Below are 288358 nucleotides of genomic sequence, written 5' to 3' on the forward strand. Positions count from 1 at the left end.
GGGCCTCCATGGATATAAGATTTTTAGATGTAGGAAGATATTTTCATTGAGTTCAACTATTTACTCATATATATGTTTTACTCTTGTAACCAAGTACCCTACTTTCTTAAAAAAATACCTTTACCATTTCTTTTTTTCTTGTGTGTTCACCTCTTACTTAAGCTCCTTAGGGATGCAATGATAACCTTTACCTTCTCTCCACCAGGCACTTCCTGCATGGCAAGTTTATCTTACTAAATGTTTGCTTAGAAATTCTAATGACCAAATGTTGAACCAAACCAGGCACCCTCTGGAACTCCTCCCGACCAGGAGAATGCATAGAGACAATGGTCAGTTTACAACCTAGTTCTGGCCAGATGGTGCCAGGCAGACCATCCCCTAGCTAAGAATAGAAGCCAGTCACATAGACCCTGCACCTCCTCGTGCCCCTCCCCTGCATGCCATTCATGACATGCCCCCCTTTAAAGCCCCTGCTTTTTGCCCCAAAAGATGAAGTGGTTTCCTTAAGGGAGGAGCCTGTACTGTTTCCCCTCAGCTAAGCTCTGGAATAGAAGTCACTTTCTTTTACCACCTCATGCTTGTTATCTAAATTTACAAGAAGCTGAACCTGCATTCAGTTACAATTTTGGTGGCCCATACAGGGACTGTTGTGTGTTCCAGGGGCCTGAGCTTGCTGGTCTGGTTTCTACTGGAGAGGGCATATGGCTGCCTGTGAACACCAGCTGCTTATGGCTAGCTGACCCCATGGCTGGAACATTAGGAATTTCTCTGAAGCTGCCAAGATGCTTTTGTTTTTGGGAAACTGTCTTTCACTTCCTGGCATGATGCCTGCGGCTTTCAAAGCTTCGTTGGTACAAAGAAAATGAACTCTGAAGAAGGCAAACTTTGGAACTGGGTGAGCAAGTTGGAGTGTACCTGACCACCCCCTGCCTCTTTTGGAGTGTTGCTGTGGCTCTGTTCTATTTAGATTTGGCTGCCAGAAACAACATTTGAGCTTTTTCTGCATTTGTGTTTGTATGTGAATCACCCTTGAGGCATGGCTTGGTTTGGACTCGGTCATCTGGAAGAGCTATTTGGAACTGAGGCAGGAGATTTAGGACTAAACCCAGCCTCTTAACTGGGGATCTGTTTGGAAGCACTCCATTTGTTCATGCCTTTGTGTATACTCCATTTGTATGACCTTTGTGTATAGGCCCTAATTGCTTCCTTTCCTTTTCACTTTATCTTCCTGATTATCTCAGAGAGCCACCTACAGCCTTAATCTTCTTGGCCAAAGGCACCCTTAGCTCTGTTTACCTTGACCAGTGATTTACGGAGGTGGGAGGGATTCATCCCACACCGTGCAGGTCTAGGATACTGTGGCTCTTCCTGATGGGAGATAAATGGGAGTGGTGAAGGTACCGCCCACACACCACTTAGTGGCTTTAAGGCTCATAAATCTCCTTTTCTTTCTTTCTCTTCTTTTCCCTTCCTTTAAAGCCTGGCTCCTTTGCTGAGGCCTGCCAGGAACTTCATACTCTCATCCTCTTTGGGATTCCAGCTAGTTACATATTATGACCCATTTTTAATGCATGTTTTAAACGGATGGGCAAATTATAGCAAGAAAAATTCAGAGCTCAAATGGTTAGCCCGTAACTAACTGCAGAGTTAAACAGAGTCTTCTAAAGCTCTCTATCTTCCTCTCTTTTCTTTACTGTCTGCTTTGAATCTGCTGTTACTGAGTTGCTGGTGCTGAGATAAGACTCATTATTTGTGCTCTAAATGGAATGTAAACATTGGAAATTTGTTTGAAACGGAAAGAAAAATAAAAGAATAAAAGAGACTTTAAAAAAAACAAACTGCCATAGAGACTGCTTTACTCAAATTTTGTTTTATTTATTTATTTATTTTTTGAGACAGGGTATCACTTCATTGCCCGGGCTAGAGTGCAGTGGCATGGCCATAGCTCACTCCAGCCTCCATCTCCTGGGCTCAAGCAGTCCTTCTGCCTCAACCTTCCAAGTAGCTAGGACTACAGATGTGTGCCACCATGCTCAGATAGTTTTAAAAAATTGTTCGTAGAGATGGGGTTCTTGCTACGTTGCTCAGGCCAGTCTTGAACTCCTATCTCAAGTAATCCTCCTGCCTTGGCCTTACCCAAATTTTGGTTCACAGTTTTCTTTTTTCTTTTTTTTTTTTTTTAATTATACTTTAAGTTTCAGGGTACATGTGCACAACGTGCAGGTTTGTTACATATATATGCATGTGCCAAGTTGGTGTGCTGCACCCATTAACTCGTCATTTAACATTAGGTATATCTCCTAATGCTATCCCTCCCCCCTCCCCCTACCCCAAAACAGGTCCCAGTGTGTGATGTTCCCTTTCCTGTGTCCATGTGTTCTCATTGTTTAATTCCCACCTATGAGTGAGAACATGCGATGTTTGGTTTTTTGTCCTTGCGATAGTTTGCTGAGAATGATGGTTTCCAGCTTCATCCATGTCCCTACAAAGGACATGAACTCATCATTTTTTATGGCTGCACAGTATTCCATGGTGTATATGTGCCACATTTTCTTAATCCAGTCTATCATTGTTGGACATCTGGCTTGGTTCGAAGTCTTTGCTATTGTGAATAGTGCCGCAATAAACATACGTGTGCGTGTGTCTTTATAGCAGCATGATTTATAATCCTTTGGGCATATACCCAGTAATGGGATGGCTGGGTCAAATGGCATTTCTGGTTCTAGATCCCTGAGGAATCGCCACACTGACTTCCACAATGGTTGAACTAGTTTATAGTCCCACCAACAGTGTAAAAGTGTTCCTATTTCTCCACATCCTCTCCAGCACCTGTTGTTTCCTGACTTTGGAATGATCGCCATTCTAACTGGTGTGAGATGGTATCTCATTGTGGTTTTGATTTGCATTTCTCTGATGGTCAGTGATGATGATCATTTTTTCATGTGTCTTTTGGCTGCATAAATGTCTTCTTTTGGGAAGTGTCTGTTCATATCCTTCACCCACTTGTTGATGGGGTTGTTTGTTTTTTTCTTGTAAATCTGTTTGAGTTCATTGTAGATTCTGGATATCAGCCCTTTGTCAGATGAGTAGGTTGCAAAAATTTTCTCCCATTCTGTAGGTTGCCTGTTCACTCTGATGGTAGTTTCTTTTGCTGTGCAGAAGCTCTTTAGTTTAATTAGATCCCATTTGTCAATTTTGGCTTTTGTTGCCATGGCTTTTGGTATTTTAGACATGAAGTCCTTGCCCATGCCTATGTCCCAAATGGTATTGCCTACGTTTTCTTCTAGGGTTTTCATGGTTTTAGGTCTAACATTTAAATCTTTAATCCATCTTGAATTAATTTTAGTATAAGGTGTAAGGAAGGGATCCGGTTTCAGCTTTCTACGTATGGCTAGCCAGTTTTCCCAGCACCATTTATTAAATAGGGAATCCTTTCCCCATTTCTTGTTTTTTGTCAGGTTTGTCAAAGATCAGATAGTTGTAGATATGCGGCATTATTTCTGAGGGCTCTGTTCTGTTCCATTGGTCTATATCTCTGTTTTGGTACTGGTACCATGCTGTTTTGGTTACTGTAGCCTTGTCGTATAGTTTGAAGTCAGGTAGCGTGATGCCTCCAGCTTTGTTCTTTTGGCTTAGGATTGACTTGACAATATGGGCTCTTTTTTGGTTCCATATGAACTTTAAAGTAGTTTTTTCCAATTCTGTGAAGAAATTCATTGGTAGCTTGATGGGGATGGCATTGAATCTATAAATTACCTTGGGTAGTATGGCCATTTTCACCATATTGATTCTTCCTATCCATGAGCATGGAATGTTCTTCCATTTGTTTGTATCCTCTTTTATTTCATTGAGCAGTGGTTTGTAGTTCTCCTTGAAGAGGTCCTTCACATCCCTTGTAAGTTGGATTCCTAGGTATTTTATTCTCTTTGAAGCAATTGTGAATGGGAGTTTACTCATGATTTGGCTCTCTGTTTGTCTGTTATTGGTGTATAAGAATGCTTGTGATTTTTGCACATTGATTTTGTATCCTGAGACTTTGCTGAAGTTGCTTATCAGCTTAAGGAGATTTTGGGCTGAGACGATGGGGTTTTCTAGATACACAATCATGTCATCTGCAAACAGGGACAACTTGACTTCCTCTTTTCCTAATTGAATACCCTTTATTTCTTTCTCCTGCCTGATTGCCCTGGCCAGAACTTCCAACACTATGTTGAATAGGAGTGGTGAGAGAGGGCATCCCTGTCTTTTGCCAGTTTTCAAAGGGAATGCTTCCAGCTTTTGTCCATTCAGTATGATATTGGCTGTGGGTTTGTCATAAATAGCTCTTATTATTTTGAGATACGTACCATCAATACCTAATTTATTGAGAGTTTTTAGCATGAAGGACTGTTGAATTTTGTCAAAGACCTTTTCTGCATCTATTGAGATCATATGGTTTTTGTCATTGATTCTGTTTGTATGCTGGATTACGTTTATTGATTTGCATATGTTGAAGCAGCCTTGCATCCCAGGCATGAAGTCCACTTGATCATGGTGGATGAGCTTTTTGATGTGCTGCTGGATTTGGTTTGCCAGTATTTTATTGAGGATTTTTGCATCAATGTTCATTAGGGATATTGGTCTAAAATTCTCTTTTGTTTGTTGTGTCTCTGCCAGGCTTTGGTATCAGGATGATGCTGGCCTCATAAAATGAGTTAGGGAGGATTCCCTCTTTTTCTATTGATTGGAATAGTTTCAGAAAGAATGGTACCAGCTCCTCCTTGTACCTCTGGTAGAATTCGGCTGTGAATCCATCTGGTCCTGGACTCTTTTTGGTTGGTAAGCTATTAATTATTGCCTCAATTTCAGAGCCTGTTATTGGTCTATTCAGAGATTCAACTTCTTCCTGGTTTAGTCTTGGGAGGGTGTATGTGTCCAGGAATTTATCCATTTCTTTCAGATTTTCTAGTTTACTTGTGTAGAGGTGTTTATAGTATTCTCTGATGGTAGTTTGTATTTCTGTGGGATCAGTGGTGATATCCCCTTTATCATTTTTTATTGCGTCTATTTGATTCTTCTCTCTTTTCTTCTTTATTAGTCTTGCTAGCAGTCTATCAATTTTGTTGATCTTTTCAAAAAACCAGGTCCTGGATTCATTGATTTTTTGAAGGTTTTTTTGTGTCTCTATTTCCTTCAGTTCTGCTCTGATCTTAGTTATTTCTTGCCTTCTGCTAGCTTTTGAATGTGTTTGCTCTTGCTTCTCTAGTTCTTTTCATTGTGATGTTAGGGTGTCAATTTAGATCTCTCCTGCTTTCTCTTGTGGGCTTTCAGTGCTATAAATTTCCTTCTACACACTGCTTTGAATGTGTCCCAGAGATTCTGGTATGTTGTGTCTTTGTTCTCGTTGGTTTCAAAGAACATCTTTATTTCTGCCTTTATTTTGTTACGTACCCAATAGTCATTCAGCAGCAGGTTGTTCAGTTTCCATGTAGTTGAGTGGTTTTGAGTGAGTTTCTTAATCCTGAGTTCTAGTTTGATTGCACTGTGGTCTGAGAGACAGTTTGTTATAATTTCTGTTCTTTTACATTTGCTGAGGAGTGCTTTACTTCCAATTATGTGGTCAATTTTGGAATAGGTGTGGTGCTGAAAAGAATGTATATTCTGTTGATTTGGGGTGGAGAGTTCTATAGATGTCTATTAGGTCCATCTGGTGCAGAGCTGAGTTCAATTCTTGGATATCCTTGTTAACTTTCTGTCTCATTCATCTGTCTAATGTTGACAGTGGGGTGTTAAAATCTCCCATTATTATTGTGTGGGAGTCTAAGTCTCTTTGTAGGTCACTAAGTACTTGCTTTATGAATCTGCGTGCTCCTGTATTGGGTGCATATATATTTAGGATAGTTAGCTCTTCTTGTTGAGTTGATCCCTTTACCATTATGTAATGGCCTTCTTTGTCTCTTTTGATCTTTGTTGGTTTAAAGTCTGTTTTATCAGAGACTAGGATTGCAACCCCTGCCTTTTTTTGTTTTCCATTTGCTTGGTAGATCTTCCTCCATCGCTTTATTTTGAGCCTATGTGTGTCTCTGCATGTGAGATGTGTTTCCTGAATACAGCACACTGACGGGTCTTGACTCTTTATCCAATTTGCCAGTGTGTGTCTTTTAATTGGAGCATTTAGCCCATTTACATTTAAGGTTAATATTGTTATGTGTGAATTTGATCCTGTCATTATGATATTAGCTGGTTATTTTGCTCGTTAGTTGATGCAGTTTCTTCCTAGCCTCGATGGTCTTAACAATTGAGCATGTTTTTGCAGTGGCTGGTACCAGTTTTTCCTTTCCATGTTAAGTGCTTCCTTCAGGAGCTCTTTTAGGGCAGGCCTGGTGGTGACAAAATCTCTCAGCATTTGCTTGTCTGTAGAGGATTTTATTTCTCCTTCACTTATGAAGCTTAGTTTGGCTGGATATGAAATTCTGGTTGAAAATTCTTTTCTTTAAGAGTATTGAATATTGGCCCCCACTCTCTTCTGGCTTGTAGAGTTTCTGCCGAGAGATCCGCTGTTAGTCTGATGGGCTTCCCTTTGTGGGTAACCCGACCTTTCTTTCTGGCTGCCCTTCACATTTTTTCCTTCATTTCAACTTTGGTGAATCTGACAATTATGTGTCTTGGAGTAGCTCTTCTCGAGGAGTATCTTTGTGGTGTTCTCTGTATTTCCTGAATGTGAATGTTGGCCTGCCTTGCTAGATTGGGGAAGTTCTCCTGGATAATATCCTGCAGAGTGTTTTCCAACTTGGTTCCATTCTCCCTGTGACCTTCAGGTACACCAATCAGACGTAGATTTGGTCTTTTCACATAGTCCCATATTTCTTGGATGCTTTGTTCATTTCTTTTTATTCTTTTTTCTCTAAACTTCTCTTCTCGCTTTATTTCATTCATTTGATCTTCCATCACTGATGCCCTTTCTTCCAGTTGATTGAATCGGCTACTGAGGCTTGTGCATTCATCACGTAGTTCTCCTGCCATGGTTTTCAGCTCCATCAGGTCCTTTAAGGACTCCTCTGCATTGGTTATTCTAGTTAGCCATTCATCTAATCTTTTTTTTCAAGGTTTTTAACTTCTTTGCCATGGGTTCGAACTTCCTCCTTTAGCTTGGAGTAGTTTGATTGTCTGAAGCCTTCTTCTCTCAACTCGTCAAAGTCATTCTCCATCCAGCTTTGTTCCATTGCTGGTGAGGAGCTGCGTTCCTTTGGAGGAGGAGAGGGGCTCTGATTTTTTGAGTTTCCGGTTTTTCTGCTGTTTTTTCCCCATCTTTGTGGTTTTGTCTACCTTCGTCTTTGATGATGGTGACGTACAGGTGGGGTTTTGGTGTGGATGTCCTTTCTGTTTCTTAGTTTTCCTTCTACCAGTCAGGACCCTCAGCTACAGGTCTGTTGGAGTTTGCCAGAGGTCCACTGCAGTCCCTGTTTGCCTGGGTATCAGCAGTGGACGCTGCAGAACAGTGGATATTGGTGAGCAGCAAATGTTGTTGCCTGATCGTTCCTCTGGAAGTTTTGTCTCGGAGGCATACCTGGCCGTGTGAGGTGTCAGTCTGCCCCTACTGGGGGGTATCTCCCAGTTAGGCTACTCAGGGGTCAGGGACCCACTTGAGGAGGCAATCTGTCCATTCTCAGATCTCCAGCTGCATGCTGGGAGAACCACTACTATCTTCAAAGCTTTCAGACAGGGACATTTAAGTCTGCAGAGGTTTCTGCTGCCTTTTGTTTGGCTATGCCCTGCCCCCAGAGGTGGAGTCTACAGAGACAGGCAGGCCTCCTTGAGCTGCAGTGGGCTCCACCTAGTTGGAGCTTCCCAGATGTTTTGTCTACCTACTGAAACCTCAGCAATGGCGTGTGCCCCTCCCCCACCCTTGCTGCCACCTTGCAGTTTGATCTCAGACTGCTGTGCTAGCAATGAGCGAGGCTCCATTGGCCATGCGTGGGATATAATCTCCTGGCATGCCATTTGCTAAGACCATTGGAAAAGCGCAGTATTAGGGTAGGAGTGACCCGATTTTCCAGGTGCCATCCGTCACCCCTAGGAAAGAGAATTCCCCGACCCCTTGTGCTTCCTGGGTGAGGCAATGCCTCGCCCTGCTTTGGCTCAGGCTCGGTGCACTGCACTTACTCGCCTGCACCCACTGTCCAACAATCCCCAGTGAGATGCACCCGGTGCCTCAGTTGGAAATGCAGAAATCATTCATCTTCTGCCTCGCTCATGCTGGGAGCTGTAGACTGGAGCTGATCCTATTTGGCCATCTTGGCTCCACCCCCTGGTTCACAGTTTTCATTGGATTATATATTGTGGCAAACAAAGTTCAGCCATTTAAACAAGTTTCAATTTCATCAAAGAATAATGTGGATCTAGCTATCTTTTATAAAATGGTGAGTTTGTATTTTTAGCTAGAATTCCAAAGTAAAAGCTATTGGACCTTTGTGTGTGTATATATGTGTTTAGATACATTTATGTGTATGTACATATATTGTATTTCGTGTTCAGCATGCTACTAAGTTGGCTTATAAGTAAGTAAGTACTCATAAATTAAGTCCAAATGCTTTTCAAGTTCATGTGAATTTAGTAATCCTTGATAAATAAAACTTAGTTTTAAGAATATTGGTGAGATAAAAATAGATATGTCTTCATAATTGTCAACACATATTTTTGTCTGAGTTTATTGACCAAATTGTTTTGTATTGTCATATATTAAGATGTCAGGGTTTGATATATAAATGTTATAAGACTATAAACCCAGCCAAAACCAGAATAATCTTTATGTGATTTTTTTTGATGAATAAGACTAATTTGGTATTATTTGTTCAATGAAAACAGTTAAATCTTCTTAGTTATTGACAAAATGCCTGGATGTTTAACTTGTTGTCCTTAGATAAACATCTTATGTTCACAGGCTTTAAAAATGGTGAACAGAGGAGCAAATTTAAATAATGACTACTGATATAGTTTGGATATGTGTCCCCACCCAAATCTCATGTTGAAATGTAATGCCCAGTATTGGAGGTAGAGCTGGGTAAGAGGTGATTTGATCGTGGGGGTAGGTTTCTCACAAATGGTTTAGCACCAACTGCTTGGTTCTGTCCTTATGACAGTTAGTTCTCATGAGATCTGGGCATTTAAAAGTGTGTGGCTTCTCCTCGCTCTCTCTCTTTCCTGTGCTCTGGCCATGTAATGTGCCTGCTCCCCCTTTGCCTTCTGCCATGATTATAAGTTTCCTGAGTCCTCCCTAGAAGCCAAGCGGATGCCAGCATCATGCTTCCTGTACAGCCTGCAGAACCATGAGCCAATTAAATCTCTTTTCTTTAGAAATCACCCAGTCTCAGGTATTTCTTTACAACAATAAGAGAACAAATGAATATAATTACCTTTGTGTAACAGTTCAGTTTTCAGAAGTAGTCTAGATACGCTATTAAAAATGGAAGAATTGAGTACATGTAAATTAGATAAATGCTTGTAAATGAACTTTTTATATAGTTTAAAATCTTAAAAGCATTTAGGATGCTTATCGGATATCTGGGTCATTTCCAATTAAGAAACAGTTATTATATGTGAAATAGTTGTCATTTATAAAATGTTAATATTCATTAGGGAGTTCAGGGTTTCTTGCTTCCCAGATTTATGTAAAATATGTCAAAGAAGATGTGTTCTTATTGAGAAAAAGAATAATTTTGTCTAATTCAAAACTTATCTAAGAGTTGATTTGAATTATGGATTTGAAAATGTTATTTATGAAACAAGGTAGATAGTTACCAGTAAGTAGGGGAGAGAGATGTGAAGAAAGATAGGGATATGAAGATGTCTTTTTGGTAAGGAAGATTGTAAAGAAAATGAGTACTTTTATCTGAGAAACAATCTTGTATGGTAAATTCTTGTCCTAAAGTAAAATGGCTGGTTATTTAAGAAAGAGGTAGCATAGGGCAAGTCAGAAAGTCCAAGCATGTCACAGATGGTCTTTGTAAGTTGTGATAAAGTTCATGAAGGGGAGTTTAAAAAAGGAATTTTGTATGTGATTAATTTAGCTCTAATTAACAGGGAATTATTTATAATACCCTTTCTAAAGAACATTCCCCTACGTTAAAGCAACATTTTCTTAAGATATTGATTTGCCCTTTATAAGATTACAAGAAATTTTGTGTTTCAATTCTACAACCTATTTTTTTTTAAAAAAACTTCTCAGATTAGTATCTTAAAAGTTCACCTGTTGTTTCACTGCTTTCAGCTTTTTTTGCCCCTTAAAATGGTCTGAGATGATAACTTCCTCCTTCAACTTTTTCATCAGCTCCTGTAAATTTTCTCCTCTGGTTCCAACTGTTGTTGTGGCCTGATGCTGAAATATTTTTATCTTAGAGGTCCATAAAATCAATGTTTTCCTCTAGCATAACTTGATTCTATACGCTTGGCTTTTCTTGATGTGTCTCAATTTTCAATATAATCAGGAAACTTCTCATGCAATTACTAAGAGTCATGTATTTCCCTGCTATATTCATAAACTTGAACACATTCTTTCTGTGTCCAATTAACTCCAAGTAGTTTTTAAATCAAGTTTGTCTTCCAGATTATCTAAACTGGCTTCCCATGAGGAGAAGCAGTCACACTGAAGAAGGTTTTTTTCTTTGCCTTTTTGGTAACTGGGTTAAAGATAAGATTTTACATTTTATCAAGATAGTTCACATGGTGTCTTTTTTTTTTTTTTTTTTTTTTTGAGACAGAGTCTCACTCTGTCACCCAGGCTGGAGTGCAGTGGTGTGATCTCGGCTCACTGCAACCTCCGTCTCCCGAGTTCAAGCGATTCTCCTCAGCCTCCTGAGTAGCTGGGACTACAGGTGTGTGCCACCACGCCTGGCTAATTTTTTGTAGTTTTAGTAAAGATGGGGTTTCACCATGTTAGCCAGGATGGTCTTGATCTTCTGATCTCATAATCCACCCACCTTGGCCTCCCAAAGTGCCGGGATTACAGGCATGAGCCACTACACCTGGCCTCATATGTTGTCTTTAAGTTTTTAATTGCTTAAAAATCCCCTGAGATTTGAAAGAATTAGTTTTTATACCCATGTAACCTTCTGTATTGCCTTTAAAGTCTTTTAATTATCACTTTGGATAAATGAATAACTATTGTTTTACAAGAACCTGTGGTTCTGTTTTGAGCATATGTTTTAATCTTTTTAACGTCTTTGATAGACGTCTTCAAAATTGAATCCTAAATTAAATTACTGACTTATTGCTGGGGTTTAGCAAAGTTTTACCAATGAATCACTGCAAGGTTATAAAATATTTTTACAGCTTCCAGTCAGGTCATGAACTCCAGTATCACCACCTCCAACCCCTTGAAAAAGTCCTCATCAAGGTGCTATCAGCTAATCCTTGTGCTGTTAATTTAAAGAGCTTTGACTTCTGGATACACGTATCATTTCTAAAGAAGGCACCAACTCCTGCCAGTATCTGACACCAAACTCAAGTCAACTGAAGCCTCATCTTTAAACCTGGGCAAAGGTGACAAAGTAAACTGCTTTCATGAGACATAGGGAAGGGTCTGTATCCAAAAAATTAAGATTTGCTTAATAATTTTGCCTGTATGTGAAATAATATAATTTAAATATTTAGCTACCTGTGGGCTTCCTTTCCTGTCATTCTTGGAACTAGGCAAGGTTTATGACCTTTTTGTTTAAAATGTTGGTAATTTTTAAAAGGTTTTATCTTACCTCCAAAATGTGAAACTATTCAATCCTTCCAAGCCCAGGGAGGATTGTGGAAAAGGTGGATGTGTGAGATTTTAAGGGCTGATCTTGAGGGAAAAAATTAATTCAGACCCTCCAAATCAAGAATGGGCACACAGGTACCTGAATAGCTAAACGAAAATGCTTATGTTTTGTACAGCTACTTGTTACAAGCCAAGATTACAATAGTTCAATGCATAAAATTTATAGATACGCCAATTTTATAACCTGGCCTTTTTGCTTTTAGTTTTTGGCTCTTACATTGCATAAAAGGGGTTTTAAGGGTAATGAGTGCCTTCCCACCTCCATTTCCAACTGGCCTAGAACATTTAATTGGTGATAAGTCTTTTGACTCTTAAGTCTCTTGGCCACAGGGGTCCTGCTGAGGGACATGATATGCTACACAGGGAAGGTAGCACACCACTGCAGCATCAATAGAAGACAAAATAAAAGCTTGGCCATTGGTACTGCCTCTGGCATATCTTGACAAAAGAGGGGAATAGAAACTGAAAAAAAAATTCAGGCTGGGCTGGGTTTGGTGGCTCATGCTTGTAATCACAGCACTTTGGGAGGCTGAGGCAGGAGGATCACTTGAACCAGGAGTTCAAGACCGGCCTGGGCAACATAGTGAGATTCTGTCTCTGCCCCCCCAACCCCCCAAAAAAAAGAGCTGGCCATAGTGGTATGCACCTGTGGTCCCAGCTACTCAGGAGACCGAGATGTGAGGATTGCTTGAGCTGAGGAGGTCAAGACTGCAGTGAGCCATGATCATGTCACTACACTCCAGCTTGGATGACAGAGTGGTACCCTCTCTCGAAACAAAACAAAACAAAACAAAAATCTGAAACCCCCCTGACTGAATGGGCTTTCCCTTGTTAAAAGAAAAACTTCAGGTGATTTAAATTTAATGGAGTTTAATTGAGCAATGAATGATTTGTGAATCAGGCAGCCCTACAATTATAGCAAATTCTGAGAGACTCCAGGGATGCCTTATGGTCAGAAGAAATTTACAGACAAAAAAAGGGAAGTGACACACAGAAATTGGAAGTGAGATACAGAAACAGCTGGATTGGTTACAGGTTGGCATTTGAATTATTTGAACACAGTTTGAACACTCAGCAGCGTATGAGTGGTTGAAGTATGGCTGCTGGGATTGGCCAAGACTCATCTACTGTTACAGATGCATACTCCTAAGTTAGGTTTTCAATCTTGTCTAACTATTAAGTTAGGTTACAGTTCCTTCACAAGGACTCAAATATAGAAGTATGGAGTTCTTCTCAGGCCATTTTTAGTTTGCCTTAACTCCTTCTTGGCCAAAGGGGAACCTCCCCACCTAAAAAACTTGAAAAACTAGTTCAGGCCATGATGAGAAGTGATGGTGGTGTGGGGGATGGTCAGACACTCCTTGCTAAACCTTCCCTCACTTTTTTGAATTCAGGCACAGCTGATTAGCATTAATATTGAAATAAAAACTACAAGGCTGCAAAACAGACTCTTTAGAACAATAAAATACCACATTATAAACAAGACCTAAGACCATGCTAGGCAAGGGGAAGTCACACACTCCTACCCTTAAAAAAGTAAACTATGTTTACAGTTGCCACAAACTTTCTCTTCTCTAGCAGTCAAATAAGTACTGGCCTTAAAATAAGATGACTAATTCTCAGCCCCTGTTCCTCCAGCCATAAGTACGGCTTTAGTTAGACAAGGAACTAATGTCAGTAACTTTCTCCTGATAAAAGACCACTGACCATGGACCAGTTCTGTCTAGTTTACAGAAAAGTCACACCTGCATGCCTTTATGTCCTGAAAAGCCTTTTTGACATAAAAGGCCTAATAGAAATACGTTTAAATAGTAAGTCTCAATCCCAAAATAAACATGAGTCATATGTTATATTTGTTCAATACACATGTGTCAGGACCACCTTCATGAATATTTATAACTTCTCCTATAACTTGTTAAATATGTATATTTAATCAACCTGTTGTCATATCCCCCCAGGAACTCAGGGTACAATTTACAGTTGGGACCGTGCACTATAATTAAGACTAAATGCTGTGTGTACTTCCCAGATGACTCCAGAAACATATCCTCAGTCCTACAAGACATGCACAAGCAAACTAATGCCATGTCTAATCCCATAATGTTGTTAAGTCATAGGGCTTTAGATAGCCTGACTGCCGCCCAGGGCAGTACTTGTGCATTAATTAAGGCTGAGTATTATATATAATACCATATTATTCTCACATTATAACTCAAGCTATGCATGCAATAGATTTCTATATTTCTGTTACAGATGCCCCCTATCAGGACCCTATTATGTAGTCGGCTTCCTAGTGCAAGGAAGACTTATATCTATTATATAATTTATATTCTGCACAGTGACCTGTCCAGCTTCTGTGGCTTTTATTGCTGTTATACACTCTGTATGGGGATGCAAGACAAATGTCCACAGAAACCCTTGGGTCCCCTCACCATAATGCTTCAGCAAGATTCTGCTGTAAGCTTGAGAATATTTCCAACTCCAGGCAAGCAGATTCCATTTCGATGCCCTATAGCTATACCCCCTTTCAGCAGAAAGTAGTCAAAATGAATATGACACCCAAATCCCATAGCAATTGAATGGAATTTGACAGTAAGGAGTTGTAACCGAGTACCCAATTTTTCTTTTTCTTTTTCTGTCTTTTTTTTCTTTTCTTTCTTTTCTTTTTTTTTTTAAGACAGAGTCTCACTCTGTTACCCAGGCTGGAGTGGAATGCTATGATCTCGGCTCACTGCAACCTCTGCCTCCCAGGTTCAAGGGATTCTCCTGCCTCAGCCTCTCAAGTAGCTGGGATTACAGGCACCCGCCACCATGCCCAGCTAATTTTTGTATTTTAGTAGAGACAGGGTTTTGTCATGTTAGCCAGGCTGGTTTCGAACTCCTGACCTCAGGTGATTTCCTCACCTCAGCCTCCCAAAGTCCTGGGATTACAGGCGTGAGCCACTGTGACCAGCCTCCATTTTCCCAAAAATTATTTTTATGTTTTCTCTTTTTCCCTGTGTGTTCACCTGTTAGTTCTTTAGGGATGCAATTATAACCTTTACCTTCTCTCTACCAGGCACTCCCTGCATGGCATGTTTATCTAATTATATGTTTGCTTAGAAATTCTGAGGACCAAATGTTGAACCAAACCAGACACTCTCTGTGACTCTCCCCTGCCCCCAGCAGATTGACTCGAGACAATGGTCAATTTACAACCTAGCTCTGCCCACGATGGCATCAGCCAGACCATCTGATAGATAAGACATTAAAGCAAGTCATGTAGACCCCGCATCTCCTTGTCCCCTACCCTGCATGCCATTCACACCAAATCCCCCTTTAAAGCCCCTGCTTTCTGTCCAGAAAGCTGAAGCAGTTCCTTTAAGGCAGGAGTCTGTACTGCTTCCGTTCAGCTAGGTTTTGAAATAAAAGTCACATTCTTTTTACCATCCTGGTGCTTGTTATCTGAATTTTCCAGCAGTGGGTGGCCAAATCTGGGTTCAGCTACACTCTTACTAGAAATTATAAATATTCCCTTCTCCATTCACAAGAGCTAATTTAGGAGATATTTGTACCATGCCTCTTCCACTGTCAATCTTCTTTCTCCCACTACTACTTCTAATTACAAGTGACCAATTTCACCCCTCCTACCAGAATTCCCTGAGAAATTATTATATATCCTTCAAGAATAATGAAAGATATCATTTAACTGAAGATAAGAAATATGGATCAGAAAAAGTAGAGGACACCCAATCAAGAGACACTACTCTTGACACAGCCATTGCAAAATTATAACTAAGACAGCAAAAGAGATGTGACCTAACCAACTCCATCTTGCTTGTAACCTCCACGCTGTGCTTGTTCATTCCTGGGCATAGGCCAAACTAACACTGGGAGAAACTCAGTTTAAAACAAAGAAGATAACAGCTCTTTCTCAAAACAAACCTCTGTCTTGCCTGAGGACTAGATTGCCTTCGTAGGACTAACGAATTAGCCACAATATTAGAAATTATGGTTTAGGAGTCATGCAGCTGGAGGCTATAAGATTCTGACCCTTCCCAAGTTGCTTTTGGGAATAACATCAGTATTGTACAGTCAAGAAAAGCGCTTGAGATATTTTGCAGACCCTGTACTTGATGCATCAGGTGGCATCACCCAGATCGATAAACAGGCTCATCTGATTTTGTGGCCACCACCCGGGAACTGACTCAGTGTAAGACAGCTTTGACTGCCTATGATTCCATCTCTGACCTGACCAATCAGCACTCCTAGCTCACTGGTGCCCTGCCCCTCTACCAAATTATCCTTAAAAATTTTGATCTCCAAAGCTCAGGGAGACAGATTTGAGTAATAATAAAACTATGGTCTCCCACACAGCCGGCTGTGCGTGAATTACTCTTTCTCTGTTGCAATTCCCCCATCTTCATAAATTAGCTCTATCTAGGCAGCAGGCAAGGTGAACCCATTGGGCAGTTACACTCTCTTCCCTTGAAATCCCTGCTCATCGCTAACATAAATTAGAATGTTTCTCAGGTGTCACAAGTCAGTGTGTATTAATGAGCCTCTCCAGAATTTAAGATTAGGAAAAAATCTGTTTTAAAAAATCTGGAAGGGACAAATACAAACAGAAGTGACATAGCCACCATGGAATCTAAAAAGAATGAGGAAGAGGAAAAAAAGGAAAGGGAAGGAGGAAGGATGGCCAAAAAGGAGAAAGAGGAAGGGAAAATGTCATTGATAAACTGAGTTCTTTCCCTACTCAGTATCTGTTGCAAAGAAAGAACATTCAATTGCGGGAGAGGTTGGGTAAAGGCAAGTAGATTTTATTCCTATTGGAGAATGGAGAAGGAGAGAGCTTTTGCTCTAAAGACAGCTTCTCCGGCTGGGTGCAGTGGCTCACACTTGTAATCCAAGCACTTTGGGAGGCCGAAGCGAGCGGATCACCTGAGGTCAGGAGTTCGAGACCAGCCTGGCCAACATGGGGAAACCCCCTCTCTGCCAAAAAAAAAAAAAAAAAAAAAACAGACCAGGTGTGGTGGCGGGTGCCTGTAATCCCAGCTACTCGGGAGGCTGAGGCATGAGAGTCACTTGAACCCGGGAGGTGGAGGTTGCAGTGAGCTGAGGTGTGCCACTATACTCCAGTCTGGGTGACAGAGTGGGACTCCGTCTCAATCAATCAATCAATCAATCAATAAAATAAAAACAGCTTCTCCACTAGAGATGGGAAGCTGGGGAATTGTGAGGAGTTAGATGTGGGGTGGGGAGGTATGTAATCATGTGAAGAGAGGAACCCCAGACATGAAGGTGCATCTCATAAACATGCCTTTTCATACCAGGTACATTCAGAAAATGGTGGTGATTTTCTCCTGTGGGTGGGGAGTTTAGTATTATGAGGACATGTTAATGATCTAAAGGTAACAAGCAGTTGCTGGTTCCAGTTTGCCCCAGCCTTGAGCTGATTTATTGTCCTTTGGTAACTGGGGAAGGGTCCTGAAGCTCCTGCAGCCCCCTGGGGCATCTGGAGTTCTTTTAAGCAAACACACCTATAAATAAAGAGAATAGAAAAAAAAAACATGTTTAAGAAAAAATAATGAGCTTTCTTAGCTATCTATTGTTTAAGAAAATAATAAGCTTTCTCAGCTATATCTCCAGGGCTGCCCTGGTAATAAAAGGAGGAGTAGACAAAGAACAGAATTTGGTGTGGTGTGTCCTCTGGAGCTGTCTCAGGCAGGCAGAGATGAAACCTGACCATTGTAAGTAAGTGTCTAGTTATTGAAAAGTTATTGGAGAGGGTTTTTCTTGGGCAACAGGAATCAACCAACAGGCTCCAGAATAGTCCAGATCCCACATTCCTCAAGATCAACCAACCTTTTTTTTGTTTGGGTCTTGTGCCCTGCAAGCCACACTTTGGTAATTAATGTTCATTTTCTGGTGCCTAATCTTTGATATGCGTGCACCTGGCTACAACAGAGGAAGAATGACTGTTTCTAGCATTTGGTCACCCTGGACAAGTGGAATGGTCAGATATTGAATTTCTAACACTGTAAAGCCAAACCCTGGCTTCTAAGAAAACCATCACAATGCAGCCTTTTATGAAGTCCAATTTGAGGCTGCTTTCCTTCAGCTTTCTGAAGCCCCTGCTGGGAAGCTAACAGAGAGGGCAGCCGGGGAAGAGTGGTGAGGATGCTATTTACAGTTACGAGATCTGAGTCTGACATTATGAATGCTGTTACTGCCTACTCAGGGCCACAGGACTTAATTTCACCTCTCCCAGCCTGCTTTCCTATCTGTGCAATAAAAATAATGACTTCAGTGTTTACCTGAGTGTCATGAGATAAAGCAGACACCTCTTACAGCGCCTGGTTCTTGGTAAATCATTAATGTTTCTTGAATGAAAAAAAAAAAAAACCTCAAGAATTCCTAAGGACACTTGATAGATGTGTTTTTTGAAGGGGTATGAATGTAGCAATTCTGAAGTGTTTTTTTTGTTTTGTTTTTGTTTTTTGAGATTAAGTCTTACTTTTGTCGCTCAGGCTGGAGTACAATGGCATGATCTCGGCTCACTGCAACCTCCACCTCGTGGGTTCAAGCGATTCTCCTGCATCAGCCTCCCAAATAGGTGGGATTACAGGTGCCCGCCACCATGCCTGGCTAATTTTTGTATTTTTAGTAGAGACGGGGTTTCACAATGTTGGCCAGGCTGGTCTCAAACTCCTGACGTTGTGATCTGCCCACCTTGGCCTCCCAAAGTGCTGGTATTACAGATGTGAGCCACTGAAATGTCTTTTATATGTATTATATAAATTAGTGCATGATTAAATATATTCCAGTTGTTGGGAAATAGGGCCCCTTTATTGGAAAAAGAAGATACAGATATGAAAGAGGGAAGAGAGCACCAGTCCCAGGGTATTGACTGGAATTAGGGTTATTAGTACGAATTCATAATGTGTGTATATGTGTGTGTGTGTGTGTGTGTGTGTTTATTTAATAGCTTTGTCTATTAAAAAGTTCTGGAAACAATGACACCTCAGTAGTAATGAGCACAGCTGGTACTCGCTTGTTGGTTTCTAAAGTTCATTTCCCAATATAAGGGACCAGGCCTCCTTAGAAAAAAGGTTGTGAGGCCGCAAAGCCATGTCCTCCATCCCTAGTGTGTGATGGTTAATTTTAGGTGTCAACTTGACTGGATGAAGGAATACCTAAAGTGAGGGTGTTTCCAGAAGAGATTAGCATATGTGTCTGAGTGAATTAAGTGGGGGAAGACTTGCCCTCAGTGTAGGCAGGCACCATCCAATAGGATGGGGACCCCAGTAGACCAAAAACAGAGAAAAGAAGAGTTGATCTCTCTCTCCACTTATTTTATTTCCTTTCCTGCCTCAGATATCTGAACTCCAGGCTCCCCAGCCTTTGAACTCCAGGACTTATGCCAGTGACGCCATGGGTTCTCAGGTCTTTGGCTTTGGACTGAGAGCTACACCATTAGCTTCTCTGGTTCTGAGGCCTTTGGGCTTGGACTGAGCTTCCTGGAGTATTCCAGGGTCCCCAGCTTACAGACGACCTGTCATGGGATTTCTCAGCCTCCATAATCATATTACCCAATTGCCCTAACAAATATCCTCTCTCTCCTCAATCAATCCATCCATCCATCCACCCTACTGGTTCAGTCTCTCTGAAGAACCCTGACTAATACACCAAGTTTCAACATTCAGAGGTGTCTACATGGCTCATCTACACTGTTGTCCCTTAGGAGCTGCAGCTTGGAGGACTTCAACACCGACTAGCGGGCCATCAAGAAGGAAGATCCTCTCCAAACTACAACAGGGGCTGCAGCCCTCCTCAGGCCCAACCGGATGGGAAACATGGCACTGTGGGGTGTGTTCATGGTGTGTGGGGCATGGATCCATAATGTGCTGATCAAGAGCCACTGCTGAGTAAGGTCCATAGGAGCACCGTGTGTATGCATGCGGGACACACTGGGGCAGTTGCAGATTCAGCACTGCTATGCGCAAGTTCAAAGTGACCTCTAGGCTGCAGCTTCGTAGCCTCGAATTGGAGCCAAATGCACCAGGAATGGCTACAATAGTATGTAGTTTTCACTGAACAAGCTTCCTTTCTTGACTTCCAATCCCACTGTAATCTAGGTGCTAATTTCACCTCAATCCTAAGGTGAATCGCAATGAATGAACAGAGCCATGCATTCCAAATCTTTCTAGTTGTGAAACTACTCATGTAAAATTCTTTCTAAGGTTCTTGTTATAGGGCCTTGTTAAAGGGAGTCAACCAAAATCCTGTCCCTACTGAAATACTAGCCATGATACATAGCAGAAGAGGGAAGAAAGTCTAAATCATTTTAGAAGAAAGACAAAATAAAATTCTGTTTCTGGACTCTTTTCATGGACTTCTTAGCAACCACAAAATACTGTCACTCTGCTACTCTCTACGAATGTAATAATATGGAAGCACAAATAAGTCACATCGAAAAAATCTACAGTTACAGAGCATCATCTGAAAATTATAATCCTATCAAGTTCCCACACCGAGCAGTGAGTTGTCTCTGTAAAGTTCTGCAGCATTCCCATGGCCAGTTGTGAGGCAGAAAAAATCACTGCATTCTGAACACTAAAAGAGGCTCAGAGTCAAATGATGGCATTATATGATACTCAGACGGTGGTGACATGAGTTACTGGATTTGAGCACTCACTGGGTTTCAGCTGTTATTCCAGAGAAGCCCTGAATTTTTCTTTATTTCCAACATTCCCTTAATTATACCCTCCCATTTATTCTGACAGTGAGCTCCACGTTTTGCCAATACCCAGAAAGTATGCCCTTGGCGTTCTAATTGGGGTTGCACGAATTAGTGACTTTGCCTGCATTTCTTTATCACTCACAGTGAGCCTGAAATGCCCCTTTACCCTTAATTTTCCAGAGCCCTGGGGGTGTTTTTGCCATCTGGCGTTCAAGACTTCCCGCTGAGCCCTTCCCTTCCCCTGTGCCCACTGGGGCTTGGATCTGCCCCTTGAAAGGCATGGTCTATGCTTCCAACCTGCACACAACTGGTCAAAGCAGATGCATACTCACAATCACTAGGGACCCTTCTTCAAGCGAATGATATTTACAATTTCTCACCATGAAAGTCCCTCATAATCTCCATGTTTCCAAACAGTGTACCAGGTGAACACAGCTTAAAGAACAGCAAATTTTCAGATCATGGAAAGTGAAAAAGATGTGGGAGCAGAGGTCCTGGATTCAATGCCAAGTTTATCATCACCTTAGAATATGATGCTGGCTGGGCGTGGTGGCTCATGCCTGTAATCCCAGCACTTTGGGAGGCCGAGGTGGAAGGATCACCTGAGGTCGGGAGTTCAAGACCAGCCTGACCAACCTGGAGAAACCCCGTCTCCACTAAAAAATACAAAATTAGCCAGCTGTGGTGGTGCATGCCTGTAATTCCAGCTACTTGGGAGGCTGAGGCAGGAGAATCACTTGAACCCAGGAGGCGGAGGTTGCAGTGAGCCAAAGGTTGCAGTGAGCCGAGATTGCGGCATTGCACTCTCACCTGGGCAACAAGAGCGAAACTCCATATCAATCAATCAATAAAAAAGAATATGATGCTAAAAACAGCAAATCACACAGGGTTTAACATGTGCTAAGAGTTTAAAATGAATTCATTTCATTTAGCCTGTACGACTTTCATTTATTTTAGAGATGAGAAAGTCAAGGAACCCAAATGTTAATTAGGTAACAGGTCCAAGGTACACAGCAGGTAAGGTGCAGAATGAGACTAGTTCCCAGGCATCTGGCTCCGCACCTGAGCTGTCAACCACTTCTCCAAGTTGTGTGATTCAGAGCTTGTTTGAAAGCCAGCTTCCTCATGTTTGAATGTAATTCCTGTAGTAGAGATTAACCATATGGGAAGTTAACTGGGATAAACAAAACATTGCGTAAGTTTATATGACACTCTGTGCTTCAGGCATTGGGTGCCTCACAAATATTTGCAAACACAATCAGGCAAGAGCTGATAAATGCCTCTGCATGGCGGCCTCGTCACTAGGAATTACCCAAACCAGTCAAATGGCCTCGATCCCTGGGGTTCAGAGGCCTTTTCTTAAACACAAAAACCCTTAAGCTCTTTGCTGCTCAACTGTGGTTCAGCAAGCGATTTGCTACCCAACCATCTATCTTTTTTTAAGCATCTTCTTCCTCTTTTACCTGCAACTGGCCTTACCATTCATCCCCATGATCCCCACTGACATAGAATCTTGAGACTCACTGGCAGGGGCTGGACACAAAGGAGCCAGTGAGAAACCCACATATGAGGGTGGTACAGACTCTAGGAAAAAGCCAGAGTGTCTCAAGGAATGTTCAGGCAGTTGGGAGCCTAGGTAGGTGCCAAGGAGGTACCCCCAGGTCTATGGGTCCTGCCCTGGGAGGCCCTGAACAGCCTTACTCTGATGTGTGGGCAGGTCTGAGATCTCAGAGGTCTTCTCACTGGATTCACTTGTCCATTTCTTGCTCACTTTCCCAAAGCCTTAATGAGTGCCTCCCATGTGCAAGGCAGGAGAGAGGACTCAGTGGTGACTGAGATAAACCTTCTGCCTTAACAACCTTTACAGTTGAGCGGGCAATGCAGACAATACATGAGGGAAAACCATGGAAACAAAATGATTTTAGAGAGGATGAGCACTACGAGGCCATAAATAGGGTGAAGGTAAAGAGGGATACAGTAAGCACATCACTAGTCTGTGGTGGCCAGGAAAGGGCACTTCAGAAAATAGGAGCAGAGCTCGTGTCTAAATGAAAGAGGCAGCCACTCGCCTATCTGGGAAAGGTGTTCTTGGCAGAGGAAATAGTGCAGGGTCCTTAGATGAAAGGGAGTTTGGTATGTTAGGGAAACAGAGGTAAGGTCAGTGGTCAGATAGGATGGGTTTGGGCAGACACACTCAAGAACTAGGGCATGTAAGGTATCGTTGAGGAGAGTTAGGAGCACAGATTTGAGTTTCAGTCAAGTTGGAGACACGGGAGGGCTTTGAGAACCGTGGTCTCATGATCTCATGTATTTTATTGAAAAATTATGCTGGATGCATGGTTATGTAGGTGAGATGGGGTGGGGAGATAGTTCGGGATGGGGAAAAATAAACCCTGACTGATACTAGTGGGACAAGTGTGTCACTTGATGAGGAGAGGGAACAGGAAGGAGCGAGAGTCTCTGCCTGGAAACTCTCAGATTCTTGAAAGTCTGGCTCACTTCCAGCTGCAGAATCTGAATTGAAGGCACCTGGAAAACCCAATACTGTGTTTAAGTCTCACGGCAGCCCTGCTATGCAGCAGTGGTAACATAACTCAGTTTCATAGGGTCAGTCATGGGAAATTGGGCCTACACTCTGGTCTGTGCCTCTGGGCCAACTATCTTGGCCCTGCCCTGAAGGAAGCCAGAGTTCTAGTCAGTCCATGGTCATCAGACCCATCTGTTAGTGGATTGACTGGGTGGTGTCATCCAGAAGGAAGAAGGGTATATTAGTCTGTTCTTATGCTGCTATAAAGACATACCTGAGACTGGGTAATTCATAAAGGAAAGAGGTTTAATTGACTTACAGTTCTGCATGTCTGGGTCTGGGAAGTTCTCAGGAAACTTACAATCATGGTGGAAGGGGAAGCAGGCACTTCTTACATGGTAGCAGGTGAGAGAGAGTATGTATGAGTGTAGGAAAAACTACCATTTATAAAACCATTGGATCTAGTGAGAATCTATTCACTATCACAAGAACAGCATGGGGAAAACTGCCCCTATAATCCAATCACTTACCTCCCTCAACACATGGGGATTACAATTTGAGATGAGATCTGGGTGGGGACACAGAGCCAAACCATATCAGAGGGGGCAACACAGGAAGGCTGGCAGCTTGGTGTCTGAGGTCTTTTCCAACCCCGAGTCCAGTTTTATAAATGGGATGGGGAGAGGAATCCTGTGTTTTGTGAGTTGTGGGCCTAAGGAATATTATCGATGACACCCAGGGAAGAGCTGATTGTTAAGCACTTGCAGGTCCTTTGTATTGTTAAGGACAATCCAAGTCAGTGAAATAATCTCAGCCTCTGAGGACCAGTAGCTTTTCCATTAACACAAAAGCACCAAAGGTCTTCCCTGCTCAACACTGTGGTGCAGGAGGCCAGTGGCTATCCTACCATGTCTTTTTCCTTAACACCTCTTTCCTCTTTTCCCACAAACTTGAGCTTCCCCTGCCTTCTATATAAACTGCATTAATGAGTGGCTGTCTTGTGCTACCCAGAGGGAGTAAGATAATCTCTCTGCCACACCAGCCCATATGGTGCAGAGGATGATGCAGAAAATACACAAGGAATAAACACAGAAATATGATGATTCAGAAAGGATGAGTGCTATGAGGTAATAAATCGGACCAAAGGAATAGAAAATGTGTTAGTTCGTTCTCATACTGCTATAAAGAACTGCTCAAGACTGAGTAATTTATAAAAGAAAGAGGTTTAATTGACTCTGAGTTCTGCATGGCTGGGGAGGCCTCAGGAAGCTTACAATCATGGTGGAAGGTGAACGGGAAGCAAGGCACCTTCTTCACAAGGTGGCAGGAGGGATAGTGAATACAGGAAGAACTACCACTTATAAAACCATCGGATCTCGTGAGAACTCACTTACTATCATGAGAACAGTATGGGGGAAACTGCACCCATGAATCAATGACCTCCACCTGGTCTCTCTCTTAACACATGGGGTTATGGGGATTACAAGGGGGATTCAAGATGAGATTTGGGTGGGATCACAGAGCCTAACCATATCAGAGAGGGATGAGGAAGCACCATCACTAAGCTACAGTGGTCAGGAAAGGGCACTTTAAGAAGACGTGATTAGAGTTGGTATCTAAATGAAGGAGGCAGCCACCACATATGTGGTGTAAAGGTATTCTCGGCAGAGGAAATGCCCAGTGCAAAATTCTGAGACTTAGTGAGCCTGCCATGCTAACTGGACAAAATCGTGGTCAGTGGAGTCACAGGAGGTGCTTGGGTAGGTATACACCTGCAAGGACCAGGGCATGGACAACCTCATGGGCCAGGAGAGCATAGATTTGAGTCTCAGTGTAAGTTGTAGGCACTGGAGGGCTTTGAGCAGCATGGCCCATGGTCTTATTTATGGTTTTTAAATGCTGACATTGGCCTCACAGTCGTAAAGGTGAGACAGTTCAGGGAGGAGATAGGGAAAGGGTTGATTACTTAGCCTTTGTGGTCCTTCCAACTCTCAGTCCAGGCTTGTGATGGGGCAGAGAGGACACAGAACAGGGAAGAGAATCAGGGATCCTCGAAAAGTGTTCACATAATTTTGTCTGGGGCTGGTCCTCACTGAAGAGTGTTGGCTTTGACCTGTAAACCCACTTGAGACACCCTTCAGAGTCAAGGTTAAGGTGGCTTCCCGGTGGACACCCCAAGGGAGTTTGGGGTGAGAAGGAAGCTTGTGCTCTCAGGGTTAAATATAATTTGCATTTACATCATGCACATTTTAAAACTGCAATCCTAAACATTGTAATCCTATCAGGTCTTCTTTCGAGATGTGTAATTATTAATACATTAAATTATGGCAATAAAACCAATAGAGAAACAAATAAAATTATTTAAAAAGTAAGTTGGAATAAAATAGTTGCTGTTTTCCTGAATTATTTTAGAGGCTTTGCTAAAAACAACATAAAACTGTAATTATGCTACTTACAAATAGAATAAAATGGAAGTAATTAATTTATTAGTGTTGTTATTGAAATAATCTACAGGCAGAGCACATTATGAAGCAGAATCCTGTCTTTTTTCATCTTATACATGATATAATCACTCACTGGCAATAAAACTAAAATAGAAAATATGAAAATTATTGTAGAGCAGAGGAAAAGGGCTCTTGTGGTTGTGGTTGTGTAGTAGCATGCTCAGTGGGAGGTGGGATCTATCCAGGGGTGACTCACTTTCGTTTTCAGGCTGAGTGGACAGTGCTTGGTGTCCAACATTTCTTGTGGCCAGAGGAGAATGGGGAGGATGTGTCCAGCCAGGGAAGCTCCCTGGTGAAAAGGATTCCTAGGCAATTGTGTCCTGGATTTCTGGAACAGGGGAAGAGCAGAGGTTTCTTTTCTTAGGACCTGTCCCTTTAAGACTCTCTAAACATCTGAGGTCTGACAAGGGGAGGAGGTGGAGGACCAGGGCCTGGACCAGTGGAACTGTGGTCTAGTGGTCATGTTGAATAGAAGGAAGGTCCTGAGCTGTGGCAGCCAGCACCAGGAGCATCAGGTCATGCTCTTTGTGGACCTTGTGAAGGATCTGTTGAGTCAGGGTGGAGTTGACCTGAGGGAGGCCTCTTTCTCCTGGGATCCTGACCTTGGGAGGAATGCTGGGTCTCCCATGAGTCACAGCTTGGTGTTCCTCTTTAAAATACTTTTTAATTTTTAATTTATTTTATAAATTTTTTTGTGAGTACATAATAGTTGTATAAATTTATGGGATACATGAGATGTTTTGATAAAAACATGCAATGTGAAATAAGCACATCATGGAGAATGGGGTATCCATCCCCTCAAGCATTTATCTTTTGAGTTATAAACAATATAATTGCACTCTTTACTTTAAAATGTACAATTAAGTTGTTATTTAGTATAGTCACCCAATCAAAAGTAAGCCTTATTAATTCTATTTTTTTTGTAACCATTAACCTTCGCCACCTCCCCTCAACTCCCCACTAGCTTCGCAGCTTCTGGTAACCATCTTTCTACTTTCTGTGTCCATGAGTTCAATTATTTTGATTTTTAGATTCCACATTAAGTGAGAACATGCAATGTTTGTCTTTCTGTGCCTGGCTTATTTCACTTACCATGACGACCTCTGGTTCCATCCATATTGTTGCAAATGATGGGATCTTATTCTTTTTTATGGTAGAAGGTGCTCCTCTTTCTTTGGGGATGTGGACATCCGGAGGATGCCCTGGTGGTCCTTCTGCCAAATACCCCATTTGCAACACCAGGGACATAAGTATATTTTTGAAAACCTTACATTTTCTTCATTTTTTTTTGGTGTCAGATATGCGTTTTCTTTTTTATTTTATCTTCACACTACCTAGTCAACAAGTTGCATTTCCTTTTCTTTTCTTTTCTTTTTTTTTTTTTTTTTTTTTTTTTTGAGGTGGAGTCTCGCTCTGTCACCCAGGCTGGAGTGCAGTGGCACAATCTCGGCTCACTACAACCTCTGCCTGCCAGGTTCAAACAATTCTCCTGCCTCAGCCTCCCAAGAAGCTGGAACTACAGGCATGTGCCACCATGCCTGGCTAGTTTTTTATTTTTATTTTTGTATTTTTAGTAGAGAAGGGGTTTCACCATGCTGGCCAGGCTGGTCTTGAACTCCTGACCTTGCGATCCACCCACCTCGGCCTCCCAAAGTGCTGGGATTACAGGCGTGAGCCACAGTGTCTGGCCCGCATTTCCTTTTCTTAAGATACAAAGATGTGTCTTAGCCAACAGAGCTCTCAACTCATTGTCATGGGATTTTCTGTCATGGGAAATAAGCTGCTTTGATAATAACCTGTGATTCTTTCAAATTTTTCTGAAAGCATTTTGGTTTGTATTTTGTAGGTGTCCATCTCTTCACAGTCATGGCTGATCTTGTCATCCACTTTTGGGAGATTCTCCTGTATCTGGGCAGGGTATGCCTTCTCTACATCAGGTATCTAGTAAAAATTATTATTTTTGGATGCAGTTGAAGGAGGACTTGAATTTTCCACTGGAGCTGTTGCATTGCCTTCCCTTCCCCTCCCTTGCCTTCCCTTCCCTTCCCTTCCTTTCCCTTCCCTCCCTTCTTTCTTTCCCTCTTTCCTTCCATTCTTCCTTTCTTTTCCCTTCCTCCTTCCATCCCTCCCTCCCTCCTTCCTTCCTTCTTTTCTTCCCTCCCTCCCTCCTTCCTCTCTTCCTTTCCTTCCATTTTTCCTTTCATTCCCTCTCTCCCCTACCTCCTCCCTCCCTCCCTCCCTTCCTTCCTTCCCTCCTTCGTTCCTTCCTTCCTTCTTTCCTTCCTTCTTTCGTTCCTACCCTCCCTCCCTCCCTCTTTCCTCCCTTCCTGTCTGCCTGCTCTCTGCCAGAGTACTCTTGTCCTCTTTCTTTTCTGGCTCTGTGCCCTCAACTCTGGAAGGTCTCATGCTGTGAGGGACTTCTCCTCACCTGTGATCCTGCTAAAGCACTGTCCGAATAAAACTCATTGTTTGTTACTGCCACTCCAAGGTCGTATCTTTTTCCTTATTATCTGTGAAATCCTGTGAACTCTGTACTCATCCTATGTCCTTCCTAGGACGGGCATAAATGTAGAAGAAACTATCTTTGCTGATCTCAGAAAATAATGCCTTATCTTTTTTTTTTTGGCAGGATCTCATTCCCATCACCCAGAATGCAGTGCTGTGGCACGATCACAGCTCTCTGCAGCCTCAATTTCCCAGGCTCAAGCAATTCTCCCACCTCAGCCTCCCGAGAAGCTGGAACTACAGGAATGTGCCACCGCATCGGGCTAATGTTTTGTATTTTTGGTAGAGACAGGGTTTAGCCATGTTGCCCAGGCTGGTCTCGAATTCTTGGGCTCAAGCAATCCTCTCACCTCAGCCTCCTAAAGTGCTTGGACTAGAGGTGCAAATCACCATGCCTGACCCTTTATCTCTACTTTTGGCCAGAAGCAATCCAGTTAACACTCTATCATATATTATTCCTCCTACTGTTTTCTCCTCTCTAAATTCTTCAGCTTTGGCTGTTTGCCCATTAGTCACTGCCTGGGAGTTTTCAACTTTTAAAATTTGTGACAACATTGTTAGGTCATTAAGATGGGTCCTCATCCGATGTAACTGGCGTTCTTACAAGAAGCAGGGAAATGACGTGGCGGAGACACAGGAGGGGGAAATACCGCGTGATGATGGAGTTAAAGACAGGAGTTATGCAGCTGCAAGCCAAGAACACCAAGGGCTGCTGGTGACAGCAAGCGAGGAGGGAGCCTGGCCCTGCTGGCATCTTGATTCAGACTTCCAGCCCCTACCACTCTGAGAGAATAAATTCCTGTTGTTTTAAGCCACCCAGTTTAGGGTGCTTTGTTGCAGCCGCCTTAAGAAAGGAATACATCGTATCATTCCCAGAAACTGCTTGAGTCCCAGGGTTTGAGACTGGAAAGTGCTGAGCCTCCCTCACTACCAGATGCCACCTTGGCGAGGGTGAGTAGGTAGGAAAGGCTGAGCAGTGACCCCACATTCATGTGCTATGGCACATTTGAGAACATACCAAACAGGAAATGAAACTGATGTGAAACAGAAATTTCCGTCATAAAAACAATTTGCATGAAACGTTCACTGTACTAAAAAAGTAGATGATTTAGGACAATTTTAACTTTTACCCTGAAAATAAATGTTTAAACCATTCATGATGAAACGGTAAGATGACAGTGTACTATTGGATCCAATGGGACTGTATGTACGTGTGTGTGTGTGTGTGTGTGTGTGTGTGTGTGTGTGTGTGTGTGAATGTTTGCGATCACATTCATTTGACATGCAGGTTGAATAAGTGAGTCACTCTCCCCAGTACACGGGGGCTGCCTCTCCTAGCAGCAAATTTTCTCATTGGTTACTGCTGTGTTTCGGATGTCCCTTCCAAAACTGATGTTGAAACTAAATCCCCAATGTGGCAGTATTGAGAAGTGGGCCCTTTAAGAAGTGATTGGATCATGAGGGGTCTGCCCTCTTGAATGAATTATCCATTCATGGATTAACAGATGAATAGGCTATCATGGAAGTGGGACAGGTGGCTTATAAGAAGGGCAAGAGACGGCTGGGCGCGGTGGCTCACGCCTGTAATCCCAGCACTTTGGGAGGCCGAGGCAGGCGGATCACGACGTCAGGAGATCGAGACCATCCTGGCTAACATGGCGAAACCCTGCCTGAACTAAAAATACAAAAAATTAGCCGGGCATGGTGGCGGGCGCCTGTGGTCCCAGCTACTCAGGAGGCTGAGGCAGGAGAATGGCGTGAACCCGGGAGGCGGAGCTTGCAGAGAGCCGGGATCGTGCCACTGCACTCCAGCCTGGGAGACAGAGCGGGACTCCGTCTCAAAAAAAAAATAAAAAAATAAAAATAAAAAAAGGGGCAAGAGACACCTGAGCTAGCACAGACGACTGCCTCGCCAGGTGAGGCCCTGCCTTGCCTCAGGACTTTTCAGACAGTCCTCACCTGCAGGAAGGATCTCACCAGATGTGGCCCCTTGACCTTGGATTCCTCAGCTCCACAACTGTAAGAAATAAGTTTCTTCTCTTTATAAATTACCCAGTTTCAGGAATTCTCTTATAAACAACAGAAAAAAAAGACCAAGACAGTTACTGTATATCTTCATAAAACTAATTTTGTAGGATCTGAGGGCTTTGTTCTCCAAGAGAACACTTGCTCCAATTCTCAGGTTTTCTTCTGTAGTTCTGTAATTTTACTTGAAGAGAAGAATGTCAAGAAAAGACATTAGTAATTAATAAATGCTGGTGGATGATCCCTCTAGCGTAAAACTGGAACATGGCACTGTTTTGTTATTGGTGCTATTAAATCTGAATTATCACTTTAAAAACATATATGAAAAGCAGATATCAGGATTCAATTACTGCTTATTTCATGGAGAACCCGGGAAGAATAAACATATAAATGTGTTTTTAAATTTCTGTTTAATGCATATCACTGTTTCATGTGATAATGTGTGGATTCACATGCCCCAGCTTAGAAAGAAAAACAAACTCATCCAATCGTGCTTCTTGCTGTGTTCATTTGCACACTAGAGAATGATGACTTCTCTTTGTTAGAGCCACAAGTATATGTAAATTGAAGAGAATACATTTGTGACTGGATTATTTACAACCAATACATTGCTAGGTGATAAGCAATTCCACTGGGAGATCCATTGACTGTTGCTACCGAGTGGATTTCACAGAATGGCGACTGCAGACAAATGACCTGTTTCCTCCCTGGTTGCTGGGATCCAGCATTCTGCCTAGAAACAAACCAGTTTCCATTGTTTGGGGTTAACCCTATTTACTAGTAATGATAATATTATCCCTCATAACATTAAAGGTTTAACTATTGGTAGGCTTTTCATTTAACTGTATTTCAAGAAAGGGATATGCAATTTAAAGAAGTTTATTTTGAAATAGTTTCAAACTTAGAGAAAAATCACAAGGACTGCACTAATAACTCCTCCCACCCCCTTTGAAGGAATAATGATAATTATATAATAATGTGTTTTTAATTACTGGCAGGTATTTTATTTGGAGGCATTTCTGTGATTGGAACAGGAGTTGAGACGATGTCAAATGTATGATAACAAAGTAAATCCCTCAAATTGTCTCACAGTGAAAACGTTAACAACAATAACACTACTCTTAAATTCCTTCTTGTTTTCAATAGAAAGGGCCAGTAAGTGAAAGGGCCTTTACATTTTTGTTTTGGAACAGCTCTGCAATTTCATTTTGATTTCATATTTCTAGTAATAAAGCCTCTTCTGACTCCACATTCTTATTTCTGGGCAGACATTTTATTCTTCAGAATTGTAGTGATGGACAAGAAGCTAAATTGGAATGACTACTGTATCAATGATTAATTTGATAATTATAACAATGTCCAAACATTTAGAAATTACAGTATTTCATCAGATGTATTTTTAAAGAGGCACCTCTGTGAGAAGAACAGGTAGGCAGGCCAGCTTTCCCCTGGCTTATCACCCCTTTCCCTGGATTGTAGAGCATCCTTCACTCGGTCCCCTGTGAGAGGCCAGCAGGTTACTCTGCTCTCTGTGGGGTTTTTGTTTTTACCAGACTCTGCAATAACAGGCCCAGGTTTTGCAGCTCTGATGACTTTCTTTTTGGTGATGAAGCCACAGGGTATTAGCACCTCCTCGTGGCCATACATGTAATCTGACACTGTCCCTTGTAATAGTGATGATAATGACAGTGTTAGTGCCAAGCCACTTTAAAATGCTTTTAGTTCCTGGCAGATGTTTTATTTAGAGCGATTTCTCTGAACGTAAATGCCAGTTATGGAGGTTTTATATATTTTAATTAAGTAAATATAAGGTATTATTTTAGTAAAGGAAGTAATAAATCAATATCTCCGACAACTTTAGAGCACTACTTCACAGGATGTATTTTTTCAGATATATTTTTGTAAAGAAGACAAAGAATGAAGATGGTTTTGACTTAAAAAAACTTTTATTTTAGGCTCGGGGCACATGTGCAGGCTTGTTATATAGGTAAACTGCGTGTCATGGGGGTTTGGGGTACAGATTATTTCATCACCCAAGTAATAAGCATAATATCCGATGGGTAGTGTTTTGATCCTCTCCTTCCTTCCACCCTCCACCCTCAAGTAGGCCCATGTGTCTGTTGTTCCCCACTTTGTGCCCATGTGTTCTCCTTGGTTAATTCTCACTTGTAAGTGAGAACATGTGGCATTTGGTTTTCTGTTCCTGTATTAGTTTGTTTAGGATGATGGCCTCCAGCTCCATCCTTGTTGCTGCAAAGGATGTGATCTTGTTCTTTTTTATGAATGTGTGGTATCCCATGGTGTATATGTACCACATTTTCTTTATCCAGTGTACTGTTGATTGGCATTTAGGTTGATTCCATGTCTTTGCTATTGCGAATAGTGTTGCGATAAACATACGTGTGCATGTGTCTTTATGGTAGAATGATTTCTATTTCTTTGGGTATGTACTCAATAATGGGGTTGTTGGGTCAATTGGTAATTCTCTTTTAAATTCCTTGGGGAATCACCACATTGCTTTGCACAATGGCTGAATTAATTTACATTCCCACCAGCAGTGTATCAGCATTCCCCTTTCTCTGCAACCTTGCCAGCATCTGTTATTTTTTGACTTTTTATTAAAAGCCCTTTCAACTGGTGTGAGATGGTATCTCATTGTGGTTTTGATTGCCATTTCTCTAATGATTAGTGATGTGGAGCATTTTTTCATATGCTTGTTGGCTGCAGTAAGTCCTCTTTTGAAAAGTGTCTGTTTATGTTCATTGCCCACTTTTTAATGGGGTATTTTTCTTGTAAATTTGTTTAAGTTCCTTATAGATGCTGGATATTAGACCTTTGTCGGATGCATAGTTTGCAAATATTTTTTCCCATTTTGTAGGCTGGGTTTTGACATATTTTTAACTGACTAAATTCCTAGTGGTTACTATGATAATGTGACAATAATAAACTCTACCATGATATATTTTTTTATACTATTTTATTTGAGGAGGTTTACACATAATCCAGTCACTTGATTAGCCTGTTTAATTTAGATATACTTCATAGCTCTGCCAAAGAGGAGTTACCTTTCTGTAGTGTGTGAATGAGCACAGCATGAGAGATGCTGGATGATAGTCCTTGAGTTAGATATTAAAACATACAAGATTATTTTTTTATGTGCCTCGAACATGTGAATCCACAACTTTCACTTGAATCATTGAGGTAGGTTTGTCACACAGGTTAAGAAGCACATTTATATTTTCTTCCACTTCCTTGGTGCTCTATGAAATGAGCTGTAATATAATCTAAAATCAGCTTTTGGTATTATAATATTGTTTGAAATTTGATAATTCAGGTCTAGTTAACACTGATAAAATAGTTCCATGTTCCAATTTTATGCTAGAAGGATCATTTTCTGGCATCTAGTAATTACTAATGTGTTTTTCAGGGTCATTCTTTTTAAGTAAAATTAAAGAGGTAGAGCACAAAAACTGGAAAATAGAAGGAAGTTGTGCCCTCCTGGAGGAAGAAAAAAGCTCTCAGTTCCCCAAAATCTGTGGCAAAATCAGTTTCATGAGGACCCATTGTATATCCATGAAGACCTTTTTATGTAGGAGAGGCAGCCCACTGTGTACACATGTCTCCTGGTGAATCCAATGTGCATAGTTTCAGCTGACTTTGTTCCATCAAGTATGATTTAAACATTTATTTTCAGAGTGAGAGCCAAAGTCATTTTGCTCCAGATTGAAGTATAGTACTTTTTCAGTTCCATAAATGTTTCATATGAAATATTTTTTAGGATAAAAATTTCTATTTTATGTGAGTTTAACTTGCTCTTCAGAATAGTCTCAAATGTGCTATAGGATAGTGGCACATGGATGTAGGGGTCACTGCTCAGTCTTTCCTACTCCTTTGTCCTCTCTAAGTTGGCATCTGGTACTGAAGGACTTTCAGCATTTCCGAGCTCTGAGCGCCATAGGGCTGATATTTAAGAAGCTTTTGGGACTCAGTTTGTTGATGTGGAGTGGGAGAAGTAGCAGTGAGTGGAGGAGAGTGGAGGAGAACGGAGGAAAGTGACATCTATTCTTAATGGAGGGGAGGGTCAGGTCAGACATCAGGAGATACCAGGGAGGGAGTAGCCCTAAGGGGAATTGTTTTGGGTTCCCCAGCTGCCTGGATACTGGCTCTTCCCTCTCTTCTACTCCTTTCCCAGTCAGGTTCACTGTGATTGAATTTTTTTCGGACAGGTTTTAGTTTTATTTCTCTTTTACCCTAGACCCAGATTTGAGAGCTGGCACTATCATGACCCTGGCAGATTGTTTTTCTATTCTCCTTTTTATTGAAGCGTCCAACTATTAAGTTTGAATAGTCTCTTCCTTTAATTCGGTGTATTTTTGCTTCATGCATTTTGGGGCTGTGTTGTTAGGTACATACACTTTAATTATTTTTATATCTTCTTGATTAACTGACACTTTTATAATTATAAAATATCCTTCTTTGCCCTAATAATAATTTTTATCTTAAAATATTTTGTCAATTTTGCCTGGCATTAATATAGCTACTCCAGCTCTTCTGGTTATTGCTGGTGTATCTTTTCCATCCTTTTATGTTCCATTTATTTGTGTCTTTAAATCTTAAGTGTCTATTGTAAATAGCATATAATTGTGCTGTGTTTAAAAAAATCCATTCTCCAAATCTCTTCCTTCTAGTTTGACAGTTTGATCCACTTACTTTAATATAATTACTGATAAGATAGAATTATTTTTTGCTATTGTGCTATTTGTTTTCTATATGTATTATGTCCATTGTATTCCTCAATTCCTTGATTCTTGAATGCTTTTGTGTTAAATAGATATTTTATAGTGTAACATTTTAATTACCTTTCATTTCTCTTAAAATATATAATTTTAGTTATTTTATTAGTGGTTGCCCATGGTATTATAATTAATATTTTAAAGTTTTAAAGAGACAGTGTCTTGCTCTGTCAATGAGGCTGGAGTGCAGTGGCAGGATCATGGCTCATTGCAACCTCAGGCTCCTGGGCTCAGTGATCTTCCCACTTCTGCTGCAAGTAGATGGGACTATAGGCATACGCCACCATGGCTAGCTAATTTTCAAAAATTTTTGTAGAGACGAGGTCTCCCTGTGTTGCCCAGGCTGGTCTCAAACTCCTTGCCTCAAGTGACCCTCCTGCCTCGGCCTCCCAAAGTGCTGGGATTACAGGGATGAGCCACCATGCCCAGCCCAATATTTTAATTTATAACAATCTAGTCAATATAATACCAACTTAATTTTAGTAGTATACAAAAGTTTGCTCCAATGTAACTCTGTTTTCTTCCTTTTCTTTTTACAATTTATTCTTATATATGTTTTTAAGAGATGGGGTCTTGCTGTATTGCCCAGGCTGGTCTTGAATTCCTGGGCTCAAGTGATCCTCCTGCTTCAGTCTCCCAAAGTGCTGAGATTACAGGCATGAGCTACCATGCCCAGCCTACCTGCCTTCTTTATGCTGTTATTTTTACAAATTAGATCTTTATTGCTTGTGTACCCATCAACATAGACTTATAATTACTGGTTTATGTAGTTGTCTTTTAAATCAGATAGAAGAAAAGAAAATAACTATAAACAAAAATCATTTATGCTGTCTTTTATATTTAACCATATAGTTAACATTTACCAGTACTCTTTATTTCTTCATTTGGGTTTGAATTACTGCCAAATAACTTTCATCTAGGCCTAAAAGAACTCCTTTAGTATTTCTTGCAGGACAGCTGTGCTAGCAATGAATTCTCTTGGTTTTTTAAAAAAAATCTGGAGATGTCTTAATTTCCCCTTCAATTTTGGAGTATAGTATTGCTCTATATAGACTCCTTGATTGACAGTCTTTTACTTTCACTGCTTTGAATATGTCATCCTATTGTCTTATGTTCTCTTTTCCTTGATTTCTAATGGGAAACAGCTATTAATATTACTGAGAAGCCATTGTATATGAATCATGTCTTACTTGCTGATACCAAGTTTTTTCATCTTCATTCTTTAAGAGGTTGATTATGTTGTATTGAGGTATGAATCTTTTTAGTTTATTACACTTGAAGTTCATGTGTGCAAACCAATATTTTTCAACAAATTTGGGAAGTTTACAAGCATTATTTCTTCAAATATTGGTTCTTGACATTTCTCTCCTCTCCTTCTGGGTCTCCCATTACATATATATTGGTACTTTCAGTAATTTCCCACAGGTCTCTGAAACTCTGTTCATTTTTCTTTGTTCTTTTTCTTTTCTGTTCCTCAGACTGGATAATTTCAATTGACCAATTTTGAAATTTGTTGATTTTTTATGTCTTTTCATATCTGTTACTGAGAACCTGTAGTGAATTTTTCTTTTCTGTTATTAAGCTTTTCAATTTTATAACTTTTATTTTAAAGTTGAATTTTATAATTTCCATCTCTTTATTGATGTTTTCTGTTTGGTTAGACATTGTTCTCATACTTCTTTAGGCACACTCTCCTTTTGGTCTTTGGGCATATTTAGACTAAATGATTTAAAGTCTTTTCTAGTAAGTCCAATATCTGGGCTTCCTTTAGGACAAATTCTATTGATTGTTTATTTTTATGTATGTGTGTTGGCAGTACTTTATTTCTTTGCATGACTTATAATTTTTTACATTATTGAAACCTGGACATTTTAATAGGTATTATGTGGCAAGTTTGGAAATCAGATTTTCCTACATGTCCATGGCTTGTTTTTATTGTTGCTTATTGGTTATTGTTACCTGTTTGCGTACTTACGTTTCTTTTTTTTTTGAGACAGAGTCTTGCTCTGTTGCCCAGGCTGGAGTGCGGTGGTGCGATCTTGGCTCACTGCAAGCTCCGCCTCCCGGGTTCACGCCATTCTCCTGCCTCAGCCTCCTGAGTAGCTGGGACTACAGGTGCCCACCACCATGCCCAGCTAATTTTTTTGTATTTTTAGTAGAGACAGGGTTTCACCATGTTAGCCAGGAAGGTCTCGATCTCATGACATTGTGATCCACCCACCTCGGCCTCCCAAAGTGCTGGGATTACAGGCATGAGCCACCGCGCCCGGCTCTTACTTACATTTCTAAGGCAATTCAGTAAAGTTTGTATTCTTTGTCATGTATGGGCATTGATGCCACTACTCAGTTAGCTTAGTGGTTAGCTAGTAATTAGACAGGTTTCCTTAGAGGTCTGGAATCAATAAATCTTTCATTTGCTGAAGGGCTCTCTGTGCATGTTGGGTCATGTCCTCAAAACTTAGGCAGCTTGTAACTCCATCTAAGCCTTTTCTTACTGCCTACATAGATCCTCAAGGTAAGCAGAGATGAGAGCTGAGGGCCTTTCCAGGTCTTCCCTGAGCTTGTGTACTATCCTGGGAGTACACATGGTCATTTAGATCCCTGAGATTTTGTCAGAGCCTTCTGATGTCCTTCTAGACATCTTATTTTCAAACTTCTATTTTATTTTCAAGGTTTTTGGTTAGTCCTTTGTTTGCCTCAGCTGTTGTTAATCTCCTCAGGCAGCCACAAAGTTAAAACACTTGCCTGTAATTGTCTCCAAAAATAACATCACCTGACAGAAATCCTCTGAAGTGAGTGAGCTCCAAGGCAGCCTCTTAATGAGTTTTTCAAGAGAACCACCAGACAAATAAGAAATGATAATATTGGCTGGGTGCAGTGGCTCATGCCTGTGGTCCCAGCACTTTGGGAGGCCAAGGCAGGTGGATCACGAGGTCAGGGGATCGAGACCATCCTGGCTAACATGGTGAAACCCTGTCTCTACTAAAGGTACAAAAAGCTGGCTGGGTGTGCTGGCAGGCATCTGTAGTCCCAGTTGCTCGGGAGGCTGAGGCAGGAGAATGGCGTGAACCTGGGAGGCAGACCTTGCAGTGAGCCAAGATCGTGCCACTGCACTCCAGCCTGGGCGACAGAGCAAGACTGTGTCTCAATAAAAAAAAAAAAGAGATAATATTTTGGGAATTATACTTTGAAAGAGCTTCATCTCTATTCTGGTCCCACTGATGACTGCTAGGCAGCACCAGCAATGCAGATGAGTATTTTTCAAGGCTTTTTCTGAGCTAGAGAGTGGGGGGTGGGACCAGGGAAAGTTAAAATGTCACAAAGCTAACTTTTCTTACAGCCATCCAGCCATTTTTCTTGAGTAAACTCTCCCCAGGTCATGGGAAGCTTTTAATTCTTTTTTTTTTTTAAATTTCTACATCCACTTCAGTCACACAAAATCTTTTGATTCATTTCTGGAGATCTGAAAAAGGTAATTCTGACCATTTAAATAATTTTTTCATTGCTTTTATGGAAGGGTGAATTTTTGAGGGTCCCTGCTCTGCCATTTTTGCTGATGTTACCACCATCAAGATTTTCTTCAGCAGGGGTCTGCAAATCTTTCCTAGAAAGGTACCAATTGTAAATGCTTTAGGTATTGTGCTTCAGATTGTGTTTGTCACAGCTACTCAACACTGCCATTGTAGTACAAAAATAGCCATTGTAAGTATATAAATAAATGGCTGTGTTTCAATAAAACATTATGTATAGAAAAGTCACAGACTGGATTTGGCCCAAGGATCATATTTTGCCAACCCCTCTTTTTAAAGATAAAAAACAACCTTAGAATCCTTCTCAGACCACACTGCTCTTTAGTCATCTTCTTTCTGTTCTCACAGAGGTTGTTTTTCTTCCAACTGAGATACACTAAGATGTTTAAACATTTAAGACATATTTAATTCTGCATTTTTACTATAATTCAGAAAATTTGTTTTTGTTGCTTTCAATTTTTATTTACATTTCCCCCCTGAATTTACATTATTACTGCAACCAGAGAACCAAATCAAAATAAATTGATTCATTATCCTCCAGAATATGGGTTATGTATTAGATTCCAAAGGAAGTAAAACAAGTTTAAAATATACAAAGTTTCAATTAACTTTATTTTTGTAGAGTGTAGAACACTGTCTTACTTACATAAACTATCCAGTGGTTAAAAAAAGGTGCTGATCAGGAAATGGAGAGTGAATGGGAGCATTAATGGGAATATGTAGAAAGAAATCTTACACTAAATAAAATATCCAATAGAAGCTTTGATTGGAGACCACAAGAGGCCATATATCTTTTGAGTCAAAGAGAAAACTCTTGGGGTTAAAAAGAATACAGTTAATTTCTATATCACTGATATATAGTAGATTACCAAAAAAGGTAATGCAGAGTGAAAAATAAATTCTAATAGAATCCCAGTGAACTGTAAGGTAGGAGGTATCTTATCTCTAGGTAGGTAGCTGCTTACCAGGTATATTTTGATGACTACTAAGAAGAGCCTGTAGATGTCCTTCTACTTCAGCTCTTCCTGTGATTTCATAAATACTTATTTCACAGGCCTTTTCCTGATGAGTAAAATAATGCAATATATGTGTAATTTTTTGCTGTCTATGATCATCTTCTTCCTGATTCCTAGTTTGATTTAGACTTCCAAGAAGTTAGAATGTACAAGACATTGGGTCCCAGTAGAAAGAAAATGACAGATGTAAGTAATGGTGAAAAAAAGGGAAGTAAAATGACATTAGAGGAAGATAATCCCATATCACAATTTTGCCTGTGGTCCTTCTAGTAGTTGAATTTCTTTGTCTCTTAGGTTTGCATTTGCTATCCTTGTCACTATCTTCTTCTCCTTCTCCTCCTCTTCTTCTTCCTCCTCCTCTTCTTCTTCTTCTGAAAGAAAGAAAGAAAGAAACATGGCTATATAGTGTTGGAGCAGCCCTTCCACTGAAAACAACTATAAAAGAAGGAAGAACTATGAGTTTTTGATGGGATAGCAGAGCTACCAAAGCAGTAAAGATTTGATGAAACAAATTCCCAGAAAGAAGGTAATCCTAGGATTTGAGCTCAATATTTGGCATAACTTATATCTTCAACGCATTTGCTGATAGAGAAAGCAGGAGCTGGAGATTTCAGCTGAAAACCAGAGCAGAAAGCAGTAGCCAGCATCCGAGCAGAACATTTGCCAGTTTCACAAAACTGGAGAGATGAATATTGAAGATCACAGCTAGACAAAGACTACAAATAATGTAAAGTCTTTAATAGTCTTTAACAAACAATGTAAAGACTTTACAAATAATGTAAAATGTTCAAGAAATTAAATGATCAAATAGAACATTTAAACAGGAACTGGAATTTTTATTCCAGTAATTGGATTTTTTATTCAATCCAATAAAAAGGATTGAATACCAAGTCTAGAACTGAAATATGCAGTAACTGAATATTAAAAATTCAATGGATGAATTTAACAACAGATTAGATGTAGCTGAAATGAGAAAATTAGCAATTTGGAGGATAAATCTAAGAAATATACCAATAGAGAAAGGAAGAGGCAAAGTAATGGAAGATAAAAGACCAAAGAGAGAATGAAAGGTCTAACATATATGTTATTATAATCCTTGAAAAAGAGGAGAGAAACCATAAAAAAGAAAGAAATCTTGTATCTGAAAATCTACATGCTGCTACTATCAAGTTATTTGTTTGTAAGTGTATTACTCTTAAGCTTTAGAGCACTTTACACAAGTTTTATAATACCTTCCAATATTTAAATTTTTAGTATTTTAATGTTAAGTAGATTTTTGTCTTTAACCTATTCTAATTATTTATAGTAGATTAAAAATAATTGCATAATGAAAATATATTGTTTTACATTGAAAAGTCATGGATAATTAAAAAGAATTATAAATTAAACACTAAAATTATTAAAATGCAAAAGTTTCTTCCTTTTTAATTTTTTTTTCTGAGACAGGGTCTTATTCTGTTGCCCACGCTGGAGGAGTGCAGTGGTCCTATCATGGCTGACTACAGCCTTGACCTTCTGGGCTCAAGTGATCCTCCCATCTCAGCCTCTTGAGTAGCTGGAACCACTGGCACATGCCACCATGCCCAGCTAACATTTGTTTTTTTTCATACAGATGGGGTTTTGCTATGTTGTCCAGGCTGGTCTCAAACTCCTGAGCTCAATTGTCCCACCTTGGCCTTCCTAAGTACTGGGATTACAGGTGTGTGCCACCACACCCAGACATTTTTAAAAAATTAAATTAAATTTATTATTTTTTTTTGGTAGAGATGGGGTTCTCACTTTGTTGCCCAGGCTGGTTTTGAACTCCTGACCTCAAGTGATCCTCCTGCTTTGGCCTCCCAAAGTGTTGGAATTACAGGCATGAGCCACCAATCCAGGCCCAGGCAAAAGTTTCTAAATAAAATTTGGCTACATTTTATGTCTGAGTACGTAGAGTTTTGTTGCTGCTGTTGTCATCCATGGTGGGGGGTTAACAACTCACAAAAACTACTACTTATAAAATTATCAGCTATACAATTATTGGACAAAATATATTATTTCACTCTATACATAAACAATTCATTAGAACTTGAAGGAATTGTAGAATATGGAAGAGATGCTTCTGCTGAAATAAGGAGAATGTGAAATACCTCCTCATGGAATGCTGTCATTTTCACTTATCAGTTCCAAATATTAGGAAAGAAAACTCTGAGTAGATTATAGTCTGATACATAATGGCATAATGATAGCTGTTAAATAAAGAAACCACATGTAATTATCAAATTTTGCATGAGTCAGTTGCTTTTCAGTCTCACTAGAGCTGAAATAAAAGTATTTTAAGTCTCTTTCATTTCCCATTTTGACCCTGGGATGTACTCATTTGCCCGGCAAGAAAATTTCCCCTAAATGACTCTAAATGGAGAGATGAGGGACAAAGGGAAAGCAAATACAAAGATATATAACAAATAGCTTGGATTATACATGAAATAATTAACAAGCCAATGTTCCCCAGAACTGGCAATCCACTCACAGAACAAGAATTCACATGTGCATTTGACAAATAATACAACCAATTATGCGTAAGTCTGTGCTAGATCCATTTAGACTCACAGATACAGGCATTTAATGAAATGTGGAAGATATTAGTTGTAACTTCTATCCAAAGCCTAAATCCTGTGGAATATTCCAGGCCCATGGGTAATGGGAATCTACTTGAAAGCATCCAGTGATCAGAAACACACTAGCTCACTTTCAGATGGAGTTATTTTTGCAAAGTTAGAGATAGTGTAATAATACATGCCTCCCTGAAATTTTCAAATGTTGGTCTTTGTTTTCTTTCATGAAGCTATGCAAAAATTGTATAGTTCCTATTTAAAATAGCATACTTTCTGAGATCTGTAAACAGATATCATGATCTTAAGTCTTGCTTTCTCTAGGCCAAATATATTTGCTTTTAAAAATTAATATTCATATAATTCAGTTTTTGGGCAGTTCAATATCTGGCTAACTTTATCCTAGATTCATCCAAGTTTGTCAGCATCATTTGTAAAACAAAGTGCTGACATTTAAACACAATACTCTGTCCAGTTTTATTTCTCTTTCTCCAACTAGATGATAAGATCCTAAAGGAATTGGAGGAGAGGAGACTCCTTGTAATGAACAGAATTAATGAGAATCTGGAAGATCTTGGTAGTAAATTAATGAAGGTCTATGTATTTTTCTCTCAAAATGAAGAAATAAAAATATCAGAAATTTAAACAAAGAAACTGCTTACTTAGTTTATTATCAAAATAAGAATATAGTATAATGTGGCATAATTTTGAATAATCTATGGAGAGGAAGAGTAGAAGCTCCATTTGATTAGATTCTAAGAACGTTCCCCATCAAGGGAGTGTGTTGGACTTCTGAGAAGGAAATCTAATTATAGCACACTGTGGCTCTTGAGAAAATTATACTTACATAGTTATTTTTAAAATTAAGTATGTTTCTTGTGGTTTCAATGAGGTTGAAGTGATGTTTTTCAATCAAAACTAATTTTTTTACCTGTGTATAAGCAAACAAGATTCAATTATAGCTACTTAATGCAAATATCATTTACTGTGTTGATAGACAAGCAAAATTCTACTTGAGAGAAGCTGGGAGGTTGAGGAGGGAGTTGCTGAATTAAAGAAAACGATAGGGTTGTTAATATCTTAATTTTGCATAATGGGGAATAAAGATATATTGTCTGAAGTTAACAGAATAATGACTGTGAGGTATATCTTCTATTTATCAAACTGGTAAGGCAATAGTTATATAAATTTCTCAATCTATAAATAATATAATATAAAATATAAATGTTATATATATTAAATAATATATACAATATTTTTATTATAAATATAATAATATTTATAATATGGGGTATGTTTCTGATGAAGAGAACTGGGAGCAGGCAGATCTATTATCACAGGACTGTGTATTATTTGTATATTTTTTGGTATACTTGTAGTACTTGATAAAATTATATAACATTAAATGAAAAATACACAAATGATTTCAAAACCTAATCAGTTCTGGTTCCAAAATGGCAGTGTAGAAGCAAGCTGGCTTCACATCCCTACCCAGAAAACAAAAAATAAATATACAGTGCTGAGATTATCACCAGCAATATCCCAGAATTCATATATGGGAATGAGACAGTTCCCAGGGCCATGGAGAAGTGGAAAAAATCTGAGTATACAGTAAGATAATTGGACTTCCATATCCACAACACCCTTCCCTCTAATCTGTCTACCACCAAGCCATGCAGGAAATTTCCCCTTGATTCAGGGTTTCTGCACTGGAAAAAGTGAGGTCAAGATGGACCACCAGCTTCCACACCACCTTGATTCACTGGCAGGATAACATAGTGACATAGTGAGACCCAGTTTCTTAGACATAGTGAGACCCAATTTCATAGGGCCATAAAGACCTAGTAACACAGTGACAGTGAGACTCAGTTTCTAAGACAAATAACCCTCACAAAAAACCCCCAAAATATAGAAAATCAACAAAATGGAAAGTTGGAAAGAAAGTTTTAAAAGATACATAAAATTGACAAACATTTAGCTAGACTAAGAAAAAAAGAGAGAAGACCCAAATAAATAAAACTAGGAACAACAAAAGGAGACATAACAACTGAGGCTACAGAAATATAAAGAATCATTAGAGACAATTCTGAATGATATGCGAACAAATTGGAAAAATCTAAAAGAAATGGATAAATTCCTGACCCACCAAGACTGAACCATGAAGAAATGGAAAACCTTAACAAACCAATGATAAGTAATGAGATCGAAGCCATAATAAAAAGTCTCCTATTGGCCAGGCGTGGTGACTCACGCCTGTAATTCCAGCACTTTGGGAGGCCGAGACAGGCAGATCACAAGGTCAGGAGATCGAGACCATCCTGGCTAACACGGTGAAAACCTGTCTCTACTAAAAATACAAAAAATAAATTAGCCGGGCGTGGTGGCGGGCGTCTGTAGTCCCAGCTACTCAGGAGGCTGAGGCAGGAGAATGGCGTGAACCCGGGAGGTGGAGCTGGCAGTGAGCTGAGATCGTGCCACTGCACTCCAGCCTGGGCGACAGAGTGAGACTCCGTCTCAAAAAAAAAAAAAAAAAAAAAAAAGAGTCTCCTATAAAAGAAAAGCCCAGTACCTGATGTCTTCGCTGCTGAATTCTACCACACATTTAAAGAGTAACTAATACCACTTCTACTCAAACTCTTCAAAAAAATTGAAGTGGAGAGAACACTTCCAAACTCATTCTATGAGGTGGACATTAACCTGATACCAAAACCAGACAAGGACATGACAAAAAAAGAAAACTACAGGCCAATATCACTGATGAATGTAGATATAAACATTCTCAACAAAATACTAGCAAACCAAATTCAACCACACATTAAAAAGATCATTCATCATGACCAAATGGGATTCATCCTATGGATGTAAGTATGGCTCAACATATGCAAATCAATAAACATGATACTTCACATTAATAGAACCAAGAACAAAACCCATATGATCACTTCAATAGATGTCAAAAAAGCATTTGATAAAATTCTACATCCCACCAGGCACAGTGGCTCACACCTGTAATCCCAGCATTTTGGGAGGCCGAGGAGGGCAGATTGCTTGAGCCCAGGAGTTCCAAACCAGCCTGGGCAATACAGTGAAACCTTGTCTCTACAAAAAAGACAAGAATTAGCCGAGTGTGGTGGCAAGGGCCTGCAGTCCCAGCTACTTGGGAGGCTGAGGTGGGATGATTGCATGAGCCCAGGAAGTTGAAGCTGTAGTGAGCTGTGATCGTACCACTGCACTCCAGCCTGGGCGATAGAGCCAGACCCTGTCTCAAAAAAAAAAATAAAACAAAATAAAAAAATAAAAATAAAAATAAAGGAAAAGAAAAGGAAAAACGAAAAAAAAATCTATATATTTTTCATGACAAAAGTCCTCAAAAAAACTGATTATAGAAGGAACATACCTCAAAATAATCAAGGGCATATGTGACAGACCCACAGCTAATGTACTGAATGGGGAAAAATTGAAAGCCTTTCCTTTAAGATCTGGAAGAAGACAGGGATGCTTACTTTCACCACTTTAATTCACCATAATACTGGAAGTCCTGGCTAGAGCAATCAGGCAAGAGAAAAAAATCGAGGGCATCCAAATTAGAAAAGAAGAAGTCAAATTAGCCTTATTCACAGATGACATGATCTTATATTTAGAAAAAACCAAAAGACTCCACTGAAAAAGTGTTAGAACTGATAAATGCATTCAGCATAGCTGCAGGATACAAAATCATACAAAACCAGGAGCATTTATGTATGACAACAGTGAGTAATCTGAAAAAGAAAATAAGAAAACAATTCCATTTACAATAGCTACAAAGAATATAAAATACCTAGGAATCAATTTAGTCAAGTGAAAGATCTATACAAGAAAAAGTATAAAAGAGTGATAGAAAAATTGAAGAGGACACAAAAAAGGAAGGAGAGTTCATGCTCATGGATTGGAAGAATTAATATTGTTAACATGGCAATACTACCCAAAGCCATTTACAGATTCAATGCAATCTCTATGAAAATATCAACGACATTCTTCACAGAAATAGAAAAAAACTGCTAAAATATACATAGAACTACAAAAGACCCCGAATAGCCAAAGCAATCCTGATCAAAAAGAACAAAGCTAGAGGCATCATATTATCTGACTTCAAAATATACTAGAAAGCTATCTTAATAAAAACATCTTGGTACTGGAATAAAAACAGACACATGGAAGAATGGAACAGAATAGAGAATTCAGATATAACCCCATATATTTACAGCCAACTCATTTTTTTTCTTTCTTTCTTTCTTTCTTTCTTTCTTTCTTTCTTTCTTTCTTTCTTTCTTTCTCTTTCTTTCCTTTTTTTTTTCTTTTTTTAAATGAGACAGTCTCATTCTGTTGCCCAGACTGGAGTGCAGAGGGGTGATCTCGGCTCACTACAACCTCTGCCTTGTGGGTTCATGTGATTCTTGTGCCTCAGTCTCCTGAGTAGCTGGGACTACAGGCTTGTAACACCATGCCCGGCTAATTTTTGTATCATTAGTAGACATGGTGTTTTGTCATGTTGGCCAGGCTTGTCTTGAACTCCTGGCCTCATGCGATCCATCTGCCTTGGCCTCTCAAAGTGCTGGGATTACAGGTGTGAGACACCGCACCTGGCCTATAATCAACTCATTTTCAACAAAGAAGATATAGTGGGGAAAGGACAGTCTTCTCAATAAATGGTCTTGGGAAAACTGGATAGCCATATGCAGAAGAATGAAAGCAGACCCCTGTCTGTCACTCTATACAGAAATAAAATCAAAATGGATTGAAGACCTCAATATAAGACCCAAAACTATAAAACTACCAGAAGAAAACTTTGAGGAAATGCTCCAGGACATTGATCTGGGCAAATATTTTTTTGTGTAAGACTTCAAAAGCACAGGCAACAAAAGCAAAAATAGACAAATGGGACTACATCAAACTAAAAAGCAGCAAAAGAAACAGTCAACACAACGAAGAGATAACCCACAGAATGGGGGAAAATATTTGCAAACTATGCATCTGACTAGGATTAACAACCAGAATATATAAGGAACTAGAAAAACTCAATAGCAAGAATACAAAATCCAATTAAAAAATAAGAAAAAGATCTGAACAGACATTTCTGAAAAGAAGACATAAAAATGACCAATGAGTATATTAAAAATAACCATCATTGATCATTAGAGAAATTGAAATCAAAACCACAATGAGATATCATCTTAAGGTAGGAGGCAGGACTTGACTCCAGAGGTGGGACTTGAACACCGGACTAGATTGAGGACTAGCTAAAACAGGGCTTGGGTGGAAGCAGCTTTCTAATCAGATTCACCCACTAATGTGCCATATGAATTTACCATTGCCATGGCAACACCCGGGAGTTACTGCCCCTTTCTATAGCAATGACCAGATGACACCAAAGTTAGTGCCCCTTCCCTAGAGATGTCTGTGCAAACCACCCCTTAATCTGCATGCAATTAAAAATGGGTATAAATATGACTGCAAAACTGCCCTAAGCTGCTACTCTCTGTCTAGAAGGTAGCCCTGCTCTGAGGAGGAGTCACAAAGCTGTAACACTGCCTCTTCAATAAAACTTTCTTCCACCTCCTGTTTGTCCTTGAATTATTTCCTGGGCAAAGCCAAGAACACTCTGGACTAAGCCCCACTGTGGGGCTCACCTGCCCAGCTGAATCAATCTTACCTCAGTTACAATGTCTTTTATCAAAAGACTAGAAATAACGGATGCTGGTGAGGATGTGGAGGAAGGCGAACTCTCATACACTGTTGGTGGGAATGTAAATTAGCACAGCCACTTCGGAAGACAGTATGGAGCTTTCTCAGAAAATGGAAAATAGAACTGCCATATGATCCAGCAATTCCACTACTGGAGATATATATAAATGAAAATCAATATTATTGAAGAAATATCTGCACTCTCATGTTTATTGCAGCACTATTCACAACAGTCAAAATATGGAATTAATCTAAATGCCCATCAATGGATAAATGTGGTACATATATACAACAGAATATTATTCAGCTACAAAAAAGAATAAAATCCTGTCACTTGCAGCAACATGAATGGAACTGGAGGTCATTATGTTAAATGAAATAAGCCAAGCATAGAAAGACAAATGTCTGATATTCTTGCCTGTGGGAGCTAAAAAAGTGAATCTCATGGAGATAAGTTGCTTTCAGAGGCCAGGAAGTGCTTATCAGAGGCCAGGAAGAGTAAAACGGGGAAGAGAAGTTGATTAATGAGTACAAACATACAGTCAGATAGAAGAAATAAGACCTGGTGTTTAGACAGATCAGTAGAATGACTATAGTTAACAATAATCAATTACACATTTCAAAATAGCTGGAAAAGAATAATTTTAATGTTCTCAGCATAAAGAAAGACAAATATTTAAGGTGATGGATATTCCAATTACCCAGATTTGATCTTTACACATTATATGAATGTATCAAATGATCACATATGTCCCCAAAATGTGTATAATCTGTTGTGTGTCAATAAAAAAATTGAAAAAAAAAAACAAAACCCCTAATCAGGTTATTGGATGAATTTAGGGTGGAGGTCAAGTAAGTGTTCTAATTTCTTCATTTCCTTTCATGAGCTTACTTTCCACTTTTGAAAACTTACTTTACTCATAGCCAAGAATACGTGAGCTTATTCTCCCTGCATGGGCTTGAATATGTTTGAAAAAAGATGGACCTAGTACAATCTGGCCATTCATGCAGCTGTAATACAGATCAATTACAGAAACGGGAGGTGGAATAAGCACTATCAATGTTGTTTGGAGAAAAATGTAAAAAACAAAACCAAATCATGAGGCATAGATATTGATGGCTGGCAAACAAATACAGAAAACAGAGCAACCTGGAATATATTGATCATAGGTGCCGTGGCTCATTGAGTCTGTTGGAGAAACAGGCAGAATTGAAATTCCAAAGATCCTAGTGAAAAGTGACTTAGCTGCTCACTGTAGAAAAGAATGTGGATCATACAGTAGATTACACAGCTACACTTGGACAGTGACTTCATCAGCCATGCGATATTCTAATTTGCAAAATGATGAGATGAGACAGGGGCAGCAACGGCAGCACAGAGAGATGACCCGTTCCACCTCTTCCTTTGGTGGCCACATTCTATATTTAATACAGAGAATATAAAGCCATAAACCAGCTTCCTTTTCTCTGCAGCCACACCTAAGAGAAAACATGCATATTCAGAACATACCATGGGCTCTTTTTCTCTCTAGCAGTCTGTATTTAGTCACATTTCAGAACTTCATGAGATGATGAATCTCCAGCATCTGAGAGGGATGTTGTGTGTTACTAGAATCATGAAATCATTTTGAGGAGCTAAGAGGCAAGGTACTAAGTAGCATTAAAACCTCGAGAACCTGGTATCTGAGTGATTCAAACTTTAAAACCTGAAATGCAGAGACTACGGGTAAGAAATTGCCTTACCCATATGCCTGATCACCACATTCCCCAGATTAAAATACAGTGAGAGTGAAGAGAGTCACATCAGCAAAATGGTGAGTAGACAGCTACAAGCACACATTTCTCTAAGAAACCTGGAAAAACAAGCAGAAACTGTCAGAACCAACTTTGTCAGAACTCTAAAACACTCAAAGATTTATAAAAACTAACTAAATGCTGAATCAAGAGTAAGATGACTTAAAAATTTTCCTTGCATTCAAGGAAATCCCTGTTAGTTGAACACAAGCTAAAGGAACAGAAACTTCAACCACACGTGATAAAAAATATAGTCTGCAAAAATAGTTTGAAAAAACTCACTAAATATATGACTGTGGTCTTCAATAAACAAGAACATTAAACTCTGGGTAAGGGAGATAATCTGATTTTCAGAGTTACCACATTACAATATTCAGATGTTCAGTTTTCCTTTTTAAGTTAAACATTTAGATTTCATTTTAGGCTATATAGAACAGTTTTAGGTTTACAGAAAAATTGAGCATGAAATACAGGGAATTTTTATATATCCTTTCTCTCTCCCCACAAAGTTTCCCCTGTAACTAACATCTTGCTTTAGTGTGGCACATTTATTACAAGTGATGAATAAATGTTGATACATGATTATTAATTGAAGTCCATAGTTTACATTATGATTCAGTCTGTGTTGTATAGTTCTGTGGGTTTTGACAAATGTATAATTGCATACATCCACTATTACAATATTATAAAAAATAGTTTAAAAATTATTTTAAATTGACAAATAATAATTGTATATATGTTTATGGAGTACAATGTGATATTTTGATGTATGTTTACATTGTTGAATGATTAAATCAAATACATTAATAAATCCATCACCTCACTTGCCAATTTTGTGACCAAAACATTTAAAACATACTCTTTTATTAATCTTAAAATATACAATGCATTTTTGTTTATTATAGTCACCATTCTGTGCAATAGATCACTAAAGCTTATTCCTCCTGTCCAACTGAAATTTTGTATCCTTTGATCAATGTCTTCCCTTTCCCCATCCACCCTCCTCCCACAGCCTCTGGTAACCACCATTCTATTCTCTATTTCTTGCTCTCTCTCTCTTTTTTTTTTTCTTACTCTGTCACCCAGGCAGGAGTGTGGTGGTGTGATTTTGGCTCACTGCAACTTCCGCTTCCCAGCTTCAAGCAATTCTCCTGCTTCAGCCTCTTGAGTAGCTGGGATTACAGGCATGTGCCACCACGCCCAGCTACTTCTTGTATTTTTAGTAGAGATGGGGTTTCTCCCTGTTGGCCAGGCTGGTCTCGAACTCCTGACTTCAGGTGATCCACCCACCTTGGCCTCCCATTGTGCTGGGATCACAGCCGTGAGCCATGGCAAACGAGCTCTACTCTCTATTTCTGAGTTCAACTTTTTTTGATTCCACATGTAAATGAGATCATATGATATTTGTCTTTTTGTGCCTGGCTTATTTCACTTAACAATATCCTCCAGGTTCATCTACATTGCTGCAAATGACAGGATTTCTTTCTTTTTTTAAGGCTGAATAGTATTTCATTGTGTATATAACCACATTTAAAAATCCATTCATCTCATGATAGACGCCTAGGTTGCTTCCATATCTTAGCTATTGGGAATAATGTTGTGATGAACATGAAAGTGCAGATATCTCTTCGACATACTGATTTCAATTCCTTTGGATATATACCCAGAAGTGGGATTACTGAGTTGTATGGTAATTGTATTTTTAGGTTTCTGAGGAAGCTCCATACTGTTTTTCATTACTGCATTAACTTATATTCCCACCAACAGTGCACAGGGGTTCTCTTTTCTCCACACCCTGGCCAATTCTTGTTATCTTTCACCTTTTTGATAAACAGCTATTCTAATAGGGGTGGGGTGATAGCTTATTGTAGTTTTAATTTGCATTTCCCTGATGCTTAGCGATGTTAAGCATTTTTCCATATATCTGTCAGCCATTTGTATGTCTTCTTTTGAGAAACGTCTATTTAGGTCCTTTGCCCATTTTTTTGATTGTGTTCTTTGTTTTCCTGCTATTGAGTTGTTTGGGTTCCTTGTATATTTTGGATATGAGCCTTCTTATCAGATGTATGTTTTGCAAATATTTTCTCCCAATTTGTGGCTTGTCTCTTTCCTCCATTGTTTTCTTTGCTGTGCAGAAGCTTTTCAGTTTGATCCCATTTATTTATTTATTTGCTTCCTGTGCTTTTGGGGTCATATCCAAGAACTCTTTCCCCAGATCAATGTTGTGGAACATTTTTTTCTAGGTTTTCTTGTATTAATTTTACAGTTTCCAGTCTCATGTTTAAGTCTTAAGTCCATTTTGACTTGATTTTTTGCATATGGTGTGAGACAAAGGTCCAATTTCACTCTTCTGCATGTGGAATCTAGTTTTCCCAACACCATTTATTGAAGAGACTGTCCCCTCCTCATAGTATGTTCTTTGTTGAAAAGAACATACTGTATGGATCCATACTGTATGGATCCATACTGTAAATGTATGGATTTGTTACATCTGGGACCTCTAGTCTGTTCCACTGGTGAATGTGCCTGTTTTTAAGCCAGAGCCATGCTGTTTCGATTATTATGGCTTTGTAATAGATTTTGGAATTAGGTAGTATGATGCCTCCAGCCCCCTTTTTTTTCTTTTTTTGCTCAATATTTCTTTGGCTATTTGAGGTCTTTTGTGGTTCCGTATGAATTTTAGGATTGTATTTTTTAATTTTGCCTATTCCAGAAGGTAATATAGTTGGAATCATACAGTATGTGGTCTTTTCAGACTGTGTTCTTTCACTTAGCAATATGCATTTAACATTCCCTCATTTCTTTTAATGATTGGATATCTCATTTCATTTTATCTCTGAATAATATTCCATTATATGGCCATAATACAGTTTATTTATCCATTGACCCAATGAAGGACATCTTAGTAGCTTCCAAGTCTTGACAATTATGAATACAGTTGCTATAAATGTTCATGTGCAAGTTTTTCTGTGGACATGTTTTCAACTCATTTAGGTAAATACCAAGGAATGTGATAACCACATCATATGATAATACTAGGTTTAGCTTTGGAAGAAACTGCCAAATTGTCTCCCAAAGTGATTGTATTATTTGCATTTTCTACCAGCAATGAATAAGAATTTTTGTTGCTCCACATCCTTGTCAGCATTTGGTATTATCAGTGTTTTGGATTTTAGCCACTGTGGTAGATGTGCAGTGGTATCTCACTGCTGTTTTAATTTAAAATTCCCTAATGACATATGATGTTAAACATTTTTTCATGTGCGTATTTGCTATTCTGCATCTCTTTGGTGTGGTGGCCATTTTAAAATTGGATAATTTGTTTTCTTATGTTTTAGTTTCAAGAGCTCTCTGTACATTTATTTTTGAGAGGGGGTCTTGTCACCCAGGCTGGAGTGCAGTGACACAATCATGGCTCTCTACAGCCTTGACCTCCTGGGCTCAATGCATCCTCCTGCCTCAGCCTCTCAAACAGCTGGGACTACATGCTCACCACCATGCCTGGCTAATTTTTGTGGTTTTTTTGTAGAGATAGGGTTTCACCATGTTGCCCAGGCTGGTCTTAAACTCCTGGGCTCACGCGATCTGCCCAGCCTCCCAGAGTGCTGGGATTACAGGTGTGAGCCACCGCACCTGGCCCAGAAAATATTATTGGATTTAGAAACAAAGCTTGACTTGATGACCAAGCAAGAGCAGTCTGAGTGGGAGGAGAGGGTAAAAGAAAGACTGCACTGGGCTAAAAAGTGGATGGGAGATGAAGATACAATGACCATTAAGTTCACCTTTGAAGAAAAGAAGAGAAATTTGGCAATGGCTGAAGTCAGATGTGAGATTGAGAAGCCTCCTTCCCTTCCTCCCTTCATCTATGCTTTATATATATATGATCATATATGTATGATTATAAGTCCATATGTATGCTTTATATATAAGATATATAATGTATTTCTATTATAGTTATATATCTAGGTTTATATATCTCATATAAAAACATAGATATGTTTCATATCTATAAAAGATATATATGTTTTATAGATATGTTTCATATCTGTAAAAGATATATGTTTTATAGATACATTTCATATCTATAAAAGATATATATGTTTTATAGATATGTTTCATATCTATAAAAGATATATGTTTATCTCATATACATCTTTTAAATATAAAAGATATATGTTTATCTCATATACATCTTTTATATATAAAAGATATATATGTTTATCTCATATACATCTTTTATATATAAAAGATATATAGTATATCTCATATATATCTTTTATATATAAAATATAGCTCATGTGTGTATATATATGATCATATTTGTATAATTTTATATATCTCATAAGAAAGTAAAGGAATAAAAGAATGGCTACTCCATAGGCAGAGCAGCCAGAAATATTTGATAAATATATATTAAATGGGTGAGTGAACACATAGGTATGTTTCTCAAAAAGACTTTACTTCACTGTTTAAAAAAGATATTTTATTTTATTGGATACAGAAGTCTAGGCTGACTATGTTTTCCAACTTTAACAATGTTGCTTCATTGTTTTCTAGCTGACATTATTTACAACAAGGAATTTGCTGTCATCTTTACCTTTTTTCCTCTCTAGTAACATGTGTTTTTTCCCCCCTCTGGCTGCTTTTAATATGTTCTCTTTGACACTGGTTCTAGGCAATATAATGATCATGTCTTATTGTAGTTTTCTTCATGTTTCTTGTGCTTGGGTTTTGTTGAACATTTTGCATCTGTGGATCATAGTTTTCATATTTGGAAAAATCTCAACTATATTTTCTTTAATATTTTTCTTAACCCCCCACCTCCAACCCTCTTTAAAGATTCCAATTACGTGCTATGTGAAATTGGTCCATAGCTCACTGATGCTCTGTTCATTAAAAATATTCTCTTTTCTTTCCATTTCCTTTCATATAGTTTCATTTGTTATCTTTAAACTCACTAACCCTTTCTTCAATGTTTAATCTGCAGTTAATTTTATCCTGTGTATTTTTGATCTCACACCTTGTAGTTTTTATTTCTAGAAGCTCAATTTGGGTCTTTTTATATTGTCTATTTTTTTGCTTAAACTTTTTGTATGCATGGAATAGTTAAAATAACTTTTATTTTTCTCCTCAGCCAATTATAACATCTGTGTCTGTTATAAATTTTGATTGCTTGATGATTATTCTATGAGTTGTATTTTTCTGCTTCCTTACATTTTGGTGATTTTTGATTGGATGCCAAACATTGTGAGTTCTAATGTCTTTGTTGGATATTAGATATTTTGATATTCTTATAAATACTTATGGGCTCTGTTCTGGGATGCAGCTGAGTTACTTGGAAACAGTTTAAATAGTTTCAGTTCTTGCTTTTAAGATTTTTTAAAGGCAGAATCAAAGAAGTGCTCAGTCTAGGGTTAATTATTTCTTTCTACTGATGCATGAACTTTCTGTGTACTCTACTCAGTGTCTCATGAATCTGGAAGTTTCCATTTTGGCTGGAAGGGGCAGGTGCTCTTTTCCATCCTGTGTGAGCTCCAGGAACTGCAGCCCATCGTCTCAGGTGGTTCTTTTCCTGGCTTGAGTGGTTTACTCACACATATACTAATTATATTCATCTGAGTATTAGAAGGAGACCATCTGGAGCTCTCCAAATTTGTTCTCTTTGCAATTCTCTGCTTTCTGGTACTCTTTCCCTTCTATTCCAGCCACCTGGGCCTTCCTGGACTCTCAGCTCTGTCTTCTTCACTCTGGGAGTCCACTAGGCTTCCCCTGGGTTCCTTATCCTTGCACTGTGGCCTGGAATCTCTTTCAAGGCAGAAATCTGGGGACAGCTGTAGGGCTTACCGTCTTTGTTTCCAGTTTCACATGATCATTTACTGCCTGATGTCCAGTGTCTGGCAAACCACGGTGTCATATCTTTTGTCTGGTTTTTGTTTGTTTCTGGTGGAAAGGAACTCTGGTTTCCGTTATACCATCATGGCCAGAGCCTAATGTAAGGGCCAAGGGAAAGCTTCCTCTTTACCCTCTGAAGAGTCACTGAAAAATCATAACAAAGGGCAGAATAATAGTAGAAATGGCCTACAAATTTATTAGTGTGCAGGTGGGGAAAATTACAGAGTGATTATCGCAACCCTCTAATGGGCTACAGAAACTTATATATCACCTTGAGGTTATAAAAAGAATGGGGCCTCAGAGCATGGCCCAAAACTGGTTATGGTGGTGACATGGTTTGGATTTCTGTCCCTGCCCAAATCTCACGTGGAATTGTAATCCCCGATGTTGGAGGAGGGGTCTGGTAGGAGGTGATTGGATCATGGGGGTGGATTTTCCCCTTGCTAGTCTCGTGGTAGTGAGTGAGTTCTCATGAAATCTGATTGTTTAAAAGTGTGTAGCACCTCCCGCTTCGCTCTCTTCCTCCTGCTCTCACCATGTAGGACATGCCTGCTTCCCCTTCGCGTTCTGCCATGATTGTAAGTTTCCTGAGGCCTCCCCAGCCCTGCTTCCTGTACAGCCTGTAGAGCCACGAAGCCAATTAAACCTTTTTTCTTATTAAATTACCCAGTCTCAGGTAATGCAATGCAAGAACAGACTAATAGAGGTGGTAAAATAGGTTATAATAATAAGACAGATTATGGGAGGGAGAAAAGAGGAGGCCTGGCTAGCAAAGGTGGTCTCGTTATGTAGATGAAACCTCACAGGTATCGGCCCTCAGAAAGATTAGGTGGTATGTTTCTTGCAGACCTCTAAAGGTGTCAGACTCTCAGTTTATCTTTCCTCGATCCAGGCAAGGGAGAGTCTCAGAGAAACCTGGCTGCATCAAGGCAGATTCTCTGGCTTTTTTTCTAAAATAAATTTTTTATAAATAGAGACGGGGGTCTCCCTATGTTTCCCAGGCTGATCTCAAACTCCTGGGCTCAAGTGATCCTCCTGCCTCAGCCTCCCAAAGTGTTGAGATTACAGGTGTCAGCCACCACGCCTGCCTCAAGGCAGATTCTCTACAGATGCAAATCTCCTGACAAAAGACAGCCTTTTAGCCATGATGATATTTCAAGCCCCCTATGAATAGCCGTATATCTTGGGGTGAAATATTTTGGTTTCTTTCATTAAGGATCCTATTACGCATCTTTGAAATGGTGGTTAGGATTATTTTGAGTTACTGTGTTTTGCAATCCACCACTAGGTGGCAATGTTATACAGCTGAGATTCTTTTCAGTAAAGGAACCCTGCAAAGCATTTCTAGGTTATTCTAAGAGATACACGGAATTATATATTTGGTCTTGGTTTGGGTATAACAGTCTGTTTTATTGAGTTCCATTTTATTCCTATATCTGTTATTGTGGAATTTTTACTTCAGTGTAAAATTAGTAAAGTTATTTTGCCTAAAATAATACATGCTATAGATTGAAATGATTTATGGTATGTTCCTCACTATGGTCAGTAGTAGATATGATACACTCGTTAGGGAAACTTTTCACCTACAGGGGATTTAAATATATTTATGAGGGCAGTCATCGACATCCGTTTGTGTCTGGTTTGTAAGACCAGCCCAGAAAAGAATAAGATGTGTCTACTGCCTCTGGGGGCTTCTGTCCTTGTGAGGAGACACACAGGTGGACCACAGGCACAGTCCCAGGCTTGTGTGTGCTCTTCAACTGTCTGGGGTTGTCTAGAAGCTTCCCAGAGGAGGTGACCATTGAGCAGGGTTTAAAAGATGTGTAGAAATTTTCTACTTGAGAAAAGGGCAGATAGCAGTTCATGCCTAACAGTGCAGCAGAGAAAGAGACAGGGACTTAAGCATATCATAAGAAGATGACGAGAGTGGCAGGAAGTAAAAACAGGGACGTGGCCTCAAAATGCCTGGCACACTCCATGTGCTGCATGACCATTTCACATATAAATAGAGTAAGACTGCTAGGGTCCATCTCTGAAGATGATATTGCAGATCGAATTTCTTTCATATTTATTAATATAAAATAATGTCAGTTGGAGATATACAATTTTGCTCCTCACCGGTGGATCATCCTGTGCATATGGGGTAGACAGACCTCCTTGGAGACCCCGCATTAGATGACTCTGGCTGCGGCGGGGAGAGACTACAGGATGCGGGCAGCAGCGAGCACACAGTGACCAAATACAAGGTTCTTGCCCGTCGGTAAAGAATCGGAGCAAAGATCGGCTAGACTTAGATAAATAATTAGGTTGGGCTCAAAAGAACAAAATAAATTTCATCTCAGACACTTGTAAATTAGCAAAACAAATAAATTAAACATCATCATTATTATTATTTTTTGAGACAGAGTCTCGCTCTGTGCCTCAGGCTGGAGTGCGGTGGCGCCATCTCGGCTCACTGCAAGCTCCGCCTCCCGGGTTCACGCCATTCTCCTGCCTCAGCCTCCTGAGTAGCTGGGACTACAGGCGCCTGCCACCACGCCCGGCTAATTTTTTTGTATTTTTAGTAGAGACGGGGTTTCACCGTGTTAGCCAGGATGGTCTCGATCTCCTGACTTCGTGATCCGCCCGCCTCGGCCTCCCAAAGTGCTGGGATTACAGGCGTGAGCCACCGCGCCCGGCCAACAATTATTATTTAAAAAGTTCTGCATTCAAAAGTAATATTGGTTTAGAATTACCTCAAGGAGACAATTTCATGACTAATTCTACTGCCTAATTGTTAGAGAGGGTAAGATGGCTGAACTAACATGGACCTTCCCGGTGGCTCCGTGAGGACAGTCGGGAAATGACGTGCTCCTTGTGAATGGCTGAGAAAAAGCACCTGTGTGACATCTAATCATCCAGACCGGTGGTTCTCCAAGTGGGGTGGGGACTCCTGCAGGGCCTCACAATCCTTTCAGAGATTCTACAAAGTCAATACTATTTTAATAATAACAGCAAAATATTACCTGTCTTTTTGATTCTCACTCTACTATGAGTGTACAGTGGAGTTTTCCAGAAGCCATGTGGCGTGATATTGCAACTCACTGAATACAGGAGCAGAGAGAGAATCCAGCGGGTTTATATCAGTGTAGTAAAATAATTAAAAAAAAAAAAAGGAAAAGGAAAAGAGAATTCAGTGGATTGAGTTGACTGCAGGTGGGAGCATACTACAAACTAGTGAGTCCTTTTCTTCAACAAGGTTTATTGGGAGTCTTCAGGCAGCCTGTCCTTGGCCTCTAGAAGCCCATGGTCTGGTGGAACAGCCAGACCAGCTGAAACCCTTACGCTGAAGGTATGGAAATGCTACAGGGCTTGTACTGGGAATCTCAACCCAGGCTTAGAGGATGAAGACAGCTGCCTGGAAATGTTGTCATCTCGCCTGAGTTACGACAATGGAGTACCAGTGAGTGGAATAAAGCGGAAGAGAGAGTGTGGGGCAGAGGCCAGAAGACAGTTTGATGGAAGGTGGTAGGAGAAACTACACTGTATTTTTGAGATGGATAAGAGGGAACAGGACAGGACAGGAAGGCGACAGCTGTCCTTAGGTGGAGCCCATCTAGCTGTTGTTAGCGTCGGTCTCAAATACACAATAAGTTGGTCTCAAATATGCAATATGAGAAAAATCCAAGAGCAAAACCAAAACAACACATAAGGAACAAAGGTACGCTGGAACATTTGACCTATGTTATCTGCCCCAGTGATGTCGATGTTGCTGAAAAGACTGGAGTTGGCATTCATCTCTCCGTTTCTTTGCCCACCGGTTAGTCTTCCAGATGATCATGGCCACTTCACTCAAGAAACTGACTTTCCCAAATGTACCCAGAAGTGTGCCATGGTCTGCCTCAGTTTTGCAGTTACCTTTCTTCCAGGAAATTATAAATTACTCTTTATAAAAATCACATTGACAGGCGGGGCACGGTGGCTCACGTCTGTAATCCCAGCACTTTGGGAGGCCAAGGCGGGCAAATCACTTGAGGTCAGGAGTTCGAGACCAGCCTCCACCAATATGGAGAAACCCCATCTCTACTAAAAATACAAAAATTGCTGGGTGTGGTGGCGGGCGCCTGCAATCCCAGCTACTTGGGAGGCTGAGGCAGGAGAATCACTTGAACCTGGGAGGTGGAGGTTGCTGTGAGCTGACATCAAGCCATTGCACTCCAGCCTGGGCAACAAGAGCAAAACTCCATCTCAAAAAAAAACAAAAAAAAAAAGAAAAAAAAAGAAAAAAATCACATTGACTACATAAAAGACATAACACAAATTCAGTGAAGATTTGACAATTACTATCATGTAAAGTTCTAAAATAGATTTCTTTGGAGTCATGATTGTACATAACTTACACCTGGACCCATCTGCAGCTAACCTCCCACTCCCTGCAATTGCATATTGACCTTGTGAATTTGTTGATTGGAAAATTACATCCCTTTCCTTACCTCTGAGTGTGAGTGTGTTAGCAGCAGTTCAGTGGGATATTTCAGGATTCACAGTTCTTTAATTCTGTCTTCCGGACAAACTCCAAATTGTTTTTTATGTCATAGTGAAATATCAGAACTATGGCCAGTCTTTAGCTGACTACATTTTGAAAGCTGAAATAGGATAGAGCTACTGTGTGTGTAAAGGAACGGCCACCAGGTATAATGGGAGACTTTTTAAAAGCAGTCCCCGGTGTAAGCCCGATGTGAGTTGGATGTTTTTATTGGTACACTGATTCCTTAGGTGGCCTTCAAACATCTATTCCTGGACTCTTCCATGTTTTCCTGGTGCTCTCAGCATAGGCGCTCCACTGGTCTTAGAAGCTGCAGGACTGCCTGATGGGCTGGCTGCCTCTGTGCACTTCAGTGAGCCATTGTAAATAAATAGTCCTGCCCCGTCACTTCCATTTTCGTGATTCAACTGTATTGTTTCCACAGCATTTATCAGTGTCTGAAATGATCTTACTCACTTCTGCTGTGTTTATTTTCTGTCTCCCTTCACCAAAATGTAAAGCTGCTTGAGGTCAGGGGTCTTGCCTTTCTTGTTCATCATTGTGTCAACAATGCCCAGATAGGACCTGGCACAAATGGAGGGATCAATACAAAATCATTGACCATGTGCATAAATGAACGTGCATCATAGCACCTGATGGCACACCCATTGTCATCATCATCAATGTCAAGAAGCATTTATTAAGCAGTACCACAGTGTTGCACAACCCCAGGGGGCTCTGTCTGCATAGCACAGGACCAGGCCCTACGGAAAACAGATGGAAGCCAAGAAGGACCTGATCAAATATAAATTTGTCATCAAAGTTGCTCCTGGATAATATGTCAGTGGATTCCCTTATATTTGAAATCATTTTATAATAAGGATCTCTAGGTAGTTCAGTGAATAAACACCTCTGGATTCCCCACAGAGCCACCTTAAACAGAATGCAAACACTGCTCTCCAGTAAACAGCATTAGAGGCAAAGGGCTCACTAGCCTTTCCTTTGGAAGATTTCATAATCACAGCAAGAGACTTTCTGCCCAGAAACAAGTACATATACAAAGTAATTCTTTTATTAAATTGGGATTAAATGCTATCTAAAACTAATTTAGAGAGAGAGTTCCATTTAATTGACTGATTTGGGTAGGATAAAATGGTAATAATTGTTTTACATGGTATTTAAATTTCATTACTTGAGTTTCTTATTGCTTCTTTTCACGTGAGAATTACCTTTGCAAATACGACATAATAGAAAGCTTTTCAAAAAGCTTTTACTTGCATTTTCTCTCGGAGTGTATTGGTGTTGTATTCAGGGATTGGAGGCTCATAAGAGCATAATGAGAAGATGAATGCACCTCAACCTTAGAGGTGTCTCCAGTTACTGACTTTGTTCTTTCCCTCAGGCTGAATGAGGTGAATATAGAACGTCTTGCAGTTGAATAATTTGGCTGCTTTCAGGCAAGAATTTTTGTGATGTTATAAAAATTGAGATCTAAAAGGAAACTTAACCTTCAGTTCATTCTTTTGATGTATTTTGCCTGAAGCATGGTGCTAGGACCTGTTATCTCAAATAGGCAATATAAAAATATCTTTCTAATTCACTCCTACAGTTGAAAGATCCTCATGGATTGAAATTACTGTGATCTATCAAAATTCACTATGTTGTGGAAATAAAATAAAATCACATGTCAGACGAGGAATGATGACAACAATGGACCGGCTTATTATGAAGCTTAAAATGAAAATGCTTTATCGGCAACAGTATTGGATTCTTGAAAGATGGAAAATATGTGTCAAAATCAGAGAAGCCACATTAGTGATATGGCTGGTTTGTCCCATGCTTTTGGAATCGGTAGCAATATTTGGTTTAATTGTATGTCTTTTTAAAAATCAGAAGATAATTCACACCATAAAATTCACCATTTTAAAGTGTACAATTCAGTGGGTTTGGATAGATTCGTAAGGTTGTGCAACCATCATGACTATCAAGTTCTGGAATATTTTCACCCACTCTCAAAAAGAGGAAGCCATGATTGTGCTGTCTGTCTTTAAGGATTTGTTTATTCTGGACTTTTCATTTAAACTGAGTCAAATGGTATGTGTTCCTTTATGTGTGGCTACTTTCACTTCATGTTTTTAAGGTTCATCTATGTTGTAGCATGTATCAGCATTTCGTGTTTCTAAATAACAGAACACTATGCTATTGTCTAAGTGTCCTACATTTTATTTACGTGTTCATAAGTTGATAGACGTTTGTTTTGTTTCCACTTTTTGGCTACTGTGAATGTGTGCAAATTTTTGTGTGAATGAACACATGTTTTCCTTTCTCTTGAGTATATCTAGGAGTGGAAATGCTGAATCGTATGGTAACTCTGTTTACCTTTTTGAATAATAGCCAAACTGTTTCTCACAGCAGCTGTGCAATTTTACCTCTCCACCTGCAATGTATGAGGGGTTCCAGCTTCTCTACATCCTTACAACACTTGTTATTTTCCATTTTCAAAATGATAGTCATTTTAGTAGATATAAATGGGTACCTTATTAAAAAATAAATAAATAAATAAATGGGTACCTTATTGTGGCTTTGATTTTTATTTCTCTAGTGACTAAGGAAGGATGTTGAGCAGTTTCTCAATTGAGTATTTGCTATATCTATCTATCTATCTATCTATCTATCTATCTATCCATCCATCCATCCATCCATCCATCTAATGTCCATTTGAACTCTGTCTCATTTTTTTATTTGGGTTATTTGTCTTTTTTAAATTTTAAATTTTTGTGGGTACATAGGAGGTATAAATATTTGTGGAATATATGAGATATTTTGATACAAGCATTCAATGTGTCATAATCGCATCAGGGAAAATGAGATATCCATTGCCTCAAGCATTTTTCCTTTGTGTTACAAACAATCCAATTATACTTTTTTAGTTATTTAAAAATGTACAATTAAATTCTTTTTTGTCTATAGTCACCCTGTTGTGCTGGCAAACACTAGGTCTTATTCATTCTTTCTATTTTTTGTACCCATTAACCATACCCACTACCCCACCCTGTCCCCCACTACCTTTCCTAGCCTCTGGTAACCATCCTTCTACTCTCTATCTCCATGAGTTCAATTATTTTAATTTTTTTTTTTTTTTGAGACAGAGTCTTGCTCTATCACCCAGGCTGGAGTGCAGTGGCCCCATCTGGGCTCACTGCAAGCTCTGCCTCCCGGGTTCACGCCATTCTCCTACCTCAGCCTCCTGAGTAGCTGGGACTACAGGTGCCCGCCACCGTGCCCGGCTAATTTTTTGTATTTTTAGTAGAGACGGGGTTTCACCGTGTTAGCCAGGATGGTCTCGATCTCCTGACCTCGTGATCCGCCCACCTTGGCCTCCCAAAGTGCTGCGATTACAGGCTTGAGCCACCGCGCCTGGCACAATTGTTTCAATTTTTAAGTCCCACAAATAAGTGAGAACATGTGAAGTTAGTCTTTCTGTGCTTGACTTATTTCGCTTAGCATAATGACCTCCAGTTCCATCCATGTTGTTGCAAACGACAAGATCCTATTATTTTTTGTGGCTGAATAGTACTCCATTGTGTACATGTACCATATTTTCTTTATCCATTTGTCTGTTGATGGACACTTAGGCTGCTTCCAGATCTTGGCTATTGTGAACAGTGTTGGAAAAAACATGGAAGTGCAGATATCTCTTGGATATACTGATTTCCTTTCTTTTGGCTGTGTACTTAGGATGGGATGGTTGAGTCGTATGGTAGTTCTATATTTAGTTTTTTTTGAGAACCTTCAAATTGTTCTCCATAGTGGTTCCATAATTTACATTCCCACCAACAGTGTACGAGGGTTCCCGTTTCTCCTTATCCTCTCTGTTATTTGTTATTGCCTATGTTTTGGACATAAGCTTTTTTAACTGGGGTGATATGATATCTCATTGTATTTTGATTTGCATTTCTCTGATCATTAGTGACGTCGAGCACTTTTTCATAAACCTGTTTGTCATTTGTATATCTTCTTTTGAGAAATGTGTATTCAGATCTGTTGCCCATTTTAAAATGGGGTTATTCAATTTTTTCCTATAGGATTGTTTGAATTCCTTATATATTCTGTTTATTAATCCCTTGTCAGAGGAGGTAGTTTGCAAATATTTTCTCCCATTCTGTGGGTTGTCTCTTCACTTTGTTGCTTGTTTCTTTTGCTGTGTAGAGGCTTTTTAACTTGATGTGATCCTATGTGTCCATTTTTGCTTTGGTTGCCTGTGCTTTTGGGATATTAACCAATAAATCTTTGCCCAGTCCAATGTTCTGGAGGGTTTCCCTAATATTTCCTTTTAGTTGTTTCATAGTTCAAGGTCTGAGGTTTAAGTCTTTAATCCATTTGGATTTGATTTTTGTATAAGATGAGAGGTAGGTGTCTAGTTTCATTTTTTTCTATGGATATCCAGCTTTCCCAGCACCATTTATGGAAGAGACTATTGTTTCCCCAATGTATTTTCTTAGCACCTTTGTCAAAAATGAGTTCACTGTAGATGTATGGATTTATTTCTGGGTTCTCTATTTTGCTTCACTGGTCTATGTGTCAGTTTTTATGCCAATACAGTGCTGTTATGGTTACTGTAGCTCCGTAGTATAATTTGAAGTCAGGTCATGTGATTCCTGCAGTTTTGTTCTTTTTGCTTAGGATAGTTTTGGCTATTCTGGGTCTTTTTTGGTTCCATATATATTTTAGGATTGCTTTTTCTATTTCCGTGAAGAATGTCATTGGTATTTTGATAGGGGTTGCATTGAATCTGTAGATTGCTTTGGGAAGTATGGGCATTTTAACAATATTGATTCCTCCAATCCATGAACACGGAATGTCTTTCAATTTTTTTATGTCCTCTTCAATTTCTTGCATCAATGTTTCATAGTTTTCATTGTAAAGATATTTCACTTCTTTGGTTAATTCCTGGGTATTTTATTTTATTTGTAGCTATTGTAAATGGGATTACTTCCTTGAATTTTTTTTCAGATTTTTCACTGTTGGCATATAGAAATGCTACTGATGTTTATATGTTGATTTTGTATCCTGCAACTTTCCTGAATTTGTTTATCAGCTCTAATTTTTTTTGGTGGAGTCTTTAGTTTTTTCCAAATATAAGATCATTTCATCTCCAAACAAGGATAATTTGACTTCTTCCTTTCTAATTTGGATACTGTTTATTTCTTTCTCTTATTTGATTGTGCTATAGCTAGGACTTCCAATTATTTGTGTTTTTGTTATTGAATTTTAAAGGTTATTCACATATTCCAGATACTATACCTTTATTAAATACATAATTTGCAAATATCTCCTCCCATTCTGTAGATTGCATTTTTTAAATGGTATCCTTTTCTCTCTCTGGTACCAGAATGCAGGGTGTTGGTTTCCAAGGCTGCTGCTGGTGAGGTGGACAGTGGAGGATGATAATAGGGTAAGTTAAAGACACCAAAAACTTTATGTTTTTATGACAATTTAGCCAGTTTTTTTTTTTTTTGGGAATAAATACTCCTTGGGTTGCTACAAATCATTGGTTAATTTCTAGAGTTTTGAAAAAGTTTTCTGATAATTTTTGTCAGGTTTTTTCATTGTTTTATGAGGGGTAGTTAAATCTGTGGAGGTTCTAATTCTGACATTTTCACTGCCGTCACCTCAACCATGTCTTATATTGCAGTGGGATGACAATCTTGGGTGTATGCTTTGCCTTTCTTTTTTTCATATAGGCTATGTCATCATGTGGATGCCATGGAAAGATGGACTCAAGCCTCTTTTAAGTTCATCATCACAAACTGAGTTTTTTTGTTGGGTACCATCCCCTCTACTTTTATAATTTATAAATCTAGGGAGCTTATAGCAACTTAGAGATTGGTCAATGAATTTTCCCCTTTGTTTTACACAAGAGAAAACTGGCACCCCTTTTGCAAAGTGAAGTGAATTGCTCAGTTCCTTCCTATAGTTGGTAGTAGAAGCGGGAGGAGAATTGAGCTCTAATAGAAACACTCAGTCCAAATACTTCTCTGCAAATTTCCAGAGTCTCATCACTCAGCTTTCTATACACATTTTCTCTTTTTGTTTGGGTATGTATGCCAGTCCCTGTGACTTTAGAAATGATGAGATATTATAAGGCCCATGCACAGCCCCACAATTATTCTCACGAACTCGGTTTTAATGTTGGTATGATTTGGGTATTATAAAAATTCATGGTCCTCAAGAAGCAGCCAGCAGTTTACCTATGGTAGCAGATACATTTTTGTCTAGCTTTCCCCATTTATTATTTGCATCATGCTTGATCAGACGGCCTCAAGAACAGCTTCTGCATAGTGAAAGAGAAAACAATGGTTTGAAAATGAAAGTTTAGTGCTAAAATGTAGCCATATGAATGTTCTTTGGAAGCACTTGTTTTTAAGGACCTTGGGGACATTCTCTGGTTGGTGTTTGTGTTAGTTTGCCAAAGCTGCATGGAAAAGTACTACGGATTGGGTGGCTTAAACAACAGAAATGTATCTTCTTATAATTCTGGAGGGTAAAATCCAAGATCAAGGTGTCAGCAGGTTTTTTTTTTTTTTTTTTTTTTTTTTTTTTTTTTTTTTTTTTTTGAGGCCTTCCTCTTTGGCTTGTAGATGCTGTCTTCTCAATGTATCTTTACATGGTCTTCCCTCTGTAACTGTCTGTCTCCTAATAGGCTCTTCTTATGAGGACACCAGTCACATGGGATTAGGGCCCACCTCAATGACTGCATTTTACTTAACTACCCCTGTTAAAGGCTCTCACTTTCCAAATATACTTACATTCTGCAGTATTGGGGGTTAGAACTTCAACATATAAATTTTGGGGGGACACACTTCAGCTCATAACAGTGTTAGAATGGGAAATGTTTATGAATCAATATTTACAAAATGGATAAGGAGGCTAGCAAAGCAAACACATAATCTCTCTGCTCAGACTCATCACACATCCTACCTGTGAGAGCCAATTGTTAAATAGTCAAGAAGTTTCCAAGATTAAGCCATGAAAACCAGCAATAGCTACATTGCTAATTTCAATCACCACCCTCACACTGAAAGCTAGGTTTCTTCTCTCTCTCTCTCTTTTTTTGTTTTTGAGACAGTCTTGCTCTGTCACCCAGGCTGGAGTGCAGTGAAGCAATCTTGGTGGCTCACTGCAACCTCTGCCTCCTGGGTTCAAGTGATTCTTCTGCCTCAGTCTCAAGAGCAGCTGGGATTACAGGCCCCCACCACCACGCTTGGCTAATTTTTGTATTTTTAGTAGAGATGGGGTTTCACCATGTTGGCCAGGCTGTTCTTGAACTCCTGACCTCAAGTAATCTGCCTGTCTTGGCTTCCCAAAGTGCCGGGATTACAGGCATGAACCACCGTGCCCAGCCAGAAAGCTAGTTTTCAAGGACACACTGCTCTATGCCATATCCATTTTTACAGTGAAGGTCACCTTGAGAAATAAATTAGCTTTTTCTAAAGGGATACTTTTCCTAGGATTGCTGTAAGTTGGGAATATGGTTTGGATATTTGCCCCCTCCAAATTTCATGTTGAAATATCATTAGGGAATTGCAAATTAAAACAATAATGAGATATCACTATGCACTTAATAGAATGGCCAAAATCCAAAAAAACCTCACAATACTAAAAGCTGGTGAGGAAGGAGAATAGCAGGACCTCTCATTCATTGCTGGTGGAAATACAAAAGAGCACAGTCACTTTGGAAAACAGTTTAGCAGGTTCTTACAAAACTAAACATAGTATTACCATATGGTACAGGAATCAAGCTCCTCAGTATATATCCAAATGAATTAAACTTATGTTTCCCCCCACCCAAAACCCTGCACAAAGGCTTATAGCAGCAGTATTCATAATTGTCAAAAACCAGAAGCGGCCCAGCGTGATGGCTCACACCTGTAATCCCAGCACTTTTGGAGGCTGAGGTGGGTGGATCACCTGAGGTCAGGAGTTTGAGACCAGCCTGGCCAACATGGTGAAACCCTGTCTCTACTAAAAATACAAAAATTAGCCAGGCGAGGTAGCAGGTGCCTGTAATCCCAGCTACTTGGGAGGCTGAGGCAGGAGAATTGCTTGAACCCGGGAGGTGGAGGTTGCAGTGAGCTGAGATCACACTACTGCACTCCAGCCTGGGCGACAACAGCGAAACTCTGTCTCAAACAAACAAACAACAACAACAACAACAAAAACCCCAGAAGCAATCCAGATGTTCCGCAGTAGGGAATGGCTCAACAAACATTGGTGCATCCATACAATGGAATATTATTCAGTGACAAGAATAAACGAGCTGTCAAATCACAAAAAGGTATGAAGGGCTCTAAAACACATATTGCTAAGTGAAAGAAGCCAGTCTGAGAAGGACATATATTTTATTATTTCACGATGTGTTATTCTGGAAAAGGCAAAACTGTAGAGACAGTAAAAAATATCATTGATTACCAGGAGTTAGGGAAGAAAGAAAGAAGGATGAAGAGGTGAAGCACAGGGAAGTTTTAGTCAGTGAAATTATTCTCTATAACTCTATAATGGTGGATACCTGTAATTTGTCGAAACCCATGGAAATGTACAACCTTATAGTACACTATGGACTTCAGTTAATCGTAAAGTGTTAATATTGCTTCGTTGACTTTAACAAATGTACTGCACTAATGCAAGGTGTTAACAATAGGGGGAACTCTGTGGGGGAGGAGAGTATATGAGAACTTCTTACTAACTGCTTGATTGTTCTGCAAATCCGAAGATGTTCTAAAAATAAAGCCTATTAATTAAAAAAACCCCAAAATGTAAAATAACAATAATGAGTGTCTGATTTCAATTTGCCTATAACATGCTTAGAAATTCAATTCGTTAATTTCAGTTTTTGAAATAATCAGATTGTCCAAAAGAGGGTGCCAAAGATTTACAAAGGTATTTTCTTTGGTTCTGTAAAAAGAAGCTAAGTAATAAAATAGAATTAATGTAATTAAAAGCCAAGAGAACCTAATATAAGTCAATGTGTCTGACTCTTATCTACATCTTGCCAATGACTCCTATCCTCCTTCCCTGGGACTCATGTTGGATGCGTTTTGCTTCTTGGTGCTGCTGCTTTGCTGTGTTTGAGAGTGTAATTCACCCTCATGATGCACAGCAGGTGACCCTGACTCCAAAGATACCTGCAGGGAGCTGAGCTAACCGAAATACGCCTGCACCTTATTTTAGGTAACGATAGACAGAGGCTTGTATAAGTTGGATTTGAATGGGAGTTTGCAAATTGATGTGTATACTTTGTAAATTTATACTATTTTCAGTTATATACACTTAGAGACAATTTTGACTTATTACTATTGGGTCTTCCACTGAAAGTGGCTTTTAGCACTGTAATCTTCAATTGCCCTGTTTCTAGAACCCTAAATCAAGGAGTTTATAATCTGTAACTAAGTATAAATGCATTGACACAATTCATTTTTTAAGGTATCTTTTGGTGGGCAGGGCCTGGTGGCTCATGCCTGTAATCCCAGCAGTCTGGGAGGCTGAGGCAGGAGGATTGTTTGAGCCCAGGAGTTAGAGACCAGCATAGGCAACATAGCAACACTCTGCCTCTGCAAAAAAATAAAGAATTAGCCCGACATGGCAGTGTGTAACCTGTAGTCCTGACTACTCAGGAGGCTGAGGTGGGAGGATTGCTTGAGCCCAAGAGGTCCAGGCTACAGTGAGCCAAGATCATGCCACTGCGGTCCAGCCTGGGTGACAGAGCCAGACCCTATCTCAAGTATATATATGAATAATTTCATCAAGGAATCTCCTTAAGATAACTATATCACAACAAAACTAAGTTCTTTTTTTGTTATATTGCCTTTTTACATTTTCAGAACATCTTTATTTTCTGTTGATTGTAAAAGAAACAGACACTAATAAAATAATCAGATTAAAAAAATTGTTTTAGGTTTGGGGTACATACGCAGGTTTGTTATATAGGTAAACTCATGTCACAGGGGTTTGCTGTACAGATTATTTTGTCATCCAGGCACTAAGCCTAGTACCCAATAGTTATTTTTTCTTCTCTTCTCCCTCCCCCCGCCCTCCACCCTCAGGTAGGCCCCAGTGTCTGTTGTTCTTTTCTTTGTGTCCATGAGTTCTCATCATTCAGCTCCCACTTATAAGTAAAAACATGCAGTACTTGGTTTTCTGTACATGCATTAATTTGCCAAGGATAATGGCCTTCAGCTCCATCTATTTTCTCACAAAAACATGATCTCATTATTTTTTATGGCTGCATAGTATTCCGTGGTATATATGTACCACATAAAATAATCAAATTAAGAAACTCCAAAGTGAAAGCTTACTTAATCTTACTTGAAGATTTCTTACTTACTGTCAGTGATTTGTTATGTAACTTTCTCTTTGGTGTGTATATTAAGAAACAATTTTATTTTATTGTGGTAAGAACACTTAACATGATATCTACCCTCTTAACAAATTTTGAAATATGCAATACAGTATTGTTTACTAAAGGTACCATTTTGTACAGCAAATCTCTAGAACTTATTCATATTGCTCAACAGGGAGGGGCTTGTGTAACCTTCTGAATGTTTACATATGTGTTTAGAATGTAAATGGCTTACATTATCCATATTCTCCAGTGATATACTTTCCACATCTAATGATGAATGTCTGTCTTATATAACATCATTCTTTCTTTGCAATGGATGCCTATGATTCCCTTTTATGGATGTATTACACTTTGTTTAGTCAATACCCTATTACACAATTTATTTAGTTCTTTCTTTTGTTTTTGTTTTTGCTATTAACAGTATTGATTTAATAAAAAGCCTTACAAACCCATATTTATGGATTCGTGCTATTATCTCTGTTTAACTAATTCCTGAATTGAAATTCTAAGTTTAAATATAAGCATATTTATATATATATTTTAATTTTTAATTTTTTGTGGATATATAGTGGGTATATATATTTATGGGATGTGTGAGATGTTTTGATACAGGCATGCAATACATAATAATCACATCATAGAGAATGGGGTATCCATCCTTTCAAACATTTATGCTTTGTGTTACAAGCAATCCAATTATACTCTTTTAGTTATTAAAAATGTACAATTAAGTTATTATAGACTATGGTCACCCTATTGTTCTATCAAGTAGTAGGTCTCATTCATTCTATTTTTTTTTGTACTCATTAACCATTCCCACCTCCTCCCCATTCTTTCCTCTTCCCTTCCCAGCCTCTGGTAACCATCCTTCTGCTCTCTATGTTCGTGAATTCAATTGTTTTGATTTTTAGATCCCATAAATAAGTGAGAACATGTGCTGTTTGTTTTTCTGTGCCTGGTTTATTTCACTTAACATAATGATCTGCATATATTTTGATAGGCATTACCATCCACTATCTGATAAGTTTTACAGATTCAGTCCTGTAATTTAATGATGGGGATATGTTCTGGGAAATGTGTCCTTAGATGATTTTGTTGTTGTGTGAACATCAAAGAGTGTATATAGTATTTATGTAAACCTAGATTGTGTAGCCTACTACACACCTAGGTTATGTGGTATAGCCTATTGTTCCTAGGCTACAAACCTATACAGCATGCTACTTACTGAATAATGTAGGAAGTTATAACGCAAATCACTAAGCCACAGGAATTTTTCAGCTCCATTTTCATCTTATGGGACCACCGCGGTATATGCGGTTTGTTTTTGACTGAAATGCTCTTATGTGGCACATGAGTGTATAAAAACCCACTCACATGAGTGTTCCTCTGGGGTTTTCTTAAAGTGGAGAACAACTGCATCTAAGAATGAATCATTTTAGATCAGGGCTGTCTAGGATTGAAATGTCCCAGGATCAGACAGCATCCAGAATAGCATTTACCTTTTCTGGTATATGCTGCAAAATAATTGCCACAAGTATCATTGACGATTTGCATTCTTGGTATATCTATGTAAAGGAGATGTCCTTCGACTGACAGCTGGCAATACTTCTTGCAGATCTCAGAGCTAACTGCATGTTGAGGTTCAGCATCCACTCTGGTGATTTGGTGATTTGAGTTTTCAGATCTTGAGCTGTGTAATTTCAGGAGGCTTTCTTCTCTGTCGGAAGGAAGACTGGAGTGATGCAATTATCCTATTGGAGTACATTTCCTTTCAATTCTGTTCTCAAAATATATTTTTTTCCAGAAGAAAAAATTAGCGTCATTTTTATTGGGCAGGGGAGGGGTAGGAAGGGGATTTGGATAAAAAGAGTAGAACCATTCATCTGCTTGTATTCCTTTTCAGAAGACGTGGTTAAAGTTTTTCCTAGTCATTTTTACATCTTTTTTATGGGAAGGGATTGTGTTACAGTACACATTTTATTTTGCCAAGTGAGCTGTTACAGTGCATACCAACATACACACACACTACCCACATTCCTTCAAGAAGCAACTAACACTATCAACATCATTTAAATAACAAAATAGTAATATTATTATTATTAAGTCCATTGTTTATTAGCTCTTTGACCTTGGTTAGGTTATCATATCACTCTGTTCATCTATAAAATAGAGTAACTGTGAATATCAAGTGAGATATGTATAATGCATAGCACATGGTAAATAGTATATGTAAGTATATTCTTATTTTTTGTCATTAAAGTTTCCTTTAAGGAAAGATATGGGACTTGTGATATAATAAGCAATATTTATTTGGTCATCTCTGCTCCAGTTCCTGGCACAGAACTTCTAAAACTCTTGTAATTTCCTGAGTAGATGGGGTGCCAGGATGATCTTTTGTTTCACTATTTGGTCTCTAACCCTTGTTCCTAACAGAAACCCTAAATCTCTTGGTATTTCCTGGGCAATAGCAGCATCTTTTATTCTAATGAACCAACTTTTGGTGGGCTCCTGAATGGAGAGAGAGAGCTCTCTCCCTCTCTCTTTGTGCCTGTGTGTGTGTGTGTGTGTGTGTGTGTGTGTCTACATTTGGGATAATAAGTACCTAAACTGCCCACATATTGTCCTTGCTTGATATGTTTTCTAAGTCTCTTTGAATCTATAGATTTTACCTTTTTCATTTTTTGTTTTAATTGTCATCAGAAAGACAAGACACAGAAGTTTGAAACTTTCAGCCTCACCCCACCTCCTCTTGGGGAAAGAAGATCGGGTTAATAATGGATCATGATTACCTGATTAAGCCTCCATAATAATCTCTAAAGTACTGAGCACTTGGTGCTTCTGGGTTGGTGAACACATCCAGGTATTGGGAGGATGGTGCACCCCAACTCCATGGGCACAGAAGCTCCTGCCCTTGAGACCCTTTCAGACCTTTCCCTATATCCTCTTCATCTGTATCCTTGATCGTATCCTGTATAATAAACCAGTAAACCTAAGTGTTTCCCTGAATTCTGTGAGCCATCAGCAAACTATGAAACCTGAGGAAGGAGCCATGCGAACCCCCAATTTGTAGCCAAGCTGAACAGAAGTGTGGGTAATCTGGGGACCTACTACTTGGGAGTGGCATTCGAAGTGGAAGGCAGTCTTGTGGGACCGAGCCCTTGTCCTGTGGGGGGTGCACTAACCCCAGGTAGTTAGCATCATGATTGAATTGTAGGACACCCACTTTGGTGTTCAGAGAGCTGGAGAATCGGTTGGTGTGGGGAGAAATCCCTTCATGTTGAATGTAGTAGAGAAAACGTCTGCTTTTCTCATACACCTCTGCTTGTATTCATCTTTCTATCTTCGCTTGGGTTCTCCCAGAAGCAAACTCTGAGCCAAAGAGTTGGGAAGCACAAGGGACACGGGTAAAATAATACACGGAAGGGCTGATACAAGGAATACAGGAATGATGCAAGGCAGCCAGATACAGGGGGAGCTTTAAGGCCAGTGCCCGCAGTTGGCTGCTGGGGCGTTACCCCATGGGGAAGCTCTGGGAAGCAGTGCAAAGCACAGACCTCGGAATTTACTAGTGGATGGGTTATGAAGCTGTGGGATTTGGGCAACAACTCCTGGCAGTCATTTGTGAGGATTATTCCTTGGGCAGTGATTTCCTCAGCTCTCCCAGCCTGTCATGCACGTGTGCAGACAGAGAGGCCCACAGGTACCGTGATGCAGGTTCAGGCCGCGGGAAGCCGGCAGGAACATCTTGAAAGGTGAGGCGCTAATAATACTGCTACAGCCGTGGACTCTTGAACACCTAGCCTGTAAGACCACTTAGGAACCACCGGGGAAAGCCAGAAGTCTCTTATCTTTTTCCCTTTTTTCACAGGTGGAGCAAGTGAATTAATTAGGTTGTACAAAAGGCTGCATTTTCTATATATCATGTTCAGTTCTAAACAGAATCTACTCAGCCTTTTGGAATAAAAAATAGTCTGTGGTTCTGGACCACAAGCATGTATTTTCTTTTTTGTTTATTTAAATTTTTTTTATTATGGAAAATTTCAAACATATATAAAGATAAAGTGAGTAGCTTAATGATTAATCACATATTCATCACTTGGATTCATCTTGTTCCGTAAATAAACCCATCTATGTCCCACACCACTCCCTACTGGATGAATTTTAAGTAAAATATATCATTTCATCCATGAATATTTCAGTGTACATCTATATAATACAAAAATAATTTCACTATTCTGATTATTAACAATAATTAATCAGTATAATTAAATATCTAGTTCTCGTATAAATTTTCATGTCTTTTTTTTTCTCCTCCTTCTTTCTGTCTCTCTCTGTGCCTGTGGGGTATGTGTGTGTGTGTGTGTGTGTGTGTGCATCTACATTTGGGATAATAAGTACCTAAACTTATTGTCCTTGGTGGATATGTTTTCTAAGTCTCTTTGAATCTATAGATTTTACCTTTTTCATTTTTTTGTTTTAATTTATTTATTGAAAAACCAGACTAGTTGCCCTGTAGAATTTCCACTACTTTGAGTTTTACTAATTGCATTTTTTTACTAATTGCATTACAGGAGTGAGCCACTGCGCCTGGCTGATCATCTAGTTTTGTGTAGTTCCTGCTCTAGACCTGTAATCAGCCATTTTTTCCAAAGTGCTTTAATTTTTAAACAAAAAGTTGATGTTTACTTACATTTAGACAGCAAAATCTGTGTGCTTAAGGTGTTCAGTACTGCTTGGTTGATCTTTGTTTCTATGCTTTTTTTAAGTGGCCAATTCTTTAATTGATTTGACAACAACCATTAACAACAATTTTCACTGATGACCTTGCTGTAGTGACATATCATGAGTCATATATTATCTTCATTGATAGTGCTTTATGTTTATTTAGCAAGAAATTAATAAGAGCTTACATAAATGTGATTCGGTAAGATCATTTTAGCCCGAGGAAAGAGCATGAACAAAACCACAACCTGGAAAATGCAAGAAATCCAATTTGACAGAGTTGTTTGTACAGGTAGGAAAGTGGTGGGTACTAAAGTCTAGAAAAAGTGTGTTGGAGCTGGGGAGAAGTGCCAAAGGCTGCCAAGTAGCTGAGCATAGAGCATCGTATCTTTTTTTCTTTTTCTTTTCTTTTTTTTTTTTTTTTTGACGTAGGGTCTCACTTTGTCACCCATGCTGGAGTGCAGTGGTGTAAACGCAGCTCACTGCAGCCTCAACCTACCAGGCTCAAGCAATCCTCCCACCTCAGTCCCCCAGGTAGCTGGGACTACAGATGCCTGCCATCATGCCTGGCTAATTTTTGTATTTTTTGTAGAGAAAGAGTTTTTATAAAGACCAGCCCAGGCTGGTCTTGAACTTCTGAGCTCAAGCGATCTGTCCACCTTGGCCTCCCAAAGTGCTGGGATTACAGGCATGAGCCACCGTGCCTAGCCCTGAGCATCATATCAGGGCTAGGCATGGTGGCTCATGCCTGTAATCACAGACCTGTTGATGGATCACGAAGAATATGATGGGCAGCAGATGATATGATATGCCAGCTTTGGAATCGCACAGACCTGGGCTTTAATCCTAGCTTTGCCAATTATTGGACAAGCAAAAGCTTAATTTTATTTAGGTGATGATAAACCACACAAATATTCCACTAAAGCAAAGCAGGATGTATGATCATCTATTACCACCTTATATCATTTAATCCAGACTTCAAATTGTCCATGGTCACTCTGCTACCACTTTAGCGATGGGAAGTACAAGGAGGAAAAATCAGAGAGAAAAGAGAGAGCAGTCTCTTCAATTATAAATAAAATATGTCTGCAAATTGTAAAACATTGGACCATGTGGACATATTGCTAGAGCTGTCTCAAATGAGAGACCTTGAAAGTTAAGTCTTATTGGTTTCATGGTCACTCAGCTTTGAGGATGAGGAAAGGAGAAGAACAAGGACTTCTGCCTTGAGTCACTTTTCCTTAATGAGGGCAGCAGAAACCCTGGAAGCATTTCAGAAGATAGTACCTGTCAGGCTTCCTGGCCCCTCATTGACTCTCAGTTTTATACCCACACACACACCCACACTCACTCCTGTGGATTTTCTTAGCTCTAAACCAGTAAGGAGAAAATCTTAATGAATGGTATTCTGTACACTAATGCACACAGAGAAGGTCCACTTTAAACCTGATCTTGATAAAATTGTGGTTTATCATTTCTCTTAACTCTTTATGGAGTTACTGAGCTAAGATGTACTCATCTTTGTGCTGAGTGATTTGGGGTTCACAGACACGATGACCAGAGGGATCATCAGGTCTTTAAGGCAAGAAGAACCTAGAGACTCGTAAGACAACTCTCTCATTTCACAGATGAAGATACTAATACCCCCAAGAAATTTATAATCTTATATGAGAGGATTAAAAAAAACTTGAAATAATTAAATAGTAATCTACAATGTCACAGGATGAAGTTCTCCATTTTATATGGGTTATATGTGCTCTAGGAGTCCAACGAGGCATCCATTGCAGTAGCCATCAATGGAGAGAGATAAGAGCCTTGACATTTACTGAGGGTATAAAGTGTGTAAGCGGTTTTATCCGTGTGATCTTGGGTCTAATATTTGCCCAGGGGATTAAAGAATAAGACAGAAGTATCTGACAGAACTTGGGAAGTTTAAGAAAATGCTCAAATGTAGAAAACTATGGCTTGTCTGGAAGATGGTGGTGGAGAATTGGGATGAACATTTGGATAGAAAAGAAACAAATGTATGAGAATGAGACAGTCATGAGTATGAACCAGGATCCCCAGCAAAGGTTAGCAATCACTGGTTTGGCAGTTAAAATTTGTATTTTAGAAAGAATAGCTCAGCAATTACTGCAGTCACAGATAATTTCATAGCTGCCCTTGTCCCCAAGAGAGCTTAAACCTTCAAGATCACAAAAACAGATCAATTTAGCTATTAATATACATTAAACTAATGCATTAATTGCATAAAATGACTTTACATACAAAATTTAAATGGTTTTACTATAATTAGTGGGCAGAAAGGTCCACTGAGCACCTATTGTCACTCAAATTTAAATCTTCACATAAAATTCTGTTAAGATGGTTCAAAAATGTAACCATGGCTTGTCATCAGTTACCTGCATTAATATTGTCATGCACATTTTAAGAACAAATATTGCCATGTCTTAAGAATTATTAGTGATCCCTTTAGACTGTGAGCACTCTGGTAGCAGACACTAGCATGCTGATTTATTATGCCATTTCTCTCTCAAAAGACAAAAACAAAAAAACAAAACAAAAAAAAACCTCCAAACCTTTAAAACCAAACTCTCTCTCTCTCTAACACACACACACACACACGCACGCACACACATACACATATGTTTTCATTGTATATAATCTGTTGTAGCACACTGTTAATATATGTTTTCCTCCTACTCTAAGGGCTATCCCTGTGCTCGCAGCCAATGTGAGCTAGCCCATATTTTTCTCTGTTTGACCTTCTGGGACCATGAGTGGTGCAATGCTCTTGGCTTATGAGTGCTCTACTACTCTGTACAGAGGATGTGGTTTTCTAGCTGCTGTTGTTAAGAGCTATTTACTACACAGTGACCTTTCTTTCTGCAGTTTATTTTGTGTTCTAGTGAACATTTTTGACCCATAAAGGCTGGTAAAATTGTGCAAATGATAGACGTAAACTTGCCCCAAAGGAACAAAGGATTCTGTCATGCACATTTGGTAGAGTGTCATGACCGACAGAAATTAGGGATTAATGGAAATCCTTATGGAGGTCATAAACATCACCGCAGCCTAAAGGAATCAGGCCACTGTTTGGACAGGGACCTGGAGAAATTGATGGCAAGAGGCATGACATGATTCCTGGGAACCTGGAGGGTCTTTGCTAATGGCCCACCCCAGGAATGCATCTTGGGGCGGGGGTACATATGTAGCGTGGTGAAAGTGGGGCTAGGGCTGGAGCTGGCGCTGACTTTGGAAGAAGTACTGAGGCTATGGGGACAAGCTTGGCACAGCCCAGTGCACATTCTAACCTCTCCTACTCAATCTTTATAAAGAAGGAAACCTGTCCCTCCAAGAGTCCTGTAATGAGAGTGTTGATAGACTAGAATTGAGTGACAACAGTCCCCCCCAACCCCAATAAGAAGAGCTGAGAGAGATGATTTTACAGTATTTCCTCTCATCAAAGTAACGCAGGCTTGACTCTCGCTTCCTGACACAGAAAATTGCATTTTGTCACCCATTTGTCAGTTCTTACAGATTTTAAGATAATTAAAGAACATTATAGCAGGTGACAGCTGTTGCCGAATGCCGTGTTGCTAGTTCTTCTGCTCGTTGGATGCCCATGAATCTCGAATGATGATAGCTTGGTGCTCCAGGTTTAATTAGCTGGTTGTTTGGAATCTGTCTAGGCTCTCAGGTGTGGGGTGAGCAGGCTTGCAGTTTGTCGAATCTGAGCTGTGCTCATCACTGGCTGTTGGAACTGGGTTTGATCAGCTCACGGAAGAGCCAGCTGGGGGTGCCCTGAGTGTTATCAGACAAGGGCATCAAAGGAATGAGGAATGCAGGGTTTTGGTGATGGCTATTAAGAGAATCCCACGCTGATTGGTTTCCTGATGTTCTTGCATCAAATCAGGCTTTTGTTTTCAAATTTATTTTCTGATCACATCTCCTTCGAGGCCATCTCTTTTGTTATACAGCACAGCGATCATACTCCATCGGGATTTATCTCCAAGTTCGTTTGTCAAAAACTCCCTCACATGCAGGGGGAGAACTAAGTGGTCTCGACCCTGGCTTTTAAGTTCGCCCTCACCCCCAAATCATACATGTTTTCAAGCTTGTCTGAAAACACAAAAGTGGTTTCAGGAATAATTTTTAAAATTATCCTTAACTTACACAAAAAGTTCATTTCTAACAATATACCGTGAATCATTACGAGTGATACAGTAGAAGTACATCCGTTTCTATTTTAGAACTGCAGGGAAAGTCTTGTGCTTATAGAAACAACTTACAGTCCCTCAGATCACATGCATTCTTTCAGCCTTTGCTTTCACACCATTCTGCCTTGAAATTTTTCTTACTTTTGTACACCAGACAAATTCATGCTCATTTCAAATTTTTAAAAAAATTATTTTTGTTTTTTTGTGGGTATATAGTAGGTGTGCATATTTATGGGGTACATGAGATGTTTTGATACAAGCATGCAGTGTGAAATAAGGTATTGGCACACAGGCCACCTTTTTGAAACCTTCTTAGATTCCACCTCGTGGATCTAGGCCCTTTTCTGTTCGCTTCTGCTTCCTGTGCTCTTTGCGTGCAAGTTTCTCTATACAGAATCAAAGCCATTGATATAGCATATGGTCTACATTCACTTGACTTGATTATTTCATTGTCTTCAACACAATTTTTCTTTCTTTTCCTTTTTTAAAATGATTTATTTATTTTTTTGAGATGGAATCTTGCCCTGCCACCCAGGCTGGAGGGTAGTGGCACCATCTCAGCTCACTGCAACCTCTGTCTCCCAGGTTCAAGTGATTCTCCACCCTCAGCCTCCTGAGTAGCTGGGGCTACAGGCATGTGCTGTTTTTATTTTTTTATGGGTACATAGTAGGTGTATATATTTACGGGGTACCTGAGGCATTTTGATATAGGGATACAATGTGTAATAATCACATCAAGGTAAATGGGGTATCCATCACCTCAAGCATTTATCATTTCTTTGTGTTACAAACATTTCGATTACACTCTTTTTGTTATTTCAAAATGTACAATAAATTGTTGTTGAATGTAGTCACCCTGTTGCGTTATCAAATACTAGATCTTATTCATTCTATCTAACTGCATTTTCATACCCATTAACCTTCCCCACTTCCCCCGCTCCCCCACTACCCTTCCCAACCTCTAGTAACCATCATTTTCCTCTCTATCTCTATGAGTTTAATTATTTTAATTTTTAGTTTCCAAAAGTGAGTGAGAACATGTGAAGTTTGTCTTTCTGTGCCTGGCTTATTTCACTTAACATAGTGCCCTCCAGTTCCATCCATGTTGTTGCAAATGACAGGACCTCATTCTTTTTTTTTATGGCAGAATAGTACTCCATTGCATGTATGTGCCACATATTCTTTATCGATTCATCTGTTGATGGACACTTAGGTTGCTTCCAGGTCTTGGCTGTTGTGAATAACGCTGCCATAAACACGGGAGTGCAGATATCCTTCGACATGCTGATTTCATTTCCTTTGGATAAATAACCAGTTGTAGGATTGCTGGATCATATGGTAGTTCTATTTTAAGTTTTTTTGAGGAACCTCTAAATTGTTCTCCATAGTAGTTGTACTAATTTACATTCCTACCAACAGTGTACAAGGGTTCCCTTTTCTCCCCACCTCACCAGCATTCATTATTTCCTGTCTTTTGGATAAAAGCCATTTTAACTGCGGTGAGATAATATCTTACTGTATTTTGATTTGCATTTCTCTCCTGATCAATGATGTTGAACAGTTTTTCATATGCCTGTTTGCCATTCATATGTCTTCTTTTGTGAAATGTCTATTTGGATCCTTTGCCCATTTTTAAATGGGATTATTATATTTTTTTCCCCTATAGAGTTGTTTGATATTCTGGTTGCTAATCCTTTGTCAGATGAATAGTTTGCAAATGTTTTCTCCCTCATTGTCTTCAACACAACTTTACTATTTCATGAGACTCTTTTTGAGGAAGATACAAGTTGTAAATAATTTTATTTTTTATTCCAAGGATTTACAGAGTCCTATCAACTTAATAGAGTGCATCAGTGAACAGTTTACAAAGGACTCTTTGAACCCTTTGCTTCAAAAATCTTGCACTACTGTGTTCACCAATCCTAAACTATGATCCTTACTCAATTCTAATCAGGCCTCTATATTGAAAGACCTGCTTTAAACTAGAGTTAAAAGTCTTGTTGAAGATCTTGGCTGGGCGTGGTGGCTCATGCCTGTAATCGCAGCACTTTGGGAGGCCGAGGAGGGTGGATCATCTGAGGTCAGGAGTTTGAGACCAGCCTGACCAACATGGTGACACCCTGTCTCTACTAAATAAATATAAAAAAATTAGCTGGGTTTGGTGGCGCATGCCTGTAATCCCAGCTACTTGGGAGGCTGAGGCAGGAGAATTGCTTCAACCCAGGAGTCGGAGGTTGCAGTGAGCCGAGATCATGCCACTGCACCCCAGCCTGAACAACAAGAACGAAACTCCATCTCGAAAAAAAAAAAAAAAATTTTGACTTTGCCCTATCCTCTCTAGGATATTACTAAGGCTCTGTTGACCTACTGTTCTCCCTTACCATGGCAAGCAGTAACTCAGCTTTGTTTTATCAACGCATGCTTTGGTGATACTTTGGGGGAACCAGCATTTGACACCATGACAGCCCATGCTACTTTGTCTTTTACTTGATTGTGTCTCTCTTCCCTGTTTACCATGAACTCTTGAGGATAAGAATTATGTCTTTACCCTCCTGCCTATCCTGGGGTCTTATGTGTAACAAAGAGCCTAAGAAATAAATATGCATCTCTTGGAAAATGGAATTAGTGAGATGGAGAGGAAGCTAATGTCTTGATACATAGAGAAAGCATACTGCTTGACCACATTCAAACTTGTTCAGTGCTTTTCCGAGTCCTTTTCAGCCTGAGTTTTAACAATCTTTATGTTTAGCCCCAATCCATCCATCTAACTGTATTTCCAACACATTCTCCCCTCCTGTAAACCAATCTTCCTTATTGGGCCATGCACTTATGCACCTACAGGTATCCACGTATTCTGTTTCATGTGCCAGGAATGTCTGATGCTAAACTTTGTGCAAAATTTAAGATCAAATTAATTCTAAATTCTCTAGGTAGTCCTCAATTTCTCTACTACATTCGATTCTGTTTTTACTTTTAACTTTTATAGTATTGTTGTGGCCAGAACCTCATTTTTTTTTTTGGCACTGTTCTCATATAACTGATATTTATTCAGTTAATTTTGATATTGAATTCAGGTGCAAGATCCTTGAAGGGGTGGGTTGCCCCTCCACACCTGTGGGTGTTTCTCGTTAGGTGGAATGAGAGACTTGGAAAAGAAAGAGACACAGAGACAAAGTATAGAGAAAGAAAAGTGGGCCCAGGGGACCGGCGTTCAGCATACGGAGGATCCACGGCAGCACCGGCCTCTGGGTTCCCTTAGTATTTATTGATCATTAACGGGCGTGGCAGGATAATAGGATAATAGTGGAGAGAAGGTCAGAAAGTAAACACGTGAACAAATGCCTCTGCATCATAAGCAAGGTAAAGAAAAAAGGCCGGGCGCGGTGGCTCACGCCTGTAATCCCAGCACTTTGGGAGGCCGAGGCGGGTGGATCATGAGGTCAGGAGATCCAGACCATCCTGGCTAACAAGGTGAAACCCCGTCTCTACTAAAAATACAAAAAATTAGCCGGGCGTGGTGGCGGGCGCCTGTAGTCCCAGCTACTCGGGAGGCTGAGGCAGGAGAATGGCGTGAACCCGGGAAGCGGAGCTTGCAGTGAGCCGAGATTGCGCCACTGCAGTCCGCAGTCTGGCCTGGGCAACAGAGCGAGACTCCATCTCAAAAAAAAAAAAAAAAAGTACTCTGCTTTTGATGTGCATATACATAAACATCTCAATGCCTCAAGGAGCAGTATTGCTGCCAGCATGTCCCACCTCCAGCCCTAAGGCGGTTTTCCCCTATCTCAGTAGATGGAATACACAATCGGCTTTATACTGAGACATTACATTGCCCAGGGATGAGCAGGAGACAGAAGCCTTCCTCTTATCTCAACTGCAAAGAGGCGTTCCTTCCTCTTTTACTAATCCTCCTCAGCACAGACCCTTTACGGGTGTCGGGCTGGGGGACGGTCAGGTCTTTCCCTTCCCACGAGGCCATATTTCAGACTATCACATGGGGAGAAACCTTGGACAATACCTGGCTTTCCTAGGCAGAGGTCCCTGCAGCCTTCCGCAGTGTTTTGTGTCTCTGGGTACTTGAGATTAGGGAGTGGTTTGAGATTAGGGAGTAGTTTGAGATTAGGGAGTGGTGATGACTCTTAATAAGCATGCTGCCTTCAAACATTTGTTTAACAAAACACACCCTGCACAGCCCTTAATCCATTTAACCCTGAGTTGACAGAGCACATGTTTCAGGGAGCACAGGGTTGGGGGTAGGGTTACAGATTAACAGCATCTCAAGACAGAATTTTTCTTAGTACAGAACAAAATGGAGTCTCCTATGTCTACTTCTTTCTACACAGACACAGTAACAATCTGATCTCTCTTTCTTTTCCCCACAATCCTCTACTCATCATTCAGTAATTTACTCAACTAATGTTTATAGAAACCCACTATGGCAATCTACTTGATAATACAAGGGATGCAGCAATGATTAAGACAGCATGATCTTGTACATTTTTAGTTTTTTTTTTTTTTTAAGTATCCACAAGTTCCTTAGCACATGGCCAAGTAAAACATCAATGCTCAGCCAACTCTTTTGGTTATTTGGTTCTTCCTCCAGACCTTCTTCACATTCATCAAAGCTTTCATGTAACCACAGGGAGGCTGGCTTGTTATTTTGTGCCCAGTTTTATTGAATATTCTATCAACCTTGCTAAAAAGAAACTTACCGTAGAGAAACTTAACATCAGTTACCATAGTTGCTGAAAATTTTGATTATCTGGAGTAAGAAATGGTAAACAAAAAGTGAGATTAAATTGACCTAAAATACATAAGATGGTATAGGACTTTGAATGTTGGCTGGTGAGGGGTGGAGAGAGAAGCAGGAAAGTGCAGGGGCTAGTTAGTAGAACAAGCAAAGGCCAAGTTGGCTTCAAATAAAGTGGCTAAGTGTCCACAACATTGTCCATAAGGAAAGGGCTGAAGAAAGCAGTTTCCTAGCCAACTATGCCATTGCATGGGGCTGCTTTGTGGGGATCTTTAGGTAGTGAAAATATTCGTCATCAATGGATGGTTCAGAGTTCCCAAGGTTATGTCTTCTTTGAAATTGTGTCTGATGTTACAGGTGCACATACTGGCCTCTGGGAAAAGGGGACGTCAAGGGCGGGAGGAGGAGCTGGCTAGGTTCATTGTTGGAAATCTATCCACATGAGAGCAAGTTCAAGGAGGACCCTAGACCCTGTAGGGAAGACAGAATATCATCAGGAAAAGAAAGAATAGTTGCATTCTTTTTTTTTTTTATTATACTTTTAGTTTTAGGGTACATGTGCTAATATCCAGAATCTACAAAGAACTCAAACAAATTTACAAGAAAAAAACAAACAACCCCATCAACAAGTTGCATTCTTTAGGAGTCAATTTGAAGGGAAAATGCTAAATAAGCATGCCATACCCAACACTTTCTTGGACTGGGGAAGCAAGACTATTGGCAACCACGCAGACATGGTGCTGGTGCATTTATTACCACATATATAGATAGGTTTGGCAGAATCGGCTCCACCTTTGAGTGGGGTAGAGGTAGAGTTGCAGGTCAAAGGCTTTTTCATACCCAGAGGAACGCTGAAAGTAATAGGAGAAACCGGGACCAGCAGGCATTGACATTGTAACAGTTTAGTCCTTTTCCATTTTTTCTCTTTTGACACGACTAGAATAGTTTACATTATTTTGTCTTTCTTCTTCTCATGCGGAAGGTAGGGAAATTACTTAGCTGTGAAATGACTCATGCAGAAACAAAGATCAAATATGAAGGGAAAGCAAGGAAAATAAATATAAATGTATTGGATAGCCAACTCCTGAATATTGAAGGCAAAAAAACAAAACAAAACAAAAAATCCACAAAAAACCCATGGGCATTATTTTGAGAATGAAATAGTGTGCTGATGGAAGATCAGGTGGTTTCACCAGAATTTGGATTAGTGTTCATGTGAGTGAACCCTTCTTCCAACTTACAAATAATTTAAGAAAAGATAATACACAACGAAGATCAATATGCAGTCATTGAAGCAGAAATTATTGGAATAGTGCAAATTGGAGCATTCAGAAGAAAAACTGTATTACAATTCCTCTTTCATTGTATATGAACCTATTAAAACAATTTGCAACTTTCATTTACCAGAATAACACTCCCTCCCATAAACAAGTATTGGCACCAACTCAATCACATTCGCTATATTCTGAGTAGTGTTAATTTATTTTTTTCTTACATCACTGATTGCCACAGTATATTCACTTTGATTTTAAAAACCCAGAACACAACTTAATTTTAACAAATAATGTAATTTAAAAGAACTATTTATTGAGTCCTATACTAAATTGTATTTTTTCCCATAGAGTATTGCCATAGAGTATTGAATTTTCAAACTTTGTTCCTATTACTTCCAGCTTTTTTTTTTTTTCCCACTAGGACTTTTCCATCCTTTTATCTGAAAGAAACAATCCCTTCTCAGTTTTCTTATTAAAAATATTTTACCTATAACTGATCAGAGCGCAGTCATCCTAAAAGCAGATTTATTCAGAAGACAGATAATAATCCAGTTGCTGAGAAACTAAATGGATAAATTAGTTCTTAATTCTGATATACTCTGCTTTAACACACATTGGCCATGTCTGAAATTTTTTTCTGAAGGTCATTTATATTGTCCATATCTGCACTTTCTGTTTTCTCTTACGGGAGTCAGGCTCTGATGAGGTAAAATATAAGGCATTCCCGGAGACATTATGCTCTGGTTACAAAGCAGAAGACTGGTCATTTCAAATCCTCCCTTCTACTTTTGGCAGATGGCTGTGGGATTGCAAAACTAGTAGGAGCTGTTTGTGACTCAGTTTTTCCAACTCTTAAAAAGGGAATAATGTATCAAAATCCATCTTGCACTTACAGAAATTTGTGGAGAATATGTGAAATAATTTGATAATTTCTATAAAAATGCTTTCTATGTTTTGTTGAAACTCTTCTATTTTAAAATTTCATACTATTCTCAGACAATAAAATGGTGAAATTAAAGTGGACTTGATTACCAAGCTTATTTTTATAAGATAAAAAACCGCATATCTGACATTTACTATAGCTTTGAAAACAAAACTTTGTTCAAATGAATAATTTTCTGTGGAAAGCATGAAAAAGAGGCTTTTCGAAATGATAACTAAAATAATTATTACCTTTTTGAACTTATAACCACAGCATGACCATAGTATAAAATGAAAAAAAAAGGCAAAAGCCATAATCATTAATAACCCTTCCAATAATCAATCTAACAAGAATGTTACTGATGGAAAAAATTGGCTTAGAAAGTACATGCTTAGTATTTAGTAGTCTCAATATTACTGCCATTATTACAACAATAGAGCATGCATTAAATTGTAAATCAAGCATAGTGTATACTTACTTGGGGGAGAGGACATACTGTGAGTGATGCAAAATGATTCTTCTAACAGCCTTAGGTTATAACAATGAGCAGGCATTCCATAGAAGCTCAAAGCAGGAGGTGCATCCTAGCTTTCAGTTGTTAAGAGGATGACATGGGCTCTCTTTTGATTTGGCCAATGCTCTGGTATTTTAGAGTGTACAAGAAGAACATGCATGACTACTGGGTGAGTTTTAGAATGGCTTCATCCATTTGGAATGGGAATGCATTAGGTGATCTGAAAAAAAAATCTCTTCCAGTGTTGACATTCTATGATTCTAGTCTTTTTGGAAAGAAATTCATAGATTTGATACTTGTACCTCAGGACCGTATACTCTATAGCAGACACAGAGGTACATATGTGGAGAGTTGTTCACCCGTAGAACTGGATACATTTTCATCAACGCCTTGGTGATTATGTTGCTTTTGGTAATATCAGCAAGACTTGTTTTTATCATGACCTATTGCCACAGGACTGTGTGTACTATAAATGTTACTGCTGTTTTTACTGTGAGTATAACTCAGGGAGGAAAGACGTAGCAGCTTTGCCTCTGGTGGTGAGAGGCAGGAAAGGAGAGCCAGGGCATTGCCATGGTACAAATAATAGCCATGCAATCCCTGATCACTCTTTCCTAGTCCTGATTAAACTGAATGCTGATGGGCTGACTAAGGTCCTTTCTAAACTTCCAGGACATCTGCTACCCCCAAATGTTAGTGGCTCATAAGCATTATGCAGTAATCAAAAGTAGAGAACTGAAACTCTTCTTAATTTTGTAACTGTGAAGAGCAAGCACATTTTATCTTTTAGTTTTGTACCTCCAACCTCTAAAAATCATTAAATGCTTCCTTGGAAGGGGTATTGTTTCACTTACCACCATTATTAGAATAAAAAGTGTGGAGTAATTTATCAATAGATCAGGGTCAAGAAATTTTTAAAATTCTACTCTTTACCTCATGAAGCCGCTAGCACTGCAGATGGGCATGGTGGAAGGAGAGTGATTTTAAAGGAAGGCAGATGTTGTTCAAACTCTGTGCCTGCCACTTAATAAATGAGGGACCTTAATAGAGTTAATTAGCCTTCCGAGTCTCAGTTTCATCATCTATAAAATAAAGATACTGAAACAATTTATAGTGGTTGTTGTACTGGACACATAGGCAGCAGGAAACAAATGGTGGAGAATGTCGCATTTGTTGTAGGGGTTTGACTATAGACAATGGAGGGATCTTGTTAAAGAGTTTATGCACAGTTACTGCATCTGTGTTGGCTGCTGCAGCTTGCAGTCAGCTTGGTCAGGAAGAAGGATGGAAGAAGATGGATGAGAAGAAAGATGGACAAGAAGTAGGAGAGAGTGAGTACAGATTAGAACCTGCAAGGAAGGGCTGGAGTTCTCAAGGATGAAATGGAACTCAGGTGAGGCTCATAGCCTCCAGGCCTCCCACTTTGATGAGGTGGATGATCCAGCAGTATTTGGAGGAGCTAAAGCCTGGGTGTTGCTTCACGCCAAGGTGAGTCAGCAGATTAGAATGAGCATGAGCTGCAGGAGTGCTGGGAACAGCGCCCGCAGCCCTGCTCCAGCCTTGCGAATAGCAGGAGAATATGGCATCCATTTCACTTCCACCTTCCACGTCTCACGTTAAATGTCCCTGGTGGCCCAAGTGAATCTAGAACTGTCCAGGGAAAGGGGATTCTGGTTAACAGTCCCAGTGAGCTAAGTTAACACAGAACAAAGCCACCATAGGGTAAAGTACCTATTGATATTAAGAATTCCTTCCACCCTTCTTTTCTCTTAATCATCCAGCCTGTTCTCACACCTTGCATGCAGTTGCCATTCGAATTCCTCCTGGTATTCAAGCACACACAGTGAAATTCTCTCTTCCTCAACATATCTCTATATCAGCAGTTCTCAACCAAGGTGGCTTTGCCCCTCAGGGGACAGTTGGCAGTGTCTGGAGACATTTGGGGTTGTCATGACAAGGGAGAGAACACTACTGTCATCTAGTGGGTAAAGGTCAGAGATGCTAAATGTCCTGTGATGCACGGTACAGCCTATAACAAAGAATTATCCAGCTCAAAATGTCAGTGATCCTAAGACTGAGAAACCCTGTTGTGTCGTCACTTGCTCATTTATCTCCATGGTTTCTGGGGAAGAATCATTTGCTTCTTTCCTAAAGTCAGCTCCTTCACTTGTGCTTTTGCTCATTTCACTTTGAACCCTTGTAGAAGCCCATTTGCTCGCTTCTCTCTCCATTTACCTCACAGACCAAACATATTAAAACGATCACATTTGCTTTCCCTTTAGATCTTTCAAAGTTCCATGCACTTGCTAGCTCTTTCTTTAATTACAAACTCTAATCGAAGGATCCATTGATTACTCGTTTCCTTCATACCCCTGGAGTCTGGTGCCTCAGCAAAAACTTCACAGCCAAAATTTTAGATTAGTGAGAAGCTTATTCTGAAAAAACTTGTGGATTTTTAAAAGGTAAAATTAATGGACTTTCCAGTCAAATTAATTTTATTTCTTATATACGTGCTTTTCAAATTCTCCTATCCCCTTCATGAAGTCATCATGTCAAATTTTTTTTTCTTTTTAATTTATTATTATTTTTTATTATTATACTTTAAGTTTTAGGGTACATGTGCACATTATGCAGGTTAGTTACATATGTACACATGTGCCATGCTGGTGCGCTGCACCGACTAACTCGTCATCTAGCATTAGGTATATCTCCCAATGCTATCCCTCCCCCCTCCCCCCACCCCACAACAGTCCCCAGAGTGTCATATTCCCCTTCCTGTGTCCATGTGATCTCATTGTTCAATTCCCACCTATGAGTGAGAATATGCAGTGTTTGGTTTTTTGTTCTTGCGATAGTTTACTGAGAATGATGGTTTCCAATTTCATCCATGTCCCTACAAAGGACATGAACTCATCATTTTTTATGGCTGCATAGTATTCCATGGTGTATATGTGCCACATTTTCTTAATCCAGTCTATCATTGTTGGACATTTGGGTTGGTTCCAAGTCTTTGCTATTGTGAATAATGCCGCAATAAACTTACGTGTGCATGTGTCTTTATAGCAGCATGATTTATAGTCATTTGGGTATATACCCAGTAATGGGATGGCTGGGTCAAATGGTATTTCTAGTTCTAGATCCCTGAGGAATTGCCACACTGACTTCCACAATGGTTGAACTAGTTTACAGTCCCACCAACAGTGTAAAAGTGTTCCTATTTCTCCACATCCTCTCCAGCACCTGTTGTTTCCTGACTTTTTAATGATTGCCATTCTAACTGGTGTGAGATGGTATCTCACTGTGGTTTTGATTTGCATTTCTCTGATGGCCAGTGATGATGAGCATTTTTTCATGTGTTTTTTGGCTGCATAAATGTCTTCTTTTGAGCAGTGTCTGTTCATGTCCTTCGCCCACTTTTTGATGGGGTTGTTTGTTTTTTTCTTGTAAATTTGTTTGAGTTCATTGTAGATTCTGGATATTAGCCCTTTGTCAGATGAGTAGGTTGCAAAAATTTTCTCCCATTTTGTAGGTTGCCTGTTCACTCTGATGGTAGTTTCTTTTGCTGTGCAGAAGCTCTTTAGTTTAATTAGATCCCATTTGTCAATTTTGTCTTTTGTTGCCATTGCTTTTGATGTTTTGGACATGAAGTCCTTGCCCATGCCTATGTCCTGAATGGTAATGCCTAGGTTTTCTTCTAGGGTTTTCATGGTTTTAGGTCTAACGTTTAAATCTTTAATCCATCTTGAATTGATTTTTGTATAAGGTGTAAGGAAGGAATCCAGTTTCAGCTTTCTATATATGGCTAGCCAGTTTTCCCAGCACCATTTATTAAATAGGGAATCCTTTCCCCATTGCTTGTTTTTCTCAGGTTTGTCAAAGATCAGATAGTTGTAGATATGCGGCGTTATTTCTGAGGGCTCTGTTCTGTTGCATTGATCTATATCTCTGTTTTGGTACCAGTACCATGCTGTTTTGGTTACTGTAGCCTTGTAGTATAGTTTGAAGTCAGGTAGTGTGATGCCTCCAGCTTTGTTCTTCTGGCTTAGGATTGCCTTGGTGATGCGGGCTCTTTTTTGGTTCCATATGAACTTTAAAGTAGTTTTTTCCAATTCTGTGAAGAAAGGCATTGGTAGCTTGATGGGGATGGCATTGAATCTGTAAATTACCTTGGGCAGTATGGCCATGTTCACGATATTGATTCTTCCTACCCATGAGCATGGAGTGTTCTTCCATTTGTTTGTATCCTCTTTTATTTCCTTGAGCAGTGGTTTGTAGTTCTCCTTGAAGAGGTCCTTCACATCCCTTGTAAGTTGGATTCCTAGGTATTTTATTCTCTTTGAAGCAATTGTGAATGGGAGTTCACTCATGATTTGGCTCTCTGTTTGTCTGTTGTTGGTGTATAAGAATGCTTGTGGTTTTTGTACATTGATTTTGTATCCTGAGACTTTGCTGAAGTTGCTTATCAGCTTAAGGAGATTTTGGGCTGAGATGATGGGGTTTTCTAGATATACAATCATGTCATCTGCAAACAGGGACAATTTGACTTCCTCTTTTCCTAATTGAATACCCTTTATTTCCTTCTCCTGCCTGATTGCCCTGGCCAGAATTTCCAACACTATGTTGAATAGGAGTGGTGAGAGAGGACATCCCTGTCTTGTGCCAGTTTTCAAAGGGAATGCTTCCAGTTTTTGCCCATTCAGTGTGATATTGGCTGTGGGTTTGTCATAGACAGCTGTTATTATTTTGAGATACGTCCCATCAATACCTAATTTATTGAGAGTTTTTAGCATGAAGGGTTGTTGAATTTTGTCAAAGGCCTTTTCTGCATCTATTGAGATAATCATGTGGTTTTTGTCTTTGGCTCTGTTTATATGCTGGATTACATTTATTGATTTGCGTATATTGAACCAGCCTTGCATCCCAGGGATGAAGCCCACTTGATCATGGTGGATAAGCTTTTTGATGTGCTGCTGGATTCGTTTTGCCAGTATTTTATTGAGGATTTTTGCATCAATGTTCATCAAGGATATTGGTCTAAAATTCTCTTTTTTGGTTGTGTCTCTGCCCGGCTTTGGTATCAGAATGATGCTGGCCTCATAAAATGAGTTAGGGAGGATTCCCTCTTTTTCTATTGATTGGAATAGTTTCAGAAGGAATGGTACCAGTTCCTCCTTATACCTCTGGTAGAATTCGGCTGTGAATCCATCTGGTCCTGGACTCTTTTTGGTTGGTAAACTATTGATTATTGCCACAATTTCAGCTCCTGTTATTGGTCTATTCAGAGATTCAACTTCTTCCTGGTTTAGTCTTGGGAGAGTGTATGTGTCGAGGAATTTATCCATTTCTTCTAGATTTTCTAGTTTATTTGCGTAGAGGTGTTTGTAGTATTCTCTGATGGTAGTTTGTATTTCTGTGGGATCGGTGGTGATATCCCCTTTATCATTTTTTATTGTGTCTATTTGATTCTTCTCTCTTTTTTTCTTTATTAGTCTTGCTAGCGGTCTATCAATTTTGTTGATCCTTTCAAAAAACCAGCTCCTGGATTCATTGATTTTTTTGAAGGGTTTTTTGTGTCTCTATTTCCTTCAGTTCTGCTCTGATTTTAGTTATTTCTTGCCTTCTGCTAGCTTTTGAATGTGTTTGCTCTTGCTTTTTTAGTTCTTTCAATTGAGATGTTAGGATGTCAATTTTGGATCTTTCCTGCTTTCTCTTGTGGGCATTTAGTGCTATAAATTTCCCTCTACACACTGCTTTGAATGCGTCCCAGAGATTCTGGTATGTTGTGTCCTTGTTCTCGTTGGTTTCAAAGAACATCTTTATTTCTGCCTTCATTTCGTTATGTACCCAGTAGTCATTCAGGAGCAGGTTGTTCAGTTTCCATGTAGTTGAGCGGCTTTGAGTGAGATTCTTAATCCTGAGTTCTAGTTTGATTGCACTGTGGTCTGAGAGACAGTTTGTTATAATTTCTGTTCTTTTACATTTGCTGAGGAGTGCTTTACTTCCAACTATGTGGTCAATTTTGGAATAGGTGTGGTGTGGTGCTGAAAAAAATGTATATTCTGTTGATTTGGGGTGGAGAGTTCTGTAGATGTCTATTAGGTCCACTTGGTGTAGAGCTGAGTTCAATTCCTGGGTATCCTTGTTGACTTTCTGTCTCATTGATCTGTCTAATGTTGACAGTGGGGTGTTAAAGTCTCCCATTATTAATGTGTGGGAGTCTAAGTCTCTTTGTAGGTCACTCAGGACTTGCTTTATGAATCTGGGTGCTCCTGTATTGGGTGCATATATATTTAGGATAGTTAGTTCTTCTTGTTGAATTGATCCCTTTACCATTATGTAATGGCCTTCTTTGTCTGTTTTGATCTTTGTTGGTTTAAAGTCTGTTTTATCAGAGACTAGGATTGCAACCACTGCCTTTTTTTGTTTTCCATTTGCTTGGTAGATCTTCCTCCATCCTTTTATTTTGAGCTTATGTGTGTCTCTGCACGTGAGATGGGTTTCCTGAATACAGCACACTGATGGGTCTTGACTCTTTATCCAATTTGCCAGTCTGTGTCTTTTAATTGGAGAATTTCGTCCATTTACATTTAAGGTTAATATTGTTATGTGTGAATTTGATACTGTCATTATGATGTTAGCTGGTGATTTTGCTCGTTAGTTGATGCAGTTTCTTCCTAGTCTCGATGGTCTTTACATTTTGGCATGATTTTGTAGTGGCTGGTAGCGGTTGTTCCTTTCCATGTTTAGCGCTTCCTTCAGGAGCTCTTTTAGGGCAGGCCTGGTGGTGACAAAATCTCTCAGCATTTGCTTGTCTGTAAAGTATTTTATTTCTCCTTCACTTATGAAGCTTAGTTTGGCTGGATATGAAACTCTGGGTTGAAAATTCTTTTCTTTAAGAATGTTGAGTATTGGCCCCCACTGTCTTCTGGCTTGTAGGGTTTCTGCCGAGAGATCAGCTGTTAGTCTGATGGGCTTCCCTTTGAGGGTAACCCGACCTTTCTCTCTGGCTGCCCTTAACATTTTTTCCTTCATTTCAACTTTGGTGAATCTGACAATTATGTGTCTTGGAGTTGCTCTTCTCGAGGAGTATCTTTGTGGTGTTCTCTGTATTTCCTGAATCTGAACGTTGGCCTGCCTTGCTAGATTGGGGAAGTTCTCCTGGATAATATGCTGCAGAGTATTTTCCAACTTGGTTCCATTCTCCCTGTGACCTTCAGGTACACCAATCAGACGTAGATTTGGTCTTTTCACATAGTCCCATATTTCTTGGAGGCTTTACTCATTTCTTTTTAGTCTTTTTTCTCTAAACTTCCCTTCTCGCTTCATTTCATTCATTTCATCTTCCATCGCTGATACCCTTTCTTCCAGTTGATCGCATCGGCTCCTGAGGCTTCTGCATTCTTCACGTAGTTCTCGAGCCTTGGTTTTCAGCTCCATCAGCTCCTTTAAGCACTTCTCTGTATTGGTTATTCTAGTTATACATTCTTCTAAATTTTTTTCAAAGTTTTCAACTTCTTTGCCTTTGGTTTGAATGTCCTCCCGTAGCTCAGAGTAATTTGATCCTCTGAAGCCTTCTTCTCTCAGCTCGTCAAAGTCATTCTCCATCCAGCTTTGTTCCGTTGCTGGTGAGGAACTGCGTTCCTTTGGAGGAGGAGAGGCGCTCTGCGTTTTAGAGTTTCCAGTTTTTCTGTTCTGTTTTTTCCCCATCTTTGTGGTTTTATCTACTTTTGGTGTTTGATGATGGTGATGTACAGATGGGTTTTCAGTGTGGATGTCCTTTCTGTTTGTTAGTTTTCCTTCTAACAGACAGGACCCTCAGCTGCAGGTCTGTTGGAATACCCTGCCGTGTGAGGTGTCAGTGTGCCCCTGCTGGGGGGTGCCTCCCAGTTAGGCTGCTCGGGGGTCAGGGGTCAGGGACCCACTTGAGGAGGCAGTCTGCCGGTTCTCAGATCTCCAGCTGCGTGCTGGGAGAACCACTGCTCTCTTCAAAGCTGTCAGACAGGGACATTTAAGTCTGCAGAGGTTACTGCTGTCTTTTTGTTTGTCTGTGCCCTGCCCCCAGAGGTGGAGCCTACAGAGGCAGGCAGGCCTCCTGGACCTGTGGTGGGCTCCACCCAGTTGGAGCTTCCGGGCTGCTTTGTTTACCTAAGCAAGCCTGGGCAATGGCAGGCGCCCCTCCCCCAGCCTCGCTGCTGCCTTGCAGTTTGATCTCAGACTGCTGTGCTAGCAATCAGCGAGATTCCGTGGGTGTAGGACCCTCCGAGCCAGGTGTGGGATATAATCTCGTGGTGCGCCGTTTTTTAAGCCGGTCTGAAAAGCGCAATATTCGGGTGGGAGTGACCCGATTTTCCAGGTGCGTCCGTCACCCCTTTCTTTGACTCGGAAAGGGAACTCCCTGACCCCTTGCACTTCCCAAGTGAGGCAATGCCTCGCCCTGCTTCGGCTCGCGCACGGTGCGCGCACCCACTGGCCTGAGCCCACTGTCTGGCACTCCCTAGTGAGATGAACCCGGTACCTCAGATGGAAATGCAGAAATCACCCATCTTCTGCGTCGCTCACGCTGGGAGCTGTAGACCGGAGCTGTTCCTATTCGGCCATCTTGGCTCAAACTCCGTCAAATTTTTATCCCTAATATTGTAACAAAACTTTTTTTAAAAATATCTCCCGTGACTTCCAGGTTGCTTGATCCCTTGGTCATTTCTCACTCCTCTTCGTATTCACCTCCTCATCAGTATTTGGCATCTTTTTTTTTTAACTTCTTAATTTTTTTATTTCAATAGATTTTGGGTAGTGTTTGGTTACATGAATAAGTTCTTTAGGGGTGATTTCTGAGATTTTGGTGCACCCATCACCTGAACAGTGTACACTGTACCCAAGGTGTAGTCTTTTATCCCTCGCCACCCCACACTCTTTTCCCTGATTCCCCAAAGTCCAATGTATCATTCTTATGCCTTTGTGTTCTCACAGTTTAAGTCCCACATATGAGTGAGAATATAGGATGTTTGGTTTTCCATTCCTGAGTTACTTTACTTAAAATAATAGTCTCCAATTCCATCCAGGTTGCTGTGAATGCCATTATTTCATTCATTTTTATGACTAAGTAGTATTTCATGGTATATATATACCACAATTTCTTCATCCACTCATTGACTGATGGGCATTTGGGCTGGTTCCATAGTTTTGCAATTGCAAATTGTGCTGCTATAAATATGTGTGTACAGGTATCTTTTTTGTATAAGACTTCTTTTCCTTTAGGTAGATACCTAGTAGTGGGATTGCTGAATTAAACAGTAGATCTACTTTTAGTTCTTTAAGGAATCTCCACAGTGTTTTCCGTAGTGATTGTACTAGTTTACATTTCCACCAACAGTGTGAAAGTGTTCCCTTTTCACCACACCCATGCCAACATCTATTTTTTTTTTTATTATGGCCATTCTTGCAGGAGTCAGGTGGTATTGCATTGTTGTTTTGATTTGCATTTCCCTGATAATTAGTGATATTGAGCATTTTTCCATATGCTTGTTGGCCATTTGTATATCTTCTTTTCAGAATTGCGTATTCATGTCCTTAGCCCACTTTTTGATGGTGTTGTTTTTTTTCCTGCTGATTTGTTTGAATTCTTTGTAGATTCTGGATAGTAGTTCTTTGTTGGATGTATAAATTGTGAAGATTTTCTCCCACTCTGTGGGTTGTCCATTAACTCTGCTGATTGTTTCTTTTGCTGTGCAGAAGCTTTTTAGTTTAATTAAGTCCCATCTATTTATCTTTGTTTTTGTTGCATTTGCCTTTGGGTTCTTGGTCATGAAGTCTTTGCCTAAGTCAATGTCTAGAAGGGTTTTTCTGATGTTATCTTCTAGAGTCTTAATGGTTTCAAGTCTTAGACTTAAGTCCCACCACCATTTGTTGAACAGGGTGTCCTTTCCCCACTTTATGTAAAAGATAGAGCCATCTTGGGTTGATTTTTGTATAATGTGATGAGGATCCAGTTTTATTCTTCTGCATGTGGCTTGCCAATTATTCCAGCACCATTTGTTGAATAGGGTGTCCTTTCCCCACTTTATGTTTTTGTTTACTTTGTTGAAGATCAGTTGGCTGTAAGTATTTGGGTTTATTTCTGGGTTCTCTATTGTGTTCCATTGGTCTATGTGTCAATTTTTATACCAGTACCATGCTGTTTTGGTGACTATGGCTTTATAGTATAGTTTGAAGTTGGGTAATGTGATGCTTCCAGATTTGTTCTTTTTGCTTAGTCTTGCTTTGCCTATGCGGGTTCTTTTTGTTGGTTCCATATAAATTTTAGGATTTTTTTTTCTAGTTCTGTGAAGAATGATGATGGTGTTTGGATGGGAATTGCACTGAATTTGTAGATTGCTTTTGGTAGTATGGTCATTTTCACAGTATTGATTTTACCCATCCATGACTATGAGATGTGTTTCCATTTGTTTGTGTCATCTATGATTTCTTTCAGCACTGTTTTGTAGTTTTCCTTGTAGAGGTCTTTTGCATCCTTGGTTAGGCATATTCCTTAGTATTTCTTTTTTTTTTTTTTTTTGGCAGCTATTGTGAAAGGGGTTGAGTTCTTGATTTGATTCTCAGCTTGATCACTGTTGGTGTATAGCAGAGCTACTGATTTGTGGACATTAATTTTGTATCCTGAAACTTCTGAATTTATTTACCAGTTCTGGGAGCTTTTTGGATGAGTCTTTAGAGTTTTCTAGCTATACAATCATATCAACAGCAAACAGTGAGAGTTTGACTTCCTCTTCACCAATTTTGATGCCCTTTATTTTTTTCTCTTGTCTGATTGTTTCGGCTAGGACTTCCAGTACTATGTTGAATAGAAGTGGTGAATGTGGGCATCCTCGTCTCATTCCAGTTCTCAGAGGGAATGCTTTCAACTTTTCCCCATTTAGTATAATGTTGGCTGTGAGTTTTCTGTAGATGACTTTTATAACCTTAAAGTATATCCCTTGTATGCCGATTTTGCTGAGGGTTTTAATCATAAAAGGATACTGGATTTTGTCAGATTCTTTTTCTGCATCTATTGAGATGATCATGTGATTTTTGTTTTTAATTCTGTTTATGTGGTGTATGACATTTATTGGCTTGCATATGTTAAACCATCCCTGCATCCCTGATATGAAACCCATTTGATCATGATGGATTATCTTTTTGGTATGCTGTTGGATTCGGTTAGCTAGTATTTTGTTAAGGATTTTTGCATTTATGTTCATCAGGGATATTGGTCTGTAGTTTTCTTTTTTTGTTATGTCTTTCCCTGTTTTGGTATTAGGGTGATACTGCCTTCATAGAATGATTTAGGGAGGATTCCCTCTTCCTCTATCTTGTGGAATAGTGTCAGTAGGATTGGTCCAATTCTTCTTTGAATGTCAATAGAATTCAGCTGTGAATCCATCTGGTCCTGGACATTTTTTATTGGCAACTTTAAAATTACCATTTCAATCTTGCTGCTTGTTATTGGTCTGTTCAGAGATACTATATTTTTCTGGTTTAATCTAGGAGGGTCGTGTATTTCCAGGAATTCATCCATCTCCTCTAGGTTTTCTAGTTTATGTGTGTAAAGGTGTTCATAGTAGCCTTGAATACTCTTTTGTATTTCTGTGATATCAGTTATAATATCTCCGAATTGAGCTTATTTGAAGCTTCTCCCTTCTTTTCTTGATTAATCTTGCGAATGATCTATCAATTTTATTTATCTTTTCAAAGAAGCAGCTTTGCGTTTCATTCTTTTTTGCATTTTTTTTGGTTTTAATTTAATTTTGTTCTGCTCTGATCTTTGTTATTTCTTTTCTTCTGCTGGGGTTGGGCTTGGATTGTTCTTGTTTCTGCAGTTCCTTGAGGTGTGACCTTAGATTGTCTATTTGTGCTCTTTCAAACTTTTTGATGGACTTTTTGAACTTTCCTCTTAGCAATACTTTTGCTGTATACCAGAGGTTTTGATAGGTTGTGTCACTATTATCGTTCAGTTCAAAGAATTTTTAAATTTCCATCTTGATTTCATTTTTGACCAAAAGTTTATTCAGGAAAAGGTTATTTAATTTCCACATATTTGCATGGTTTTGAGAGTTTCTTTTGGAGTTGATTTCCAATTTTATTTTACTGTGGTCTGAGAGAGTACTTGATATAATTTCAATTTTCTTAAATTTACTGAGACTTGTTTTGTGGCTTATCATATGTTCTGTCTTGAAGAATGTTCCATGTGCTGATGAATAGAATGCATATTCTGCGGTTATTGGGTAGAACATTCTGTAAATATCTGTTAAGTCCATTTGTTGTAGGGCATAGTTTCTTTGTTGTTTCTTTGTTGACTTTCTGTCTCGATGACCTGTCTAGTGTTGTCAGTGGAGCATTAAAGTCCCCCACTATTATTGTGTTGCCATTTATCACATTTCTTAGGTCTAGTCGTAATTGTTTTATAAATTTGGGAGCTCCAGTGTTACGTGCATATATATTTAGAATTGTGATATTTTTCCTGTTGGACTAGTCCTTTTATCATTATATAATGTCCCTCTTTGTCTTTTTAAACTACTGTTGCTTTAAAGTTTGATTTTTCTGATATAAGAATAGCTACTCCTGCTTTCTTTTGGTGTCTATTTGCATGGAGTATCCTTTTTCATCCCTTTACCTTAAGTTTATGTGAGTCCTTATGAGTTAGGTGTCTCCTGAAGACAGCAGAAACTTGGTTGGTGAATTTTTATCTATTCTGCCATTCTGTATATTTTAAGTGGAGCATTTAGGCCATTTACATTCAATGTTAGTATTCTATTCATCATGCTATTTGTTGACTAAATATCTTGTTTTTTTTTATTGTGTTATTGTTATATAGGTACTGTGATATTTATGCTCTAAGGAGGTCCTATTTTGGTATATTTTGAGAATTTGTTTCAAGATTTAGAGCCACTTTTAACAGTTCTTGTAGTGCTGGCTTGGTAGTGGCAAATTTGTTCAGCATTTGTTTGTCTGGAAAAGACTATATCTTTCCTTCATTTATGAAGCTTAGTTTTGCTGGATACAAAATTCTTGGCTGATAATTGGTTGGTTTAAGGAAGCAAAAATAGGACCCCAGTCCTTTCTAGCTTGTAGGGTTTCTGCTGAGAAATCTGCTGTTAATCTGATAGGTTTTCCTTTATAGGTTACCTCTTGCTTTTGCCTCACAGCTCTTCAGATCCTTTCCTTTGTCTTGACTTTAGGTAACCTGATGGCTATGTGTCTAGGCAATGATCTTTTTGTGATGAATTTCCCAGGTGTTCTTTGAGCCTCTTGTATTTGGATGTCTAGGTCTCTAACAAGGTCAGGAAAGTTTTCCTCGATTATTCCCTCAAATATGTTTTCCACACTTTTAGATTTCTCTTCTTCCTTGGGGACACCAATTATTCTTAGGTTTGGACGTTTAACATAGCCCCAAGCTTCTTGGAGGCTTTGTTCATTTTTTAAAATTCTTTTTTTCTTTGTGTTCGATAGATTGGGTTAATTCAAAAGTCTTGTCTTTAAGCTATGAAGTTCTTTCCTCTGCTTGTTTGATTCTATTGCTGAGATTTTCCAGTGTGTTTGGCATTTCTCTAAGTGTGTCCTTGATTTCCAAAAGTTGTGATTGTTTTTTATTTATGCATCCATTTCACTGAAGAACTTACCTTTCATATCCTGTATTACAGTTTTGACTTTTTTAAGTTGGACTTCATCTTTCTCTGGTACCTCCTTGATTAGCTTAATAATCGACCTTCTGAATTCTTTTTCTGACAGTTCAGTGATTTTGCTTGGTTTGAATCCGTTGCTGGTGAGCTGGTATAATCTTTTGGGGGAGTTAAAGGACACTTTTTATTTATTATTATTTATCTTAGAAACTGTGACTTTATTTTTATTTATCTTTTATTTTAGGTTCAGGGGTACATGTACAGGTGGTTTGTTACATAGGTAGACCTGTGTCATGCAGTTTTGTTGTGCAGACTATTTCATCACCCACATATTAAGCCTAGTACCTATTAGTTATTTTTCCTGATTCTCTTCCTCCAACCAACCTCCACCCTCTGATAGGCGTCAGTGTGTGTTGTTCCCCTCTATGTTTCCATGTGTTCTCAACTTTTAGCTCCCACTTATAAGTGAGAACATGCTGTATTTGGGTTTCTGTCCCTGTGTTAATTTGCTAAGGATAATGGCCTCCAGTGCCATCCATGTTCCTGCAAAGGAAGTGATCTTGTTCTTTTTCATGGCTGTGTAGTATTCCATGGTGTATATGTACCACATTTTCTTTATCTAGTCTACCATTTCTGGGCATTTAGGTTGATTCCATGTCTTTCCTATTGTGAATAGTGCTGCAATGAACATATGCGTGCATGTGTCTTTATAATAGAATGATTTATATTGCTTTGGGCATATACCCAGTAATGAGGTTGCTGGGTTAAATGATATTTCTGTTTTTATGGCTTTGAGGAATCATCACACTGTTTTCCACAATGGTTGAACTAATTTATACTCCCTCCAACAGTGCATAAGCCTTTCTTTTTCTTTGCAACCTCGCTAGCATCTGTTATTATTATTATTTTTTGACTTTTTAGTAATAGCCACTCTGACTGGTGTGAGGTGGTATCCCATTGTGGTTTTGACAAACTCTCCACTTTAAAAAAATAGAAATACCAATCTTTTCATGATAAAAAATGAACTCCTATGTGTTTTTTTTTTTTTTTTTACCCTGTAAACCTATCTCAGGAAATGTCAGCTCTTTCCTTTCAATTATTCCAACCCCAAACCTTGAGCTTGTCCTCTTCTCTCTCCCAAACTATATACAATCAATCATAAAATATTATCAGTTTTATCTTCAGTGGAGAGAAGGTTTTCTGGCCTTACCTGGGGCCTTCTCTCCAGAGCACACATTATTAGCAGTGATCTGCTAATTTTAGCATCTTTTGCGGTTGGATAGGCTGAGAATTTCTCAAATCATCTAGTCCTGGCTCTTTTTGCTTAATGATTCTTTCTTCATTTCTCTCTTTCTTCTAGCGTCTTAGTGTAAGCAGCAAGAAGAAACCAGCCTGCATCTTCAATACTTCACTTAGAAATCTCCTGAGTTGAATACCCAAGTTTACCACTTTTAGTTCTGCTTTCCACACAATGGTAGGTCACAATTCAGTGAAGCTCCCTGTCACTATATAACAAAGATCACTTTTCTTCTAATTTCTAATAACACTTTTCTCATATTCTTCTGAGCCCTCTGAGCAGCATCTTTACTGTTCATATTTCTACTAATCTTCTGTTTCTGGCAATATACGCATTCTCCAAGACAGTGGTCTCCAACCTTTTTGACACCAGGGACTGGTTTTATAGAAGACAGTTTTTTTCCCATGGAATAGGGGTTGTGGATTGTTTTGGGATGAAACTGTTCCACCTCAGATTACCAGGCATTATTTAGATCCTCAGAAGGAGCACACGACCTAGATCCCTTGCATGCACAGTTCACAATATGGTTTGCGCTCCTGTGAGAATCTAATGCTGACGCTGATGTGACAGGAGGCAGAGCTCAGGGAGTAATGCTGGCTCACCCGCTGCTTACCTCCCGCTATGTGCCCTGATTCCTAACAGGCCACTGGCTGGTACCGGTCTGCAGCCTGGAGGTGGGGGACCCCTGCTCTAAGATGACAGAGGATCTCTCTACTGTGCTTCTCACTTCTTTCTGAGTTTTCACCCGTTGTGCCTTTAATATTTCTACTATTTTTCTACTAATATTGCTACTAATTAGTAGAAATATAGAAATATATTTTATAGAAATATAGAAATATAGAATATTTCTACTAATAGTCTGTTTAAAGCAACCTATCTATCATGTGCCTCAAAAATGCTTCCAGGCTCTGTCCATCACCAAATTCCAAAGCCACTTTCACATTTTTAGGTATTTGATACTGCAGCACACTGCTTCCTGGTACCAAAATCTGCATTTGTTTCTGGTGGCTGCTGTAACAAGTGACCACAAACGTGGTGACTGAAAACATTAGAAATTTATTCTGTTACATTTCTGGAGCCCAGAGTCTGAAATCAGTATCCTGGGTCAAAATCAAGGTGTCAACAATGCTGCACTCATCCTGGAGTTCCTAGGGGACCTAGGAATAATTTCCTTGTCTCTTCCAGCTTCTAGTGGATACTGGTATTCCTTGGCTTCTGGTTGCATCCCTCCAGTCCTTAAGGCCAGGATCTCCAAATATCTCTCTACTCCATCTTAACATCACCTCTTCTCTGTGTAAAATCTCCCTCTGCTTTCCTGTAATAAGGATACACGTGATTGCATTTAGAGCTCACCTGGATAATCCAGGCTCATTTCCCCATCTCAAGATCCTTAACTTGGTCACACAGGAAAAGACCCCTTTTTAGCCACCTAAGACAACATTCACAGATTTCAGGAGTTAATGCCTGGATATCTTTTGAAGGTGCATTATTTAGCCTACTACAACTTGAACACCCCTTCAAGACCTGGACTGTGCCTCTGGATGCAACAATCATAGTATAACCAGGAAACAGAAACTACCTATGTATTTAAAACCCTGAGACCTCACTCCATTTATCTCCGTGATTGTCCTATTTTCTGCGCGGCACCACACAAAGCTGTCACAACTTGTCTTCTAGATGCCACACTCATGATTTTCTATTAATCTCAAATGCATTATTTGGGAAACTCCAATCATTTCGTGAGTGAGCACAGCATTGCGGAGTCGGGTTGTGTCAGCAGCATATAACTGGCATTTAAAATGCACTAAAGCAAAAGTCAGGAGACTGGGTTTAAGTCTTGCATGTTACTTTGAAGAACTTGAGACCTATGGCCAGTGACTTGGCCTTTCTCACTCTTAGTTAATTCATCTGCAAAATGAATATTAATGCTTATGGAGATTAAAGTGAAGTGACATATGAGAAAGGCTTTGCTAACTTAAACTTTTAGTGAAATAACAAATACGATGAAAATAACATGAATCTTGACCAAGATGGTCTTAATGAGAGAGATTTATTTCTTTTTCTAGGCCCCTGACCTCGCTTTTCCTAGAGCATTTAATTTAGAAAACTTGCAATCAATTCTTCATCTACCTCTTTGAGATGTAAATCTTCTCCCAGCCTCTTGCCAGTTTTACAATCAAGGATTGTTTTTCTTAAGGACCTGGGAGCCATTCGTCTGAAATGTAATCATCAAGGAAGATAGTACCCTTATCTTCCAGTCTCTGTGGGGTGGGGGGAGGGTAGGAGCCTAACTTCAGTGAGAGTCTTGCTCCAGGTTGTAAAACTACCTCTTGTCATGAAGATAACAGAAAGTTTACTTTTTCTTTGGGTAAGAGGCAGATGGCCTTATGATATCCCCCATCTCAGCTTTTAAAGACTCTCCATGTATTGTTTCAGTGTAGTTGAGTTAATACTGATCTCTCTTTACCATTACAATAGCCTTAAATAAAATCTTCCTTACTTGTTTAACTTAGTCTGATGCAATTTTGCTTTGATAATGGTTTCACATAATAACCACCACACTTTAATCCTTTCTGTCAAGACTCTCCAGTATGAATGTAGAAGTGATATTACTTTCAGAGAAAATTATTGAATACTTTTTCATTTTCAATCCTCCAAATTTATGTCATGTTTATGCTTTGAAGAGCATGAGAGAACTTGACTCTTGATCCCCTCCTTGCTGGATATGTCCTTTTTCATCATCTCATTTTTATGACTCCCCTGTGCAATACCCTAGTTATGCTTATTTTTCCTTATTTACAGCTGTTAAATGATAATTTTCAAAAAAAAAAAAAAAAAAAAAAGGGAAAATCATGACTCCCATACAGGTATAAGATAGTTGTTAAAGCTTTTATTTAACTCTTTAATTAATGAGGGAACTAAGTAGATGTTTAATAGGTTCAAAAGAGAATCCTAGCTTCTCCACAGAAGGGAGGAAAGTCAATTGACTCTTAGCAGAATTTCTACAGGCAATAATTATTTTGCATCACTATCAGTTATCTACAGCTTACAGAGATGTAAAATAGCTTCCATAGTATCATAATTCTGCTTATGTGTAGACAATGTATAGTTTTCCTTTGAAGGACAAATTTTCCCTTACACAGCATTAATTCATTTTCTTTTTTACAATATGATGCAGAGTTGCAAGATGAAAGTGCTGGAGAACTACTGAAATTCCTTGGAGTTAGGATTTGGGTAACTGTTTTATTTATATATATTTTTAAAAAACGGAAACAAGTTGAAAGTACTTTAATAGAAGTCAGCCAACGAACCTGAGGAAGGATTTAATGAAAGTACTGTTATGTTAAAGGACAATGAGGTTCAGAATCTCAAGATGGAAATAACTTCATTTTTAGTGCTACTGATGTGTAGGGAGGGAGAAAATGTCAATTTGGTCAGAGTGCACAAGATTTTTTAATATTTGAAATAGAGTTGGCCTGTTGGATATAACCCTTGAGCCCTCTGAACCTCTGAAGAATGGTTCTTTTAACAGCTACTTAGGACCGAGATAACGGAGCCAGGCAGCTCTGGGATGAAGCTGCAAGAGCTTGGGCAGGAGGCAGGCTCAAAAGGGACATTCATGGGTATGGGATGAAAGGGTATTACACTGTCTAGTGGTTCATTCTGACCTTAAAAGTCCTCAATGCCAAGTTTCATCAGTGCTGAGTGATCTTTGCTCTCAGTTTAGTGTGCAATATCATGTAGCATAAAGTAGTTATTGTTAAGTGTCCTCACATTTTAGGGACAATAGGAACAACATGCAAATTAACCATGGGTAGTATTCTTGGCCATATACAATTATGGGTATTTAAAATTTTTAGATGCTAATTAAGCCCGAAGTTCTTTGTGAATAGTGCCAATTTGCCTCCAAATAACATGTTACAGAGATAGAATAATTCACCATAAGTGCCTGCACCAGCAACAGTGGCTGGCACATATATAGATGCTATTCAATAAATCTGCTTGGTATTGACTGATTGGAAAAGCATCCAAGAAGAGTTTCCATTTTTCTCTGATAAAACACACTTGATGTTCAGTTGTTGACAAAGAAGTGGCTGACTTCAAACAGTGGTGATGTGACTTGGTGGTACTGTCATGCACACTAACTCAACCTTACTTTTTCTTAGAGTTCCTATTATGTTACGTAATCTTTATGTCCTCTGTTCATCTTTGGGGAACCAAACTATAGGATTCAGGAACACGATGGCAGTGTAAATGCAAATAAATGTGCACATTTAATGAAAAAACTCTAGCTTGGGAAACTTTCTTGCACTTTGTGGTTGGAGAGTTATCTACAATGTCATCATCCCCAGACATGTTTGTAATCATAGGTATAATGCGTCTTGATTTCCAAGTAATAGGCCTATTGAACTGAACAATATGGGAACAGAACACACTGACCTCTCTGATGACAGAAACTATTAACTACTGTCCTTATAAATCACGGGGCCTCCAGGGTGGTGCTTTCAGAGGTGACACAGCACCTCTTGCAGCTCTTCCTCCTCCTACTCTTCCTCCTTCTTTTGAAGGCAAGTAGCTGAATAGGAGAAAACACAATATAAAATACTAAAAAAACCCAGCTAATATAATGTGAAATATTGAAAGATAATATTTTTTTGAAGATGCAAGTGATTATCTATCTAATTTGAACCAAAGAGAATAAATAAATCCTTTAGAAAATAGGAACAAATTAGGACACATTTTTTTTTAGCCTTTCAAAGTCACTTCAGGAAAGATTTCAAAGGTCTTTTTGTAACTTTTGCTTTTAATTATAGAAATAATAAATGTCCATTTTAATAGAAAATAAAAGTAAATTATGTAAAAGAAAACTAAAGTTTTCACCTAGAGAAGAACAATGAGCATAATTCGATATATAATCTTGCACTGCTTTCATGAGACATTTACATATTTATAATTATAAATATTTATATATGATGTGTAGTAATTTTATACTTTTTTCTGTTGACTCATTTAAAAATATTTTTGTAGCCTTTTTTCATTTAGTATATTGATGTCTTATGATGTCATGAAAAAAATCTTCCATTATTATTGTTTTAGAAGTACAGTTTGCTTCTAAATAAATTATACATGCACATGTGGAATATATGTAAATACAGAATAGATATGTATTTAATAGGGATACACACATATATGTGTGTGTGTATATATATATCTTGCTGTTGCTTTTTATATTATAGATCTCCTTCTATTATTACATTTAGTTTTATGTAGATACATTCTATTAAGAGTAAATATTACACAGATAGAATGAAGACACTTTATTTATAATTCTTCAATATATAGAATTCGTTTTTACTTATTCAAATATGTAATCCTTTTCTACATAATCATATGCATGTTTACTTTCATAGAGCATGCATACTACTTTATTCTCAAGCAACCAGAAGTCCTTGAATGTTTTCTGAATAATCTATTGGCCTATTGTCATCTCAGAATAAACCAGTAATATTTCTCCCATATATTCTATTATTTTCAATTTTTGTTAATCATACTCTAGCCCATTTGGAACTTACCATTTATCTGTTATTTAAGAATTACATTTATTGCATTATTTTTCTCAATCTTTTATGTGCTTGATATGGAGCTCAGATAATGTATCTCTCAGTAGTTTCTGCTAGAAAGTATAAGAGGATGACAGCAAGGGAGTTGATGTATTTATTTCAGGACCTTTAGGAAAGGTAGAAAACACAACAATCTGAACTCTAGTTACTAAACCCAACTCCATTCTTCCTGACAGAAAGCCCCTGTACGCAGAAAGAAATGTATCTGATGAATTGTAGCTGAGCAGAAATGAGACTTGTGTATAACAACTATCTGAGGCAGCTCTTAATTAGCCTTTCCTGTTAACAAGTGGTAAGATGAGGCCAGGCACCTGGCACATCCCAGAAATTTGGGAGGCCAAGGTGGGGGGATTGCTTGAGCCCAGGAGTTCGAGGCCAGCCTAGGCAACATAGTGAAACCCCCATCTCTACAAAAAATGGGAAAAATTAGCCGGCATGTTGGCACGTGCCTATAGCCCCAGCTTCTCAGAAAGCTGAGGTGGGAGGATCACTTGAGCCTGGGAGGTTGAGGCTGCAGTGAGCTGTGATCATGCCGCCTGCACTCCAGCCTGGGCAACAGAGCGAGACCTTGTCTGAAGAAAATATAACAAATAAAGAAAAAAAATAGTAAGATGAGACATCTAGCTGTTGAGAAGTCTCTAGACCATTTTAATATCTTCATTCCTATATCCAATGACCCATTCTAAATACAGGCTTGCCTTATATTACAGGTGAGTTAAAAAAGAAACAGAGATGCTTACAGCTTTTACTTCAAATAGGTTATCATAAAATCCTATAGGATCCAGTTTCCTGAAAATCTGTAAGGAACAACATTTAAATTCATGGAGTTCATCTCTTTATTCCATACTTCTGAGCTTGAGGAGCCATTAGTCTTGTTTCGGAAATTAAAGAATATTTCCCTGTTTCAAAGCTGTTGTAGAAACTGCTTTCCTATATTCTACATCTTACGCAAATCCAGAATGAGATTCAGATAAGATTCAGATAGCATGTTCAGGGTCTCTCTGCTTTTTATATTAAAACTCTAGAAGTTTCTGCTTTCTTGTTGAAAGCAGCACTCTTGAATGGCAGACCTCATGTTGGTAAATGATAGATGCCTTCAAAGACTTACTTGACACATTTGATGGGGAAATCATATAAGCCCTTTGGTAGAGAAAGGGGGAAAGTCATTCTAGCAGGAGAATGATGGCCATTTTTATCAAGGGGTTTTATGTTTGATCTCTGCATGTATCTGCTTGTATCTAAAGAAAAGAAAGTGTATGAAAAGAAAGGTAGAAAAGCAAAGGTCCCAGGATTGCAGATAGACTTCCTTAATTATTAGTAAACTAATTTTTACTGACAATCAGAATAACGCTAGAATAAAGAAGTTAACCCCCAGGTGAGACACATACCTCTTTCTGGGATAAGCTTTGTGTGCATCTGAGCCATAAATTAACTCTGTGGTGTCCACAGTTGAAGAATGAAGCTCTTTTCCCCTTAGAGTTAGTAATAGTGAGGGTATATTTGAAAACAGATTTTGACCTGACATGTTTTATATTCTAAGGGCACTATGATCTAGGACAGACACCTAAATCCTATATCTAAGCACTATTATGGGTGGGTTTTTCCTTTAAATTGTTAATTAACTTGAGCATCAAAACGTCTCATGCTGAAGATTACAGAGAGAATTTTTATTGCCCTGGTATAAAAAGATTAACTGCCACTGATTGCTTTCCTTTTTGCATGTCATGAGAGAAACATAGATATTTATGCAGAGGAAGGTATAATCAGCTGTGGGTGGAGGCAGACACAACCATTCCCCAATTAACTTCATGGACATTAATCAGCAGAGAACATCTGAGGGAGTGTGAAGACAAATGCTTGAAATGGAATTGTGTACACATAAGTGAATATACAAATTATGCCATTGTGTCTGATCACTTTTATGTGACTCTAATTAGGATGCCAGCCACACTAAAATCCTTTCCTGTGTACTTTGTGTCTGATGTCTTTCAAGCAGCATTGTGATTTGGCTTATCCATATTTTTGGATATAGTTGCATTCTCATTTATGTATGAATTTCCATTGTATGAATTTAACATATACTACAAATTACTTATTTTACTGTTGATGGGATTTTAGGTAATCTATTAGTTTTTGGCTCTTACAAAAATTTATGCCTTGAATATTCTAGACAGTGGATGGCAATCTGTGGTTTAGGGCCTGTTACTGTACAGCTGGTGACCAAAGATTTTTTTAAATTTTTATTTTAAAGAATTTCTGAGAACATAAAGAAGATCCTGTGACAGAGGCTATAGGTAAACTTCAAAATCTAACAGATTTAATATCTAATTCTTCACAAAAATTTGCTTATTATGTTTTAGATCATGACTTTCCTAAGGACCTTTTACTTATTTATACTGCTTGGGATTCAAAGAGCTTCTTGAAACTGTGGGTTGACTTCTTTCACAAGTATTGTAAATTCTCAGCTACTATCTTTAAAATATTGCCATGCCCCATTCTTTATCACTTCAGGTTTTGGTAATCTAATTATACATATTTATACTTTTTGAGTATGGCCCATATGTATCTTACATTATTTCCTTCATTTTTCCACTGAGTGCTTTAGTTGAATACTTTCTTTTGACCTATCTTCCAGTACAGGCATAGAGAGTGTGAAGATAAATGCTTGAAATGGAATTGTGAACACATCAGTGAATATACAAATTATGCCATTGTGTCTGATCACTTTTATGTGACTCTAATTACGATGCCACCCACACTAAAATCCTTTCCTGTGTACCTTGTGTCTGATGTCTTTCAGACATCCTTTCAGATGTCAGAGATATCAGAGTTATTGTGGGTTTGGTTTCAGAGCACCACAATAAAGTAAATATTGCAATAATATAAGTCACATGAATTTTTTGGTTTCCCAGTGCATATAAAAGCTATGTTTACACTTTACTGTATTCTATTAAGCTTGCAATAGCATCATCTCTAAAAAATGTAAACATCTTAACTAAAAAAAACTTTATTATGAAAAAATGCTAATGATCACCTAACCCTTCAGCAAGTTGTAATGTTTTTGTTGGTGGAAAGGCTTTCCTCAATATTGATGGGTGCTGACTGATCGGGGTGGTTGTTGCTGAAGGTTGAAGTGGCTCTGGAGATTTCTTAAAATAAGACAACAATGAAGTTTGCCGTATCCATGGATTCTTCCTTTCATGAAAGAGTTCTCTCTAGCATGCGATGCTGTTGGATAGCTTTTTACCCACTGCACAATTTCTTCCAAAATTAGAGTCAGTCTTCTCAAACCCTGTTGCTGCTTTGTCAACTAAGTGTATGTAATATTCTAAATCCTTTGCTGTCATTTCAACATCTTGCGTGAAGGTGCTGTGAAGGTGCACAGCATCTTCACCAGGAGTAGATTCCATCTCAAGAAGTCACTTTCTTGGCGCACTCATAAGAAGCAACTCCTTATGCAATTCAGTCACATCTTCAGGCTCCAATTCTAATTCCAGTTTTTTTATTATTTCCACCACATTTGCAGTTCCTTCCTCCACTGATGTCTTGAACCCCTCAAAATCATTCATGAGGATTGGAATCAACTTCTTCCAAACTCCTGTTAATGTTGATATTTTGACCTCTTCCCATGAATCACAAACGTTCTTAATGACGTATAGAATGATGACTCCTTTCCAGAAGGTTTTCAATTTACTTTGTCCAGATCCATCAGAATAATCACTAGTGATGGCAGCTATAGCCTTACAAAATGTATTGCTTAAATAATAAGACTTGAAAGTAAAAATTACTCCTTAATCCATGGGCTGCAGAATGGATGTCACGTTGGCAGGCACGAAAACAACATTAATCTTCTTCTACATCTCCATCAGAGCTCGTGGGTGACTGAGTGCATTGTTAATGAGCAGTAACATTTGGAAAGGAATCCTTTTTCCTGAGCAGTAGATCTTAATAGTGGGCTTAAAATATTCAGTAAACCATGCAATAAACAGATGTGCTGTCATCTATGCTTTGTTGTTCCATTTAGAAGGAACAGCAGAGTAGATTTAGCACAATTATTAAGGGCCCTAGGATTTTCAGAATGGTAAATGAGCATTGGCTTTAACTTAAAGTCAGCAGGTGCATTAGTCTCTAACAAGAGTCAGCCTGTGCTTGTGAAGCTTTGAAACCGGGCATTGACTTCTCCTTTCTAGCTATGAAGTCCTAGATGGTATCTTCTTCCAATATAAGGCTGTTTTATTTATGCTAAAAATCTGTTTAGTGTAGCTACCTTCATCAATGATCTTAGCTAGATCTTCTGATAACTTGCTGCAGCTTCTGCATCAGCACTTGCTGCTTCACCTTGCACTTCCATGTTATGGAGATGGTGTTTTTCTAAGGAAAGAACCTCATGAACAGCCTCTGCTAACTTCAAACTTTTCTGCTGCAGCTTCCTCCCATCTCTCAGCCTTCACAGAATTGAGAGTTAGGGCCTTGCTCTGAATCAGGCTTTGGCTTAAAGAATTGCTGTGGCTGGTTTCATCTTCTCTCCAGACCATGGAAACTTTCTCCACGACAGCAATAAGGCTATTTTGCTTTCTTATCCTTTGTGTATTCACTGGAGTAACATTTTTAATTTCCTTCAAGAGCTTTTCCTTTGCATTTACACCTTGGATGTCTGGTACAAGAGGTCTGGCTTTCAGTCCATGTTGGCTTTTGACATGCCTTCCTCACTAAGCTTAATGACTTCTCATTTTCGATTTGAAGGAAGGGATGTGTGTCTCTTCCTTTCACTTGAACACTTAGAGGCCATTGTCAGGTTATTAATTGGCCTAATTTCAATATTGTTGTGTCTCAGGAGTAGGGAGGTCCAAGGAGAGGTAGAAAAATGGGGGAATGGTTGGTCAGTGGAGCAGTCAGAATACACAACTAATATTTATCAGTGAAGTTTGCTATCTTATATGGATGCAGTTCGAGGTGCCCTAAAACAGTTACCATAGTAACATCAAAGATCACTGATCACAGATCACCATAACCGATATAATAATAATGAAAATGTTTGAAATATTGGGAGAATTACCAAAATGTGACTCAGAGATGTGAGGTGAGCATGTTGTAGAAAAATTGTGCCAATAATGCAGGGTTGTTACAAACCTTCAATCTGTAAAAACTGCAGTATCTGTGAAGGGCAATAAAGTGACATGTGTTAAAAAGAGATATGCCTTTTATAATCTTATATCACTTGAATTTGTTAAATACAAACTTTTAAAACATCTATTGTGATCTTAATTTCGGATTTTTTTTTTTAGTTTTAAAACACGCCAGTGATTACTTTTATAGATTTTAGCTTCTTATTTTTAAACACATTTCTTCCATCTTTTTTCTATTACTTTGAATATACTATGAATAGTTATTTTAAAGTTATTGTTTAAAAAATCCAATATCTGGATGATAGCTGAGTCTTTTTTTTTTTTGGTTTTGATCATTTTGTCCCTCTTGTCATTCCTGCTAATTATTATTATTATTATTTTTAAGACGGAGTTTCACTCTTTGTTGCCCAGGCTGGAGTGCAGTGGTGTGATCTCAGCTCACTGCAACCTCCGCCTCCTGAGTTCAAGTGATTCTCCTGTCTCAGCCTCCTGAGTAGCTGGAATTACAGGCACCCACCACCACAGCCAGCTAATTTTTGTTTTTTTTTTTAGTAGAGATGGGGCTTCACTATGTTGGCCAGGCTGGTCTCGAACTCCTGACCTTGGGTTATCCACCCGCCTTGGCCTCCCAAAGTGCTGGGATTACAGGCGTGAGCCACCACACCCCGCCATCCTGTTAATTTTTTAAATTAAACTTTTAATTTTGAGATAATTATAGATTTACATGCAATTGTAAGAAATAATACAGAGGGGTCTCATGTACTGTTTATGCATTTTTCCCCGGCGGTGACACCTTGAAAACCTGTAGCACAATATCACAACCCTGATAAGGATTTTGATACAGGTGAACTACAGAACATTTCCATCACAATATTGCCCCTCATGTTGCCTTTTTATAGCTACATCTGCTTCCATCTCATCCTCACCCTTTTCTTAACCTCTGGGAAGCACTAATCTCTTCTCCATTTCTACACTTTGTCATTTTAAGAGTTTTATGTAAATGCAATCATACACTATGCAACCCTTTGGAATTGGCTTATTTTCACTCAGCTAATTCTTTGGAGATTAATCCTGGTTGTGGCATCTATCAATGTTCTTTCCTTCTAATTGCTGAGTAGTATTGCTTGGTATATATGTACCACAGTTATTTTAAGCATTTACCTATTGAACGACACCCGGATTGTTTCTAATTTTTGGCTATTAGTAATTAGGCTGCTATAAACATCCATGTACTGGTTTCTGAGTGGACATAAGTTTTTTTTTCTTTTTTAGAAGGAGCCTTGGTCTTTTGCCCAGGCTGGAGTGCAGTGGTGTGACCCTGGCTCACTGCAACCTCCATCTCCCGGGTTTAAGTGATTCTCCTGCCTCAGCCTCCCCAGTAACTAGGATTACAGGCATTTGCCACCATGCCCAGCTAATTTTTTATATTTTTAGGTAGAGACAAGGCTTTGCCATGTTGGCCAGGCTGGTCTTGAACTCCTGAGCTCAAGTGATCCACCTGCCTCGGCCTCCCAAAGTGCTGAGGCTGAGTGCTCATATAGGCATGAGCCATCATGCCTGGCCATGAGTGGACATAAATTTTTATTTCTCTGGAATAAATGCCCCCAAAACCAAGACTGGTCATAAAGCAGCTGTATGTTTAGTTCTTTAAAGAAACTGCCGAGCCAGGGAAGGCTGGACATGGTTGCTTATGCCTGTAATTCCAGCACTTTGGGAGGCCCAGGTGGTCGTATCGCTGGAGCCCAGAAGTTTGAGACTAGCCTGTGCAACATAGTGAAACACTGTCTCTACAAAAAATTATAATAAAAAAATTATCCAGGAGTACTGGCGCTCACCCTGTGCTCCCAGCTACTTGGGAGGCTGAAGTGGGAGGATCTCCTGAGCAAGGGAGGTCGAGGCTGTAGTGAGCTGACATCCTGCCACTGCACTGCAGCCAGCACTCCTGCCACTCCATTCCACTCCAGTGACAGAGTGAGACCCTGTCAAAAAACCCAAAAAGAAACAACAACAACAACAAAAAAACCAACAACACACACACACACACACACACACACACACACACACACACACACACACACACACAAATCTGCCAAGCTGTTTTTCAGAGTGGCTGTATCATTTTACATTTCCACCAGCAATGTATGAGTGACCCAATTTCTCTATATTCTCACAACATTTAGTGTTGTCACTATTTTTTATTTTAGCCATTCAGATAACTGCATAGTGATTTCACATTGTGGTTTTAATTTGCATTTGCCTAATGCCTAATGTTGAACATCTTTTCATTTGCGTATTTTCCATCTGTATAGCCTCTTTGGTGAACATCTCTTCATGTCATTTACCTATTATCTAAATGAATAATGAGTTGTTTGCTTCTTTTTTTTTTTCCTATTGAGTTTTGAATGTTCTTTATATGCTTTCAATACTAGTCATTTGTGGAATGGGTGGTTTTGCAAATATTTCTGCCCAGTGTGTAGCTTGTGTTTTTATCCTTTTAATAGGATCTTTTTTAGAGGAAAAGTATTTTTGATGGAGTCCAGTTTATAAATTTTTCCTTTTCTGGATTGCGCTTTTGGTGTCAAGCCTTAGAAGTCTTTGCCTAGATTTTTTCTCATGCTTTTTTTTTTTCTAAAAGTTTTATAGTTTTACATTTCAGCCTTGATCCATTTTGAGACTTTTTGTGTGTGTGTAAGATTTGGACTTAGATTGATACTCTTTTCTTTTGCCCATGGGTGTGAAATTGCTCCAGCATCATTTGTTCAGAAAGACTCTTTCCTTCATTGAGTTGATTTTGTACCTTTGTCATTACTTGGGCATATTTGTTTGGGTGTATTTTTTGGGTTCGCTCTCCTGTTTTATGACCTATGTGTCTCTGTCTGTCAATACCACACAATCTTGATTACTGTAGCCATATAATAAGTGTTAAAATCATTCACTCTTTTACTCAAGAAGCTAAAAAATGTGTTAAAATCAGGTAGGATGATTGTTGTCACTTTATTCTTCTTTTCAGTAATTGTTTTAGGTCTTTCAGTTCTTTTTATTTTCTATACAAATTTTAGAATAAACTACCTATATATACAAAAAGTCTTACTGGGATTTTAATAGAAGTTGCGCTAAACCTTTTGGATAGAATTGATATATTTACTATGTTGAGTCTTTCAATCTACAAATATGGTGTGTCTCTTCATTTATTGAAGTCTTCTTTAACTTTTCTTCATCAATAGTTTGCAGTTTTCTCTGTACAAGTCCTATATATGTTTTATTAAGTTGAAAACTAAGTATTTCATTTTTTGGAGCAATTCTAAATGGTATTTTATTTTCAATTTTGTGTCTACTTATTCATTGCTAGTATATAGAATATAATTTTTTTTGTATATTTATCTTATATCTTGAAATCATGCTGAACACACTTATTAGTTCTTTTTTTTAACTTTTATTTTAGGTTTGGGGATACATATGAAGGTTTGTTACATAGGTAAACACATATCACAGGAGACTGTTGTACATATCATTTCATCACCCAGGCATTAAGCCCAGTAGCCAATAGTTATCCCTTCTGCTCTTCCCTCGGCTCCCACTCTCCCCACTAAGTAGACCTCAATGTCTGCTGTTTCCTTCTTTGTGTTTATAAGTTCTTATTGTTTAGCTCCCACTTTCAGCAAGTGTTTTTTTTTAATAGGTTCCTTGGGATTTAAAAATGTAAATAATTATGCCATCTATAAATAGAAGCAGTTTTATTTGTTCCTTTCCAATCTTATGGCTTTTTCTTTTCTTGCATTATTGCACTGGCTAGAACTTCCAGCACTATGTTGAAGAAGAAAGGTGAGAGTGAACATCTTTGCCTTGTTCTCAATCTTACTAGGAAAGCAATCACCACTAACTAAAGGGTTGTCTGTACTTTTTAAAGATGCTCTTCATTAGGTTGAAGAAGTTCTCTGCTACTCATACTTTTTTTTTCTGAGAGTAAGTACTTTTTATCATTAATAAGTTTGAGTTTTGTCAAATTCTTTTTGTACATCAATTGATATGCTCATGTGATTTTTAAGTTTAGCTTGTTAATATGGTAGATTACATTGATGGATTTTCAAATATTAAACCCATCTTGTATCCCTGAAATAGACCTCACTTGGTTATGGGGCATAATTCTTTTCATATATTGCTTAATTCTGCTTAATAATATTTTGTTAATAATTTTTAAATCTGTATTTGTGAGAGATATTGGTGTGTAGGTTTCTTTTTTGTACTGTTACCTATTCTTCTATTTTCTTGAATAGACTGTGTAGAATTGGTTTTAATTTTTCTTTTCTATTCTTTTTTTTTTTTTTTTTTTTTGAGCTGGAGTCTCACTCTTGTCACCCAGGCTGGAGTGCAGTGGCGCAATGTCAGCTCACTGCAACCTCTGCCTCCCAGGTTCAAGCGATTCTCCTGTCTCAGCCTCCCGAGTAGCTGGGACTACAGGCGCCTGCCACCACGCCCAGCTATTTTTGTATTTTGAGTAGAGACGGGGTTTCACCATGTTGGTCAGGATGGTCTCGATCTCTTGATTTCACAATCTGCCTGCCTTGGCCTCCCAAAGTGCTGGGATTACAGGTGTGAGCCACTGTGCCCGGCCTTGTATTTTCATTTTCATTTAATTCAGTGTATTCTTGATTTCCCATGACACTTCCCCTTTGACTCACGAGTTATTTAGAAATGTGCTGTTTCATTTCCTAGTGTATGGAGATTTTCCTGTTGTCCTTCTGTTTATATCCAGTTTAATTCTACTTTGCTCAGAGAACACACTCTGTATATTTCAATTCTTTTAAATTTGTTGAGTTTTTGGCCCAGAATACAGTCTAATTTGGTATATGTCCAATGGCATTTGAAAATAATGTATACTCTGTTATTGTTGGTTGGAGTATTTTATAAATGTCAATTAGATTATTTGGGTTGATGATGTTGTGTTCTTCTATCCTTGCAGATTTTCTGTCGTGTTCTATCAGTTGTTGAGAGGGTGGTGTTGAAGTCTCCAACTACAGTTGTACATTTGTTTGCCTTATGCCTCCTTTTACTTCTATTGGTTTTGCTTTACATATTTTCAGCTGTCATTTGGTGTGTACACATTTGGGATTATGTCTTAATGGTTGATTTGCCCTTTAAGCATTATATACAAATCTTCTCTGTCTCTGGAAATTTTCTTTGCTTTAAATCTACTTTATCTGACATTAATATAACCATTCCTGTTTTCATTTGATTAATGTTTGTGTAGTACATCTTTTTCCATTCTCTAACTTTCAACTTGCCTATATCATATTTTAAGTGACTTTCTGTAGATAGCATAGAGTTAAATCATGTTTTACATCCATTTTGCAATCTATGTCTTTTAATTGATGTCTTTAGACATTTACCTTTTTTTTTTTTAAATAAAAAAAGTTTACAGTGGCATAGCAGGAAACACCTTTTTTTTTTTTTTTTGACAGAGTCTTGCTCTGTTGCCCAGGCTAGATGGCAGTGGTGCAATCTCAGCTCACTGCAAACTCTGCCGCCCAGATTCACGCCATTCTCTTGCCTCAGCCTCTCGAGTAGCTGGGACTACAGGAGCCTGCCACCACGCCCAGCTAATTTTCTTTTTGTATTTTTAGTAGAGGTGGGGTTTCACCGTGTTAGCCAGGATGGTCTCTATCTCCTGACCTCGTGATCCACCTGCTTCAGCCTCCCAAAGTGCTGGGATTACAGGTGTGAGCCACTGCGCCCGGCCTCAGGAAACACTTTTTAAGGGATTTTTGTAGAACCTTGATTTTAAAAAAATGTAACTAGAGTGACCAACTCATCCTGGTTTGCCCAAGTCTTTCCCAGTTTTAACACTGAATGTCCTGTGTTCCAGGAAGCCCTACAGTCCTAGGCAACCAGGACAATTACAGATCATTTACTTTTAACGTAGTTACTGATATATTAGGGCTTAGGTCTGAAATTTTACTTTATATTTTTGTTTGTTCTCTCTGGCTTTTCTTTCTCTGTTTCTTCTTACTGTCTTGATGTGAGTTACCTGAACATTTGTTTTTTTTAGAATTTCACTGGGTTTTATCTATAGTGCTTAGGAGTAAATCTCTTTGTAACTTCTGTTAGTGATTGCTGTAGGTATTATATTACATATACATAACTTATCACTGTCTACTGGTGTCATCATTTCACAAGTTTGAGTGAAGCATAGAAACTGCACTTTCCTTTAAGTCCCTTACTCTCTGCTATTTATAATTGTCTTGAAGATTTTCTCTACGGGGCAATTAAGAGCCATATGAAGCAACGTTATAAATTTTTTGTTTCCACCATCAAACATAATTTATAAAACATATTAAGGAAAGCCTATTGCATTTACCCACATTTTTGCTTACTATGCTCCTCTTTCTTTATGATACTTTTATAATACTTCAAGTTTTTTTTTTTGTTTTTTGTTTTCAGTGTCTTCTCTTTTTTTAGGAACTTCCATTAGGGCCATTCTTTTAGGGCAGGTCTCCTGATGACAAATTCTCTGCTTTTCTTCATCTGAGAATATTTTGATTTCTTCTTCACTCCTGAAAGACATTTTCAGTGAATATAAGTTCTGGGTTAATTTCTCATCAGAAATCATGGAATCTAGAAGAAAGTGGCACCAAAAAGTAGGGGAAAATGTCTTGAGAAAGAAACGGTATTCAACAGATAACCCTATGAATTATGCACCTATAGGTAAAGTGGTAAACGTAGAGGTTAAATATGTGAATTATGTTTTAAGACAGCTTCAGATTTCTCTGTGTACTTTAGACTTACAGAAGAGAATAATTTAGATCTGCAGGTTTCAGGGGAGAGAAAAAAGGGAGAGGGAAATAAGAGAGGTAGCAGGAGCTCATTCAAAAGCATGTGGCTTGTTTAAACAGAAATGAAGTTTCTTAAAAAATGTCTTCTACATTAACATTTTCTACATTACCTTAACCTTAATCAACTTCTGGTTTTTCATATTTCATCTTGGAAGGCTGCCTCATTTCCTCCCAACAAAATTTTCTAAAGAGATCCAAGAATAGTACCAGTTTTCAACACAGAAGTATAAAACTACTTTCTGCTTGAGTGAAAGATTTTTAAGACTTGAAAACTTGATTTGCTGCCTGTTGGTTTGGAAATGGTGGCCAAACTACAAAGAAATTACCCTGCCTTGGTGATGTTCCAGAAGTAATTCTGGATTATAAGGTTTATTTTGGGAGCACAGATATTATTCCTAGGGAATAATACTAGGAACATACTAGGGAGAGGATTTTGCCATATTTCCAAGTATAGATATACCTCTAAACTTAAGTGAGTAACTTGGAAACATGTAAGAATATTTAGGTAACCTGAGATTAAACACAGGATAGAAAAATTGCCTTTGCTTGCTAAGGAAATTAGATAAGGCCATCTTAAATCTTTGTTAAAAAGACGTTCTTAGGCAGGGCGCCATGGCGCATGCCTGTAATCCCAGCACTTTGGGAGGGTGAGGCAGGTGTGTCATGAGGTCAGGAGATTGAGATCATCCTGGCCAACATAGTGAAACACCATCTGTACTAAAAATACGCAGATTAGCTGGAAATGGTGGCATGGTGGCATGTGCCTGTAATCCCAGCTACTCAGGAGGCTGAGGCATGAGAATTGCTTGAACCCAGGAGGCAGAGGTTCCAGTGAACCGAGATCGTACCACTGCACTCCAGCCTGGTAACAGAGGGAGACTCTGTCTCAAAAAAAAAAAAAAAAAGATGTTCTTGTGGGTGAAGCCAGAGAAAAAGCCTATTCCCAAAAAGGCCATGGCTGCACAATACTATTTTGCTTCCTTTGTCCAATGGGTATTTGAAATTGTGTTGAATTTTCTCTTACCCAATATGCGCAATTATAATAAAATATACAGAGAGGAGCATTGAGTCCAACCATCATCAAGTCTGACAATCTTTTACCTAATAGCAAGTAAACTATTGTTTGTACTTGATATTTTGTGAGTTTGAGTTTAAAAAAGGAATCTCAAATTCCTTTAATTGAAGAAATATATACAAATCCACTCCCTCCAGTTCCTCTCACTCTAGGAAACAAAATCTAGAAGCACATTGTGCTGTAAAAATCCAGAATTTCCAAAATGTTTGTTACAAGTGGTTTGTAAATAGCCAAGAAGAAAGGGATATGTTTTTAGTGTGGCCTTGATGGAGAATTTCATGAGGGAAATAGGCAGTTGGTTTAATTTTATTGTATTCAATTTTAAGTGGTGTTTTCAAATCTAATATTAAAAAATTAAAAGCGTTACTTTAAATTTGGTGGCCTCAAATGGTGGTGCTATTGGGTAGAGAATAGATCTAACAAAGAAACATATTAATTAATTACCATTGTAATGATCGTAAGATTAATAATGTTGACTTTGTGCCCTAGAGTTAAAAATGTTAGCTTATTAATAAAAAAAAGTTATGGAAACATGTTTGGCAACATAATATGGTTTGAGTTGGAAGATTATTTTCTTATGTTAGAAATTGATAAACTAGTTTTGTCTAATAGAACTTGCTGTGATAATGAAAATATACCATATTACAGTGGATATTGAGCAATTCAAATGAGAATAGTAAGATCAGGGAACTCAATTTTTTTCTACTTTTAATTAATATAAATTTAAATTTAAATAGCCTCGTATGGCTGTCGGATTAGGCAACACAGCTATAGACTGTGAAAATAAGGACAGTAAAGAAAGGCTGTGATAATTAAATGTTTAGAGTCCTGATTATTTACAAATTGTCATTATAAGTGCCAGAGTGCATTAATGAGAGCACAAATAAGGCTGACAAATCATGACCTTCTTTTTTTCTTTTAAAAACATCTTAGCATCGAATCTGTAAGATCATAATTATCAAATCTCAGACCATCAAACAAGAAACACATGCTATTCAAACATTTTTAACCCTAAACACTCACAGAAATTGTTTCAATGCCTCTCCCAATGTCCCCATTCCATTTCTGATTTTACTCTGTTTGGATCATGTTAATGCCAGGATCTTTATCTTGTCCTGAACCCCCAGTATCTAACAAAGTCTACCACACAGTGGGTGCAATTAGTATACACTGAATAGTTGCAAGTATGCTGATTGTTAGTGCATTTGACTAGTCTATGGTTCTTGAATGCAGGCAGCTCAATATCTGTCTTCAGCATCATGCACAGTGAATGGTATAGGGCAGGCAGCAGTAAATGCTTGTGAATGGACTGCTGGACTTTGCATCTGTTTGTTCCTCTAATCCTTATCAAGAAAAGCTAAATGGAAATACACGCTTTCCCTTTTGCATAAGCCAGAAAAGTTCAGCGTGAATACTTCCCCTCTGTTGACTTCCTGCTTATAACTCTGCATGTTAAATGCCGAGTTTATTGCCAAGAGCTATGAGTCTTCTACATTTGGAAGAGAAGTGAATTTTCTGGAATGAATACACAAAACGTCTAAGGAAATGCATACACTTAAAAATGTTTTAGCCAGGTGCGGTGACTCATACCTGTAATCCCAGCACTTTGGGAGGCTGAGGCAGGTTGATTATGAGATCAGGAGTTTGAGACCAGCCTGGTCAATACGGTGAAACCCTGTCTCTACTAAAAATACAAAAATTAGCCGGGCATGGTGGCATGTGCCTGTAGTCCCAGCTACTCGGCAGGCTAAGGCAGAAGAATCACTTGAACCTGAGAGGCAGAGGTTGAGGTGAGCCAAGATCGCGCCACTACACTCCAGCCTGGGTGACAGAGAAAGACTCCATCTCAAAAAAAAAAAAAAAAAAAAAAAAAAAAGGTTTTGTGGCGGGGCACGGTGGCTCACACCTGGCCTGTAATCCCAGCACTTTGGGAGGTCAAGATGGGTGGATCACTTGAGGTCAGGAGTTCAAGACCAGCCTGGCCAATATGGTAAAACCCCGTCTATACTAAAAATACAAAAAATAGTCAGGTGTGGTGGCATACATGTGTAATCCCAGCTACTCAGTAGGCTGAGGCAGGAGAATCGCTTGAACCTAGGAGGTGGAGGTTGCAGTGAGCTGAGATTGTACCACTGTACTCTAGCCTGGGAGGCAGAGTGAGTGAGACTTCATCTCAAAAAAAAAAAAATTTTGTGACTTGCAAGTCATCTCCACTTAGAAGCAAAAGCAGTCTCTTCTTTCTTATGTTGACCATGTCTGCAGCAGCAAAGATGCCAACATCTGCTTAACCATCTTTTTCTTAGTACTTGGTATACCCCCTCATTAGAAAGGGTTTTTTTTTTTTTTTTTTTTTTTTTTTTTTTAAGAAAATGATTTTTTGAGGTGGTGGGACACAGCAGCAGAACTCTTAGAAAGAAGTCAAAGAGGTTGCTGGCTTCAGCCTTGGGGAAATGAGCAGCACGGATGGCCCAGGTCATTGAGATGTGCAAATGGAGTTTTGTATCAGGGCTGTAGTTGTCTGTGGTACTAATGATGTGTGCCCACAAAATCCCCTTAGGCCTTCTTGAGACCCTTGGGGGAACATTTTCCATTGCAATCTCTGAAATAATGTGACAACCTCTTGTAAAAGCAAGGGAGGACAGTGACTGTCGAGATGCTGTTCGAATTTCCTTGGAGGTTGCAATCATTTTTATTAAATTGAACTTTGGTCAGTTTTTTTCATAATAAGAAATTAATTGAAGGATTTGGAGGATGTGGTTTCTTCTCTGTGCAATCCAGAGTGGTTTAGATTAAAGAGAGTATCTGTGATTGGTTATTGACTAAGAATCTAAGGTGTTCTCATCCTGTGTTTTGTGTATTTTGGTGGACACAGGAAGCACAGGCACATCTCACATACCCCATAAATATATGTGATAGAGGCAGGAGGCAGAGAAATTCTAGGCAGAGAGGGTGTGTCACCAATAAATCCCCACCTTCAAGCTGAAAAGCCTGAAACCCACGACCCAAAGTGAGAACTTCTATCCCTGTTTGCCCACTCTCTCCTGATTGGTTCTTTCTGAATAATGTCTTTTTACCAATTCAATGTTGCCTTTTCCAAAACTACCTGCAGCCCACCCTGCCCCTCATCCTGTGTCTATAAAGACCCCAGACTCAGTTGGTAGAAGAGAGAAGTGGCTTGATTGGAGAGAGGTGACTTGACTTCAGAGGGACAGCTAGACGTCATGAGAGATGGCTTAACTTTGGAGAAAAGCCCCAGAGATGGCCGGACTTCAGATTATCTGCCCATCCTATCCTCTCTCCAGCTTCCCTCTCCACTGAGAGTCGCTTCCGTTGCTAAACAAAATACTCTGCCTCCGCCATCCTTGAAGTGTATGTGTGACCCAATTTCTTCTTGGACGCTGGACAAGAACTTGGGACCCACCGCATGCAGGTACGCAAAAAAGGCTGCCACACTGGCCCTTTGCCCTTGCTGGTGGAGGGCAGCCACCCCATGTGATGAGGCAAGGGGCCCACTGAGCTGATAACATGCTATTGTCCATAGGATGGCGGAGCTAAGAGAGTATTGTAACATGCCCTCTGGGGCATCAGGGGTTGCAGACCTCCTGATCTGGGTGCCACCTCAGGGCCCACACAGATCCTGCTCCTGCTGGTGCCCAAAACAGCCAGCCAGATCCTGCACTCGCTTGCTTACTGCAAGAGGTTGAGTGTGGCGGGTTGAATAAATGGGGCACCCCTGTTGCAAGCCTGACAAAGGAGTTGAGAAAAACTCCTGCATCATCTACACCTACTAGGTCCCCACAAACATTAAGAAAACATCCCTCCGGGCCTGGCGTGGTGGCTCACACCTGTAATCCCTGCACTTTGGGAGGCCTAGGTGGGCAGATCACGAGGTCAAGAGATCGAGACCATCCTGGTCAACATGGTGAAACCCCATCTCTACCAAAAATACAAAAATTAGCCAGCTGTGGTGGCAAAGCACCTGTAATCCCAGCTACTTGGGAAGCTGAGGCAGCAGAATCGCTTGAACCTGGGAGGTGGAGGTTGCAGTGAGCTGAGATCCTGCCACTGCACTTCAGCCTGGGCAACAGAGCGAGACTCTGCCTCAAAAAACAATCAAACAAACAAACAACAACAACAACAAACAAACAAAAAAACCATCCCTCTGAACCACAGGCAGTTCTTGGATCACTTGCTCAGGGAGGAGCTAGCCGCTGTACCATAAAGACACTCAAGCAGTCTGATAGAGTCATCCATGAGATGAGGAACCACAACCAGCACCACAGCTTGCCATCCACATTAGTGAGTGAGCTACCTTGGAACTGATTCTCCAGCTCCCTTTAAAACTTCATAGTACTGTAGTCTAGGCAAACGTGTCAACTGCAAACCCACGAGAGACCCAGGGTCAGAAGCACCTGTTCAAATTGTCCTTAACTCCTTACCTAATGAGACTGTAGGCTTTCCACTTGAAGTAACCGGTACTTCAAAACTTGTTCTCTTGCTGTAAAAATTAGGAAACTAGAAAAACAAGTGAAACTGCCACCTAAGTGAAGGACTGCAATCCAGAGAAAAGGAAAATAAATGATGTGAGCTCTAGAACTGCTGTGGTTCTAATCACCTGGAGATCCTTTGTGGACAGTGACACAGGAAACAACAACTCAAGCAGATATAACATTCTCACTGAGTCGGGAAGACAAGAGACTAGAGTTAGGGGAGGATGACGTGGGTAGAATTGGAGTACTGGAAAAGCGAGAATCATGCAGAAAATAGCTCCGGAAATTAGAACAGGCATCATTTTGAGTCTGTTGCTAAATACTGAACTTCGCATATATAGGGTGAAACTCCATGAGTAGCATAAAGAACAACTGGGAGAGGCAAGCTCAGCGACTTCCAATACTTATAAAGGCAGAGAGACAAGTTCCATGCATTACTCTCTAGGAAAACTGAGAGGCCAGGCCTCAGCAGTAAGGTGAAACTAGTCCTAGAGTAAAGGCTATTCTAATCCAGACCTAGTAAAGCTTAAAAATAAGCTGGTCTGTGCTGGCTGCAGTGGTGTGCACTTGTCCCAGCTAACTGGGAGGCTGATGGCGGAGGATCCCTTGAGGCCAGCCTGGGCAACATAATGAGACTCTGTCTCTTAAATCTTTTAACAATAAAATAAAACCAACGGCAACAAAAATAACTGTTGGTGGCATGTGCCTGTAGTTCCAGCTACTTGGGAGACTGAGGTGAGAGGATTGCTTGAGCCCAGGAGTTCAGAGGCTGCAGTCAGCTATGATTGCATTACTGAACTCCAGCCTGACATAGTGAGACCCTGTCTCAAAAAAAAAAAAAAAAAGAAAGTTACTTAACTGTCTGCCAAGACTCTTAAGAAAGACAAAATAAAAAAACATGCAAAAAAGTAAATATATATAATATATATTTTATTATATACAACATAATATTCAATATATATTATATATAGCATGTTATTTACAATAAAATATATAGTTATGTATCACAAATATAATAAAATGTAGTTATATATTTTACATATGTACATATTGTAGATCTGTATATATAAAAATATGTATACATAGATCATATAAATATAAAATTACCATTAACCAAGAGAAATTCAGGGAATATAAACATACTTAGAAAAGGCAAAGGTGATGGAATTACCTCAAGGGCTTTAGAAAAGTCATTTAAAATCATTATGTTTAAAATCTTTAAATGTAATTAGGACAGAAATGGAAGATATGAAAATGAACCACGAACCAATGAGCATAAAAGTACAATATATAAAATGAAAATTCTATTGAGTCAGACTTAGAGCAGCCATTGAAAAAGGAAAGATCAGTCAACTTGAAGATGTACTAAAAGAAATTACATAAAATGAAGCACAGAAAGAAGTAAACACATTAAAAGAACAGAATCCCAGTGATTTGTGAGACAACATCAAACTATTGAACTTACATTTAATTGGTGTCCTCAGAAACAGAGGCTCAGAAATAATTTCTGAATAAATAATGGCTGAAAAATTTCCAAAATTAATGAACACTATAAAACCAGAGATCTAAAAGTTTTAATGAACCCAAGCAGGATAATTATGAAAAAGAAAACAGAGTCACATTATAAACAAACAAGATAGGGAATCAATATAAGTGTTCACTGCAGATGAATGGATAAAGAAAAAATGGTACATATATATACCATTTATATACATATGTATATATCATGAGAGAGATATATATATATCACGAAATATTATTCAGTCATAAAAAGAAAGAAATCCTGTCATTTGCAACAACGTGGATGGAGCTGAAGGTCATTAAGTTAAAGGATATAAGCCAGGCATAGAAAGACAAATATCACATGTTCTCACTTACATGTGGAAGCAAAAATGTTGATCACATGGAGGTACAGAGTAGAATGATAGCAGAGCTTGAGAAGGGTACTGAAAGGGAAGAGGAAGGGAGGTTGCATTAACGTGTATAAACATACAGTTAAATAGAAGGAATAAGTTCTAGTGTTTGATAGCACAGTAGGGTGACTATAATTAGCAGTAATTTATTATATATTTCAAAATAGCTACAAGAGAAGATTTGAAACATGCTCAATACAAAAAAATGATAAACATTTGAGGTGATGGGTATCCTAATTACCCTCATTTGATCATTACACTTGAACATATGTATAAAAATATCATGTGTACTCCAAAAATATGTACAATTATATATCAATCTAAAAAAGAAAAGAAAAAAGTGAGATACAAAATATGTATATAATATTATAGAATTAGAACCATTTTAAAGGCATAGAAATAAGATAGGAAATAAACACAATCAGATTAACTAATCAAAAAGGAATTTAAAAAACACATTTCTGAAAAACAGTGATAAGAAAAAAATTGTCTTAAAAAGCAATCAGAGATAAAAGACCCTTTACATATCGGGCAATAAAGATAAGAACAGTTTCAGATGTCTCATCAATAACTATGTAAGCCTGAAGACAATGGAATTACATTTTCTCACTGCTCAAAGAAGAGGAAGAGAAACAGTCTTGTAAACTTAGAATCTGAAATCCAACCCCAAGTATTATTCAAAAGTAAAGGCAAAATAAAGACTTTCAGACACACAAAATGGACTTTTTCAGACAAATAAAAGCTGTGCAGCAGACCTGTACTACAAGAGAGGTGAAAGGATGTTCTTCTAACGTAATATAAATGATAGCAGATGGAAAATTGGCTCCCACGTGGAGGAAAGAAAGGTGCTAAAAAAGGAGCAGAATTAATGCACAAAATGATAGTGATGGCTACTGCCAGTGATGGACGCAGAAAGGAACATGATCGGTTTTACTTGCACCAGTGCAGTGTTGTGACATAAACTTGCTTAATTGAATAAAGCACAAATTAAGCACTCATGAAAGCAAAATAAAATACAACAACAACAACAACACCAAGAGTAAATGTACCCTAAATTCAGACAGCACAGGGGATGTGGCAGAGGTGACTGGGGAGAGGACCCAGTCTGGGAGGGGATGCGTTGCCAGTTCTGTCTGCCTCTGTGCTTAAGGCCTCCTGAGAGTTTTCGCTGAAAAAAATGGCAGAGCCTAGGAAGCTTCAGAAACAAATTGGGTATCCGAGTTCTTACAAGATGATACTCCCCGCTAACGTGACATTTTCTGAGGATAATTCAGTAGTTGCTATGCTCTCTGTACGGGCTATGTGGTAGGAGGTACTTATATGCACTTTGTTATTTTCCTTTTTCATTTGGTTCTGTATCTCTTTTAAAAACATCTTGCCTGTATAAACGGAGTCTGCCCAGCTCCTCCCGAGCTTGGTGTGCAGGCTGTGTCCTGCTGCTGTCTGTGAGATTTCCCCCGCCTTGGTTGGACAGGAGAAGTCCGCGTTGTCCAAGAGCGCTTCCTAGTTGCTTAGCAACATGGTGCTCACAGACTCTCCACTGACTGGGGGAAGGGAGATGTCAAGGACACAAAAGTGCCGGGCCACAAAGACCCCGCTGTGATATCAAAGGTCCTTTCTCACTTGAACAGCACCACTTGTTAAGAGCAAATATATATATATTTTAAAAGCCTAGGGCATCTGGTATTCCAAGGTGGTCTCCCATCCCAGGACTAATCAGCCTTGACCCCTGCTTAGCTTCTGAAATCAGGTGCGTTCAGGGTGGTATGGCTGTAGACAACAGCAACGAATTTTTGGGGAAGGATTAATATGAATTAGGAATCCTGGCTTAAGTATTTCTCTAGGAAGAGAAAAATTATCTTTACAAGAAGCCTGTAACTGTAACTACTGAATTAAAATATTTGATTATATTTGTATACATGATATTTTCCTTGGTGATTTCTACAGACCACAATATGTATTTAATAAATATCCTATACTATGGAGCCATAAGGAAGAATGAAATTATGTCGCTTGCAGCAGCATGGATGGAGCTGGAGGTCATTATCTTAAGTGAACTAACTCAGAAGCAGAAAATCAAATATCACACGCTTTCACTTACAAGTGGGAGCTAAACAGTGGGTTCTCACGGACATCAAGATGGACATAATAGACACTGGGACCTCCACAAGGAGGCAGCTGGGAGGGTTTGAGGGTTGTAAAATTACCTATTGAGTACAATGTTCAATATTTGGGTGATGGATACTCTAGAAGTCAGTCCCTACTGTTACACAATATACTCATGTAAAAAACATGCACACATATCCCCTGAATCTAAAAAAATCCATCGTCTGGCCACTTCCCTGCAAGCTATGTGGGGAACATGAGTCAGGCAAATCGGCTGGGCATAGCTCTTTTTCTGAGGGTGGGATTCATAACAAGGTTGTTAGTAGAAAGTGGAGAGGAAGGAGTGGAAAAAAAGGCACCGAGGGAAGCTACAGTTTCCTGAATAAGCGAATCTAAGGTGCATATATTGCATATATGCAGTCAAGTGTTAAACTTTTAAAGCTCCCTAGACTGTGTAAACACGAAAGAAAGTCTCTTTATGGGTGGCAACGATGTTGTGGTGTCTCATTTTGTGAGCTAATAAGCCAGTTGGGCTGACACTCTCATGGTTTCAAGCACTCCTCCTCGCAGGAACCTCTCAGCTCTCCAGCTCAAAGATTTCTGATGATCAGAGAATGGCAGCTTCAGGGCTCTGGGTGGTAGCTGGTTGCCCAGCCACCGACTGAGGATGTCTAAAAGCAACCTTGTTACCTCCTCTCAGTGCAGCAGCTCCTGCTTCCAGCCACGGATGTCGCAGAAATCTTCTTTGATCTTTCTCAGGCTCACTACACACCCTGCCTTTTGTTTTACAAGGTGCTGTATGGAAGGAACCTTTCCCATTCCCACTTGACTCCCTAGCGACATCACACTCGGACTGTTACACAGATGCGCACACGGCGTTGTGTGTGTGTGTGTGTGTGTGTCCTCAGGTAGGCTCTTGCTGATAGGCTATCTTTTTTTTTTTTTTTTTTTTTGAGACGGAGTTTTGCTTTTGTTGCCCAGGTTGGAACGGAATGGTGTAATCTTGACTCACTGCAACCTCCGCCTCCCGGGTTCAAGCGATTCCCCTGCCTCAGCCTCCTGAGTAGCCAGGATTACAGGCGCTTGCCACCATGCCCGGCTAATTTTTATATTTTTAGTAGAGACGGGGTTGCACCATGTTGGTCAGGCTGGTCTTGAACTCCTGACCTTGTGATCCACCCGCCTCGGCCTCCCAAAGTGCTGGGATAACGGGCGTGAGCCACCGTGCCCGGCAGATAGGCTCTTATCATAAATGCCATTTACTTTCCTTACAAGGATTTACAATAAGTAGCCAAGTGCTAGGCACAGCAGACATACAATTCCATTAATTAAACAAACTGCCATGGAAATAGGAAGCCTCCTTCAAAGCAACTTAGAATATTTAAGAAAAAAATCTAAATGAGAGAGATAATCTCTGTTAATACAGGTTCTGGAAATGCTGCTCTTTGGCTAGTTTGTTCCACCCTGGATGTCCATATCTTACTTTATAACAGATAACATCCACTTTATATTTTTAAACGGATGGATGAAGTTTTTCTTTTTTTCTTTGAGATGGAGTCTCGCTCTGTCGCCCAGGCTGGAGTGCAGTGGCGCGATCTCAGCTCACTGCAAGCTCCGCCTCCCGGGTTCACGCCATTCTCCTGTCTCAGCCTCCCGAGTAACTGGGACTACAGGCGACCGCCACCACGCCCGGCTAATTTTTTTTAATTTTTATTTTTAGTAGAGAGGGGGTTTCCCCGTGTTAGCCAGGAGGGTCTCGATCCCCTAACCTCGTGATCCGCCAGTCTCGGCCTCTCAAAGTGCTGGGATTACAGGCGTGAGCCATCGCGCCCGGCCGGATGAAGTTTTTAACTCGAAATTTTATAACTACCTTAAAATAATTTCTTTGGAGTTTCTGAACCCTTTTGCAATAATAATATGATAATACTTATCATGTGAAGATAATTTACTCTGAATCTGTGTATCCTTGAAATTGACTTGGATTAAAAAAATAAATTTGTGCTATAGGTCTTTCTCCTCTTTCCTGTGCTTCACAAAATGCTTGCTAGCTAAGGAGACATTTCGGTTTACCAGGCCCCGCAGTTGTCTTTCTCCTTTAAAGACTCTTGCTGTGCCTGTGTTGAGAGGCAGAAAGCACGGCTTGCTGATGGATTCAGATGTAGGGTCTACCCCACACTCTGCGGCTCTGCCACTCTCTCCTGGCAACTGCACTAGCTGAAGGATGTTGCTTTTGTATCACATTATAATCACAGCTGTGTAGAAGAAATTCATGGGTGGAGAAATTTTCTGAGCCTTTGTGGAGAGTTATTAAAATGATCACAGCCTTGGATTAGTTGATTCACTGGGATTAGTTGATTTACTCTGCACAATTTTTTGTAATAACTTTCAGTGGTGGGGTTCAGCTTTGAGAGATGGGCTTAGAGTTCTGGCCGAGTTCTAGCCTGGGATGTAGAGCTAAGTTGTCAAGATATAGAAGAGTCAGAATCATTACTTTTTACTGTTTATTTTAGGTTTTGCAGGTAAACCCCAGGTAAAGGGTTTTCTTTTTTTAATTTTAATTTTTGTGAGTATGTAGGGCATGTATATATTTGTGTGGCACATGAGATGTCTTGATCCAGGCATGTAATATGTAATAATCACATGATCGAAAATGGGGTATCCATCCCCTCAAGCATTTATAATTTGGGTTATAAACAGTCCAATTATGCTCTTTTAGTTATTTTAAAATGTGCAGCTAAATGATTATTGAGTATAGTACCTCTGTTGTGCTATCAAATACTGGGTATTACTCATTCTTTCTAACTATTTTTTTCTACTAATTAACCATCCCTACCACCCCCTATCCCCCCACTACCCTTCCCATCCTCTGGTAACCATCTTTCTAGTCTCTATGTTCATGAGTTCAATTGTTTTGATTTTTAGATCCCACAAATAAGTGAGAACATGTGATGTTTGTCTTTCTGTGCCAGGCTTATTTCATTTAGCATAATGAGCTCCAGTTCCATCCATATTGTTGCAAATGATAGAATCTTATTCTTTTTTATGGCTGAATGGTACTTAGTGTAAAGGATTTTCTCGACAGCTTCTCTGCCCATCTCTTTTCCTTCAAAGAGGAAGATGAAGGACTTGAGTCACAAAGTCTTGTTTCCTAAACATTAAGGAAAATATAAAACACAAGGAAAGGAAATATTTTCTCAAAGGTAGAACACTCTGAAGAGTGAAGGAGTGCTGTTTTGACTTGATGTGTGCTGGAGACATTTTCTTCTACCCAACATTCCCCAAATTTCTCCTTGTCACTTAACCACTAACCCTTTATCAGCTGGTGACTACGGTAGAATGGCAACTGTAGGTCTATTTCATAATATTCTAAGCTATGCAAAACATTGTAGAAATATAAGTGGTCATTTTAAAAAATGAAGGTAAATCCTATGTCTTCCATTAACATATTGTAGGGCTCAAACTTTAGTTAATAGGTTTTCCGTAATGTTAACTCCAATGCTTCCTGCCAGAATGGAAAACAATTGTCAACAGTTATAGATTAGAGATGCACAGACTGGCGTATAGGTCCATGACTAGGATTCTTTATACATTTTGAGGCTGAAAAACCCTCCTTTTTCTTTTTCTTTTTTCTTTTTTGTTTTAAGTTCTTTTTTTTTCTATTATTATACTTTAAGTTCTAGGGTACAAGTGCACAACGTGCAGGTTTGTTACGTATGTATACATGTGCCATGTTGGTGTGCTGCACCCATTAACTCGTCATTTACATTAGGTATATCTCCTAATGCTATCCCTCCCCCCTCCCCCCACCCCACAACAGGCCCCAGTGTGCGATGTTCCCCTTCCAGTGTTCATGTGTTCTCATTGTTCAGTTCCCACCTGAGTGAGAACATGCAGTGTTTGGTTTTTTGTCCTTGCGATAGTTTGCTGAGAATGATGGTTTCCAGCTTCATCCATGTCCCTACAAAGGACATGAACTCATCATTTTTTATGGCTGCATAGTATTCCATGGTGTATATGTGCCACATTTTCTTAATCCAGTCTATCGTTGATGGACATTTGGGTTAGTTCCAAGTCTTTGCTATTGTGAATAGTGCCGAAATAAACATACGTGTGCATGTGTCTTTGTAGCAGCATGATTTATGATCCTTTGGGTATATACCCAGTAATGGGATGGCTGGGTCAAATGGTATTTCTAGTTTAGATCCTTGGAAAAACCCTCCTTTTTCAACCTTTATTGCCACTTCCAGAAATTCCCATTAATCTTTCTTATAAATAAAATATTGTGCTTAACACCATGTCTTTCTTCAAGTTATCCACGTAACACACCAGTTGTTAGGTTTTGAATTAGAAGACTCTGAGTCATTCTTAGCTTGAGTTCCAAAGCTCCCCAGGCTTTTCCATTATACTTGTCCAAAGCCATTTCCCCTCTATGTTATAGCTGTACAGCTTTTTTCTTCTTAAAGAGATTACATCCACATCTGTTTCTATTAAACACCACTCTGCTTATCTTTTTTTCCCTCCAAATTGTCAAGGGCGCCTCTTTCTTCTTAATTCTGTGTCCTAGCCTCATCTCTACGGAGATTTATCTAAGACCTGCCTGGAGGAAATATCTTATTAAAATGTAAATAGATTCTCAACATTTCAAACACATTCAATTCATCCTAATTTGGCTATTTATTTGTTGAGTTCATATTTCTATTTCTTAAAAAAATTTAAAAGACAGCAACTTTAAATGGAGTTTTTCATGGTGGGGGAGACAAGGCATTTGGAAGTTTATGTATAATTGTTCGTATGGAACAACTCTCTGTGCCGTAAAATTAAAAATTTATTTTGTATCCCTTTCTTTGCTTTTTAAGGAAAAGACATATCCAGATTGGCTTGGGGATAAGAATGTTTTAAGTTTTCATACCTGGTTGACTGAGTCCTTTGTCTTTTCTTATTGTGTTAAAGAACTCTGAGTCCTGTTTCGACAGATGCAAAATAGAAGTGTGTTTCCTCTTTCCACTCGACTCTTGTAATGCAGTGTCTTTTATTAATAGGAATAAAATTCAAGAAATGGGAAATTACTTGAATTTCCCATTCAAATTACTTCAGAAATATGGCAATTGCAACTCCATTATTTTGTTCCTATGACAATTTTCAGGATAGTCAGCACAAACTAAATCAAGTGATATGACTAAAACACTGTGAGTTTTAATTAATTGATCTCTACAAAAATAATTTGGGGACAAAAAGGCTATACAATGGGAAAATATTAGCATAGTGATGACTACATCTAATGAAAATTTTCTAGGAACTATTTTTATAGCCATCTTTCTCTCTCTGCAGTGCTCTCATCCCTTCTACTGAGCTCATGTCACACTTTATGTGAATCTTAAGTTATCCATTGCTTGGCTTCCTCTGCTTTTGGAATCTGCAGAGAAGCTGGGCAGAGGCTCTGGAAGGGGCTGGTGGGAACTGAAAATGAGGATGAGGATGACAAGGCTGTTAAGCTGTCACTTAAGGAACAATGAGGGAGTCCTGCAGATTAGAACTAAATTATAGTAGGAAGTAAAAATATAAAATAATGTACATGTATGTGTGTGTGCATACAATCTCACTCACCCCCTTCCGCAAAACCAGCTGGTAAAGAAGCTGAGTATTCCTTGAAGAAAATGAGAAATAAAAACATCCCAGAAGTCAACACAGACATAATTTGTTCACTCATTTACTCATGCATTTCTTTCCATATTTGCTCCTTTCTCAGTACCCTGTGCTAAAAAAGATATTACAGGGGATAAAAAAATGGCCAAATATCTTTGAAGAAAGTAGAATTAATTTGGGACAATATTCACATATTTATAAGATGAAATTGTAATTTAAAAGGGCAAGGGTTTATTGCCTTTACACTGCTGCTGCTGTGCACCACTGGGTTAATGAAAAAAAGCCCACTTGTTTTTTTCTTTTTTTTTTACTTTTATTTTAAGTTCAGGGGTACATATGCAAGTTTGTTATATAGGTAAACTTGTGTCATGGGGGTTTGTTGTACAGATTATTTTGTTACCCAGGTATTAAGCCTAGTACCCAATAGTAATTTTTCTTGATTCTATCCCTCCTCCCACCTTCCACTCTCTGGTAGGCCCCAGTGTGTGTTGTTCCCCTCTATATGTCCACATGTTCTCATCATTTAGCTCCCACTTATAAGTAAGAACATGTGGTATTTGATTTTCTGTTTCTGCATGAGTTTGCTAAGGCTAATGGCCTCCAGCTCCATCCATGTTCCTGCAAAGGACATGATCTCGTTCTTTTTTAATGGTATTTCATGGTGTATATGTGCCACATTTTCTTTATCCCACTGTTGGGAGTGTAAATTAGTTCAACCATTGTGGAAAACAGCATGGTGATTCCTCAAAGTCCACTTGTTGCTAAAAGAGTTTTTCTTTGGGGATTCCTTTGGTTACACAACAAAAAAAGCAAACACGTGGTGAAAGGCTGTGGGTAATGGCTCCTTTCAAGACCAAATCTAGTAAAATTTCCTGAACTGATTCTCCTGGAGTCAGTCACTAGATACATAAGGCAAGGCAATAAATACAGCAGGAATTTGTATGTGAAATTCCTTCCAGCTGCCAGAGAAAGGCAACAAATTTCACTTCAGGTTTGATATGTAAAATAAATGATTGAGAACAGTGAAAAGGAAATATAGCATTCAATGGACTTCACTAGCTAACAGAAAATTAACTTCTCAAGTCCTGTTTGCCAGCGACATTGGTTCATTTCTGCAAACTTGCTGCAGCTTTATATAGATTGTTTAAAAGGTTAGATGTCATGACCCTGCTGCAACAAAGAGATACACAAGGAGGTGAATGTCAGCAGTGCAGGAATGCACATAAAAGGAAAATGTTTGAGCTTTTAAAGGTGAAATCACCAAAGCAGAGAATTAGAGTAAAATGTTTCCCCTAGTTCAACTGAGAAAGAGAGTTTGATGGGTTTTTTTTCCTAGACTAAGGAAAGGAAGGATGTTTATGTGGACAGGATGGTTATAAGATGAATATAATGGTACCTCCAAATGAACATCATTTTGAGCATCATATATTCTATTCACACCAGGGGCTCTGATTTATAATTACCCTAATTGAGCTCAGAATTGGGACAAATGGATATTCATGTGGCATTTTCTTCTTAGGCACTGAATATATTGGGCACATACTACCATAACAACGACAGGGTGCAAGTGAGGATTGCTTATTACAGCTTACTTGCAATGGATGTGCATTTCTAGGTCACTGATTCTGGCACTGCAGTGTTCATGGCAAACAGTGCAGCCAGTGTATGAAGCGAGATTTGTATGCAGGATGGTCAGCACAACTGGATGGACTTTAACTGGATCTGCTTGGATGACTAACTCTAAAGGAAGCCTGGGTGTGTCTAGATAGCATCCTACCTAATGGGAAATGCACTTGAGTTTGGATTTGCTGATATCCGAGTACATTAAACGAAAACATATACTGAGTTGCGAACACAGAAAAAAAAAAAGCATTACAAACAGCAAGAGAAGTAGTGACTAAAATGTCTCCTTTAGTCCTGAATTCTGTATCCTATTTTACTGTGGGAGAATCCATTAGCAGAAAAGATAAGATTGAAGATCGAGATATTCCAAGTAATGTTAAGTCCCTGTCTATCAGAGCGTATCATCTAAGAGATGGTGTTAGCCGTTTTACTCTGTTCTAGGAACACACTTATCTTTTTAAGTTGATTACATTCAGCCATGATGGTATTCAGGTTGTTGACACATGATTTGTAAGAGGATTTAGTTTTCCTTAAACGGCAATATGAATTCTGAAATGCAAATCTCATCTCAAAACTAGTGCAGGTCAATTTGCAAAAACATCTTAAAACATGAGTGTGGAGAATCTTGAAATATTAGGAAGCATAATTTTCCTGGTTCAGGAGAAAGCAGTGTAGGAAGAGCAGGGTCATTAGTAGCTGATTTGCTGAGCCAGATGCAGGCCTTGTGACATGTTTAAGCTGATCCAGAGACTGATATTTGCTTAAGGGTGCAAATGTCTTTCTCTTTATTGAACTCTGAAAGCACTGCTGGAATATAAAATGGATATCTTATTCTTCAGTCTTAGAGGGAAAATTAGGTATTTTTGGGTATTATTGATTCCAGCCTCTATATTGAGTTTACAAAGAAAACAAGGACCTGAGGGGCTCCTGTCTGTTGTCCCAGGGTCACCCAGGGCAGGTTGGTTCTGAAGACATTTACAAACTAGGTATGTACACACAGTTGTATACACGTGCATATGTTTGTGTGTGTGTATGTGAAGTGCTTTGGAGTGGAAAGAGCCCTGCAGCCATGGATTCCAATACAGACTCACTGCTTTAACCCACACAGGCTGGGCAATTTCAGCCACGTCCCCTTGCTTTGGGTTATCATCTGGCCATGAGGAACCTGTGCTCAGTCTCTCCACTAACATTTCTGGGCTAGTATCTTTTGAATGTGTTGAGAAGGATGGTTGATACTAAATGTGTTTTCTTTCTGTGTGTCGATTTTCAAACATATAACGGAAGCCTATTATGTGCCAGGCACTCTCCTGGTTGCTGGGGATACCGGAGCAAAGAAAAGAGACAAAAGAAGGTGGCATTTGAGCAAAAATTTGGAGAAGGAACAGAAAGAGGAAATAATGTTCTAGGTAAAGAGAAAAATCAATTGCAAAGGCCCTGAGGTGGGAGCCTGCCTGGCATGTTTGAGAAAAAGCAAGGAGGCCACTCTGGCTGGAGTAGAGTAAGTGAAGGTTGAGGAATAAATGGTGAAGTTAGAGATCAAAAGGATATAGAGGAATAAAAAAAAGGACATGGGATTTTTCTGTACGTCAATTGGGAATGAATCATGATACAGTGTCGAGCCTGGGAAGCGATAGGGTCGGACCTGTGTTTTGAATGAAACACTGGCTGATATGTTGAGAATAGATTCCAGGAGGTGCCAAGGGAGGAAGTGGGGAGAAAAGTTAGGAGGCTGTGATGGTGATCCCCGAAAGAGATGCTTACAGTGAAGCGTTAATGGAAGAGGCAGTGAAAAGGGCTGAGATTCTTGATATATTTTGAAAAATAGAGCTAATTGGGTTGTTAATGAATTGGACATGGGCTGTGACAGAAGGAGAGGAGACAAGCAGGAACCGAGGTTTAAAGCACTGAAACCAGAAGGGTGGGATTTCCATTTAGTAAAATTGGGAAGCCTGTTGGAAGAGCCAATGTAGGGGATTAGGTGTTTGTTGGTTTGTTTGTTTAGTGGGGGGTAGGCATTCTGTTTTAGAGACAGAAAATTTGAGGTTCCTGTTTGCAGTCTAAATAGAGATGTCAAGGCCGGGCACCTTTAATCCTAGCACTTTAGGAAGTCGAGGTGGACAGATTGCTTGAGCCCAGGAGTTTGAGACCAGCCTGGACAACATGACAAAAAACTCCCATTTGTTCAAAGAATTAGCTGAGCATGGCGGTGCAGACTGTAGTCCCAGCTACTCAGGAGGCTGAAGTGGGAGGATTGCTTGAGCCTGGGAGGTTGAGGCTGCAGTGACCTGAGATCCTGCCACTGTACTCCAGCCTGGGATACAAAGTGAGACCCTGTTTCAAATAATAATTAAAAAAAATGATGTCAAGCAGACAGAGTTTGGGGTGTAAGCTGGGAATTGTCAGCATGCATCCGGTATTTAAAACCATGAGTTCTCCAAGGAGTGAGTGTATACATAGGCAAAGAAGACATCATTGGACAAAGCTTGGTGGCCCTACAGTGTTCAGAGAAGTCTGGGAGATGGGGAAGAACCATAAATGAAACTGAAGAGAGAGATCAGTGAGGAAGGAGAAGAAACAGGACAGTGGGGTGATTGGGAAGCCAAATGAAGAGTGTCAAATATTGCTGTTATGTCAATGTGGGAGAAAACTGATAGAGATGAGAATGAGGGGAAAGAGGTTTTCACACTTTCATCTTTCACTAGCTGGAGATGGTGCCACTTCTGACTTTGCAAACCCTAGAATCTTGGTCTCTCTCTATTGCTTTTTATTCTTGCTTGCAGATGGAAGTTCTTTTTTGAGCTGGTCTCTCTTGAAGTACTTTGTCAAATCCATCCAATAGTGAGCACCTCATGCCATTAACATTCTGTTTTCTAATTACTTCCCATAGAGATACAATATAATTAGGTACATGAACTGTCTCAAAGGTTATCAGACATGATCATTGACCAAATACCTTTGCTCCTTCATAATGTGGCTTGCCGTCTTTCCAGTCTGTAATATAATTTTCCTTACTACCCCTTCTTTAAGTTAATATTTAAGATTTAGGTTTTAAGATTTTGACTGATGTCCCCTTGAGAACCAATGAAATGCTAGGCAGTCCCCAAATTCCAGTGGCCTAAAAGAGCAAGTGTTTATTTTGCACTCATGCAAGGTCCCCTGCAGATTTAGGAGGCTCTGGGGTGACTGTCCTTCAGGTCTTGGCTCAGCCTGGCACTTCCACAAGCTCCAAGGAAAGAGCAAGTGGTTGGAGAGTTGACCACCAGTGAAGTACTTCCAGTAGGAATTATACACCACTCCCAAAGCAAAACCAGATGGTTGATTCTAATTTCTAAGGCTTGGAGAAGAAGAGGAAAAAGAAGAAGGAGAAGAAGAGGAAGACAAAGAAGAGGAAGAGGAAGAAGGTATCTGAGAACAGCTTAAAGCTGGCCTCAGAAATGGTTTATATTTTACCTTTACAATCACAAATCAGTGTAAAGTCATATGAATTTACTTTTTATCTTCTAATATAATAGCAAGATAATTTTCTTGAAGAAAATTTGTGCTTACTTCCGAGTATTTCTGAGATTCTAAAGACAGAATAGCTAACATACTATGAACAGGTAAAGTTTTTAGTAAAACTTCAACAATACTCTTAGAGGGAGAAAGTGTACCAAGTTTCTATGATTTGAACTGTTCCCTAAAGTAATTCATCCCAGTTGTTAGCAGAACCTAAAAGTAAAATCACATCAACCCCTCCCCAAGACCTCTGCTCTGTTTCTACTGAGTATCTTTCCAAGGCACTCTTTGCTGTTTCTACTTTATTTTTCACAAGCTTGTATTGAAGCAGCACCTATTTTTAGCTGCCAACTACAAGTACTTTAGTTCCAATTGATGATATCATAAAGTAGTCATTGCACACTCAATGTAAACATATTTATACATAGTTGATCTAGTGTTAACAAGAACAAGTTATTTTACCATTAATGGAATGTTCAAATCTTAGTATTGGTCAAGGAAACTGTCTCTTTACTTTGCCAGAAAGAGCATCTCTGTCTCTTTGGGTTTTTGTAACAAAGTGTCATAGACTGCGTGGCTTACAAACAACAGAAATTTATTTCTCATAGTTCTAGAGGCTGGAAGTCTGAGATCAGGACGCCAGCGTGGTCAAGCTTTGGTGAGGGTTCTCTTCCAAGCTGCAGAGTGCTGGCTTCTTATTGTACCCTCACATGGCAGAAAGAGGATGAGAGAGTTCTTCAGAGTCTCTTTTATATGGGCACTGATCTCATTCAAGAGGGCTCCAACCTCATAATCTGATTACCTCCCACAGACCTCACCTTCTAATATCATCACATTGGAGGCTGGCATTTCAACATAGGAATTTAGGGGAAGGGGATGGGCCTGAATATGCAATCCATTGCAAAAAGACACAGGCAGAATGACCAACCCTATTGAAATCTCTGTATTCCAGTGGATTTGATTACTGCTTGTGTATTTGTAGTACAAATGAAGAAAAAGCAATACAAATAAAAGTGTTTTTGTTTTGGACAGGTCTACAATTCTATGAAGTTAACGAATTTCTCATTTATTAACTTGTCAGTTATGTGTAGTGATACCCAGTTCACAAGTTGTTTCATAGATTCACTCTCATTTGCATCTCATACAGTAAATAGGGAATGTGTTCATTATTTCTATTTTACAAAGAAGTAAATAGAAACTAAAAAAAAATCCAGACTTGCTAACATTTACACAGTTAGCAACTGACAAAGCTGGAATTAAAACCTGCTATCTGGTTTTCTTTTGTGCCATTTCCACAAGCAATCCTCTAGATAATACAAAGTGAAGAATATTAATTTTTGTATCATGACCTGAGATTTATTTTATCTCATTAAATAAATAGTTGTACTGAAAAGAGCACATGAAGCTGTTCAAGTAGTGCCTTTGGTTACCTGTGTGTCTTCAGCTATATTCTGGTACCATTCCTTCTGAAACTATTCCAATCAATAGAAAAAGAGGGAATCCTCCCTAACTCATTTTATGAGGCCAGCATCATTCTGATACCAAAGCCGGGCAGAGACACAACCAAAAAAGAGAATTTTAGACCAATATCCTTGATGAACATTGATGCAAAAATCCTCAATAAAATACTGGCAAAACGAATCCAGCAGCACATCAAAAAGCTCATCCACCATGATCAAGTGGGCTTCATCCCTGGGATGCAAGGCTGGTTCAATATACGCAAATCAATAAATGTAATCCAGCATATAAAGAGAGCCAAAGACAAAAACCACATGATTATCTCAATAGATGCAGAAAAGGCCTTTGACAAAATTCAACAACCCTTCATGCTAAAAACTCTCAATAAATTAGGTATTGATGGGACGTATTTCAAAATAATTAGAGCTATCTATGACAAACCCACAGCCAATATCATACTGAATGGGCAAAAACTGGAAGCATTCCCTTTGAAAACTGGCACAAGACAGGGATGTCCTCTCTCACCACTCCTATTCAACATAGTGTTGGAAGTTCTGGCCAGGGCAGTTAGGCAGGAGAAGGAAATAAAGGGTATTCAATCAGGAAAAGAGGAAGTCAAATTGTCCCTGTTTGCAGACGACATGATTGTATATCTAGAAAACCCCATCGTCTCAGCCCAAAATCTCCTTAAGCTGATAAGCAACTTCAGCAAAATCTCAGGATACAAAATCAATGTACAAAAACCACAAGCATTCTTATACACCAACAACAGACAAACAGAGAGCCAAATCATGAGTGAACTCCCATTCACCATTGCTTCAAAGAGAATAAAATACCTAGGAATCCAATTTACAAGGGATGTGAAGGACCTCTTCAAGGAGAACTACAAACCACTGCTCAAGGAAATAAAAGAGGATACAAACAAATGGAAGAACATTCCATGCTCATGGGTAGGAAGAATCAATATCATGAAAATGGCCATACTGCCCAAGGTAATTTACAGATTCAATGCCATCCCCATCAAGCTACCAATGCCTTTCTTCACAGAATTGGAAAAAACTACTTTAAAGTTCATATGGAACCAAAAAACAGCCCGCATCGCCAAGTCAATCCTAAGCCAAAAGAACAAAGCTGGAGGCATCACACTACCTGACTTCAAACTATACTACAAGGCTACAGTAACCAAAACAGCATGGTACTGGTACCAAAACAGAGATATAGATCAATGCAACAGAACGGAGCCCTCAGAAATAACGCCGCATATCTACAACTATCTGATCTTTGACAAACCTGAGAAAAACAAGCAATGGGGAAAGGATTCCCTATTTAATAAATGGTGCTGGGAAAGTTGGCTAGCCATATGTAGAAAGCTGAAACTGGATCCCTTCCTTACACCTTACACAAAAATCAATTCAAAATGGATTAAAGACTTAAACGTTAGACCTAAAACCATGAAAACCCTAGAAGAAAACCTAGGCATTACCATTCAGGACATAGGCATGGGCAAGGACTTCATGTCTAAAACACCAAAAGCAATGGCAACAAAAGCCAAAATTGACAAATGGGATCTAATTAAACTAAAGAGCTTCTGCACAGCAAAAGAAACTACCATCAGAGTGAACAGGCAACCTACAAAATGGGAGAAAATTTTTGCAACCTACTCATCTGACAAAGGGCTAATATCCAGAATCTACAATGAACTCAAACAAATTTACAAGAAAAAAACAAATAACCCCATCAAAAACTGGGCGAAGGACATGAACAGACACTTCTCAAAAGAAGACATTTATGCAGCCAAAAAACACATGAAAAAATGCTCATCATCACTGGCCATCAGAGAAATGCAAATCAAAACCACAATGAGATACCATCTCACACCAGTTAGAATGGCGATCATTCAAAAGTCAGGAAACAACAGGTGCTGGAGAGGATGTGGAGAAATAGGAACGCTTTTACACTGTTGGTGGGACTGTAAACTAGTTCAACCATTGTGGAAGTCAGTGTGGCGATTCCTCAGGGATCTAGAACTAGAAATACCATTTGACCCAGACATCCCATTACTGGGTATATACCCAAAGGACTATAAATCATGCTGCTATAAAGACACATGCACACGTATGTTTATTGCGGCATTATTCACAGTAGCAAAGACTTGGAACCAACCCAAATGTCCAACAATGATAGACTGGATTAAGAAAATGTGGCACATATACACCATGGAATACTATGCAGCCATAAAAAATGATGAGTTCATGTCCTTTGTAGGGACATGGATGAAATTGGAAATCATCATTCTCAGTAAACTATTGCAAGAACAAAAAAACCAAACACCGCATATTCTCACTCATAGGTGGGAATTGAACAATGAGATCACATGGACACAGGAAGGGGAATATCACACTCTGGGGACTGTGGTGGGGTGGGGGGAGGGGGTAGGGATAGCACTGGGAGATATACCTAATGCTAGATGACGAGTTAGTGGGTGCAGTGCACCAGCATGGCACATGTATACATATGTAACTAACCTGCACAATGTGCACATGTACCCTAAAACTTAAAGTATAATAATAAAAGAAAAAAAAACTTAAAAAAAAAATAAAATAAAGTTCCTTTTGTGCACCTGCCCCTGGGGTATCTGTTAAAATTCATTTGTGGTCTCTTTAAATATACTCTCAACACCAAAGAGGGGGGCTTCTTTTTATGAGTAACTCTTTATGAATTAGCAAATTTTTTATTGTTCTCAATTAGTAGAAATGCTTTAGCATCTTGAATAGTGTTCTTGTTTCAGGATTTTGTTCATCTGACTTATTACAGAGATTAGAGCATGTGCTTCTCTCTCTTTTAAAATTAAAAACTTTTCATTTTGATTGCTTTTGGGGTACAAGTGGTTTTTGGTTACATGAATGAATTGTGTAGTGAAGTCTGAAATTTTAGTGCACCTGTCACTCAAGTACTGTACATTGTACCCAATATGTAGTTTTTAATACCTTGTTCCACCCCTGCCCCCACTTTTGAGTCTCTGGAGTCCATTATATCATTTTTATGCCTTTGCATACCTATAGTTTAGCTCCCACTTATAAGTGAGAAATACAGTGTTTGGTTTTCCATTCCTGAGTTACTTCACTTAGACTAATGGCCTCCAGCTCCATCCAAGTTGCTGCAAAAGACATTATTCCATTCTTTTTATGGCTGAGTCGTATTCCATGGTTTATGTATACCACATTTTCTTTATCCACTCATTGGTCAATGGGCACTTATGTTGGTTCCATATCTTTGCAGTTGTAAATTGTGCTGCAGTAAACATACATGTGCAAGTGTCTTTTTGATATAATTACTTCTTTTCCTTTGGGTAGATACCCAGTAGTAGGATTGCTGAATGGAATGGTAGATCTACCTTTAGTTCTTTAAGAAGTCTGCATACATATTTCCATAGAGGTTGTGCTAATTTACATTCCCACCAGGAGTGTTTAAACATTCCCTTTTCAACACATCCATGCCAGCATCTGTTGTTTTTTGACTTTTCAGTAGTGGCCATTCTTGCAGGAGTAAGGTGGTATCTTGTTGTGGCTTTAGTTTGTATTTGCCTGATGATTAGTGATGTTGAGCATTTTTTCATGTTTTTTGGCCATTTGTATTTCTTTTTTTGAGAAATGTCTGTTCATGTCATTTGCCCACTTGATAGGATTACTTGTCTCTTCTTGCTGATTTGTTTGAGTTCCTTGTAGATTCTGAATATTAGTCCTTTCTTGGATGCATAGTTTGCAAATATTTTCTCCCATTCTCTGGGTTGTGTGTTTACTCTGCTGATTATTTCTTTTACTGGCACACATGTACTTTTCTCTTAGCTTTTCAATTTGTTGATTATAATTGGAGTTTTGGAATGAATAATTTGATGAAACTGGATCCAAAGTTACTACTTTTCCACAATAGGATTGAATCATCAGTTTATTTTTAGGGGGGCATTTGTTGAGTAAAATACTGGTAAGAATCAGTTCTCTAAAAAAAAGATAGACCTTGAAATCAGAATTAATTTATTTTTCAAGTTTCCCATTAGGTAATTCTGTACTCTTAGGCAATTTATTTTATCTCTCTGTATTTAGATTTCTTTCTTAGATGCCTGGAGGGCATCACCACACAATTTTTAACGATGCATACATGATATATTCAATTTTGTTTTAAGTTTGATGGGAAGGATATCACATAATCTTAATATAATTCTATGATTAATATGTTGTCTAAGGCAATGTTACGACCCTCCAGGTGATCTGGTGAGTGAGCATTCTATATGGAATGAGAGCTAAGCCCAAAATACTTCTGGTATCAGTTTCTCTCTACTAGAGAACCTGCTGAAATAATAAAAATTTCCTGAAAAACATTCAATGACAATTTGAGGTTAAAGATATCATTCATTATAAAATTGGACTCCAAAGTTTAAATATAATCAAGGTTTAATTTTAAAACTGTCTTAAAGGACATGTGCAAAATATATTGGACCAGAATTAGAAAGAGATCAATATGACTTTCACTTTCAAGAATAATGTGATGGCTCAGAGCAGGCAAGTGTGATCACTGCAAAATAAAAATGCCTAATAAAATATTTACAAATTTTGAAGGTATCAGAGTGCTGTGGAAGCATCCTGGATTAGATGAACCAAAATTCCAGAGAGGAGAGAATATATCAGAGGTGAGATACTGATTTCTAGCTGTGCGTGTGTTTTTCGATGGGAATTTTGCCCTGATCCTAATACATAATGAAAGATGGGGATCTAGCTCAAAGTATTTTGAGAGAGAGAGTGAAAAGTCCTCCAGTGTTGACGTGCAAAGAGAATAAAGATCCATCTGGGAGGAAACACAAAGCTGGTCCTTCCAGAAATACTTTTTTTGGGCAGATTTTGAGACTATCAGGGATTTTGTGTTACAGGGCTAGGCTGGAAACCCTGAAGGCAAGAGAGATTTCCCACAGTTTCCTGGGGTGAGGGAACAGACCCATCAGGCTATTAATCTAAAATTTTAGAAACCCATGCCTCAGGAATACAAGTGAACCAAAGAGAGAAAGTCTTATGCAAATGGCAGCCTAGCTCCAACCCAGATTAATTTACAATTGTTTTGAGCCAATCAATTAATTACTTTATCATGAAATGGGAATCTGTCTCTAGTGGAAGATAATATAATATCTGGATTATGAATGGTTCTTTCATAAACCATATTCAATGTACAATAAAAACTCGTATGCACAAAGAGGCAATCAAATATGACCTATTATGATGGAAAAATGTTGGTGAGAGGCTCAGACTTAGAAATGATCCAGATTTGGAGTTAGCATAAAGTATTTTAAAATAACTATTAAAATATGTACAAGAAAAGAGAGAAAACAATGGATAAAATAGATGAAAGAATAGACTGTGTCAACAAAAAATGAAAATTGATAAAAAATTCAATGGACATTATAAACCAAAAAATATACATTGAAAACTAAATATTCAGTGGAGAGTTTTAACAGCAGATTGAAGAGCAAATACAGGACTAAAAAATTAGAAGGCAGGGTGGAATAAAATACCAAAGTAAACTACAAAGAGGAAAACTAATCATAATAACAGCAACACTCAAAAAACCAGAACAAAGCATAAGTGAAAAGTGGCACATGTTCAAAAGGCTTAACATATAAATATTGGAGTCCCAAAAGGGGAGATGTGAAAAAATGGGCCAGCAGCAATACTTGAAACGGTGAAGGGTGAGAATTTTCAAAAACATGAACCCACAATTTCAAGAAGCTCAGTAAATTCTAAGCAGGATAAAATCAGAGAAAAGCCACATATTGGCACATAATGGGAACATGGCTGAAACCCAAAGACAGAACAAAAAAAGTGCTATAGAAAAAGAGTCCTATTATTCAACTCCCACTTATGAGTGGGAGTTGAACAGTGAGAACACATGGACACAGGGAGGGGAACATCACACACTGGGGCCTTTTAGGGGTTGGGGGGCAAGGGGAGGGAGAACATTAGGACAAATACCTAATGCATGTGGGGCTTAAAACCTAGATGATGGGTTGATAGGTGCAGCAAACCACCATGGCATATGTATACCTATGTAACAAACCTGCACGTTCTGCACATGTATCCCAGAACTTAAAGTTTTTTTTTTTTTTAAGAGTCATATTAACAAAGCCATAGATGAAGAATGCCTTCCAAGGAATGGTGATGGCCAACTTCTCAACAGAAATGATGAAAGCCCAAAGACAATGGAATAACAACTTTATTTCTTTTTCTTTTCTTGTCTTTTCTTTTTTTTTTAAACATGTATTTTAAGTTCGAGGGTACATATAAAGGCTTGTTACGCAGGTAAACTCATGTCACAGGGGTTTGTTATACAGATTTTTTCATCACCCAGGCATTAAGCCCACACCCAATAGCTATCTTTTCTGCTCCTCTCCCTTCTCCCACCCTCCACCCTCAAGTAGAACCAAGTGTCTGTTGTATCCTTCTTTGTGTTAATACATTCTCATCATTTAGCTCCCACCTATAAGCAAAAAGATGCGGTATTTGGTTTTCTGTTCCTGCATGAGTTTGCTAAGGATGAAAGCTTTCAGCTCCATCCACGTTCACACAAAAGACATAATTTCATTCTTTTTTATGGCTGCATAGGATTCCATGGTGTATATATACCACATTTTCTTTATCCAGGAATTATAACCTTAAAGTAGTGAATTAAAATAACCACCAGCTCAGAATCCATATACTAGTGAAAAGTTCCTTAAAAATGAAGGCACAATAGATGTTTTCAGACAAATGAAAACTGAAACTAATTGTCATCAGAAGGTTGTAATTGAAAGAAATGATAAAGGAGGTTATACACACAGGAGGAATATGATCCTAGATGGAAACATGGAGATTCAGGAAGTGATGGCCAATGCCCAAAAGAGTAAACTTGTGAATAAATATAAATGACTATCGACAACACACAACAATGAACCTAATATCTTGTAGATTTTAAATCATGGGTGGCATGAGGAAAATAATGGAAGCAGGGTAAAGGAAGTTAAAGTGTTTTAAAGTACCAGGAAAAAAGTACTAATCTGTATTGCACAGTACTAAGGAAAGCAAGAACATTTAAATCTCCATTATAACTACTTAAAATAGTCACGGAATACTTTCTGTAAAGTAAATAGAAATAAAAAATGGAATAATAAAATAGCCAAATTCAAAAGAAGATGCTAATTGCACTAAATGTTTATGGACTAAATGCATGCTAGCACACATCAGTTTTAGAATCTAATCTACATATACAGGCATAAAACATATTGTAATATATGAGAATAGATATTTTAAATTGATTTACACATGTAAAAATATGTTTCAAAATAATTTTTTTGAAATTGAAATTTCTTGCAAATGAAAGCCACAGTGAGACACCATCTAACACTAGTCAGAATGGCTATGATTGAAGTGTCAAAAAATAATATGCTAGTGAGGTCGTGGAGAAAAAGGAATGCTTATACACTGTTGGTGGGAGTGTAAATTAATTTACCTATTGTGGAAGACACTGTGGTGATTCCTCAAAGACCTAAAGACAGAAATACCATTTGACCCAGCAATCCCATTACTGGGTGTATACCCATATACCCAAAGGAATATAAATCGTTCTATTATAAAGACACATATGCCTGTGTATGTTCATTGCAGCACTATTCACAGTAGCAAAGACATGGAATCAACCTAAGTGCCCAGCAATGATGATTTGTATAAGAAAAATGTGGTACATATATACCATGGAATACTATGCAGCCCTAAAAAAGAATGAGATGATGTCCTTTGCACGGACATGGATGCAGCTGGAGGTCATTATCCTTAGCAAACTAACACAGGAATAGAAAACCAAACACCACATGGTCTCACTTATAAGTGGGAGCTAAATGATGAGAACACGTGGACACATAAAGGGGAACAACACACACTGGGGTCTTTCTTTTTTTTTTTTTTTTTTTTTTTTTTTTTTTGAGACGGAGTCTCGCTCTGTCGCCCAGGCCGGACTGCGGACTGCAGTGGCGCAATCTCGGCTCACTGCAAGCTCCGCTTCCCGGGTTCACGCCATTCTCCTGCCTCAGCCTCCCCAGTAGCTGGGACTACAGGCGCCCGCCACCGCGCCCGGCTAATTTTTTGTATTTTTAGTAGAGACGGGGTTTCACCTTGTTAGCCAGGATGGTCTCGATCTCCTGACCTCATGATCCACCCGCCTCGGCCTCCCAAAGTGCTGGGATTACAGGCGTGAGCCACCGCGCCCGGCAACACTGGGGTCTTTCAAATGGTGGAGGATGGGAGGAAGGAGAGGATCAGGAAAAATAACTAATGGGTATTAGGCTTCATATCTGGGTGGAGAAATAATCTGTACAACAAACCCCCATAACACAAGTTTACCTATGTAACAAACCTGAACTTTTATCCGTGAACTTAAAATAAAAGTTAAAGAAAGAAAGAAATTAAAATTTCTTTTCACAGGACATACGTGAAATATAGAGAATCCCTTTCAACAAGATAGATACGAGATTTATTTTGTAACAGATGTTGGGCGAGGCATTTTCTTACTAAGTCGGAACTTCCTCTTAGTAAATTATGAGGCTTTTAGAGGCTGAGGCCAACAAATACAATAATGTTTGCATTATCGTTTGCATCTGGAACCATATCTTGCATATAGAAAGATGGCAATGAATATTCATCAGTTCCATTGTGCATTCTGTTTCCTAGAGAAAGAACATATATCATTACAAGACAATTCTACTTAACAAAAACCTTAACATATTTAATTATATGTGCACAGTGAGTCTCACAGAGCACTTCCACATATTTTATTTCATTTCTTGGCCCTTCAAACCTTGTGTGGTATGTTATTCTGGGGTAATTATTCCAATATTGTACACAAGGAAACTGGGAGAGGGAGGCTCAGTGAGAGGTATGAGAGATAGAACGCAAGTATTCCTACTGCTCATTCAATGCCCGTGTGACATTTAAATACAGGCAACTACTTAACTGACTTCTCAGGAACTATTTAGCTGGACTTTAAACTTCACTGTGCAGAGGGACCATTCTTTTTTTGTTTGTTTTTTATAGTGACAAGGTCTCACTATGTTGCCCAGGCTGGCATAGAACTCAAGTAATCCTACTGCTTCAGCTCCCAAACTGCTGGGATTACAGATGTGAGCCACTACTGCTGTGCCGGGTAGCCATTCTTGAATAAGAGGTATTTACAAAGGTTGGTTATTTGCTGGCAATTACAACAAAGCAACCATGCAGAGCCACTAGAATCAATACCATTCTCCTCTGGAACTGGGATTAGATAAACTGGTAGTGAATATGAGAAGGTATAAAGCATGGTGGTGTGAATTCTGGTTTCAGAATACTAATTAGAGTGCAGGGTTTCACAGTGAATTATTTGTATTTCCGTCACCTGAAGACTCCCAGAAGGCAACTGGGCTAACTCACACTGTGTAATTCACCAAACAATTTTAAGGTTTTATTTTGTAATAAACTACGGAGAGTTCTTAATTAGTAATTAGAAAATGATTATACCTCATCTGTAAAAAACACACTTCTTTGATTATATTGATGTGACTGTGCAATTACATTTCAAATTAGTTTGAACAATGTTTAATGCAGGAATTGTAATTCTGGTTTGATGTGCCAGGTAACTTGGGCAGGGGCAGGTGAAGGGCAGCCTCAAGTATGCACACACGGTGGCTGGTTTCACGTGGTTTCTCAACTCTGTTCTGGTGCTCTTTGCAACACACAGGATGCCAGCGAGGGTTTAATTTCATCATTAGGTCCTAATATTGTACATATTTCCTTTTAAATTATGACACATCAAGATCTTTAGCTTTTATGGAAATCAAGTGGTTTTTATATTTTAGTATTTTTAAGATATTATTTTATTAAGTATAATTTAATTTAAAAATATTATTTAATCTTGTTTCACTATATTAATTTTATATTTCAATGTTATAATATTAAGTATGATTATAATATAATAATTACAATAAATTATTATTGTATTATTATTATGTAATAATACTTAATAACTTTAAGTATTATTACTTAATAAAAGCATACTGCAGTGAGTCAAGAAATGCTTTTAATGTACATTTATAATAATCAGGCTAAGGAGAATTCAAGTATAATAATAGTAATATATTGATTGCTTCAAAATGTAGCAATCCAAACAAATACAGCTGTGGAAAGTTGATAAAGAGTAGGGTTTTGATATAATCCAAAGTGAAACTTTTGAGAATGAAAGAGAGTGTGAGCCAGATGGGGACATGGGGACAGTAAGTTTAAACTAGTATTGTCTAGGTCAACTTGGGATATGTGGTAAGCCTAATTATGGAATTTGTGTATATGCATGTGATATTTCACTTATATGCAGCATAGACCTACTTGTACCTAATGAAAAAAGTAGCATCTACCTTCTGCTGTGTATACATTCACTGGATACTTAAATGGCTACTCTGTGCCAGGCACATTAGAAGATGGATACACTCAGATTGCTAAGACTCAGCCCTAAAGCTTGCAGAAACATCATGTGAACTTGGTAAATCCTGAGGCAGAGGTACCAACAACTGAGGTGGAGGAGCGAACAGGGCTGAGTGACCATCAAAGGCTGTGTTTCTCCAGGCGACCTGAATCTCTTCCTGCCTCAGTCTTTGATATTTTCTGATATTTAAAACTTATCGGTTTTAAACACCCCAAACTGGTGTTTAAATTAGTTTTTTTTTTTTTTAACATTGTATAGGCCTATCAGGAAAATGCTTTTAGTTTTAAAAAGAATCCAAATATTTTATCCAGGCCAAACATGTACTGATTCATTTAAAGATGCACTGTCCTCTATGGTAGTCTTATGTGGCTATTTAAATTTAAATTAATTAAAATGAAATAAAGTTAAAAGTCCAGTTCCTCAGGTGCACTAAGCCATATTTTAAGAGATCTATGGCTACATGTAGCTAAGGATATAGTTTTGAGCAATATAATGTAGAACATTTCTATAATCTTAGAAATTTCTATAAGACAGCACCAATTCAAACAAATCACACACCTCTAAATGAAACGCACACAGTGACTTCTTCCTGCCACTGTGTATTAGTCCATTCTCATGCTGCTAATAAAGACAAACCAAGACTAGGTAATTTATACAGGAAAGAGATTTAATGGACTCACAGTTCCACATGGCTAGGAGACCTCACAATCATGGCGGAAGGCAAGGAGGAGTGAGTCACGTCTTACGTGGATGGCAGCAGGCAGAGAGAAAATTTACGCAGGGCAACTCCCCCTTATAATACCATCAGATCTTGTGAGACTTATTCACAATCACGAGAACAGCACAGGAAAGACCCAGCCCCCATGATTAAATTACCTACCACCAGGCCCCTCTCACAACACATGGGAATTGTGGGAGCTACAATTCAAGATGGGATTTGGATGGGGACACAGTCAAATCATATCACACGATTACCCCTTTAATATCAGAATATTGACACCATCACACACTCTGCCAAAATTTGTGAAATGTCTTCATTCACTCCTCATTCATTCAACACAAATTCATTAAGTGTGTACTATGTGCCAGGTACAGGACTGAATAAAATAGAAAGAGGACTTGCATGTTATTCTTATTTGATTCAAATAATTATTTAAGTATTGAAATATTGAAGATTGAAAATTGGATATTGAAAATATCTCCTTTTTACATGATTGAGCCTTCTAATCAGGAAGTAAATTAATTTGTTCAACTTCCTAACATAGTAAAATCTGGAGGTAACAAATACAGTATAAAATATGGGTGAGGAAAGCAAAATACAAGAATATACTGATCAGTGATCTCAGGACACTGAGGTCATTGCTTACTGTGGCATTGTTTCTTTCATTTTTTGAAATACTATAATTTTGGTAACATCAAAGCCCAGAGGAGATGATTTGAATGTTACATAAGAAAGCATATCTGAGAGTAACCTTCAAATGAAGTAAGTATGCAGATCCAGGAAATTTATAGGAAAAATATATGAGAAACAATTAACAAATTATAAGCAATATGAGGTAGCATTTTCAAAAACGTGGCCAATTATGGTTGATGTGGGCTTTTGAAATCAGTGATAAAGAAATATAATCACACAGAATTACCCTCCCAGGCTCTTATTTGGACTTTTATATTCAATGTACTAAAAAGGCAAAACAAACCTGACTCTATTTGAAGAGATAGTTGGTTTGATCCTGCAGGGAGAAAAGATTATGGTGCTAAAATAGCCTGCAATATGGAGGATTTACCTAGGATTTAGCGGCATTAGTTCAGAAAGCTAGGGTTAAACAACAGAATGAGTTACTTAGGGAAGGTTAACCTATTTCCCATTTCTCAAGGGCATTTTGCCTAGAGTAAGGGTAAAATTGGACTGAGGTTTGTTTGCAAGATGGCATATGAAGGGACCAGGGCTTGATACGCCAGCTGTTTTTCTCCAACCTCCATGTGAGATCAATATATCTTTGATTTAAAAACCAGTACCATCTCTTCTCAAAGCTGAATTATCCACATTATTGATTTCCCATGAATTCTCAGGTTGGTTTCCTGAGATTTGTTTTCTGTGAGTGGCCTTAATGTTTTTCCCTCGATACTGGGGTTAGCAGTGACTTCCATGTCACTACATGCAATGGGTCGTCTTTAGTCTCTGCCTCCCACCCCCATCTTCAGGCAGCGTTTGGCCCCTTTACTTATCCTTAAAGAGGATTTCCTCATCCTGAAAGCAATCTCTGCTGCCATCATTAATGGCCTCAAACCAGTTTGACAATGTACCTCTTTATTACAGCTTCTCAACCATCACCTGACTGGAGCCACAAATAACGTACTGCCTCCTCTCTGCTTCTCCCAGTTGTTTCTCTTGCTATAAAGTATACATTTATAATATAAATTAGATCTTATCGTTTCCCACTTAATACCTTTGATGCCTCTTCACTGCATTTAGAATGAGATTTACGCCTCAGCACCTGTGCTGTGAGTCCTGGATCACCTTACCTCTCTCTGAATTTTCAATCTCAACTCACTAGTTATTGTTCATTTATTTATTCTTTCATTTACTAATTCTTTCACTCCAACAATTATGTGTTGAACACTGTTCTGGGATCTGAGGTTACAACTGTAAATTAAAGGTTGAAATAATTGCTTTCTTGGAGCTGACATTCTAACAGTAAGTGAGAGTGACTTGGTGGTGAAAGACAAGTAACAAACAGGGCAAATAAGGAAAATTATACGTTAAATGATGATAAGGGCACTGGAGAAAAATAAGGCAGGGAAGGATGTGTGCATGGAAGGGTGAAAATACAGAGAGGGCAGCCAAGGAAGGTTTCACGAAGAAGCTTCCAAGACTCGATGGAAGAGAGGGGAAAGACGACACAGATGTTTGGGTGAAGAAAATCCTAGGTGGGAGAAAGAGAAGGAGCAACAGCCTAAGGAAGGGGTGCCTATGGCATATGCTAGAATCAATGAGGAGGCCGGTATGAGGACCACTGGTGATACAAATGGGACTGCATATGGAGAAACGAGACAGAGGGAGGGAAAGACCATGTGGGACCTTGAAGACCCTGTTAAGAACTGCTTTTTTTTATTTTTGAGACGGAGTCTTGCTCTGTTGCCCAGGCTGGAGTGCAGCGGCGTGATCTCGGCTCACTGCAACCACCACCTCCTGGGTTCAAGCGATTCTCCTGCCTTAGCCTCCTGAGTAACCACCACGCCCAGCTATTTTTTTTTTTTGTATTTTTCTTAGAGACGGGGTTTCACCATGTTAGTCAGGCTGGTCTCAAACTCCTGACCTCAAATGATCCGCCTTCCTTGGCATCCCAAAGTGTTGGGATTACAGGCGTGAGCTACCAAGCCCGATCAAGAACTGCTTTTATTTGGGATGAGATGAGAAGCCATTAGAGCTTTTGTAGACAGGAAGGGCATGATCTGACTTAAGTTTTACAGGGATCACTTTGATATCTGCGGTAAAATTAGGTGGGAACAGCAAGGTTTGGAAACAGGAGAACTTTTGAGAGACTCTTGGAATAATAAAGAAGAAAAATGATGAAGGCTTGGACCAGTGTGGTAGCCATGGTGATAAAGAGAGATTGGTCAATTCTAGATGTGTTTTGAGGAAAGACATGCTTGAAACACATCTCTTTTTCACTTCCTTGATGACAGCTGCCTTTTTCCTGGGTCAGGGTCTTTCTATGCACTGCTCCCCATGGCAGGCCACTCTTTATTTTTTTAATTTATGTGAGGTAAAGGTCACACATTTAAAGTGTAAAGTTTAAGTTTTGGTTTATGCATACACACACACGTGAAACCATTTCCATAACTGAGATAATAAACATTTTTATCGGTCCCCACCCCAGTTTCATTTTACCCCCTCATATTCCTCACTTACCCCCGCGGTGTCTAGGTAACAACTGAAATGTTTTCTGTCATTATAGATTATCTTGAATTTTCTAAACTTTTATGTAAATGGAAATCATGCAGTATATATTCTGTTTAAAATTTGTGTTTAGATACATATAACGTAAAATTCACCATTTTAACGTTTCAAAGTGTATGGCTCAGTGGCATTGAGTATATTCACAATGTTTTGCCACCATCACCATCATCTAGTTCCCAAAGATTTTGATCACCACAAAAGGAAACCCTGTACCTACCAAGCAGTCACCTCCCATTCTTCTTCACCCAGCCCCTAACAGCCAGTAATCTACTTTCTGTTTCTATGGATTTGCCTAGTCCAGATAGTCGATATAAATGGAATCTTGTAGTATATGAACTTTTTTTGTCTGGCTTTTTTTCACTTAGCATAATTATTGTGAGGTTCGCCATGTGTTGCATTTATCAATAGTTTGTTTCTTTTTCTTGATAAATAGCTTCCATTATATGGATTTACCATAATTTGTTTATCCATTTACCTGCTGACGGAAATTTTGGTTGTTTCTAGTTTTTGGTTATGACAAATGAAATTGCTCTGAACAACTATGCGCAAACTGTTGAGTAAACATGCACTTTCATTTTTCTAGGGTAAACACCTAGGAGTAGAAAGGCTGTGTAGTCTGGTAACGTAGTTTAGCTTTTAAAAAAACCGGCAAACTGTTTTCCAAAGTGGTTGTACCATTTCACATTCTAACCAGCAGTGTATGAGAACTCAGTTGCTTCACATCCTTACCAAATGCTGATAGGATAAAGCTTTTTCTAAGAAAAAAAAATAGCCATTTTACTGAGTATATCATCATTGTACCACATCATTTGAATTTGCATTTCCTCAATGAATAATAATGTTGAACATATCTCTGTGAGTTATTTTCCATCTGTATATTTTCTTTAGTCAAATGTCTGTTCAAATATTTTGCCTATTTAAAAAATCAGGTTGCTTGTTTTCTTATTGTTGAGTTTTGAGAAATGTGTATGTAGTCTAGATGTGGGATTTACAAATATTTTCTTTCAGTCTGTAGCTTTTCTTTTATTTGTCAACAGAGTCTTTCACAGAGAATATGTTTTTAATTTTGATGAAGCCTAAATTGTCTTTATACTATTGAGATGTAAAAGTTATTTATATATTCTAGTTACAAGTCCTTTGTCAGATATATGCTTTGCAAATCTTCCCCCTCAGTCTGTTTTTGACAGTTTCATTTCCATGGCTTTTGCAAAGCAAAAGTTTGAAGTCCAATTTTGTAATTTTTAATTTTATAGTTTCTACATTTTGTATAATATTTTAAAGTCTGCCCAGTCCTAGGCCATTAAGATTTTCTCCTGTGTTTTCTTCTAAATTTTAATGGTTTTAAAATCCCATTAAGTAGATAATCCATTTTGAGTTAATTTATGTATGTCTTTTGAATTAAGATTATTATTTTTAGTCTAGCCATCCAGTTATTTCAGCATAATTTGTTGAAAAGATTATCATTCCAAACTGAATTGGCCACATATGTATGGATTTGTTTTGGCTTCTGTTTTGGGTTCCATTGATTTATGTGTTTATCTTTTCATGAATACCGCACTGTCTTGACTAATATATCTTTGTAATAATGCTTGAAATCAAATAGTGTTAATTCCCTGACTTTGTTCTTCCTTTTCAAAATTGTTTTGATAATCTATTTCTTTACATTTCTATATAATCTTAACAATTCGCTTGTCAATTCTACACAAAAATTTCTTTAGGGATTTCGTTTGGGATTTGATTATATCATCTATTGATAAATTTGGGAAAAATTTACATCATAAAAATATTACCTCTTCTCATGACCATGGGATATTTCTCTATTTATTTTAGGTTGTACTTCATTGTTTTAGCCATGTTTTATAGTTTCCTGTGTACAGATCTTATACATATTATACCAATTTTATTCCTAAGTACAGTAGACCCTTGAACAACATAGGTTTGAACCATGTGGGTCCATGTATACACAGATTTTCTTCCACCTCTGCTGCCCCTGAGACAGCAAGACCAACTCCTCCTCTTTCTCCTCCTCCTCAGCCTACTCAATGTGAGGTCTCTAAGGGTAAAAAACCTTTGTGATGATCCACTTCCACTTAGTGAATAGTAAATATACTCTCTTTCCTTATGATTTTCTTAACACATTTTCTTTTCTCTAGCTTGCTTTATTGTAAGAATACAGTATATATAACACACAAAATACACAAAACGTGTTAATTGACTGCGATGTTATTGGTAAGGCTTCTGGTCAACAGTAGGCTATTAGTAGCTAAGTTTTGGGGGAGTCAAAAGTTATATGTAGACCTTTGACTGTGCAGGGAGAGGGGGTTCGTGCCCCTAATTTCTGCATTGTTCAAGGGCCAGTTGTATTGATATTATTGTAAGTAGTGCTTTTGAGAAGTTCAATTTCTGGTTATCCATTGCTAGTATTGAAATTTTGCTGAAATACTTGTTAGTTCTGAAAACTTTTTTGCATATTTTTCAGGATTTTAAAATAAGTGCTCATTAACAGATTGAGGAAGTTTTCTTATGCCTAGTTTTCTGAGAGTTTTATTTTCTTGCATGTTCTGTGGGATTTTTTTTAAATTTTAAGTTCTGAGGTACATGTGCATAATGTGCAGTTTGTTATACAGGTAAACATGTGCCATGGTGGTTTGTTGCACCTATCAACGCATCACCTAGGTATTAAGCCCAGCGTATATGAGCTGTTTTTCCTGTTGCTCTCCCTCCCCCTGCACCCCTCTGCCTGACAGGCCCAAGTGTGTGTTGTTCCCCTCCCTGTGTCCATGTGTTCTCATTGTTCAGCTCCCACTTATAAGTGAGAACATCCAGTGTTTTGTTTTCTGTTCCTGCAATGGTTTTCTGAGGATAATGTCCTTCTGGATCTATCCATGTCCCTGCAAAGGACATAATCTCATTCATTTTTATGGCTGCATAGTATTCCATAGTGTATATGTACCACATTTTCTTTATCTAGTCTATTATTGATGGGCATTTGGGTTGATCCCATGCCTTTGCACTGTTGTGCATAGTGCTGCAATGAACATATGCATGTATCTTTATAATAGAATGATTATATTCCTTTGGGTATATGCCCAGTAATGGGATTGTTGGGTCAAATGGTTTTCCTTAGGTCTTTGAGGAATCACCACACTGTCTTCAAAAATAGTTGAAGTAATTTACATTCCCACAAAAAGTATAAAAGCTTTCCTGTTTCTCCACAGACTCACCAGCATCTGTTCTGAGTGGATTTTTTTTCCCCAAAAGCTTTCTCTCTACCTATTGAAGTGATCTTGTGGGCTTTGTTAATTAGTCTGTGTATATGTTTAATTACATTAATAGATTTTTGAAGGCTAAGCCCGTTTTGTGTTGCTGGAATAAGTCACATATGCTCATGGTGTGTTATCCTTTTTATATATTGTTGGGCTTGATTTACTAAAATTCTGTTAAGAAGTTGGGAAGTTTTGTGCCAACTTCATGAGGAGTCTTATTTTGCATGCATGTTTTTAAAAAATGTCTGTCTGGGCACCACTGATCTAATTCATATTTGTGACATCTGATTCAAGGCTATTTATTTATTTATTCATTTATTTTCTCTTATCTCATGTTTCTCTTCTGGAAAGGAGTGCCATAAGATGTTTGCAAGCCCTTTCAGATCTCAAAGTCCTCTCCATGACACAGTTTTGAGTACTTTTAAATGAACATGATTTGACCCTTCTTAGTACAATTTTATCTTATGTCTTATTTATAAAATATTCAACTTACTAATTATTTCTTGAGTAATTGCTGTATTCTAGCTAATTTTTGAGACATTGATCTTTTATTCATAAAGTTTCTATTCTGTGTAGCAGTTAATAAAAAACAAAACAGGAAGAAAAAAATCAGGACTTCAAAAAGAACATCTTTTGTTTTTGAACAGTGCAGGGAAAGCAGACCAGTGGAACAAATTATTCTGGGAAATCAATGGATCAACTTAACATTGATCCATGATCTCCCTTAAAACCTTGAATGCATTGTAATTGAGGAGACATGAAATTCACTCAAAAACCTAATCTCTCTCTTGTTTTTTTAAAATACCCTACCCACACCTAATTTGTTAGGAAGTCTGGACTGATCTACCTCCAAAAGATTTAAGTAATATGCCCCTTTACACCATAAGCAGAGTTCCCAACTAGTCCTACCACCATGAGCTTGTTTCCAGACTACAGTCTGTCCTTTATTTTATTTTTATTTTTTTGAGACAGGATCTCACTCTGTCACCCAGAGGCTGGAATGCAGTGGTAGGATCATGGTTCATCCTCCCACCTCAGCCTCCCAAGTAGCTGGAACTACAGGCCCACACCACCACGCTCGGCTAATTTCTTCTTGTATTTTGCAGAGACAGGTTCTCCCTTCGTTGCCCAGGCTGATCTCGAACTCCTGGGGTTTAAGTGATCTTCCTATGTCGGCATCCCAAAGTGCTGGGATTACAGGTGTGAGTCACTGCTCCCAGCCCCAGTCTCTCTTTCAAAAGCTCTCCTTTTTCTTATTATTGTGCCCTGTGGACATCATTCTTAATTGGCTGACCCAAATCCCCTACACAGCCCATTCTCTTAAACTCCTTGCAGTCGGTTTGGTCCATGAGGCACATATTTAAGAGAAAAGTCTTCTTTAAGAAAGGAACAGAACGGGTTTGGTCTTCCCCCTTTCCCCTTCTGTCCCTTACCCGTTTCATCTTTTGGAGAACAGGTAGTGCTTGAAGGAGCAAGAGCTACATTGCCACTAGGAAGATGAACACAGCACGCAAAGGATGGTGGGCCTGTGAGATGGAAGAACAGGGATCCTTAGTGACATCACTAAGCAGCTGCCCTAGCCCTGGTCTACTTTTATCCAGTCTTCATATTACATCAAAAACAAAACAAATCACAAATAAATAAACTAATAAACAAAAGACACAAAGGGCACATTAGGGTACTCTATGGCTTGCTAATAGACTAAAAAATGTGTAGCCTACAAATAATTCTTTATTAAAATCATTTTTATAATAAATTTTATTTTTAAAAAGTTTTTGATCTACAGAAAAATTGAGGAGATAGAATATACACCAGCCCAGGTTTCCTTTATTACATTAGTGTGATACATTGGTAATAATTAGTAAATCAATATTAATACATTATTATTTTTAAAGTCCATACTTCATTCAGTGTGGATTCCTTAGCTTTGGATTTCAGTACAATATGGATTTCCTTAGTTTTTACCTAACATACTTTTTCTGTTTCAGGATCCCAGTCCAGATCCCACATTGCATTTAGATGTCCTGTCTCCTTTTTTTTTGTTTTTGTTTTTTAAGGCAAGATCTCGCTCCGTAGCCTAGGCTGGAGTGCAGTGGTGCTCACTGCAGCCTCAACCTCCTGGGCTCAAGGAATCCTCCCATTTCAGGCCCCAAAGTAGCTGGGACTACAGGCACGTGCTACTACAGTTGGCTAATTAAAAAAAAAATGTTTTATAGAGACAAGGTTTTGCTTTGTTGTCTAGGCTGGTCTCCAACTCCTGGGCTCAAGCGATCCTCCTGCCTCGGCCTCCTAATGTGTTGAGATTACAGGCGTGAGCCATTGTGCCTGACCAATTGTGTCTCCTTAGGCTCCAGCTGGCTGTGGCAGTTTCTGAGACTTTGCTTATTTTTGATAACTTTGAAATTTTGAACAGTACTGGTCAGGTATTTTGTAGAACAGTACTGGTCAGGTATTTTCCTTTACTGGGATTTGTCTGATGTCTTTATAATAATTAAACTGAGGTTATGAGTTTTGGGGGCAGTAGATCCCAGAGGTAAAGTGTCATTTTCATCACATCATACCAAGGGTATACACTATCATGACTTGTCACAGCTGATATTGACCTAGATCACCTGAGATAGTGTAGTGTTCATCAGGTTTTTAAAACTCTTTTTTCCCCTTTTCATACTAAAGTCTTTTTTTTTTTTTTTGTCAGAGTCTCGCTCTGTCACCCAGGCTGGAGTGCAGTGGCACTATCTCAGCTCGCTGCCACCTCTGCCTCCTGGGTTCAAGTGATTTTCCTGCCTCAGCCTGCTGAGTAGCTGGGATTACAGGGACCCACGACCACATCTGGCTAATTTTTGTATTTTCAGTAGTGGCGGGGTTTCACTATGTTGGCCAGGCTGGTCTTGAACTCCTGACCTCAAGTGATCTGCCTGACTTGGCCTCCCAAAGTGCTGGGATTACAGGCATGAGCCACCGCACCTGGCCCTAAACTCTTGATTTTACATGTTTTGTTAGATTTATGCCTAAAGTATTTTACTTTTTAAGCAATCGTATATGGTATTATATTTTAAACTTCAGTTTCCATGTATTCATTGTTAGCATATAGAAATGCAATCAATTTTTGCATGTTGATCTTGTATCCTATAACCTTGATAAACTCAAGCAATGGGGAAAGGGCTCCATATTCAGTAAACGGTGCTGCAATAACCAGTTAGCCACATGCAGAAGATTGAAACTAAACTCTTCTCAAGGAAGTTATTACAATCTACACTTAAGAAGTGGGGATATAGGCTCCACCTCCTTGAGGACAGTGTATCTACATAAATTATTTGGAATTCTTCAGCACAGGAAGTTTATCTCTTGTTTCCCATTTATTTATGTATTTAATCACTTAATTATATGAGTGTGGATATGGAGAAATTTATTTTCTATTTTGGGGTATAGTCCAACAGTAACTTAGTTACAGTCAATTCTCATTACTCCTGGTAGTTATGTTCTGTAAAGTTGCAGCAAACAAGGATTTTGCAATGAACCATTGCACCTAGGGAAAATGTATGTATCTCCCACATAGATTTTAATCTTAAATCCTACAAACAATTCATCCTGGTAGAATCTAATTTCATTTTTTTCTTTTTTCTTCTTTTTTTTTTTTTTTGAAACAGTCTCGCTCTGTCGCCCAGGCTAGAGTGCAATGGCGCAAATCTTGGCTGACTGCAACCTCCGCCTCCCGGGTTCAAGCGATTCACCTGCCTTGTCCTCCCGAGTAGCTGGCACGTGCCACCACGCCCGGCTAATTTTCTGTATTTTTAGTAGAGACAAGGTTTCACTGTGTTAGCCAGGATGGTCTCAATCTCCTGACCTCGTGATTCGCCCGCCTCGGCCTCCCAAAGTGCTGGGATTACAGGCGTGAGCCACCGCGTCCGGCCTATTTTCTTTATTTTACAAAAGAGACAATAAGGTTCAGAAGTGTTAAATGACTTGCAGAAGCCGCTCAACTCACTGGTGCCAAAATTGGCCCTCAAACCTGGTCCAACTGGGCCCAGAGGCAGAACTTCCTGCTCTTGCTCCACGGCTCCTACCGACTCCATCCTCTGGTTATCTCTGCATGAGAGCTGAAACAAGAAGGCAGAGTAGTTGCCTTGATGGACCTCAGCCGGGAACGTGCCTTTTGGGTGACTCAAATTTTTAGTGCTCTGTGTATGCATGTCTGCAAACGGCAATGAAAGTGCCCGGACTACTGGTGTCAGGGTTACAAATAAACTTTAGCAAGCAGGCGAATCCACGAAGGCACAATCTGCAAATAATGATCAATTGCATTTTTACAAAATTAGTTCCTCAGGTACATAAAGAAACACATAATCTTGTATTCGTAAGGAAAGATAAAGATCAGCTAGTCCAACTTGCAACTCAGTGCAGGAATTCTTTATGTGGTTTTGGACAGGTACCATGCAGCCTTGGCCTGCAGTCTTGACCCTGGCTATCCTCACACCCTTATGTGTGGCTGCCCTTCAGATTCCACTCAAAGGTCTCTCATCAGAGAAGCTCTCCCAGGCTCTTAGATTGAGTTCATCCGTTTATGATTTCATACCCCTGTGCACCTGTTCTTCAGGGCACACATTCCATGCCGTTTATATGTGTACATTTCTTTTTTTAATTATCTGATTAGAATTGTTTCTCCACTAGGGCAAAGAAACTGGGTCTTCTTTTACACACTTTGTATCTTCAGAAACTGAGTGTGAGCACATAATAACCCATTAATTACTGAATAAGAATAAAAGAATGAATGAATGAACAGGGAGATCATTACCTCAGGGGACGCTATTTTTCATTTTTGAATCATCTACTTATCACCAGGCATAGGTAAGATCTAAAGCCCTGGCTCAAAATGTTATTTTCTGTTTACATATGGATGAGTAAAATCTAAAAGCCTCAATTATTTCAAGGCCCCTGTAAGTCAAACCAATATACCCTGAGGGAAAGAATGATGCTGTACAGAGATCATATTCCAATTTAGAATAAGATATTCACCTAGGAGTAACTTAATTATTTGATTATATGGAGATTAGCTGGCTTATAATGCTTCACTTGCTTCTTTTCTTGCTGAATATTATTTGTATTTCTGGTATCTCACTAAAAAAAACCAGTATTTTAACTGGATTGGGGGATTTCGAAGAACAGATCCAAATTGGTAAAGTATGTATTAGGCTATAGACAACATCTTTACGTTATCCACCAAGAGGGAAAAATAATTAGACAATGCATTTATTATGTTTCTTTCTTAACACATTAATTCTTTACACAACAATTCTCATAGTTATTGGGCACCGTCTGCCTTGTGCCAGGTTCTGGGCTCTGTGCTTGACTTTTACTAACTCAAGATATTTCCATATGAAAATCATTTATGATATTGACTTCATATATTAATAAATGAGCCAGGCACAGTGGCTCACACCTGTAATTCCAGCAGTTTGGGAGTCCAAGGCAGGTGGATCACCTGAGATCAGGAGTTTGAGACCAGCCTGGCCAACATGATGAAACCCTGTCTCTACTAAAAAATAATAATAATAAAAAAATTATCTGGGTGTGGTGGCGGGTACCTGTAATCCCAGCTACTCAGGAGGCTGGGGCTGGAGAATTGCTTGAACCCAAGAGGTGGAGGTTGCAGTGAGCCGAGATCTCGCCATTGCACTCCAGCCTGGGTGACAAGAGTGAAACTCTGTCTCAAAAAAAAAAAAAAAAGAAAAGAAAAGAAAACTTTGTAATTTGAGCAGTCTTTAATTTCTGGTAAGATAATTATAACTTCTTCCAGTAAGAATAAAATATTCTTTTATTTTTATCGTAATTGTTTACACAGCCAACATTCCACGTGAAAGAAACATTATGTAAATGGGAGCCCAACGAATAGATAACATTGTTTTGTGTAAGTGACTATGCAGTGAAAATGTGACTTATCCTAGGTTATGAATCCTAGTCACTTATTAATGTTACAAACTCCCATTATTATTAAAGAAGTGTTGAAAGAGAGGAAGGAATAGAAGTTAAAAATTGCTTCTATTGCATCTTTGCATTTGGGCACCTCTAAGAGTTCAGATTTTTAAAAACCATTTTGCCGCTCATCTTGCTGACATTTTCCTGCCAGTGGATGAAACACATGATGCATTCTTTCTGTCTCTGCATATATTTTTGTGAACAATTTGTCTGACAAGGAGACTTTACTTAACGCAAAAAATGGAAAAGTTAAAGAAACACATTTTGCCTTATCAGAGAGGTGACTCTTCTTAATACCACCTTCCTTTCAGTTGGATATTTAATTTTACCATGTATTTTTGAAGTTTGCCATGTTAAGACCTGTCACTCTCTGAAGTCCTCACACATAAAACTTAATCTCTGCTACTTTTATAATTATAGATGCTCCTCAGTATACTATGGGGTTACTTCCTAACAAACCCATTGTATATTGAAAATATTGTAGGTCAAAAGTGCATTTAATACATCTAACCTACTAAACATCCTATCTTAGCCTAGCCTACTTTAAACTTAATTTAAGTGCTTAGAAGGCTTACGTTAGCCTGCAGTGGGGCAAAATCTTCCAATACCAAGTGTATTTTATAATAAAGGGTTGAATATCTCATGTAATTTATTGACTACTATACTGAAAATGAAAAACAGATTGGTTGTAAGGGTACTTGAGTATGGTTTCTACTGAACGCATATTGCTTTTGCACCATTGTAAAGTCAAAAAGTCATGAGCTGAGCTATCATTAAGTCAGGGATCATCTGTATTTTATTCTATTGAGTTTACCACAAGTGAAATTCTTTCTACATATTTAGTAAGAGTAATGCCCATCTTCCTTTTTCTTAAAAATGGTTGTTTTATAGATTTATTCTAGGAGTTTTAAAACACAATAATTGATGTTCAAGGAAGTGAGGAAGAAAGGAAAAGAATAAATTATCAAAACAATAACATGAAGTCCTCGCTGAGAGCAGAAGGACCTAGTTGTTCCGATTATATATGTGCAGCATGTTCTCAATAAAATGAATAGAAAAGACTCTCACGTAAGCATTTCATTGATTAAATAGGAGTGCCCACAAAAGTTTCAAAGCAGGAAAAAATGATCATGAAAAAGAAGAAAAGGAATTAGAATAATTTCAGAAATCTCAACCACAAAACAAGGTCCTAGGAAATAACTGAATAGTGCCATTATGAAGGAGTGGGTTTCAACCTTGAAGTCTCTAAAAAACAAAGTTTCTTACAGAAAGAAGTTAATATCAAGACATAGAATTACTTAGAAAATGGATGTATCAGACTTATTCACAGTCTCAAGTGTGAACCTGTGAACCTAAAAAAATAGGCTGTGATCTAACAAAAATAAAGGAATAAATACGTGGTACACTTGTTATGTGAAATATCTTATCTTTTATTTTATATTTGTTATATAAATGTTTATATTAATATTTAATTATATACTTATTATATAAATATAGCTATATATCTATTATCTATAGTTCTGTATCTAGTATATAAATATAATAATATATTTATTCTATAAATTTAAGCATAAATGTATATTTATTATATAAATATAAGTGTATATTTTATATTTTACAATATTTAATATATACCTTATATATCTTATATAATTTATATTTTATTATTTAGTCTGATATGCTGATTCTTTAATACATATTCTTATATATAATATTTGTAATTTTTTAATCTTTCATTCTTTCTTATTAATTCTTTAATACATATTTTAAAAATTACTAAAGTTAAGAATGACAATATATTTTGACTTCCTGGGAGTATACTGCAGAAATACTGGTAAATGGAGAAATAATTTCATGATAATGTTGACATGAAACAGAGTGAAGAGATATCCCAACTGTTTCCCTTTCCTATCACGACCACCAGACACATGTCATTCATTAAGGAGCCTACAGCTCATCACTCTGACAGCAGAGGAACTCTTGTAGGAATTTTTCACACAAAATGCCTTTAAAAAACGTGAAAATGGGACCAATTCCATCAAAACCAGTGTAAGAAGACAGCAATTGAGTATCAACACGTTTCAGTTGATGAAAATTTCTAACAAAACAATCCCTGAAACAGAATAAAGCCATACCATAACACTCCAAACTAACGTTAGAAAAATTTTAAAAAGAAAACACCTAAAATCAGATATTCAAAACCTAAGATAAAAAAAATAGACAAAAAGGAAGGGTTTTCACCAGAGTTGCCTGAACTTAGGAAAGAAATTAAACCTGACGATGTGAGAAATGGCTAATAAATTACAACGGTCTTAAAAGAGAAAAAAATTGAATAAAAATTAGTAAGAGGCATTAAAGAAAGTCAGAAAAACAAGAAAATTAAAATTAGAAAATGGAAGAAGTAAACTGGGTCAGAGAAAAAAGTGGTTGAAATGAAAAACGTTTCTTATATATTTTCTCTATTATCTATTATTCAATCATTGATCTATCATTTATCTGTACATTACACACATTATATTTTTTGAATCTTTTCAGAATCGGTTACATGCATGAGGAAGCAAGGCTACTTACCCCTTAATACTTCTGTATATATTTCTTATGAAGGAGGATATTTATTTGCACAATCACATCTCAGTAATCAACTTAAGAGAATTAACATCAAGCATCCCTGTTACCTAGTCATATATCTAGGTCATATTCCAATTGCACCTATGGCTCCAATAATATCCTTTTTAGCTATATTTTCTAGTACAGGATCCAGTTCAGAATCACATACTGCTTTTATTTGTTACGTCTCTTTTTTTAAAATTTTGCTTCAAGTTCTGGGATACATGTGCGGAATGTGCAGGCTTGTAACATGGGTATACATTGTTATGTCTCTTCAGCTTCCTTTAATATAGAGCACCTTGGCCTATCTATGTCTTTCTTTCTTTCTTTTTTTTTTTTTTTGAGACAGAGTCTCGTTCTGTCACCCAGGCTGGAGTGCAGTCACGCGATCTTGGCTCACTGCAACCTCCGCCTCCTGGGTTCAAGTGATTCTCCTGCCTCAGCCTCTCGAGTAGCTGGGACTACAGGCGCGGGGCCACCACGCCCAGCTAATTTTTTTGTATTTTTAATAGAGACGGGGTTTTACCGGGTTAGCCAGGCTGGTCTCGAACTCCTGACCTCAGGTGATCCATCCCAAAGTGCTGGGATTACAGGTGTGAGCCACCACGCCCGGCCCTGTGTCTTTCATTAAAAAAATACAGGCCAGATATTTTGTAGAATATTCCTCAATTTGCATTTCTTTGATGTTTCCTCATGAATAGATTGAGATTATGCTTTTGGGCTTGAATACTACATAAGTGCTATGTTCTTCTCAAGCAGTTACACTGGGAAGCTCATAATGGCTTTTTTTGTCGATGCTTTGCCTCTTTTTGTGACGCTAATTTTGGTTACTTGGTTATCTCTTTTTTCCATTATAGGCCTATTTTATTTTGTAACTAAAAGGTGTAGGGAGATACTTTAAGACGGTGTAAACATCCTTTTTATTAAAAAATTTAATTTAAATTTAGCAACAATTCATGATTCTTGCCTGAATCAGTTTTTACTATGATGGTTGTAAATGGTGGTATTCTAACTCCATCAATTTTTCTCTACTGGTTGTTGGAATTGTCTTGTGTGGAAGAGCTTTTTCCTTCTCTCACAATTAGTTTGTATCTCTTTGCTCTCAGAATGGATTTATGGATTCCTATTTCAGTCTACGGGTTATAATCTTATTTATCTGATGCTCAAGTTACCAAGATCTGGTCAGTGGAAGCTACCTCAGGCTTCCTTCTGTATTCTTCTATCATGTCTCCATCAATTTTTGAAGCCTGCCTTGTTTTCTGGCAATGCACTTATTCCAGGCTCATGTGGTGGCTACCCCATCATTTTCCTTCGGAGCTCAGTTTCCTTCCAAAGACGAATGACTTTTTAAAACCAAGATCTAGGACCTAGTTCTACTGGTATGTCATTGAGTTTGGGCCCTTTTAGTAAAAAACTGCTGAAAGCACAGATTTTTCTTTTTTTGTGTGTGTTTAGAGGCGGAGTCTCGCTCTGTCGCCCAGGCTGGAGGGTAGCGGCACGATCTCCACTCACTGCAACCTCCACCTCCTGGATTCTAGCAGTTCTCCTGCCTCAGCCTCCTGAGTAGCTGAGATTATAGGTGCCTGCTGCCCTGCCCGGTAGCTTTTTTTTTTTTTTTTTCTTTGTATTTTAGTAGAGAGGGGGTTTCACCATGTTGCCCAGGCTGGTCTCGAACTCCTGAGCTCAGGCAATCCACCCGCCTCGGCCTCCCAAAGATTTTTCTTTTATAGCAAGAACCATGACCCATGATATAAATCTATTACTCATTTGTTCAATCCTACAATATGCACAAAATAATTCTAGTTTGATACTGCCCAAGAATTTTCCAATGTGAATGCACCAATTAGTACTCCCTCCAGCAGTGTGTGATATTTCTAGTTGCTCTACATCCTTGCCAACATTTTAGGAATGTCAGTATTTTTCTTTTAGCCATCGCAGTCTCTGTACAGTGGTATATCATTGTGGTTTTAATTTTTATTTGCATGTCCTTGATGACTGATGAGGTTTAATATATATTAATTTATTTATTTGCCTCTTGAATATTTTTGCTTTGATAAAATGCATCTCTACTTTTCTCTTGTGTTGTCTATGTTTTTGTGTTGGCTGAATATACACTCACATGGAAGTGTTCTAGGTGAGTCATTGGTGAGATTTGCTTTGAAAATATCTTCTCCTGTTCTCTGTTTTCCCAAGATCAATAATATTTTCTCCCCTATTTTATTGTAAAAGTTTCATTACTCTGCATTTACTATTAAGATCTTCAAAATCTCTTAATTCTTTTTGTGTATTGTGTGAGGAAGGCTCAAGAATCATTTTCTCCACATTGAAATCCAAGTGATACAGTACCTTTTATTGAAAGGACAATTCTTTTCTTGCACTTCACTGAAGTCTCAACTTTGTTAAAATCCATGAGACCATATTTGTGTAGCTTTGCTTTTGAACTCTCTTTTCATTTTGATTGGAATATTTTTTCTGTCCTTGTGTTATGCCATGTTGTCTTATTTACTGTAGTTTTATGATACATCTTAATATCTAGTAATGTGAATGCCTCCACTTTCTAGCTACAAAATTGTCTTGGGTATTCGTGGGCTTTTACATTTACATATACATTTTAATATCAGCTTTTCACTTTCTACAATATAAAAATCCAGCTGGGATTTTCATTTGGATTGCTCTGAATGCATACATCAGTTTAGAAGGAATTATTATCTCTATAATATTTTGTCTTGAAATTCATAGACATGTGTCTTGTTTGTTTAGCTCTTTTTTATTTTGTCTTAATAATGTCTTCAATTTTCTGTGAAATATTGAACATATTCTATTTGGCTAATCCCTAAGTATTCTTTATGCTTTTATAACTATCATTTAGGAAACTCATTTCTATTTCTTTCTGGTGTATAACAATTAAACTTTTTCATACTGACTGTATCGAGTAAACTTTCCAGAGTCATTTATTAATTTTAAGAGCTTTTCAGCTTTTGAATATGTCATGTAAACAACTGTGTTGTCTGTGACTAACTAGAGATATGTTTACTTTTCCAGTCCCTATGCTTTGGTAGTTGTTTTACTTACCTCAATTCACAGCCTAGGACCTGAATTACAATGTTAAATAGAAGTGGTAATAGTGAGTACCTTGTCACCTGATCTTAGGAGGTAAGGTTTTAATAATTCACCAAAAAGTATGATGTTTACTGTAGGTATTTTATAGATCCCCAACACCAAATTAATGTTATATTCTGTTTCTACTTTGCTGAAAAAATTTTATAATGAATTTCAAATGCTTTTCTGGCACCTATTGAGAAGAATGTTTTGTATTTTTCATTTCTTCTATTGTGGTAAATTACATTGTTTGGTTTTTCTAATGTGGAAACAATCTTGCATTCCTGGAATAAATTCAACTTGATTGTGGTGTATTATCTTTGTATGTAGTTATACAATTATTGCAATCAATTTTGCAACTATATTCATGATGGATATTAGTCTGTAATGTCACTATTGTTGCAATGTCCTTTTTTTTGATTCTCATACGAAAGTTAGTCTGGCCTCATTAAACAAGTTGGGGCATGTTCCTTCTTTATTCTGGATATTAAAAAAATCTATTTGCTCTGTGCATCTTATAAATCATCAAATGTCTGAGGAGAAAATGGCCCAGAATATTGAATTCACTTTTCTGGGCCTCATGTCTCTCCAACAAATTGGCTCCTTGAGTCCTGGCTGCCTTGGTAGGTCTCTGGTATCATGAACATGATATTTTCTATATTTTATTCATCTTTTAAAAATTTTCTTGGAGAAGGGTCCATTTTGCTGCAGAGTGGCCTATCATCGCTGGAAGTGGAAGCCTCTCCCTCATTTTTAAACCCATTTCTCCAGCTTTTGTTATTTTTCACAAAGGGCAGGTAGATCAAGAATTTTTCAGCTTGTGTGTTACAAATATTCATTAGAGACTTTTAGATTGCTGTCTGTGTTCACCTTCTTATGCTTGAATGGTTTAGGAATGAAGAAGAATATTTACTGAGACAAATGCTCTGTCAGTTTGACAATGCTCTTTTCAAACTGGGTGCCTCTCAAAGCAAGTTCTGTATGGTTCATTACTCGTTTGCTGCACTATCCTCATCTTTTAAGGTTTGCTTTAGGTGATGCTAGTCTGCAGAGGTTTCTGCTTTCTGTTACATGCAAAGTTTAGGTTTTTTTTTTTTTTTAAGAAGTTTTAGGATAGTCAGGAAACATATTCTTCTTGGTTTCACTAATAAAGAATGCTTATTTTAATTTTGGTAAAATCTCATACAAACACACCCTGGAGGGATATTTTTGGGTGAAATCTGAATTAGTGTTACGTTATGCATGCGTGCACACACAATACTTCTGAAAGGTTAACTGAAAATTTTAATAAAATAATATTTTCACAGGTAAAAATATATTTTAGTAGCTTTTAGTGATAAAATTGCCTGGGAAAATAAAGTAACTCTTTAGAAATTATACTATTCAAGTTTTGAATAATAAATAAAAATGACTCAATTCTACTATCATGTTTAACGTAACTTCTAATATTTTATCAAAATAATTCCTAAGATTTAGTGGTGGTAATGATAATGGTAAACTGAATTCATAGACATGGAGTCATTTTCATCTAAAACAAAAGCAAATTATAACTTATGAATGAACACATTATCAGAATATATTTTTCATGAGCAAAACATATGGTCTGTTCATATAAGAGTTTGTTGGGGCCAGGTGAGGTGGCTCATGCCTGTAATCCCAGCACTTTGGGAGGGTGAGGCAGGCGGATCACTTGAGGTCAGGAGTTCGAGACCAGCCTGGCCAACCTGGTGAAACCCCATCCCTACTAAAAATATAAAAATTAGCTGGGTGTGGTGGTGCGCGCCTGTAATCGTAGCTACTTGGGAGGCTGAGGCACGAGAATCACTTGAACCTGGAAGGTAGAGGTTGCAGTGAGCTAAGATCATGCCACTGTACTTCAGCCTGGGCAACAGGGTGAGACTGTCTCAAAAAAAAATAAAAGTTTATTGGGACAGGAAGAAACCCTAATTCTTGTTTACTTCTTTTGCAGATGAGAAATTGGGGTTTTTCAGATGTGATTCCGTTGTCCAAGGTAAGAGTGAATGTGAGTTTTGGAGCTTGAACTCAGGTGTCTCCCTGTGTCATGATTCCTTCCCAAAAACTAACACTAGAAATAATCAGAACAGAGTGAGTTTGAAGCCTGACTCTGGTAATTACTAGGCACGCTGATTCATAAAATGTGGAGAATAACATCAGCAGAGACATTGTGTCGTAAGGATTAATGGAGTAGTGTGTGTGTGCTTTTAAGAGCTTACTAGGATGTCTGGTGCTTTTTAGGAGATCAACATATTTTCTTATACTCTCTGTAGAAGAGAATATTGTTTTCTGCTTGTGTGTGATACTAATTGCTTTGCTTGTGTTCTAGATCCTCTTTTCTTCTTCTCCACCATCTGCTATCAGCTCCCCCACAGCCTTACCCCCTTCTCCACCTTTGTGATTTCCCAATTCCAACCTCTCTACAAGCACTTAGTGGACAACTCAGGTTGTCTCTCTTATTTAGAACAAAACATCTTCCATCCAATATATACTTACCCACCATCTTTGCCCTCTTTTTCCCCTGTCAAGTTTCTTTGCAAAACGGTCTATATTTGTTGTCTTCATTTTCACCTCCTATTTTCTTGACAACCTATTACAAGACAATTTTGCCCTGGGCTATTCACCTGAAACCTTGGAATCATTGTGCATGCCTTTCTCTCCCTCTCCCTCAATCTTATACAGTCCAGTTCATTCCATATCCACATTCTTTCTAGATATCAATTTACTTCGTCCACAAATCTTTGTATTATTTTCATTTTTTGTATGGCTGATTCCAGTGTTAACCATAGTTCATGAAACAAATGTGGGACTTAGTGTTAGTTGCTATTGGCTTCTGAGCCCAGGCAACCACTTTTTTGATGTTTCATGAATAATTTGCTTTAATGTGCTATGACTCAGTGTGTGTGCTTAATCTGGAAGATGGGAACAATAAAAACTGTTAAACATGTGTTGTGAGGGATAAATGATAAAACTCATACAAATTGCTTATAATTTCCAGTCACAAAACAGGTATTTATATTTTTTGTTGCCTATTTTAAAATTCATGTACTTGTTTCTGAGACATTCTCTTCACTGACACCAATGTGATGTTGCTAAAATATTTATTTACACCTTAAAATCCTTATTAGTTTTCTGAGAAAACTCAAAACCTACTTATCTGACATCAAAGTGTAATCTGACAGCAAACAGGATCCTGTCACTCGCCAGTTTGATTTCTCTTCCACATCTTTTAGCCTTGCCATAGATCAAACTTCATTCAATAGCTATTGTTACTCATATTAAGCTCTTCTGTTTTGTACATGTAGTTGGATCTCCCTAGAAGGCTCTCACTTTTCTTACTTTTATCCTGCTTCCTTGCCATGTTCCAAGAACCAGTTTAAGCATCATCTCAAGAAGTGCTTGGATATAAAATAGGCAGAGAAGTTTCAATATTCCTGAAGTTTGAGAGAAAATAGACACAATACAACGGAACAAATAATGAAAAAATAATTGGAGGAAAGTTTTTTGAAATAAAAGTATATGTGGACCGCCGGGCGCAGGGGCTCATGCCTGTAATCCCAGAACTTTGGGAGACCGAGGCTGGCGGATCACAAGTTCAGGAGATCGAGACCATCCTGGCTACATGGTGAAACCCTGTCTCTACTAAAGATACAAAAAATTAGCCGGACGTAGTGGCACGCGCTTGTAGTCCCAGCTACTCGGGAGGCTGAGGCAGGAGAATTGCTTGAACCCTGGAGGTGGAGATTGCAGTGAGCCGAGATCGTGCCACTGCACTCCAGCCTGGGCAACAGAGTGACACTCCATCTCAAAAAAAAAAAAAAAAAAAAAGTATATGTGGACGTATATATTGAAAAGACACATCACAGACATGGGAAAATTGACCAGAATGCTCAACTCTGAGATATATTATAGTAAAACCATTAGCCTTTATTGATAAAGAAAAACCTTTGAGCATCCAGGCAACAACACCAAGTCACATATTAAGGAACCATAATAAGTTTGACATTAGACTTTTTAATAGCAAAATTTTGTGACAGAAGACAATGGAGTAACATAATTAAGATGCTTAAAGAAAAAAAACAGAGAAAAGTGCATTATACTTGGCCAAACTGTCATTCAAGTATAAAACCTATTGTCAAACTTAGGAACTTTTGAAATTTTTGGGAACTTTTTTTAATGAACCAATCCTGAAGAATCTACTAGAGAATTTGTTCAAAGATGAAGATCTAACAACCATTTTATAAGAAATAAAGAATAATGAATAGCATATTAAAATGAATTCACAGAGTAAAATCAGCAAAATCCATGAGATGGAAACCCTGTAGGACAAATGATCAGAAATATTCAACAAATAAATTACCAACAAAACAAGACAGAAAGGGGTTGAAGAGAAACATGGATTAAAAGAGACCTAAGAGACATGTCAATTAACTGCAATATATGAATCTGATCCAGCTTTTTGTTGAAAAGGCAAATGTAAAATTTAAGAACCAATTGGAGAAATATCAATATTGCTTGGATATTTGGTGATAAATAATTTTGTAGAGATGTTTTGATAGTGATTCCTATGGTTTGAATGTGTTCCCCAAAGTTCGCGTGTTGGAGACTTAATCCCCAATGCAACAGTGTTGAGAGGTGGGACCTCTGAGTGGTGATTAGGTTTTGAGGGCTCTGCCCTTGTGAATGGATTAATGTTGTTATTGTCTCTCTCATGACTGTGAGAATGGGTTTGTTATAAAAGTGAGTTTGGCCCTCTCTCACCCTCTCTTGACTGTGACAATGGGTTTGTTATAAAAGTGAATTTGGCCCTCTCTCGCCCTCTCTTTTGTGCATGCCCTCTTGCTCTTCCACCTTCCACCATGGGATGACACAGCAAGAAGGCCTTTGCCAGATGCTGGCCCCTCAATCTTGAACTTCCCAGCCTCCAGAACCATGAGCCAATACATTTCTGTTCATTATAAATTACCCAGTCTCAGATATTCTGTTATAGCAGCATAAAACAGACTAAAACAATGATACTGTGGTTTTATTTTAAAAAATGATGTAATATTGAAAAAATACATACTGAAATATTTAAGATCATTAATATGATGTCTGGGTATTTTCTTCTAAATATTTTAGTGGAGGGGTATGTGGGTGGAGTACAAATGAAAGAAGATCGCAAAAGCTGTTTCATGGTTATGTGGGAATCCATTCATTTGTATTGTTTTTTTTCTGCTTTTTGGTGCAATTATATTTTCCATAAGAAAAAAAATTAACCCTAAACAGATGGGAGTTGTAGAGGTAGGAACACTTAATAGTGGAAAGCAGTAACAGATGGTCATCTGGTAGTTGGGGAGGGGTGGATTATGAAACTACAAAATGACAAAAATGCGACGAGCAGAGTTATTAGACTTACACCATTTAGCAGAAGGTCTGATACGCGTCAGTAGTCCCTGAGGACATTACTGTGTTACCTACGGGTCTAATAATTCATCTCACAAACAAAGACAATGAATAATCTAGCGAATGCTAAATTATGTTTTGCATAGACTGTTTCAGAAAGCAGAGGTTCAGTTAACATATTTTACAAAATTTTCATTAACATCTTGTCATGTTTGAGATTTCTCAGCATACAACACGATTTGATCCAGAATCCCCACGACACTGTGGCATATGTCTGAGATGATGTAGGAGCAATGGAAATGCACTGCTAAGATCTCCATCAAGAGAACCCGCTGCTGATAGCACCGTTGACTGACAGCACCAGCTGCCACCACTTGGGTTCCTCCCTTGCATTCATGCTGAGACCATGCTTCTCCTGGGCTGCTTTCAGTCAATGACTGAGCATGGTGGGGGCTATTACTATAGGTCCATTTTTGCCTAACTCAGAAGTCCTTTAACAAGCAGCTTTTGATCAGGGACACTTCATTGGCCTGGTTGAAGTTTTTGCAAAAGTGGGCTGTGGAATGTGGAATGTGGAATTCTTCCTTCCCTCTTTTCTTCCACAGCTATCATCCTGCCTCACTGTCTGAGGCTCTCTCAACTTTCTTCTACTCCATTCCTTTTTATCTGTCACAGGCATTTCCCCCAGTAAACAGCCTGTGTATCTAACCTTGAATTGGCTCTGTGTCTAGGAAGAATCAAACTGTCAGAGACAGGCACTGAGAAGATCAGTTGAGAACACTCCTTGAGAACTCAATTGGGTCTTCTCGTTTTCCATTTCAAAAAGGCGGTAAGAGAATTAAATCAGCAAAGAGTGAATTATCATGCTAAGTTCTCAAAAAAGGCTTGATTCTTGGTGAAGACAGCCAGGGGACTCTGAAACTTCGCTTTGGATTTATGCATACGGTTAACTCTCATTGCAGGGCCGGTGGTATTTTGAATTTATTACTTTCTGATTGGGCATTACTTTTTTTTTTTCTTAGGGCACAAAGGACTATCTTGAGTGACATGGTTTTCTAATACCTACAAGCTTTATATCTTTAATTACTCATCAGAGAAGGCAGGAAATAAAGTAGTTCCTAAGCATATACATATTTCAGGTATCTATTTCTGGAAAGAAGATTTTTACTTGTTTTTAATTTGTTTTTTCTTTTTGCTGATATCCTTTTGATTATTCACCCCCTTACAATTATCTCACCCTTTTGAGGTGGGCCTAGCTCTTGATGGTGGTGGGTAAGGCGCAAACAGAGTAGTCTGTGCAGCCACCTGCCACAACATGTAGCAACCCAAGCTGATGCAGAAAAGCTTCCTGGAGAGTGATCTCCATCCTGCTCAGGGTTCATCTTTAGCCCTCATGTGACAGTCCTGGCCGAAAGGAACTGGGTGAGTCAATGTACTTTAGGATATCCTGTCTTAGTTGTTGTGGTTAAAAACCTCACCTGCAAAAGAAACAGCAGGCTGGCACCATGTCTGAGACATATATAAGTTCTCTGGCTGAACACATTTTCTGATAACTGGATAACAGAGTCATGGCTTGTCAATATGACTCCAGCCATTATCATTGACACAAAATCCTTTCTAAACTTCACCCTATCTCCTCCCTCCTTTTGGGGTCTTAAGACTTCCAGGGCCACACATTCCCGACCTATTTTTCATGTCTGCATCTTCAAGATGTAGATTGAGTCATGTCTAATTCTATTTGAATAAGTTTTATTTCTTCAAAGCAAATCCATCAAACCAGATATGTCTCATTGTGTAACAGTACAGAGATTTTGGTAATGTGTATTTTCTATGTATACATTTCTTAATATAACTTTGTATTTTAATAAAATAAATGTCCTTACTGATCTTGTCAGGATATTCAAATTTAGCTTTATTTTTTCTTTTATCATGAGCAGTAAGTATATGCAGACTCTATTTGCAATACTGTAATAGTGATGTATACCCTTAAATTCTCAATGTTTCCTTTGGGGCAAGAATAAAATGTATTTTCTTTTTAGCATTTTGGTGCTATACTCATGCAGACAAGGACAAGCATTCAAAACCTGGTGCAAAAGTCATCCATCTTGAGTTGAAGGACAAAAAAGAAAGCATATAGCAGTTACATATTAAAAAATCAGAAATTATACTTCCTAACACTTTGGCCAACATGTTTTAAATACATATTTGGTATGATAACATATGGCCCAGAACATCATTGTTTCTAGGATGGGATTAGAAAAGGAAAGGTTGCTCAAACTGGGAAAGATATATATATGTGTGTGTGTGTGTGTATGTGTGTGTGTGTGAGTATATCTATATCTATCTATCTATCTATCTATCTATCTATCTATCTATCTATCTATATTTGAGATGGAGTCTCGCTCTGTCACCCAGGCTGGAGTACAGTGGCACGATCTTGGCTCATTGCAGCCTCTACCTCCTGGGTTCAAGTGATTCTTCTGCCTCAGCCTCCCGTGTAGCTGGGATTACAAGCATGCGCCGCCACGCATGCCTGGCTAATTTTTGTATTTTTAGTAGAGAGGGAATTTCACCATGTTGGCCAGGCTGGTCTTGAACTCCTGACCTCAAGTGATCTGCCTGCCTCGGCCTCCCAAAGTGCTGGAATTACAGGTGTGAGTCACCATGCCCAGCTGAGATTGATTTTTAAAACTGATACTAGAACAGGTAAGAGAAGGGTTAGTATAATTGGAGTTAAAGTGAGAAAACGCAAGCCTGACCCCATGATTTTAAAAAGGTCAAGCTACCCCTGTTGTGACCCTCATTCCAAGTACTATTCAAGTGAAACAATCTCAGGGATGTAGCTGGCACCAATGACCTTTTTGTTCTCCTTTAGTGAAAGAAATCTAGGCACCTTCGGCTGGGCTTGGTGGCTCACGCCTGTAATCCCAGCAGTTTGGGAGGCCGAGGCGGGTGGATCACCTGAGGTTGGGAGTTCGAGAGCAGCCTGACCAACATGGAGAAACCCTGTCTCTACTAAAAATACAAAAAATTAGCTGGGCGTGGTGACTCATGCCTGTATTCTCAGCTACTCAGGAGGCTGAGGCAGGAGAATCGCTTGAACCCAAGAGGCGGAGGTTGTGGTGAGCCGAGATCGTACCATTGCACTCCAGCCTGGGCAACAAGAGCAAAACTCCATCTAAAATACACACACACACACACACACACACACACACACACACACACACACACACACACACAAAAGAAATCTAGGCACCTTCAAAAGTAGCTGGCTCTAAATCTTGGAGTAGAAAGAAACAGGAAAAGCCTCCATTTATTTTGTTTTTTTTTTTTTCATAATGTAATTAGAATTTTAAGGATCTGCTGAGATGTAGAAAACAGAAAAAAAAGGATCAGACTTAGGTGTTACAGGGATCTTCCCCTTATCCACAGTTTGCTTTCTGTAATAGTTTGTTATCTGCCATCAACTGTGGTCTGAAAATACTAAATGGAAAATTTCCGAAATAAACAATTCCTAAGTTTCTGATTGCACATCCTTCTGAGTAGTGTGATGAAATCTTGCACTGTCCCGTTCTGTTTCCAGCGTATCTGTGCTGCATACACCATTTGCCTGTTAGTCACTTAGTGGCCATCTCTGTTATTAGGTTATCAGATTTACAGATCACAAGAAGGGTGAGTACAGTACAATTAGTTATTTTGAGAGAGACAGACCACATTCCATAACTTTTAGCATGGTATATTGTATAATTGTTCTATTTTATTTTTAGTCATTGTTAGTCTGTTACTGTGCCTAATTTATAAATTAAACTTTATCATAGGTATGTATGTATAGGAAAAAAAGAAATATATTTAGAGTTCAGTACTATCCAGGGTTTCAGGCATCTACTGGGGGTTTTGGAATGTATTCCCTGAGGGTAAGGGGGACTACTGTAGTGAGAGATGTAAAGAGAATTCTCAAAGGATCTTCTTAAAAATCTCTGCTTAATTTCAGAATTGCTTGGTTTTAAAACAACATTTATTGGCTGGGCTTTGAGGCTTATGCCTGTAATCGCAGCACTTTGGGAGGCAGAGGTGGGCGGATCACTTGAGGTCAGGAGTTCAAGACCAGCCCGGCCAACATGGTGAAACCCCATCTCTACTAAAAATACCAAAAATTAGGCCGGATGCAGTGGCTTACACCTGTAATCCCAGCACTTTGGGAGGCCAAGGTGGGCGGATTGCCTGAGGTCAGGAGTTCAAGACCAGCCTGGCCAACATGGTGAAACCCTTTCTCTGCTAAAAATACAAAAATTAGCCGGTCGTGGTGGCACATACCTGTAATCCCAGTTACTCGGGAGGCTGAGGCAGGAGAATTGCTTGAGCCCAGGAGGCGGAGGTTGCAGTGAGCTGAGATCGTGCCACTACACTCCATCCTGGCCGACACAGCGAGACTCTGTCTCAAAAAAAAAAAAAAAAAATATTAGCCAGGGTGGTGGCACATGCCTGTAGTCCTAGCTACTCGGGTGGCTGAGGGACAAGAATCACTTGAACTTGGGAGGCTGAGGTGGCAGTGAACTGAGATCGTACCACTGCACTCCATCCTGGGAGGCAGAGTGAGACTCTGTCTAAAAAAAAAAAATTAAATAAGTATAAGTAAAAATAAATAACATTTATTAAGCCACATTTTGTAAATGTTCTTGGCCTTGCACCTGGTCTTTAAAGTTTTAAAATTTGAATGTATATTCTATGAAGGTGCTCTGGATTATGCTTTGTTTTGCTTTGCCTCTCCAGAAAACAATACATGCAAGTTGTTTTAGAAAATGTTCTACTATCATTTATTTTATTGTTTGCTTATTTTGATTTTATCGTCTTTCTCCCATACCTTCAAGTCTAATTGCTAATTATCCTTTCCTCAGATTCTTAAGATGAAAACAAAGTTGATATCTCACTCACTTCGATTTGATGCACTTTACCTTCCATAGCAAATATTTATTACATCCGTAAGTATCATATACACTATAAACCTAATTGTCATTACAAACTGGAAGTGTGCATTATCTATTGTCTTAACAAGATTACTTTGAATTATTGTTTTCTTCTATCTTTTGTGAAAGCATGTTATTTGTCTCTCTAAAACTTGTCAGATAGTGTTGTTTTAACTTAAACACCTTGGAATTTTTTGGTAGACATGAACACTTTTCACTTTAGCATGAAAAAAATCTCACTCCCGATCTGGGAATATTCTTAAGCAATTACTCTGATTAAAAGACAATTTAGTTAAATTATCTTGCTTTTTGCCCTCTGTGTTGGCTGATGATTTTTCACGACTGAACATATCCCCCTGTCACCCCAACTCAGATCAAGATCGAGACTTTACCAGCCACCCCTTCTCCTGTTCACTAGTTGCCTTCTCCTAGTTACCATCACCTCAAGTTAAGCACTTCCCTGACTTCTACAATTATAAATTAGTTTACCTGGCTTAAAAAAATTTATTTAATGTATATTTTTACCTGGCTTTTATTTACTCAGTGCTATGTTTGGTAGATTTATTTTTGCTGTTCTACAACAAAATATCCTCCCTATCTGAGAATATTCCACTGCATGAATATTTACTTATGCAGCTATTGATAGACATCTGGGTGGTTTCTTGTTTCTACTAAGCTAAACATATGCACCCCCTTTAGCCCAGCAATTTTATTGCAGGTATATAACCAACTGAAACGTTTATGCATATTCACTAAAAGACAGCTATTAGAATGCTTATAGTAGCAATATTTGTACTATCCTTAATGTACATTACTACCTGCATTATATGGATATTTGTATTTTGCAGAACCATTTTGCATGTGTGATTCTGTGAGACATATAAATAAAACCTGTTTATCTTTTAAAAGGCAAACAGACGCTTTACACCAATGGTCTTTTAATTCTCATTCCAGGACAAGACAAAGGCAACGGGCAGAAAAGTGTACAGCCATTTCTGTCACACTGAGAATCAAGCCTGGATTGCCTCCAGTGAGAAGATGATACAGGACTATTATAAGGACAAGATTTTTCAGGATAAGACACAGTTCTCATGTGTTCAGACAGATTGCTTTTCAAATCACTCTGTATAGGGATGGGTTAAACCCAGCTCTAAAATAAATATTTATATGCCCTAAAGTTTCCAACTAGGAAGGCGGAAAGGCTCAGATATCAATGACCAGCATGGGCAGTGACATGGGTGAAATGTGGTGTTGCTGGCATCAAATTTTCTCAGCTTTCAACTATTCTCTGTTTTTCTAGAGGATTGAATACATCCTGATATTTGAGAACCAGTTGTTAGGCAATGCATTTGAATTATTAATAAGAATGAAGAGGTAACCATGGCAAGAGAGGAAAAAAATAAAACTAGCTCTCCAGGTTGCGGAGATGGTACCTGCAAACTGCTAAGATACATAAAAGCAAGGGAATACAACTTAGAGCATAGATGCTTAAATGCACTTCCTTTCTCTCATCCACTACCTTAAAGGTAGCAATTATGCTTTATGTGTCCATGATAACAAATGTCTTCTCCATTCATCTGTGGCTAGTAGCTTACAAGGCAAAGATTGCACACAAGGTGACAGGTTTGCTCTCCTCCCTTCCCCACCCCCACTCCCGCACATCCCCCTGTAAGAGGGACCTCTCATCCACGTCTCCCAGAGATTACTGCAATTAGCATGTTTCCTATCAACCCTTCCTGTAAATCTTTGGTTCAAGGAAGTTTCCTTCCATCCCTCACCTAGAAGAAAGTAGACAAAAACACAGGCTCAGCACTTTCCAAGTCAAAAAATATAGTCAGGTCCTCACCAAACATGGGCAATTCTCTGCTCTTTATCTATGCATTTCCTCAACCTTACATTGACTCAAGGAAGATATGCTTCCCCTTAGGAGAGCCAAGTGAGTTAAAAACCATTGTCATAGTGTGCCCAAGTGTGAAAATTATTAAAGTACCCTTTTGTACAGCTCCTGGATGAGAGGAGACAATAGCTGGTGGGGCTGGAGTGCAGGTCTTTAATCTTCTATAGGAGTCACCCGTAAAATTTGATTCGTTCAATAGAAGGGGTGCTGGAGTACCTGCTAGAAGTCAGGCCCACCCTGTGCTCTGTACTTGTCTGTACTTGACACACATTTCTCTTGAGGGCCTTTTTTTTTTTTTTTTTTGGTGGACTTTCACTCTTGTTGCCCAGGCTGGAATGCAGTGGCGCGATCTCGGCTCACTGCAATCTCTGCCTTCCAGGTTCAAGCGATTCTCCTGCCTCAGCCTCCCTAGTAGCTGGGATTACAGGCACCCGCCACCAGACCCAGCTAATCTTTTTGGAATTTTAGTAGAGACGGTGTTTCACCATGTTGGCCAGGCTGGTCTTGAACTCCTGACCTCAGGCGATCCGCCTGCCTCGGCCTCCCAAAGTGCTGGGATTACAGGCATGAGCCACCGCACCCGGCTGTCTTGAGGGCCTTTTGGACTTAGGAGGAATCCAGATCACATAGAGAGATATTCCGTTGTAGGGTAGAGTAACACACAGGGAACACTGAGATGAGGGGTCCTCCTTCTTGCCTAAACAAGTCAGGAAACATTTGCTGAGGAGGGGGCCTTGAATGTGGCAGGGGATCTACAATGCTGTCCACCCTGCTGGTGATAACTCCTTGAAAGCTTATAGCCTTGTTACCTTGCTCACCAAACTACAATGGATCCCCAGAATAATAAATCCAAATTCTTTTGATGGCAACTGAACACCCTAATTACCATTCAGCATGGTTCTCTTGCTCTTCCCTTCAAGCAATACTAGTTTCTATTCCTCCTGCTTATCCTTCCTCCTGTGCTGCCATTTAAAATGTATATTTTTCCAACTGCCGCTTATTCAAATCCTCTATTTTCTTTCGTAGTCCAGCTAAAGGCTTACTTTCTCCAAGAAACATCTGGTTTCATACACATATTTCTTTCACTATACCTTCCGCCTCTATTGCAATGTCATAAATTTGTTCTGATGTTATTTTGAAATAGTTTCTGTTGTGTAAGAGTACCTTGTCTCCCTACAGGGATAAAATTCCCAAAGACAATAAATTCAGAGTTCTAGCAGATAGTTCAAAGAGCAGGAGGTTATGAGAGAGAGTACCTCCCCTCCCTGATCCTCAACTCTCAGGCTGAGCTGTTCTCTGGATAGTGCAGCAGCTAAAGTCTTGGTTTCAATGAAGATACGTTTCCCTATCCCCAGAACCTGTGCGGAGGAGCGGTCCTCTAATGCGGTGTTGGTGAAGAAGGATTCGAGAGGGAAATACCAGGAAGCCCACAGCTCCATTTCCCCTCCCAGATTCTACAGATGCAGGGTGGGTGGTCTCTAGGGAGACTTCTCCGGAACTAAGATGTATTAGTTCCGAGGACTGCCGTTACAAACACACAAACTTGGTGATTTCATAGAAGTTTGTTCTTGTATAGTCTAGAGCCCAGATGTCCAAAATCAAGGACCATGCTTCCTCCAGAAGCTCCACGGAAGAATCCGCTGCATACCTTCTCCTGGCTCCTGGTAGCTGCTGGCTGTCCTTGGTGGACTCTGGCTTATGGCTGCATTACTCCAATCTCTGTCTCCTTGATCATATTGCCTCTTTCTCTTCTCTCTGTCAAATAAATCTCCCTTACGCATCTCTTATAAGGGAACATCATTGGATTTAGGGCCCAACCAGATAGTCCAGGATGACCTCTTCATCTAACAGTCCTTCATTTAATTACATCTGCAAAGACCCTTTTCCAAATAGAGTCACATTCAGAAGGTTCTGGGAATTTGGACACGAACCTTTTTGCAGGCCATCATTCAACACCCACTACATCAGGTTTCTGACAGTACCATGGTAATCGAATTCTCTGAATTTTCCTCTAACCATGGTGATTTACGAAGCATACTCATCATTCAGCTTAAGTATGACAAATAATAAAGTCACTTTCTGCTCCTGAGTTATTGGCTGAAATTTATACAGGGAGCATTTGCAAAGTGCTTTCACGAAAAAAAAAAGATAAACTAACTCTGCCCTCAAGGATATTATAATCCAGTAGGAAAAGTAAATATGTACACAAGTTTAGGAGAGTTGAATGAAGGTGAAAAACACAATACTGTGAAGCAAGATTGGGGAGAGAATAAAAGCTGTTCCTTTTCTCTCTCTTTCTTCCCCCACAGCACTCTTGCTGGCATGCATTCAAACACCTTATGCACATCACAACTGTCCCATTAGCTGATGCTTTAGGTCACTTCTTTTGGCTGAAGGCCAATGGATACCCTTTGATAAATGTGACTTTCTGGAGTTCCCATGAGCCCCAAATCTGAACCTGTCATACAGAAAATTTATATTAAATATATGGCAAATGCCTCAAAAAACTCAAAGAAAAGCCAAAGTGAATAATACTATTTTTTCAGATTTATTTTCTTTAGTAATGTGAGTCTATGGATAATTTTATATAAAGAAGATATATATTATGTGCAATAAATACATATAAAGGACATATAAATGATATATATGCATAATGTCTACTCTTTATAGAGCTTCTGTTGCCTGTATTTTATACAGGACTGGAAATAGATACACATGCAATATTATCTACCACTAAAAATTTTTAGCAATTTTAACTTCTCCTTTGTGGGAGCTTTCAGATTTCCATTTCTGTCTTTATCCACAATTCTGTGCCTTTATCCATGCAAAAGTAACATTAAATCACTTTCACATAAGGACTTAGCTTCCACTGCCAGCTCGGGGTCAACAGTCAGGGCTGGGATGGAAAGAAGTGCTGATTAATAGGGCTTTAAAGACTGGTTCAGATGTCTTAACACAAAGACAAATATCTGAAATGGTTCCACATTTTTTCAGTGGCTCAGAACTTCATTTACAATCATTACTTCTAGCCAGATTACATTGGACTACAATTTCCCAGTGACAAAGGCATGTTTCCTTAAGTTTCTTTTTGCCCTTCAAGGACAATCCAAGGAGACAGTTAATTCATTATAGATATACAGAAAGAGCATAAGGAAACGGGGAAAGGGACAGTCTCCTTAGAGAATCTGGGAGAACATAACGGATTGTACATTATATTTAAAGAGCAGACAGAAGGAGGAGCATAGTGGAATGCCTTAATAAACACGATGGGCTGCTTGAAAAAGAAGGTGGCTTCATCCTACATGGGTACAGATTTTTTCACAAAGCATTTCTGTTTTTAAAGGACTTATCTTTCTAACCCTGAGAGGTTAGCACAAGTTAAATAAGAAAATCTTATTCATCAAAGTCAAAATGAGAGTATCTATAGATTCTATGCCTTGTCCCCTACCCCAGTTCCTCATATACAGAGTGCTTCCTAAGAGGAAAATGACCTAAAGTGGTAGAATTTTTTCATTTTTGAGGCAAAGTTTTGTTCTTGTCGCCCAGGCTGGAGTGCAGTGGGGCAATCTCAGCTCACTGCAACCTCCATCTCCTGGGTTCAAGCGATTCTCCTGCCTCAGCCTCCTGAGAAGCTGGGATTACAGGTGCCTGCCACCACGCCCAGCTAATTTTTGTATTTTTAGTAGAGACGGGGTTTCGCCTTGTTGGCCAGGATGGTCTCAAACTCTTGACATTAGGTGATCTGCCCACCTCGGCCTTCCGAAGTGCTGAGATTACAGGTGTGAGCCACTGCATCTGGCCAGTAGAATTTTGTTTAATGAATTGCTCTCACTGTCTCATAAATTAAAAGGCACCGTATTGTCAGTTTATCAAACTATCAACATGGATTGAGATGCAGTTCTCATATGCCTGCTGGATTTGAGTTGTTAGCTCAAGGCTGATTATCTAACAATTATTTCAGTGAAAGCAAAGCCCAGGAGCTATAGATTCCGAGAATCTATCCTTCAGAAAGGCCAGCAGAATACTGCTTTGTGAGAGTGCTGTGTTTCCTCAGCCACCCCACTCAGAGCAAAGCTTTTGGTAGCAGCTCTCTGTTAACTACAAAGCAATAATTTGAAGAATATGTAATAAAAAAATCAATGTGTCTACCTATGTTAAAAAAATTCAGTCTGCTCTTTCCCTATTGAATTTTTCTGAAGAAGGAAACTTGTGGTGCAAAGGAGGACTCTAATTTTTAGCAAAATATCTATAATACAGCATGTCCAAGTCTGCAAACTTGTTTTTAAACTGATACCAATTCACATATACATGTTTTTCCAAAGAATGCTTATCAATTTATTTGTCCTTTGGATCTAAGTGAGGGGCATTCCACAGAGACGTGGAAAGTGGAAAAGAAACAGAGCCAATAATTCTCATGTAGCAATAGTGGACAGAGTGAGGGTTTTAGCAAATGGCAGACCTGACAATTTGCCAGGATTTCAGAATGTTCTCCCGCGTATCGTCAGCTTCAGGAATGTAGGCAAACGGATTTGCTGGCAGAGGTGCCTTAAAATTCCTGAACTTACTAGAGATATTTTCTCCTTTGACCCCTTCATTCATTTTGAAAACCTTTAATTCCCTATTTAATTCCTACTCAGCTTGAAATACCTAGTGTGATTTCCATTCTCTTTACTAAATTTCAACCAATTGAGTAAGGAATAAAAATTATTCTCAGATCAACTGCTATGATGTTTAAAATGTGAAACTGTAAATTTTATTTAACTCAAACAACTATGGTGACAATTAATGTTTCTACTAAGTTAGATAATTGTGGTCATTTCCAAACATACTTCATCCTCTGACACAATCAGGAATCATGTGATCATGTGATTGGCTGATTGACCTGCATCCATTTGACCACGGGGCTCTGTACCTCACATAGACCACATCACTGAATGTTGACATGATTCCATCAATCATTTAATATAATCTTCAGTTTATATTTGAGGACATCAAGGCTTAGAGATGTAGCATGACTTGTTTCACAGCCAGGAAGGATGGGAATTTGAAATCAAATCAGATACTGTGTTAATGTCCAAACCCCCAACCCTTCCTGCCACATTAACTGACTTTTTTACCATAGCTAGTAAGTAATGTTGGAGAGTGATCATTATGATCATTTTTGATAATCAACATAAGGTAACGTTATACAAACCAACCACTGCACCAACCAACTATACAATGGTATAGTTGTATACCATTCGTATACCAACACTATACAATGTTTTGTGACAGCATCAGCATTCTTAGTCTTTGCCAGACATTGTGGAAGTTTGCCCAGCCAGTTTTTGGTAGTAGATATGTGTTTTCAGAAATGCCATGAGAGCCGACACCATGGATGCCAGGAGAAGGGGCTCTGAAGAGTCAGGAAAGCTCTAACAAGGGGCTGACTAAAGGATCTGGATTTAGCGGCCAGGCACAGTGGCTCACACCTGTAATCCCAGCACTTTGGGAGGCCGAGGCAGGCAGATCAGCTGAGGTCAGGAGTTTGAGACTAGCCTGGCCAACATGGTGAAACCCCCTCTGTACTAAAATACAAAAATTAGCCGGGCGTGGTGGTGGATGTCTGTAATCCCAGCTACTTGGGAGGCTGAGGCATGAGAATCGCTTGAACCCAGGAAGTGGTGGTTGCAGTAAGCCAAGATCGCGCCGATCTGGATTTAAAACAACAACAAACAACAACAACAACAACAGCAGCAGCAGCAACCACAAAAACATTACTTCCCAGATCTCATTTCACTAGAAGACATACTCCCTGTATTCTCTTGGGTCTTCCATGAAACATACATATCGACATATTTTCTTCCAAGGACTATCAGTTCCATCAACTTCCTTAATGCAATTCTGGAAAATTTGAGGCTCTTACAGGAAAGACATGCTTTTGTTTTTTTGCTGGGAACATTGCAGCAGAAGAGCTTTCTGTCTGGCAGGCTCCCTACTCAAAAGATGCCCACTGGACTTCACAGTGAGAGGTTTGGCTTCACCTGGGGGCAGGAAATCGTATCACTAGCAATTTTCCCTGCCAGTCCTTCTACATGACAAAGCACATATGGATGCAAATAAGCTAATCCTTCTCTGGAAGAGCAAGCTGCACCTGGAAGTCAGCTCATAGGCGTGCCAGATGGAGAAGATGTGATTGTGAGGTACCTGGGGGACTGCCACAAAACAGACTGGGAAAATCCCCACCTGGGCTGCCTGAGATAACACCTAATCATCTACTGGGATAATTGGCCTCTGAAAGGGTTACATGCTAATAATAGAATCAAGTCACTAGCTTATTAAACTCTTAAAAGGTTAGGAATATTTGACTATGGATTAGGGAATTCCTGACGATGAAAAGCCATCAAAGTTCAAATACATTAAAAACATGTAAGTCTACAGGAAGATATTGTGAATCCTGTTGGGTGGGAAAAAATATACTTAGGGAAAGGTCACCTCTCAAATAATAGAATAGGGAATTTCCATGTAGAGTCCGATGGATCTTGGCAAAAATTTGGAATGTCCCCCAACTATCACCAAACCACCAAAATAGTGATGTTGGTACAGAATATCAATAAAAACAGAAAAATATTCCTACTATAGTTGGTCAATATGTGGTCTAACTCAGTTTCCAAAACATACCCTCTTTTATTTCTCTGTCTACCGTGAATTTCTTAATGACAAGAGGTGGTTTTAAAATATGTCTGCGATATCATTGATAGCCCTCCCATCAAAAGATGGGAGTCTCTCCTTTCACCCCTTGGATATTAGTGACTTGCTTGTAACCAGTTAGGATGCAGGGGAAGTGGTGTTGAGTGACTTCAAAGGCTAAGGGAGGAAAGAAGATGCAGTTTCTATCTGGTTCTCTTGGGATCCTCACTCTAGAGGAATTTAGCCTTCATCTAATAAATGACTACCCTGAGATCCCTATACTGGAGAATGTACAAGAAGAAATTCTTACCTGTAGCCCTAGCCACGGTTCTAGCTTATTACCAGCTTAACTCCCAGTCATGTGAATAATCACATCTTGTACAGCTCATCCAGTCAAGCTTTTAGATGACTGCAAGCCACAACCAGCATCTGATTGCAACTGCATGAGAGATCCCAAACGAGAGCTGCCTAGTGAGGCTATTTCCAAATTCCTGAACCACAGAAGTGCGGATAAATAAAATAGTGGTTGGTTTACACCACTAAATTTTAGAGTAATTTATTACACAACAGTAGTAACTGGAAAAATCTATGAAAAGCATTTTTTTTTACAATTTCTCCAAATTTCCAAGTAATAATAGCTAACATTTTAAAATACTCTTACAGTTGATAAAGTACAATCATATAGATTATCTCATTTGATTTTTATAAATATCATGTGAAGAAGTATAATTGTCATGAATCCCTGAGACAGAGACAAATGCTTAATATACCAAACAGGGCTAAGATCCATGTCATTTTACTCCAACACAATGGCCTTTGACACTGTGCTGTCTCTCAAATGTGGCAAAATATTTTAAGTAGTTAAAAATTGTTTCTATTAAAAAACACTAGTTGATAATAGAAAAACTAACAGCATTGGTTCTTTGCTTGTTGTTTCCAGATTGACTATCTCTTTATACATTTATATGTTCTTATAAAATTTTAAAAAGACATAATAAAGCAATTCCTGGAGAGACTAGATGGCAGCCAATTCTTGCTTTTCCTTATGTTTGTAAATAACAGGGAGCTTTCTCTATAATTTTACTCTTGACATTATAAGGAACAGACCAAATTCAAGAATTGAAACAAAGTTGAATTTTAACCAGGCATGGAGAGACTTATATTTAATAATATCAACTCTCTGGATTTTACATCTTTAAACATATATTGAGAATTGATTAATTGAGGTCCTTAAAATTTAGAATTTGCTTAATCCTAAAAGAGTTTGCCAAATCTGGCATGCTGTCTAGGTAGTTTGAGTTCTCCTGTATTAAATTTTTACAATGGATAAATCAACAAAAACACATTTACTTTTTCCTGTTAAAGGCATTGATATGATGCAAAGAAGTATAAAATGTTCTGCCAGCCTTACAAAAGCTGACATTTTGATTGGGGGCCATTCAGAGATAACTTTGCATGATACAGAAGTACGCTGGATTAGGAATATATTTCCCTATGTACCTGAAAGAGGTGTCATACAGATTAAGAATAAAAATGCTTTGTAAGTCACAAAACATTAAGCAAATGCAATATGAAATATATGTGTAAATTAAAACAGGAAGTTTTATCCAAAATGGTGGTTGGATCCCATGGTGCTTCTGCTCAGTTTTTAGAAAGTTGTATCCTACTGGCTCGTTCCACAGTGAAGATGTTAAACTGTACCTTACTGTCTGATTCAAGAAGAGATGGTCCATTACTGGCTACTAACCCTTCTAATTACATATATCACATGGAAAGAAAAAAAAAAAGCCTTTTCTAAGAATTTCAATCAAGATAAACTTTAGTAAGATTCCAGGAAAAATTCACCATCTAGTAGGTGTCACCAAAATTCAAGGTTAAACTGAGGTTCATTAGCAGAGAGGATGCCTGATTAAAATGAAAAAAGACAAAAAGAATGATGAGATGCATAAACCTTGTCTACAAATTTCTTAGAGCAAATTACCAATGGTATATGAGAATAAACATTTACATACTCGATGATTGTTTTGAAGTCTTAATTTGCATGGTTATTTTTTTCTACGACCACAGGACATATTATGTTCCTGAGAACTAAACTGGAGAATTGGGTATAGTTCTTTTATACCAGGCATCTAATTTAATGCTATTAGGAAAATATTGTCAAGAAATATAATGGTCTCTTGAAACATGGGGAATACAGAAGAAAAGATGGCTTGTTCACTTGGATGTTTAAAAACAAACCAGTGTTCCAAATTGCCCTTCCTAAAGTGATTCAAAACACCAGCAAGAATGAGACACTGACTTTTATATTAAGACACCACGATCTCAGTATGACTTGCCACCATGTTGTACTGTAACCTTTTGGCCCACTTTTGACTTCAGTTTCTTTCCTATTTAAAATAGAAATATTCCTATTTCCTATTTAAAACAACAGTAGTGGAACTAATAACGTTAAAACAATTCTTATTGAGCACACAGTTCAGTGTGATGAAAAAATGGAAGTGACTAATTCAGGCAAAGTGGGGAAAAATACAAAGAAAAATAAACAAGAAAAATCTCTTACATAGTTTGGATATTTGTCCCTGCCCAAATCTAGTGTTGAATTGTAATCTCCAATGTTGAAGGTGGGGCTTGGTGGGAGGTGTTTTGATCATGGGGACAGATCCCTCATGCATGGCTTGGGCCATCCCCTTGGTGATGAGTGAGATCTCGCTCTGTGTTCACAGAGTTCTCGCTCTTGCTCCTGCTTTTGCCATGTGAAGTACCTATTTCCCATTTGCCTTCCACCATGAGTAAAAGCTTCCTGAGGCCTCCCCAGAAGCAGATGCCACTATGCTTCCTGCACAGCCTGCAGACCTCTGAGCCAATGAAACCTCTTTTCTTATAAATGATCCAGTCTCAGGTATTTCTTTATAGAAATGCAAGAACAGCTGAACACAATATCAGATATTGAAAAGTGCTATGAAGAGTACTATTTATAATATTGTAATAAAATACTGGTATGGAAATATAGCTGATCTTTGAGGTTTCTCAACCTTGGAACTATTGACATTTTAGACTAGATAATTCTCCGTCATGGAGGGTTTGTTTGTGCATAGGAGGATGTTTTGCAGCCTCCCTGGTCTTTACCCACTAGATGCCAGCACTGTGTCCCATCCAGTGGCCACCCAAAATGTCTCAAGACATGGCCAAATATCTTTGGAGCTATTTACCATTTATATTTACCACTTACCATTACCATGGAAAAAAAATCACTCGTAGTTGAGAACCACTGTGACTAGAGTCACTAGAGAATAACTTCCGGCACCAAATTTTATTTTATATCAGTAGTTTTGGGGATGAGTTCCTTTGTGGTGATTTCTGAGATTTCCATGCACCTGTCACCCGAGCAGTGTACACTGTACCCAATGTGTAGTCTTTTATCCCTCAACCCCCTTCCCACCTTTCCTCTCCAAGTTCAAAGTTCATTGTATCATTCTTATGCCTTTGCTTCCTCATAGCTTAGCTCCCACTTATAAATGAGAGCATATGATGTTTGGTTTTCCATTTCTGAGTTACTTCACTTAGAATAACGGTCTCCAACTCCATCCAGGTCAAGCACCAAATATGTTCTGATGCCAGAATATGACAACATTGTGTACTGAAGCTGTCTCATCCCACCTTTTCAAGAACCTTATAATTATAGTCTATAATTATAGATGCCATCCTCTTCTGTGCCCAGTTGTAAAACTTGCTGAGCTGTTTAACTCAGTAACATTCCAAACCTGTACTGGTTACGAATGGAAAATATCTTCAGACCCTGTAAAATAGATGACAAGGTGTTCTAAACTAGTGACACAGCTAAGAAACTCGATGAATAGAGCTTCTAAGCTGCTATCCAGAGGCCGACAGGAATGGTGTAGAGTTTCCCCAAATGAAAGCGCCCATCTGCACAGTCATAAAAGATAACCCATTACCATGGCAGGAAATCAAAACTGCAATAAATTTTAAGAAAGAAGAATGATGAAGGAGAAATGGTAGAAAATCTCCAGTGAGAAGATGCTCAGCACATAAAAAGGAAGAGAGCAGTTCAGGCCGTGACAGTTCTGCGCAGGGAATGACCTTGGGCTGTCTGCAGGTGAACCAGGGAACACTTGGAAAGCTGGTGAAAATATTTCAAGTGGTTCCAGGCATTAGTGTTTAGACAAGCCCTTCTCTCTTTCATTCAAATTATTTTCAAGTTAACTAGAAATAATGGCGAAGAAAATCTTTGTCTTTGATTCTGGCTGTAGAGAAATTCCATTTGGAAACTGTTAAGTAGCTCATGAAATTAAAACTCACATCTGAATTAAAAATCCCCACATTCCTTTATGTGTGCTAAATTGTAGGGCATATGCTATAGGAGATTTTTGCCCTAGAAACTTCAAAAACTCTAGGAAATATTTTTAGTAAGCATGAGAAGAAATAATTGAGCTATTAGATATTTATAATAAATAAAAATTGGTTATTATGAGTTACCTTTTCTAAGGTAACTGGTTCATTAGGCTCATATCTTACAGGGAATTGACATTCCTATCTCTCTGCTTATTATCTTCCAAAGTTATCTATATTGCTTATCTACTACGTTAATAAAATTAAAAAAACCAAAATATAAGCTGGGCATGGTGGCGCATGCCTGTAATCCCAGCTACTCAGGAGGCTGAGGCAGGAGAATCGCTTGAACCCAGGAGGCAGAGGTTGCGATGTGCTGAGATCACACCATTGCCCTCCAGCCTGGACAACAAGAGCAAAACTCCATCTCAAAAAAAGAAAACTAACAAACAAACAAACAAAATATAGAAATCTAGATTCACAAAACACAATGATAGAGCAATTTTTTCCCATTGTTTCAGAATAATCTACCACCTATTTCCCTTAAATAAAAAGTGCGGGTTGGAGGCTGGGCATGGTGGCTCACGCCTGTAATCCCAGTACTTTGGGAAACCGAGGCTGGTGGATCACAAGGTCAGGAGTTCAAGACCAGCCTGGCCAAGGTGGTGAAACCCCGTCTCTACTAAAAATACAAAAAAATTAGCTGGGCACGATGATGGGTGTCTGTAATCCCAGCTACTCAGGAGGCTGAGGCAGAGAATTGCTTGAACCCAGGAGGCTGAGGCTGCACTGAGCCAAGATCACGCCACTGCACTCCAGCCTAGGTGACAAAGCAAGACTCTGCCTCAAAAAAAAAAAAAAAAAAAAAAAAAAAAAAAGCGCAGGTTGGAAAGGGCATAGGAGTAAGGTGACCTGAAAACACATCCTCTACGATTTACCAGCTACGTGATTCTGTTAATTCATTCAACATTTCTCAGAATCACGTTTTTCATATATATGTTCAATATAATAATTATATATAGGTTGAGCATCTCTAATCCAAAAACTCAAAATCCAAAGTGCTCCAAAATCTGAAACTTTCTGAGTGCTAATATGACACTCAAAGGAAATGCTCATTGAAGCATTTTGGAGTTTTGGATCAGGATACTCAACCAGTAAAATGCAAATATTCTGAAATCCAAAATAATTTGAAATCTGAAATACTTCTGGTCCCAAACATTTTGGATAAGGAATACTCAGCCTGTATTATTCAGTGGGCAGCTGTGAAGACATAAAGAAATGGCCTAGAGGAAAATGCTTTGCAAACTGTTAAGTTCTACTGAGTGGTGGTATTGTTAGTATTGTATTATTGAATTAACATAAAATGTGACTATAACATGGTTTATGAAAAACTTTCAAGCATGAGTATGACCAAGAGGTCCTAAAGGTTTTCCTCAGCTTGATTAAACATTACACAGGCTTCTTCTTGAGGCACTGACTTCCCTTTTTTTAGAGGATTTTCTTTAGAAAACTTGCAGTCGGGCAAGTTTGTTCTCTGCCTCTTTAACATGTAAATCTCTTTAAAAGCCTGCTTCTATAACCCAGGAATACATTCTGCAAGGACCCAGGAGCCGTCGCTTTGAAATGTAAACATCAAGGGAGCTAGCACCCCTATCTCCAGTTTCTGTGAGAGGGTAGGAGTCTAACTTCCCTGGCCACTTTGCTCCAAGTTGTAAAACTACCTCCTATCATGAATATTAGAGAAAATTCACTTTTCCTTTGGCTAAGACCAGTGAACAAATACCGATGGCCTGTGATCCCCCTACACTTCAACTCTGAAAAACTCTCCTACTCTTTGTTTCAGGGGAGTTAAATTCAGATTTTAGTTCTGGCCTCTCTCCCATTGCAATAGCTTTGAATAAAGACTTCCTTGCTTACTTGATTTTATCCTGTGCAATTTTTGCATTGACATCTATATGCAAAAGAACAAAGATATACTGGGATTCATTTGCAGCAAAATTTAATAGCCTCTGGGACCCACTTGTGATTCAGCAAAATTTAACAGCCTCTGGGATCCACTTGTGTTTCCACCCTGGTTACATCATCACCACTCTCTAATAGATTGTAACCTCCTGGAGAAGAGGGACTAATCTAAAAACCGACAACATCTAACAATGATCTCTCTACAGAAGCATGTACTTGCATCTGTGAATCAACACTTAGATATTAATATCTTCAGTGCCTGAATCTACTTCAGTTTACATTTCAGAGTTTAACTTATTTGAAGCTGGAGGACATGAAATACTTCCTCAGGTAGCATGGTGAATGGGTGTCTCTACACTTTTCCCTATAATATTACATGTTGAAAAGCAGATTGCAAAATAAACGTACTTCAATGTAACCTTACAAAATGATTTTTAGAGAGGTATTACAATAGTTAGGTAAATGTACAAACCTCAAGAAATAGCAATATCAAACTTTTGTCAATATGAAATACAATTTAAACTTAGTTAATTTAACTCTAAAATGTTGTTGCTGCGAGATGCAGAAAGAATAGGTGTGACACAGAATCATGACAAATAAAAATATTTCTGTCTTAGGAAAAAAGATAGAGAATAGAAAACTCCTGTCTTAAAATCCTTCAGTAGTTTCCAATTATAGCAGTCCTTCCCTTATCCAAGGTTTTACTTTCCATGGTTTTGGCTACCAGCAGTCAATCATGGTCTGAAAATATTACGTGGAAAGTTCTAGAAATAAACAATTCATAAATTTTAAATTGCATCTGTTCTGGGTAGGGCAGGGTGCTGAAATTTCACACTGTCCTGCTCCATCTTACTGGGATGTGAATCATCTCTTGCCCAGAGTATCCATGTGGAATTCTCAACCCACCCATTAGTCACTTAGGAGACCTCTCAGTTATCAGATCAACCAGCATGGCACTGCAGTACTTGTGTTCAAGTAACCTTTATTTTCCTTAATTGTTCTATTTTGTTATTAATTATTGTTGTTAATCTCTTACTATGCCTAATTTAGAAATTAAACCCTATCATAGGTATGTATGTATGTATATACTGGAAAAACATAGCACATATAGGGCTTGGTTTCAGGCATCCACTGAGGGTCTTGGAACATATCCCCTGCCGATAAGGGGGGACTACTGTACATAAAGCATAAAGTACCATCCTGGCTAACACAGTGAAACCCCATCTCTGCTAAAAAAGTACAAAAAATTAGCCAGGCATGGTGGCGGGTGCCTGTAGTCCCAGCTACTAGGGAGGCTGAGGCAGGAGAATGGCGTGAACCTGGGAGGCGGAGCTTGCAGTGAGCTGAGATCGTGCCACTGCACTCCAGCCTGGGCAACAGAGCAAGACTCTGTCTCAAAAAAAAAAAAAAAAAAAGGCATAAAGTAAACTATCTTACCATACCAAAAACTTTGACCAAATCTAGAGCAGATCAAATTTCTCCCCTTTATCTCTTTGCATTTACTTCTACAATCCTCATATTGAATGTCTTCTCATAAATGGAAAGGAACTGCCTCTGAAATCTAAGAACCTGCAATAGTCAAATCTGTTAATAGTATTATCAAAAGTCTTCATTGTCATAATACTGTTTGCAAATGGGTAATACAATCATTGTGTCGCCTTCAAACCCAAAGCCCTGTGAAAGCTCTACCCCCTTACATCTCAATGTGATGTGGTCCACATTTTTCAAACAAAGTTCACACCTATTACCTTTGCCAGCAGTGAGTTAAGTATTATTATTATCAAGCCCACTCTATTTGTGAGACACTTGATGCTGAGTTTATTTTTTACAGCTTTCTTGAGGTATAACAGATATACAAAAAACCTGCTCACATTTCGTATATACAATTAGATGCTGAGAGAGTTTAAATATCTTACATGTGTGTTAAGGTGCAGCTTAAGAAAGACCTGAAGCCCATTTCCATACATGATGATCAGATCCTGGGGTGATAGAAGTGGTCTTTGATTTGTTACACTGCCCTGTATGTTCCCAGGACGGGGCTAGAAGTGAAGTGATAAAAGATGGACATCACATCCCCAGACAACCAGAAGGGCTCACTTGTTTTTCCCTGCCTTCTCCAGAGCACGTAACACAGGGAGAATGACAGGTGCTTCTCTGTACAGTCATAGGAAAATAAAGTTCATAGGGGCAGAATGGCCTTGGACCCGCGTTGACTGCCCTAAAGAACCTGACTAAGAATATCCTCTCCTCAGACAGGCCATGTCCTTGGTGGAGAATCACAGTCCTAGGTGCTGAAGGCCATGGAAGCTGCTCCTCCAGAGGGAAGAGTGCTGTGGAGTGTCTAGCCTAGTATAGCCACCACCATGTGGCTAAGTCCTTTATCTTTTACTTTAAAGTGATTTGTGTTCTTTGCCTGGGTCTCTTCATATATCACTGTCAATCACTTTCTCCCTTTTGAAAAACATGCAGAGAATCACAAAATTAGTAAGTGGTAGATTGGTGCTTCAGAAATTCCAATTGCATATCCAATACCCTTCTACTCTCTGCTTAATATTTAAGGGATTTCTTTAATGCAAACATTATAAATCACACAATTGACCCCAGCCAAAGTTTAAAATTGGAAAATTGTTTTGGAGTTCTGTTTCTGGTTAGGATGTGAATGATGCAAAGGACCACTATTTCTGAATGTAGCAACAAGGGGAAAAAAACCTACTTTTCTATAATGCTATGAAAGAGCAGTGGATGCAAAGAAACCTTAACGAGCTAAATTCCAGAAAGGGATGAGCAAAGAGCCACAGATGCTTCCACACATATGGGCAAATGTCCAACCTGACTGTGGTTATGTGGGGAAGTAAACTTGTAATGGATGGAAGAGGAAGGGATGAGGAGAAACCAGCCAGGCTTTGACAGCAGTGTGAGTCAGCAAAAGAAAATGGAATCTGTAATTGCTCAAATGCAAACATAGTTTTTCAGATCAACACATCCCAATTCCTGGGCATTTTTTCCTGAGAAAGTAGTAGAAATAGTTATGGAGGCAGGGCTAGAAGGTAGAATAAATTTTGGCCATTTCATGGTGCTCAGATCTCAGGGCCCTGCCAAAGTTGAATCTATAAGTGAATTGTAACAAACTAAGCTACCAATCAAAGTCTTTCAGGTTCATATCCTGGGAAGATCATAGGGCTTTATTTGCCCCTCAGTTGTAGCAATAGTAGTGAAGAAAATTGGGGGTTGGGGTTAAGGTTTAGTACAAACTGAGATCTCCTAAATCACATTGGAAATCAGGCATAAGTTCCAAGTAACTGCAGCTGCAGTCCAGCCTTAATCCAATTCAAAGTAAGTAGAATGTAAAAGAACAGACTTCACATTGACTGTCTGATTGAAGAAAGTTCTTGTACACTGTGAGAAAAAAGAGAAGAAAGAAAGAAAAAGGTATTATTTCATTCTCAACTGTTCTTTAAAACACTATGACTGGGATATTTATAAGATATGTAAAGAGGTAGATATATTGACCTATAAAATAGAAGATAATTCAATAAAGACAGAACTACTAATGACTCACATAATGAAATTTGCTGACAAAGACTTGAAAACAACTGTTATAAATATGTTAAAGAATTTAAATAAAAAGATGGGTTGGATGAGTTAAGAGATGGTGGATTTTATGAGGGACGTGTAAATGTAAAACAAAATTGAAATAATCTAACTTAAAAAATTAATTTTTAAAAAATAATTGAGTGCTTCTAGAGGCTACATTTCTTTTCCACCCAGACCTCTTTATGTGGGCCTCTCCACAGTGCTGCTTGGGCTTCCTTACAATATGATGGCAGTGTTCCAGGAGCAAGTGTCCCAGGAGACAGGAAGTAGAAGCTGCTAGTTTCTATTGTCAAGCAGCCACAGAACCTAAGTATGAGGTTGGAGACATAAACCTCACTTCCCAATGGAAGAGTATCAAAGAATTAGGGGATCATTATTAAACCCACCTCAATAAAAGAATGGGTAAACAAACCTTGGTATACCAACACGGTGTATTTCTACTTAACAATAAAAAGGAGTGGAATACTAATACATACAACAACATGGAAGTATTTCAAAAACATTATGTTTAGTGAGAGAAGGTAGAATCATAGGAGTAAACACTGAATCACTCAATTTATATGAGGTTCAGGAATAGTCAACACTAATTTATGGTGATAGAAGTCAGAAGAACAGTTGCCTCTGGGGGTTCAATGGACTGAAATGGGGCATGTGGAAACTGTGGAGGGATGAAATTTTCTCTACCTTTATTTGCATGTTGGTTTCATAGGTTTATACAAGTGTCAAAACTCATTAAACTGTACACTTAAGATATTTAACTTTTTCTGTACATAAATTAGACTGAGATAGAACTGATCAAAAAAAATTATTGAAGCACAAGCACCTGTACTGGTTCTATACTGGATATTGATTTGGACAAACTAGCTATAAGAAACATAATTAGGACATTTGAGAACATTTCATTGTGTTTAGGTATGAGATAAAAATTTATTGATCTGTAAAGACCAAGATAGTCAACTGAAAAAGCATATTATAAATGTTTGCACAGTATGATCTTGTACTACTAAAAATATTGCTTGCATATATTATAGGAAAAACGTAGGTAAATATGCTCTAAGAGCTTTTTTGTGGTAATCTCTGTCATGAGAATGTAATTTTTTATTTTGTATTTTTGCTTGCATGTATTTTCTAAGCTTGTAAAATGCCCAAGTACTGTTTTTATAATCATAAAAGTTTATATGAATAACTTGCATTTCGTTTATGAAAACATAGTTGAAAAATCTTTTCTAAAACCCTGCTCCCCAAATATGCCATTTTTGTCAAGTGTGAATTCAATTAAAATGTATTATGTGCAGCATTTAAGAGAAGATTGAAAAAAGCATGGTAACAGGTAACCTTCCTTAGACACTTAACATGTGTTAATCACTGTGTTTTGTGCTTGCATTGAATTCTTGAAATAATCTTATGAGAAAGGTATCATTACCACTCCCACTTGCAACTGAGGAGCCTAACACAGAAAACTAGCAAAAGGCTGAGTCCCCACTTGTCATCACTCAGTTTGTTAATGCTACACGTACATCGTCTCCTTCATTTTCAAGGCACTATTATGAGATTGGAGATACTCAGAGAACCAAGGAGATAAAGAGTGGAATAATTTGCCCAAGGTCACACAGCCATCCAGTGGCATAGCCAGGATATGAAAACAAGTATGTCTGCTATTGACCAGCAAATGCTACACTGCATCCCTGGCTTTATCAGTGGAATGCAGTATCTTCAGCCCTAGCCGAGACTATAACTCTGTGCTTCCACTGCACAACTTATAAAATGCCCAGATAAGAAAACTGATATTTATAAAGTGTTATTTGAATGAAATGAGCCCATTCATTTCTTTATAATCTAGACCTAAAGCCTGATCACCAGAACATTGCAGGTTCGGAACATATTATCTTGGCCTGCTGCAAAATTGCTTTCCCTGAGTTCAGCGTTCTGTTCTCAGTGCTTACTGAGGGATAAGTCAAGAAAACATTTCATGAATCCCATAAATGTGTTTGCAATAGAGAAGTCATCAGAGAACATTTTGCCTTACCTCTCACTGTCCTATAGATAAGGTGAAGCTCCCGATGAGAACTATCTTTTAAAATTAGGTGCTGGGTAAAACTGCATTCCTTGAGAAATTCCCTTAGCATTTATTTTATTTTTTAGTTAAAAAACACTTAAATAGTGCTTACTTTGTGCCAGCCACTGTTCTAAATGCTTTACTAATACTGGTATGTTTAATTTAATACTTGTAACATGCCATGAAAAATTTACTTCTCGGCCGGGCGCGGTGGCTCACGCCTGTAATCCCAGCACTTTGAGAGGCGGAGGTGGGCAGATCACGAGGTCAGGAGATCGAGACCATCCTGGCTAACACGGTGAAACCCCGTATCTACTAAAAAAAAAAAAAAAAAAAAAAATTAGCCAGGCGTGGTGGCGGGCGCCTGTAGTCCCAGCTACTCGGGAGGCTGAGGCAGGAGAATGGCGTGAACCTGGGAGGCGGAGCTTGCTTGAGCCGAGATCGCACCACTCTGCACTCCAGCCTGGGCGACAGAACAGGACTCTGTCTCAAAAAAAAAAAAAAAAAAGAAAAGAAAAGAAAAGAAAAGAAAAAATTACTTCTCTCATTTCCATTTGACATATAAGAAAACTGAGGCATAGGGTGGTTACTTAGTTTGCTCAAGATCATATAGTTTTTCTTTCTTTACTTAAACTTTTCTCTTTGCAAAGAAATGTGTTTTCTTTAATACTGTGCTTTCTAGGAGGTTCAGAGGCAGAATTTTTACCAACTCTTAACAGTTCTGTGGGACACTTTCACCTGTAAACATGTACTTTGTTTTTCTTCGTAGTTCTGGTATTGCATTATATTTTGCATTGTTTTTGGTTCCTCAATGGATAGATACAGGCATAAAACCAAGAATGGAGCCAAAGATTGAGATATAGATGAAAGTACAATTATGTATGCAACTCCTGTATGTTAAGCCAATTACTTTGTAACAAGAAATCAAGAAAAAATGATGTCTGTATTTCATTAAACGTTTGATGTAAGTTCCAAATAAATCAAACTTTGAAACAAATATATAAATGGAATCAATCCAAATAAGAGATGATGTAGACAAGAGGGAGGATAATGGTAATAGTTTTTTAATCTTTGGAGCAAAGTCAATGGGTTCAGAAAAAAAAGATGAAAGTATGTATGTACAGGAGTTTGTCATTGTACTGCCCAGAGCTTATCTTCTTTAAGTGTTTTTTCTCTTGTAGAAGCTAGAAAAGTGATAAATTTAACAAGGCACAGGAAGGCGTTCAGGAGCCCAACTACATAAACCACTTGCTGGAACACAATAATACTAAGAAATACCAGTTCTTGTCTTTTGTTGTAGATAAGATGCTTCAGCAACACCAGCATTTTATTTGTAATCCTTCACAGCCAGTTCCGATTTAGTACTGAGGTGAGAGTCTAGGTTTGCAGCTGAACCAAAGCTACTTCACACAGTGAAGTATTTTCCCACTTTGTCTTTATAATATTCCTCTGTTAGAAAAGTGATAAGAACTGTTTTCACGAGCAATGGAGGGCTTCTGTGAAAATACACATCATTTTATTTGGACGTTATTTCTTTATCAAGAGGCTGGTTCACTGATTACTCTTCTAGAAGTCAGGCTAAAGATACTGTCAATATTGTCACATCAATTTAAGAGTCCAGCAGCCAGTGGAAACTTTCTCTGGTCTGAGGTATCACATATACAAGGCAACGTCTCCCCTGTGTGTGGGAAGGTGGTGAACTCTGTTTCTGGATATACCTGTATGTGTTAGTTTGCTAGGGCTCCCCTAACGAGGTACCACAGACTGGGTAGTTTCACCAACAGAAATGTATCTTCTCGTGGTTCTGAGGCAGCAAGTCCTCCGAGGCCTCTTTCCTTGGCTTGTGGATGGCTGTCTTTTCCCTGCCTGGCCACATGGCCTTTCCTCTGTGTCCCAATTTCCTTTTCATCAGTCAAACTGGATCAAAGCCCACCCTAATGACCTCATTTTAACTTAAATATCTCTTTGAAGACTCTGTCTCCAAGTAGAGAGACGTTCTGAGGTACTGGGAGTTAGAACTTCAACACAAGAATTTGGGAGGACACAGCCCACGACACGGTGACATTTAAAGTCTCTCGGCATCTAATTGTATATATTAAATATGAGCAGTTTTTTGTATTTCAGTTATACTTCAAGAAAGCTGTGAGGTCCCCATGCTTCACTCATCTCTCTGCCTTGTTCTGAGTGGATTCGGTATTTAGGGGCCAAGTTATCAATTACAGCAGCCCCATTTCTCAGAAGCCACATGAATGACTTAAAAAGCTGCTCATTTGGCCAGGCGCGGTGGCTCACGCCTGTAATCCCAGCACTTTGAGAGGCTGAGGCGGGTGGATCACCTGAGGTCAGGAGTTTGAGACCAGCCTGGCCAACATGGTGAAGCCCTACTCTCTGCTAGTATATCTCTACTAAAAATACAAAAAAATTAGCTGGCATGGTGGCAGGTTCCTGTAATCCCAGCAACTTGGGAGGCTAAGGCAGGAGAATCGCTTGTACCCAGGAGACGGAGGTTGCAGTGAGCCGAGATCGCACCATTGCACTCCAGTCTAGGCGACAAGAGTGAAACGTGAAACTCTCGTCTCAAAAAAAAAAAAAAAAAAAAAAAAAGCTGCTGATTTTCTGCTTACAGCCATTTACATAGACTTTGGGAGAGAAGGACTTTGATATGGTTTGGCTCTGTTCCTCCACCCAAATTTCATGTTGACTTGTAATTCCCAATGTTGGGGGAGGGACCTGGTGGGAGGTGATTGGATCATGGGGACAGACTTTCCCCACGGTGTTCTCATGATGGTAAGTTCCTGAGGCCTCCTCAGAAGCAGAAGCCTGTACAACCTGTAGAACCATGAACCAATTAAACTTCTTTTCTTTATAAATTACCCATTCTCAGGTAGTTCTTTATAGCAGTGTGAGAATGAACTAACACAGACTTCAACTAAAGAATAAATTGGAGGCTGGGCATGATGGCTCACACCTGTAAACCCAGAACTTTGGGAGGCTGAGATGGGAGGATCATGAGGTCAGGAGTTCGAGACCAGCCCGACCAACATTGTGAAACCCCCATCTCTACTAAAAATACAAAAATTAGCCAGGCATGGTGGCTCAACGCCTGTGATCCCAACTGCTCAGGAGGCTGAGGCAGGAGAATTGCTTGAACCTGGGAGGCGGAGGTTGCAGTGAGCTGAAATCGCGTCACTGCACTCCAGCCTGGGCAACGGGGCGAGACTCTGTTTCCAAAAAAAAAAAAAAAAAATTAGAATCTAGCTCTTGTGTGACATAAATATGAAATGAGAAAATACCCCAGAGTAGAATTATAATATTAGGAATAAAAGTGACATTAATTTCTGAGGCCTCTGCTAAGTATGAAGAAAGAGCTCAAAGGGAAACAACAGGAGCCACTGCTCCCTAAGAAAAAAAAATTCCCGATTCTCTTAATGGGGGACAGAAATGTCAAAAATTGTATAGCTTCATTTTTACATCCCAAAATATGCTCCTAATAGAAACATAGTGCTAGTGTATATATTTTTCTCTAGTTATTATTGGTTCTATTAACAAAGGTTAGTATGCAACATATTTGCAAACATGCAGGACTACAAATAAAATCTTGTTTTCATACATCTAACTTAACCTTATAATTTTTCCTATTTTATTAAAAGATATTTTTCAAAAAAATAAAAAAGATGTTTTTCATCTAGCACATTATTCCTTTATCTGCTTTGTGATCATTATTCTTTCATAATTAATATCCAGCAACCATTCCCCAAGATAAGTATTTCCTATTTTTCTTCTTAAAACATACTCAAAAAATCATCCCTTTCAAAATACATCCTTGTGATAGTTAATTTGATAGTATCCAAATGTAGTTGTAGGACATATGAATTTCCTATGTTCAATATGCCATACACTCATGGCTTGTTTTTTTTGCTTTTATTTTATTTCAATAGTTTTGGGGAACAGGTGGGTTTTGGTTATATAGATAAGTTCTTCAGTGGTGATTTCTGAGATGTTGGTGTAGTTGTCTTTCAAGCAATGTGAACCATACCCTATATGTAGTCTTTTATCCCTCACCCTCTTCCCTCCCTTCCTCTAGAGTTCCCAAAGTCCATTGTATCATTCTTACCCTCACCATGGCTTTTCTGATAGATACATCATGTACTAATTGACTGTGATCATTAATCTTTGTGTTCAATTTGGCATTACTGGTTTATTAAGGTACTGTACACATATATAAGCTAAGTGTGTCTGAAATAACAGAGAAGGTATTTAAAGGGCCACAACTGCTTGTTACAATGTAAATGTAGTATTACAAACACCTCAAATTTCCTGGGTGTAGAACCACTTAAGCACTCCAAGATACCCTTGTTTCTGTCTATGATAAAGTGCCCACACTAAAACAATCAAAGCTTATGCCTGGTATCTGCATATAATCAATTACCAGGTTTTTCTTTAGCATTTTACACATGTGATCTGAATATTCCTGGTAACTAAGATAGGCATAAAAGGATGTTAAAGTGTGCAGATGCAAAATATTTCTGACCATCACATTTAGAATCTTCACCTATAAGATAATTTAGGAGAACCCTTCTTTTTACCATATTTTATTCCTGTTATTTATGTATTAGAAGAAGGGAGAGAGAGGAGGAGGAGGTAGAACAGAAGCAAGAAGGGGTAGAGTGAGAGAAAGAGGAACAGGAGGAAGAGGAGGAGGAGGAGAGAAGGGGAGAAGAGGAGGAAGGGAAATAAGAGAAAGTGAGAGAACAAACTTGAGATTTTCGTTCCAAATCTGGCTGAAAAACACAGATTTCTGGGCTCCCTATTGTAAGGTAATGGATGTGCTTTGGTCAAGGATAGGCCGAGGTAGGATGTATACATCCTGTGTGATGCAGGGGGATTGGAATGTAGGCGCACAATTTCATGTATAATGTAAACACAGCTATGTAGCCATGACATGGGAATGCCATCACTTGGCTCTATGCCACTATTGTCTGTAAAAGGCATAATTGCCCTGCTGGCACTGTACAGGCATGCTTGTGCCCAGAGAGAAAAAGAGTTAAGCCGATGACCCTGAAGGCAAGGGAGAGCCGGCTGCGCAGGCGTGCATGGGAGCAGCTGGAGCAAGCAGTCGAGACAGAGCAGACAGTGTAAGAGAGCTGCTGATGACAGAGCTGCTGAATAAAGCTGTGTTTCACCTACCTACGGCCCCCTGAGTGGTATCTGCCATTTCATCCACCCACTCCCCTTGGACCTCAGCATGGGCTGGAACCGTACCTTGACCCTAACACATGTCAAGCCTATCAAATTAATACAAATCACTTCAGGTGGTTCTAATTGTCAGCAGGGTTGAGGATAAGTGGGTTAGAAAATCCTGAGATTGTTGAGGGTCAACCCTCCCGGGTCCTGCAAATGTTAGCGAGCTTGTCTGCTGGTGTTCTCACAACAGCCTTCAATGCCTCATTCCTAAAGAATGGGGACTATGGGAATCTTAGACCCCATGGTAGGCCATTTGGGAGAATATTTTGGATCAGAGAGGGATTTCTGGTCTCCTAAAATTATAATGAACTCAATGAGGATAAGAAATGTGTCTTTTCCAACTCTATCTCTGTTGCTCACCAGGATGCCTAGTGAGGAATTGGTGACAGTAAATGTATTGAATTTGATGCATTATTAGGCCATCTGTTTCCCCCTGTTTGCTGTGGGTCCTGCCCAAAGCTAAATCCAAGCAGAGAACGTACTTTTTTGAAAGTTTTCATGGCTAATAAGAAACCTGTGATGCAGGAATAAGTTTGAAAACAAATGTATCTACACTGTAGGAGCATTGGTTGAATTTGAACCCAGGAAATGACTATTTCTATTTTGCCTTTACTCAGACATACAAACCCAATTCCATTTTGGTGGGGTAATGGCGTTACAGGAGACTAGAGATCCAGAAATGTCAGATACAGGAAAACAGAAAAGTACAACTGCTTTATCAGCTTTTCTACCACTGACCCTGTGTGGGTAACAAGCAACGGCTAATACCCCAAATCCAGGATCACATACATCTTTTGGTAGAATCAAGCAGGAAGTTTTTATAGCTTCAGATATATGGTTTGAAACAAAAACCTTTTCTGCTCAACTTTAATTAAAATAGAACAAATCTATCTGCAAGAGCGCTCTCGCAAAAACAAAAAGCAAATTTCACAAGGAAAGGTGGTAATCTTGAAATGGCATTTATTTGTTCAAAGAATAATTACATTTTATAGCCCAGCTCTATGAGGAATTCCAATATGATGCAAGTCTTTTAATATGTTTAAATAGAAAGATTCTTAATGCCATGACTAGTTTTTAATTGAGACCTTATTAAACACCCTATTGTGTAAATAGGAAACAATTTCAGTTTGAGTGTTTTCATTTGAGTGTTTTCATTTTCATTAAAGATATAGCAAATGGATTCACAGAAATTTTTGTACTTTACTCAAGTAATTTTGGAGCCCCATACTTTGGTGCAAAAAATAATAAGGACTAGCCTTGCACAATATTCTTTGCACCTTGCAGTGTATGGCAAGACATCTGATATAGGGTTGAAGAGCATTATATTTTAGATAAGGTGGTGGACTGTATAAGCACATGGTTTCTGTAAATTTCATACCGCCTTGTTATTCTGGCACCTGCTGTTCAAAGAAAGAGGAAACCTGAAGGAAATAAAACTCAGCACAAAACAGCTGCATCTAAAGTGGAGACTGCTGGGATGCATGAGGAGGAGACACAAAGGGAAAGACAAGATGGTTTTAAGTGTTTCTTAAATGTGGGGAAAAAGTTTGTTTCCAATAGAGTATTATTATATTTAATTGAGAAAAAAATAAATAAAGCGAAGGGAAATTTGAGAGGAGAAAGAAAAGGTTTTGATTAATTGTAGCTCACAGACCCTTAGGGCTGGAATGGACTTTATAGAATCCCAGTCTTGTTGGGCAACTCAGGAAAGTAAGGCTCACAGAGGTATTGACGTACTAAACACCCACTTAATGAATAAAATGCCTGCTGCATTTATGTAGATATGATTTTTTTTTTAATTCCTGGAGGAAAGATGAAAGATCAGTATTCACAAAACATTTGAATGATTTTGAATGCTGAGCCCCCAAGTCTTCGCCACTGGGGAGAAAGACTGTCCTGTGGCCACAGCCCACTGGGGAGACAGACTTTGTCCTGTGGCCACAGCCCTGGTGCCAGAGAAATGGGACTCCTGGGTTCCTCAGAGGCTACACTGTCTCACTCATCACACAGCTTACAGAGGTAGAATCTGAGGGCCTCGCTGGATACTAGAGATTCTTGCAGTATAGACTGGTAGTGAAAACCCTTCTGGAAATGTTTCTGAGAACAAGAGGTTGTAGTTTTAAGCCATGTATCCAGCATCCACCTATGACGTTGTGTTGAGTTCCTGGAATCTTCGGGATTCTACACCAGGGCAGCCAGGCGACTGAGAAGGACACAGCCTTCTTGTCAGAACACTCTGTGTTTCAATTTTACCTCTGCAAAGGACTATTCTTGTAACCACAAGTGGATACTGAACTCTCTGGATCTCTGTTTATTGCAGGGAAAAAGTAACATACAGCATATAAAATGCCAAGTGATGGCCTTTTCTGCCAAACACAGAGGAGTGGAACAATAAATTTGCATTAATTTCCCTCAAATTCCAGAAGATATTTCTTTGACTTAGTGCAGAATTTGAGAGAATAATTTTTTTTCTTGGTTACCTAATTTGCAAACTGGAATTAAGAACATTCAAAATCCTCTCGGATCGCTCGTTAAAATGAGTGATGAGCAATTTCCTGGAAAACAATGAACATTAGCTATCAGTCACTCTATGAATAAGTTTTATTATTGGCTCCACTAATTTTTTCATCCTTCTGTCTAAATACTGGTCCCAGTTTGAATGCTGTCTTTTCACTATGTAATGAGCTACGACAATTCACAATACCTGGATGAAGAAAGAGGTGAGTGTGGTATGGACTGAGCTATAATATAGTTAGCCTGGAGATCAAAGTTCTGTGGTGGAGGGGAGGTTACTGTTTTTTAAAAAGGTGGTTATTCAGTGCAGCATGTTTTTATTCAGTGGGTTGATCCAGGTTTAATGTTCCAGGAGGAGAACATTTTAAAAAATCACACACAAAAAATTAGCAAGAGCCATAGACAGAAAAAAACAAGAAAAAATATTTAAAAAATGTTGCATGGAGTATAAGTTGTGTCAAATAAGAAGTATCACTTATAAATTCATTTATTATTGTGAGTATTTAAAAAGAGATTCTAAGATTTCTTAATATTTCCACAGTTCCTTTCTACAGTATGATTAAAAAAATATTCATTCATTCATTCAGCTCCATTCATTGAACACCTACAATACAGCAGAAATGATTTTTCTGGACAACAAACAAAACTGGAGCTAATTTTCTAGTGGCGACGGGGAGATAGCAAACAAATGATGTGCTTCCAGGCACTGGTAAGTACTATGATGGCAGATTGAGAGCGGGTCTAGCAAGCAAGCAAGGGGCCTGGCCTGTTTGTGATAAGCTTGTCAGGTGTGGCCTCTTTGAGGAGGTGACAAGAAAGCAGAGATCCAAATTAAGCAAGAGAGGGAGCCATGTGGAGGTCTGGAGGAAGAGTATTACAGGTAAAAGAAACAGCAGAAAAAGACCTTTTTTGCAGATAGAAAGGAGCATGTCATGTACCCAGAACAACAAGAAGGCCAGGTGACCCAGAGATTGGAGAAGGTGAGAAAGGACCTTTCTCTATAGAATGAAGGATAGAATGATGCCCAGAGGAAATGGAGTTTATACTCAATGTTATAAGAAGCTGTGATGATTAATTTTGTGTGTCAACTTTGCTAGGCTTGGTGCCCAGTTGCTTGGTCAAACAGCAGTCTAGATGTTGCTGTGCAGGTATTTTTTTACATTTAAATCAGCAGACTTTGAGTAAAGAAGATTACCTTCCATAATGTTGGTGAGCCTTATCCAATCATTTGAAGGCCATAAGAGAAAAGACAGAGGTCTCTCAAAGAGGAAGGAATTCTGCCTCCAGACTGCATCATCGAAATTCTGCCTGAGTTTCCAGCCTTCAAACTCAAGACTACAAAATCTCTTGGCAGAATTTCCAGGCTGCTAGCCTGTCTTGTGGATTTTGGACTTGCCTGCCCCCACAATTGTGTGAGCCAATTCCTTAAAATAAATCTCTTTCTGCATATATACATCTGATTGGTTCTGTGTCTCTGAAGAATCCTGACTAATATAAAAGCTATCAGAGTGATCAGAGCAGGGCATAATATGATCTGATTAACATTTTTAAATTATCACACAGATTGCTAGCAGGGATAACAGACTCTTGGTGAAAAGAAGGAAGTGGGAAAACCAGCTAGAAGACTGCTCCTGTCTCGTAGGTGTGACCTGGCAGTGGCCTGAATTTGATCAGAGGGTGTTGGATTTGAAGAATATTTTGGAGGATTTTTAAACAAATCAGATGATGAATGTGAGAGAAACAGAAAAGTCAAGCCTTAAGCTTTGAGCTTGAGCAGCTATGTGAATGGTGTCCTCGTAATTAAGACACTTCTGGAAGCCTGGGCAAGGAGCAGGTGTGCAGAGGAGGAAAAGTAATCGGGGGTGGGGTGGGGAGGGATGTATTAAAGATCAAAGTTTTTGTTTTGAATGCATTAGTCTCATGTTGCCCATTAGCTGTCCAAATGGAGATGTCAGGTAGAATATGAGATGCAGGGACAAGGCTGGAGATCAGCATCACTTAGGTGACCAGAGCATTGGTAAAAGTTGTACACTGACAGCTAAGAGCACAGTCTCTGGAAGCCAGACCATCTAGATTCAAATCTCAACTCTACTCTTCACAGATTGAACTTGATTGTCCTGGCCTTCTCATCTGAAAATTAAGGATGAAACTAAACATACCTAATTGAAGAGACATGAAGATTAAATTAGTTAACATATGTAAGCACTTAGGATGATGGCTGGATCCTAGAAAGTGTGATGTCAATGTTATCTATGATTACAATCAGAGTTCAGAGTTGTTTTTTTTTGTTGTTTTTTTTTTTCTGGCCCATCAGATCAATTGCTAAATGGAGACAGGGGATTGGGTATTGTTTCCCAAGCATACCTACTTTGCATGGATTTTGATTGCTAGCCCAAAGAGGTCAAACTGCAAACAAAAATTGGGGCGAAGCAATTTATTTTGCCGGGGCAGTGAGCACTTTCAGAGCAATGAAAACTGATAAAGCTCCACTCCCTTAAATATGACCTTTGTCCTCCCTGCTTTGTTTTCTTTCTTGTGCTTGTCACCTTCTCACGTATCATCTATGACGTGCTGATTTATTTGTTTGCTTTCCATCTCCTGAGCTCTACGTAAAAAAGCAGGGATTTTTTACTTTCTTTCTTTTTTTTTTTATTATACTTTAAGTTTTAGGGTACATGTGCACATTGTGCAGGTTAGTTACATATGTATACATGTGCCATGCTGCTGCGCTGCACCCACTAACTCGTCATCTAGCATTAGGTATATCTCCCAATGCTATCCCTCCCCCCTCCCCCCACCCCACCACAGTCCCCAGAGTGTGATATTCCCCTTCCTGTGTCCATGTGATCTCATTGTTCAGTTCCTTTTTAACTTACTATTAGCACCTGGAAGAGTGCCTGACTCAGTCAAACTATGGGGAATAAATGATATTTCCTGGCACTTATTGTTCCTTTTCTTTGTTTCTTACCTTATTTCTTCAAATATTTTTTCATGAGAAAACATTATCAAAAAGAAGGCTGGACATTAATATGCTTCTCTGGACCTGTGGAGTTGTGCATAATGTCAGTTTCATTGAGACAAACCTCATCTATGAAATGGATGTTCAGAGAAGCCCGCTGATGGCAATTTCAGTTTTGTCTTTGGAAATCAATTGCGGAATTGACATACGGTCTTCTGAAAGTGATGGTACTTTACTTGCTGTTGGTTGTCCACTCTAGTTTCCCTGCCAGTCTATATGTGGGCTGCATTCCACTCCAGCTGCAAATTCTAATCACAGATTTTTGCTCAGCAATGCTTGCCAATGAGAGGCATTGAGAGCTATGCATTGTGGAAGTTGATACATGGCCCAGTCAATCTATGACTTATGAGACCTATTGCAAGTCCAAGGAACTGTATTGATTCTGCAGAATGGACTGGAAACTGACCTTCATCTCACAGAACCCTCCAACTTGCTCCTGGTCTGTTTATTCCCAATGGAGCACTTGCATCATGCAGCTTTGTTCCAAAATCATTAACTTTTATTTCCCTTTACATTCCATCATGATTTTTACCTTATGTATAAAGAGTGGACAAATAGAAGTCTTTATTTAGCACAAAAGCTCAGTCCTGTTTCAATGTCAGCTATTCAGAGGCAGTTAATTTTATCTTCTCTCACTGCATGGGTTTAGTACACAGATACTATTTCCTTGGAAATGCAGACATTGTGTCAAAATAATGTACATTTGATCCCTACACTACTTGTGCCAGCAGTTATTAATGATCATCCTTAGAGTATTGTATTACAAGTAGTCTTTTTAAAATGTTTCCCTCGTATCTTAATTAGATTAATCTTAATATTAAGACTGTTGCCTAATTTCTCATTGTGGTTGTACCAGCCAGCACATTATTGCATAGGGAGTTCAACAAATGATGGGCAAGGTGAGTTAAATATTCATTCCTGAGGCTGTTTGGGAAGGGACATCAACTGTCTGCCGCCCTCAGGTTTTCCTTTTATCTATAGAATGGATGAGAGGCTGCAATAGGGCTTTCCTCTTCAGCCATTCTCTTTGTTCTTGAGATGCAGGTGTGGACTGGACTTCAAGATACTACCTAGAAAACATAACCAGTTTCCCTATTAGGTTGTGATCCCTTCGTTGTGCCTTTGAATTCCGAGCATATTTTATTTCATCGGAGGATGGCCATTACATTCTAATAACTAAAATTATAGGATGTTCTGGCCAGAAGGAAGCTTATAATTCTTCTACCGGAGAATGTTCATTATGCAGATAAGTAACAAGGACTGAGAATTTCAGAACTTACTCCAGGCCACAGGGCCATCGGCTTATCTGAGATGAAAGTCCATGGCTTCTGAGCTTTCCCACAGTATTACAGCTTGGTTTGGAGGTAGCTACTCATTTTTCCTGGGCATTTATTTAAGGTAGAACATTTAATACAAGTCTGCCTTCTTTGTCAGGGGTGACTGCACCTGCAGTTGTTCCCACTGCAGCCTAATCAGGCAGGGAGGTCAGTCTGTGAGCGTGTGTCTGAAAAACACATACCGACTACTTTCTCGTGGCTGCTTTACTCAGAATTGTCACATCATTACCAGGTCTTTCCTGTTGCTATGTTCGGTTCACCTGAGGGGAGAAAATTGAACTGAACAATGGAAGATATGTGAACAATCAAAAAAAAATTAAATAAACATTTTTTCCCCTAAGGTGGAAAGGAAGGTGAAGGAGTCAAATAAAACCTCCTAAGAATAATGATTCCTTCAAAATGAATGTCATAGCCCTTGTCTTGACTTTGTTATGTCAATACTATTTTATCCATACTGCATGATCTGCAAAGCTGATGCTACATCCAAGGATGGGGAACTTCCCTTTGTTATCTGCCAATATAGCTACCAATTCTATAAGTGTGAATGGAATGGCAATACTTTTATTAGTAAGCAAGTATGTGATTTTATTATACAGTATGTCAAATAAAAACTGCCAGGGAGAAAAAAAAGGAAAGGTAATCTTGGTGACAGGTGAACACCTTAGTTATAGGAACATCTTAGTTTAAACACAGTTTCTGAGTTTGCAAGTTATATACTAAATAGCACCACCATATGGAGCAGATGTAGGCAAAGCCACAAACACTAAGAAAATGAGGTCACAATTGTGGAAATGAGACATTTCCCCCTTTTTCCATGCCCTTGGTTGTATGCAGATTGCTCCAACCTAAAGGGATACATATTGAACTCATTTTCTGTAATTTAACTGAATTACAATGTTCATTTTTATATATAGCTAGAAAGAACTCAGACATAAGAAAGGGTATCTATTAGCTCTTTCTTTTTTTTTGAGATGTAGCCTTGCTCTGTCACCCAGGCTGGAGTGAAATGGCACAATCTTGGCTCACTGCAACCTCTGCCTCCCAGGTTCAAGCGATTCTCCTGCCTCAGCCTCCCAAGTAGCTGGCACTACAGGTGCCCGCCATCACACCCAGCTAATTTTTGTATTTTTAGTAGAGACGGTGTTTCACCATGTTGGCCAGGCTTGTCTCGAACCCCTGACTTTATGATCCGCCCACCTTGGCCTCCCAAAGTCCTGGGATTACAGGTGTGAGCCACCAAGCCCGGCTTAGCTCTGTTTCTTAACATGAAAACAAAATCTTTGCATACAATTTTAATAGCAATTCAAGTGGTAGAAGAACAGGTAACAAATTGTTTATTTAAAACCTATTTTACTTTAAAGATGAATCTTCCATTCTCCTCTCCACTCCCTTCATAATGTTCATTCATTCATTCCTTCTTTCATTAAAATTATTTGGCATGAATTGAAGTTGTTTTTGAAGCACCTTTCCTGGAAGTAATCAACACAAAGAGTTATTGCTGTGTTCTCTCACTTTTTTTACTTTGTGACAAAATAGAAGCATAGAATTGGACCCTTTGAGGAGGATTGACAGCTGCAGGGGTGACAAGGGCTGATCTTCCTGGAGGAACAGGGACTAAGTCACACCATTCAGATGTCTGCCAAATTTGAGAGGCTAAAAAGACAGTACAGGGGAAAATGATAGCCCTTGTGGATTTACACTGATTTTCTGTGCATAATAATGGACAGAATTGTTTGCAGAGTGCTCTTTACTTTGGAGCAATCTGCATACAACCAGGGGAAAGGAGAGGAGAGAGTCTGAAAATGCTGCAGCAGTGAGATGCCCTATATGTAGACACAAAGTCCTTCTCGTAATTGTGTGGCAGGCAGAATAATGACTCTCCAAAGATGTTCACACCCTGATCCCTGGAACCTGTGAATAAGTTACCATCCATGGCAAAGGGAACTTTGAAGGTGTGATCAAGGGGATGCACCTTGAGTGAAGGAGAGAAGCCTGGATTACACAGGGGCATCTAATCTAATCACACCCAGCCTTAAAAGTGAAACACCTTTTCCTGGTTTTGTCATAAAGAGGTGCAATAAAAACAGGGGGAGAAATTCGAGGTGTGAGAGGGATTTGCTATTACTGTCTTTAGAGATGGAGGAAGGGGTAGACCAGCCAAGGAATGTGGGTATCCTACAGAGACTGGGAACAGCTTATAGCTGACTGCCAGTAAGGGAACGGAGATCTTAGTTCTACAACCTAAGGAAGTGAATTCCACCAACAACCTGTATGAGCAAGGAGAAATCTGTCCAGCCTCCGGAAAAGAACACAGCTCTTCCAAAACCTTTACTGTAGCCTGGTGAGACCTGCATAAGACTTCGGACCTACAAAACTGTAAGTCCCTTTATTTGCTGTGTAATTTGTTAGAGCAGCAATAGAAAATGGATACAAATGGTTACAGATCAAGAGACGTCTCATTTGGGTAGGTGGAATAAAGCAATGCTACATTTGCCCTTACATCTTGAAAACAAGCATTATTGACAATTTAGGCAAACATCCAGATTAAAATAATGAATAAAAGGGCACATGTGCACAATAGCCAGAATTGTTATTTATTATCACAGAATGGAGCTTTTCATTTTCAGACAGGCCTAGGAGGTATGAGACACAGGCTTTTTGTTGAGGTGTTTTGAAAAATCATTTGCAAATTTTGATAGTGAATGATTCCTCTTCTTGTTTCTGGGTAAATGTCATATGTAAATATATTCATTGTAATCACTCAGACTTCTTGAGATACCTAGCAATTAGGTTAAGTTTGTACCAATTCCTTTGCTTTTTATCTCCATAGTTAATTGAATCTTCTACAAAACTTACTTTTAGTTCATTATTTCTCCTTCTCTTTGGTCTTCTTTCTGGGGATCCTGTGTATCTTCTAGTTTTACATTAAGATTTTGCATTGAAAGTCCTCCTGAATGTGCAAAATTGTAAGTGTACTCAGGCCTCACACACAGATGTAACGTAAGCACTCAGGGACATTCGTTCTGTCTGGCGGTGCCTGGATCATTGCTTAGGTTTAAGTTGTATTGTAATTTTACTTGTTCAAAATATGATTTCATTTTTTCCAGCATATAAATTACTTGAAGAGGCAGAATCTGAGAGTCAATAAAAGTTACACATACACAGATAGGTCTAGTGTGGTCCGTCCTGTATTGATACAGGCTCTTTAATAGGCACAAGCTGTTGTGTTTGTGCCTGTGTGTTGTGTTGTGTACAAGTGAGACAGACCCATTCTTCCTTAGGCTCAGGCCACATGATTTTAGGTCTGTTGGGGACTGAATTGTGTCTGCCATCCCCCAACTCATATGTTAAAGCCCTAATCTCTGACTGCTTCTGGAAACAGGGTCTATAAGAAGGTAACTGAGCTTAAGTGAGGCCAGAAGCAGGTGGTCCTAATCCTGTAGGTCTGGTTTCCTTATAAGAAGAGGAAGAGACAAGAGAGAGCCCTCTCATTCTCTCTTCATACTCACAAAAGAAAGACAATGTGAGAAAACAGTGAGAACGTGGCTATCTGCAAGCCACAAAGAGAAGTCTCATCAGAAATTGAATTTACCAGCACCTTGATCATGTACCTCTGGCTTCCAGAACTGCGAGAAAATAAATATCTGTTGTTTGAGCCACGCAGTCTTAAATGTAGTATTTCGTTATGGCAATCCTATCAGACTAATATGAAGCCACTTCCAGGAGTTTTTATTTCATCCTAGGAAGCCCTTGATGCAAATTAAGCTTGGGACAGGTGGCACCATCCAATTTACATTTGAAAGCAAACATTTCTGGCTGTTGTATAAAATATGACTTAAAAGTGGGGACTAGAATGAAAGTGGAAAATCAGCTGAGAAGATACTATTGTGTTTTGTGTAAGAGACAATGGCATTTTTCAATATTTGTGTGAAGCAAAAATTACAACTCTAAATTTTTCAGTTTATAAAGTATGAAGATGGAATATGTATCACAAAAACCTCACAAAGAGTAGTGATTTGAGGTTAGTAGACATATACTATTGAACATTCATGCATTTCCTGTGAGATGGTGTAATATTAACATTATAATTAAAATTTTATTATTCATAATGTAACCTCTAAGTTATTATGAAAAAGATGCAAAGATACATAGCAAAAATGCCAATAAAGGAAATTAAAAGAAGTACCAAAAATATTTGATTAACTCAAAATGAGGCAGAAGAGACAGAGAAGAGAGAAACAGATGGGACAATTAGAAATCAAATAGTAAAATGATAAGCCAAAATCAAACTTAGGCTAACGTTATATTTAATGTAAATGAGGTGAATATGCCAGTTGAAACATTAGAATTATCAGATAGTAGGAAAAAAGGAAGATCTAATTAAATACTGTCTACAGAGACATTCTGTTATAATTAAATCAGAGGAAGAGTGATAACAAAAGGATGAAAAAATGATACACCATGCAAACAATAAACATGAAAAAGAACAGCTATATTAACATCAGACAAGGTAAACCTCAAGACAAGGAAGAATGCTATAGATAAAGAGGGATGTTTTTAAATGAAGAATTCTATTCATTACAAAGACATAATAATAATTAATATATATGTGCCTAACTCTAGAACTTCAGATTCTATGAAGCAAAAATAGAATTACAAAGAAAATAGAAAATTACACATAGAAATATTCACATGTCCTCTCAGCAATTTATAACAACAACTACATTAAAATATTGGTCAAAGAGTAGAAGTTATGATTAGCACTATCAACCTCCTTGATCTTACTGACATTTATAAAGCATGACATCCTATAACTAGAATACATATTATTTTCAAGTGACATGGAGCTTTCAAGAGATAGATGGTGAGCCATAAAACAAATCTCAAGGAGAATAAATTGATACTTCCATATAGTTTCCAAAATTGTTGTATCTATTAAAGCTAAACTTATGCCTACCCTATGTTCCAACAAACCCGTTCATAGGTATACACCACAGAGAACTGAGTTCCCCCAAAGATGAGTACAAATTATCTACAGCAGTTTTATTCATTACACCTTAAATCTAGAAAGTCTAACAGGAGAATAGACACATTGTGGTATATTCATATAAGGGAATATAACACAGAAGAATAAACTGTTTGCTGTGCAGAACAAAATGGAAGAATCTCACAAATACAATAATGTGCTCAGGAGTGCAGTCATGAATCTGGTCATCCTGTATGACTCCATTTATATGAAGTTCAAGAACAGCCAAAACTAATCAACAGTAATTGAGGGAAGAAGACTGAAGAGTTACTAATTCTTGGAGTAGAAAACATTGTCTAGGAAGGGCACAAAGGATCATTCTCCATGATGACAATTTACATGTTATATGGGTGATTGCAGCACTTAACTTAAATGTAAGTTAAGTCCCAATCAAAGCAACTGACTGTTCAGGTAACAAACACTTGGTTTCAGAGGCTCAGCCTTTGCCCAACACCACCAACTTTATAAACAAGATATGTCATAAGAACCTTGATTTTCCAGTCAACATTTTTAGGAGCTCCCAAATGATCCAAAAGTAGAATTGGATATCATTTCCTTCCCAAATTCATTATTTCCAAATCTGATGACTTGAAATGTGTGATCCTTTAGACAGGAGTTTGCAAACAGGTGAGCTTTGTACCAACCATATAAAGAAAATTTCTAGAGCAAATTATTGATTCAGTCAATCCTGCAATGAGAATATTGAATGACTTAAAAATATAAATGATTTTGAACTCTTTGGAAGCAATTACCAGAAACTGATGTGCTAATGGTATGTTATACCAGTGTGGTTTTAGATGGGCAAAACTTTTGGGCTAGTTGAAGTTATTTTGAAGTTGTGAAAAAAAAAAGTTGTTTTTCTTTGACAGCACTTCCTACTTCTCACACATTTCCTTCCATTAGCCGCCCCTTCCTTTCTTCCCTCCCTGTTATTCCAGGTATGCCTAGTAGGAGGCACCTCTTTCACAGTAGCCTAGACAAGCTTGGGCATCTCTGCATGGAAACTTTTGATAGAAAGAGAGTTACAGATTGTAAGTTTTTTTAGTTGCCACAGCTGTAGGGACATTAAAGATGTCTTGTATACATAGACATGTGTTAGCTGAGCCAGTGGAAAGTGCTGGAGTTGGACCTGACTTTAAACAGAGGCTCTAGTACTTGGTAGTTACGCAATGTTGGGCAAGTTACTAAAACTCTGAGCCTCAGTTTCCTTATCTGTAAAATGTAATTGATAATCATTGGCTTATAGGGTCATTGTGCTATGGTTATTGTGATAGGACTACATAGAATGATGTCGGGCATATCATAGGAGCTCAATAAATGATGGTATTATTACTTTATGATGATAATCCTGCTGCTATTGCTGCTGCTGATATTACACTTAGTGGAATTCTGTCCTCCTTCCTTCATAAATACAGGCAGAAACATAAGTACACAGTTAAGCACAATTAAATGAATTCTTTTGTTACAGTTATGCACAATTAAACGAATTCTTTTGTTTCTTTCTGAATAATGGGGCTTATCAATTCTTCATAAAGCACTTTGGATTCTGGAGCTACATCTCTAAAGAAGTCCAATGACTAAATAAGATTTAAATGCCATTAGTAGTTCATATAATTATCACAAAGTGCCAGAGAGATATTTTGAATATCAATAAATCGAGCCACCTTTTTTACTTCCTGTAAGATTTCTATTGAGATGTTAACAGGCAGAAAATCAGTAAAAATATTGTATATAGTTTATTTTCATTTTAATTTTTTAAATCCCACATTGCTTAGCTCAGGAAGATGTGAACAGAAGGAAGTTTTAGAGTAGTTTATTATCCTTTAGAGTCAGCTTTGTGAATTACCTAATTACTCTCAACCTTGGTGCTATTGACATTCTGCATCATCACTATAGAAAAGTTCATGTGTGGCATGTGTACAACGTAGTTTAATCTGACATTCTTTTTTAATATCTAGGAGATTTAGGGACCACTGTAAAAATAATTGGCAAGGAACTGCAAAGTGTTTTTCTCTTCTTAAATAACTATATTACACTTATACAAAGTATACTGAGAAGGAGCTAGGAAGAGAATATAGAGGATTACTGTGAAATACGATGAATATATATTGAATATTAACTCTCCATGATCATCATCAGTGAAAGGGATGATGGGATAGCAAAGAGAAAATGGTATGAAATGCTTAGGTCTGTTGGAAAGAAGTAGGAATTTGATTCAAGTAAAACAAGGGCTCCAGTTTATTATTATTTAAGCTGTGCAAAAAATGTTAAGCATTTTACATGTACTGTCTTACTAAATTCTTCAATGACTCTAAGAGGAGGTGTTCAATGGAAAATACAATTGATCACTCATGTGTAGTGTCATGAAGGACTTCGGGAATTTAACAATGGTTAAGACAATCTCACAGAGTGGAGATTACCAACACATAAACAGAAAAAAATATATTTTATAATAAGAAGCGAAAGGATAAGCAAAGAACTATCAGTATTGGTTTGTAATCTCTCTCTTTTTTTTTTCTTTTGAGACAGAGTCTCGTTCTCACCCAGGCTGGAGTGCAGTGGCATGACCTTGGCTCACTACAACTTCTGCCTCCCAGGTTTAAGTGTTTCTCCTGCTTCAGCCTCCCAAGTAGCTAGGATTACAGGCGTGTGCCACCATACCCGGCTAATTTTTGGGATTTTTGCCATATTGACTAGGCTGGTCTTGAACTCCTGACCTCGAGTGATCCTCCTGCCTTGGTCTCCTAAAGTGCTGGGATTATGGGCCTGAGCCACTGTACCCAGCCTGATTTGTAATCTAAATTAATTTGTAAAACAATCCCTATATCACTTTGGAATTGGAAGATTTTCCAGGATTCAGGGACTGTAGGATAGGAATGACTCACATCTAATTTATAATCAAAGATTTATGGATAATCACTAAGACACTAGATTTATTAAAGTGTTCTCACCACAAAAATAAGTATGTGAGGTAATATGCATGTTAAATAGCTTGATTTAGCCATTTCACAATGTATACAGGTATCAAAACATCATGTAGTACTCCACAAATACATACAATTTTTACTTGTCAATTAAAAAAAAGAATATATAACTCTATATTTTAGTCCAAAAGAAAGGATTTGTTGAATACGTTTGGGTAGGACATGGTCTGTGGCATGTGGCATGCACAGCCACACCCAAGGAGCAGGATTCTGGAAAGACAGTGGCCTGAAACACACATCTGACCCCTCCTTTGTGAGAACTCCCACTCAGGATCCACGCGGTGCACACAGAGGGAGCCTGGAGGGTGTGTTGTCTCTGGTGGTGAGATTTCCTAAGATGTCTCTGAAGGGTCTTCAAGGGACTTAATTATCTGGGCCCATGACCCAGGCCTTGCCTTTGCTGGGAGAAGAGGGCAGATGTTTTAGAAGAGAGCTGGGGATGTGGTCCAAGCATCAGCATATCTCACAATCTTCTCCTGTGCTTCTGATACACAGCTGGGGTTGCATGTTACTAATTTTTTTTTTTTTTTTGAGACAGAGTCTCGCTCTGTCGCCCAGGCTGGAGGTGTAGTGGCGCGATCTCGGCTCACTGCAAGCTCCGCCTCCCGGGTTTACGCCGTTCTCCTGCCTCAGCCTCCCGAGTAGCTGGGACTACAGGTGCCCGCCATCACGCCCGGCTAATTTTTTCTATTTTTTAGTAGAGACGGGGTTTCTGTAAGCCAGGGTGGTCTCGATCTCCTGATCTCGTGATCCGCCGCATGTTACTAATTTAATGTTACTTAGGATGGCCACATTGAATAGTTAAATGAGATGATTCGTTTGGAGGGAAAAACGATGGAGAAGTAACACAGAGCATTAACACAGAAAAAAAAGAAACTTTCAAGTAGACAAAGTAGATCAACAACAGCAAAACTTACTTTCTGAATTTTACAACTTATTAAAATAATTAAAATATTATTTTGGAAAGCCAAATGGAGTGAATATCTAACACAGACAAAAATAAATGGAAATGAGAGGTGAAAGGTATTTGGCTGATGATTAAAAGGAAAAGGGAATAAATAGAGAATAGATGTTAATGAAAGAAACAATAGAACTTTTCCCTGAGTGGAAGAAAGACTTAAATCTAAAATTAAAAAAGGCTTAGTGGCTCCCAAATAGCATTGAAATTAAAGGTCCTAAATATCAAGTGGAAAATATGAGAACAGCATGTGGTTTATTATGTAGCTTAATGACAGAACTCAAAGGATCCTACATACAGCCAAGGAATCATTATTTTCTTAGTCCAAAATATATATATATATTTGGAGAATGTGGGATTCAGTTGGTACATTCATATGTTCCATATAAGTTATTCAAGTATAGTGAAAATGGGTTGAGTCATCTAAAGTGATGAGGATAATATGACTTGGATATAGATACACACATGCACATATACACACGTGTGTGTATAATAAACATATTAAGTATATTTGAAATAAGAAAATCTAAAAGACAAAACCAAGAGATTAGATCTAAAGTTTTAAAACCATCTCAGCAAAACTCGAGAGGTGGTGGGTGAGATGCCTGAGAGAACCATAGTCCAGAGGTCTATTCTGGCGGGACTGTACTGTCACCCACATGGTGACAGCCTGGGGGTAAAAACATTCTAATGTTTTCTGCACACATATGTTTATTGCAGCACTATTCAAAATAGCAAAGACCAGGGACCAACCCAAATGCCCATCAGTGATAGGCTGGATAAAGAAAATGTGGCACATATATACCATGGAATACTATGTAGCCATAAAAAAGATGAGTTGCTGTCCTTTGCAGGGACAGGGATGAAGCTAGAAACCATCATTCTCAGTACACTAAAACAGGAACAGAAAACCAAACACCACATGTTCTCACTCATAAGTGGGGGTTGAACAATGAGAACACGTGGATGCAGGGAGGGGAACATCACACACCGGGGCCTGTTGGGGGGTGGGGGGCAAGGGGAGGGATAGTATTAGGAGAAATACCTAAAGTAGATGACGGGTTTATGGGTGCAGCCAACCACCATGATACATATATACCTACGTAACCAACCTGAACGTTCTGCGTATGTATACCAGAACTTAAAGTATATATATATAATTCTAATGTTTTCATTTGGTGCCAGGGAAAGGCAAGAGAGCAAGTAAACTGTCTTGGTTGGCACTATGGCTCCTAAATCTATATTCATTCATAGAGAAATGTAGTTTCATCATAGCCATTAGGAATGCGTATGTAACTAATAGCAATGCTGAGAAGTATGGTTATCTTTCAAAAGTAACCAGGTGTGTGGGTGGTGAAGGTAGAGAAGAATATGAAAAAAATTGAGATATCCAGAAACAGTAATGAGATATATAGGACAGTAATGAGAGAAACAGATCAAATGAGATTAAATAAGAATAAAACCAAGTATGTAAATTTTCACAATACACAAAAAGTACTGACTGAATTTCCATAACACAATTAAGAGACTCTCATAGGAGGTTAAAATATAAAATGGACAAAAATATAGAAAAATTAATAGTCTAATTAAAATAGTATGATTTAAATGCACCAAACAAATGACAAAATTCTAAAAAATAAGACTGACTTGGGCCAGGTAAAATTATAGTAGTTGGTTTTAATATAACTCATTAGAAAAATATTAGTGATAAATTCAGTAAAAAACCCAGGTTAACTTGGATTTAAATTATGCAATTAAAAGCTCAAAGCAATATGTATTAAACATTTTAGCCTATATGCAAAAAGCAAACAGTTTTTGGTTCACAGGTATGTGCAATTATCAAAATGAATATCATAATATTAAAAATGTAGAGGTTTTACAGGTCATGTTTCTAATCATAGCCAATAGAGCTAGAAATCAATAGTAAAATTGTTGTAGAATCTTAGCTACTAGTAATTTAAAAAACACAAACTTTCAGTTAAAGCAATTAAAAACGTCAAATTATCTAGGTAGACAAATACTGAAAGGCAAGCTTACATTATAGCTTAGGTGACGTAGCCATTGTTTTGTACAGATAAAATTATTAGTTTTAAAGGCCTCATACTAAAGATAATGACTAACTTAAACTAGAAAAAGCATGGTACAGCATACTGAAAGAATGAAGGTAATAATAATTAGTGATGTAATAGATAAAATTAATAAAATAGAAAATGTATATTATCAAAAGGATAAATGTGGTCCCCAAATATGGGCCTTTAGGAAAAAAAACCTGGCATATTTGATTATGAAAAATATGAAAAGATAAATAAATGCAATAATTAGAAAAGCCTAGTTGATAACGTCACAGGTCCTGAAAAAAAAATTTATAAGAGAATATTATGTATATTTCTTCTGGGATCATATTTTATTGATAACTGGTTTCTTGCTTATTTACTTATTCTCCGTGTATTTATATCACCATCAATTTTGCCCATTTTATCAGCACTTTACTCTCATCACTGTTGTTACTTAAATTTAGGTCTGACAACTGTCTTTATAGTACCAAGGTCTCACATCCACACACTACCTTCGTCTTTCAAATAGTATTATTTTTTCTTTTAGCAACAGAAAAGGGTTGTTTATGATGTAGTCCTGGTAGTCAGTGTCTACTTTGATACGTCAAGGAGGAATTCACTGAACAGAGGTGATGTATTTGTTTGTTTTTCTGCACCAAACCTGCATGCAGCAACTCCCTTGTGACTTCTATTGAGCCAGCTAGAAATAAGAATGAACGCTCTTTTTTTAATGACAGCTTTGTTTCTGAAACTCAGCATTGTGGGGCAGTTCACTATCAAGGTTTCAGACTATTGCCGTCATTGAGCTGCTTTTATGGAGCTGGTTGAAATCTGTGTTATTATACTAAGAGTCCATTTCATGATGCTATTAGATTATCCATGAAAATGCATTAGGGAATCTTCAATATCGTCATGGAAACCCTAACAAAAACCACATATAAATGTACTACCTCTTGAAGTATCAAAACCAGTGTCGCAACATTGAGGCCCCAGGGAAATAATTGGAAACGATGATGATGACTCCTGGTGAGCCATGCCTTTAAATGGATACAGGAAGTCTCTAGAGTCAAAGGACAGAGTCTTTGAATGAGACAGGGCAAAACGACTGCTGATAAGAGTGCCCAACATTGGATATTATCCCTTAAGAATTGCTATTGGGATGTATTGAAATACTTTTCCCTATATTTTTTTCATTTGTAACAATTATCCAGGGGCTCCTATGCTGGAACCAGGCCCCCGTAGCTTAAATAGGTAGAAACCTGGTTGCGTTGACTTTTCCACTGCAGACCTTTACATGTACACTCAAAGCAATCCTTAGTGCTTTGGCTTGTGTTGAGAAACAAGAGATGGAAAATACATGGTAGCTTCAACACTTTCTAACTAAAGTATGGTTGACTTCTGCTCTCTAGGGTCTGAGTGGCAGACAGATATTATAATATCCTAGTATTACGATTATAATACAACTGAGGCCTTGAGCTTACTAAAAAGAATATTTACTCAAACTGTTTCTTCTCAAGCTAGAACAAAACTTTTCTCTAAAACAGAGATATAAATCCACATAAAACTTTTATGATTTTGAACTTTAATACTGTGAGACATATGTCCATTGGATCTTGTTTTTGTTTTTCTTTTCCTCCAAAGTAAGAAATTAAAACACCCTAGGTAAAATGAAGCCATAGGGTATATGATTTTGATAGCCTGTTGTTGTTGTATTTTAAGTTAAATTGTGTATTTGGATTTTGTGTTACAGTATCTTCTGTGCATTTATTCTTGCATACTTATAGACAGGTAAGTTTTCTTCTGTGGAAAGTCTTTGAATTTGCAACTTAAACCTTGAATTCTGACAGATACAATGATCTGAATTCTGCGCTTATCACAAAGCTCCATTTCCCTATACAGTAGGATGGAGTGATTCAAAGTGTTATTTATTATTTAAGGGATGTATCGGGCAAGTAAAAAAATTACCAATATGTATATTTTCAGATGATCAAATGAAAAATAAATACCAAGCTGAACTGTTTGATAGTCTAAGAAGCAGTTTATAATGAGTATATGACAAGGTTGTAGACTTTACTTCTGCTTTATATCACTAAAGTCCATGTAGCATGACCTTAAATTCTGTGGAAAGGTTTGTAGCTCTTTCAGCTACGCTTGTCTCAACTTGATCATGCCCTGAGAAAGGGAATTAACTTGTTTAGTATCTTTATAAAATTGCCATACATTTCTGTATTTTTGATCAGTGGTGTCACAATGATAGTTTATAGGATACTTTCATGTATGCATAATCCTAAGGATTATTGTCCTGATTTAATGACTTGATGAAGAACATACATCTATTGAATAACAGAGTTGGGCCGGGAGCAGTGGCTCATGCCTGTAATCCCAGCACTTTGGGAGGTTGAGGCAGGCAGATCACCTGAGGTCAGGAGTTCTAGACCAGTCTGGCGAACATGGTGAGGCCCCGTCTCTACTAAAAATATAAAAATCAGCTGGGTGTGGTGGCGCATGCCTGTAATCTCAGCTACTTGGGAGGCTGAGGCAGGAGAATAGCTTGAACCCAGGAGGTGGAGGTTGCAGTGAGTCGAGATTGTGCCACCGCACTCCAGCCTGGGCAACAGAGCAAAACTCTGTATCAAAAAAAAAAAAAAAAAAAAAAAAGAATAGCAGAGTTGGAAACTCTGAGAAACTTCTTTGGGAGTTAGCATACAAAGTGTGTATAATTTCGTATTTTCATGGATAATATGAACAAGCTGTCACAAAAGTGATTATGTGCATATGGGAATGTTGTTATTTCCATCAGGCCCCTATCTCTTCACTTCCTTCCATATCTGGCTCCCTCTTGCTCTTTTGAGTTCACCTTCAGCACCAAAAAATATCATTGACTATTTAATCCAGTTGTCCTTTCATCATATTTGCCTGTCAAAATCCTAGCCATGGTTCAGTCTAATTGTCCATCTTAGTTAAACCTATACCTGGATTGTCCAACATTTCAAGGCATAGATGTTGATGTTTATCAATTCATAATTGCTATCCTTACTGGGTTAAGGAACTGTACGGCAACACTGCAACCCTCTAGTTTCCTCCCTCCCATTCACTACAGCAGCCACCTAAATTTTACTTCACTCATGTGGATATCCTACTCCGCCATCGTTTTCCCATTCTCAGCAAATGACCCACGTCTGATGGCAAAGGGAAAACAGGGTCTGTCATCTGTAACTCCTTAAGCTCATGCTACTAAGACTCATGTTGCTTGGTCTTGACATCCACCCTTAATCCTGCCTTCTTAAGTCAATAGAATAGTCATTCCTCTTTCATTTTAAAGTTAAACCCTATGCTCATACTCACAGTCTGTCTCCTCTAGCTTCTACAGTGACCTAGACTCATCAGTTATCTCTGCCTTTCTGTATCTTCAACTTTTTCCTCTGTCCTGACCCCTTCTCCTTGACATTGTTCCCACGTTTACCTACAGCCATGTCCCTACCTCTCTTCTACTTTGTAGCAGAAGTCCACTGGCTCTACATCTTCATTGCACAATCTCTTCTGCACTGCAGTCTGCCTTTCACCCTTTTTGACCCAATGAAGTTTCATTTGCTCAATCACCAATAAATTATTTAGTACTAAATCCCAAGGAACAATGTTACACTATTGATATGGTTTGGCTGTGTCCCCACCCAAATCTTATCTTGAATTCCCATGTGTTGTGGGAGGGAACTGGTGGGGGATAATTGAATCATGGGGGAGGTCTTTCCCATGCTGTTCTTGTGATATTAAGTCTCATGAGATCTGATGGTTATTATGAGGTGGGGGTTTTCCTGCACAAGCTCTCTTTTTGCCTGATGCCAACCAGGTAAGATGTGACTTGGTGTTCCTTGCCTTCTGCCATGATTGTGAAGCCTCCCCAGCCATGTGGAACTGTAAGTTCAATAAACATCTTTCTTTTGTAAATTGCCCAGTCTTGGGTATGTCTTTATCAGCAGCATGAAAACAGACTAATACAGCCATTATCTAGTTTGACTATATGGTTGCCTTTGATATATGGCCATGTGTTCCTTGTTTAAATAGTCTTGGATTCATATTATTACCTAGTTTTAACTAACTTAGGTTTTCTCCAACTTTTTTGTCTGATTATCTTAAAGTCCATTTGTCTCTCTAGTTTTTACAGTTTTTTTGAGGTTTCTGTGCCAATTTTTCTTGTATTTTTCTTTTACATGCTCTTTCTAGGCTATCTCATCTATTTCCAAGAGTGTAATTAATATCTACATGTTGATGATTCCCAAATCACTGTCAAGCACACAACTGTTGAGTTTTAGGCCAGATTTATTTGACATCTCCACTTTGATATTCCACGGAGAGTTCAAACTCTGTCTGAAGTAGGGGTCATGTTCTTTGTCTCCTGGTTTTTTTCTTTTCCATGATTCTTCTATCTCAGTTATGTAAACATCATTAACAAGCTTTTTAAGCCAGAAAACTGGACTTCTGGTTTTGCTTGACCTTTATTTTTCCTTCATCTTTAATTCATCAAATCCAATCATATGTTGAGTTTGGATTTATTTTCTAACTCTGAATTATCTTAAAAGTGTGTTCACTTCATTTTTGTGGAAACCACCCTAGTTTGGGACAACATCTTCTCTTGCTATTGGAGATCCAGTGCTTTTTGTTTCTTATTTATATTCCAGGTACAAGGTTAGTTGCAACTGCTTTCTCACTTATCATCCTATCTTTGAATTGTCCCCCTTCAATACAGACCATAGGCCAGAATGATGTTCTAAAATCCAAATCTCTTAATTTTTGCTTGCAAAATAAAGTCCACATTTCAGCGTGGCTGACAGTGTACTCGGGGTATGGTCCCTGTATCTCTCTTGAGTCTCATTTTTCATTATTATCAAATGCTAATTATCAAAATGCTCATGCTTTAATTTGGACTTGTGTTTTTGGTATACCTTCCTTTACTAGGCTTGATAGGAAGCTCATGGTTCATTGAAGGCAACAACAAAACCCAAACATAACTCAATCTTTGACAGGACTGACTCAACCTTTCACTCTGACAAGACAGAAAAAGAGACATTTCCAGGCATAGATATGATATACTTTAGTCTCTTTTATTCTATACTTTATGTCTGGCAATTGACAAAACATTATGAGACATGTAAAAAAATAGGGAAAAGCAACCCATTGTAAAGAGACAATGCAATAAACAGAATCAGACTCAAATGACCCACGTGTCAGAATTACTACACAGGAACTTTAGTGCTATGGGGCTATATATTAGTCCATATATACATTAGACCCTATATACTAGTGCTATGGGATTATATAAAGTGAACTAAAATACAGGTAAGTTGAGTTTAAGGAAGGAAAAAGAGATAATAGAGAAGAAGAAATATTTCAAGAGATAATGGTAGAGAATTTTCCAAAAATTAGTGAGAGATGTTCAATCACGAGTACAAGAAGTTTGAAAAACCCCAAGCTAAATAAATAAAAACACATACCTAGACTTATAGAGTCAAACTACTTATGATCAAAGTTAAAGAGTAAATCATGAAGGCAGAGAAATAAAGGGCACATTGCATTAATAAGAATTACAGCCAACTTCTCATCAGAAACTAAGCCAGAAAGCAATGGAGCACTTAATTCTGGTATTTAATGACAATGGAGTATTTAATCCCAACATCTTTACTTATATTGAAATTGTCTTCATGTTGGTCAGGGGAACCAATTACTGTTGGCTTATGTATACTTTAAATAATCTAAGTATCATCTGATAGATTCCATGCTTTTTGTTATTAAATGATGTTCCAGGCACATTTTGTCTATTTCCTGTTTCAACATTCGACAATCTGAGTGGAAAGAGTACTGATTTGATTGATAGTATACTGATGATAATTTCTATTTCCTTTTAGTAGCAGGACCAGAAAATATAGTTTTTTTAAAGACAAAGCATGCATTACAAAGTCATGCAGGTAATTTGAATTCAAATTAGAACAATAGGATTTTTGTTTAGCCTTATGTATCTTGTTTCTCTCTCTCTTTTATCCCATACAAATAATTCTGTACCTCAGCGACATCTACAGAATTATTTGCCTTAACCCACACTTTACATGCAAAATTGTAATAACAATACCAACACCAGCAACAAAAATATGATTGCTGAAAGTCAACATTGTCAAACCTCTTGAATTTCTATGCTTTCTTGGTACCAATAAGCCCCTTAAGATGAATTATGTCCTGGAATTTAAGTTAAATCAGAGTTTTTGTCTTATGGCACACAGTAAATGTGATGGCTTTGGCTGACAATATCTTCTGAAATGAAATTCCAACATCTATTCAATGTTGCTTTAATCTGTGGTAGATAATAATTCTTGACTGTATTAAGAAATAATGGAAGAGGTAAAATGCCTTTTAAAAGAATACCATCAGACTCTTGATGATGAATAATTCTGGGTATGGAAAATATATCTTCAAATGTATAACTAAATTGATTCCCTAAGGTTTGAGTTCAAAGAATTTACTTGAATCCTGCCAGTACCTTCATTGCATTTGCTAAGCTCCTTACAATAACTTTAGTTAGAGATGAAGCCCCAGTCTGGCTGTAGGATTCATAGGCAAAGCCTATTAGTGCCACATTACACTTTCATTAGACAACCTCTCCCTCAGTCACTTAGTAGAGTGGTTATGGTTGCAAGAATGGAGGTTGTATTACACTGCTAAGGATGCCATAACAAAATACCATGAACTGAGTGGCTTAAACAACAGAAATTAATTTTCTTATAGCTGTAGAGGACGGAATATAAGATGAGGATTTCAGCAGTATTGGTTTCTCTTGAGGCCTTTTTTCTTGGCTTGCAGATAGCACCTTCTTGTTGCATTCTCATTTGGCTTTTTCTCTGTGTGTACATGTTTGGTGTCTCTTCCTTTCCCTCTTCTTATAAGGACACCAGTCTTAGTGGATTAAGAACCCTCCCTTCTGACTTTATTTAATATTAATTACCTCTTTAAAGTCTCTATCTCCAAATATAGTTACATTGGCGTTAGGACTTTAACATCTGAATTTTGAGGGGAAACAAGTCAGTCCATAACAGAGGAATGTACAGACAAAACTTGGGGTCTTCCTCACCAAGGGTTATCTAGTTGCTTCTATACTGAGTGACCTACTTTATAGCAGCAGAGACCAATATTGAGCCTTAGATGTGGTACCACTTCTCATAAATCCCAAAGAGAACCCTTCACTTCACAGGAAGCAACATTTTATCTTTAGCAGACTCAACACATACTCCAATGCTTTTTGTAGCTCTACCATCCAAAGCTTACAGATAAACTTATCCATTGGCATATTATTCTATATAACATTTTCTTGGATTCCTAAGCAAGAATTCACTCTTCAAGCCAGTACTCCAATCCCTAGAGGCAAATTGTCCGAAATGATGATGAAATTATCCATTGAAGGTTCACCTAAGACTTTGACAGGTAGGGTGTCTGACCTCCAGGATGTGTTGTGGTTTATCTTTTGAACGAAGAACACAAATGGTATGCTCTTCCAAGGAAAAAAGGAGGTAAAAGAAGATAGCTTCAGATGAGAAATTAATCAAAGCAATATCCAAAGATGGCAGAAAATTATTGAAAATAAACCAAATAGAGGAAGATTCTTGAATTGTAATCTTTGAGTGAAGTTTTATACTAAAAGATGTCTTGACCAAAGTTCCTTCATCTACAATCAAACTTCTAAAACTTTCTCCATCATAGATGCTGTCTTTCCCTTCCCTGACTCTTGATATCCCCTCATTGCTGCCTATTTTTAAGCCTTTGGATTTAGCAGGACCGAAATGTGGGAATATATTTTAAGTTTATGATGTATGTTTAGCTTAGGCTGGGAAGTAATTATTTGAAAAGTACATGTTTTCTAAAAAAGGTGCAAGATACAAATAAAACATTTTATCATATAAAGCTTCTATCATCAAATAATACAGAACATCAGTCAACTTATCTCTAAATTGCCACTTGATAAAATGGTTCTACAGACTATATCCCTGAACATTATTGTCTAAGGGAATATTCTGAAGTGCCAGATATTTCATTATTTGAGTACATTTTTATAAAATGGAAATTTATTGATTGTGATCAAATGGAAATTTAAAAATAAGTTATTTAAAATATCAATTTACTTGATTTCTAAAACATATATATGTATCTACACACATACTGATCCATATATATAAATTCATATGTGTTATGTGTGTGTGTATATATATATGAAATTGCTAAACCTATTATGCAATACATTTTACTGAAATTATTGTAATATTTCTATAGATGTATTTTCATTTTTTAAAAAACTTCCCATGTGTATATGCCAGGTGTTCTAAAAGTAGTGTAACTATGTTTACAGAAATGGAGGAGAATGTACATTTGAATTTCTTTTAAAATAATTTGTCTTTATGTCACTGTGAGGTGTCAAATGTCAGGTGACTGAGGCTTCTGTAGCTTCACAGCATCACCGGTAAATACCTTTATGAGTATTCTTTATTTTTCCATGTGGATTTGAGTCACCATCTGGTTCATTTTAGCCTGAAGGACTCTCTTTAGTATTTCTGGTAGGGCAGATCTGCTAGCAACAAACTCAGTTTTTCTTTATCAGGAAATGTCTTAAGGCATGCCTTCAACACTCAGCAGGAATTTTATAATGTGCCTAGCCTGCATTTCCTGCTAGTGCACAGCCTCCAGCTTAACCACAGGTGAAAATTTAGGAGATTCTCAGGTCTTTTCCTGGGCATATGCAGAGCCCTCTGTGTGTGGCCTTTTAGATTTCCAGAAATATGTTGCAGCTTTTCAATCTCCCCCAAGGACATCTCATTCTCCAACTTTTCCTTTTAAATGTTATGACTACCCTATTGTTTGCCTCCTGTTCTCCACTACTTCTGGCATTCACAATGTTAAACAATTGTCTCTAATAATTGTTTTTCACAAATGTCCTCTCCTCCCATTCCAGGAAAAATCTATTTGCATTGAGTCAACTCTGAGTCAGTAAAAGTAAAGACAGCTTTTGCAAGTAGAATCTTCCAAAGAATTACCAAAGTGTTCAAATAATGACAATTATCTGAAATGGGGCTTTGAAGGAGCTCTGATCTGTTCTCTCTCCAATGACTAACATGCTACTGATCTCTGTGTGATGTGCAGCTGTTATCCTCAAGGCTGTCACTGAGCTGGCATGGGAGAATGAGAATAGGGCAAGTTAATAAAACACCACAAATCTCACAAAACACCTGAGATTTAGCAATTTTTCTTTAATAAACACTCTCAGGATTGCCTCAAGCCTCTGGTTAATTCCAGAGTCCTGAGCATGTTGATTTGAACAATTTTTACCAGTTTCCTCATCGCTTTGATGGAGGAGAGGATTTTTGGAGGGTTTTTTTACTCCATTATTTTCACTGATATCACCTATTCAGTCCCTCTTTGGTTCTCATTTGGGTCAAAGTGAGATGAAATATACTAAAAATATTAAAAAGGTGCCAGGTAGAAGCTGGGCAAAACTAGATGATGGGTTGATAGGTACAGCAAACCACCGTGGCACACGTATACCTATGTAACAAACCTGCACGTTCCGCACATGTATCCTAGAACTTAAATAAAATAAAACCCCAGAGATGGTTGTCAATTTTGTCCTTTAATATGTATGCAGATTGTACAGATTTTGGGGAACTCATTTTGGGGGGCTGCTGGTCATCAAATGGAAAACCTATTTTATGAATGTGTCATTCTTGAATTTAAACACATGAGCGTGGGGTGGATGAGGAGGGTAGTGTGATTGCAGGTGGCACTGCAAATGAGCTGGTGCATCTTAGCAAAAAAAGAGATGGATGCCAGGGCCAAGGATTTCCATTGGTTCAGATAAACTGCTAAGAAGAAAATCCAGATATAGAATAAGTGAGTTGAAGACAAGGAAGAGAGAAGGCTGAGAGAGGTGAGAGGAGGACAGACGGAAGAGGGAATAAACTAAATAAATGAAGAGAATTTGATGGCTCATTAAGAAGATCATAAGCATAGGAGGGAGATTCCTGGTGGAAAGGAACTAGTAGAATTGCTTGTATTTCTGGTTTCAGCTTCAAATGTACTCTTATTTCTCCTCCCAATTTAAATCGAACTTTTCCTCTCCCTTTAGAAGTGGCAGAGTAATCGTAGCAAAATGATTGTAAGCATATGGTGTGTGTTAATGTGATTGTTTGCCTCCTCATTATGGATTTAGTATGACCATTAACATCTAACTGCCTAATTTCCCAATCACCATTGAAAAATTAGAGCTGCATCATTGCCACCCTAGTACTCGCCATAATAATTTTGTCATTTCTAGAAGCATTTGATCTTCGCAAAATGATGCAGATCATTTGCTTTTGTATTATTTTGACTTTTGCCCTACATTGGCATGATTTATTTGTGAATTATGTTTCTGTATAAAATAAAAATTACACACTTAACCATCTTGTATCTAAAAACTAAATTGTAGTTATCTAATTTTTAGGATACCTTTTCCTTAGGAGGTTAACATTTATTTGCTCTTTTTATATCTTGGTCCATATCAAAGCTTAAAAAATTATTAACTACATGAATATAGTAAAATACCCAAATCTTCTCATGCTTTGTTAAATTGTTTTCATAAATGACTAAGAATAAATTCTTACTGTGTGCGCAGGTGTAATTCATTATTTAGTTGCAAGAAGTTCCTATGAAACTGAATGAAGGCTGGTTTGTTTCTTATTAAAGAAGGATGTGTGACCTAAGCAATTTGAACATTGTATAAAAACACATTAGGAAGTGCAAATATGTATACACATTCACACCCACATGGCTACATACAAGATCATATATTTACACACACACACACACACATATATACTATTTCTCTCTCATAGAGACACAAATACTTAGCACTCCACAAAACACACACACACTCACAGTTACCCACACAATCACGTCTATACAGTATTCCCATACTCATTCTCACAGGCATATGCAAATAAAGATAGTTATTTAAAATGTACAGTGAAATTTTCTACTTGGTTTGGAATATGGAGAATTGTTTTGTTTTTTTGACACTGCACTATTTTCACTGGTATTAAGGGGTAAACCTGCTGAGATATTTCTGCCTTTCAGCTGGATATGAATAAACAGAACTATTTATGCATTTCATTTGGAAATATATGGAATGCTTTTATTAGATTTCAACCCTTAATTTTCTCTTGAGGTATTTGATTAATCTTAAAAGCATCTGAGCCAGAAATGCACACATTAAGTTATCACTTTAATTCTTTCTTTAAAAATATGGTCAATTATAAATTTCCAAAAAAGAAAATAAATAGGCATCAGTTAAATATATCTCCCATTAGGATTGCAGCTAAATGCAGTGATTCTACCTGTTCTAAACTTTATGCCTAGTTTCTAATGCCTTTATTTCTACTGGTTCTTCTGATTTAGCAGGTTTTTATTTCATAAATATTCACCCCACACTTAATCTAGGCAAGTATACCACATATTCAAATTCTGTCTAGCCCAGGACAATTGGAAATAGCTGCATAGGTTGTCAGTTGGACAACTGTATGAGGTGGCTGTATGTATATCATCTTGTCTCTATCTTGAAGATGAAGATATGTAGCAATGTGTAGAAACAACACGAGCCTCGCCTTGCCTTTTTTTTTATTAAGGAGAGGTCTGAATGGGGCCAGAAAATTGTAGAGAGCAATGATGCTCTGATGAGCCTCCATACTTTGCCCCAGGCCATTGGCATTTTAGCTGAAGGAATATTCTGTGCATTTGTCATTTGGGAATTTTAGAACTTACACTTCAAGAAACCGTAGCCCTAATTCGTCAGTTTTCCTTTCCCCTAAATACGCCCTTAGAGATGAGAAAAGGGAAGCTCCCAGAGGAAAACAACTTGTTCTAAATCACACAAATAGTTTGTGTCAAAGCCAAGACTGTAATAATAGTCTTGATAATAATGTTGGTTCCTAATTCAGAGTGTCTTCTATATCCCTGAAGGATTTCTTTCTTCTTCTTCTTCTTCTTCTTCTTCTTCTTCTTCTTCTTCTTCTTCTTCTTCTTCTTCTTCTTCTTCTTCTTCTTCTTCTTCCTCCTCCTCCTCTTCCTCCTCCTCTTCCTCCTCCTCTTCCTCCTCCTCTTCCTCCTCCTCTTCCTCCTCCTCTTCTTCCTCTTCTTCCTCTTCCTCTTCTTCTTTTTTTTTTTTTTTGAGACGGAATCTTCCTCTGTCACTCAGGCTGGAGTGCAGTGGTGTGATCTCGGCTCACTGCAACCTCCGCCTCCAAGGTTTAAGCGATTCTCGTGCCTCAGCCTCCCGAGTAGCTGGGACTACAGGCATGCGCCACCACGCCCAGCTAATTTTTGTATTTTTAGTAGAGATAGGGTTTTACCATATTGGCCAGGCCCTGGTCTCAAACTCGTGACCTCGTGATCCACCCACCTTGGCCTCCCAAAGTGCTGAGATTACAGGCATGAGCCACCGTGTCCAGCCTCCCTTAAGGATTTCTAATCACCCATTACCTAAGTGATTACTTGCTGTTGCTTCTTTTCCACTATCTAAATCATGAATACCTGGACAGAATAAATTCCATCATGCACCTTCTGAAGAATATGCAGTTTCCTTCCCTCTAAATTCTTGTGTCATGTTTAGTGGCTTGTATCTGATGGTGAGTGATTTGTCAATACCATGGCCTGAAGGAATATGTACCAGCTCCTTATTTTTAATTATTGGTGACTTATCTCCATTGGAAATAGCCTTTGAAATATTGTCCAGAAGCTCTTCTGTTACCCAATTTTAAATGTGAAAGCTGAACATCATGGAAAAAGCTCTTCCAGTTTCAAGAGTATGCAAATGATAGTACTGACTCAAAATGAATGTGAGCTAAGAACTTGCTTGACACACTAAATGTAACTCACTCCAGAAGTATATACTCAGTATTGGAAGGAAGTATATACTCAATATTTTTTATGATTAGTATGAGTTTTTTTAAGTATCTTTATTGAATTAAGTTGGTTTGAGACTTTAAAGCAAAGGGGATATTTGAGCAGGTAGAGATGTCCAAAATGGAAATGTTGTCAACTCGTAGTTGACTGGAGTTCAACCAATTTAGTGGTACAGAGATTAATTAGCCTTGATTTGATCTATTGTTATATTTGCAGACTCTTTTTTTAATAGGTACAGAAGATGTCTGGTGGTTTAGAAGGTTTTTATGAAGATTTATATATATATAATATAATATATATAAATCTATATATATAAATATTATATATAAATCTATATATAAATCTATATATAAATATTATATATAAATCTATATATAAATATTATATATAAATATATATATAAATCTATATATATAAATATTATATATAAATCTATATTTATATATAATATATATTTTATAGATATATAAATCTCTATATAAATATTATATATAAATCTGTATCTATAAATCTATAAATATAATATATAAAAATTATATGTATTATATATATTAATCTTCATAAAAATCTTCTAAAGCACCAAAGATGGTTTATATTATATATATAATATATAATATATAAATCTTCATAAAAATCTTCTAAACCACCAAGTATTTTATATATATATATAATGTAAAGATAGATAATTATACTTATTATTCAGATAGAAGTTTTGTTTTTAATTTAATTTGTACAGGTAGCTGTTTTATACCTGTATTATTTTTCCTTCTATTTTTGCCTGGTATGTTGTAGGATGTGGCAGGGAGGTGGAAAATTCCTGAGATCAAACACTATTTCTAGGTAGCTGCTTCCTTTGCTGTGAATTTACTGTTAATCCTCTTAGTCATAATCTCTGCAATTGAACATATAGCTCCATTTTCCAAGTTGAAAATGCCAAATATCATTTCAAAGTGATTAAAAACCTGGTGATAAAAAAGTACCAATAACATTCTCATTTTATGACTATTTCTTTGGATGATTTCCTTAAGATGAAGGAGCAATAATAATGTGTGAGGCTTTAATATTAAGTATTTAGAGACTTTAATAATTTGAGATTAATATTTATAAAACGTTTATGGCAAGATAGTGAACATTTAATGAAAATGTCTCAAGTTACATTAGTAATATTAGATTGACCCATATAATAGTAAAATATAAATGCATTTTCCCAATGATTCTTGACAAGTTTGTATATGGAAATATGAGTGATGGGATGAATGTGGGCTTTGGAATTGTTCAGACTTATTAGTAATGGGAGCTTCAGAAAGTTAATTGTGCTCTGAAACCTCTTTTCTTATTTAGTAAATGACAATGGTAATTCCTGTCTTGCCTGCTTTTCTTAAAGAATTAATGATATATTGTGCAATAACCTAGCATAATGATTTGAAGGTAGTGATAGTAATAGTGATAATAGTAACAATAAGAGGATCACGATAAGGAATAAACTAAATAAAAGATGAAACAGCTAATAAGGACCTTGTTTTTTTCTTAATGTGTATTCTATTTCCAAAATCTCCAAGTATTTTATTTGTCATCTCTTAGTAAAACCGAGATGTTTAAGTGAGTGTTACTTTATATTCTGGGAATTAAGATGGGGCTGGAGATGAAGTTCAATTCACACAAAAGGCCTAATGAGTATTTCTCGGAACCTTTGTAAAAATTGCACAGTTAATAAGGTGGCTTAATTTCATTGCTAGCGGCACCAATGCATATTTCATTCATTTTAAGTGTTTCCTTTTTCGGAGCCAGAATGAAAATATAATAATTGCACAGGCCATGATTAACCAGCTGCTTAGCAATTCTCTCTCTTACTATTTTCTATCATATCTTTTTGCACGCAAAGGACAGCAAATAGATAATATGAGTTGAGGATACACATTGCATTATCATTTTGACGTAATTGCTCTCCCTTTAATGGAGAATGAGAGCTACCAGCAGTGTTTGCTACCTGTGTATTTTTAAAATCTGAAGATATTCAAAGGTCCTATCCACAGTACAGAAAGTTAGCCCTTTTCATGGAGATGTAGCTGGTTTCATCGAGCTGATTTTATAACTGTTTCTCTCTTGGCTTTAAGTCTGAAGCCTTTATTGAAGTAGGACCAATGGACATTTAGTGGAAATCTCTGCCTCCATGCACAGTTCCTTCCTCTCACAGTGAGAGCCTGTAAAGAGTGTCGCTCACAGAGCCTCACATCCACACTCTCCCCACTGTACCCACCATCAGCCAGCAACTGTCAGGCAGGGGATATTCTGGGAAGAGGGATTTAAAAAGAAAGCACAGGGCTGGCAGTCTTCACAGATTCTTGTGAAGAAGTATCTCTGACATTCAGGGTGCACAGTCACTCCTGCTCATGGCCAGCTGGGTAGAAAATTGCCCTGGACACCATGCATGTGACTGAGAGTGAGGCAAACTTTTAAATGAATAACTAGGGAGAGGAGGATTGCGTTAGTTTAATTTCCTACTTTTCAATTTCCTCAGATTGGTCCTTCCTGATGAATCCTGTCTAGTAGTTACCAGTGGCCCCCCTAATTGAGACCAGTAAGAGCCCAGCCAAATAAGCATTTAAGGTTCCTTTCCTGTACCTGAGAATCACATAGCTTAGATTGTCACCTCTCAGGTGGCAGAACCCTAAATGTTCAATGCTGTATCATCTGCTGGCAGTTTCTAGTATTCTCCTCAAGTTTCCTACTGCCCCTAACACCCCATCTTGTTCTTTGTCTGTGTCTCTCTTTCTTATACATACACACACACACACACACACACACATCAAAGAGGCATATGCCTATAAAATGACCATCCCTGCATTTTAATCCCATGATACTTGAATCTTTAGCCATGTCTCCAGTCCATGGGTTGATGTCGTTGGCATTTCCCAAGACCAGATCCTCTTCTCATTTCCCTCTACCGTGAACCACTCTCTGGTTAGTGATCAAGTTTGCTTTTGATGACTGCAACATCTTTGGTCTTTACACTTAAGATGATATAATAATTAACTAGCTAAGCTTTCATCTGGCACACTCTGATCAATTCATCTTGCTGTTTATGCTTCTGGGCTGGATTTGAGTTTTGTTGCAAACCCAACATTTATTGGGGCCATTAAAAATAATTCTTGTCTTTTCCCTTTCTTCGTCTCACATTTATAAAGTGAATGTACATCCTATACAATTGAGGTTTCTAAAGTCTGCCTGTAAGGTGGAACTGGAATATAGTAAAATATTCCTCTTGAATATTCCCACAAATCACTCATAAGATACATACTATGGACATGAATAACCTCAGTAAGACCAACAAAGCCAAACAGCTTTTTCTACAGCGTTGATCCAATCACTGTGTCTTCACTTGACTATCAGATGAACTTTTGCCTTGCGTTTTGGCTTTATCTTATATGAAAATGTACACATTTAACCCCAGAATCATACTTGTGCGCTGAGATATTCACAATACTGGAGACAGAAGGGTTGACTGATAAAAACAGCACATTCTGTTCCTAGGGTTGTACTTCCACTGTGGCATGTGTTCATTGATAGGAGTGGAAAGTCGATAGTCAGTACTCGCTCTCTGTTCTTTTCCTCAAGCACCTACACTTGGATTTGCATAAGTCAAATGTACAAATGACAACATGCTAGTGTTCCTTTGCGCAGCTCAAAACTTACCCTCAGTAATTCACATGGCTGACCACGGCATTGGGAACCAATGGTGATAACAGTGACCACTAACTGTGCAAAGTATGATGCTTAGTGTTTTATATTGTAATCCTATTTAATCTGCAAATCTGCTCTGTGAGTTCTGCCTTATTAGTCCCATTTCCCGGATATCTATGTGTGGATAAAGTTTTAAAGAACCTTTCAATCTTTAGGGAAAAAAGTAAGCAAGAGACATCACTCACCTACTTTGATCCCACTGTGCATGTGTGTTTCTGTATTTGTGTGTGTGCATATCGAATGCAAACTGGCTTACAGGATGTAACATTTTAAAGAGCTAAAAGTTGAGAGAGCAGTAACTTTTTATTATACTTACAATGAAATGATTGAAGATTGGAAGGTTGGTAATTTTTTTCCAAGTCATACAGCTAGTTGAACTGAATAGTTTGAGTCACATTGCTTCCTACTCTTTTTAGAAGAGTAACTTTTGTTTCTAACTTGTTTTTTATTGTCTATTTTCTAGTTTTCTAGCTTTCTTATGAGCTAGAACTTCGGTAATGTCATTGCAAACTGCAAGGTATTGTTACGCTACATGATTTTTTCAAGCAGCTGATTGGCTTCTGGGTTTTTTTCTTTTGAGACGGCCTTGTATTTGCTGTCTCGAGATTTCCATTACAGAGAATTACCAATTTTTCTAGTATAATACAATTTACTATTGCAAAAAAGGGGCCTATTTCTCTGTTGGGGCTCTTGATACAACTTTAAGGTGTTTCCATCAATTGAGGGCTTAGTCTTAAGTCGCCTGGATGGGTGTGGTAACACTTTGTGTTATCTATTGGTCAGTCAGAGGCTTAATAGGAAATTTATCTCATTTCCACTTACTATGATATATTGCTTCTTCTGCTTTTAATTTTTATAATGCTTTTTATAATTTTTTATAATTTTATAATGCTTTTAATTTTAATTTTAATAATGCTCAGTGTAATTTCTGTTTTGGTGCTTTCTTTGATATCTTATGCTATATGGTTTTTGTTGCCTTTGTTTTGTTCGCTCATTCATAAACATTTTTAAGGCTTGAGGAATATATTTTTAGATATTTTAGCGTTGACTGTTGTAAGTCAAATTATGATCAAACATACTCACATAATTATAACTCTATATCTTTATTTACTGATGTTTAACTTGAAAAAGAAGTTATGTATGGCTGGGCGCGGTGGCTCACGCCTGTAATCCCAGCACTTTGGGAGGCCGAGGTGGGCGGATCACGAGGTCAGGAGATGGAGACCATCCTGGCTAACACGGTGAAACCCAATCTGTACTAAAAATACAAAAAAATTAGCCAAGCGTGGTGGCGGGCCCCTGTAGTCCCAGCTGCTGAGGAGGCTGAGGCAGGAGAATGGCGTGAACCCAGGAGGCGGAGCTTGCAGTGAGCCGAGATCGCGCCACTGCACTCCAGCCTGGGTAACAGAGCCAGATTCCGTCTCAAAAAAAAAAAAAAAAAAAAAAAAAAAAAAGAACTTATGTAACATAAATGATATGATGGTCTCTAGTTTATCAGTTTTGTGAGTAGACATGCCAAGGTTTGGTAAGAGATGCTAGCCAAACTGCAGACTAGCAGCCAGCTCTCTACTGGAATACTCTACACCAACAGAGTTAATTTTCATGACCTCTTACCACACACTTTTCAAATTTTTCTGAATATGTTGATTGCTATTAGGTCCAGACTCAAAAGTAGACAGTTTTTAATTGAATTGATTTTCAAATAATAGATACTTTTCTAAATCTGGTCAGTAAACAACCTGTAAGCCAACAGCAAAATTTTATATAAAACATTGACCGTTATGTACTTGTAGTGATTGATTTACATTCTGATTCTTTAAGTACTTAAAAATGCATGTTTACTTGTTAAAATAGCCACCAGGGGGGCATTTAACACAATGCAGCAATAGTGTACTAAATATAATAAATGAGAATGTGCCAGGAAGACGTTGCTAATAGAATAGCACCACAATCAGCTTTGCAGATGTGGATTACATATTACAGTGAGCTTTATGAAAGCAACTGGATATAGAAAACTGAAACTGGCTATACATTCAAAGGTACACCTGTATGTATGTATGAGCGTATGTGTGTATATATATGTATATACATGTATATGCATATATATTTAGAGCAAGAGGGTACATGGATGTTTATAGAACTGTATAATTATATGTTAATAATATTAGTAAAGAGTTGCTCAAAAAGACTGTAATGTTAGGCCTGGTGCAGTGGCTCACGCCTGTAATCCCAGCACTTTGGGAGGCCGAGGCGGGCAGATCACGAGGTCAGGAGATGGAGACCATCCTGGCTAACGTGGTGAAACCCCGTCTCTACTAAAAGTACAAAAAATTAGCCAGGCGTAGTGGCGGGCGCCTGCAGTCCCAGCTACTCTGGAGGCTGAGGCAGGAGAATGGCGTGAACCCGGGCGGCGGAGCTTGCAGTCAGCCGAGATTGCGCCACTGCACTCCAGCCTGGGTGACACAGCCAGACTCCGTCTCAAAAAAAAAAGAAAAAAAAAAAAAAGACTGTAATGTTTGCATAATCGAGGCAACTTGTTCAAGAAAATGAGTCTCAACCATAGTCAGAGGAAACTTCCTGAAGTTTGAAGGAAAGTGTTGCAATCAAATTTTGACAGAAAGCATCTCACTCTCTTTTCAATTATGCAATTATGCCAATCACTTTCCCTTGAATAGAGTGATTAAGTATAGAGCATAGTTCTCTCTGACATAGAAAGTCTGTATGTGTGTGTGTGTGTCTGAGATCCTTGTATTTTAATTAATGACACAAATCTGCAAAGAAAAGGTAAATAATAATCCCTTGATACTTTCTCCTAATGTTTAATGCTTTGTCATGACGTGGCTCATTATAAGCCTTTGTTCTTTATGCCAGGCAGTAGTGGAACAATGATATTTTGTATTAGAGGACAACTGTTCTTTCTCCTACATCTTTCCATGATGCTATCACACGGCTTAGACCTTGTCCCTCAGCAGCTGATGGTCTGCCCTCTGAACCTAGCATCTATTCTGCAAAAGACATGATGTTTTTTTCCTGTGGACAAAAGTTCAGCCTTCAAGAAACTCACAGGAGAGACAAAAAAATTACAAAAAATATCTGTAATGATAAGCTAAATGGGGTTAAGTGAAACAATATTGAGAAAGCCCAAAAAAGAAATAAAAATTATACTGGGTCAGTAGAGAAAATCTTCATGGAATATTTGTGGTAAATCTTAAAGACGTGGTAAAATTTTATCCAAAGAGACACATAATGAATACGCAAGGAACTGAGACTACTAATGGGTGGAAACAGAAACAGCTGAGGGTAACTGCAAAGCGTTTGGTTTGGATGATGCCAAGGAGATGTGAAGAGGAGTTACGGGAGAATAAACTAGAAAATTAAGGCAGATCCATGTTGTTGACCTGGAACTAGTCTTTCTTAACTGGGGTTTCACAAAATAATTAAGCATTACATAAAATAAGTTGTGTGGTTATTTTCTTAACACTTCCGAAGTTGGTAACAACTATCAGCAATCTAGATGGATAGGAAGGAAGTTAATTTGTTACATACAATGAGTGTCCAGGGCATTTGGGTTTCATCGTCTCTGGGAACCCCAGTTGAGAAAGACTGGCCAAGACTCTAGATAATGACGAACTGTGGAAATATTTCAGTTAAAGTGTGACATATTGTGTTTGGGTTTTAGGAGAACTTAACAGCAACAGTATTTAGGAGAGTTTGAAGAATGTGAAATTAATGATTACTAGATCATTTAAACATGAAGGGTGATGACGGAAATGAAAATGGTAATCAAAAGAAGATGATGGATGCACAAGAATTACTAATTCACTCATTTAAAGCAAACATAGATTGGCTACCTACTGGATGTCAAATATTGTGGCTATTATGATAAGCAAAATAGACTTAGCCTTTAACCACTGAATGAGGCGTCAGGCATTAAGCAAAGAAGCGCAAATCCATGTAAATTCCCAACAGGGATAAATGCTATAAAAAGTTTCTTGTGCATATAACTCACATGACGTCCTCTACAGCCTGGTTTTATGTCCTGGAAGAAATGGATAACTATACCACACAATGAGGCTTTATTTGTATATGGTGAGTTTTGGATTTATTTTCTCATTAGTGGAAGACCAGCAGATATTTAAAATCAGGAACTAAGATTATGATAGCAATTTCCCTTTTTCTCTTCTTGATCATGGGATCTTTATTTCACTGATGGTGGGCTTACATTATAGTTACTACAAATTATAATCTTGTAGCCTCTGTCTGTCTAATGATCATTAAAAGCCATGGCTTTATTCTGCCATATTAATTCCTACTAAATAATGCTTTTATGAAAGTTGTAATGATTCTTCCATAAGGGTATAAACAAATATAAACAGGATTTTTTCTCCTTGTAGATTGTACATGCATAATTGCTGTATTTTATTGACACTGTCTACATCCTATGATTCACTATAATGAAGGCCCTACTCAGGCATGGGTGAATTTTCTTAAGTTGAAAAATGAGCAAAACTACAGCTGGAAACGAAATAAAAATAAGTGAATAGAAGCTAAAATGAAAGAAACATTTTTATTTTAATTTTTTTAACTTTTAAGTTCAGGGATACACATGCAGGTCTGTTACATAGGGAACCCCAACTGAGAAAGACTGGCCAAGACTCCAGATAATGAGGAACTTTGGAAAAGATTTAAGTTAAAGTGTGATGTATTATGTTTGGGTTTTAGGAGAACTTAACTGTAACGGGTTTGTTGTACAGATTATATCATTACCCAGGTATTAAGCCTGGTACCCTTTAGTTATTTTTCCTGATCCTTTCCCTCCTCCCACCCAGTGTCTGTTCTTCCCCTCTATGTTTCTACGAGTTTTCATAATTTAGCTCCCACTTATAAGTGAAAACATATGGTATTTGATTTTCTGTTCTTATGTTAGTTTGCTAAGGATAATGGCCTCTAGCTCCATCCGTGTCTCTGCAAAGGACATGATCTCATTCTTTTTTTATGACTGCATAGTATTCCATGGTGTATACGTACCATATTTTCTTTATCCAGTCTATCACTGATGGGCATTTAGGTTGATTCCATGTCTTGCTATTGTGAACAGTGTTGCAATAAACATAAGTGTGCATGTGTCAAAAGCTTAAATGGTTATTGTGAATCTGCTATTAAAGATGTCAGAAACGTTACTCATTCTTCAATCTATTTAGGTCCTAGGTGAGCATTTACATTAAAATTTAATACCAAGATAAGGGCCTCATTAAGAAGTTTCTGTTATTTCTCAGTTTTAAAAATTGAGATATCTATCATGACTTCTAAGAAGTTGAGGAATAATTTTGATAATAAAATATCATTACTTGCTTCCTTGGATTAGATGTCCACATTTTCTTCTCTTTGATCACACTGTATCCCTGCTCCATTCTGTTTGCTACTTCAAATACAGAACTTCTAAGTCATTATGATTAATTAGAGATTTCCTATTTCTTAGTATCAAGTTACTCGAGTCTCTGTATGATAGTCTGACACTGTGTGGACTAACCAAAGATGATAGATAGCCTTGCTTTGTCTTCACTAAGCAGACTATAGCATGAACAAGCTTTACAAAAATGAAATTCATTAGAAAGAACAATAAACATTCCCATCTCATACTTGCTGTTCATATTTTCTATTAAGGTATGAATGTCTTCTGGGAAGGATCAGCAAAGGAGGAATTTTTGAAAATATAAAAGTAAATGTGAAAATAAAACTGAAAATGTGTAGGTAGATCTAATCTTGATATGGGAAATAAGCCATAAGTTTAGCTTTCATGGTTGTAAATGTTGTAAAATAAACGCCCACAAAAGTCTAGACTAACAAGAAGGGATTTAGAAAAACAAATGGCTGCACTGCTTTTAGTAAATCACATTGAAAATGATAAAACTGCTGAAGAAAACGTAAACAGAAATCTGTAAAACTTTAACATTTATATGGGACTATGAGATTTAATTGAGTCCCAATACATGAAAGCTGTGTTATCCAATATGACAGCCACTAGCCATTTGTATTTAGTTCTTGTTGAGAACTGATGATCTTCTCCTGAGACTAATCTTCTGAGATAGGAGCACTGTCTTATATCCCTCTTGCTCATATACCCCACTCTCTGCCTGAGCTCTCTCCCTGACTAGCTGCTAGCAGAGTGCAAGGAATAGAATCAGAATCTCAGGAAGGGAAATTCCCTCAGGCTTTTACATCATTTGGTCCCATACTTTCTGTTAAAGCAAAGCACATGTTTTTAGAATCACTCACTTCATCCTTATGCAAATGTTAAAATTTTCCTTTTACTAACTTAGAAGGAGATTGGTAACAACAGTAGCCTCAGCTTTACCCTAATTCTCCAGAGGCATCGTGGAACATGTCTGATCTTTCTTCTATCCAACATTTCTGTAAATATTTAATGCAAATATAGTGAAACCAGGTAGTGGGTCATCTATTTTTAGTTGTAGATGGGGAGACATTATCAGACAGTGCCACTATACATGACCTATTCCTGCCTATTTTTAATGCATGTATGTAACCATAAGGTTAATGCATATGTGCAACCAACAAGGTTATTACTGTTATTTTCCAAGTTGAGCAGTTGACAGAGGAGCTTTTCACGATGGTTATAGGGCCTAACCTTATCCGGCTTCAGATTTGACTATAAAGTTGTTGTTCTTCACTATTCTACACTTGTTTCTATAAATTGCAAGCACATGAAATATTAACTATCTTATTCTGGGTAAGTTGTAGTATTATTTAAACAGTTTACCCTTCTGAAATGATGGATTTTTGGGTAGTGGAAATAACCACGATGACACCCCCCTGCAAATTATAGTGTTGGGGAAATTGTTTTAAATCAAGATTAAGAGGCAAGAAGCCGCATCTAGCATGGGACAGAGTGAGATGCTGGCTTGCCAGCATTTAAGAAAGGAAGTACCATGCAGACCTAGCACATTACTCGGATCCTCAGTTGAGTCTAAAAAGCATTTAATTCTAAAGTTTCTTATGACCATATATTAATGTGATTCGAGGACCATGAGCTAATAAACTAATGATAGAGATTAGTGCATATCAAATTTATATATGTGATATATACAAAATATCAAATATATACTATACATGATATACACAATGTATTTAATATGTTTGTCAAAGAAAACCATACAAATTTATAGTTATAAATTAAAAATGTATAAATGTTCAAAATAAACTTAATATCACCTTCTTAATACACTCCCCATAACCTTTTAACAATTTGAGGCATATTTGTCCAAACCCTTCTCTGTGCTTACACATCAATCTAGAAATTTTAGACTTTAAACTTTTTCATTGAAAAATAACAGAATGAAAGCAAAGAAAAGAATATTCCAAAGTGTGTGATAACCCACTCCAATAATAGGTGTGTTTTAAATTTATGAAAATTATTCAATTATTTTGCAAAAAAATTGTTGCAATTCATACTTTTGAAACAATGGTGGACGTGCCATTTATTTTTCCCCAAAATTCTCTCCCAAACAATGGTGGACATGCCCTTTTTCCCCTCAAATTCCCTCCATCTCAAGATGCTATACATTTTTTAAACTTGGCTAATCTGATGAGTGAAAAATTATATTTTACTCATGATACATAATCTGGATGCCTAGTGATGCCGAAAATCTTACTGTGTTCAACAGCCATTTGTGTGTCCTTAGCTTGTTTGCTAATAACATTTACTGAATTTTCTATTGGTTTGTTTGATTTGCTCTTATTAACTTAAAGAACTCTATGCATATTAGCAGTATTGGCCTCTTGTTTGTCATACTCTAAATGCTTTTCCAGTCTATTGGTTAGCCTTTGTTGTTGTTTATGAAGATTTTGGCAAACCATTATTTTATGTGATAAAACAGGGTTATTTTAAGAAGTTCCTCTCAGTATGTTGTATTTTTTTCTCCAGAAATATTTTCACAATTTTTACCATGAAATTTATCTGTATACTTTGTATGAGTTAGGGATTAAATTTTTCTTCAATGTCATTAGCAAAAAAAATGCCAGCTTTAGATGGTGAATTGGAGTGAGATCATTTTAAAGGTAAAAGTTTAATTAATGCTCCGTTCTCTTCTATAACTATGTGTCTGCTGAGATCATTTATCTCCTGGACGAAATTTCACAGTGGTCTTCACAATTTCTATTGGTGTCTCATACCTGCTCTTACATTTTGAATTCCTTCTGAGATTTTATGTTTTTCCATGAACCTAACTTTATATATATTCAATTTATCTCTTGTTTGTTAAGTCACACGACAATTACCTATGTTTTATTATTATTATTTTGAGATGGAGTCTCGCCCTTTTGTCCAGGCTGGAGTGCAGTGGCATGACCTTGGCTCACTGCAACCTCCGCCTCCCGGGTTCAAGTGATTCTCCTGTCTCAGCCTCCCGAGTAGGTGGGACTACAGGTGAGTGCCACCATGCCCAGCTAATTTTTGTATTTTTAGTAGAGACAGGATTTCGCCATGTTGGCCGGGCTGGTCTCGAACTCCTGACCTCAAGTGATCTGCCGACCTCGGTCTCCCAAAGTGTTGCGATTACACGCATGAGCCACTGCGCCCGGCCACCTATGCTTTCCTTAAAGCAAGTCTTGGTTGTATATCCTTTTAACTGTGTATCTTGGCATGCCAGTCTCTTCCGCAGAAGCAAATTAGCAGGTGATGGAAGGCTTGGCAGTTCTGTGGGCTTACAGAAAATGAACATGAAGACTCATTCTTCTGCTATAGTTTAGGGAGGAAATCTCTCTGCTCTTTTTATCCAAGGGATCAACTGCCATGTCCCAGATGTAGGCCTTGACCATATGTGCTACTTCCTTTCACCTGGGCCCATTAGTAGGGTTTACACAAGCTGCTCTAAAGATCACAAGAAGCAGACAGACATGTGCTGCCCATACTCCAGAGACACCAAAACTGCACCCACTTTGGACTCTTCATGAGCAGCTCCCCAAGATCGAGGAGAGACAAACCTTATCTTTTACTTCAGGTCCCTTGGAGAAGAAAGCCCTGACTTGATTTCCTTCCCTGACATCCCAGCAGGACTTATGGCTTCTGTATACCTTCAATGGTCCACCAACAGCATTCTTGTCTCTGTCAATCACCTACTCCAGAGACGGTGTTGGGAATGAGAGTAGGGCAGTGATAAGTGATCAGTGTGCCATAATTCCAAAAGCCCACAAAAGTGACTTCGATATTAAGACATAGCTTAGAAAGATAAATCTTTTGTGTTTGTGTTAAAAATTTTAAAATCTCTAATACACATTAGAATCAAATGCAAACAAATTTTGAGTGTTTGCTTCTTACAAGTGTGGTATAATATGAATTGGGAGAAGAAAAAGAACATACTTCTGCAAGAAATTTTAGAATTTGAAGGCTGATCCACTTGGATTTCAATTGCTTAATAAGCTAAATCATGTTTTGCTCTCCTGCTATGTGTCTAATCATAATCATATGAGTATTTTCCTCTACTTCTGTGTGCTGATTGTTTGTATGCAGCATCTCTCCATCTGAGGCAGTGGCAGGAGCCCTGGGCTCCCCCTGTTTTTCATCACCCTTTTGCAGAAATGCTTCTCACTTTTCCTGAGCAATGCTGCTGTGGTCTAAACTGTCATTTCCCCAGCACCATCTGTAGACTGATATTTTGTAAGGATTTGTATGGATTCCAAGTAAGAATCCAGCTCAATAGGCCAGCATAATTAGTTTTTAAGATTAAAAAAAAAAGTAATTGATCAATTCCTATTCTAGTCCACCCTCTATTTCCCTCCACTTCTTATTTCACCCTCACATGAAGATATACTTACAGCTTTGAAACAGAATCAAATTTCTGGGCTGCACAATTAAATTTCAGTCAAAATTTTCACTTACTAGAATGCTCACAATACTAATAGTGTTGTTAGAAATAAGACACTTGATTAAAAGGCGGTGCACTTGTCTATATCTTTAATGTGCATTCCTAATGAGTCTTAGCAGGAGGCTGATTCACATGAAAATGCACAATTAGCTCATCCAAGTTTAATACACCATTATCTGCATCCAGGCCCTCTCTTCATTACCATTTGAATGCACTGTTTTCTTTGGAGTTTTGTGTAGGAAGCAAATCCCTATATATGGCACACAGCTCTAGACTGATTTGTCTGCATTTGCCCTTTAGACAAAAGGCCAAAACAACATGCTCTTTGGTGCATTAATTTTCAATCTCTTGCTATTTTTGAAATTGTAATGCAGCACATTTCCTTTTCCAAGGGACTTCAGTCAGTATACAGCGTGGAAGTGGATATCGCCAAGGGATTTGTTTGTTATGGGGCTGCTTTAAAGAGCTGTTGAAATCCAGTGAAATAAAATAGGACTTAAGTCTAATGTCACTACTATATAGAGTCCCGTACCATCTTGACTTTGGAATCTAAGACAATTCATTGCCTGAAATAAAAACTGAGAAAACAAGAGTTTTATTTATTTCCTATCAGTGTTGTCATTTGGCTTTTCATTAATCTTCAGTGCTTTTAGCATATCACACGCCTACAGTTCTATAAGTTACCTCGATATGCAGAATACCATTTAATACGGAGCAAATTGAATCACTAACAGATTAAAAATACTATTTAAAAAAATCCCTTCTTCTATCCTCATTTTCAAGGATCATTTATATTTAGCCCTTCAGAGACTTAAACAATTGTACAAAGAGAAAAAGCCTTTCTTAGGACATGAGTTTCTACTTCTGAATAATGAATCATATAGTATATTTCACTAAGCATGAAGTCATTTTAGAGAAACCCATTTGGTGATAGTTTACAGATTTATACAGTAAAAAAAACAGAGGTGACATACCTGAGGTGCAGAAATTGTCAAAATTCTTATTTGCCCATAAGGTAATATTGAGAGTAATTTGCTAAGCCTAAGAAGAAAAAGGTTCATTGGAGGGCACATGACATATTAGAACCTGCGTGAGGTATTTATACCCTCTACAACTTTCTAACTTTGTTTATCAAGCACTTTTCTTAATCTCTGAGTCTCAGAATTCCTCTTTCTTTTTCCAGGCAGTATCTGGAAAAATGGCATAATAACAACCTTTGTGCACCATTGTTGTGAGGAGGAAAGAAAAAATTAGAAAGTATCTAATATCATCCATGTCCCAACAAAGGACATGAACTCATCCTTTTTTATGGCTGCATAGTATTCCATGGTGTATATGTGCCACATTTTCTTAATCCAGTCTATGAAGGGGCACATCACGCACTGGGGCCTGTTGTGGGGTGGGGGGAGGGGGGAAGGATAGCATTAGGAGATATACCTCATGTAAATGATGAGCTAATGGGTGCAGCACACCAACATGGCACATGTATACATATGTAACAAACCTGCGCATTGTGCACATGTACCCTAGAACTTAAAGTATAATAAAAAAAAAGTAGTAATATACAAATTCGTCAAGGTTACAGGATACAAGATCAATAAAAACTGTGTTTTTATGTGCTAGCAATGGATTATCTGAATGAGAAATTAGGAAAACAATTCCATTTCCAATAGTATCAAAAATAAATACTTACGAATACATTTTAAACATGAATTGCAAGACTTGTACACTAAAAACTGTAAGATATTGGTGAAAGAAATTAAAGGCAACCCAAATAAATGAAAAGTTATTCCATGTTCATGATTCATAAGTTTTAATGTTATTGAGATGGTAATACACTTCAAATTGATCTGCAGATTCATCACAATGTTTATCAGAATCCCAGCTGATTTTTTTTTTTGTAGAAACTATCTCATCCCCACATTTATATGGAAATGTAAGGCAGTACAGATAACCAAAACAATCTTGAAAAGGAAAAATAAAGTTAGAGGACTCATACTTCCCTATTTCAAAATTTACTACAATGCTACAGAAATCAAGTCACTTTGGTGCTGGCAGGCATAAACATATAAATTAATGTAATAGAATCAAAAGCCCAGAAATAAACGCATACATTTATGGTCAATTGATTTTTCACTAAGAAGCCAAGCAAATTCAATGGGAAAAAGAATAGTTGTTTCACAAATGATGCTGGAACAACTGGGTATCCACATGATGCAAAAGAATAAATTTGGACCCCTACCACCACATGCAAAAACTAAATAAATATGGGACCCAGACCTAACTATGAGAGCTCATGCTCTCATACAGAGTTAACAAAACCCACAAAACGAAACAGGAAGAAATCTTCATGATCTTGGGTTAGGCAATAATTTCTAAGCTATGACACCAAAAATACAAGCAATAAAAGAGAAGATTAGGCCGGGCGTGGTGGCTCATGTCTGTAATCCCAGCACTTTGGGAGGCAGAGGCAGGCGGATCATGGGGTCAGGAGTTCGAGACCAGCCTGACCAACATGGTGAAACCCCGTCTCTACTAAAAATACAAAAATTAGCTGGGTGTAGTGGCATGCGACTATAATCTCAGCTACTCAGGAGGCTGAGGCAGGAGAATCACTTGAACCCAGGAGGCGGAGGTTGCAGTGAACCGAGATTGTGCCATTGCACTCCAGTCTGGGTGATGGAGTGAGACTCCATCTCAAAAAAATTAATTAGTTGAACTTCATTAAAATTAAAAATTTAGTGCTTCAAAGGACACTATCAAGAAAGATGACCCAAAGAATGGGAGAAAATATTTGTAAATCATGTATCTAGGAAGAGAATCATATCTGGAATATATAAATAGTTTTTAAAATTATTTTTATTTTGAGACAGAGTGTTGCTCTGTCACCCAGGCTGGAGTGCAGTGGCATGATCTTAGCTCACCACAACCTCCGTCTCCTGGATTCAAGCAATTTTCCTGCCTCAGCCTCTCAAGTAGCTGGGATTACAGGTGCCCGCCACCATGTCCAGCTAATTTTTGTATTTTTAGTAGAGACGGGTTTTCACTATCTTGGCCAGGCTGCTTTGGAACTCTTGATGTCAGGTGATCTGCCTGCCTCAGCCTCCCAAAGTGCTGGGATTACAGGCATGCGCCACCGTACCTGGCCTAAATAGCTTTTAATATAAAATATAAAAAGACAACCCAATTACAAAATGGACAATGGATTTAAACAGATATTTCTGCAAAGAAGATATATACAAATTAACAAAATATATGAAAAAATGCTCAACATTATTAATCATTAGAGAAATGCAGATCGAAACCACAATGACAATCTGCAGAATGGCTATGCCAAAAAGGCAGGCAATAAGAAGTGTTGGAGAGAATGTGGAGAAATTGGAACCCTCATACATTGCCGATGGGAATGTGGAATGGTGCAGCCCATTTGGCAGTTCCTCAAAATAGTATTTTACAGAGCAATTCCACTTCTAGGTATCTACTTGAAAGAAATGAAAATATATGTCCACACATAAACTTGCACCCTATAACCAAAAAATGGAAAAAATCCATCCATCAAATGTTGGATAAACTAAACGTGGTATATCCAGATGATAAAATATTAAGCAGCATCACAAAGAATGAAGGACTGATGCATGCTACAACCTGGATAAAGCTTGAAAACATTTTACTAAATGAAAGAAGCCTGTCACAAAAGAATACATATTGTATCATCCCATCATCTTAGTTTAGTTTCTGTTGCTAATAACAGAACACCTGAAACTGACATTAAAGCAAACTAAATATGGCCTGAGAAGGATTCTGTACCTCTACATTGAAGTCCTTGTGGACAAACTGTAACCTAAGTTAGAGTGTTTTATAAGAGAGCAAAAATGAGTCTGTGGCCCAGTCAGCGAGGAAATAAGTTGTACAAGATGGTATTGACAAGGACGGCAGGGCCAGAAGATATAAGGTCTTATAGGATTATACTCCTAGTGCTGTGGGAAGTCATGAAGAGGCAGAAGTCAGACAAGAGGAGCTTATGTATGTATTTATTTATTCTGTGTGGCTAGAATCCATTATTCTGTGTGGCTAGAACCAACTTTATTACCAAGAAGGTTTAATAGAATATATATTTTTAAAAAGTTTTATTTTTGGTTCAGAGGCACATGTGAAGGTTTGAACATAAGTGAACTTGTGTCATGGGAGACTGTTGTACAGATTATTTCATAACCCAGGTATTAAGCCCAGTACCCAGTAATTACCTTTTTTGCTCCTCTTCATCCTCCCACCCTCCACTCTCAAGTGGACCCCAGTGTCTGTCGTTCGCTTCTCATTCTAACGTAAAGACACATACACTCAAATGTTCACTGCAGCACTATTCACAATAGCAAAGACATGGAATCAACCTACATGTCCATCAATGACAGATTAGATAAAGAAAATGTGGTACATATACACTGTGGAATACTGTGCAGCCGTAAAAAAAGAACGAGGTCTTTTTTTTTGTTTTGTTTTGCAGGAACCCAGATGGAGCTGGAGGCTATGATCCTTAGCAAATTAATGCAGGAACAGAAAACCAAATACCACATGTTCTCACTTACAAGTGGGAGCTAAATGAAGAGGAGCTTATTGCTGTTGAGATTTTAAGGGATCTGAATCACAGGAACCCTCTTTCCTACTCATATTCTGAGCAGACTCAAAAATAAGGAAAAATAAATCTACACACGGAGGCTAAGATACTGCTTTTATTTTTGATAAATTGATATTGGTGTTGAAGCTTACATTGATAACTAAGTCAGTTCCTTAATGCAAAATTCCAAACTTAGGTATAGAAGTCTATCCAACCACAGAAACCCTGGACCTCTGAAGGGCTCCCCATGGGCCAGGGTCCTTACTAATCATTCAATAAAGTAGTAAGAAATTTGAATAAAGGGTTTGTTTATGAGTGAGATGCAGATATGGGGCCAGAAAAACTATACAAAGAGGTGGATTACCATGAGGGATATCACATACTGCTATGAAAAACAACATTGTCTTCTGGTCTCAAATAGTTTTGACTGAGGTCTCACATAAAAGGATATTTTTCTAATTTATTTTGCAATTAATAAAACTAGTGATCTCAGAACACAAAAAGAAAGGTGACGAGACTGAAAATGTTCTATGAATTTATAAATATATGGCATCAATAATTTATATATATATGATATCAAGATCTTTAAAGTAATTTTTAATCTCAACCAGAATTTGTTGCTAAATATGAATACAACTTTTTGTGTTGGGCGCAACTCTAGCTATAGGTTCAATAGTGACATCGTTAGGTTGCCCTGGGGTCCTGATCAGAAACCATTAGTAGGGTCAGAGTATTGAGGGGAAATGCAGGGAGAGGAAAATTGACCATAAGGATCTCCACTGAGCAAAGAGAACTTTGAAACATTTCACGGATGTATAGTATAGGTTTCTTCCTAGTGTAAGGAAAAATTTGGAAATGAAACTGAATGTAGCAAAAGCAAGGAAAAAAGACAATAAAATTCAAGAATAGGTAAAGAAAAGTGGATGAAAGAACTTCTGTTTATATTTCTTAGAATTCTCATAAATGAGATTTGCTAATACATTTCAATATGGTGATTATTATGCAAAAAGGAGTGAGAGATTGAAGGATTGAGTGTGCTGGCAGAAAGTACTTTAATAAATTACGCTTGACTATATAGCATGTAATGCCCTTTTGAATGAAAAGATACAGTTCAGGTCTGGTAGCATTTAGGGTAGTGGCTAACTTCATGTAGTTAGCAATGTAGAAGCATTTAGACAGCATCACAGACCCGTTGATGGTTCCTTTCAAAAAACAGACTTCAATGAAATAGAAACACATTTAGATAGACCTGAACTTCTAAATGTGTGATGTGGTGGGTTTCCATACACCCTAGAGGGTATAGTTTAAGACAAGCAACTGCATTTGTCTGATTAAAATTTGGACCTGTAAGTAAAAATTATAAAACAAAGTGGGAGATTTTAAAAAGATATAATCATGGAAAGCTTTACCACCAGGTTAAAGAAAAGTGGAGTAAATTTCTTAGGGATAGGGGAAAATAATTCTACCCCTAGTTAAATATAGGAAGAGAAACAGCAGCTTTTTGGAAATGTTTGAAGGTAGATGTCTGACAAGATGATCTCTCAAAGTCTTTCTTTCAAAGCCCAATGATTTTATGAAATGTGGTCAGAAAAGAGCATAAGTTTCTTTGTCGCAGCTGCAAAGCTGAAGCCCTCAGAATTGGCTGAGTAAATAGCAGTCATTTATTGCAAAAATATCAATCACTGGGCGAAATTATTCATTTTTGTATAATATGAGGCAGCTCCACAGTGTCCCAAGACACATTTATCTTCAGTAAATCACAGAGAATGAGACTAATTATTCTCACTTATCTTCCCACTTTTCTAAACAAATGACAAAACAGAATTGCAAACTTGTCAGAATGTAATGATCAAGGTTGCACCTTCAGCAAGAAGTGGAAAGCCAGTTTTACACTAAAAAATGTCACGATAGAGAGCTACTTTTTGTTAGGATGTGCAACAGTGGGAAATACTTTCTATTTTCTTCTAATACCAGGAAAACCTTGGGCAAACTGAAAATTAGCCTCCCTTTCCCCTAAAATATCATTTTGGAGTATTGGCTTAAAAATATACAAATACCTCCAACAATGATAGACTGGATTAAGAAAATGTGGCACATATACACCATAGAATACTATGCAGCCATAAAAAAGGATGAGTTCATGTCCTTTGTAGGGACATGGATGAAGCTGGAAACCATCATTCTCAGCAAACTATTGCAAAGACAAAAAACCAAACACCGCATGTTCTCACTCATAGGTGGGAATTGAAAAATGAGAACACATGGAAACAGGAAGGGGAACATCACACACCGGGGCCTGTTGTGGGGTGGGATAGCATTAGGAGATATACGTAATGTTAAATGATGAGTTAATGGGTGCAGTACACCAACATGGCACATGTGTATACATATGTAACAAACCTGCACGTTGTGCACATGTGCCCTAAAACTTAAAGTATAAAAAAAAATACAAATACATTCCAGAGAAAGATAAGTGCCTCATAGTTGTGCAAAGATAAGAGGTTGCTTCCATATCTTGTACCAATTACCTAGTCTTGGTATGAGTGGGTAAAGAAGGGAGGCTGCCACAGGAGGAGAGAATTTTGCTGGATGAGAGATTTTAGTATTGATCACATGAAGTTAAACATATAGCATCAAATCAATTCCTCCAAAAAGAAATGAAGGGGAAAAATAATGAGCAGAAATTAATAATAAAAGTCAAACATAGCATGGAGAGAACGAACACCACCAATAGTTGATTCTTTGACAAGAATAATAAAATGGATAAATTCTTGGCAACACAGTTTAAGAGAACATGAGCTAAAATGTATTACTAGCTATTAAGAAACTAATAAGGATCATAACAATGTACTCTGTTCATTTCAGAGGTGACTAAGAGGGCATTATTATTGAACACTTAGGTTCAGTGGACACTTGCCCATACAAATGCAACTTACCAAATTGACACAAGAAGAACTAGAATACATGAATAGTGCCTTATCTAATAAAGGCCTTTAATGCAAAATTTAAAAAATAATACAGGATCATAAGGTTTTTAACATTTGAATATTAGTTTAATTATCCACATTGTCAGATTATGAGAAAAAATAATATGATTATCTGGGTAAATGCTTGATAAAATGTGATAGTCACAAAACATAGAAACATTTTTGAAGTGAAGTAGATTTTTCTTTATTTGATAAAGTAGATCTACAAAAAAACTGTTACAAACACAATTTATAGTACTGTATTTAACATTTGCTCCACAAGATTGGGAATAGCACAAGGATTCTTGGTGTTGTCATTTCTATTCTATATTGTACTGGATAGTCTCAGCCAGTGCAATAACTCAAGAGAAAGAAATAAAAGGCATACAAATGAGAAAGAAGTAAAATTGTTATTATTCACAGGTAATATGATTGGGTATGTTGAAAACCCAAACTTATATATAGATAGATTATTAGAAATTTTAAGTAAATTTGGCACGGTTCCTGGATAAAATGTCAATTTAAAAAATTGTGTTTATATCAGTAGCAATGAATTAGTAAATAAAAATCTAAAAATATTGATAATAAAAGAAAAACACATCAAGTACCAGAATAAATCTAGTAAAGCATACATAAGACATCTAAATGAAAATTATAAAACATTTATAAAAGCAATTATAGAATGCCAAAATGAATGATGGACTATATCATGACAAGGGATTGGAAGAGTCCATATTGTAAAACGGTATTTTCTAAAAATTAATTTGAGATGTATAGATTTAATCAACTTACCCTCAACATTATTGGTAGAATTGGACAGGTTGATTTTAAAATTTAGCCAGAATTGCAAAGGACTGTGAATAGTCAGGAGAGTTTTGAAGAACAAAGTTGGAGGAGTTACTCTAATCAAATGACAATAGTATTGATAATGGTGCTCTAATTCAATGTGGTATTGGTGCAAGTATAGACAACTACATTACTGGAATAGAGTCCAAAAATGAACCTACACTTATGTGGATAATAGATTAATGACAAAGCTTGCACTTTGCAGTGACAAAGTCTTTTCCAAAGATGACATTGGGTTGATTGGATGCCCAAATGGATAAAAGTTGATCTTTATGACACATCATGATCCAAAATCAATTTCAGAGGGATCATGGGTCTTAATATGAAAGTGCAAACAATAATGTCTTTAGAATAGATTACATGGAAATATCTTTTTGAACCTGGATAGAAAAATTTTCTATATACTGACACAGAAACACCAACTATAAAGAAAATGAATTATACATTGAGTACATTAAAACAGAGTGTTTAGCCAATAATACCATTAAAAATAGTGAATATCAAGTCATACAGTGGGCAGAGGTATTTATAACACATATAATCTTAAAAGATTCATATCTGGAATATAAAGGATTCCTACAAATCAATAAAAACATAATGCAATAAGAAAAAAATGGGTACAAGACTTGAACAAGCACTTCCAATGAAAAGACATCTCAATAACCATTAATATAAGGAAAGGTCTTGGACTCATTAGTCATCAGAGAAATTCAAATTAAAATCATATGCAATACCCACCCTAATAACTAAAATGAAAATATGGATAATACCAAATAAGATGATGTGGATAAATTTAAACTCTACTTTTGATGGGAGTGAAATAGATTTGAAAAAGCATTTAGCCTTTTCTACTAAATTTGAACATATGTGTACCCAATTACCTAAGAATTTCACTAGTGGTTAGACAGTCAACCAAAATGTTTATATATATGTCAAACACACATGCACACACATGTTTAAGAGCACATTACCTGAATAGCCCAAACTGGAAACAACCCGTACATCCATCAACTGTAAAATTGACAGAAAAAAACATTGTGGTATATTCATATCTTCTAATACTGCATAAACGGAAAGGGATGAGCTATAGTTATATGCAACAAGATGTGTAAATATTACAAACAAAATGCTAAAGAAGTTTACCTTGTTATTAGTTTGTTATTAATTTGCCTTATTATTCCTTTTGGCAGGTGGTTTAGAAAGTCTTTGTTCAGATACCATTAGCATTATCGGCCCAGAGGGGGCTGTGTTCTCTGTGCTGTTTCTATATCACCATGTAATTTGGGGGATTTGTATTTTACCTTAAAAATTTATTTACCAATTCCTATTTTGAAGAGCATGAATTTGCAGTTATGTAAATAATTTTAGAAGTGACATCAAAATGTATTTGTAGGAGAGCTATTAGTACTTTTGAGGCAAATATTTATATTTTATAATCTAGCGTTTGTACTTTCTTATCTGAGCTGCATCATTGTTAGATGAAACATGAGGAGATGGCCAAAGATTCAGAGAACAATTGTTTTCACAATTATGTTTTATTTAATGAGGATAAAGATTTCTTTAGCTCATCAGATCATCTTTGGTGACAGAACCAGGATAAATGGCTGAAGAAATAGTTTATAAACAGACCTTGAAACGGAATATGTTTCTCACCCAGAAAAACCACATGATATTAGTTGTATATCCTTATTGTGGTTTCCTTAGCCCTGGTATTATCCAGTGGTAAACTCTTCAATTTGTTTTGAGGGAAAATTTCTCCTGTGAAAGTATTTCTGTAGTGATGAAAAAATGTTCTGACCTCTGCCTGAGGATGGCTTGCCCCAAAGAAGGACATTATGACATTTTGACAATGAACTCTGAACAAAACTTGCTAAGTTTTTTTTTTTTTAAGCAATTGCTAAGGGGTTCTGAAACCATGTTCTCAAGTGGAAAATGAGACTATTTTTGGTATGTTAGAAAAATAACAGGTAGCTTAACTGATGCTGCTTTTATGCTCTAAAGAATGTTACTTATGGTGGCTACTTGGCTAAAAGCACACACAAAACATGTTCTCACCTTGCTCTCCCTGCTCTTTAATGCAGAATTCGGTACTTATCAAAGCCATCAATGCTTCATACCTTGGCTCAAGATCCCATAACACATAGTAAAACTTCATAGCATTTTACAGCCGAGGAAAACCACAAAGTTTTACTCAATAATTCATTTCCAATGATTAGAAATTAAATCTCTTCCCTTATTTAAAAGTAATCATTGGAGGCCGGGCCTGGTGGCTCACGCCTGTAATCTCAGCACTTTGGGAGGCCGAGGCAGGTGGATCACGAGGTCAGGAGTTCGAGACCAGTCTGACCAACATGGAGAAACCCTATCTCTACTAAAAAATACTAAATTAGCAGGGCGTGGTGATGCATGCCTCTAATCCCAGCTACTTGGGAGGCTGAAGCAGGAGAATTGCTTGAACCCAAGAGGTGGAGGTTGCAGTGAGCCAAGATCGTGCCACTGCATTCTAGCCCAGGCAACAAGAGTGAAACTCTGTTTAAAAAAAAAAAAAAATTAGTCATTGGGTTCTTAGTGTTTTTCTGACACATTTTGTAGGTCAGATCGAAGAGGATGCTCTGAGTTTAGGGTCCTAATAGCAAAAAGGATTGCTAAGTGCAGCACTACGTTAGACATTAGTTTTGACTTGGGGTTAGATCCAGTTATGAGATTTCTCAGCACCATTTCCTAAAACCAGAATTGAGCCTGAGATCATTAGGTAGGCCGAGTGGCTGATGGTAAGTATGATGCTTTGTCTCATACTCGGAAAATAAGGAAGATCCTGGGCGAGCATGCATGTGGCTTGCCCACTCCCTGGTGTGAGGACTCTGTTACCTATACCAAGACAGGGGAAGAGGCATGAGCTCCATCTAGAAAATATATTTGCGATAGCTGCCAATGGTCTGCATTTCAGAAAAAGTCTTTCTACTCACTTGTGTTTTAATTTTTATATGTTATACTGTGCAGTATAATTTATCCAAATTGGATGCATTGGTAAAAATAAATACATTTGATATTCCTGATACTCTTACTACTACTACTAAATACAAATGTAGACAAGATGAATCTGCCTGGGTAAATCTTGATTGAAGGGTGAGTAGTAGTTATGTATCCAAGACCATAATTATTAGCAACTCTATCTGGTTGCCCTTTATCCATATACCCTTCCTTTCCGAAAATATTTTTCAGCAGTAGAACATAGTGAATAGAGCTGATTGTTCTATAGGAAGCACATAAAAGAAGAGAGTTAACGGGAGTAGGAAGGCAGACACATTGTTATTGGGAAATTGAATAATAAAAATAGGCATTTGGATAATTGCAACAGATGGGCTTGACATGAAACAGAAAAGCACCAGTGTAGAGAATGCTGCATTTTTGAAAACAGTAGCTAGAACTGTATTTATTTATCTAAAATATCTCATTTACATGTAAGCAGACACAGGTGCACCAAAGTTCATTTTCCAATACTGTACTTACAATAGTCTAATTTATGTGGGTATTTAAAAATAAACACAGCTGGCTGGGTGTGGTGTCTCACAGCTGTAATCCCACCACTTTGGGAGGCTGAGGCTGGTGGAATACCTGAGGTCGGGAGTCTGAGACCAGCCTGGTCAACTTGGTGAAACCCCATCTCCATTAAAAACAGAAAAAATTAGCTGGGCGTGGTGGTGGGCTCCTGTAGTCCCAGCTGTCTGGAGGCTGAGGCAGGAGAATTGCTTGAACCTAGGAGGCAGAGGCTGCAGTGAGCCAAGATTGCACCACTGCACTCCAGCCTGGGCGACAGAGTGAAAGTCCATCTCAAAAAACAAACAACAACAACAAAAGCAACAAAAACACTGCTATAAAAAATAGAATATGACAAATATGTGGTAAACAATCATTGCAAAACAGTTGATAAATGTATGGAGAATTGTATTCCTTCAAAAGTTCACAAATATGTATGTGTATATATATGTGTGTGTGTATATATATACGTATATATATACGTGTGTGTATATATATATATATATATATATATATATATACACACATACACATAATATTTATCTTACCTAAATATAAAACTTCAGTGGCAAAGATCTTCAATGTTTGTGTCTAAGATGCCCTAGATTTTGTAGAACTAGTCAGTGGGTTTAGTTTTGTTATTGCAAAATCTGCTTGTCTCTGGCCCACTCTTTATGTTTATTTCTTGCTGACCATGTTCTAGGTTTTGGTTTGGTCCATGTATTGGCCTTTCTTTTCTATTTATTTCTTCCTAAAGCCTTGTCTGGCTCTGAGCCATTTCTGTCTCATCTCTGCTGCAGGATAACTTATGAATCTGTCCTCTTGTTCAGTCCTGATTCTTTGGAGGATCACTGTAGAGGGTCAGCTTGGCACGCAAGGCATGAGAAGGTTTCTAAAAATGTTTGTTGCTTGTCAGGTGAAGATGGAACTTGACTTTCTTAGGACATTTACTTTTGGTTTTTCTCAGCTGTCTGTGGTTATATTATGCATGAACAGACAAGCTGCAGGGAGACGTGAGTAATATGGACACCTGTGAAGAGCCTGGTGTTCAAGGCCTCTTCCACATACCATATGGTAGCTGTGATGGTTAATTTGATGTGTCAACTTGACCGGACTGAGGGATGCCAAGATGACTAGTAAAAGATAATATCTGGGTGTGTCTATGAGGGCATTTCCAGAAAAGATTAGCATTTGAGTGGACAGACTGAGTGAAGATCAACCTCACCAGTGCAGCCGGGTATCATCTAATCCATAGAGGGCCTGGCAGAAGAAAAGGCAGAGGAAGAGTGAATTTGTTCTTTGCTTGAGCTGACACGTCTGTTTTCTCCTATCCTCAGACATTAGTGCTCCTGGTTTTAAGGCCCTTAGACTAGGGTTGGGACTTATATTATTGGTTCCCTTGGTTCTTGGGTCTTTGGGTTTGGACTGGAACTACACCACTAGGTTTCCTGGGCCTCCAGCTCGTGAACAGCAGATAGAGGGACTCACTAGCCTCCATAATCACCTGCGCCAATCACTCACAATAAATTTCTTTCTGCATGTCTGAAGATATCCTATTGGTTCTGTTTTTTTGGAGAACCCTGACTCTATAGTCAGTTTTCATACCTTTCTTTTTTAAAAATTGAGTCATTGATAAGAAAGAGGATTCAGTCACCATGAAAACATTACCCCTGCACTATTTCACTTCTCACGTGCTTTGGCATCACATGGGGATTAAAGGTGAGAGTACAGGCCAGGGGCAGTGGCTCACTCCTGTAATCCTAGCACTTTGGGAGGCCAAGGTGGGTAGATCACCTGAGGTTGGGAGTTCGAGACCAGCCTGACCAACATGGAGAAACCCTGTCTCTACTAAAAATACAAAAAATTCGGCAGGCGTGGTGGCTCATGCCTGTAATTCCAGCTACTTGAGAGGCTGAGGCAGGAGAATCGTTTGAACCCAGGAGGCGGAGGTTGTGGTGAGCCGAGATCGCACCATCGCACTTCAGCCTGGGCAACAAGAGCAAAACTCCATCTCAAAAAAAAAAAAAATAGGTGAGAATACAAAAGAATATAATGATGACTCATTACCTGCTATGGTTCACAGATGCCGTAATAGATTATCTGCTTCCTCCTGTGCTGTTCTCACCATATTAGGCAAACCTGGCAATGCTGGACCCTTAACATCAGCCTGAGAGTGAAGTTATCCATCTTCAGCATCAAGGTCAGGTTTATGAAAGGGTGGTGTATTGTGATTTGTGTGACTCTCTCTCATCATCCCAGTTTGTGAGACTGGGAATATATTTACAAATGGTTCAGATCTTTCTTTTGCTAATCCATGCAACAAAATAGCTTAAGCATCTATTATGCATCAGGCACTGTGTTGTTCCCATATTCCAGTTGAGGAGACAAATACTTAAAACAGTTGTGATACCTTCTAAGTGCTATAAAGGAAGCAAATGGTTGAAATAGAGAACAGATTTGCAAAAGAAGCCTCCATTAGATGAGAGGATCAGGAAAGACTTCATATGACTGATATGGAGATAAAAATAAAGAATAAAAGGAATCTAATCTTTTAAATTAAATCTCACCAAGTAAATGTCCTAAGAAAGTCAAGTTCATCTTCACCTGACAAGCAACAAGCATTTTAAGAAAACTTCTCAGGCCTTAGTTGCCAAATTGACCCTCTATAATGACCCTCCAAAGAATAAGGACCGAACGAGAGGAAAATGGAAGAGTCAACGATGGCTTACGCCTGTAATCCCAGCACTTTGGGACACTGAGGCAGGTGGATCATGAGGTCAGCAGATCGAGACCATCCTGGCCAACATGGTAAACTCTGTCTCTAGTAAAATACAAAAAATTAGCTGGGCGCGGTGGTGCGTGCCTGTAGTCCCAGCTACTTGGGAGGCTGAGGCAGGGGAATTGCTTGAATCCAGGAGGTGGAGATTGCAGTGAGCCGAGATTGTGCCACTGCGCTCCAGCCAGGTGACAGAGCAAGACTCTGTCTCAAAAAAAAAAAAAAAAAAAAAATTATAGATAAAATCAGCACATGCAAATGGCCGGCTATAAAATTGGTGGAAAGTCAACATATTAAAGAAAAGCAGTGCTTCAGAGCAGCTGTGGTCGTGAGGAAGAGGAATCCAAGCGATGTCAGAGCACAGTCAGGGCTTGGTCATACAGGGAGGGGTTTACATTCTGTACAATGGGAAGCAATTAGAGTGTCTTAAAGAGGAAAGGACAACTTTCAAATTATTTTTGCTGAAGTGTGGAGAATAGATTGAAGGGGGCAAAAAAGAAGCAGAAAAACCAGTTACAAAGATATTATAGTAGTTCGGGCAAGGTAGGATGATGGCCAGAAAATAAGGTGGTGGCCGTAAAGATGGAGATCCAATTATAGAGATTCAAGGTATACTTTGATAATACAGTAAATTTTACCTGTAGAAAGATTGTTTTGCAATTTGTGTTTCTACTCACTTGTGTTTTAATTTTTGTGTTATATTGTACAATATAATTTAACCAGATTGGATGCATTGGTAAAAACAATTACTTTTGGTGTTCCTGATACTATTACTGTAAAACACAGAGAGGTTCCTGACTTCAGCAAATCTGTGGATGGAGTGGCATTTATTCTCCCAGAGATTAGAAAGGAAACAGATCTTGGAAGTGTGATAGAACTGCTAATTTTTCCCTCAATTCTAGTTGCTCCAGTAATAGAAGGCCATCATCTTAGCTTGGTGCATGGCCACCAAAAAGAGAGATTACATTTTCCAAACTTTTTTGTAGTTACGTCTGGCCAGGTTACTGTGCTCTGAAGCATGGAATGTGGAGGTGCTATGTGAAACTTCCTGTTAAGTGTTCTTAAGGAGAAAAGATTTATCTTTTCTATATTCCTTTCTTCAGCCAAGATGGCTGAAACTGGAGCCGCCATCTTGGGCTGTGAAGGGGGAATCATCTACTAAGTGTGTTAGAGCATCAAGCTAAGAGTTATCAGCACTCCAGCCTTGAACTGCTTGTCTTCACACTTTACTGATATGAAAAAAGGAATATTCTTCTGTCTTTTTAAAGCAACAGTCGTTTGTCTTTTTTTGCCACTCAGGTATGACCCTAAAACTATCTGATAAAAGAAGTCACATCAAGATGCTTTCTTAGAGACAGGATCTTGCTAGGCTAGCTTTAAACTCCTGGGCTCAAGAGATCCTCCCCCTTCAGCCTCCTGAGTAGCTGAGACTACCTAGCTTGTAGGCCAGCCTAGCAAGATCAAGTCTCTAAGAAAAAAAAGTCACATTATATTAAGGTTGAAGAGCTGTTAGAGTTCCATGTGATGTGGAGACATGGCCATGAGACCCGCCACAAAATTATGGTGTTAAATTCATGAGAATGCGTAAGTTAAACTAGGGAGGGGAGGGAAGAGCATTCAGCAGAGATTCCTGAGTAATTCCAACAATCCAAGGTGGAACACAGGAGGAAGGATTGGATACTAAGAAGGAATACCTTACCATGTAGGATAGAAAACAGAGTTGTATCACAAAGTTCAAGGGAGGGTTTAAAAAATAAGAGATTCATTTACTTGAATTCTGCTGAGATACCAGCTACACTGAGGAGCAAGAAGTGACCACTGGGTTTGCTGTTATAGAGGTCACTGGTGATCCTGACAAGAATGGTGTCTGTTGAGAAGTGAGGATGCTGGCCTGACTAGGGTGGGTTAGAGGTTAGGAACTGGGGGAATTTTTAGAGATAATTCTGTTGAGATGTTTTGCTTTGAAGGGAATCAAAGAAACGAAGCATAAGCTATCAAGTATATGGGCAAATCTGTATCTGTATCTCCAAAGTTCATATGGTGAAGTCTTAACCCCCAATGTGATGGCGTTAGATGGTGGGGTCTTTCAGAGGTAACTAGGTCATGAGAATGGAGTCCTTATGAATGGAGTTAGTGATCTTATGAGCAGAGGCCCAAGAACTAACTAGTTTTCTTTTTACCATGTGAGGATAAATGGGAAGATGGCAGCCTGCAATCCAGGTAGCCTGGTGGGGTCTCACAAGAACCTGACCATGCTGGCATGCTAACGTGACACTCTAGCCTCCAGAACTGCGAAAAATGAATTTCTGTTGTTTATAAACCACCCGGTCTATGGTACTTTGTTACAGCTGCCCAAAACTGACTAAGACTGTTACTAAAGATAGTTTCTACTACTATGCTTACTTGAAATAAAAATGCATTATTTTTAAATGGTTAGATGAACATTAATGTTTAAATTAACACTTTGTAATTGGGCGGAAGCAAACCAATAGAACTTTAATGAACAAAATAGTAGAGGCTCAGTTTTGATTTCCTAAAATTAAACATGGATTTTTATTTTAGCACTTCTTTTAGTCAATAGCTACAGTCACAGATCACCCTGTGTTTGTGGTATGTGTTTTATCATTGAGATAGTGATAGTAAATTAAAACTAAAATTAAATATATTCATTCTAATCTAATTTTCACACTTTTTTTTTCTTAGCTTTCTAAAGTAATTTCGGAGAGGAAATTAGTACTGATACTATGTCGAGCAAGGAAAATTACCAGATCTATGTGTAATGTGGGGAGAGGCATTTGAGGGAATGTTTATCTTTATATTACTTTAAAATTTATTTGATCCATTCAAAAAGTCATTTGCCCAGTAGATGTGAAGAATAGGGATTACATTTCCTCAGGATTAGTAGACAGGCATTTTGTAAAGATGCATAAGATTTTGAATCTGTTTTCACTCATCTTCTTCTCCCACGCCACAAGTCAGATGTCACAGAAAAGGAAAAAAAAAATTTTTTGAAGTAGTTATTTGATTTGCTTTACAGTCACAATTCCAAAATTAGTCCAATATAAAAATTAGAGAGTCAGGATTTGAACCAGATCTGTGTGTCTGTGTAAAGTCTATGCATGATTTTCTTGCCACAAGAAAGTGTGTCTCCCTATAGATCATGCAGTTTTACACCTCCGTGTCTTGATGTTCTAAACTTTGCCTTCTGCTTGCCTGCAGAAACATTCTTCTCCTAGTCTGCTGAATCTCCATTTTTAGGCTTCCAGGGTCCACGCATGTCTTGAATGTAATTTTATCCACAGGAGCTTCCCTTCTCTGGGCTGCGTGAACAGTGCTTGGGTGATCCTGCTAGTGTGTTGCCCTTTGCCACATGACCTGTTAATGGGGACCCTGAGTGAACACACACACACACACACACACACACACACACAAATACAAACACAGATACACATAGAGTTCAATTTTGCGTTAGAATGCAAATTGTAAAACAAAGTATTTGATATAGAAATAGTCTTTATTAAAACTTAAAGAACCTACCTAAGCCTTGATAGGACATATCATTTTTCATAATTCTATAAGTAAAACCATAATATAGTAATTTGATTCTATTGACAGTAGAAGATCAAGGCAGGTTTTCTGGGGGGTAGGCGCAAAAACTATTTGAGAGAAACTACTACATTTTCATATCTGTGATACACAGATAAAAAAAGAATAAGCACATTTGGAATCAAAATGTCACATTCATGAGGAATACCAAACAGGACTCTCAGAACTTCGCAAATATGAACATAATTTTACAAATTGCTGGTTCTAGACTGAGTCATCTATGTAATTGAGATTCACGAATTGCATTCTATATGATAGTCACAAATAACTGCTTCGAAGTGTTTGTTTCATATTCGCAAACTACACATCCAAAAAAGGCCTAATATCCGGAACCTATAAGGAACTTAAACAAATCAACAAGCAAAAGCCAAATAACCCCATTAAAAAGTGGGCAAAAGATATGAACAGACACTTCCCAAAAGAAGACATGCAAGCGGTGAACAAACAGATGAAAAAATGCTCATCACTAATCATCAAAGAAATGCAAATCAAAACCGCAATGAGAGACCATCTCGCACCAGTCAGAATGGCTTTTCTTAAAAAGTCAAAAGATAACAGATGTTGGTGGGGCTGTGGAGAAAAGTGAATGCTTATACACTGTTGGTGGAATGTAAAGTAGTTCAGCCACTGTGGAGAGCAGTTTGGAGATTTCTCAAAGAACTAAGAGTTGACCTACCATTCAACCCAGCAATTCAATTCTTGTGTAAATATCCAAAGAAAAATAAGTTGTTCTTTGAAAAAGATACATGTACTCGTATGTTCATTACAGTACTACTCACTGTAGCAAAGACATGGAACCAAACCAGGTGCCCATCAGTGGTGGATGGGATAAAGAAAGCATGGTACATATACACCGTGGAATACTATGTAGCCATAAAAATAATACAATTATGTCCTTTGCAGCAACATGGATGCAGCTAGAGGCCATTATCCTAAGTGAATTAACACAAAAACAGAAAAACAAATACTGCGTGTTCTCACTTATAAGTAGGAGCTAACCATTGGGTAAACATGGACATAAAGATGGGAACAACAGACAGTGGGTAATACAAGAGGAGGGACAGAGAGAGGGAGGCAGGGCTAAAAAACTACCTATTGGGTACTATGCTCACTTCCTGGGTAATGGGTTCGATGGTACTCGAAACCCCAGTATAACACGGTATACCTTTGTAACAAACATACACATGCACTCCTGGAATCTAAAATAAAAGTTGAAAAGGGAAAAAAAATGTTACTTTCACTGTCTCTCTTACTTGGCTATCATCTTTCAAATGAAGCAACAAACTTTTAATGATTTCAAAAGACACTTATGAATTCAGTGATGAATAGGGGATGACCCATTTCTTCATGTTCAAGGGGTATGCAACTCAACAAAATTACAAATCACTGCTTGCCATGGTCTTGTGGCTCCCACATAAGTAGTGGTTATCATGGGTATTGAATTCGTAAATTTCACAGCATTATTGTTTGCCCTTTACCTAATTGTGACTCTACAGCCGGTGAGTCCAGAGAAAGCCTTGGAACTTGAAGTACTTCTTTTATGTGAGAGAATTGAGAACCAAATACACAGTGTGTGTTTCACCTCAAAGTTAAATTAGAGATTTTTAATAAAAATAACTTATAGTTGTAATACTATCCTATTGTGACAGGAACTTGGAGTTAATGCTACTGCATATGTTGGGAAAAAGAGAGGTTTATTGTTGCCTAAAGCGTCAGAAATAAATTTAGAGCAATCTCAAAGGAGGACTCTTCCATGAATGACCTGCTCTCTTTTGTACTCTTTTCTGTTGCTATTTCAAGACACTATTTTGTTATTACTAAGAACCAGTCCAAATGTGATCAACAGAGGTTTCTCGAGAGAGTGTTGGTGTGCTTTTTGTCTTTGGAATTGTTCAGTTTATCTTTAACTTTAAACTGTCTCTGAGTAATTAGCTTGATTTGATGCTTTAACAGAAAGTAATCCTCAAAACTCTTAATAGAAAAACTGATAACAGAAAAAAGGAAAGATAATGAAAAATTGCTGTTTTCTCATTTTTAGAGTACTAAAATGATAAATTTTTACTTACTCATAAAGTTGTTATCTGTCTATAGGATACATATAGAGATATGGAAATAAACAAAAAAAGAAAATTTAACAATAACAATAAGGCTTAAGCCCTAGTATAGTTTTATATGCACTGAAAAATATGCTGTTGTGGCTTATGGGCTGTTAAAAGTAATTTTATTCTTGCTTATTCTTACCATGTCAACAATTGTGCTAACTGCACCTTGTGTATACATCTGATAAGAGGTAGAAATATTAATTTATGAATTATCACAATGAAACTGATGGGTTTTTTAGTAATAGAATTATTCTTAAAGTCATATAAGACAAAACAAAATTTATTTTTGTTGCCCTTTTAAATAATTTATTATTCAGATAAAGGTTTATGGTATTGGTTTTGGAGAAGTCAACAGTTTGAATCACCCCTCCACCCTCGCCAAGGTTTGCCAACTCCTCCCTGGGGGTTGACCAGTCTTTAGAGCTGGAAACCATCTTGTTCAGTGCTTTTCCAAGGCTCTTATCGGAGTTCTAGGAGATGTGTGGCTCCTCAAAGTCCCTTGGTGAGCTGAGGGCACAAGGACATGACTTGATATTGCTCATAGGCCATCGACCATGACACCATTTAAGTAATTGATTTGTTTACAGTCTGGGTAAATTATTATTTATTTAACGAAAGTTTCCACAGAAAAATAGATTTTGAGAAGTGTTAATCTAGTCCAAAACTTTAAATGTACACAATACATCCCCAGTTATAAGCCAGTATATGGCGGAATCAGGACCAGATATTGATTTGCATACTTGTTTTATCCGTCTTCCCCTTATTTCCTCCCCCTCCCTCCCTTCCTTCTTTCCTTTCTTTCTGGCATTCATTCACCGAATATTAGATAAACACATCTTGTTTGACAGGTACATTGCTTGCCAGAGAAAGCGCTGAGATTTCTTGTGAAAAGACACACCATAAACAAATAATCACAAAACAATATGATGAATACTATAACAAAATATGAAAAAGAGATCTGGAGCACACAGATGACTAGATTACTGTAAGATGAGCAATAACTTTTTCCCACTCACAGTACGATGGTTAAGCATTTGAACTCTGCAATCAGATTTGCTTTTGAATCTCTTCACTGCTGATTAGCTGTGTGACCTTTGCTAAGTTCCTTAACGTGGATTGATTCATAAGTTTTAGAGAAGGGACATGTAATCAGACAAGCACTACCTCTTCTCTCTACTTATAAATCCATGGGATGTCTGTTTACCTACTATCTTTTTGCAAGAGAAGAGCATAGCGTTCCCTTCTAAGGCTAACTCCTTTACTAGAGCTCTGGATTTCATCCCTTGTACGAACTGAAAAATGGTGTCCCTTCATTTATTCATTATTCATTTATGAATGGTGCCCCATTCATTTGCTGCATCTCTTCTTTCTGCCTTTCTTTGGGTTTATTCCTGTTAACAAAAATGCCTTAACGGTATCCATGTTAAAATCCCTTAAATCCACATCTTTCTCCAGCTACTGATGATTTCTCTGCTCCTCCTCCCAGCAGTATTTCTTAAAATATTGCTTAAAATATATACTATGAGTATGCAAAGGCATACAGAGTAATATAATGGGCTTTAGGCACTCAGAAGGGGAGGGTAGGTGGGGGGCCAGGGATAAAAAGCTACATGTTAGGTACAGTGTACACTACCTAGGTGATGAGTGCGCTAAAATATCAGAATTTACCACTGTATGATTCATCCAATTAGCCACATACCACTTGTACCCCAAAAGCTGCTGAAATAAAAATTTTTAAAAAGTCTATATAAAAGAGGAAAACAAAACCAAAACAATTGCTTAAAATATATACTTATAGTCTTTATTTCCTCATTTCACATTTTTTCTTATCACTTAGTGTACTAAGAAAAACAGCCATCACCACTTAACATTGGGATCTAATGGACTATCATTATTTACTTAAAATATTTACATTTTTGTAAGTAATTTAAATAAGGAAGAATAAAGATAAAATGACTTTTTTTCAAAAATTATACTAAGCATTAAACATAGCAAATCCATTTGTATCAAATATGTTTTGATGTAAGCACTTCACAAAAAAGAATATTGTCACATGCTCTTTTAGCAAAAAGAAACGGTCAGGTTTTTGTCACAAAAAGTGTTTGATTTAAATTACTAAATGATAACACTATATCTCTTTTTTGTACTTAGAAGAATATTGTCCATACATTGATTATTTATTTATAGAGTCAGAGTCTTGCTATGTTGCTTAGGCTTGTCTTGAACTTCTGGGCTCAAGCTGTCCTCCTGCGTTGGCCCCTCAAGGTGCTGGGATTAAACACATGAGCCGCTGTGCCTGGCCCCACTGATTCTTGAATTTGAGAAAATTTATATGTAAGGTATCATGTGAAGGCTCATAGTCTGATACTTCATTTGTATAATCAATTTCATCATCATTTTAGAGTCTGGAGTGTTGCCATCCCTCTCTCTAGATTCATTATCTCATTTTTCTAATAATTGTGGATTAGGTTTCAACTTACAAGTTTGAGGGGACACAAACATTTGGACCATAGCATGTCTTTTTGTTTTAGTCTTTTTTAAAAGAATACTTTGGAATAATTGATAAATAATGATAAAATAAATTCTGAAATAGCAAAATGTTTCAAGACATAGGAAAGAAAAAATTACGAAGATTCCATCATGTGTTTTAGATTTATAAAAGAGTCCAGTGGATTCCTGTGCTAATTCAAGTTAAGTGAGTTTTATTCTATTAAGAAGTAGTACACTTTGTATTTTTGTGGAAGGCTTCTAAGAAAGAATAAAAATGATGTCAATCATCACAAACAGAACTGTTCAAAATCAAAGAAAAAAATGAAAATTGGATCCAATGGACCTTGATTGCATATTGACGGTTAACCCACTCTTATCAAGCATTCTGCCTCACCTTGAACCCAGTGAAATAATCCTTTAAGGTCACTGAAACTTAAGTGTTGATAAAACATGTAGTTAATTTTGAGTTCTCATTGTAGTGAGTCTGTTCAGGGTGCTACATTGCTGACTTCATGTCCCTCTTGAAATTGTATTCCGAGTGGCTTCTGTATGCTCACCTAGAAGTTTTCTATCTACTTCACCTCCTGCACCTTCTTAAGCTCCTGCTTCTGTTCATTTGGTCTTCTGAATACTGGAGAACCTATAGTCTCTGTCTTCAGCATTCCTCTCCTTATATAGTCAGTCCTCTGTATCTATGGGTTCTGCATCCATGGATTCACTAACAACAGATTGAAAATGTTTGGAAAAAATGAAAAATAACAGTACAATAAAAAATAGTACAAAAACAATGCAGAATAACAACTATTTATAAGGCATTTACATTGTATTAGGTATTTATATATAATCTTATAACTATAGAGATAAAGTGTACAGGAGGATGTGTATAGGTTATATGCAAATACAATGTTATTTTACATAAGGGACTTGAGCGTCCATGGATTTTGGTATCCATGATGGGAGTGGAGTTGAGGAATAGAGGGTGTCCTGGAACCAATTCCCCTTGAATACTGAAGAATGACTATACTCTCTTTTTATAGATTATCTAATCCAATCCCATGTCTAGGTCAGTAAGTCTCCATCTGGATATACCATATTTTATATGGCTCACATTGAACTACTGCATATCCCTCCTCCAAACTGACATCCCCAGTCCCTGTGTTTTTGCTGTCTCAGCAAATAACATCACCATTTTCTGTTGCTGGGTCCAAACCTTGGTGAATCTTCATCCATGTTATTCAGTGCTAAGCTCAGACATCTCAATCTTCACAATTATATTTATGTAACTTTTTACTATCTTCTCTATAATAACTTTAGTCCACGCCACCATTACCAGTCACCTAGACTACTGCACCAGTCTTCTAAATACTTTCCAGTCTTGCTTTTCTGCAACTTAGTTTCCAATCAGCAGGCAGAGTTTTCTGAAGACATTCTTACAATACATTACTCTCCTGATTAAAACCATTTAAGTGCTTGCAATTGCAACCAGAATTAAATAAAAACTTGATAATCTAGCTCTTGCCTACAGCTCCTCTTCTTTCTACTCTTCCCATTATTCTATTCTCCAGGCAAGCAGGCCTTCTTTCTGTTTCTCAAACACTCAAGAGAATAAGTTTTTAATTATGTTCCTCCCCCATGAAAGAAGAATACTACAAAAGGCCATCTCTGTTTGCATCCATTTTCCCAGAATGATGAATACTCCATATCCTAGATCTGTAGTGAAACAAAATATCCTTGAACTGGTGGTTCCATAGCACCATTTCTCTTCCATAGGGGGAAAACAGAATTTGGGGGTGGTATGGCCAGTTGTGGGTTATGTGCTAATTATCTTTATTCTAAATTAAAACAGGTATGATATATAGAGTTAGAACTCAATAGGTGGCTGATAACATTCATTGTTGGTTATCAGAACCAGGGGCCTGCTCCTTCAAGAAGACTTGCCAGTAGGAAAAAATAAAATTTATTGTATTCATCCGTTCTAACACTGCTAATAAGACATACCTGAGACTGGGTAATTTATAAAGAAAAAAGGTTTAATTGACTTACGGTTCCACATGGCTGGAGAAGCCTCAGGAAACTTACAATCATGGCAAAAGGGGAAGCAATCACGTCTTTCTTCACAAGGCGACAGCAGAGAGGAGAAAAACCCCTTACAAAACTATCACATCTCATGAGGACTCATTATGATGAGAACAGCGTGAGGGTAACCACCCCCATGATTCAATTACCTCCCAATGGGTCCCTCCCATGACATGTGGGGATTATGAGAACTACAGTTTAAAATGAGATTTGGGTGGGGACACAGCCAAACCATGTAATTTATTATGTGTAATCAAAGTTTGAAATTTTGTTTTGGCCATGACATACACTAAGAAATGTATTTTACTTTATGGTCCAAATCATACATACATACAAACATATATAAGTGTATGAAGTTGAAAAAAAATTCACACAGCTATACTTACTCTTTCAACATGTAATGTTCTCTGACATTTTCTATGTGATTCTATTTTATTTCCATTAAAAATTGAATTATGGTTACACTAAATTGATTTCATAACCCACCAATGAGTCACAGTCTAAGTTTAAAAACACGAACACTGTTGTGTCCACAAGATACCATGACAACAACAAAGAAAAAAACGTCTAAATCAGATGGGAGGGTCAAAAGGGGTTTATCAGAACACTTCCTAACTTCTGGGAAATAGAAGATGTCCACAATGTTGAAAATCAAATTTGGTGTATTTTCTCCGGTATCCTGAAAACAAATTTTCCAAAAGAAGTTGGAATGAGCCAGAGTGTATATAAGCAATAGAATAAATGAAAGAATAGGGGAGTTCAGGAAATAGCTCTAAAATACACATGCCACACTTAATTTCTATTAATTCACAATTTGTGACAAAGTCAAATTTCAATTTTCTGTCCCAGAAAGCATATGCCAAGTCTTTAAACATTTGTTTACCATATATTTATGTAGTGCCTCTAAAATTCCTAGAACTATATTACTATTTACTTGCAGGAGTAATTATAATACTTAATATTTATATATTACTGTTCTATAACCTTGAATATTGAGTACTACTGAAGTATTAAATCTGGGATATAAAGGCTAATCACAATAATGATGATAATGATAGTAATAGCTAGTATTTATCGAGTGCTTTCTACCCTCAACATCCAATTTAGAATGATCTCTAGTGAGCTTGAGTTACTATTGACTGTGGAATATAACTTTATGTGATTAGTTGTTCCACCTACATGTTGGAATTTCTTGCATTTAATAAGTTTTCTCTAAATGATGCTTGAAATAATCTAGTGGGAAAAAGCTAAAATACGGACTGAATTATTTTAACAGTAAAGCTTATCCTAGGTGAAATAATGAACCAATTTTAATAGCCCCTTTATGGCAGTTTTAACTTTTCTGTCTTACACAGGTTTTGAGATGTTTAGTTTTATTTTTAAGTCTTTATTATGGTCTAGGAGAGTGGATTGATTTTCAATAATTGCTATAGCCCTCCTTCACATTCAAGTTACTCCCCACCTCTTTTTTTAAGGTCACTCTTTTTTTTTTTGTAAAGCTTCTCTTTAGGGAACACAGATTGAAAGCAATGTTATGGAGTCAGTTTTGTTTTCTTGACCACTGGAATGAGTTCTTTGTTGGAGAGCTGCTTCTAGGTATGAAGAAACCTCAGCAAAAATTCTTGGAGGCAGAGGCTGAGTCTTCAGGGCTGAGAACCACCCATACTCACGTCTCCCATGTGGAGGGATGCCATTTTGCATGAATGATGGCAAACAACAACAAGAAGAAACAAACAAAAACAGGCTTTCAGTGAGGAAAGCCTAGAGGAAGCCAGGTGGAGCAGATGAGACCAGGCTCAGAAGGGGAAAGAGGGGAGAGGAGGACTTGTGGACCCTCGGTTGAGAAGGGGAATTGGAGAAATACCTAAGGGGATCTTAGGTTCTTTTCTGTGAATATTCTCTCAGGATACCATAAATTATACGTTGCCCAGTGATGCTTTCATGTATTTTCTTTCAGGGCAGCTTTAACGGGAAGAGGGTCTAGCCAACTCCTGATACCCAGGAGCAGTGCTAGTAATCTGGACTCACAGCAAGTAAAATGACCCCAAAGTCATCTTCTCCCTTTACCTACATCAGAACTGAGTTCTTCCTTTTGAGACTGAGACAGATTACCTGTGATATGACCCCTGACAAGAGGGCTGTGCCTGCCATTCATTAATAGCTAGGAACTTGGGCCACTGGATTTTGTTTTGTCTTTCTTTTAATTCACCACCCTCCAGGTATCAAAGGGCCTGGCTTTAAAGTAGTTCAGCTTTGCCCTTACCAAATCATGTGGCCAGCCCTTTAAACTTCTTTATTTATCTTCAATAATTTGAGTGGAGGGGGTGATAATAATATCTTCCTGGAGTTTAAAAAATACTAAGTTTAAAATGCATGACAAGTACCCAGGTACATAGGAGTTATGTAACAAGATTCCCTTCCCACTCATCCATCATTCTGCATCTAGCAGGTTCCATGAGAGAAAGAATTTCTTGACTCTCCATTGGAAAGATCTTGCCAGACTCGGAGGTCTCAGCTGCTATGTGAATGGTAGTTTTCCCTCTGCTCTTACTATTTTTAAAGCACCCATGGGATGCCATAGTGTGTATTTGTTGTCTATATAACCACCCCTCTCTTTTCTAAGAGTACCCAGAGTTTCTTTCTAGATTGTCTACAGTGGCCTCCAAAACATTTTATCTGTTTCTGGGGAAGCTGACCGCATCCTCTGTTCTATTCCCTGGACACAGAGCTTGATAAAGAAGTAAAAATAGGGCTCAAGAAAATCCAGTCATGGTGAATCTCATGACTCTTTTCAAAATGCTGGTCCAGAGGCACTTTTCTAAATGGTGCAGTGTGTTGGCTATAAAGGCTACCATGAAGAAAACTAGTGCTGGGAAGAAGTTAGCACAGGGAGAGGTCAAAAGAAAGAGAACTGGAGATAAATAGAACCAAAGGTCTCCAAACTCTGTTCAAATCATGTCCTATGCCTACCATGTCCATTCACTTTGGGTTACATGAGTCAATAAATTCCCTTTATTACTGGACACATTTGGGTTGTATTTTCTCTCCTTGAGGCAAAATAATCTTAAATGTCTTAGTTGCCACGAAGGGGTGTGTGTGGGTGATCTGTATTGTCACAAAAGGGGAGTATTAATTGTTATTCTCGCTGTAATTCTGACTGAAAGTAAAACCATTCTAATGACAATGGTTTAGATGCATATAAAATAAAGTGATAAAGCGTAACTGGCGTCCTAGGAATAATCTTGGGTTTACTATAGTGGTTGAATTCAGCAAACATTAGGAGAACATACTATTTATTAATATTTTTAATGGAACAACAATCAGAAGGCTTAAATAACATAGAGCTTCTTATTGGTTGATAACAGAAAGACATCTATTTCTATTCTTCTTATTATTATCATACCAGCATATTTAGGATTAATATTTACAGATTATAAGGATAACCATTTGTCATGATGAAATTTGGTTCAGCCAGTCTCCTTTACCTTTTTGTTTTTAATACTATTCCATAGAGTCACAAACCATGGATTCTAAGTAAATAAGTGCATAGAATTTACTAAACCTGACCTCTTTGGCATTACAGCCATTGTTGAAGATGTCATTCTGGTTTGTGAAAGTGATGCTGACTGGTGTATATTGAGCAGTTCAGTAGTATCAGCCAAATAGACATGCTGCTGAATTCATGAAATATCCATAGGTTGCACCAGGCAGCTGCACCTGCAGCACCATTTCTCTGGTCTACAGCTCAAATGCTTTTTTTCTTTTTTAAAGAAAACTTAACATTTAATTATTGAAATTGATCAAATTTATAATAATAAATTTGACAGAATTAAAATAGCACAACAAGACTTTTAATTTATCAAGAATTAGTGGTAATTAAAATAAGCTGAATTTCTAATGTTCAGGGCATTATATTCTAGATTGTACTTGGGGATCACTTTGCCTATATTTATACATAAGGTGATGTTCCGCCTTAACTATTTTTAAATGTACAGATCAGTAGTGTTAACTATATGCATATGGTTGTACAACAGCCCTCTAGAACTTTTTGGTCTTGAAAAACTGAAACTATACAACCATTTAACAACTCCCTCCGGCCCTGACCTGGCCACATGCTCGGTCCTGACAATCAACTTTCTATTTTCTAAAAGTGTGACTACTTTAGATACCTCATTTAAGTTGAATTGTGTAGTTTTGTCTTTTTTGTGAGTGGGTTATTTCACTTACATAACGTCCTCAAGTTTCTTCCATGTCGTAGCACATGACTAGATTTTCTTCTTTCTTACGGCTGAATAGTATTCCACTGTGTACATACATACATATATATGAAATACACACACACACACACACACACACAAACACACACCCCACATGTTCTTTATTCATTCATCTATCAGTAGGCATTTAGGTTGCTTCCATCCCTTGGCTATTGTGAATAAAGCTGCAATAAACATAGGTGTGGAAATCTCTTCACGATCCTGTTTTGAATTCTTTTGAATGTATACCCAGAAGTGAAATTACTGGATCAGATCATATGGGAATTCTATTTTTAATTTTTTGAGGAAGCTCCATGCTTTATTTTCTATGATGGCTGCATCATTTTAAATTCCCACCAGCAGTGCACAGAAGTTCTAATTTCTTCACATCCTCACCAACACTAGTTATTTTCTGTTATTTATTTTTTTGTTAGTGATATTTTAATGGTGTGAGGTGCTTTCTCATGTGGTTTTGATTTGCATTTCCGCAGTGATTAGTGACGTTGAGCATCTTTTTACATGCTTGTTGGCCATTTGTATATCTTCTTTGTAGAAATGTCTATTCAAGTCCTTTGCCCATTTTAAAATTAGGTATTTGTTTTCTGCTATTGAATTGCAGGAGTCCTTTATAACTCTGGATATTAACACCTTATCAGATATATGTTTTGAAAAGTATTTTCTCCCATTCCATAGGTTGCCTTCTCACTCTGTTGACCGTTTCCTTGTGTAGATTTTTTTTTAGATTAGAAAGGTGTATTTATTTATTTATTTTTTATTATACTTTAAGTTCTAGGGTACATGTGCACAACATGCAGGTTTGTTACATATGTATACATGTGCCATGTTGGTGTGCTGCACCCATTAACTTGTCATTTACATTAGGTATTTCTCCTAATGTTATCCCTCCCCTCTCCCCCCGCCCCACAACAGGCCCTGGTGTGTGATGTTCCCCACCTTGTGTCCAAGTGTTCTCATTGTTCAATTCCCACCTATGAGTGAGAATATGCAGTGTTTGATTTTCTGTCATTGAGATAGTTTGCTTAGAATGATGGTTTCCAGCTTCATCCATGTCCCTACAAAGGACATGAACTCATCCTTTTTTATGGCTGCATAGTATTCCATAGTGTATATGTGCCACATTTTCTTAATCCAGTCTATCATTGATGGACATTTGGGTTGGTTCCAAGTCTTTGCTATTGTGAATAGTGCTGCAATAAACATATGTGTGCATGTGTCTTTATAGCAGCATGATTTATAATCCTTTGGGTATATACCCAGTAATGGGATGGCTGGGTCAAATGGTATTTCTAGTTCTAGATCCCTGAGGAATCGCCACACTGACTTCCACAATGGTTGAACTAGTTTACAGTCCTACCAACAGTGTAAAAGCGTTCCTATTTCTCTATATCCTCTCCAGCACCTGTGGTTTCCTGACTTTTGAATGATCGCCATTCTAACTGGTGTGAGATGGTATCTCATTGTGGTTTTGACTTGCATTTCTCTGATGGCCAGTGATGATAATCATTTTTTCATGTGTCTATTGACTCCTTGTGCAGAAATGTTTAAGTTTGATGTAGTCCTATTTGCCTATTTCTGTTTTTGTTACCTGTGCTTTTGGTATTATATCCAAGATATCATTGCTATAAGCTTTTTCCCTATGTTTTCTTCTAAGAGTTTTGTAATTCTAGGTTTTCCATTGTGAGTTAAGTTTCATATGTGGTATAAGGTGAAGGTTAAACTGTATTTTTTTGCATGTAGATATACAATATACCCAGGACCATTTGTTAAAGGGAATGACTTGCTGTTGTCATTTTGTTAATTGTTTTCTGTCTTGAAGTTGTTTTCTTTCTTTTTTTCTGAATTGCCGCCTTTCTTTTTATTTCATTGATATTTTGTAGTAGCATGCTTTAATTCTTTTAAAGTTTTCTTTTGTGCATAATATATAGGTATTTTATTTGTGGTTACCATGGGGATTATATAAAACATCTTATAGATATAACCATCTATTTTAAACTGTAGCAACTTAACTTCAATCACATACAAAATTTGCTTCTTCAGATGCTCCCCCACCACTTTGTTATTGATGACAAAATTACATCTTTTATATTTTGAATCTATCAATAAAATTTTATCATTATATTTTTTAAAGATAAAGGGTTTTAAATTCTGTACCAGAATTAAAAGTAATTTCTTCACCATTATTAAAGGACTGTAGGATTTTGCATTTGTCTATATATTTATCTTTACCAAAGTGCTTTGTATTTCATATGCTTTTTGGTTATTGTCTCCTATTCCTTTGTTTCAACTTGAAGCACTTCCTTTAACAATTCTTGTAAGGCATGTGTGAGGGTGATGAACTGCTTCAGCTTTTGTTTGTCCAGGATGACCTTTATTTCACCTTCATTTTGAAGGAGAATTTTTCCAGATATAGTATTCTTGGGAAGTTTTTGCTTTCAGCACTTTGACTGTTATCCCCTATTCTTCTGATCTCTAATGTTTCTGCTGTGAAATCTGCTGATAATTTTATGGGAGCTCCCTTATATGTGATGGGTCACTTTTCTCTTACTGCTTTCATGATTCTCTCTTTGTCTTTGACTTTTGACAGTTTGATTATATGTCTCAGTGTGGGTCACTTTGTGTTTATCCTATTTTGTGTCCTTTGCTATTCTTGAGCTTAAATGTCCATTTCCTTCCTCAGATTTGGGAAAATTTTGGCTGCTATTTCTTAAATTTTCTATTCACCTTTCTTTCTTTTCTCCTATACTTCCATAATACATATATTGGTCCACTTTATGATATCCCATAAGTCTCCAAGGTTTTCTTCACTTTTCTTGATTATTACTTTTTTTCTGAATTACTTTTACTTGATTACCTAATAATTTCAAATGATCTGTCTTCAAGTTTGCTGATTCTTCCACTTGATCATGTCTGCTGTTGAAATCCTCTAGTGAATTTTCCAATTCAGTTTATTGTACTCTTTATCTACAGACTTTCTGTTTGGTTCTTTTTTATAGTTTCTATATCTGTTGATATTCTCATTTTGTTTATGAATCTGTTTCCTTATTTTATTTAGTTGTCTCCTTGTGTTCTCTTGAAGCTCACTGAGCTTCTTTAAGATTATTATTTTGGATTCCTTGTCAGGCAATTCATAGATCTCCATTTCTTTTTTGGTTGGTTTCTGGAGATTTAATTTATTGCATTGCTTGTGCCTTGTTTCTGTTTTTTTCTTTCTTTTGTGTGTGTGCCTTGTTATTTTATTTATTTTGTTGGCTGTTATTTATGCATTTGAGAAAATAGCCACCTCTCTTAGTTTTTACAGACTAGCTTCATTCAGGTTAAGACCTTCACCAAGAAGTCTGGCTATAGATTCTTGGGACCTCACAAACTCTCATATAACCCTTCTACAGCTCTAGCATTTTACAATGATCAGTTAAGTTTTTATTAATGTTTTCCATTATATAATCAGAAGAGGTTTATTTAAGAAAAAGTTGCTAAATCTTGGTAAGAATAGATTCATACCTGAACATATCACAATCAAACTGTCAAAAGCCAGAAACAAAGACAGACTATGGAAAATAGTAAAATAAATGTGACTCATCATGTACTAAGGATCTTCAGTAAGATTATCAGCTGTTTTATCATTATTTAATCCTCTAGTTTTAAAGATATATGCCTCTAACATATAGTAATATAAATAAATTTAATGACAAATGGACACGGGAGAGCAGCATTTTTGGAGTGTTGCCGAGGTTGAAAATCATATTGTGTGAATTTTTTTACCACTTAATTTCTGTTTTTGAGAACATACATGTAGTATTTGAAGGATGTCACTAATATGATGTACCACTGAGAACAACAGAAAACTGACAACTATAAAATAAAATGGGCAGGAGACCAGAAAGGATATATAGCAATTTCTTAAAATTCTTTTCTCAAAAATGGCCACAGAAGAAAGGAAGCACATGGAAAGAAGAAAGAAGATGAACGTGAAAATGTAATCTGTATGTGAGATAAGGGTCAGAGAAAAATTTCAGAAAAAGGACTCTGAAGCTGAGCTCCAACAGTATTCATAAGTAAAGAACAACTAATTTGGATATATAGCACAGAGAATTGGAGGAAAAACGTAGTACGTTTGAGGATGAAAAAGTAAACTGAGAGACAGAAAAAAGAAAAGGAGAGAGAGCTCAGCTCAGTACTGTAACAACAGAACTATTGAACAACTGAGAAAATAACAAAATACTAGGACATAGAAGATCCTGAAAGACCATTATTGACCACTAGTTGCCTATTAACTGCCACCATGCCATCTTGTATATCAGTGTTAGATAGCTTGACCAATTTGCAGCAATTGTATCCATAATGATGGATTTAATTGCATGACCAAAAGAATTATCATTGCATTTGTTATTTTTTTAGAAATTAAGATGCCTTAAATCTTATAGAGTTCTGTGAACTTAGAAAGTAACAGTTCTATATACCTTTTCTATATTTCTTTCCATTTTTAAAAATTAAGCAAATATCTTCAATGTTAATGCAAACACACATTTTACTCTACAACTCTACCTGTTTACAATTATGTTTTAGACATTTGGTTGTTTACATAATATTACAAAACCAAAGTACTTGGATTATTTTAATTCAGAATACATTTCCCTATTTTTAAATAATTTGACATTTATAGGATAATTACAATTCCAATATTCCATTCATTGTAACATACATAAAGTAATTTAGTCTGACGCAGTTGCCTCTATCTTTTGAGACTTTATTGATTAAAAACCACACTCATTAAAAGGAAAGCTTATATGAATAAAGTGCACCTACAGGTTTTTACAGCAATATTTTATCATTTTGAATTTCTAAAAAAAGTATTACTCCTGCGTAATAACCTCTTTAGTGAAAAGATTCTCATTACTGCTTCATTTATGAAATAATGTTTAATATAGGCATCTTTCCATATATTGGCTCTGCTGCAATAGATTATTGCATCTTTCAAATGGTAGGAACCAAAGATTAAAGCTTTCCTTTACCTGCTTTTTTAGATTTTATAAAAGATTAGAGAAAAATGAAACTATAAGTCACTTTTGGGGTAAAATTGTGAAGCTAATTACCAATCTGTTTTTCTGTATGTAAAGTTCATGTCTAATTTTACCGGAAATGAGAATTGTAGCCTCTTGGAGAAAAAAATGTAACCATTCTGCATTTGGCTATATTCATATATTGCACTTATGAATTTTTTTGATATTACACAATGTCACATAAATATATGATTAAAAAATTTTTTGAAGACATAAAAACATACCAAGCAAACCAAAACTATGCCATTTTGCCTGAATGAAACGTTCAGTATTTTTAAAATATATTACATTTCTCTAAGTTAATGTATAAATTCAATGTGCTCCCAGTAAAATATCTAACAGATTTCAAAAAGAATTTTACATGGCGTTTCATGAGAAGTGTCAGTGGTAAATTTGATTCCATTAAAATGAATAATATATAAATAAGCAGTCCAACAGTGTTAAATATAAATGACAACACAGGAAAAAACGTTTTTTACTCTGTGTAACAGATGAAAGAGTAATACCCAGGATTTCCAAAGATAAACATTTGAAATATTTAAGAAGCATATTAATCCAATAAAGATGGACAAGGATAGGAAAAGGACAATTCACAAAAGATGAAACACCAAACTTCAATAAACATATATGCAAATTTCAGTCATGTATTCATTAGGGTTCTCCAGAGATACAGAACCAATGTAAATATATATATACATTTTATTATAAAGGAACAGGTTCATGTGACTGTGGAGGCGGAGAAATCCCACAATCCGTTATCTGCAAGCTGGAGATCTGGAAAAGCCAGTGATGTTTGTTGCAGGCCAAGTTTGAAGGCCTGAAAAGCACAAGCATTGTTAGTATAAGTTCCAGTCCAAGGGTAGCAGAAGAATGATGTCTCAACTCATGCAGTGAGAGAGAGAGAGAAGAGAGTGAGTAAAAAGAGAGAAGGAGAGAGAGAGAGAAAGAAAGAAAGAGAGAGAGATGAATTCAACCTTCTTCTGTTTTTTAGTTTTATTTGGGCCCCACATTGGAGAGGGCCATCTGTTTTATTCAGTCCACCGATTCAAATGCTCATCTCTTCCAAAGCACCCTTATAGACACACTTGGAAATAATGTTTAACCAGATTACGTGGGCATTCTGTGACCCAGTCAAGTTGACACATAAAACTAACCATCACATACATTTTATCACAGAAACTAGTTAAAATATTTTTTTCATCAGAGTGATAATTTAAAAATACATTGTCAATATCAAGTGTGGGTAAAAGTGTATGTCAGATATATGGAATCCTAGTGGGGGATATTAATTGGTATGGTTACTATGAAGGGGAATTTGATAGTATTTATTAAATTTTAAATGTGCTTACTTTTTGACACTGCCATTATTCTCTATGATATTAGCCTGTATGTCCAGCGTTAGGGAATGAGAAAGTAATTAAGGAACAACAATATCGTTATGACAATTTTATGTGATGTTAGGAAGGGTTCAAAAACATGACATCTGTCACATAGTGATTTGCAAGGTATATTATGATATGAAAAAACAATCTAAAAATACCAACAAATATTGCATTAAGATAAAGAAAGCAAACTCAGCATAGGATGATGAGCGCATTCACAAATGCTACAGAATGTCTTGAAGGACATACATCACAGGGATAACAGTGGTTACCTAGATGGGAGACTGAAGGTGTGAGTTGGTGGAAACGAACTAATTTGGCTTACTTATCTCAATTTAAGTATTATAATATATTTAAATCACATGTACTATAATCTTAATTGCAATTTATTAAGAAATTATCTATCTAACTGGGTACTTGTTATTAAAGTAATTCTGCTTAAGTATCTAGTCTAGAGTCAGAAATAGAGTCTACAAGTGTAAGGTAAATCTTTTTCAAAATATGTACAAACACTCTTGCTTCAGTGAAGTACTTTCCTGAAGTACAATAGCACTTGAAGCTTAGAAGATCGAATTGAAGATTTCTAAAGATAAAATTTCTAATTACACATCTGATATGTCTTAGGGTAATTCTTGGCTCCCTATCATATCAATAAGGAAACACCCTTCCTTTGGGCTGCTAGCATTAAGGATTGACTTGCACAGCGTCCTTTCTACTCTTATCTAGTTCCCATTGTAAGGATCACAATCCAAATACCTGGCGTTAGACAAAACCACCTATTACGGGACAGACCCTTTTAAAAAGCTCATGTATGGAATGAAGTGTATATGTAAATACCTATCACATGCTCGTGAAGTGGTTGTTTCCCTTCATAAAATTTCATAATATTACCTGATGCTCCAAGAAGGGGGAGGAGAAGAGATAATTAATCAGTTTGCATCTTTATTTTGTAGAAAAGAGTGATATATGGTCGTTTGTGCTGTGGATAGAAGTTGAATACTTACTTGAACACATAATTTTACAAATTTATCTTAAGTTTATATACTTAGGAAAAGAATGAGATGCACTTTTACAAAGTTTCCCTAAAACCTTTCATTCATTCAATTATGTAGTATATTTTGGTTGCTTTCAATGAATCAGAGGCTATCCAACGTGGCACTGAAATAATAGGGAACACATTGAATTTCTGTCCTTGTGCAGGTTAAATTCTGAGTCATAGGGTGACACACCAAAAAGCAAATATAAAATAAAATAGACAGTCACAGTGGCTCATGCCTGTAATCCCAGCACTTTGGGAAGCCAAGGCAGGTGGGTCATGAGGTCAGGAGTTCAAGACCAGCCTGGATGGTGAAACCCTGTCTCTACTAAAAAATACAAAAATTAGCCGGGTGTGGTGGTGGATACCTGTAATCCTAGCTACTCGGGAGACTGAGGCAGAGAATTGCTTGAACCTGGGAGGCAGAGGTTGCAGTGAGCCGAGATTGTGCCACTGCACTCCAGCCTGGGCGACAGAGCGAGACTCCATCTCAAACAAACAAACAAACAAACA

At 38.1% G+C, this 288358-nt stretch overlaps 2 long non-coding RNA genes and 1 pseudogene across 4 annotated transcripts, besides 7 other annotated features; 1 reads left to right on the forward strand and 2 right to left on the reverse strand.

Annotated features, from left to right (window-relative positions):
• Positions 25602-25651: an enhancer, noted in NCBI's record as "active region_11147". NCBI's record gives its function as "activates an Ori minimal core promoter by ATAC-STARR-seq in GM12878 lymphoblastoid cells {active_cell/tissue: GM12878}" and the evidence as "EXISTENCE:reporter gene assay evidence [ECO:0000049][PMID:35858748]".
• Positions 27388-182010, forward strand: LOC105371348 (uncharacterized). Of its 3 annotated transcripts, XR_933748.4 has the most exons (6): positions 27388-27478; positions 28171-28997; positions 65305-65367; positions 172439-172480; positions 180765-180848; positions 181788-182010. It is a non-coding gene; the product is annotated as an uncharacterized LOC105371348 (long non-coding RNA). The 3 variants fall into 3 exon arrangements; XR_001752255.1 differs by lacking the exons at positions 172439-172480; positions 180765-180848; positions 181788-182010 and adding an exon at positions 145656-145737; XR_001752254.2 differs by lacking the exons at positions 65305-65367; positions 172439-172480; positions 180765-180848; positions 181788-182010 and having other exon boundaries at positions 28171-29201.
• Positions 31505-31564: an enhancer, noted in NCBI's record as "active region_11148". NCBI's record gives its function as "activates an Ori minimal core promoter by ATAC-STARR-seq in GM12878 lymphoblastoid cells {active_cell/tissue: GM12878}" and the evidence as "EXISTENCE:reporter gene assay evidence [ECO:0000049][PMID:35858748]".
• Positions 87502-88701: an enhancer, noted in NCBI's record as "CDK7 strongly-dependent group 2 enhancer chr16:75854062-75855261 (GRCh37/hg19 assembly coordinates)". NCBI's record gives its function as "activates an origin of replication core promoter dependent on BRD2, BRD4, P300/CBP, MED14 and CDK7 cofactors, with strong dependence on CDK7, by STARR-seq in HCT116 cells {active_cell/tissue: HCT116}" and the evidence as "EXISTENCE:reporter gene assay evidence [ECO:0000049][PMID:35650434]".
• Positions 102699-128164, reverse strand: LOC105371347 (uncharacterized). The gene is made up of 4 exons (NR_188488.1): positions 128097-128164; positions 118769-118960; positions 106103-106238; positions 102699-102977 (listed from the first exon to the last, which is right to left on the reverse strand). It is a non-coding gene; the product is annotated as an uncharacterized LOC105371347 (long non-coding RNA).
• Positions 103568-104256: an enhancer, noted in NCBI's record as "OCT4-NANOG hESC enhancer chr16:75870128-75870816 (GRCh37/hg19 assembly coordinates)". NCBI's record gives its function as "activates a minimal SCP1, AML or CMV promoter by ChIP-STARR-seq in primed H9 embryonic stem cells {active_cell/tissue: H9 hESC(primed)}" and the evidence as "EXISTENCE:reporter gene assay evidence [ECO:0000049][PMID:30033119]".
• On the reverse strand, positions 128386-128495 carry RNA5SP430 (RNA, 5S ribosomal pseudogene 430; annotated as a pseudogene).
• Positions 188562-189139: an enhancer, noted in NCBI's record as "OCT4-NANOG hESC enhancer chr16:75955122-75955699 (GRCh37/hg19 assembly coordinates)". NCBI's record gives its function as "activates a minimal SCP1, AML or CMV promoter by ChIP-STARR-seq in primed H9 embryonic stem cells {active_cell/tissue: H9 hESC(primed)}" and the evidence as "EXISTENCE:reporter gene assay evidence [ECO:0000049][PMID:30033119]".
• Positions 194906-195628: an enhancer, noted in NCBI's record as "OCT4-NANOG hESC enhancer chr16:75961466-75962188 (GRCh37/hg19 assembly coordinates)". NCBI's record gives its function as "activates a minimal SCP1, AML or CMV promoter by ChIP-STARR-seq in naive H9 embryonic stem cells {active_cell/tissue: H9 hESC(naive)}" and the evidence as "EXISTENCE:reporter gene assay evidence [ECO:0000049][PMID:30033119]".
• Positions 233489-233783: a silencer, noted in NCBI's record as "tiled region #3262; HepG2 Repressive DNase matched - State 9:DNaseU, and K562 Repressive non-DNase unmatched - State 24:Quies". NCBI's record gives its function as "represses a minimal TATA promoter and a strong SV40 promoter by Sharpr-MPRA in HepG2 and K562 cells {active_cell/tissue: HepG2 | K562}" and the evidence as "EXISTENCE:reporter gene assay evidence [ECO:0000049][PMID:27701403]".

The sequence above is a fragment of the Homo sapiens genome, chromosome 16 (assembly GCF_000001405.40).
Source record: "Homo sapiens chromosome 16, GRCh38.p14 Primary Assembly".
Taxonomy (NCBI): domain Eukaryota; kingdom Metazoa; phylum Chordata; class Mammalia; order Primates; family Hominidae; genus Homo; species Homo sapiens.